Below are 263,632 nucleotides of genomic sequence, written 5' to 3' on the forward strand. Positions count from 1 at the left end.
CTGGGCTGGGTGTCAGGGCAGATAGGCCTCCCTGGGCAACGGCACATGAGAGAAGGTGGAATTCTTCTCTGAGGAGCAGGTGGAGCTTCGGGTGTTGGGAAAGCATAGACAGTATTGTTCCAGGGCCAAGGACAGGTCCGGGTACTCCTGGTTGGAGGTCAAGGCCACAGTATGATCCTGGTCTTCTACCAGCAGCTTGAAGGTACCACATGCCAGCCACCCCTCATTATTGTGTATAACTCTGGTGCACTTATTGGCTTATCCATCAAATGACTCCTTCAGCAGCTTGAAAACCACCTCCACAGGCACTCCAGGATATGGGAGGCTTCCAGAGTGAAGATTTTGCACAGGATCACCCCAAAAGACCAGAAGTCACTCTGATGGATGTAAATCTGCTCAAACATGGCCTTAGACCCATCCACTTCACAGGCAGTCCACTGTTGGTTGTCTTTTTATAGTAACTGATGTGGTGATATCTCTGGCAAGGCTGAAGTCTGAGATCTTCATCATGTTGTCCTTTGTCACCAGCACTTCCCTGGTGGCCAGGTCTTGGTGTATGCACTTCTTGGAGGCAAGGTACTCCATGCTACCTGATAGGCACAGGATACCAGGTCCTTGGAGGAGAGTTGCTCTGCTGCATTGTGGCTGATATTGTAACAGTACTCCAGGTCAGGAGGCCTCTGGGCCTGCAGGTACTCCTGTATGTTGTCTTTAGAGGCATATTCCATGAGAGTGTACGAAGGACCGTCCTGTGTGCAGGACCCAGCAGGTTGATGGTGTCCTTGTGCTGTCCAATCATCTTCATCATCTCCATTTCTGAGATTAGGTTTGCCAGGTCTATCTTTGTTGCATCTGACTTCAACATCTTCACAGATACTTTAGTCAAATGGTTGGATTTATCTTTGTCCAGCCCAATGGCCTCCTCCAACACCACCTGCCCAAAGTAGGCCTTAGGGGTCTGCCTAAACTGCCTACAACCAGCCTGTCTCAAGGCAGTTATGAACTCTAGATTATCCTCAAAAACATTAAACCACAAGCTAAAAATTCTCTTCACTAGGTCTCTGTCGCAGGTCTAATTTTCTTATCTTTCATCATTTATCTTTTTCCTAATTCTTATTTTCAGTATAGTTTATTTTGCTTCCAGGTGTTTCCCCTGGTTTCTGTATGCTGTTTCATAAGGAAGAATTATCCTGTCATAAAATTATTTCTTGAGCATTCATTACATCTCTCAGTTAAAATGGGTTCTTTTATGGTATTGATTCATTTGAGTTTTCTCAAAATGGGAAGAATTTTCAAAATGGTGTTTTCCTCAAGGTTCAGAGTATGTCTTAGCCTCATCTTTACGCTTTTTGAAATTCACTTTTCAAATTCTTGTCCCTCTTTTTATCTTTTTAAAATAAAATGTTTTATTTTTACTATTTTTTTATTTGAGTATAGTTGATATTCAGTGTTACATTGGTTTCAGGTTTTCAATATCTCCATACATTATTCTATGATCACTACAAATATAGCCACCATCTGTCACCATATAACACTATTATAATATCATTGACTATATTCTCTACACTGTCCCATATCTCTTTTTAAAATCTCTGATTTTTATGTTTTCTGTTATTCCAATTTTCAACCATCATTTTACATGGTTACTTTAATAAAATATGCCTGATTACACACACTTTGCTGAAAACCATAGCATTTGATTTATAGTAGTCTTCTTCTTCTTCTTCTTTTTTTAATTAACATGTAATTTATTATTAGCCCCAGGGGTACAAGCCTGTGAATCGCCAGGTTTACACACTTCACAGCACTCACCACAGCACATACCCTCCCCAATGTTCATAACCCCACCACTCTCTCCCTACCCTCCCCCCCCCCCCCGGCAACTCTCAGTTTGTTTTGTGAGATTAAGAGTCTGTTATGGTTTGTCTCCCTCCCGATCCCATCTTGTTTCATTTACTCTTTTCCCGTCCCCCAAACCCCCACATTGCACCTCCATTTCCTCATATCAGGGAGATCATATGATAGTGTCTTTCTCTGGTTGACTTATTTTGCTAAGCATAATACCCTCTAGTTCCATCCATGTCATCGCAAATGGCAAGATTTAATTTCTTTTGATAGTAATAAGACAATAGTTAACAGAATGGTGTGCAGCTGCAGTCAATGAGCTTTTGTTGTCTGATATTGGTTTTCCTATGGAATATATCACTATGGGGTATGGTGTTGATTTTATTTTTATCTCTAACTGTGATATTTATTTATTTATTTATATTTATTTATTATTAGAGGAATTTTCGACCGACCTTTTTTGGTATTTCACATTGTCTATAGGACTGGCCCTAGAGAAATAATTTCAATTTCCTAAAAGGGATCAGACGGAGAGTCCAGTTTAATTATGTACTTCTTACAACTAAATATTCAGGAAGACTTTATTGTTGTTGTGTAGGGGATTTAGGGTTACTTGAGTGGTGTAAGTTTAGGCTCAAATGAGTCCTATATCAGATGGCTACTTCGTGGCCCGCAGGACAATCAATGGTTAATGAGTCTCAGGAGTGTGCACCTTCAGTCAGGACTCCAGATCTTAGGGGATGAAGATAAAATTAAAAGTTTAGAGAAATAGGGAGAGCCATATTATGGGCTTTTTATATACACGGAGGCAAAACATAACCCTCTTAAAGTATATGAAAGAATAATTGTAAAGTTTTTTGTGGGGGTTGTTGCTTTTTAATTAATTTTTTATTAACATAAAATGTATTATTTGTTTCAGGGCCACCAGTCTGTGATTCATCAGTCTTACAGAACACACAGCACTCACCATAGCACATACTCTCCCTAATGTCCATTACCCAGCCACCTCATCCCCCCCAACCCCTCCAGCAAACCTCAGTTTGTTTCCTAAGATTAAGAGTCTTTCATGTTTTCTCTCCTTCTCTGGTTTCATCTTGTTTCATTTTTTTCCTCTCTTCCCCTATGATCCTCTGCCTTGTTTCTTAAATTCTACATAGCAGTGAAATCATATGATAATTATCTTTCTCTGATTGACTTATTTCACTTAGTGTAATACCATCTAGTTCCATCCATGTCATTGCAAATAGTAAGATTTCAGGGGTTTTTTGAGGTGTTTGTTTTTTTGTTTGTTTTTGTTTGGTTCGGGTTTCGATGGCTGTAATGGGTAAGTTTTTTAAAGTTGGTTTATCAGTCAGGATTTTTCAGAGATGCAGTCTAGCAAATCCAACATCTGCCTGATGAGCTAGTAGGCTGCAAACCAGGAGAAATATTGCTGCTGTTACAGTCTAAAGGCAGTGTGCTGTATAACCAGAAAGGACTGATATTACAGATGAAATTGGAAAGCAGTCTGCTAGAGAATTTTCTCTTGCTCAAAGGAGGCTAGTCTCTTTGTTCTACTAAGACCTTCAACTGATTGGATGAGGCCCATGCACCTATATCAGAGAGGTCAATCTGCTTTACTCAAAGTCTACTAATTCGTTAACCCCATCCAAAAATGCCCTTACAGAAGCATCTAGAATAATGTTTGACCAAATATCTGGGCATTCTCTGGCCCAGCCAAGTTGACACATAAAATTAATAAGTACAGTTGTGAAATTGGTATTAAGGCCTGGGGCAAGAAGAGATTCATTAGTCAGGCTGGAATTTGAAAAAGGAGTTGAGGAGACCATATGTCTCTCAATTAAACTACCTGGGAACTATCAAGGACATAAAACTTGCACTAAATACCTTTATTAAGAGCCCAGCACTGTGTATTTTGAGAAGGGAAATTTGTACCTTGGGAAATGTCTGTAACTCTGAAGAGAATAAAGATCATCCTGGCAAGGCTTTGAATTGTGGTCTCAACATATGTAGATTTTTATTTATATTTTGGTGTATGTGAGACAAGAGATTCCAAAGTTCTTACCTGGAAGGGGACAGCTCTCAGCAATGATCCAAAAGTTTGTAAAGAATGTGCAGATGGGACCATTTGATGGCCAGAGGATCCAATCTAGTGTTAAGATGACTGCCTTAAATTTGATCAATTTGCATTGATCCCTGATGCATCTACTATCAGAGACCTCTTGGCTACAGGATGAAAGGCAGTAACATTGAATTGAGCTCAATGGTGGCAATGCTGTCCATAGAGTCTGTGTATTTCCATTTCTGCTCACTCAGTTTATTTAAAGGGATTCACTGGGTAGCCAAGTGATCTTGAGGAAGGGTGATCTCCTCTGCACTGTGGCATCTGGCAAAGAACTAAGGACAGGGAAGGCCACCCCTTTCTGTGGTGGAATATACCCAGGATGGCCTCCATCCTGTCTTTAGGACACTTGTATAGCCATGTTGAGCCTGGTATACTGTTTCTATGATCCAAGGCATAAATGGGCAGCTGAGTATGGATGGCCACAGGCTCAAGGTCTGTTAGAGCCCTTATTTCTAGGAAATCCCAGTATGTAGCCAGCAGTTTTCATCTTAATAGAGTTTATCCCAGGGCCAAGGGGACCATCCTTTTGCACCAGAGGATTTGGGGCAACTTATTATATGTGGTCCAGAGACCCCAGGGGCCATGAGAAAAGGAGTCAAACCTCTCCAATGAAGGAGTCTCCGAGGGCACTAATGGAAGTGCCGTTGATTTTAACTTGGACAGATTCTAGAATATTTGTTGGAGGAATCCCATTTAAAATAGGCTGATTTGTAAGTTGCAGCTTCAGTGAGATTAAAATGATAAATGAGGAATATCTTGCCACCAGAACTCAAAAGAGACTTATATATCTTTAATTACCCTTAATGAATGTGTCCAATGAGTATCCTTGGAGGACAGTCATCAACATAATGTCATATGGGTATTTGTGGAGAAAGGCAATATAGTTAAGATCCTGTCTGTAAAGATTATGGATTATGTGTGATAGTAAAGCTGTGAGGAACTCCATGGGCAGCCTGGAAAGAGTATATTGTATTGAGGCAAACTGCAGCTGAGAAGCTTTTGAAATTGGCACTGAGCAGAACATATTAGATAAATCTGTAATAGTGAAATATTTACCAAGTTGATTGGATGGAGTCAGCAACTTTAATAATACTGTGCACTAGGGATAAAACAATTACTGGATGAGACCACAAAATTAGGGTTGCAGTAATCAATCCCAAGTCACCCATGCTTTTTTTTTTTTAAGTTTAAAATCAGACAAAACTGAGCTGTTAAAGAATCAGTGGAGATAATCACTCCTTTATTAATTAGGTCTTTTATAATAGTTTCACTCTGTAAAGGCCCTGTTCTAACATACATTGGGCCATATTAACTGGAGGTCTATGGAGGTCTATTATCCTGTCAATTTGTAAATGCCAAAAACTTAATTTAATTTTAATTGACTCCTCATTGTGTTAGAGGATCTGTGTCCAATCTAGGATATTTTAGAGCAATAAGTACTATGATTATGGGCAATTTATTGGAAGGCTATAGTTAAAATAAGGCATACTTATTTTTCTCTATTTTCTTCGAAAAGTCACTAACTTTTCTTAGAAAAGTCACTAACTATAAAATAGACTATAGGGGGTACAATGTTTATACTTAGTGGGACCCCAGGTATCACTATAATTTGAGCCCAAGCGTTGATTAAGATCATGAAGCTTTGTCAGTTGCTGCATTTTAAGCAGATGTTAAAGTTAATTTAGAACCTATATTGTTGAGGGACAAAAGCCAATCAGCACCCTTTTTGATTTTTGTTATATGAATTCTTTTAGGAAATTTTCCACTTACAGTAGAGTCAAATTGAATTTATACACTTTATTTATTTTTTATTTTCCACCCTGCATATTTATTTGTCTTAGTCTTGAGCTGCCAGAATCCACAATTTCTAGTTTCTGTCTCTGGCTAATAATACTATGTGTGTACCTTCTAAGTGGTTACAGCAAAAGCAGGGGAAAGGGAGGAGCCCCCTATTAGGTGGCACTTTCTCCTTCCAAGCCATCCAAGCCATCCAAATACACCTCCCAAAGATTAAGGCTTGTACTTAGAGAGCTATATAACAGCCTCTTCTTGGGATAGTACAGTTAGCTCTTGGTTTGAAGTACCAATTCTTTTTCATTGTCTTTTTGGTAAACTCTTTAAAAATGACCTATATATCTAGGCAGGTAAAATTTTTAGTTTTTGTTTTAGTCTCCTATCTGTCTCAAACTATTTGACCTTTGAGTATTTACCAAAGGACTTAGTGGTCCCAAATGGTCCCATCTGTAGGCCGTGGCCTCCCTCTCCTTGATGTCTCAATTGACCTCTGAGGTGTCCACATCCACTTCCATGAGAACAGTGGCCTTATCAGTACTTTGAGGATCCAGGTTTTGAGCATAAGGCCCTTGGTGTGCTGGTGAGCAGCAGTATTCAGAAAGGCCCATGGGTGTTGCCCAGAGTTTTACACTCCTGAAACAATGTCATGACTTCCTCAGGGGTCTTGGGCTAAGAATAGTGTCCCCCAAATTTTCTCTTTTCATTAAGTTTTGTGCTACTAGTTTCCATCCATATGGCCTTCCTACCTTTCTGAGTTAGGCAGTTAGACAAACAATACCATAACAATCATTTCCTTTATCACAAGACCTGTGGGTGCCATGGTCACTAAGATACCCTCACAATGACCCTATGAATGGCTTGAGAGAGAGAAGTCTCCTACTGTAGTGTAGAGTAGGCCAAATAAAATTACTCTGTAATAGGATATAATGACTTCATTGGCCCTACCACTTGCTGACCAGTAGGCTACTCAGACCCATCCCCTTGCCACTTGGATGGGATCATACCTCACTTCCTTCAGAGGAAACTTTTAACAGTCAGAAGTAACCAATTAATTTGAGTTGCCCCCAGGTGCTCTGCCCTGGACACTTGACTCAGAGAGGACATAAGGGAGGACTGTTCACAAATTTCACAGTTTGTGGAGTAGATTCACAGCAACATCTGGTAGAGGCAACAAAAAGCAGCTATGGCCCACAGCACCAACATGCCAGCCAGTGGCATGCCTGTGCAAGTAGCCATTACTGTCTGGAAGAAGCTGTAAGTCAGAAAAATCTAGTGAAATGTCATTTGGTCTGGAGCCAAATCATCTGGCTTTGCTGGTTCAATTGTTTTGGCCTTATCAGGTTTTTATTATTATTATTATCATTATTACTACTACTACTATTATTATTTAGGTGTGGTAAGGCCAGGAGACAACTGCCTCTGAATAGATAATTCAAAGTTCTCAAGAGGAGTACACATCATGTGGGGACAAGAAGGTGGCACTGGGGGACAAAGAATGACCAAACGTGAGGTCAAGGGGCAGAGAGTGAAGAGGAACCTGTACACCAAAGATTTCATGATTTCCTTGGGAATGATGGATTAGGCAGGGTAACCAGGGTTAGGATTGGCTAGTTTGAATCACTTCAGCAAGCTCAGGAGCACAGGGGCTTCCTCCCGGTCATTTGGTATCTAGCCCTGGGGTGATTAGGACAGATATATAGCAACACATAGTGTGATAGCCTGATAAAGAAAGTGGTTGGGTGTGGATTTAATTAGCTACTCAAAAAAGGGAATTGACTAGCCTCTAGCCAGAGCCTCAAAACTGAGTCAAGATAGCATTTTAACAACTATATTAAAAGAATCCACCGGTCTTATAATTTGTTCTAATATTTGCTCAGTAATGGGGTAAATAGTGTCTTCCCCCAAATTCATGTCCACCTGCAACCTCAGTGTATGATCCTTTTTTTTTAAGAGTTTATTTATTTATTTATTTGAGAGAGTGACAGTGAGAGAGAGCACGAGAGGGGAGAAGATCAGAGGGAGAAACAGATTCCTTGCTGAGCAGGGAGCCTGATGCAGGACTCGATTCTGGGACTCTGGGATCATGACTTGAGCCAAAGGCAGTCGCTTTAACCAACTGAGCCACCCAGACACCCTCAGTGTATGATCTTATTTGTAAATAGGATCTTTGAAGATGCAATTAAGTTAAGATGATGTCATACTAAATTAGAATAGGCCCATATTCAAACACTGTTGCCTAAGGCCCATATCTGATCGTCTTTATAGGAAGAGAAGAGGACACATGGAAGAAGGCCATATGAAGATGGGAGGCAGAAATTGAACAATGCATCTACAACGTAAGGAATGCCAAGGATTTCCAGGAGCCACCAGAAGCTAGGAGGAAGCAAAGGATTTTTTCCCAGAGACTTCAGAGGATGTATGGCTCTAGCAACAGCTTGATTTTAGACTTCTGGCCTCAGAACTTAGAAGCAATGAGCTTAGATATTTAGCTGAAGGGATTTCTAAGTAAAGTGTTGTAGGCACTGATTATCCTTGATGCTTACAGTAAAAAGCAAAAGGAAGAAGTAAATTAAGAAAAGGGCAATTAAGCAAAAGGAGCCAGCTCTTGATGATTGGGGTGGTTCTCAAGTTATCCAGATTACAAAGGATTCAAATATTAAGAAATTCACTGTTGGGAAGTGTGCTCTGAAAAAAGGGGCCAAGGGTGTGGCTGGACAATCTTTCACTAAAGAGGTTGGTCCCAACTCATGGATCCAACTGGCCATCCCAGCAGAAACAAGAATGGATATGGGGTTATTCAGGATAGATCAATAGAAGATGCTCTTGTCTGAGAACTGAAACCCCACGACTGCACAGAAGGTTGACAAGGTTACTGAGAATGTTATACCAGGAAAACTATTGGCAACCTGAACTCCAAGGAACAGAGATAGAAGAAAATGAAGGGAGGCTGTGGGACTTCCAAAACCCTGCAAATAGGACATGGGCTGATAGAGATTCTCAACTATAGACATGTTTTACCCTCCAACTTTTAAGTTTTTATTGAAAGGTAGACACGATGAGTACCTGGGTGGCTCAGTTGGTTAAGCATTTGCCTTTGGCTCAGGTCATGATCCTAGGAAACCATCTGCCTTTGACTCAGGTCATGATTCCAGGGTCCTGGGATTGAGCCCTGTATCAGGCTCCCTGCTCAGTGGGAAGACTGCTTCTCCATCTCCCTCTGTTGCTCCCCCTGCTTATGCTTGCTCTCTCCCTTTTTTGTTGAATAAAATCTTAAAAAAAAAAAAAAGGTAGACATGATGTATCAGGTAAAAGGAACTAAGCTATGCAGGGTTTTAGTGTGAGATTTTATATTTATCCTCCTAAGAATCACTCTCTGTTTATTGTCTGCTATGGCTATAGGTATCAAAGACTAAAATTTCCTCCAGTTTTCTTATTTGTCTTCTCTGCTGTGTTTGGGTTTCCCATCAGATTTCTTACATAGATTCTGAGCCCTGCAGTTCTTTCAGTTGTTTTATATATTATATATATCGTAACAAGAACCTTACGGATGTGGTGATAATATTTGGGAGCAGGGGAAGTACTGTATAATCCTATAGCCTTTTACTGAACTTCTGCCCTGAGGCTATAATCTTCAAAAGCTCTTCCCTGCTTTTTTTCTCCCTTTATGTGACACAGGAAGGTAGAGAGGGCTGGGTATTTCTCTTCCCTCAGGTTGGGTGGGGTCTAGTAAAATAGTTTCTCTGAGAATAAGCCTTTGTTAAGGAGAAATGGGTGCTCTGGCATATTTCAAAGTGGTACTTTTCCCTCCTCTTGCCAGAAGCAAAGGAGATTGTTCTCCAGTCTTGACCCTAAGAACCTAGTAGGGTTCCTCTGGAGGTAGAACCCACAAAAATGTGAGGGTTGTCAATACAAAATGAATACAACTTTTAGACACTCTAAAAGAAAAAGTTTTATTCCATCCCAGGTTAGGACACCTGTCTGGGAAAAACACTCTTCACAGGAAATAACAGGTCAAAGATTTTTTTTTTACATCTTGTAAAAGGTCAAAAGATTACAGATTAACATATAGGCAGGAATCACAAGTTTTCATGTTAAGAAATGCAAGAAGTAGGAGTATTCATTGACACCTCAAGGATAAGATGGTTTTCCTTTATGGCTTGGTAGGCCATTAATCAGGCTTTTGGTTTAGAAAAAAAGTTTATACAGTCATGCTAACTTAGACATCTAAAATGGCTTCCCCTTGAGAAAAATTAAACAAAGATGTTACTGCAGATAGAAATCTTCTCTTCTTTTGCCTTTAACCAATGTCATACTCAAGGGCTTTATTCTTTCACAAAATCTGTATATGCTCTGGTTGGAGTCTCATTTCCTTAGTTTATAAATGAGAATGTCCCAGTCCTCTGGTGAATCTGCCTATTTCTCTCTGTCCTAGGTGAGGAGTCAAGAGCAGAGGTGAGGTTGTGATGACCATGGTGCAGCTCAGGTAGAAAACCTTTTGACTTTCCCATCTCTGAAGAATTACTTCCAGTTTTCCTGAAGGCTCTGACTCAGGCTGATGGCCATTGGATCCATGCCTAGATCCCAAATGGAGTTGGAAACTGTTCTAACTGCCAAAAGCTTTGGTGTTTTTTGTTTTTTGTTTTTCAGTTTTTATTTGAGGAAAACTGGCGTTTCTCTGACTGGCTATTTCTAATCTGTTTGTAAGGTGTGAGTTGAGTCTGAACCTGCCCAGGGAGTGTTATGGGCTCCATGTTGACAGTGACTTCCCCACATCGAAAAACTTGAAAATTATATCAATAATTGTCTACATCAGAGCCAAGTTATATTTGCTTTATTCCAAACCATGAAGAACTAAAAGTGCATTATACAAAACGTTTATACTGTTCTCGTATATCACCTATTTTGGGTTCATGTGACTAAATCAGTACTTTCTAGAAAATGGTTCTGTTAAAACTGCTATGGTAATCAATTGATGTCTCTTAGTTATTTTTGTCTGAATTAAGCCATCATGGTATCAACTACCATGATTCTTTTTCTGCAAAAGAACAATAAATATTAAACATGTCAAAATAAAAGAAAATAAGCTTCCCTTATATATCAGGCCTTTAGAGAGTTTTTTCTCTCATCAGGATCAATTAGCCTTTAAGTTTTCTTAACAGTTACTGGCTCCAGCAGCAGCTTCTGAGCCTGGTATAATATGATTCTCTGTATTCATTCTTCTCCCCAATTTTCAAGGCAGCAATTTGCCCCACGACTTCAATTTTCTTTTTTTTTTAAATTTTTAATTTTTAATTTTTTATAAACATATAATATATTTTTATCCCCAGGGGTACAGGTCTGTGAATCCCCAGGTTTACACACTTCACAGCACTCACCAAAGCACATACCCTCCCCAATGTCCATAACCCCACCCCCCTTCTCCCAACCCTCCTTTCCCCAGCAACCCTCGGTTTGTTTTGTGAGATTAAGAGTCACTTATCGTTTGTCTATGACTTCAATTTTCTGATGGACCTAAGAAGAGTTGTTAAATTTTAGACAGTTTTCTTGTGAGAACTAGTGATGACTTCCCAGCTCCACTGTATCCTATTTTAACCTATTTTAAATTAATCCCCCCCACCCAAAATCCCCCCCACTCACTCAAATGTATGAGTGAGTAAATAAGTGTAGAGGTCCACTTCTGAAGGCAGGACCTCAGCCCTGCCCATAACCTCCCTTGGTTGAGTAAGTGAACCAGACCAGAGGAAGGGGGTGGGAAACTGACAAAGGCACTTAGTGACTCATGTGTGTACGTTTGGCTCTCCTTTTGACTGGAAGTGTGCAAGTTTTGGGGGGAGAGAGAGTCTTTAAAAAATTTAAGTAATTTCCATAACGGGTAGAAGGCAAACCGGTTTGCTTAAGAACCCTAACCACTGGACTAGAAGGCAAACAAAGCAGCCGCAAGACCAGAGAAAATTAAATTGCTGGAGACTTCTTCCAACTGGCCCTCTCCTGTCCATTCAGGCACTTCATCCTATGCCCCTCCAGAGACTGCTCCGCTTGTTGCAGCCCAGCCTCTGGACTGGCTCTGGAGCAAAAGTTGCAAGTGTCTTGACTCCACTCATTTCTTCCTTCCTCCCGGAGGGTTCCACTACCCAGAGGTGTGTGGAAAGACTAGGCAGTGGTCGCCCTCCATGAAGATTAACAATAAATTGTTAATATATAAATACATAAATATATATAAATATAATGGTATATAAATATAATGGTTTGTTTTTGCACCATTATATAAATATATACTCAATATATAAATATATAAATATAATGGTATTTGCACCTATAATGTATATGGTATCTTATATAGTTAATAAATTACCCATAGAAAAAATAGTTAATGATGTGGTGACAATTAACACTTCGTTCAAAACACAGAATGATAGGTCCCAGAGCTCCCCGGGCCCCCAATTTCTCAGGCTTAAATGGAAAGAAACGCCCAATGTGACCTAGGAGGAAAATACAAAATTCTGGCCGCCACAAAACTAAACCAATTACCTTCCCATACCGGGAGTCGAACCCGGGCCGCCTGGGTGAAAACCAGGAATCCTTACCGCTAGACCATATGGGAAACACCGGCAAGAATTTTCTCCTTTCTGTAGACATCACTTACTTCAGCCTGCCGTCTGCCTCCCCATTTAAGTTTCATACCCGCCGGGCTCGCCCTGCCTCCAGAAATTCTGACTGCGGCTGCGCGAGTCCCGGCTTAAAGGATCCCCTTCCCTCAAACTGGCACCGGCTACATCCGGGCCTCTCGAGGGGGCGGGAACTCCTATTCCCGGAAATCTCCCAAAGGTCTAGAGCCTGCCGGGACAGACTGCCAATCCTGGTGGTTTTCTGTCTGTATTGCTGTGGGCGCTGGGCACGCGGACATACCCAAAGCCCAACTTCAAACTGTAAAATGAAGGCTATTGCTTGACCTTTGACATCAACTGACATCTAAAACAAAGGACCCCATTCGGGACGGAATTCCACGTGAATATCTTTTATGTGAAAAACAAATATGTATATATATATTTTTAATTTTTATTTATCTACTTGACAGAGATCACAACTAGGCAGAGAGAGAGGAAGGGAAGCATGCTTCCCGCTGAGCAGAGAGCCGGATGCGGAGCTAAAACCTGGGACTCTGGGATCATGACCTGAGCTGAAGGGAGAGGCTTTAACTCACTGAGCCACCCACGTGCCCCTATATTGTGTTTTTAACTTTTGCTTCAAAATCTCACTGGTTGACACTTTGTAGCGGGATTTTGTTCTGAAATTCAACCTATGTGAGAAGGGATGTACTTTTTTTCTCTAGTTTACTTTTGAGGTTTTCCATTAGGCTTTTCACTGACAACTCAACCTCAATATGGCAAAAACAAAACAAAAAAAAAACAATTCCTTCCCCCCCACCCCATCCAACCACAGGTATGACCTATTGCCATTAAAGTATATGTTAAAGAACAGTGTGGTACCTGTATATTAACTGACAGTAAAATCAATGAAACAATGGAAGCTCCAAAATACGGTATGGGTATACATTGGGATTATGTAAAAGAAAAAAAAAGGGGGGGAGCATCTAAACTCAGTGGTTCCACATACAGTAATGTAGACCTATGGTAGAAAAAAACAAGCTGGATGTAGGATTCACCCCATACCTCAACTGAAACCACAGAAGTTCTTTAGGAAAATACTGGAGAATTCTTTTATCATATCATTTACAACCCCAAATCGAGAAATGATAAAACAGCTGACTGATAAAGTCAACTTTTTCACAAGTAGGCAGAGAGAGAGGAGGAAGCAGGCTCCCGGCAGAGCAGAGAGCCCAATGCGGGGCTCCATCCGGAGACACTGGGATCATGACCTGAGCCGAAGGCAGAGGCTTTAACCCACTGAGCCAGCAAGGTGCCCCTGATAAAGTCAACTCTTAAATCAATTAAGAAAACTAAGTAAAAGAAAATACAAGAGCTGGGTGATGGTTACTATAGCTTTCACCTTATTCATTAAGCTATTCAATATTTTGTGCAGGTTAACGCATTTTATTTTAAAATGAAGTTTAAAAAAAAAACATAAGCAAAGTTACAAGAGAAATTGGGAAAAATATTTACATTTCATATTATGAACAAAGGATTAATTTTCCCCAAGCAAACTTTTAAAAAAACAACCCAGTAGGATAATGAAGCAAAGACACAGATCCCATCACAGGAAATACATTTGGCCCTTCAAAAATTAAAAGTAGCATGGTCTCGCTCCTATAAAGATAAATGAAGAGTTCCTTGAGTTCCCTTGAAAATCTAAGTCAGATCTTTTAGACTTTCTGGCTTAAAACCTGCCGAGGACTACCTACCTACTTAGGCGTTCACCTTTTTTATTGACATGGAATCATACTGTCTTAAATTGTTAGCCATGTTTGTCTTTTTTTCCTACACCAAAATCAGTTTTCAGAATCTAGTGCAACTGAAGAACCTATTTGTTGTCCTTCCCTGCCACTAACTGTGCAGTATTTTATCCTGTAAAGAAACCACAGCTGATATATCCATGAGGCTCTTCAAACTTTCACACCTAACAAAGCTAGAAACATGCAAACCAGAGAAATTTTAAGGAACAGGGATTAGTTGGGGTGGGAATAGGGACAGGGGCAATCTGTGAAGGAAGAAGGCCTGAGATAAGGTAGCCACACCAAAGAACAGCTGTGCTCACTGTCCAGCCTCTGGTCACAAGTCAGGCAGACTGAGGCTCCAGCTGCTTGAGTTTTTCCTGGAGGCCCCCGAGTTGGCTTCGACCCCAGTCAATGCGGATCTGAAGGCTGGCCATGTCTGCAGCCAGCTGCAGGCCTAGAGGAAGAGACAAGATTGTCACCATGGTATCCGCTGTGTGATATGACTCAGGGGCCTCTGAACATCCCCAGGGACTGGAAAGGCTCCAGAATTTTCTAGCTTCCACACTATTTCTAAAACATTCCCAGAAGAGCCTTGCACTGGCTGCTTCAGAATCTCACTAGACCCACACCCTCACCTCCTTCACATCTTTACTAAAATGTCACCTCTTCAACAGATTTCCTTTACTCCTTTACATTACCCTGTGACTAAAAATTCACAGATCATAACACTGTTGCATGCCCTCATTTCCTTCCTTCTTTCCTTCATTATAATAGTCCTTCACTATTCTTGCCCTCTGTTTACCCTGCCCCCAAAAGTGTTCCACATTCTGGATTCACATCTAGGTGGCTTTTGCCTGATGCTTCTGCTTAACAGTCTTCTGGGCCCTCCATGCCCAGGCCACTCGTCAGTCCAGTCTTCAGCCTACCTGCCTGAGAGCAGAGCTGGCCACACATCTGCTCAGTTCCCTCCAGGAAGCACTTTCTCCTCTTGGTTTCTGGGATCTCTCACCCTCTGGCTATTGTTCCTGCCTCACTGCTACTTCTCAGTCTCTTCGAAAGTGGTTTCTCTCCTTCCTCTTCCCACCTTTCTGTCCACACTCTGAGGCCCTCTGCTGATCTCAGCTTAAATGCTGTGTCTGTGTCAGCCCCCTGTGTCTATGCAGGGGGCTCCCAAATCTCTTTCCAGCCCAGGTCTCTTCCAAACTCAGATGCATGTGCCCAGACACCTGAGAAGAGTCTCCACCACACAGTAGTAGGAACACACTCTCACTCAACTCTTGACTTACCCTTGGCTGCAGCTCTCCTGCACCAGGTGAGAACACCCAGGTGTTCCTGCTGGAATCTGTGGGTTCATCCTTCATTCCTCTCCTTCCCTTACTCTCAAATTGATCTGTCAGTAAATCTCGTGGCTTCTACTCTCAAAACATGAAGATTCCTGTCACTTGTACTTTCCTTCACTGCTTCCACCTACATCTCAATCCTGGCTGCTCCCCAACATGTGCTTCCTCCCTCTGCTCTTGTCTGTTCCCACCCAGCACCCAGAGTCTTCCTATCACTCTGTGGATCCAACTCTGCCTCACTCTCGTCAGAGCCACCCGTGACTCCCAAAGTCCTCATCAGGGCCTATACCTCAAATAACCTGGGCCCAGTCCCCTCTGACCTCAGTTCCTGGTACTCCCTGCTTCATAAACTCCACTCTAACCCATTTGGCCTCCTCTCTGCCAACCTAAACATGATTTCACCTCAAAGCTTTTGCCCTGGCTGGCCCCTCTGCCTATAGCACAGATCAACTACAAAGTTCTTTCCATCTTTTCAGAGAGGACTTTTCAGATCACCCTTCATAAAATAGCTACCCTCACCCACTCCTGCCCCACTCCATCCACCATACCCTATCTTATTTTTCCATAACAATTCTCACTACCCCGTATTATATATAGGGCCTACTTATTTATTTGCATGTTTTCACTCTCCCCTCAATGGAATATACATTCCATGAGGGGTATTTATATCTTTTGTTTCCTGCTGTATCTCCAGCCCCTAACATGAGCCTGGAACACTGCCAACAGCCAGTAAATCCTTTTTTGAAAAAACAGCATGTGTGCAACAAAAGCCTCCTATGGAAAAAGCCCTGGAAAACCCTTTGCAGATTAACCCCAGCCAGGCATGGCATTACTACTACTTCTTCCTATAGATAGAGGGTCTACTCACCTTCCCGGAAGCTGGCTTGGGCATGACGTAGACTGTGCGGAACCAGGATTCCAAACCAGTTCAGAGGGTCCCGGGGGGCTGGGGATGACTCTGGCTCTGGGGTTCTGGAGAGACCCTTGCGCCTGCGTAAAGCTGGAGAAAGACAGACTGGAGGTTGGGGGTCTCATTACCTGTCCTTTTTCTTCTCTGTGACAATGTTGAACTTGATCTAAGCTCATAATCCTGACAAACATTGAAGGCTGTAAAATCCCTCCAACCATTTATGTTCCAGAAAACATACCACAAAGAACAACCTTTCTGTTTGTGATTCAGATGAGATGCCCTGACCACTCTCTCATGATTCTCATAAGATCAGCAAATGGCCCCCTTGTTTACCTGTGACAGATCCACACACTGAGTTTTCCCATTTTGTCTGAACATGCTGAAAGGCCCGACAGACCCTCCTACTCCCCGTTTGTCTCATAAATGACTGAGATTAGAAGTTCGTCCCTCTGAAACCAGTTAGACATATAAACATTTTTTGTTCAACTGACTGAAACTTCCCCCAATTGCAAAACTATTCCAACCGTAAAGGACTTCAACTATAACTTATCTATTTCTCCCTGTAGAAGTCTAAAGCAAAAACAAACAAAACAAACCAGCCTGCTGAGACACTGTAATCCTCTGATCTGGGCCACTCTCCATCGCAACACCCTTAATAAAATAATCTCTTCAATTATCCTGTACATTTTGTTTTTGACATCGGGAGGGATCCGTGACGCGAAGAAAGGGGAACTCACCTGCCTCACAGGGCCCCACTTCTTCTGGAGTCTGGGCGCTGGCTCTCACCACCCAGACCTTCTGGAGTCCGTCCTGGGCCTCGCTGAAGAACGAGAAGGCAGGATCGACATTTGGAGGCCCCAGCCTGGACCCTGTCCGCCCACCCGTTCCAACATACACGCCTCCTCACCTGGTGTAGACGCAGACCTGAGGCTCCATGCGGGAGGCATATTGCAGAGGACCTACAGACTTGGCACCCATGGCATAGCGAGCTTTGGAGAGTGAGAACCAACCCTGGGATAAGAGGAGAGCGGTTAAACTCAGTTTACCTCCGCATGCCCGCCCATCCCTCCCTCCGCAAGATTCCACATCCCACCTCCTCCACCCGGGCGTTCAGTGCTGCCCTCTTCGCCTCCAGTTCTTCCAGGTCCCGGAGCAGCTGCAGAAGGAGCGAGTCCATCTGCGCGCGTAAGCCAGGCGCAGCCATGGGCCCACGGTACTGAGGTCTGGAACCAGACTCCTCACAGGTTGCCCAATCGTCGCTCACCATGGCCGGCATGACAACCAATAGGCTCACCTTCCACGGGCGTTCCCAGCCGTGGGCCGAGTTGCCCAGCCTTTCTAAAGGCAAACGCTTAGAGCCGCGCTGCAGTATTGACTAGCTGGGTTTTCCGAGGCGTGTGAGCCTCCGAAACAGTCGGCTAGAGCTGTGGGTGGTTCCGAGTCGCTTTGGGAAGAGGCCGTATTTTACACTTGATCTTAGTCAAAAGGCCGAGAAGCGATAAGAGGCCGCTTTTTAACAGTAGGGTGAGAGCTGTGGTGTTGGAAGAGGCAAAGCTGTATGGCGGCTATTTTAAAGGGAGAAGAGGCTTTAATTCCAGCAGCCGGTAGGCGAGCCTCCAGTCAGCCGCTGTGCTGCTTTTACAGTTGCTGGATCATTTTGAACCGCCAATTATGATTACTCTAGCGGTTTATCATCTTAAAATTGGGCATCCTGCGCAGTGGTAAGTAATGAAGCCACGCACTAACATCTTTAGTAAGGGCGAGCCTTACCAACGTGACAACGTCTCGACGCCCGCCTATTGGTGTTCCAGTAAGCTTGCGTGTCCAGATTGACCAATCGTCTTGCAACTCCTAACCCTCCGCCATCTTAACATTTGGCACTTCCCACAGTACTAGAGCGCAACAAAGCCTCTAGCGACCTTCTTGATTGAGGGCAGAATTGTTGGTGACGTTGTGACGCTGCGCCCGGCGTTCTCCTAGACCCACGTGGAATCCGTGCTCAGAATGGTAAGAGTGGAGTTTGAGCTCCTGTTTTTTATAGTGGGGGCTCGCGCAGGGCTGAGGATGATTTATGGGCTTGGGGCTGGTGGGGCTGGTGGCCCCCCGACCCGGCTGTGCGTGGCGAGGAGGCTGAGCTAACCCGCTTTTTCCGTAGCTGCGTCGTGAGGCCCGTCTTCGCCGGGAGTACCTGTACCGCAAGGCCCGAGAGGAGTCGCAGCGAGCTGCCCAGGACCGGAAGGAGAAGGTTCGGCGCGCCCTGGAAGGTAGGCACGTCTCCGCCCCGCCTCGGGGATGGGGAGTGCTCTAAACCTGTCGTTATAGAGACCATTGGTTTGCATTTAAAATCCAACGGAATAAAAGACCAAATGGTATAAAACGCGTTTAATTAGCATCTCTTAGTATTTGTATGGCTGAGCATCCTTTCAAGTATTTACTGGCCGTTTTCCTTGGCTTTTGGGTTTTTAAATTCTTTCCGTGATGCTATAAATTTCATATCTTGTCATATATCCTGCAGTATCCAGATTTCCAGTTTGCCTATTAATTTTGTTTACAGTGTGCTTAGTTCTTTCCAAATTTTAAATTTTTACATTGTCCTCCCGCGCCTACCCCCGTTGTTTTTCGTTTTGCTACCTTCAGTTCAAGATGACAAGAGTATCTTTTAGTTGTTACTATGATTACGTTGCATTTAAAAAGTGATAAACCGTAGAGAATTTATTTTTATTCGAGTTGTGAATTGGGATCTAACTTTGCAGTATTTTCTCCGCTTTTTGTTTGTCATAGGAATGAAGAGTGTTAACTTGTTTGAATGAAAATGTTATATTTATCCCTGTTTTCTTGGTTCTTGTGTAAATAGAACTTTCCTGTCTGGATGGTACATCAGCTTACTATCTATGATTATTATATTTTTAAGATTTTATTTATTTATTTGAGAGGGAGAGAATGAGGGAGAGCATGAGAGAAGAGAGGTCTGGGGGAGAAGCAGACCCCCTGCTGAGCCGGGAGCCCAGTGTGAGTCTTGATGTGGATCTCAATTCCGGTCGCAATCTGGGAACTCTAGGATCATGACCTGAGCCAAAGGCAGTCGCTTAACCAACTGAGCCGCCCAGGCCCCCTCTCTGATTATTTTAAATTCACTTTGATTTTCTGTGTTTTAGACATATAAAGTGCATGAGTCTATATGTTTACATTAAACGTTATGTTAAATATCTGTGATCTGTCTGCCCACATTAGAAATAAAAAATGCTCAATATATAGAAATTCAGGAATATTTTCCCCCAATTCAGATAGCCACAATACAGGATACTTTTTAAAAATAAGCCATTTCCTTACTCTTCTTTGTGCTTATGTCATACTTGTTTGTATCCTTAAATCACATGGGTTGATTTTTAGTTTTAAACGTAGTTACTAGGTTGTATGTATTCTTCCCCAGCTTTATGTTTTGTAAGATCTATTGAGTGTAGTGGGGGCTCCCATTTCCCTGTGCTTGGTGTTGACCTTATTTTTTTAGTCTGGCGCAGTTAGGAACAGCATTGCTGCTATGAACCTTCTCTTCCAGGTGCAAGAATTTCTCCAGGGCATATTGGAAAGACATGCTGGTTCCAAGGGCATGTTCATATTGAGCTCTGTACTCCAAAGTGGGCATGCCCACAGCCCAGCCCTTTTTTTTTTTTTTTAAACCAAGTCTAGCTTTAGTTCACAGAGGAAATCTGACCCAAAGCATAAAGTTTAGCACTTTCGTTGTCAGAGGGTTTCAGGGTTTTCAGGGTTTCTGGGCCACATTCATATAGAAAGAACACTCTGTATTTGTTCTTTTAAAAATCGGTGTTAATTTTTTTCTAAGTACAAAAACAATATATACTTGCAACTAAATATTTTAGAAAGCCATCAAACCATAAAACTAGAAGCCATAGAAAATGAAATCTCCTGTAACCATTGTTAACAGCTTGGCATGTAGACAAAAATAGTTTTGTCTCTCTTCCCCCTGCCAAAGAAGTCATGTACACATTTCTGCACAGAAAGGAGTGAAAGGGGTACTTTTTAATCAAGTCTGTACAGTTTTTGTAAGCCACAGTGTTGTATAAACTGAGGGCCCCATGCATGGGTCTTACTCAGCTACTCTGTGTTCCCCCTGCAGAGAACCGCCTGATTCCCACCGAATTACGCAGGGAGGCTCTGACCTTACAGGGTTCCTTGGAGTTTGATGACGCCGGTGGTGAAGGTAAACTTTCCTGACACTGGGCCAGCTTCTTCCTCTTCACTTGAGCCTGCTGGTTTCCTTGTCATTCCGCGGACAGCTTGAAGAAAGGCTGTGTAGCCCCTCTTTGCGAAACTTTCTCCCAGATGCCCTCCTGACTGTGCACAGATGGCACTTTAGGAGAGCTCTTTCTTAGTGCTCCCAATTTCGTTTATTTAGCACATAAGGGTTATCCCACTTACTCTGTTTTGTCTGTTAATTATCCCCCTTATCAGAATATGAACTCTTGCTGAGGCAAATCCATTTTGTTTACTGCCATGTCTCCAGCTCCCAGCACTTCATTAACACCTAAACAGACATTATGAATTTTTTTTATGAGGAAAAGGAGTCTGTTACCTTTGGCCTTAACAGAATCTGGGTTTGTACTTGGTAGTCATTAACCCCATGTGATAAATGTAGTTAAAATGAAGTAAAATCAAATTTGAACATTTAGTTCCACAGTCATAGTTGTTTTTATAACCAGTGTGGCTGGAGGGCTACCCTCCTGCTCAGTGCAGGTGTGGAACATCTTATTTTCATCATCAAAAGTGTTGTCAGACAGTGCTGCTCTAGACAGATTGAGCTACCCTCAAGTTAGCATTTTATTTCCCAAGACAGTCACATTCCCCTCATGCTGTGACCAGGTGTGACCAACCATGTGGATGATGAATATCGATGGGCAGGGGTTGAAGATCCTAAGGTCATGATCACTACCTCCCGAGACCCCAGTTCCCGCCTCAAGATGTTTGCAAAGGTACCAGTAGTGGGAAGCGAATGGGAGGTCCTAAAGCACTAGTGGCCCTAGTCCTAATTGAAATGCGTTCACATACAAGGAGCTGAAGTTGGTGTTCCCAGGTGCTCAACGCATGAACCGTGGCCGGCATGAGGTAGGGGCACTGGTGCGAGCCTGCAAAGCCAATGGTGTCACTGACCTGCTGGTTGTCCACGAGCATCGAGGCACACCTGGTGAGACTATGGTGGGAACAGGGTGTCTGCTGGGGTGGTTGTCTGAGAGCAGATAAGGTTTCTGACAGCCCGCCTGGCCCCACCAGTGGGGCTCATTGTCAGCCACCTGCCCTTCGGCCCCACTGCTTACTTCACACTGTGCAATGTGGTCATGCGCCATGACATTCCTGACCTGGGCACCGTGTCTGAAGCCAAGCCTCACCTCATCATGCATGGCTTCTCCTCCCGACTAGGCAAGCGGGTGAGTCTGAGTCCATGGGGTGAGGGCTGGGGGCAGGGGGTTTCAGGCTGGGCATTTGCCACTTGCCTTCCCTCTGACCCAGGTCTCTGACATACTCCGTTACCTGTTCCCCGTGCCCAAGGATGACAGCCACCGTGTCATCACCTTCGCAAACAAAGATGACTATATCTCCTTCCGGTAGGTCCATGGGCTGGCCTCAGAATGGCATCCTGACCTTTGTGTTCCACTGCTGTTTGTTATTGGCTCACATCTGCTCACTGTCTTCTCTCACCCCTACCTTATCTCCCCTTGCCTCCAGGCACCACGTATATAGGAAGACCAACCACCGCAGTGTGGAACTGACAGAGGTTGGACCTCGCTTTGAACTGAAGTGTGAGTTTGGGGCTTAATTCCACTTCTTATGGTGGTGGTGTGCTGGCGGTGTAGGTGACAATGTACCCATCTACACCTCCCAGTGTACATGATCCGCCTGGGCACGCTGGAACACGAGGCCACAGCAGATGTGGAGTGGCGCTGGCACCCATACACCAACACCGCACGCAAGAAGGTCTTTCTGAGTGCTGAGTGAACCCACTTGCTGGTCAGGACGTGGACCTGGACCCAGGACTTGGGGAGGGGTCAGAATAAAGTCTGTGTGCCACACCACCCCATTTGCTTCTGTGTGGTCAGGACAAACCCACCGTTGGGCTGCATGTGAGGGACAGTTTCTACTGGGTCTTCTTACTTGGGGAGCTGACAGCTCAAGGACATTCTCAGGTCTGCTCTTGACGTTGTATCTAGGACAAGGCAGGCTCAACCTGCTGGCTTGCTCCTTAACCATAGGAAAGATTTGGGAGATTTGGTGGTGGTGTCACTTGGGAGTCAGAGGTCCTGTGAGAGCCCATCTCAGACTGGGACTGATGTGTACTTAAGGACCCTGGTTTTACACAGAACACATGTCAGGAGCCTACAGCATGCCCCCAAGTTGATGTGGAGGGGAGTATGACATTAAGAAAGAAAGCCATCATACCACTTGGGGCAGGTCTGTAAGAAAACAAGTCAGGCAGGGGGATGGAGAATGGGGGAGACCTCTGCAGATGCCCCTAGAGCTACAGGATGGCATGAAGCAGCAGGGATCACCTGGATGATCCATGCAAAGACCCTGAGGTGGACGTACTCATAAGCGTTCCAGGAGCAACAGTGGCCTAGTGAGAGGAGTCTTGAGGGAGAACAGGCAATAGGTTTCATGGGATGTCTGTGACTTCTAGCCCCACTCATGTAAATCCAGGACCTTCCAGAACCCCTCTCGCCTTGCCATAACCTCAGCTCACAAATGAAGGATATGCCACTAAAATTTTCATGCAAGTTACAGAAATTCCAAAATACATACAAAGTAGAAGTAGTATGATGTTTTTATTAGTTTTCTGGACTACCAAAACTGCCATCGACTGGGTGTCTTAAAATAGCAGAATTATTCTCTCATAATTCCAGAGGCCAGAAATCAGGTCACTCCCAACCCCTCCTCCATTATTTGCCTCTTCCAGCTTCTGGTAGCAATTGACAATCCTTAGTGTTCTTTGGCATGTAGTTGCATTGTGGTTTCAGTCTTTGTCTTCACATGGTCTTCCTCTACTGTCAAGTTTCCGCTGTGTGTCTGATAAGGACACTTGTCATTAGATTTATAGCACATCAGAAAATCAAGGATGCGGGGGCACCTGGGTGGCTCAATGGGTTAAAGCTTCTGCCTTCGGCTCAGGTCATGATCTCAGGATCCTGGGATCAAGCCCCGCATCAGGCTTTCTGCTGAGCAGGGAGCCTGCTTCCTCCTCTCTCTCTCTCTGCCTGCCTCTCTGCCTACTTGTGATCTCTGTCTTTATTTAAAAATAAAATCTTTAAAAAAGAAAATCAAGGATGACCTCTTCATTTAAAGATTCTGAACTTAATCACGTCTACAAAGACTTTTTTTCCCCCAAATAAGATCATGGGTTCCAGGAATTAAGCTGTGGACATACCTTTTGGAGCCACCATTCATCCAACTACATGTCCTCATTTCTCACCTTCAGGAGCTGTGGGCCTCCTGCCCTTCCTGTTTACTGTATGCCCCTGTACCTCTTGCAGACATCGTAGGCATGAGGCTGATGCTCCTCTGCTAACTCTGAACATCCTCCTAGGTAAGCGCCATGAGGCCTGGGGCTGCATTCACTGTTTCACCAAGCCTAGAGCAGGCCCTTAGTCACTGGCATTTTATTTTTTTAACAGCACAGAAGTCTCAGCAGGCCTTTGAGCTAGGGGCCAGCTCTTAGGGATAGGTGGAAAATAAGAGGCAAACTATTTATTATTCACTTTATTGTGGCTTCCACTGCTAAAGAGGCCTTTGAGAAGCCAGCACACTTGGGCTCACCAGTAGTGGAGGGATTTATGAAAGACAATTGGGTCCACGTTTTGCTCATCAGCTGTGTTTAGCCACTGGATGTGAGTGATATCTACTGTCAAGTGATACTGGGGGAAACGACCCTTCACACTGTGCTGGTGGAAGAACCAGTGGGTAAAGGCTTTTCAGATGGCAGTCTGGTAAGCATTTGAAAGTTCTACTTCTTGAGTCACTGGTGATGCTGCAGACAGCTTAGGGTATTTGAGCAGGGGAGTTTGGAAAGTGAGCCAATAAAATAACAGTAATTAAAACAAGAAATAGTAAGTTGTGGGAAATGTCCACTGTAGTGCCTTGTGTATTGCACAGATAATATCCTGAGGATTCACAGGGAGCCTTGGATTTGAGGCATGGTATAGGGCATAAAGGGATATTTATGCATCTTTTATTTGACTTTTTAAGGAAGAAATCAGTTCTTACATGGTTTTGAAATGTGAAGGACAAAGGAGAAGACAAGTCAGCGTGGGCTTTGGTGCTTACCATTTGAGTATCTCCTCTGGCCAGAGAACAGTGGCCCAGAGAGAGTAGAGGGCCTTTGTGACCAGGTTTTCCTTTGTCATGTCTGCAACTGATTTTCATGTTCTAGTATTCTTCTCAATATTCAGAAATATTAATGTGGGGAATCTAAGTTAAGGGCATGAGGGCACAGATTGCCCTGTTTTTGCAACTTTTATATAAATATGACATTTCAAAATAAAAATTATGGGACACCTGGGTGGCTCAGTGGGTTAAGCAACTGCCTTCCGCTCAGGTCATGATCCTGGAGTCCCTGGATGGAGTTCCACATCAGCCTTCCCTGCTTAGCAGGGATCTGCTTCTCACTCTGACCTCTCGCTTCTCATGAGCTCACTCTCTATCAATCTCCCTCTCAAATAAGTAAATAAATAAATCTTTAAAAATCTAAAAACTTAGAACATTTTCTAAAGGAATGTTGGAGTTCCTTTAGAAAGTGTTCTAAGTTTTTAGACATAGTGAAGTATTTAGGGGTGGAATATCAGCCTGATACTTGCTTGAAAATGCTTCAGTAGGGAGAAAAAGCTGAAGCAAAATACTAATTGTCACATTTAGATGATGCAGAGAGTTTGTTACAATATTCTTTCTACATTGATGTATGTTTTAAGTTTTTCACAGAGGATTAAAAGGAAAATAATTACAAAAGTGTATTGTTGTTTAAGCATTTTTCATATTTTTAAGTTAAAAATCTCAGTAAAAAGGTTGAGGTGTGAAAATAAAAGGGGGCCTCCTTTACAATAAAGTTGGAAAGCCAGCAGGGAGCTATCTCATGCCCTACCACTCCTTAAACTCCTTAATTGCAGACCCAAACAGAAGAGAAACCTTGTAAGTCCCTGCTGTGGGTTAGCTGTTTGGTATTCCAGCAGAAGAAAGGTTTTCTACTTCTCTGGCAACAGCCCAGTCAATGAGAGACAGTTACAACTCAGCCAATGAAAAGCAACTATCCCTTGAACTCCCAGTTTACTCTAATGGACTTTTTGTTTATAACAGCCCTCCCAGCTTCTCACTTTCCTCCATAAAAGAGCATTCCTCTCTTTTGTTCTCTGTACTTGGCTATGGTTTTGCCTTACCATGCATGTCTTGGACTGTAGTTCTCTACTACTCCCAAATAAACATATTTGTTGCTGGTAAACCAACTGCTGGTTTTATTTTTAAAGTTAATAAGGAGAGACAGGCCAACCATTAGTGGTGGTGAAAGCCATTGAGAGTTAGGGCCAAGGGGTGGTGGTATGTTTTCATGTGCAGAAAAGAAGTGAAAAGCCAAGCACAATATGAGGTACATTTTGGCATTGTTCCACCAAACTGGCTGCAGTGAACATCTTGCCCACTATCCCTTATTCTTTCCTAGTGTAGACTCCTAGAAGGGGAATTTCTGATCCAAGGAGATGTGCAAGTCTAAGCCATTTGGTATTTACTACCAGAAATTTTATAGCAGGAGACCACTTTTACCAAATTGGCAAAGATGGAGAAGGTTCAGTATGGTTCATTAAGGTGTGGGGAGTTGAGTTTTGTTTAACAGATGTAAAACTTTGTGGGGAGATTTTATAATTTCTACTTTGATCCAGTAGTCAGAACTAAGGATGTGCCCAGCCTGTACACCAGGTACACAGTGCTCACATGCAAAGATCTATACCATTGTTTGTAGCAGCAAAAGCAGGGAAACAGCCTCAATGTCCATCATAGCACTGAAGTTACATAAATTAGGGTGCATCCACAGAGTGGTGCACTGCAGCCACTGAGCACCTCAAGATAAAGTGTTGAATAAAAAGCATCATGACATCCCATGGGGGATATGCTACCAGTGTGCAGAAAGAAGGGGAAGGGCCTTGTGCTGACATATGAACTGCATTATCTCTAGGAGGATAAACATTGAGCTGGTGCCTTGCTAGAGAGAACGGTGCACTAGAGATCCAGGGAGGAGGGAGAATTTAGTGCTACTGTGGGTAGACATTTCATTTACTTATTGGCCATTTTTATGAGCTCTTTTCTGGGTTCTCTGCCCAGTTTTCTTTGGAGTGCAGGGAATGTACTTTGATTTTGTCTGATTGGCTTCAAGAGTTTGAAGATGTAAGTACTTCTCCAATACCGGTAACTTTTTTAAATTACAAAAGTAACACACCCTCATGTTTAAAAAAAAAAAACAAAACAGAAATGCACAGTGAAAAAGTAGCCACCTTCCTCCTTCCTGTGCCCCCAACAATCCCACCCTACTCTCCAGAAGCTATGGACTGTTGACTTAAAAAAATATATGACCAGATGTTTTCTCTTCATGGTATTTTTTTTAACCCAAAAATGATGCTGTATACACCATTCTGAAACTTCCTGCCTTTCCCTTTAATGATCTCTTTCAGCTACCTCTAGGTTATCAAGGGTATCCAGTATGAGTGACTCCACTTCCTATTTAATGGCTGCATATTCTAGTTGTTTTCTGTTTTTACTACCAGAAACCTTGCTTCAAGAACATCATTGAACATACCTCTGTGTACACTTAAAAGAGTATATCTGATGAGTGGAATTTTGTCTTAAAAATGATCATAGAAAAAAAATGATCATAGATGGGGCACCTGGGCGGCTCAGTTGGTTTAAGCATCTGCCTTCAGCTCAGGTTATGATCCCAGGGGGCCTGGAATCAAGCCCTGCAGTGGGCTTCCTGCTCAACAGGGAGTCTGCTTCTCCCTCTCCCTCTGTCCCCACTTGTGCTCTCTCTCTCACTCTTTGTCTCAAATAAATAAAATCTTAAAATGATCATAGATACTGCTGAATATTGTCCTCCAAGAGGCTCTGCTGGCCACTGTCAATAGATCTGAGTACCTGTTTCTGTGTCCTTGTTAACACTGGGTACAATCAGACTTCATCTGGCCAAGCTCTAGGTGCAAAATGGTGTTCCCCAGCTGATTTTGTATTTCTTTAATTATGATGGAGGTTGTGCATCTTTTTAAATACTATTGGCCATTTGTATTTATGTGGTTCTCTGACCTGTTTGCTCTCTTCTATAGAAATGATTGTTCACCTCTATCCTGATTGATTTAAATATTTTAATTGTGCAAAATTTCCAACATACAAGAGCAGAAAGGACCCTACAGTGAGTCCATGAGCCTACCTCAATGTTGACCATCTGGTTTCCTTCGTAGCCCCACCTACTCCATATATCCACTCACTTGTTTATTTTGAAGTAAATCCTTGACCTCATTTCATCCATTAATATTTCTGTATATATCTCCAAAAGATAAGGACTCAACAAGAATAACAATACCATTGTCATGTCTAAAGAACCAATTATTCCAAATATATATTTTATAGATTGTATAATCCAAACATTATTTCAAATATCCAGTTAATTTTGAGTTTTCCCTGATTAGTGTGTTAGTTTGAACTAGGATCCAAATGAGGTCCTTTCATTGCAAATGATTGAAAAGTAACTTGTCACTCTTTTTAAATAGCTTTATTGAGATACAATTAACATATCACACAGTTCACCCTATACCTTAAGTAAGGTATACAATTAAAAAATATATATACAATTAAACTTTTTTATCATTTTCACAGGATTGCACAACCATCACTACAATCTAATTTTAGAATATCTTTGTACCTCCTAAAAAGAACTCCATACCCATTAGCTGTCACTCACCATTCTCCGCCAACCATCCCTCTACCCTCAGGCCCTTGCAACCACTAATCTACTCTTGTTCCATAGACTTGGCTATTCTGGACATTTCATACAAATGGAATCATACAATATGTGGTGTTTTTTGACTGCCTTTTACTTAGTGCATTTTCAAAGTTTATCCCTGTTGTAGCATGCATTATACTTCATTTCTTTTTACTGGTGAGTAATAGTCCATTGTATAGATATACCATTATACCATATTTTATTTATTTATCACTTTATGAAACTTGGGTTGTTTCTACTTTGGGGCTAATATGAATAATGCTGCAGTATTTGTGAACATCCTAAGTCTCTTTTAACCTGTAGGATTCTTTTTTTTTTTTTTTCTCTTTGTAATTTATTCAATTAGGAAACTGGTTTATTTGTCTTATAGAGTTTCCACAGTCTGGATGTCTCTGATCTTGTCCCTGTCGTGTCACTTAACATTTTTCTGTGCCCTTCTGTTTCCTCTGAATTAACATTTAGATCTAAAGGCTCAATCTGGTACAGGTTTGAATTTTGATGGTGGGAATACTTGGTGGGTAGAGTGTTGTGTTCGTAAAAGAACAGGAGAATGATAATGTGTGGGTGTCTTTTTTTGTGATGGTAGCAGACATTAGTATCATTGTTTAGCTCTATTAATTCAATAAGGGTTTGGAAGCTGGTGCCTATTTTTAAGAAATTAATAGGGTTTTTTTGCATTGTAGTTTCAAATTCATTTCTGCTGTTATATAGGAAAATGATTTCTATATTTATATGTGTGATGTGTGTGTGTGTGTCTATTATATTTCAACTGGATACCTTATTAAATTTTCTTTTAACCCTTTATGGTCTTTCATAAGATTTTCTAACTTTCCAGCTGATTATGCCATGTGCCAGTTACACAGTGTTTTAGACAGACCCCTGCCTTTCTTTCTCCTTGCCATAGTGCATTGGCTAGGACTTGAGAACACTGAGCAGCAGCAGCATGAGATGCCCCCTGCCCTTGCTGTTGGTCTCATTACAGAAATCCTTCCAGAGATATTCATACTTACCCAGACATAGATGTGCACTTAAATTCTCTCTGGTTTTATAATTGAGTGGCAGATGCCAATGGGGAAGATCTGTACCTCTCTTTGGTTGTGATGCCAGGGGCTCTGCATTCAGCACCCATAGAAGAGCCCTTAGCTATGCAGGACTTCAGCCAGACTAAGCTTAAAAGAACATGGCTAGTTGGTCTTTTCCAAATAAGGTGCCACACACACACAGAGGTGTGTGTGGGCTGGGCCAAAGTTGGGTATGAAAGCTGCAAGCCAAGGATGCATGGCCACCAGACCAGAGGCCCCAGGATGCCACTAGCATCACTGTCAGAGTTTGTTTGCCTAGAGTTTACAGCAGTCGAAGCTATTGGCACAGAGAGCCCAGGACTGAGTTCATTTACTCCAAAGGCATGGACTAGCATCTTGGGCTCACTCTAGGTGATGAAGATACCCAGGCTCTGCCCTGGAAGAAGTGGGGCTGGTTGATAGGAACATTTTAAGGATATCATTTTTTAAAGATGAGGAAGAGGGCTTTTCTTCTCCCTCTGTGGAGCAGAACAACAGGGCAGTTCCCAGGGGTAAAAACCAGCCTCCACAAAGAGGTCATGTGGGTTGGCAATGGGACTGAGAAGCAGTAAGTAGGGTGGCTTTCTCCTTGCGCTGTGTTCCCCCAGCTCTAAGCTGCCTGCCTTTTTTCGCCCCCAGAAGGGGACCAGGAGGGATCCTCAATTCAGAACACTGAAATCCAGAAGCCCTGAGGAGAGTTAGAGGAGACTAACAAAAGCCCACCCAAAGGTAGTTAGCTGTAGTCACTGGTGGGCACAAGCTGCCCCTATTGGAGACAGTGTCATTTTTCGTTTGCTAAGCACCACACTTGTGGATGGACCAACAGGTCAGCCCATCAAGCCTGCAGGTTCTTAACAGGAGCAATGGGAGAATTTTTTTCCAATATCTTCTGTGCTTTTTTGGTCTATCAAAAAAAAAAGAAGCCAGAGAAGAGCTGTACAGTATTACTATCAATAGCCTCAAAGTATCTCCCAGCAAACTCCCAGGGTTAAAGTGGTATCTTTGTTTCTCCATTATAAACAATTTTTTTCTTTTGCAACATCGGTTCAGCCTGGGTTCCTTACAGCGTTAAGAAAACTTACCCAAGCACCTTCCAGCACCCAGTTCATTTGGCTCTGTTGAGTGAGCACTCCGAGCAGGCAAATAGGCAGATGGGCATGTGGCATGTGGGCACTGAGTTACTTAGTATCTCCAAGGACAGTGCCCACTGCTCCCACTTCATGGGATTGCTACCAATGGGTGAACAAAAGGGCGCCTACCAGAGGCAAATTCCATTGTAAGAACATAGCATGCAATTCTCTGGGAAAAGGGAGAGGTGGGACAGGCCAGGCTCCTGGAGGAACTCCCATGGGTCTTCCCATCCCCCACACCCAGCCTGAGCTGAGGAGATTGCAAGCCAGGAGCATTTGGATATCCAGAGAGACCTAGAGGGATAATCAGTGGAGCAGGCAAATTAAACAATGAGAGGCAGGCATGGAGTTAGGGTGACAATACAACCCAAAATACAGCCAATCCAGCTGAAAGCATGACAGGTGGGCCACAGCCTCAGTCATTCTATTCATAAGCCAAAAGATTTTGAACCACATAGAAAGATCCCCAAACAGGCAGACACACACACCCCTGGCTAGACAGACTTCTGGATGGACCAAATCCCAGGGAGACAGACAGACTCCAGAGAAACAGACAGCTAGACAGATGGACAGATTCTTGAACAAAGATAGGAATATGCCTAGCCAGACATCCAGAAAGACCTGTGGTCAGACACATGGACACCCCCTGGTGCCAGCCAATTAGAAAGTGATCCCAGCCAACCAAAAGACAAAATCCTTCAAGGACAGAGAGACCCCCCCGCCCATAGATAGATACCCCAACTAAGAGATACCCCACCTACTCAATCAATAGATAGATACCCCAACTAAGAGATACCCCACCTACCCAGCCAGAACTCAGCTTGATTACCTCCTGCCAGTAAGAAGACCCCAGCCTATGAGAAAGCCAGTTTCTCAGCAAGGTAAATGTTACCCCAAAAAGTCAGGTAGACAGATAGATACATCCCCCCACTGGACAAACTAATCACTAATTAGTGATTAATTAATCGCTGATTAGTCACTAATCAGAAGATCCCCAGCTTCTGGGTCAGCCCTCCTGCCTCCCAGTCATCACCATAGATGACATTGATGGCCCAATGACCCTTCAGTGTTGCATTTGCTCCCCTAAACCACCAGTTTCCAGTAACCTTTGACCTCCAGTGACATCCACTAACATCAGGGTCCACAAAGACCTTTCATGATCCCACAGTGACTCTTCCTCCTATGCTCTGGTATCCCCTACTCCCTAATGACTGCCATTAATATCCATGAGTACTCAGAGACTAAAGAGTGTCCACGACTCCTGCACTGAACATCCATATCTTCTTAAAGTTACCTGATACTTCTGTATCCCAACTCCCTGAGTCTCAAAAAACCCATGGCCAGTCACAAAAGTTCAGTTCATTGACATACACTATAGTGCACTGAGTAGGAGCCCTCAATGACCTTCCTTCTTTTGATCCCTCAATTACTTAAACTACCACTCCAAATCCCAATAGCCCTTCAGCCATTTTCCCTGTCACTGACCCCCAGTGACTGCCATTAACATCTGATGACAGTTGCCCATGAACATCCAAAGACCTCTCTCACTGACCTCCAATGAATTCACTATAAACGTCCATTCAGTGATCATTTTTTACCATCTTTGAACTCTTAGAGATGAAACTAATAAACAGAGTCCACAGTGACCCCGCCTATAAATTAAACATCCCCACTGATCATCCACTTTGACTTCTGTCACTTAAACCTCGGTCAGCAAACCACACAGCCTCAGGCCACACACACACACACACACAAAATTTTTGTGACACATGAAAATTACGTGAAATTAAAATTTCAGTGTCCACAAATAGTTTTATTGGAATATAGCACCACTCATTTCTTTACACGTGGCCTATGGCTATTTTCACACTGTCATGGTGGAGCTGAGTAGCTGGTACAGACACTGGAAACAGCAAGGCCAAAAAACCAAAGCCTTTTGAAAAAAAAAAAAAGTTTGCCCATCCCTAACTCAACATTCTAATAATCCGTAATTAATTAAATCCACAACCTGAACCAATGACCTTGTTGACCCTTCATCATACACATCACCCCATTGGTTAACCTTTGACACCTCAACGACCTCAAACTGGACTCCACAGACACCCCTTCTGGTGACACCCCCTGAAATTCCTTCCATGACCCCTGGAGCCCTGCTGGGTGAGGGGTGGGCTGACCCATCTACACAGCCAGGAGCCCTAGGCTCCTCTAGGTTTTCTCCAGCCTCCCCGTGGTAACCTCGGGAACTGGATCACTATGTTGTCCTCTGGCCTTTTCCTGCCCATTTTCTGAAGGTGAGAGTGTGCAGACAGCAAAAAAGAGAAGTTTTTTGAAAGCCTTTTGACGGCCTCAATTCTGTTTCCCTGCAGGTTTATGTGGGTTGAGATTTTTAAATTCAGAAAGGATCCTGGTGCCCCCAGTTCCTCCTAGTCCGCCCCAAAAAGAGGAACCTCAGGAAACAGAGACACAGAAACATCCACTTCCCTGCGGTCTTTCTCACAGCGGGGGTGCCCGGGTGTCATTCCCCCCCCACACACACACACATACCGCCCCGCTGCAACCTCGACAACCTCCCGTGACCTCGCTCCGGCCCCGCCGCCGTAGCGCACAGTGAAGGATGCCCCCAACCCAGGGTCCTTGAGGGAGGAGTTGCACCTCCATCTCGGCCACCATCAGAGCCCAGTCTCTCTCTCAGGGAGACGACCTGGGAGGCCAGGCGAGAATGCAAGGGCATCTACCCAACGCGGGCCCTTGGATGAAAGTTGGCCCCGGGCGCGGGTTCCGGGACCAATCAGGAGACAACGTCCAGGGGATTCTGCGGACTCAGTCAACGTGCCCGAGGCCCAAAAAAAGGGAAGCACCAGCTCTGGACTCCTCAGACCCAGAGGAAGAGGACCTAAGTCTCCGGCTGCTGCCTGGTCAGCGAGCCTGTGGGCGGTACCGGGACGAGCTCCGAATGTTATTGGCCGAGGGGCGAAACCTGCCGCCTGCTGCGCGCTTCCATTGGGTCGCAAGATCGGAGACGGGGCCTCCACAGGCCGCCTCCGCCTCCAGTTTTCTCGCTACTAGCTACTCGCGCGGAGCGCCCTGCTTAAGTGGAGCTCGTCAGGCCACCACGTCATGAACCGCAACTTGGACGCTGTGCAGAGCTTCTTGGAGCAGTTGGAGGCGCGAGGCGGCCGGTAGAGGGCGGTACTGGCCGGCGAGTTCAGCGTGAGTGGGCGAGAATGGACGACCAAACCGCGCGCTCTGACTCATGATCCCGGACTGTCCGGATACCTGTACTGTGCGCCCTGCCGCGCTTTGCCCTCCGTCCCTTTTTCCCAGCGTCCAAGAGTGTCTCCTCGCCTCTAGGTCTATTTTTCTCTTCCCAGCACCTCTCTGTCGCTCTCTTCCCTGTCCCCATCCTCTGCTCACAGAGCCCCAGAGGGCGAAGTCCACGGCCGGGTTGGGCGTGCCGCCCACGCGCCCTCGGGTCCCTGTTCCCTCTCATCCAGCTCCCAGAACGGTCCCACTGCTGGGTGGAGCTGGAGAAGCCGGCTCCCCAAGGGAAGGCAGGCGCACACTTGCACTGGACACCGGTCAGCCCTGGCCTCTGTGATCATGTGGAAGAAAGGGCCAGGAGAAGAGGACCCAAGAAGCCCTACTGCGGGTGGGGAAAAGAGGGGATGGTGGTGTGGATGCCGGACTCTAATAGGAGCTGTGACCTAGGGTACTTTACCTGGGTCCTCTGGGTAAAACGCTACGGTTAATGACTGAACGGGCATGAGGAACAAGTGTGCGTTAAAAAGCGCCTTAGCAGATCTTGAGCGCTCACTTTGTAGGTCCCTTTGTAACTAGTTATAAAGATTCTAAACATTACAGTGCCGTAATACAAGCCATGTGTAAGGAATGCTAATGCAACATCGTAGGCATTGGTAGGTGTTATTTATTATAGTCTGATTTTGAATAGCTGATGATGGTAATACACTTCACGAATTATAATAATCTAACAGTAACAAAGTATCAGTGATATTTTGTTACACAAGTAATATTATACATTATAATTTATATACATTTTATAGTGTCATATATATCATACTTCATGTTTGTTATATTAAATACATATTACATTACAATTATTGTTTATAATACAATGTAACACAGATTGTGTTTGGGTGGTAGATGCAACCCTCACTGTTCTACTTCCTGGTTGGGACTTTCCGCAAGTCACTCAACCATGTCGTGCCTCAGCTTTCTAACCTACACGATGGGAACATCACAATGGAGACCTTGTAGTGATTCAATGTCGTTAGCACAGAGCGTGGCACAGAGAAGGTGCTCTGAGTTGCCATTAGTACTGTCTCACTACAATTACCCACCCAGGCACCATGTTATGTAAGAGTCTGCATTCACCTCTCACAAACCATGTGAGAGGCACGCACTTGCGCACTTGCGCACTCCCTACAAGTGCCTCTGTGCCCCAGAACTCTGACTTGGCTCCTATCTTCTCTCTTTCTTTTCCCAGGGTTGGCTAATGGTGCCTTCCACCAGGACATCCAGGCCAACTCAGCCGCATGGAAGACCATCCCTGTGTATTCCACTGAGGCTGGCCATCTGCCAGGGAACATGAGGAAGAATCACTGCAAAGATGTGCTGCCGTGGAAGTTGGGGGCTTCCTGAGGGAGTCGGTGGTGCTCTACACACATCTCCACCCCATGGCAGTCCAATCCACCCCACTATGCTCCCAGTGTACTCCCTCTCAGATCCTTGCAAGTGGCTGCATTTCTCCTGAGCAGCTCCCAATTGCACCCAGGTGGGATCCCTGCTGGGTGTGCAGGAACCCTGCTGGCTTTCATCCAGGAGTCTGTCAGGGCCAAAGCACTTTTCTCACCTCTCCCTCTGGCAGATGATCAGACACGAGTGACCCTCTCCCTGCTCTAGGAGGAGGGACATTGCGACTACATCCACGGCAACTTCATCCAGGTCAGGCTGGGAGTCAGGGAAGGAGCGGACACGGGGTGACAGCAAGATCCCAGTGGTGAATTTAGCCTTTACCAGGGCACAGACGGAAGCCAGGCCTACAACGCCACACAAGGACCCTTGCCTCACACCTTGTTAGACTTCTGGCACCTGGTCTGGGAGTTTGGGGTCAAGGTCAGCCTTAGGGGAGAGTGAGGAGGAACTAACATTCTGAGTCCTCCCTTGGCCGTGTTTCTCCAGTTACCTAACCCAAATCACTCCCCTCTCCCCCTACCCTTCTTGTCTAGGTAATCCTGATGGCATGTCCAGAAATGGAGAATGGGCTGGTAGGTGTCCTCAGCCCTCTAGAATACATTTCTTTGTGCAGGAAGGAGGCAGGAGAAATCTTGCTAGCACCTCCCTAATCCCAGGTCCAAAAGGCCCAATTCTTGGAGTGACTCCACTATTGCTCTCTTCAATTTTTTGTTGATCTTTCCCTTTTATTCATGGTGTTCATCCCTGCAGTGTTCACAACCCGTTTACTGTTGGTCTTCCCAACCCAAGTCCACACCATAGACCATAAGGCTTATACTGATCTGTCCCTGGTACAACTCTGATCTCTGTTTTTTTAAAGTGTCTTGTAGGTGGCATATTGTAAGGACTTACTTTTTTATTTGGTCTGACAATCTCTGCCTTTAATTGGAGTATTTAGTTGTTAACATAATTATAAATAACGTTGGGTCTAAATCTACCATCCTTTTGTTTTCTATTTGTTCCATCTGTTCTTTGTCCCTTTATTCTTCTCTGTCTTTTTTCCGATTGAGAATTTTTTATTTTTTATTTATTTATTTGAGAGAGAGAAAGAGAGAATGAGCACTAGTCAGGAAGAGAGGGAGAAAAAGATTCCCCACTGAGCTGGGGCCTGACGCGGGTCTCAATCCCAGGACCCCAAGACTATGACCTGAGCCAAAGGCAGTCGCTTAACTGACTGAGCCACCCAGGTGCCACTAGATTGAGAATTTTTATAAATCCATTTCAGAGTCATTATATACTTATTAGTTATACCACTGTGTATTATGTGCATAGTGTGGCTTTAGAGTTTACCAGTTATATCTTTAACTTATCACAGTATACACTCAAATAATATTATACCATTTCATTTGAAACATAAGAACTTTATACTAGCAAATTTATTTCAAATTTCCCATTCCCTGCTTTATGTTACTGTTGCCATAGGTTTTAATTCTAAATATGAAATATACTCCACAATGCACTATTATTTTTACTTTAGATTGTCTTTTTCTTATTTTTTTAATTTTTTATTTTAATTCCAGTATAGTTCACATACAGTGTCATATTAGTTTAAGTGTATAATATAGTAATTCAGCAATTCTAAATATTACTCCATGACCATCATGATAAGTGTGCTTTTTTTTTTCATTTTATTTCTATTCAGTGTTCCAGCATTCATTGTTTATGCACCACATCCAGTACTCCCTGTAATACGTGCCCTCCATAATACCCACCATGAGGCTCACCCAACCCCCAAGCCCCCTTCCCTCTAAAAGCCTCATTTTGTTTCTCAGTCCACAGTCCCTCATGGTTTGTCTCCACCTCAACTCATTTCTCTGCTCCATCTCCCAGTGTCCTCCATGTTATTCCTTATGCACCACAAGTAAGTGAAACCATATGATAATTGACTCTCTATGCTTGACTTATTTCACTCAGCATAATCTCTTCCAGTCCTGTCCATGTTGATATAAAAATTGGGTATTCATCCTTTCTGATGGAGGCATAATACTCCATTTTATATATGGACCATATCTTCTTTATCCATTGAAGGGTATCTTGGTTCTTCCCACAGTTTGGTGACTATAGCCATTGCTGCTATGAACATTGGGGTACAGATGGCCCTTCTTTTCACTACATCTGTATCTTTGGGGTAAATACCCAGTAGTGCAATTGCAGGGTCTTGGGAAGCTCTATTTTTAATTTCTTAAGGAATCTCTACATTGTTCTCCAAAGTGGTTGCACCAACTTGCATTTCCACCAACAGTGTAAGAGGGTTCCCCTTTCTCCACATCTTCTCCAACACACATTGTTTACTGTCTTGTTAATTTTGGCCATTCTAACTGGTGTAAGTTGATATCTCAATGTAGTTTTGATTTGAATCTCCCTGATGGCTAATGATGATGAATATTTTTTCATATGTCTCTTAGCCATTTGTATGTCTTCATTGGAGAAGTGTCTATTCATGTCTTTTGCCCATTTGTTGACATGATTATCTGCTTTGTGTGTGTTGAGTTTGAGGAGTTCTTTATAGATCTTGGATATCAGCCCTTTGTCTGTAGTGTCCTTTGCGAATATCTTCTCCCATTCCGTGGGTTGCCTCTTTGTTTTGTTGATGGTTTCCATTGCTGTTCAGAAGCTTATCCTGATGAAGTCCCAAAAGTTCATTTTTACTTTTGTTTCCTTTGTTTTTGGAGACATATCTTGAAAGAAGTTGCTGTGGCCTATGTCAAAGAGATTACTGCTTATGTTCTCTTCTGGGATTTTGATAGATTCCTGCCTCATATTGAGGTCTTTTATCCATTTTGAGTTTATCTTTGTGTATGGTGTAAGAGAATGGTCGACTTTCATTCTTCTATATGTAGTTGTCCAATTTTCCCAGCACCATTTATTAAAGAGACTGTCTTTTTTCCACTGTACAATTTTTCCTCCTTTGTCAAATATTATTTGACCATAGAGTTGCGGGTCTATATCTGGGCTCTCTACTCTGCTCCACTGGTCTATGTATCTGTTTTTGTGCCAGTACTATGCTGTCTTGGTGATCACAGCTTTGTAGTAAAGCTTGAAATCAGGCAACATGATACCCCCAGTTTTGTTTTTCTTTTTCAACATTTCCTTAGCAATGCGGGGTCCCTTCTGGTTCCATACAAATTTTATGATTGTTTGTTCCAGCTCTTTGAAAAATGCTGGTGGAATTTTGATTGGGATGGCATCAAAAGTACAGATTGTTCTAGGTAGTATAGACATTTTAACAATGTTTATTCTTCCAATCCATGAGCATGGAATGGTTTTCCATGTTTTTGTGTCTTCTTCAGTTTCTTTCATAAGTGTTCTGTAGTTCCTCTAGTGCAGATCCTTTGCCTTTTTAGAATAAGTGTACTCTTAATCGCCTTCACCTATTTCACCCATTTCCCACCCCTACCTTCCCTCTGGTAACCACCTGTTTATTCTCTATAGTTAAGTCTGTTTTTTGGTTTCTCTCTTTTTTTCCCCTCATTTATTTGTTTTGTTTCTTAAGTTCCACATATGAGTGGAATCATATAGTATTTGTCTTTCCCCAACTGATTCTTTTCACTTAGTATTATACCCTCTAGATCCACCCATATTGTTGCAAATGGCAAAATTTCATTGTATATTCCGTGTGTGTGTGTGTATATATATATATATATATATATATATCACATCTTCTTTATCCATTCATCTATTGATGGACACGTGCTTCTTCCATAATTTGGTTATTGTAAATAATGCAGCAATGAACACAGGGGTGCATATATCCTTTTTTTAAAAGATTTTATTTATTTATTTGACAGACAGAGATCACAAGTAGGCAGAGAGACAGGCAGAGGTTGGGGGGGGGGGAAGCAGGCCCCCTGCTGAGCAGAGAGCCCAATGCGGGGCTTGATCCCAGGACCCTGGGATTATGACCTGAGCTGAACACAGAGGCTTTAACCCACTGAGCCACCCAGGTGCCCCACATATATCCTTTTGAATTAGTGTTTGAGTATTCTTTGGATAAATACCAAGTAGTGCAATTACTGGATCATAAGGTAGTTCCATTTTTATTTTTTGAGGAAACACCATACTGTTTTCCAGAGTGGCTATACCAGTTTACATTATCAACAGTGCACAGTGGTTCTTTTATCTCCACATCCTTGCCAACACTTGATGTTTCTTAAATTTTTATTTTAGCGATTCTGATAGGTGTGAGGTGATATCTCATTGTGTTTTGATTTGCATTTCCCTGATGATGAGTGATGTTGAGTGAGCATCCTTTCATATATCTGTTGGCCATTTGGATATCTTCTTTGGAGAAATGTCTGCTCATGTCTTTTGGACAAAAGACATTTTGGACAAAATAATTGGATTATTTCCTATTTGGCTGTTGAGTTGAATCAGTTTTTTATATATTTTGTATACTAACCCTTTATCAGATATGTCATTTGCAAACATCTTCTCCCATTCAATAGGTCATTTTTTTTTAGTTTTATTGTTTGTTTCCTTTGTATGCAAAAGCTTTTTATTTTGCCACAGCCATCAGATAAGAAAAGGAAATACCATCCAGTGGTATTTATTTTGCCACAGCACTCAGATAAAAAAAGGAAATACTATCCAAATTGATAAGCAAGAAGTAAAACTTTAACTTTTTGTGGATGGCATGATACTATATATAGAAAACCCTAAAGACTATACCAAAAAATTACTAAAGCCAATAAATGGAGTAAGGTCACAGTACACAAAATCAGTGTACAGAAATCTGTTGCATTTCTATACACTAATAATGAACCAGCAGAAAGAGAAATTAAGAAAACAATCCAATTTACAATTGTACCAAAAATAGTAAAATACCTAGAAATAAACTTAACTAAGGAAGTGAAAAACCTATACACTGAAAACTATAAAACACTGATGAAAAAAATTGAAGATGACACAAATAAATTAAAATATACTCCATGCTCATGGATTGGAAGAAGAAATATTGTTAAAAATGTCCATTCTATCCAAAGCAATCTATAGATTTAATGCAATCCCTATCAAAATAGCAACAGCACTTTTCACAGAACTAGAACAATCCTGAAATTTGGATGGAACCAGAAAAGACCCCTAAGAGCGAAAGCAATCTTGAAAAAGAAATATAAAGTTGGAGATATCACAATTCCAGATTTTAAGTTATACTACAAAACTGTAGTAATCAAAATAGTATGATACTGGCACAAAAATAGACATGTAGATTAATGGAATAGGATAGAAAGCCCGGAAATAAACCCATGATTATATGGTCAATTAATCTATTAATCTTCAGCAAAAGAGGCAAAAATATGACATGGAAAAAAGAACCTCTTCAATAAATAGTGCTGGGAAAAGTGGATATCTACGTGCAAAAAGTGAGAGAGAGAGAGAGAAAGAAAGGAAACTGGACCACTTTCTTACACCACACACAAAAATAAATTCATAATGGATTAAAGACCTAAATGTGAGACCCAATAATAAAAATCCTAGAAGAGAGTATAGGCAGTAATTTGTCTTGCATTGTTCATAGCAGTATGCTTCTCAGTATGTCTCCCGAGGCAAAGGAAACAAAAGCAAAAATAAACTATAAAATAAACTATTGGGACTAAACAGCTTTATCAAGATGCAATTTAGGGGCACCTGGTGGCTCAGTGGGTTAAGCCTCTGCCTTCAGCTCGGGTCCTGATCTCAGGGTCCTGGAATCAAGCCCCGCATGGGGCTCTCTGCTCAATGGGGAGCCTGCTTCCCCAATGCCTCTCTGCCTGCCTCTCTGCCTTCTTGTGATCTCTCTCTGTCAAATAAATAAACACAATCTTTAAGAAAAGTGTAATTTATCCATTTAAAGTGTGCAATTCAGTTGTTTTTAGTATATTTCTGAGTTATGTAACCATCGCTGCAATAAATTTTAGAACATTTTCATTATTCCACAAAGAATACTGTATCCAGTGGCAGTCACTCCCCATTTCTTCAAATAGAGTAACCCCTACTCTATTATTGGTCTCTATAGGTTTGACCACTCTGGACTTTTCATGTAAACTGAATCATGTGATATGTTGTCTTTGTGACTGGGTCCTTTCACTGAGCATATTTTTAAAATTTCATGCATATTACAGTATATGTCAGTACTTGACTCCTTTTTATTGTTTAACAGTATTCCATTGAAAGGATCTACTGCATTTTATTTATTCATTTATCAGTTTATAGAAGGTGAGTTACTTCCATTTTTTGGTTATTATGAATAATGCTGCTTTTGAATAATAATGCTTATGAAAATGCAAGTTTTTGCATAGAAGCATGTTTTCAGTTCTCTCAGGTACATACCTGGAAGTGGAATTGGTACATCATATGATAACTCCACTCTTAATATTTTGAGGAACTGTCAAACTGTTTTCCACAGTTACATCATTTTACCTTCCAATCAGCAATGTATGAGGATTTGAACTCACATTCTTCCCATTACTTGTCTTTTTCTTTAATGCTTATTATTATTATTATTATTTTAGCACTTATTTGTCTGTCTTTTCCCCATTGAATGGTCTTGTTATCCTTGTTGAAAGTCAATTGACTATAAATGTAAGGGTTTATTTCTGGGCTCTCAACTTTATTCCATTGATTGGTAGGTCTATCTTTGTACCAGTACTATACACTTTTTATTATTGTAACTTTATAGTAAGTTTTGATATCAAGAAAAATAAAGATGTACCTTCTCTGTCTCAGATGATCCCACCTAACTTCAGCATCTTCAACGTGGTCCTGGAGATGAGAAAGCAGCGGCCTGCAGCTGTGCAGACAGAGGTGAGAGCCTTAGTCTCCATCCAAGAATATATCCCTCCTCCTCTTGTCTTCCATTTTTGATGATTTCTCTTCCCTACCAGGAGCAATACAGATCCTATACCACACGGTGGCTCAGATGTTCTTCTCAGCAGTCCAAAACATCAGCCCTCTTTGCCAGAATTTCAAGGAGGTACCAAGGCCCCCTTCCTACTTTCTTTGTATCTACCATCAAAGCCTCGGACGGAGACCAGGACCCAGAGAAGAAGTATTTGGCCACCATGGACTCCTTCTGGGAGCAGGGACTGACTATGATATCCACCTTTGTCCTCCTTGCTACCTTATCAGACTGTTCTTCTTAAGCTTACCCCTCTACCCCAAGAGTCCATGGTCACTTCCATGGACTTCCCAAACAGGGGTCTGGCCAGTTTCCTCCAAATCTCATACTCTTCCCCTCCTGTCTTTCCCCAGAATTGTGCCCCAGTCTACGATGAGGCCCTCTCCTTCCAGACTTCCCAGATGCTTCCCACCACATGGCGCCCACCTGGCCAGGTCCTCAGGTACCCAGCTCCATCTCTTCATTCTTCCCTTTCCAATTTCTCATGCTCAGAGGCTAACTCTTTCCTTGTTCTTGAAACACCAGCCCTTCCTTGCTGTTCAGTTTATCAAATATTCACTGGCTCTTTCTTTGAACTGAGTCCAGGAACCTGCCCCAAGATGACACTGGACCCAGGGATCCCACTGCCTCTGCCTCTAAGGTTAGCCCCTATGTTAGCCCTTTCTTTGCTTCCCAAGTCATTAATTTAGCAAATATTTCTTGATGCCACCCACTTGTCAGGCCTCATGTCAGGTGCTGGGGACAGTCAACCTTCCCTTGCAGCAAAATTTACCCCATCGTCCTCAAAACTAGCTCTCCATTTTGAGGCTATCCCTCCCTCCCACCTTTAGATGCCACTTCCTCATTCTTTTATTCAGAAGTGTACACAGAAATGACCACCCCTTACCTAGCACCAATACCCTGCCCATTTTCCTGCCAGGCTGTTCCCTTCCCTTCACTCACCTAACTTGCCAGGCGCTCGAGAGACAGAACCGAACTCCCCTCATCCAGAGACCCCATCCTCTCTCCTCTGAGACCTGCCCACCTGCTCTCTTCGACCTGACCTGCTAGCGCCTTGGGTGGGAAGGAAGCCCGCGGTTTGCAAGCTAGGCGCACTCCCCACCCCCTCCCTCTGCTCAGTCATTTCACTTCCTCCCCCGCCTTCCCCACTCGCAGAAGCCTCTCCGTGCCTGGGCCCCCGGCCCTCATCATGGCCGACACGTATGCGGTGGTGCAGAAGCGCGGGGCGCCGGCGGGCACCGTGGCCGGGGCGCGGGGGCGCGGCGCAGAGGAGGGGCCGCTCTACAGCCAGGTGACGCCGCGCGCCCGGCTGCTGCAAGCGCAGGCGGTGAACGCGCGTGGGGTGCTGCCCAGCGGCGGTGAGTCCCGAGCGGGCAGGGGCGCGAGGCGGAGGACCGGCACCCTCCTGCGCCTTCTCCAGACCCAGTCTTGCTGGGGTCGGGAAGGCCCTGGCGGCCTCGAGACCCCCGCCCCTGAGTCCTGCCTGATCTGGGCCTAAGCTGACGTGTATGCTTTCCCGGTGGCCACGCTTCTGGGACTATTTCCCAACTCCCGTCGCGGCCGGAAGTGTGCCAGGCCTAGTCTTGGGCTGAAGCCTGGGTCCGTTTCTCTGGCGACGCTAGCTACTCCAGGGGGACGCGTCGGTTTCCGCTATGCCCCCTCTGGCTGCCCTCACCGCCCTGGCCCTGTCTGCCAGCTCAGGCTCCGGGAGCATGGAGGATGCAGTTCTGCCCCGAGTGGGTTCCGGAGCTCCGTGGGCTGCCTGAGTCAATCTTTGGGGGTGGTTTTCTGCCCGCAGTTCCTGCTGATCAAAGCCCTGCTGGGCCTGACGCCTATGAGGACGTGGTGGATGGAGCTCAGAGTGGTGGGCTAGGTAAGTCAAAGCCTGGGTTTCTAGGCATCCGCAGCTTCGAATCCCAGGATTTGGGGGTTTAGGGATGGTGGCATGGGGCTCACACTCTCCGAGTCCTGTGGATGTGGCTGCAGTAAACCACCAGGGCCTGGAGGCTTGAGGATGACCTTCCACACATCTCCGTGCCTCAGCTTCTCCACGAAACCCATGGTGCCCTTCTTCCAGGCTTCAACCTACGCATTGGAAGGCCTAAGGGGCCCCGGGACCCCCCTGCTGAGTGGACCCGTGTGTGAGTGCTGGACCTTGCCTGCCTGTTGCCCCACGTGGGCACCTGGACTGCTGACGGCCATTCTTTGCTATGTGAAGTGTTGGGAATGGGAAAGCTGGTCCTGGATCAAAATAAAAGTTTCTCAGGGTGGAAATGTAGGGGGTTTGCCCCGTGATTATAGTATTCAAGATTCGAGGCTGGGGGAGGTAGTTGGGAGATAATGGCTGGTGAGATTGCAGTGAACAGATTCAAACATAAACATCAGGAATGGGCCCAACCCCAGGGGACTAGGTAGGTTCTTCCAGGTGTGAAGAAGAGGATGGACAGGTGGGTTTCTGGAGACTGCCCCATCACCATAATGGACTAGTTCATCTCAATATCTGATCCTTCCTCACTCAGACACCCAGCTGGACACAGAAATGGGTGGGACCTGGAAAACACTGATAGACACTCCCCCACCCCCCAACCACCATTCAGACAGATCCAAGCCAGATATAACAATCCAGCAGACTGATTTCAAACACGTAAAAAGATCCCCACATGGGTACACAGACAGATGAACCCCCAAACAGGACAAGTAGATAGCCATACACCTAGACTGACCTTTAGAGGGACAGTCCACAGCTGGATGGATGGACTGCCAGCCAGAGAGATAAATCAACTAACAGCCTGACAGACCACCTCTAGCAAGAGAAACCATCAAAAAGACCCATCCTAGTTAGACAGCCAGCCAGACACAGGCCAGATGGACCCCTAAGTTGACAGATTCCCAGACAGACATAAACAAATCCCCAGCTGAACAGACAGTACATTCTCTCAGCTAGACAGACCCACCCCCAAGTGGGCGGGCAGACTGACCTAGTCAAACTTCTAACTAGCCAGATGGACTCCAAGCCAGACAGAAAGAACCTTGATGATACAGACAGCCTCCCAACAAGGCAGATAGGTAAACTTCTAGACAGGTGAATAGTTCCCACCAACTCACCAACTCTAAAGACCTACATTTTAGCAGACAAATTGATGCACCACCTGCTGAGAAGACTGCAGGGTGGATCCCCAGGCAGTCAACAAGCCAGGTAAGGAGACAAACCCTCAGGTAGATAAGCATCCTAAGCCAGACAGACCACCCACCATCCAGAACATTTATCAACTTGGCATGCCTTACAAATCAGGAGATCCTTCAAATAGGCTAGATCCCTGCTCACCAGATGGACCTCAATCTCTCAGGGCCTCATTGGAATATGAACCCCTATTCAGACACATGACAGATGACCCCAGCCAGACAGTGAGGCACTATGCTCAGAGATAAATGAACCCCAAACCAACTGGCCAACTAGACACCAAGCTGGACAGACAGAACCCAAACCCGATGAACAGCTGGACCCCCATCTGGAGAGATGAATGGACCCCTGAGAAGTCAGACCCTATTTAGAAAGATCCCCAACCAGATAGACCAGAGTCAGACAGGAAGACCCCCAACCAGACTAACTCTGAGCTGTTCACATAGACTGGCCAGGCAAACCCCCAGTCCTTGAGCTGACAGCAGATGCACACAGATTGCTAATTTGGCAGAAGATCTTCAGCTGGTAAGACAGACATCTAGCCTCACAGTTGGACGGACCCTAGACCAACAGATCAGTCTGTAGCCAGATGGGCTGATGAATCTCCCAAGTAGATAGCTGGAAAAGTGAACTCCAGACAGACTGAATGCCAGCTTGGTAAGACTCTCAGAAAGACCTCTGGCTAGACAGATACGCAGACCCCAGCCAGAAGGACCACAGCTAGACAGATCCCCTACTAGACAGGTAGACACTCCATGAGCCAAACAGATCTTCAGTTAGACAGACAGAAAAATGGGCCACCCAGCCAGAAAACAAACCATCCTCCATCAAGATGGATCTTCAAACAAGACAACCCCAAGTGGACAGTAAGACAAGAGTAATTTTATACTTGATGCTCCAAAACCCTGATCCTGCTCTATGAGCCTCTCTCCTAATGTAATCTCCTGACAGTATCTAGTTCATTCAGGTGGATTCCCTTCCATCCCTCCCTAACACAAAGCTGTCCTGTGTATGTGATGAACATGGACCACTGACTGAGACCAGCAAGGCCCGCATGCCTCATACAGTTACTGTGAAAATTCAGTGAAAGAGAGAATATAAAGGTTTAGTTGAGGAGCTTATGCATGATAAATGTTAGACCATAATCAGGTCTTTGCTCCTTATTCAATATAGGTTCTGAGACAAGTCATTTGCCCTTTGTCAGTGAAAGGAAGGTGGAACTTGCCTTCCTTGACCACAATAGTGCTTGCTGGCGTTGGACTTAGTCAAGTGTTGTAAGGTTTCTGCACAAGAGTCAGTTCAACCAGCCGAAACCTGGAATTTCAGAGAAACTTAGGGATTCTTTAGCTTAATGGAGAACAGGAAGCCAGTATTACCTGGCATCCAAACTCTTTGACAAAAGGTAGAGCTGACCTCAGTGTAAAGAGACACGAAGGAGGACCCAAGGCTGCTAGTAACAGAGGAGAGTTGAGGTTTCATTTAGAGTATAAAATTATCTCATAGCCAGAAATATTAAGTTCATTTGGCTCCAGAGACCAGAAAGGGAAAAGCAGTAGTATCTTTGAGGAGAGGTGGCCTATGGCAGAAGGAAGAAGCATATCTCCTTCCTCAGGGGAAGAAACTAATGTCAATTAGAGCATTGGTCTCTGGGGTCTGTCCTTAAGCCAGCACCCACTCAGCCCAATTTCCTACCAGAAGCCATAACTGTGAAGTACAGTAGGCCCATTTAGGTAAGATTTTTTAATAATTAGGTCTGAGGCTGAACTGTTTGCAATTCTTAGGTGCCCATTCCAGACTGAAGAGTTGCTCTGCTGCAAGTGAGAAGAACAGCGCCCTTGTGACTATCTAGCAACACAGAAAAACCTGTAGACTTGGCTTGCAAGGTAGAGCATTAAGGAGAATGCTGGGCTGGGCTCTTGACACATTTTATCTCATTTAATATGTAAAGCAATATTTGTAAGTTAAGTATTGCTACTGAGCCCACTTTGTAGATGCAAAGAAGACTCGGAGAAGATAGTTGTTAGAGATTCACACCCAGATTTAGGTCTCAGTGTTTAGTGTTACAGAAATATATGACTCTGAGCAAAAGAAGCCCTAAATCATTAAATGAATGTAAATAACTAGCACTGACTAGGTCCTTGGTGTAAACATGGACTGAATCATTAATTTTCAGAGCAGCCCATACACAGAGGTAAGTTTGTTATCCCCACCTTACAGAAGCCAGGAATAACTGCAGTGAACACAGCATCATTTAATATTTCTTTAAAGAATCATAGTGGTTAATAGCTGGGACTCAGTCACTTACTAGTGGTTGGATCTTGAGCAAGTTTTCAGTGTCTCTCTGGTTCAGTTAGTTTCCTAGTCTATAAATAGAGGACAATAGAGTTACTTTTATCAAAGGGCCACCACATGAATGATTGATTGTTCAGAGCAAGAGTGAATCTGGATTCTTATAACACACATAGAAAAGATGTCATTTTTTCAGGGATTATTTCCAGAATAAAACAATTTACATAGTTCTAGTCTTGGTTAACAGTTACATTTTAAATCAGTGGGCAGAAAAATGTTCTCTTCAATGTATGGTATTGAGATAATTAAGTAGTCATTTAGGAAAGAAAAAAGTTCCATACGTCATACCCTACAGAAGGACAAATCCTGAATGTATTAGAGATTTAGATATAAAATAATAAACTATAGAAGCATTAGAAGAAATTATGGGAAATTTTCTATATATTCTTAGACTGCACCAGTGCTTGCTTAATATGGAAAGACAGCAGAAGCTCAGAAGAAAATAAAATTTATTACATAAGAATATTTCAACCTCACAAAAATCACCAAAGCACAGTCAGAAAATTCATGACAAACTTGAAAAAATTTACAACTGAGATCAAACAAAAGGCTAGTTTTCTGAAATATAAAAAGCTCTTAAGAATAAAGGCCAAAAACTAAAAAATGTGCAGCAAAGATGCCCTACCTTAGGTGTAATAAAAACCATGAAAATCAGAATTTTATACTGAGATAGCCGATTTTACTTATGTTAGCAAAGATCAAAAAGTTTAGTAACACGGTGTGTCATCTAAGATATAAGGAAACAGTCTCGTATAGAGCCAGTGGGTGTTAAAATGCATACAATCTCCATGGAAAGCACTTTAACAACATCTATTTAAAAATGCATATACTCTTTGAGGCAGAAGTTTCATTTGTAGGCATTTATCTTCTGGGGATACTCACAGAACTCTAAAATGACTGTTACACTGAATTAATCACTATAATACTGTCTGTAGCAGCAGAAGACTGGAAATAAATGTTCACAGTGGGGTCCTGGTTAAACAAATGGTAAGATGGTATACTATGCAGTGTAAAAAAGGGAAGTGAAACCACATCTGTGCACTGGTGTGAACAAATTTCCAAATAACATTGTCAAATTAAAAAAAAGATATGTTATAAAATATGTTATAAGATATGTTCATATGTTTTATATGAACATATATAAATATGTTTTTCCTTATATACACATAAAGAGTCTTGAAAAAAGCACAAGAAATTTGACAAAGAACTGAACATCTGGGGGCCCTATCCTGCAGCCCCATGCGCTTTGCTCCAGCCATCCTGCCTTCTGTTCACCTCCTCAAACCTTCCATGCTCAGGCATTTGTGTTGGTTGTCCTGTCTCCCCAGAGCCTCAAGTGACCATCTCTGACTATTGTGCACACTGAGGTCCCTGCCAGTACTGCTGGGGTGCCCTGAGGTTCCACATCCAGTACTGTCCTACCACATAAAAAGATACCAGGACTTTTACCCACAAAGAGTAGCTAGTGTTCATTAGGCTTCTTATGTGGTAGGTACTATTCAAAGTATATTAACTATATAAATTCATTTAATATTCCCAAAGAGATTAAGTAGTATTTTTATCCCTATTTCATAGATATGAAAAACTTAGGTAGAGACGTTGAGCAATCCAAGGTTGCCCAGTTAGAAAATAGCAGAGATATATTTCAAGCCTAGGCATTCTGGTTCCCCACCCCACACCCAAAAAAAGTGTAGTCATGCCTAAAAGCCTAAAGTTGAACTTTCTCCATGCTGACCTTCTGAGTAAATAGGTCAATGTCCCCATGAGAACATGGGATCAGAAGTTCTACAGCTACCAGGAAATATTTCAAATTTGCGGTCATGTGTACAGTGGATGCTTTAAATCAACAAAAGAAATATCGACAGTGTGATACTGTGATTTGTAATAAATTCACATTTTGGCCTTCATCTACTTGTTCCTAGCTTCCAGCTCCTAAAATCTTTGGAATTTCCTAAGCGATGAGAGCATCCTTTGTAATCATATCAGGCCTTTTATCCTCTATCCCAGAAATTGTTTCAGAGCCATAAGGGTAAAATGGGTGTAATATTATTCATAATAAGGCCCTTTTTACCATGCTTGATTTTATGTTAATGAAGTGACAGCCCCACCTGTGACCTGCAGTGAGGGGGTGGTATGTGGAGATTAAATTCAATCACCATTGGTGAATGATTTAATCAACCATGATCCATAAAAGTCCCTGACTACCAGTTTGGACAGCTTCTAGGTTGTGAACCGGCATGCATCCACATTCTGGGAGGGTGACACCCCCTAAACTGTGTTTAGGACTATTCCTGACCTCACTCTATGTATATCTTCCTTTGGCTTTTCAATCATATACTTTCATATTCTTTGTAATAAATCAATCAATAATCTCTAGCAGGACCAGCTGATCAAGTTGTTATTCCTGAGTTTTAGAAAATTAATCAGACTGAAGGAGGTGATTGTGGGAACTTCCAATTTGTAGCCAGTCAGTAGCACAGATAACAACCTGGACTTGCAATTGGCATCTAAAGTGGGGTCAGTCTGTCTCCAGAGAGACATCATAATTGAGCTGAATTTGTGGAACACTCAGTGTTCACTGAGAATTGAAGAATTGCTTGGTGGTGTTGGAAAAAAAAAAAAAAAACACCAGAAATAATTACTTTGAATATTTTGGTGGGCCCATTTCTCACTTTGGGTTTCTTCTAGAGGGTGTGGGAATCTCAATGATCAGAACATCCCAGCTTAGAGAAGACTCAGCCATATTTCTGTTTTCCCGAAATATGACCAATGTGTGTAAGAGAAGGTAAACCAACATGGGGGATATATTGGGGAAACCTGTATAGTGTCCATGGTACAGAGGGAGGAGGGGAGACAAAAGACAAGGAAACACTTTTTCTCAGCTGGTGTGAAAAGTACAATAAACCGTGCAGGGAAGCGTGGGTGGGTGGGTCTCAGTCCAGTAAGAAGTGAGGTAGGAGAACAATGGGTCAGGAAGGGCCTCCTAGAGGAAATGACACCTGGTTGAGCTGTATTTACTGAGTTCAGTTATTCATGGACTAAATTAACTATTAGTGAAAGTTAACTTTATGTATGCTTCTGGTCAGGTCATTGCTAGGGAACCACAGAGACCCCATAACATGTGAATTGGTGCTCTCCTATGTTGCAGTGGGAACATATATTGGGGTAGCTGTTTTGAAGAATTATTTGGCAACATCTACCTTTTAAGGAACCAGTGCACTAGGAATCTACCCTCTGGATATATTTTCAAATTTCACTTTAAAAAATGGTTGGCTAATTGAACACAATAATTAAAAAATGTTTTATGTTGACTATATGTTGAAATTAAAATATTTGGCATAAATAAAATGCTTAAGTAAAATATAACAATTTAATGTATTAATGTACTTAATATATTGTATTTAATTAAAAAATTGATCTTCTCTGGAGCTGGGGAGTAGTCTGAGAATGAAGTGCTGTCACCTTCTGAGACAGTGCTGTCTAATTGTTAAATGCCGCTGAACAAAACACTGCCCCAGAAGAATAATGAAAAGGCAGATGTGTTCTGTGCAATTTGGTGTCATACTGGGGAGAATTAAATGTGTACACTTAATTAACCATCTCTCCATGCCCTCCTTTTCCTCTCATATTTCAGAGAAGGTAAAATATAACTTCTGTGACTGTGCCCATGTTAGTGGGCAAAGTTGTTAATATGAAAGGGCACCAAGTAGACTGGCAAGAAGGACAAGAAAAGGAGCATTTGAAACATGGTTATATTCTGTCATTTGTTTACACTATCTGCTTTTCCATTCAGAAGCTGTGAGGCTGTTTCCTGGGACACATGACTTCCCAAAAAATGTGCCCACTCTACATGTAGCATCCCCAGGGCTGACATTTGGAAAACAAGGGAGTCTCATGTGTTCCTCCCTGAATCTGCGATATGTATTTGGCAGCTTTCTCACCGAAGCAGAGCAGAGCCCACTCTATGTTTGCAATATAGAAATGCAGCCTGTGGTGCTCAGTGAGCAGTGACAGAGAACCCTGGGTGAGAAAAGTAAGCCTCTGACTACTATTTGTTCAGAGGCCTTTGTTCATTTGTTTGTGTGTTTTACAAATGTGGTCTTAATCACATAAGCACACTCATTCCATCAAATCAATGTGCCTTACATACTCACCAACATATTAGCCACAGAATAAAATACTTAAGTCTCTAAGTGACTCTGATTTTCCTGCTTCTCAGATGGTTTGATGGTTGGTGGGGACCTGACCAAGAGCATTTTGAGTTGAGGGGGATTTTGACTGAACTAATATAATCAGACTTCCTGAAATTTAGAATTAACACCATGTGCTCAGCTCTCATTAACATCTGTCTTCCCACACAAGATTAATGTTGTCTTTCTTGTCCTGGGAAGACAAGTTAAATGTCTAGAGAATTTCATGTCTGAAAAGTGCTTAATTTGAGGGCCCATTACAAAGAAATTTAGATTCCCTAGGACTAAGTGTCCTAGGGAATAATGAATAATGAATACATTTCTAGAGTGGCTTTACTGTTTGTTAGGAGAAAATATGCTTCACAGCCATTCCTTACAGGATTTTTTGTTTGTTTGTTTGTTTTGTTTTGTTTTTAAAGATTTTATTTATTTATTTGACAGACAGAGATCACAAGCAGATAGAGGGGCAGGCAGAGAGAGAGGAGGAAGCAGGCTCCCTGCTGAGCAGAGACCCGGATGTGGGACTCGATCCCAGGCCCCTGAGATCATGACCTGAGCCGAAGGCAGAGGCTTAATCCTCTGAGCCACCCAGGCACCCTCCTTACAGGTTTTTGGCTCCTTTCCTCCCATGTTCACACACACACACAAACACACACCTTTTCCCAACATCAACTATTTCAGCATTTTCCCAAATCCTAAGTTTTTTGACACTTTCAGATTTTCAGTCAATGATGTTCCCTGAGTTAAGTCCTCCTGCCCCCCTCAAGGGGGTGGGCTGTGAGGAAACTGGTTTTTTCAGGCATTTGTTCTCTGGAGGTTTTTATGTTTGTTCACTTTTTTTTTCTTTCTCGCCTTGACCGCTTTTGATGGTTTTTGTAAGTTTAGAGGAAAGCAAACTGCACCCTGACCTCCCTCTCAGAGAGAAGCCTCAGTTTGCTCTTCTGTGGGTGTTGCAGAGCCCATATAAATTCCCCCTTGGCCACTGGCAGAGCAGGTTCCGAGTCGTGGTCCCTGGGGACGCAAGATCTTCTGCTTGTACCCAAAACCATGGCAGCGGTGACTGTCTGGGCAGCTCCAGACTCCAGAGAGGTTCCAAGCAGCGATCACACACTGAGACTTTCCTGCTGGCCCCCGCTGGGAATGCCTGGTCTTTCTGGGTCTAAGAGTGCCTGGCTTGCGTGCACCTCCCTCAGGGGAGGCTGTGAGTCATGCACACATCTCAGGCTCTGAGAGTGGGATGCAGGTCCGAAAGCACCAGGCTGGGCCTTCATGCACCTCTCTCAGGGGAGAGTTTGGGGCACGTGTTTCAGACTCTGAAACAATGGCGGGGGTCTAAGAGCCCAGGCTGGGCCTTTGCACACCTCTCTCAGGGGAGGGGGAGGGGCGCACGTGTCTCAGGCTCTGTAGCAGGGCTTGGCATTCTGCCATCTGGCGTGGCTCCCAGGCCCTCACAGGAGCCAGACCCCACACAATCTCAGGTGTGCTGGCAGCTCAGGGACCAAGACCCAGTTTCTCCGCCGCACTCTCTCTGGCTCAGCTCCAGGGGAGGCTGTCCTGGGTCCCGGGACTTAAGCCCCTGTCTCTAGCTGCCCTGATTCCCAAATTGCCCCCCCCCAACGATCCTTTGCTCTTTTGGAGTGCTTTCAACCAGTCTCCAAGTTAATGCTGGTCCCCAGATGCAGGGCACTCTCGTATTAGGGGTATTGCTTTCCAATCAGTCGCCTCTGGTGGCTCCCTCCCCCTTTTGTTTATTTTCTGTTATCAGTCAGATGTTCCCACTCCGCTTTACCTGCCCACTGGCGTCTTCTGCCCCTGTAGAGATCCAGACGTGTATAAATCTGATCTCAGGCTGATTTCATGGGTGACCAGAGTTCTTTGGTAGGTAATCAGCTCACTTTAGGGTACAGGTTGAAAAGGCACCTCTTCCTACTTCCCCGCCATCTTGTCTTCCCGACACTTTCAGTTTTTCAGAGAGACCCACATTAAGCAACTGAGTTCTGTATAAGGGACAGAGAAAAAAAATCACGGCCTGTTAGAACTAGAAAGCACCATATTTTTGGAAGAGAGAAAAGGGTAAGAAGGAGGCAGATAGAGGTGACATATAGGAGCCAGGCATATGTGGATGTGAATGAGGATGAAGGCAACAATGAGAAATGAAGATGCAAATGTAGACGTGTGAAAAAGATGGATGGAAAAATATGTATGACTTGCTCAGGACTGATCACCTGTTGGCAACAGGTTAAAAAGTTGAGTCCCTGACAGCTGACACTATACGAACAGAATGTATTCATTGTAGAGTATCTTTGTTCCTCGGTGCCACAAAAGTAGGAGGCATTGTAAAGTGGATCTAGGACTTCAGCAGGACTGGCTGAAAAATTATGTCTTATTCATACTCTGCAATTCCTGTGAGTTTTGAGGATGACTAGGAAAATACTCCCAGACTGTGAGAAGAAGGTAAGTCCACATTTTATGTGGCCTCTTACCAAAACCCCAGTCCGCCCGCACCTGGGTTCTAGCTGAGGAAACAAAACTGCGGCAAGGATGTTTTAAGTGTTAGAGTCACCAGCCTTATTTCTCATTCCAGAGGATATGCTCTGGTTTAAGGGACAGAATTTGCTTCAATGCCTTTGGCTATCCTAGGCCTCATTCCCATATTCACACGCACAGGGACGATGCTTCAAATGCATGAAAGGAAGAGTAAGAGGCACCAGAGGATGGTGAATGGTGGTGAGAGACTGTCCGCCCCTTGAAACTGCAAGAGTGGAGCACTGTGCTCAGCTCCTGCCCACAGTCTAGTCTCTGGTCTTTAAGATAGGGTTGTTGACATTAAAAGACATAAGGTATCAAGCACTAGGCACACTTCAGGAGTAAGATGCTCTAGTGTCCCAGGAAGGTGTGGGAGGAGGGAGACACTGAGCAGGGACACTGGAGAGGGAGACCACACTTCAGCCCACTCCCACTGACCCCACTGGACAGATTGTAGCTGGGGCACTAGCCTGCCATCTGTATGGTCAGATCAGATTAACTTGGGTGGCCCAGTCAGGAGTTATTTGAATACCTAGACTTTAAAAACCAGCTGTGAAACTCCAGTGCTTACATGTCTAGGTCCTCTCAGAAATAAGCATGCAAAAACATAAAATACTCATTGTAGATGATGCATGGATACAGGCCCAGGGTTGTGCTACCTGAGTCACCCCGAGCCACTTGTCCCTGGAGAACCCAGCAAAACATACCTAGACTCTTGACTCAGGGAAATTGAAATAAGTTTTGTTGTCTAAGCTTTTAAGTTTGGGGATAACTTTTTTACAGAGTAGATATGAAATACAAAATGTGTTACCTGAAATGACATGCCTACTTAGAACCCCACAAAGTGGATAATCTGAGAGCTCACCCAGGGGGCTTGGTCTTTCTCCCACTAAAGTCTGGGTAGCTCTCCTCTAAGACACTCCTGACCTGGCTCCAGCTCCAGGTTCAGCCAGGTCCCTTTCAAGGCTGCATTAAGTGTTTTGGGGCCAGTAAGTTCCTGAGGTATCACTAAGGTCTCTTCTCACTGGAAAAATCTGCTCCCACTGGCATTAAAGAAAGTGTGCTTATAAAGTACACAGGCCATCTTGGTAATTATTGACTTATGAGTTTATTGTCATTATTTGGTTTTCAGAAGCCTCATCAATTTTTAGTATCTGGGAGAGAGATCTGGTTTCTGTATCTGGGAAGCTGGTAGTAACCTTGTGAAGCCTGGTCCAGTGGCTTAAGCAAGCTCTCTCTACAGCAGGGTATGCCATCTTCCTTTTACATGACTGTGAGTCACAGAAAAAATATGGGCCAGGAGTGGGTTCCTCCCCTAGTGAGTCAGTACTTAAGAAGTATTTACTAAATGAATAAATAATTTCTTTTTACATCATTGATACACTATATATATTTATGTACTTGCAGTTTTATGCCTTGCATTTCTTTTCAACATTATCTTTGAAGTATCCTGAAGCCACTGAAGTCTTTATAGACATCACTATGAGGGCAGCAGCATCATGCTCCATCCGATGGTGGCCACTCATGGCTGAGCACCACCATCCTTGTCTGCACTTCCCTTTGCTCCTCATGGCTCATGCATATATTTGCTTTATAGAACTTTTTTTTACCATCCCTGTGCTGGAGTATTTTCTCTATTAATAATAATGCTGAGATGTATATATATACATATATATATGTATGTATATATATAATATACATATACATATACATATGATTGAGCCCTTAAAGTACTCCTTAAGTTAAAAGGCAGCAATAAAAACAGCAGCCAGGACATGCAGTAGCTGGCTGGAATCACAGCTAGGCCCTTCTGTCCTCCTGTGGAACAGTAGCGATGTCACAAAACATAACTTTCAGGCAAGGCTACTTTGGGACCATGACTGAGAGGACAAGAATAAGTCCCCTCCAAGTTCGTGACTAGGCGCAGACCAAACACACATGTTGTTCAGGTTACCAAGACCAAACACATTCCTGTGCTGGCTACTCTGAGTAACCTCTGGGTCTTTTCCAGTTACAGCTTTAGCTTTAATTCTTTCCTCCTGCCTTCTGGATAAAGATGTCAGATCACAATGCCCCCAATTCTTGACAGCATCTAGAGCAAAGCCTTAGACCCTTCCTCCAACATAAGTCATTCAATGGACGTCCTAAACCTATCTTGAGTTCTTTCTAATGCTCTCTTACTGAGAGAAATAAATTTGTTTACCTACAGATATGTTCTTATGGTCTCTGGAGGAACATGACTTAGAAGACTACATGTTGTACAAAACTGCTTTCCCAAAAGGTTGTACCAATTTGCATTTCCACCAGCATTTCAAGCTGCTTTGTCTTCCCCCTAGAATTGGTGAGAACAAATGAAATGAAATGATGTGTTGCAGACCAAGAAAGGTCTTTCTCCCTCTGGATAGTTATTGCTCCACAATAGAGAACACTTTCTGAGGATTTTGCTCGTGGAGGAGGTCAGCCCTAACTACCAAGAATGGGATTAAAATGAGGTGGTGAATTTCACATCCCAGACACCAACACTTCAAATTCATTCATTCATTCTACAAATACTGAGGTGCCTTGGGGATGGATCAGAGAATAATAAAACGAAGTCTCTGCTCTTTTTTTTTTTTTAAGAATCTATTTATTTACTTGACAGACAGAGATCACAAGTAGGCAGAGAGGCAGGCAGAGAGAGAGAGGAGGAAACAGGCTCCCTGCTGAGCAGAGAGCCCCATGTGGGAATCAATCCCAGGACCCTGAGATCATGACCTGAATCAAAGGCAGAGGCTTAACCCACTGAGCCACCCAGGTGCCACCATCTCTGCTCTTTTTAACTGAGTTTTCATTTCAGTAAGAGGAGATAGATAATAATAAATCAAAAATACACCTAAAGAGTGTCAACATATTATTTGGTGTGATTAAGTTCTATGAAGAAAAATCAAGATGAGAAGGAGGAAGGCTCCTGGAATGAGCAGACAGAATATGCAGACAAAGTGCTTTCTCTGCCAGTGACTTGTGATGTGTTACCCTCAGGGGGAAGCCATGTGAAATCAGTGGTTGGTATGGGCAGATGGGAGGCAAGATTCTTAAAGGATAACCTCTAAATTCCTACTATAATTTTTTTTGTAAGCTTAAAAAATAGTACATAACCAAGTTTAAAATTAAACTTGACAAACTGATTATATTCATCTAAGAGAGGAAATGTACAATAATAGCTAAAAAGAATTTGAAGAATTTTGAAAACTATAGTTATTAAAATGGCAGAGATAGATGAAACAATGGACAAAAACCTTAGATCCAGAAAAAGCCCAAGTGTAGCCGGGAATATGGTAAATGTTTAAGGAGATGTCTTAATGGATGGAAGAAAAAGGAACAAAGAACTACTTATAGAACTTATTACAAATTCATAAAAAGTAATTTAGGAGCTCTCTTTTCCACCACTAACAAATATAAATTTCACAGGAATAAAAAACTGAACATTTAAAAACTATAAAAGTATCTTAGAAAATACCGAGGAATATGATATACCCATGGGATAGAAAATGCCTATCTTTATATCTGTTTTATGACTATATTTGTAAGTTATGCATGTGACCAAATGAAACAAATGAAAAAGAATAGATGATTTTTTTAAAAGGTTAAAAAAATATGCAAACTGAAATTGGCTTACAATTCTAACTCTCCAATAAATTGGGAAAAATTAATCTCAAATCGGGCCCCTTGATTAATTCTCAGGAGTTTTCAAGAGTATTTGCCTTAAAAGGGGTCCCACTCATTGCTCATTTTGGGGATTACTATGCATACTACAGATAGTACAGGAACCCCAGAGAGAAGAACTGACTGGCAGCGTGGATTGTTCCTTTACCAACCTGTTTGTTGTTACTACAAACGTACCAGCTCAACGATAGACTGGATCATGGAGAAATTAATTCGTGCTTCATTTTGTGAAAATTCATTCCACACACATCCAGATTTAAAAACCACCATTCAGCAAGGGATGCCTTTTTTTTTTTTTCACCACACTCTCCAATAATGTTTTCAGTTGCATCTCTAAGTGCCAGAGAGTGTTGGTTAGGCTGATCAATTGCAAAGAAGAGAAATGGACTGCAGTTCTTACAGGCCCTGATGCTCATGCTGAGAGGCAAACGGAGATCCTTCTTGATGGCTGCACAGCCTGACTTCCTGACAACCTTGGGCACTGACCATGACCTTTCAGATACAGCCACAAATCCCAGAGGTCCCATCATTTTGACACACTTCAAAAATAGACACCTTGTCATTCCTCTTTTCTGTTTCTCCTGTTTCTTTGTTTTCTGTTCTTCCTTCTTGTATTGAACACAAAATTCCCTGAAAAGTAATTAACTTGGTCCAGCTGGTCGCAATCCTAGATGGTATGCTCAGATTTGTCAGAGTTTCAAAGCAGACTGAAAGTATTCCACTTCTAGAGCTTTGCCTGTCCAATACAGTAGCCATTAACTACGTGTGGCTATTCAAATTTGTTTATTAAAGTAGGTAAAATTAAAAATCCAGTTCTTTGTTTGCACTAGCCACATTTCAAGTGCTCAGTAAGCACTCAATAAGCATCCACTTTTCTGGCAGCCTGTGAAACACAGATCCAGTGCTGCTGGCTGGCCAGTGCTGCTCTGGAGGTCATGGGGGTAGCAGTGGGTCTCAGGGTGCAAGGCAAGCAATGTGTGCAGCCAACCTTTGTGGATTTACATCTCATCTCTACACAAAGTGAGGAGAGCTATGTGGCTAGTGTGCAGGTCAAGTTGGGTTTGTCACATAAGTCCTGTTTTCATGTAGCAAAGAGAAAAGGGTGGAGGAGCTCTGGATCCAGCAATGGCCTGCATTCTTCTGAGTTCACCCACTGCACCCTTGGGCACATTTGTAATTTTTGTGCTTCAATTTTTGTCATGCATAACTGATAAGATTTTTTATTTCCCACCCAACTCCGAGCACAGCATTGTGAAGCCAAGTGACTTATTCACTGAAAGCAGCAAAATTATAATTTTCTGACCTAAACCAACATTTTGAACTCTAGAGAACTCACTGGGAGAAAAAGAACATGTTCACTGGCAAGTTTTGATAAGTAAGAAAATACTGTGTCCCCTTCATCAATAATTTTCTGAGTGACTCCTTTCTTTTTTTAAAGATTTTATTTATTTATTTGACAGAGATTACAAGTAGGCAGAGAGGCAGGCAGAGAGAGTGATGAGGGAAGTAGGCTCTCCGCTGAGATCATGACCTGAGCTGAAGGCAGAGGCTTAACCCACTGAGCCATCCAGGTGCTCCTGATCTTTATACTTTTATTTTTTATTTCTATTTCTTATTTATTTTTTTTTCAATTTATTTATTTTCAGAAAAACAGTATTCATTATTTTTTCACCACACCCAGTGCTCCATGCAATCCGTGCCCTCTATAATACCCACCACCTGGTACCCCAATCTCCCAACCCCCGCCACTTCAAACCCCTCAGATTGTTTTTCAGAGTCCATAGTCTCTCATGGTTCACCTCCCTTCCAATTTCCCCCAACTCCCTTCTCCTCTCTAACTCCCCATGTCCTCCGTGCTATTTGTTATGCTCCACAAATAGGTGAAACCATATGATAATTGACTCTCTTTGCTTGACTTATTTCACTCAGCATAATCTCTTCCAGTCCCTTCCATGTTGCTACAAAAGTTGGGTATTCATCTTGTCTGATGGAGGCATAATACTCCATAGTATATATGGACCACTTCTTCCTTATCCATTCGTCCGTTGAAGGGCATCTTGGTTCTTTCCACAGTTTGGCGACCGTGGCCATTGCTGCTATAAACATTGGGGTACAAATGACCCTTCTTTTCACGACATCTGTATCTTTGGGGTAAATACCCAGGATTGCAATGGCAGGGTCATAAGGAAGTTCTATTTTTCATTTCTTGAGGAATCTCCACACTGTTCTCCAAAAAGGCTGCACCAACCTGCATTCCCACCAACAGTGGAAGAGGGTTCCCCTTTCTCCACATCCCCTCCAACACATGTTGTTTCCTGTCGTGTTAATTTTGGCCATTCCAACTGGTGTAAGGTGATGTCTCAATGTGGTTTTAATTTTAATCTCCCTGATGGCTAGTGATGATGAACATTTTTTCATGTGTCTGATAGCCATTTGTATGTCTTCATTGGAGAAGTCTCTGTTCATATCTTCTACCCATTTTTTTATATGATTGCCTGTTTTGTGTGTGTTGAGTTTGAGAAGTTCATTATAGAACCTGGATATCAACCTTTTGTCTGTACTGGCATTTGCAAATATCTTCTCCCATTCCGTGGGTTGCCTCTTTGTTTTCTTGACTGTTTCCTTTGCTGTGCAGAAGCTTTTAATTTTGATGAAGTCCCAAAAGTTTATTTTCGCTTTTGTTTCCTTTGCCTTTAGAGACATATCTTGAAAGAAGTTGCTGTGGCTGATATCGAAGAGATTACTGCCTATGATCTCCTCTAGGAGTCTGATAGATTCCTGTCTCACGTTGAGGTCTTTTATCCATTTTGAGTTTATCTTTGTGTACGGTGTAAGAGAATGGTCGAGTTTCATTCTTCTACATATAGAGCCCAGTTTTCCAAGCACCATTTATTGAAGAGACTTTTTTCCACTGTATATCTTTTCCTGTTTTGTCAAAGATTATTTGACCATACAGTTGAGGGTCATATATGGGTTCTCTACTCAGTTCCACTGGTCTATGTATCTGTTTTTATGCCAGTACTATGCTGTCTTGGTGATCACAGCTTTGTAGTAAAGCTTGAAGTCAGGTAACGTGATGCCCCCCGTTTTATTTTTGTTTTTCAACATTTCCTTAGTGATTCAGGGTCTCTTCTAATTTCATACAAATTTTAGGATTATTTGCTCCAGCTCTTTGAAGAATACCGGTGGAATTTTGATCGGAATGGCATTAAAAGTATAGATTGCTCTAGGCAGTACAGACATTTTAACAATGTTTATTCTTCCGATATAAGAGCATGGAATGGTCTTCCATCTTTTTGTGTCTTCTTCAATTTCTTTCATGAGTGTTCTGTAGTTCCTCGAGTACAGATCCTTTACCTCTTTTGTTAGGTTTATTCCCAGGTATCTTATGGTTCTTGGTGCTACAGTAAATCGAATAAATTCTCTAATTTCCCTTTCTGTATTTTCATTATTAGTGTATTAAAAAAGCCACTGATTTCTGTACATTGACTTTGTATCCTGCCACGTTGCTGAATTGTTGTATGAGTTATAGTAGTTTGGGGGTGGAGTCTTTTGGTTTTTCCATATAAAGAATCATGTCATCTGCAAAGAGAGAGAGTTTGACTTCTTCATTGCCAATTTGGATACCTTTTATTTCTCTTTGTTGTATGATTGCTGTCGCTAGGACTCCTAATACTATGTTGAACAAGAGTGGTAAGAGTGGGCATCCTTGTCTTGTTCCTGATCTCAACGGGAAGGCTGCAAGCTTTTTCCCATTGAGGATGATATTTGCTGTGGGCCTTTTATAGATAGATTTGATGAAGTTCAGGTATGTTCCCTCTATCCCTATACTTTGAAGCATTTTAATCAGGAATGGATGCTATATTTTGTCAAATGCTTTTTCTGCATCGATTGAGAGGACCATGTGGTTCCTCTCTCTTCTCTTATTAATTTGTTCTATCACATTGATTGGTTTGTGAATGTTGAACCATCCTTGTAGCCCAGGGATGAATCCCACCTGGTCATTATTTTGATAATGTGCTGTTGGATCCTGTTTGCTAGGATCTTGTTGAGAATTTTAGCATCTATATTCATCAGTGATATTGGTCTGAAATTCTCCTTTTTGGTAGGATCTTTGCCTGGTTTGGGAATCCGGGTAATGCTGGCTTCATAGAAAGCATCTGGAAGTTTTCCTTATGCTTCAGTGTTTTGAAACAGCTTCAGGAGAATAGGTCTTATTTCTTCTTTGAAAGTTTTGTAGAATTCCCCAGGGAATCCACCATGTCCTGGGCTCTTGTATTTTGGGAAGTTTTTGATCACTGCTTCAATCTCGTTACTAGATATTGGTCCATTCAGGTTGTCGATTTCTTCCTGGTTCAATTTTGGGAGTTTATAGTTTTCCAGGAATGCATCCATTTCATCTAGGTTGCTTAGCTTATTGGCATATAACTATTGATAATATCTTCTGATGATTGTTTCTAATTCCTTGGTGTTTACTGTGATCTCTCCCTTTTCATTCATAATTTCATGAATTTGAGATTTCTCTCTTTTCTTTTGGATTAGTGTGGCCAATGGTTTATCAGTCTTATTGATTCTTTCAACAACCAGCTTCTAGTTTCATTGATACGTTCTACTGTATCTCCGGTTTCTACCTTATCAATCTCAGCTCTAATCTTGATTATTTCCCTTCTTACGTGTGGAGTTGGTTTGATTTGTTGTTGATTCTCCAGTTCTTTAAGGTGTAGAGACAGCTGGTGTATTCTGGATTTTTCAATTTTTTTGAGGAAGGCTTGGATGACTATGTATTTCCCCCTTAGGACCGCCTTTGCTGTATCCCATAGGTTTTGGACCGAAGTGTCTTCATTCTCATTGGTTTCCATGAATTGTTTCAGTTCTTCTTTGATCTCCTGGTGGATCCAAGCATTCTTAAGCAAGGTGGCCTTTAGCTTCCAGGTGTTTGAGTTTCTTTGGAACTTTTCCTTGTGATTGAGCTCCTTGTGATTTCCTTGTGATTGATTCCAAGCATTGGAATCTGAGAATGTGCAGGGAATTATCTCAGTCTTTTGGTATCGGTTGAGTCCTGATTTGTGACCCAGTATGTGGTCTATTCTGGAGAAGGTTCCATTTGCACTTGAGAAGAATGAGTATTCTGTTGTTTTAGGGTGGAATGTTCTGTATATATCTATGGGGTCCATCTGGTCCAATGTGTCATTCAATGCTCTTGTTTCTTTATTGATTTTGTGCTTCGATGATCTGTCTATTTCTGAGAGAGGCATGTTAAGATCTCCAATGATTAGTGTATTCATATCAATATGACTCTTTATCTTGATTAACAGTTTTCTTATGTAATTGGCTGCTCCCATATTGGGGGCATAGATATTTACAATTGTTAGATCATCTTGGTGGATAGTCCCTTTAAGAATGATGTAGTGTCCTTCTGGATCTCTGACTACAGTCTTTAGTTTAAAATCTAATTTGTCTGATAGGAGAATCGCTACCGTGGCCTTCTTTTGAGGCCCATTGGCATGAAAGATGCTTCTCCTTCCCTTCACTTTCTGTCTGGGTGTATCTTTAGGTTCAAAATGGGTCCTTTTTAGACAACATATGGATGGGTCCTGTCGTTTTATCCAATCTGCAACCCTGTGCCGTTTTATGGGCGCATTTAGGCCATTCACATTGAGGGTGATTATTGATAGATACATTTTTATTGACATTGTGTTACCTTTGAAGTCTTTCTGTAGATTGTCTCTATATTTCTATTCAATGCTATTGTTGGGCTTTTTCCTCTTTTATAGAACCCCCCTTAATATTTCCTGCAGTGTCGGCTTGGTGCTTGCATAGTCTTTTAAGACTTGCCGGTCTTGGAAACTCTTTATCTCTCCATCCATTTTGAATGTCAGTCTTGCTGGATAAAGTATTCTTGGCTGCATGTTCTTCTCATTCATTGCCCTGAATATATCTTGCCAGCCCTTTCTGGCTTGCCAGGTCTCTGTGGACAGGTCTGATGTTATTCTGATGGGATTTCCTCTGTACATAAGGGTCTTCTTTGTCCTAGTTGCTTTCAAGAGGTTCTGCCTACAATTATAATTCTTCATTCTTACTATTAGGTGTCTCGAGGACTTTCAGAATATGTAATCTTTCGGCCTCTAGTACATGAACGCTGGTTCCATTCACAAAAACGGAAAATTTTCATGAAGGACTTGTTCCACTATATCTTCTAGACTTCTTTCTTTCTCCTCCCCTTCAGGGATTCCAATAATTCTGACGTTGGAACGCTTCATGGCATTATTTATTTCCCTGATTCTGTTTTCGTGGCTTCTAAGCTGTTTGTTCCAGGCTTCCCCCTGATCCTTTCTCTCTATCTCTTTGTCCTCCAGATCACTAATTCTATCTTCTGCCTCAGTTACTCTAGCTTTGAGAGAATTTAGATTAGATTGGAACTCATTGAGAGCATTGTGAAGCTCATCCTTGGTAGCTTTCAGCTCTTCCCTAATATTGAAACATGACCTCTGGTCATTTTCATTTCGGCCCTAATCAATTCCGTTTGATCACCCATGGCTTTCTCCAACCTAGCTATTGCTTGGATAATTGTTAGCCTGAATTCTCTTTCCGACATATTGTCTATGTTGATAGCCATTAGCTCTGTTGCAGAAGCTCTGTATTTTTCTTCTGTTGGGCATTCCTCCTCCTAGTCATTTTGGTGAGAGATGGCTGAACGGGTGTAGCTGTATGTATCGACTGTGATGCCATTAAGGTGCACCCTGGTACGCTTCTGAGCAATCAGGGTTCCCCACCCAAATGAGAGGAAAAAGAAAAGGAAAATAAAATAGAGAGAGGGAGAGAGACAGGAACGAAAGGTGAGATAAAAGAGAAGGTACAGCTCAAATAGGCCCCAAGGTATGATTTATGAAGTATACAAACAGACACAGACTAACAAAAAGACTGATAAAAGTATATGACAAGAGAAAAAAATATATATATATATTTGCATATACATTCAAATAAAGGAAGAACCTCGTCAAAAAGAACCCTGAGTGTAAGATTTATATATATCAGGACAAACACAAAAACACAGAAATACTGGTGGAAGAAAAATATGGGAGAGTGGTTGTAAATTCTCAGTGTGGGTGAGGAAGGTTGTTTTTATTCTTCCTGGATGTATCTTGATATCTTTGTTAAAGGACTCAACTTTCCTAAGATAAAGGAGGATTAGGAATTGGTTTACCTATAGGGGTGGCATTGATTGGGGAAAGGGGATTACCTTGAATTTTAACTTTATATGAATATTAGAAAATAAAAATTAAAAAATGGAATAAACTAGACTAAACTAAACTAAAATTTTAAAAAAATTAAAAAAAATAGAAATTCAAAAGGAAAACACAGGTGTACGTATCAAAAAGTTCAGGTTAGAAGGTTATTATGGAATTTGATGTACTGGACATCTCACTGTTATGGTAAATAGGTTAAAAAATTATCTATTTAATAATAAAAAATTATCTATATTTTTAAAAAAGAGCCAGAATAGTGGGATCGAATTAATAATAAAAATTTTCCTATGGAGTAGCGATTGTTGTTCTCTTGTCATCTTTTTTTTTTCCCCCTTTCCCTTTTGGTTTTCTGGGGGAGGGGCCTGCCACGTGGGTTTTCAGTCCCTGAATTTCTCTCAGCTAAGTCCTCCTGCCCCCCTCAAGGGGGTGGGCTCTGAGGAAACTGGTTTTTTCAGTCTTTTGTTCTCTCGAGGTTTTTATATTTGTTCACTTTTGTTTTTCTCTCTCACCTTGACCGCTTTTGATGGTTTTTGTAGGTTTAGAGGAAAGCAAACTGCACCCTGACCTCCCTCTCAGACAGAAGCCTCAGTCTGCTTGCAGAGCCCAAATAAATCCCCCCTTGGCCACTGGCAGAGCAGGTTTCCAGTCACGGTCCCTGGGGACTCAGGATTTTTTGCTTGTACCCAAAACCACAGCAGTGGCAGCTTTCTGGGCAGCTCCAGACCGCCAGAGAAGTTCCAAGCAGCGATCGCACACTAAGATTTTCCCGCTGGCCCGGGCTTGGAGTGCCTGCTCTTTCAGGGTCCGAGAGCACCGGGCTGGCGTTTGTGTGCACCTCTCTCAGGGGAGCGCGAGGGGCACGACTTGGACTCTGATGGCACAGCAGGGCACTTGCGTGGGGACTGCAAAAAGGCTGTGCTTCTGTTGGCTGGCGAGGCTCCCAGCCCCTCATGGGAGCAGGGCACCACACACTCTCAGGCGCGCTGGTGGTTCAGGGACCAAGACCTGGTTTCTCTGCCACATTCTCTCTGGCTCTGCACCAGGGGTGGCTGTCCTGGGTCTGGGAACTTAAGCCCCTGACCCTAAAGCCCCGATTCCCACAATTTCTCCCCGGTGATCCTTTGCTCTTTTTGAGTGCTTTCTACCAGACTCCCAAGTTAATGCTGGTCCCCAGACGCAGGGTGCTCTCATATTGGGATATTACTTTCCAATGGGTCGCCTCTGGTGGCTCCTCCCCCTTTGTTTATCTTCCCATATCAGTCCGACTTTCCCACTCTGCTTTACCTGCCCACTGGTGTCTTCTGCTCTAGTAGAGATCTAGACGTGTATAATTCTGATCTCAGGCTGATTTCGTGGGTGATCGGAGTTCTTTGGAAGGTAATCAGCTCACTTTAGGGTACAGTGAAAGAGCGCCTCCTCCTACTTCCCCGCCATCTTGTCTCCCCCCCAAAATCCATGGAGATTTTTTTTATTAAATTTATAACATTTTAGTTATCACTGAGGGTGAGCATTTATCATATGCTTATGGCCAAGTGTATTTTTCTCTGATATAACATTCATATCCTTTCTCATTTTTCCACTGGGTTTTTCATCTGAAAAAGTTCTTTGTATATTAAGGAAAAAGGCAACCATTATTTTTTATGGGCTAAAAGGCCTCAAGCTTAGTGGCTGTGCACAGTTTAGAAGTGATAAAAGTTTATATGCTTTGACCCATTTATCCCACTTATATGAGTTTATTCTCCCCAAATAACTAAAAGTTCACTAGAAGACAAGAGCTATGTACCCAATGGTGTCCATTTTTTAAAAAATGGAATGGAAACAACAAATCCTTAAAAATTAAAATGATATGCAACATGGAAAATGCTTCTGATATAATATACTGAATGAAGTAAGGCAATTGCAAACTATCCACATAACAACAACCCTGGAAAAATATACATGCAAATGACCTCATGCAAATAGCTTCTCCCTGGTAAGAGATAATTGCAAGATGACTCTTCTAATGATAAACGTTAAACAAATCAGGAGATAAAGTGTAGAGAGCTAGAGAGGAGTAGAAGGAGCTGCACCTGTTCATTGTATGTTGTCTGTTGTACTGGCCTGTGCAAATGCTGCAAAGGACTTCCCTCCACCCAGCCCCACTTCCCAGCATCAGTCACTGGTGTACAACTTCCTGATATTTGTCATGGCTAGCTATTTTTTATTCTGTTTTTCTGTTGACTTTAATCATTCTTGTTACTTGGTTGCATCTGTTTTTTAAAGATTTGTTCATTTATTTTAGAGAAAGAGAGAGAGAATGGGGTGGGGAGTGGACAAAGTGAGAGGGAAAGAGTGAATCTCTTTTTTTTTTTTTTAAGATTTTATTTATTTATTTGGCAGAGAGAGATCACAAGTAGGCAGAGAGGCAGGCAGAGAGAGAGAGAGGAGGAAGCAGGCTGCCTGCTGAGCAGAGAGCCCGATGCGGGACTCAATCTCAGAACCCTGAGATCATGACCTGAGCCGAAGGCAGCAGCTTAACCCACTGAGCCACCCAGGCGCCCAAGAGTGAATCTCAAGCAGACTCCATGCTCAGCACAGAGCCCCACACAGGGCTCAATCCCACTACCCTGACATGATGAACTGAGCAAAAATCAAATCAGCCACTTAACCAACTGAGTCACACATGCACTCCTTACTTGGTTGCATCTTAAATAATAGTAATATTTTGCTAGTTACATTTTCATCATGTTAAAATTAATATAAAACTATTAAAATTAAAAAAACTTTTCATTAGTGTCTCTACAGACACTCAAGTCATCACCCTCAGAAACAGAGATACCATAGTATGGAATACAAGTGACTAAAAGAATCAGATCTTTGCTTGAAACATTTATTCTTTTTAATAAACTAAGTTTAGATAGAACTTCCAGGACACAGCCTTTTTATGGCTTTGCCTCTTATCCCTGAGCTAAGTCATCAAGACTGCCAATGGCTAGGAGCTGTGCTGATCAGGTGCTGGTCCTCGAGCTCCCACAGGGTTCACAGAAATATTCTTATAAATTCTAAAGAATTAACAGCCTGGATCAAAAGAGCAGCCCTGAGATAACTTAGCAAATTGTGTAAATGCCAAGTGACAATCATAAAATCCAAGCTTGGTTGCAGCTGCCCCAGAATACAAAGCACCTTTGCTTTATACCTAAGAAAAATTAAGAAATAATTACTGGAGGAGTTTAGATGGCAGATGGCAGAGGAGTAGAGGACCATAAGTTTGTTTGGTCCCTGGAACCCAGTTAGGTAGTTATCAGATCATTCTGAATGCCTGAGCAATCAATTGGAGTTCTGAGAAAATAAATGCAATTCCACAAGGAGAAAAGTGACCACTTTTTGGAAGGTAGGAGGTGCAGAGACTTGAATCTGGGGTGATATATCTGAAGCTATAGCACAGGAGAATGAGCTTGCTTAAGAAGGCTACTGCAGGGGCGCCTGGGTGGCTCAGTGGGTTAAAGCCTCTGCCTTCAGCTCAGGTCATGATTCCAGGGTCCCGGGATCAAGCCCCGCATTGGGCTTTCTGCTTGGCTGGGAGTCTGCTTCCCTTCCTCTCTCTCCACCTCTCTGCCTACTTGTGATCTCTGTCAAATAAATAAATAAAATCTTTAAAAAAAAAAAAAAGAAGACTACTGAGAAGTATTATAGGCAGTGGAGCACAAAAATCAGGACTTTTAGAATCCTCCTACAGTGGGGTATATCCCTGGCTTAAAGGTGTGCAGGTGGCAAAGTGGGGTGGGATCCCAGGAATGACAGAATCCCCAGGGTTACAAGAAGAATGGATGGTGTCTGAGTAGGACAGAATTATTAGGCATGGGTGAAACATGGAAGAGAGCTGAGAACAGTAAGTCTAGGTGCAACTTACTGTTGTATGTTGCCATAAACTGTGAAGGCTGCTCCATTGTGTGACTGCTTTCCTGGGAGGGGTCCAGCAAAAGCAGAAGCCTAGGAGACCACCATCCCTCCCCTGGGAGGAACAGCAGGGGTCTGTGCCTCAGGAATGTGTAAAATCTAGAGTTTTGAAACTCAGCTCTGGGCCTAAAATAAATACACTCAGTCACAGGCCAGGTAAATGCAGAGTTCTGGGACCCAGGAGACAACAGTGACTGACTGCTTTTCTATTAGGGTTCCCTGAAGAGCAGGGCAAACTCAAGTTCCGCTCAGGAGAGCAGAGGGCCACCATATAGATCCTACCCATGAGGACTGAAAGCCTTCAGGGAGCAAAACAGCGCCACTTAGTGGAATCAGGAGCTACTGACACTGAGCCCTGCCTTTGCCAAAGGGAGGCATCTTTGCAAAAGAACAAGTACACCTGAGAATCAGGGACCCCTCTCCCAGGAGACTAATCCAAACAACTGGTTACCATCAAGTTTACTGATCACAGAGGACGGCAGAGATCAACTACTGGAGAAAACAGTATATAGCACTCACTGTCCTTTTATTCTTTAGTCTTTCAGTATTATTTCTTCCAATTATTTTCTTATTTTCTCAATTTTTTAAAATTCTTTTCAATTTTTATTTATAAGTATGCACATTATATATATTTATTTTTGCTTTCTTTCATTGTGCGTGTGTAAATATAAGTTACATATATATGTTATATATAATATATATCATATATATGTTTTCATTTCTTTCTGATTGTGGGATCTGGTTTCTTTTAACAAGTAGACCAAAATACACCAAGGATCTAGTATTTTTTGTTTTCTTGTTGATTTTGTTTTGTTTTATTTTGTTTTACTTGTTTGTTTATTTTTGTCTTTTTTTAGCTCTTTTTTATAATTTTTTTTAATAAACATATATTTTTATCCCCAGGGGTACAGGTCTGTGAATCACCAGGTTTACACATTTCACAGCACTCACCAAAGCACATACCCTCCCCAATGTCCATAATCCCACCCCCTTCTCCCAAACCCCCTCCCCCCAGCAACCCTCAGTTTGTTTTGTGAGATTAAGAGTCACTTATGGTTTGTCTCCCTCCCAATCCCATCTTGTTTCATTTATTCTTCTTGTACCCACTTAAGCTCCCATGTTGCATCACCACTTCCTCATATCAGGGAGACCATATGATAGTTGTCTTTCTCTGCTTGACTTATTTCGCTAAGCATGATACGGTCTAGTTCCATCCATGTTGTCGCAAATGGCAAGATTTCATTTCTTTTGATGGCTGCATAGTATTCCATTGTGTATATATACCACATCTTCTGGATCCATTCATCTGTTGATGGACATCTAGGTTCTTTCCATAGTTTGGCTATTGTGGACATTGCTGCTATAAACATTCGGGTGCACGTGCCCCTTTGGATCACTACATTTGTAGCTTTAGGGTAAATACCCAATAGTACAATTGCTGGGTCATAGGGCAGTTCTATTTTCAACATTTTGAGAAACCTCCATGCTGTTTTCCAGAGTGGCTGCACCAGCTTGCATTCCCACCAACAGTGTAGGAGGGTTCCTCTTTCTCCACATCCTCGCCAGCATCTGTCATTTCCTGACTTGTTGATTTTAGCCATTCTGACTGGTGTGAGGTGATATCTCATTGTGGTTTTGATTTGTATTTCCCTGATGCCGAGTGATATGGAGCACTTTTTCATGTGTCTGTTGGCCATCTGGATGTCTTCTTTGCAGAAATGTCTGTTCATGTCCTCTGCCTATTTCTTGATTGGATTATTTGTTCTTTGGGTGTTGAGTTTGCTAAGTTCTTTATAGATTCTGGACACTAGTCCTTTATCTGATATGTCATTTGCAAATATCTTCTCCCAGTCTGTCAGTTGTCTTTTGATTTTGTTAACTGTTTCCTTTGATGTGCAAAAGCTTTTGATCTTGATGAAATCCCAATAGTTCATTTTTGCCCTTGCTTCCCTTGCCTTTGGCGTTGTTCCTAGGATGTTGCTGTGGCTGAGGTCGAAGAGGTTGCTGCCTGTGTTCTCCTCAAGGATTTTGATGGATTCTTTTTGCACACTGAGGTCCTTCATCCATTTTGAGTCTATTTTTGTGCGTGGTGTAAGGAAATGGTCCAATTTCATTTTTCTGCATGTGGCTGTCCAGTTTTCCCAGCACCATTTATTGAAGAGGTTGTCTTTTTAACATTGGACATTCTTTCCTGCTTTGTCGAAGATTAGTTGACTGTAGAGTTGAGGGTCTATTTCTGGGCTCTCTATTCTGTTCCATTGATCTATGTGTCTGTTTTTGTGCCAGTACCATGCTGTCTTGATGATGACAGCTTTGTAATAGAGCTTGAAGTCCGGAATTGTGATGCCACCAACGTTGGCTTTCTTTTTCAATATCCCTTTGGCTATTCGAGGTCTTTGCTGGTTCCATATAAATTTTAGAATTATTTGTTCCATTTCTTTGAAAAAGATGGATGGTACTTTGATAGGAATTGCATTAAATGTGTAGATTGCTTTAGGTAGCATAGACATTTTCACAATATTTGTTCTTCCAATCCAGGAGCATGGAACATTTTTCCATTTCTTTGTGTCTTCCTCAATTTCTTTCATGAGTACCTTATAGTTTTCTATAGATTCTGTGCCTCTTTGGTTAGGTTTATTCCTAGGTATCTTATGGTTTTGGGTGCAATTGTAAATGGGATTGACTCCTTAATTTCTCTTTCTTCTGTCTTGCTGTTGGTGTAGAGAAATGCAACTGATTTCTGTGCATTGATTTTATATCCTGACACTTTGCTGAATTCCTGTACAAGTTCTATCAGTTTTGGAGTGGAGTCTTTTGGGTTTCCCACATATAGTATCATATCATCTGCGAAGAGTGATAATTTGACTTCTTCTTTGCCGACTTGGATGCCTTTAATTTCCTTTTGTTGTCTGATTGCTGAGGCTAGGACCCCTAGTACTATGTTAAAAAGCAGTGGTGATAATGGACATCCCTGCCGTGTTTCTGACCTTAGCGGAAAAGCTTTCAGTTTTTCTCCATTGAGAATGATATTTGCGGTGGGTTTTTCATAGATGGTTTTGATGATATTGAGGTATGTGCCCTCTATCCCTACAGTTTGAAGAGTTTTGATCAGGAAGGGATGCTGTACTTTGTCAAATGCTTTTTCAGCATCTATTGAGAGTATCATATGGTTCTTGTTCTTTCTTTTATTGACGTGTTGTATCACATTGACTGATTTGCGGATGTTGAACCAACCTTGCAGCCCTGGAAAAAATCCCACTTGGTCGTGGTGAATAATCTTTTTAATGTACTGTTGAATCCTATTGGCTAGTATTTTGTTGAGTATTTTCGTATCTGTATTCATCAAGGATATTGGTCTATAGCTCTCTTTTTTGGTGGGATCCTTGTCTGGTTTGGGGATCAAGGTGATGCTGGCCTCATAAAATGAGTTTGGAAGTTTTCCTTCCATTTCTATTTTTTGGAACAGTTTCAGGAGAATAGGAATTAGTTCTTCTTTAAATGTTTGGTAGAGGGCGCCTGGGTGGCTCAGTGGGCTAAAGCCTCTGCCCTCGGCTCAGGTCATGGTCCCAGGATCCTGGGATCGAGTCCCACGTCGGGCTCCGTGCTCAGCAGGGAGCCTGCTTCCTCCTCCTCCTCTCTCTCTCTCTCTCTGCGTGCCTCTCTGCCTACTTGTGATCTCTGTCAAATAAATAAATGAAAAAAAAAATGTTTGGTAGAATTCCCCCGGGAAGCCGTCTGGCCCTGGGCTTTTGTTTGTTTGGAGATTTTTAATGACTGTTTCAATCTCCTTACTGGTTATGGGTCTGTTCAGGCTTTCTATTTCTTCCTGGTTCAGTTGTGGTAGTTTATATGTTTCTAGGAATGCATCCATTTCTTCCAGATTGTCAAATTTATTGGCGTAGAGTTGCTAATAGTATGTTCTTATAATAGTTGGTATTTCTTTGGTGTTGGTTGTGATCTCTCCTCTTTCATTCATGATTTTATTTATTTGGGTCCTTTCTCTTTTCTTTTTGATAAGTCGGGCCAGGGGTTTATCAATTTTATTAATTCTTTCAAAGAACCAGCTCCTAGTTTCGTTGATTTGTTGTATTGGTTTTTTTTTGGTTTCTATTTCATTGATTTCTGCTCTGATCTTTATGATTTCTCTTCTCCTGCTGGGCTTAGGGTTTCTTTCTTGTTCTTTCTCCAGCTCTTTTAGGTGTAGGGTTAGGTTGTGTACCTGAGACCTTTCTTGTTTCTTGAGAAAGGCTTGTACCGCTATGTATTTTCCTCTCAGGACTGCCTTTGTTGTGTCCCACAGATTTTGAACCGTTGTATTTTCATTATCATTTGTTTCCATGATTTTTTTTCAATTCTTCTTTAATTTCCTGGTTGACCCATTCATTGTTTAGAAGGATGCTGTTTAGTCTCCATGTATTTGGGTTCTTTCCAAACTTCCTTTTGTGGTTGAGTTCTAGCTTTAGAGCATTGTGGTCTGAAAATATGCAGGGAATGATCCCAATCTTTTGATACCAGTTGAGTCCTGATTTAGGACCGATGATGTGATCTATTCTGGACAATGTTCCATGTGCACTAGAGAAGAATGTGTATTCTGTTGCTTTGGGATGAAATGTTCTGAATATATCTGTGATGTCCATCTGGTCCAGTGTGTCGTTTAAGGCCTTTATTTCCTTGCTGATCTTTTGCTTGGATGATCTGTCCATTTCAGTGAGGGGAGTGTTAAAGTCCCCTACTATTATTGTATTATTGTTGATGTGTTTCTTGGATTTTGTTATTAATTGGTTTATATAGTTGGCTGCTCCCACATTGGGGGCATAGATATTTAAAATTGTTAAATCTTCTTGTTGGACAGACCCTTTGAGTCTGATATAGTGTCCTTCCTCATCTCTTAGTATAGTCTTTGGCTTAAAATCTAATTGATCTGATATAAGGATTGCCACTCCTGCTTTCTTCTGATGTCCATTAGCATGGTAAATTCTTTTCCACCCACTCACTTTAAATCTGGAGGTGTCTTCGGGCTTAAAATGAGTTTCTTGGAGGGAACATATAGATGGGTTTTGGTTTTTTATCCATTCTGATACCCTGTGTCTTTTGACAGGGGCATTTAGCCCATTAACATTCAGGGTAACCATTGAGAGATATGAATTTAGGGCCATTGTATTGCCTGTAAGGTGACTGTTACTGTATATGGTCTCTGTTCCTTTCTGATCTACCACTTGAAGGCAAGGCTCTCTCTTTGCTTAGAGGACCCCTCTCAATATTTCCTGTAGAGCTAGTTTGGTGTTTGCAAATTCTTTCAGTTTTTGTTTGTCCTGGAAGCTTTTAATCTCTCCTTCTATTTTCAATGATAGCCTAGCTCTATATAGTATTCTTGGCTGCATGTTTTTCTCGTTTAGTGCTCTGAAAATATCATGCCAGCTCTTTCTGGCCTGCCAGGTCTCTGTGGATAAGTCAGCTGCCAATCTAATATTTTTACCATTGTATGTTACAGACCTCTTTTCCCGGGCTGCTTTCAGGATTTTCTCTTTGTCGGTGAGACTTGTAAATTTTACTATTAGGTGACGGGGTGTGGGCCTATTCTTATTGATTTTGAGGGGCGTTCTCTGAACCTCCTGAATTTTGATGCTCGTTCCCTTTGCCATATTGGGGAAATTCTCCCCAATAATTCTCTCCAGTATACCTTCTGCTCCCCTCTCTCTTTCTTCTTCTTCTGGAATCCCAATTATTCTAATGTTGTTTCGTCTTATGGTGTCACTTATCTCTCGAATTCTCCCCTCGTGGTCCAGTAGCTGTTTGTCCCTCTTTTGCTCAGCTTCTTTATTCTCTGTCATTTGGTCTTCTATATCACTAATTCTTTCTTATGCCTCATTTATCCTAGCAGTGAGAGCCTCCATTTTTGATTGCACCTCACTAATAGCTTTTTTTTAATTTCAACTTGGTTAGATTTTAGTTCTTTTATTTCTCCAGAAAGGGCTTTTATATCTCTCGAGAGGGTTTCTCTAATATCTTCCATGCCTTTTTCGAGCCCAGCTAGAACCTTGAGAATTGTCATTCTGAACTCTAGATCTGACATATTACCAATGTCTGTATTGATTAGGTCCCTAGCCTTCGGTACTGCTTCTTGTTCTTTTTTTTTTTGTGTTGAATTTTTCCGTCTTGTCATTTTGTCCAGATAAGAGTATATGAAGGAGCAAGGAAAATACTAAAAGGGTGGCAACAAACCCAGGAAAATATGCTTTAACCAAATTAGAAGAGATCCCAAATCGTGAGGGGGGAGAAAGGGGATAAAAATAGGTTCAAAAAGGAAGAAAGAAAAAAAAAAGAAAAAAGAAAAAAGAATTAAAAAAAGAAAACAAATAAGAAAAATATAAAAAATAAAAAATATATATATTAGATAAACTAGTTAAAAAACGTTAAAAAAGAAAAAGGTAAATGTTAAAAAAAAATTTAACCAGAAGGCGAGAAAAAAAACAAAAAATGAAAAAGAAAAAAATTAAATTAACTGCAAGACTAAAAAAAATCACAGGGAGAAAGCCATGAGTTCCGTGCTTTGCTTTCTCCTCCTCTGGAATTCTGCTGCTCTCCTTGGTATTGAAACCGCACTCCTTGGTAGGTGAACTTGGTCTCGGCTGGATTTCTTGTTGATCTTCTGGGGGAGGGGCCTGGTGTAGTGATTCTCAAGTGTCTTTGCCCCAGGCGGAATTGCACCGCCCTTATCAGGGGCAGGGCTGAGTAATCCACTCGGGTTTGCTTTCAGGAGCTTTTGTTCCCTGAGCGCTTTCCGTAGAGTTCTGGAGGACAGGGAATACAAATGGCGGCCTCCTGGTCTCCGGCCCAGAGGAGCCGAGAGCCCAGGGCCCCACTCCTCAGTGCGCCCTCAGAGAACAGCGCCCAGTTACTCCCGTCTGCCTGACCTCCGGCCGCGCTCCGAGCTCACCGAGCCTGCGACTGGTTCAAGGTAACACCGAGCTGTGAGCTTACTGTCGGCTCTGTCTCTGCAGCCGGCTTTCCCGTTCCAATACCCGCAAGCTCTGCGACACTCAGACACCCCCGATCCTTCTGTGACCCTGCGGGACCTGAGGCCACGCTGACCCCGTGTGGGCTTCGCCCCGGTTTAGCCTCTGGAGCGATGTCCCTCAGCGGAACAGACTTTTAAAAGTCCTGATTTTGTGCGCCGTTGCTCCGCCGCTTGCCGGGAGCAGGCCCCTCCCCCCGGGATCTATCTTCCCGTCGCTTTGGATTCACTTCTCCGCCGGTCCTACCTTTCTGAAAGTCGTTGTTTTTCTGTTTCCATTATTGCTGTTCTTCTTCTCTTCGATCTGCCGATGGATTTTCAGGTGTTTGCAATCTTTAGATAAGCTATCTAGCTGATCTCCGGCTAGCTGAAGTAGTCTCAGCCTGCTACTTCTCCGCCATCTTGACTCCTCCCCCAGCCTGGAGGTTTTGATGGGAAAGCTGATTGGGTTTTCTTGTTCTCTTGGAGCCTTGCTTTTTGGTGAGCTACCCCCAACCCCCCCCCCCACATACACATGCATGCCCCCCAGGTGTTCACACCTTGGCGGATGTGACTTGGCTTCCTTTTGCACTACGCTGACTTTTAAGCGGCAATCCTTCTCTTTAATAAAAGAAGAATACACAAGTTCCCAGGATTTTTTCACGAAGTAGAAGAAAATGGATGCACTGAGGTTCCTTTGGGAAAAGTAAACTTGGCACAGTACAGCAGACAGGGCCACACTGATCACCCAGGCAGAGATTGGGCCTTCTGGGGGGTCCTGTAACCTTCTTCTTCACATAGGATGACTTTTAGAGAACATTCCTGAAGAAGACTGGGATTGGGGCTTCTACCTGAGAACTAGGGCAGGTATGGGTACAACAGATCCAAAGGTAGCCCCAGACCAGATAGTTCATTTAAGATGAATGTGGGTTTGTGATTAAGGGCAGTAGAAAGAACCTCAGCTCAAGATCAGGTCATCAGCTTTCTTCTATGCCTGCATCTCACTGAGTGAACTTGGGCCCATTTTCTCATTTCTCTGTGCCCTTGTCCTCCAGAAAATGAGGAAGTTGAACCAGATTAGTAGTTCTTAAACTGAGCTCTTTGTGCTCTTCAGTTTGTACAGGGAGCCTCAGGGGCTGCCTATGGGGCAAGCTGGAGATAAAAAGGCCCCAGGATCCCCATCACCACCACTTAGTCAACCAGAGCTGCTCCACTCTGATCCACTTTGTTTGCTGAGCATCTGTCTAAGATTGAAAAATAAACTTCTGTAGTTAACAGAGATGCTGAGTGGGGGCACCTCTCACTCCTTCACCCTTCTTATGGACTTATAAAGTACCCACCACATGTCAGGGACTGTGCTGGGCACTGGGACCACAGAGGAGGAGACCAAACAAGTCCCTGCTCTTATAGCCTTAGAGTCCACTGAAGAGAGACCAACAATCTGTGAACAACAAAATAAGATAAATACCAATGGTACTAAGTGCAAGTCAGAGAATTAAAACAGGGCAGTATGAGGGGCTCTGGAGTGGCTCAGTTGTTAAGATCCTACTCTTGATTTCAGTTCAGATCATGATCTCAGGGTCATAAGATTAAGCCCCACATCAGGCTTCATGCTGAGCATGAGATTATCTCTTGAGATTATCTCTCTCCCTCTTCCTCTGTCCCTCCCACTCATGCTCTAAATAAATAAATACTTAAAATCTTAAAAAAGAAAAAAGGACAAGAGAGTGATCAGATAGACAGGGAGGAGGTAACATTTAGGCAGAAATCTGAAATGGTCCTTAAGTATGTGAAGTAAAGGAAGATGGCCTTATAACTGGGCACAGGGATAAGGGAGAGCCATACAACAGAGGTGGGAGAGGTGTCTAAGATATGGAGGGCTCTGAGTCCCTCTAAAATCTCATGGCTTTTACAATTATCAATTATAGTCAACCTCATACCCACCAACATCACTGACTTCATAACACTTTAGACCTGAGAAGCATCCTCCAAGAGCAAAACCCCACCACCCAGCCACTGGTGTCCCAGCCCCTTGGAGAGGCCAGTTCTGGGTAAATAAAGGGTCATTATCATCCATGTCAAGATGGTCCCCTGGGGCCATGGAAACCACAAAATTTACCTGTGAAGAGGTCTGAGTTGGCATGGGCTTTGGCCCACACAGACCAGCTTCTGTCACCCAGTGGACCACCTCAAGCAAGTCACTGTTCCCACCACACACATAAAGATTCCATCTCTCTCAGAGCTCCTGAGAAAAGTAAATGAAATCTGGCCCATGTTAGGGCCATAGAGCACTAACTGGTTTATGTTGATTATGTTTAGAATTGCTACCTGTGGGCTAATCTCATATCCTTTAAGCTAAGTCCTAAGGACATGAGCCAGGATTTTCCCTCCTCTGCCCTTTGTATGCTACCAGAAAAACTGTGAGTGTTCAATAAATGATCAGCAAATTAAAACATGAATTAAGAATAATGCTGAGCATGTGTGTGCAGGCATTGCTCTGAGGATGCCTGAAATTCCTTTAGCTCTCCCACAATCTCAGGTGGTATGTACTCCTGCCACCTCAGTTTTAAAGATGAGAGACAGAAAAAGACTAAGTTATTTGTAGGTTTCCAAGAAGGGTACCAGAGCCTGACAGACTGGCTCTTCTCAGCTGTCATCTGGAAGGACAGGAGAGCTGAACAAAGAACACATCCTGTCTGTCTTCCTCTGATGCTCTCAGAGAGGCCACATTTCCCAGGGGACTGTGGTGGGGGATGTACTGGGTCTGGTCCAAGGCATCTGCAGAGGGCCAGGTTACAGCAATGTAGGTCACATGCTCCAGCCTGGACAGGCCAAGGATCCAGCACATTCTCTGGCCCCAGGCTTTCCCTGTCACTGCTCCAGCATGCTGCACCCTGGGCTCTGGATGGCCCTGGCCCCTCTGCTAGGCACCCTCAGTGCAGGTGAGTCAATAGCAAGATCGGTGAAATAATGCCCATGACATCTGGACTCATGCTATGTGTTGGGACCTGGGCTCCTACCTATATTCTCTGTTAGACCTCTTGTCAACTCTGTATATATACGACTAACACTAACTTTTTGGATGAGGATACTGGGGTTCAGGGAGAGTAAACCACTTGGCCAAGGGCACACTGTAGGTAAGTGTCAGGCCCAAGTATGAACCCAGCCCATGGCCTTCATCATCGCTGGGTCAGTGTCTTAAAGGAAGGGTGGAAGGCATACACCACTGGCCTTCCTTCTCTGGGTTTCTCCAGCCTACACTCATGTGTGTGTGTGTGTGCATGTGTGTGTGTATCCCCTCCCTCAATCTCCATGCTTTCAATCTCTCCCTTACCCAAGTAAGGTTGCCTTCTACACACAGCCTTTCCCTCCCTAGGTTCTCAGGGATCACCCCTCTCTGGTCCCCTCATCCTATTCTGTCCCTTCTCTTGAACCCTGGAATTACATGCAGCCTGAGTAGTTTTATAAACTTGGTATTAATTTTTCCTTGTGAGATGTCTGCCTCTCTGGCCTCATGTGAAGCAAAGTACTTGTAGTTGGCAATATATATGCAATATATATATACATATTATATAATCTTATAACATATACAAATATATATAGATATTTAATATATAAATCATATATCAAATATATATGTCATATATATTAAATGTATACATAATATTTTCATTTATTGTTCACAATTCTCTGAGGTAGGTTTCATGTCTCAGTATAACATGATAAAATCGAGGTGGACAGAAGTTGCTAACAAGTAGTGGGTGGAAGAGCTGGGGTCAGAGCCAGGTCTGTCTGTCCCCAAAGCCTGTGGCTTCCCTTCAAGAATGTGGAGCTTCCTAAGGTTTCCCACAAGAATTTGCTGAACAATCCTGAGGCAAAGCTCAGGCAGCTCTTCCTTGCTCTTCAGGGCAGCAGTTTTCAGGTGTGGGGTGTGGCCATAAGAGCACAAAGAAGGTCCACACATCAGGGCTCATGAACTGAAAGGGAGGTCCAGACAGGAGCCTTGTCATATCATCCCCTGACTCATGCCACTCGTTCCACTAAGACCTCAGGGTGGCTCTGGCCAGTCATGTAACCTGAGTTCCCATCTTTCCACATGTAAAATGAGAGGTTGACCAGATGAAATGTCAGCTCTATTATTCTATGATGCTGGTTGCAGGGCACACAAGCACCTGAAATTCTAGAAGGTGAGGGTAACAACAAAGCCATGAGTCTTCCTCACAGTGTCAGGTTTCTGGGGCCTTAGTTGGGAGGCTCTACGCCAATCTGTGGTCCAGTTACATCTGTGCTTTCCTCTTCCCATGTCTTAGGCTGGCCGTTTCTAAAAGAACGATCATCCTCAGCACCAGTCATTGTGCCCCATGTCCTCAGTGAAGACCCATTTTTTATGACAGTTTATCAATTATTGCAGGCTTTTGCTGAAGTAACATCATCACAGCAGAAGGTCCAGAGCAGAGGGGTTCTCTAGAGACAAAAAGGGAGCAGTTTCCTCACACTAAGCCTGCTGCTCCTCTCCTTCGCTCTTCACAGGGGCAGCTGCCCTCTGTCTCCATGGTGGGGTCCAGTGGCACCTCTTGTGCCTCATCGCCTGCCTGCCAGGCCAGCACTCCATGGCTGGGAGCTGCCTGCAGTGTCCCAAGGGCTTTCAGTAAGGAGTAGACAACTTTGTGCCCTAGGAAAAGATGAGGGAAAGGGCAGGAAGGGCAATGCAACAGGGCAAAGGGTTCGGGGAGGTGGGGGCTTCCTGCTCTCTGGAAGAAAGGGGTCTTGTACAGGTCTTTTCCATGGTGGCCCTGGGTGTGATGAGCTCCCGGGGCATTAGCCCAGGAGCCTGGGTGGTTGACCCCCCAGAGCCTGCCCAGGACACTATCCCTGGACTTTTGACCTCAATCTCAGCCCAACTGAAGTGTGGATGCCAGATCTGGGCTCTAGATAGTCAATGCTTCTCACCTGTCCTGTGACCTGGCAAGTCCTCGCCTGGGAATTAGAGCTGGCCATCACATCATATGCTCTTCCCATTCTCACTATTATCAGCTCCTCCTTAACTCAGATGGTAACATACCTGAATGGATCTGGATCCCAGGCCTGCATGGCCTCTCCTCAGTTACTCAGTTTCCTTTGACTTTTGCAGCTGCCTCAGTGGCATGACAACTCAGTAGCCATGCCCCACTGGAATCTGGGTTGCACCCCCAGGAGTCAAGGAAGCAAGGACTGCCAGGTGATCCTGGGGAAAGAGCATCCCCTTTTTAACGGTTTCTGCAGGAGGGGCCATAGCAGTTATCAAGAAGTTCCCAGAAGAAGTTAAATTTCTCAGGGTCTGGAGCAAGTATGCAAAAAGTAAACTGGTGATGCTCCCCATGGGGAAGCAACCAACACTCCCTGCTGACTTCTTTTTTTAATTATTTTTAAATTTTTTTTAATTTTTTTAAAAGATTTTATTTATTTATTTGGCAGAGAGATCACAAGTAGGCAGAGAGGCAGGCAGAGAGAGAGAGGAGGAAGCAGGCTCCCTGCCGAGCAGAGAGCCCGATGCAGGACCCTGGGATCATGACCTGAGCCGAAGGCAGCGGCTTAACCCACTGAGCCACCCAGGCACCCTTTTTTTTTTTTATTAAAGATTTTTATTTATTCAATTGACAGACAGAGATCACAAGTAGGCAGGCAGAGTGGGGGGGGGAGCAGGCTCCCTGCTGAGCAGAGAGCCCAATGCGGAGCTCAATCCCAGGACCCTGGGATCATGACCTGAGCTGAAGGCAGAGGCTTTAACGCACTGAGCCACCCAGGTGCCCCTCCCTGCTGACTTCTGACCCAGTGCCTGGAAACTTGACCAACCAGTTCAATGCAAAAACAAGGAGAACCTACCCTTTCTGTGGAGATCAAATGAGGTGATATCTGTGAAATGTGGGGAGATTCAGAGTTACTATTCCCATGTGATATGCAGTTAAGATAGAAACTATGGTGCTGTGGTGCAAATGCCCACAGCCCCCACCTCATGACCCAGTCATTCACTTAGTAGGTGTCACCAGGCACCTACCGTGTGCAGCACTGAGTAGAGGATAAGGAACAGGTGGACCTCTGTCCCCTCAGAGCTTGCCATTCTTCAGAGCTGTGCCCCAGCAACAGCTACAGCTCAATGTTAGTGCTGGAGCTGCATCCACCAAATGTCAGACAAGAAGTGGGTGAAAATCTCCCCCTTAACCATGAAGCTCTATGGATCACAAGAATTAATTCCACCTCCCCATGACAAATGGAGGCAGTGTTGGTGGTGATTTTCCTCACAGAGGAATTTGGAGGGGAAGAAAGGTGAGGAGATCTGCAAAGACACTTGGCAAAGTAGGCACCTGAGCCAAGATTCCCAATTCTCAGCAGCCTCCAGGTAGAGATGTTAGGAAGGACCTATCTTCCCTCTCACCTTGTGTTTCCCTGTTGTCTCTCAGTGTTACCTGTTCAGGCAGGAGGAAAGAAGTATGCAGAGTGTTAAGGCACATAAGCATCAGAAGATGATTCAAGTACCAGCTCTCTTCCTTGTAAGTCTTCCCTGTATGATCTCTTCCTTCCTTATCTTGGCAAAGTTTTACAGTTCTTAATGTACAGGAGCTGCACATTTGTTAAACTTACTCCAAGTGATTCATGTTTTTGGATGCTATTATAAATGAAACTGTATTCTTTATTTCTATTTCCAAGTTGTTTTTTTTACTTTGCTTTTTATCATTTTTTTAAATTTTTTTTATTTTTAATTTAAATTTTACTTTGTTAATGTACAGTACATTATTTGTTTCTGCAGTCAAATTGAATGATTCATCACTTACATACAACACCCAGTGTTCATCACAAGCACCCTCTTTAATACCCATCACCCATCTAGCCCATCCCCCACCCCCTCTTTCCATCAACTTTCAGTTTGTTCTCTATCATTGAGTCACTTATGGCTTGTTTACCTCTCCCCCCCCCCCATTTCTCACATATGAGTGAGATGGCATTTGTCCTTCTCTGACTGACTCATTTCACTTAGCTACATCCATGTCATTGCAAATGGCAAGATTTCAAGTAATATTCGTGTGTGTGTGTGTGTGTGTGTGTACATATATATACATACCACATCTTCTTTATCCATTCATCAGTCAATGGATATCTGGGCTCTCTCCATAGTTTGGCTATTGTTGATAATGCTGCTATAAACATCAAGGTTCATGGACCCATTGAATCTGCATTTTTGTATCCTTTGGCTAAATACATAGTACTAGAATTGCTGGGTCATAAAGGTAGTTCTATTTTTAACTTTTTGAGGAAACTCCATACTGTTTTCCAGAGTGCCTGCACCAGTTTGCATTCCCATCAACAGTGCAAGAGGGTTCTCCTTTCTCCATATCCTCACCAACACCTGTTGTTTCCAGAGTTGTTAATTTTAGCCATTCTGACCGGTGTGAGGTAGTATCTCATCATAGTGAAATACACATAACAAAACTTAACATATTAACCATTTTAAGTATACAACTCAGTGGTATTAAATACATTCATAATGTTGTCCATCTATCACCATCATCCATCTGCCAGCTCTTTTCATTTTGTAAAACTGAAGCTCTATTCTCATAAAACAATAATCTTTATTCTCCTGTACCCCTAGCCCTTGGCAACCACCATTCTACTTTCTGCCTCTATGATTTTAATTATTGTAAGTATCAGGTAAGTAGAATCATACACTATTTGGGTATTTTTGTGACTGGTTTATTTCACTTAACATAATATTCTCAAAGTTCATCCATGGTATACCATATGTCACAATCTCCTTCTTTTTAAAGGCCGTATAATATTTTATTGTGCATATAAACCACATTTTGACTTTTCATTCATCTGTTGATGAACATTTGAGTTGCTGCCACATTTTATCTACTGTGAATAATGCTATGAACATGAGTATACCAATACATCTTTGACCCTGACTTTTTATACTGACTTTGCATCCCTCAATCTTACCTGCTTCATTTATTTGTGAGAGTAACTTTTGTGTTACTATATTTTGTGTGTAGATTTCATAGTATTTTCTTTTTATGCAATATGTCATCTGTGAAAAAAGACTTTTTAACTTCTATTTTTTCAGTCCATGTGCCTTTTTATTACTTTTTCTTGCCTTGTTAGGCTGTCTATGGATTCTAGTGCTAGCTTTCAATAGAATTGGACATCCTTGCTTTATTTAATTTTATTTTTTTAAAGATTTTATTTATTTATTTGTCAGAGAGAGTGAGCACAGGCAGACAGAGTGGCAGGCAGAGGCAGAGGGAGAAGCAGGCTCACCAGTGAGCAAGGAGCCCAATGTGGGACTCGATCCCAGGACGCTGGGATCATGACCCGAGCCGGAGGCAGCTGCTTAACCAACTGAGCCACCCAGGTGGACATCCTTGCTTTATTTTAGATCTTAAGGGAAGTTTTCAGACTTTTACCGTTACATATGATATTAGCTCTATTTTTTTCTCTAATTTTTTTATAAATGCTTTTATTTGGGTTGAGGAAATTCTCTTCTATTTCTAGCTTGCTGAGAGTTGTTATCATAGATGGGTATATAATTTTCTCCTTTTTCTGCATTGAGGTGAGCATATTGTTTTCTTCTTTGTTCTGATAAAATGATAAGTAGCACTGTTTTTTGTATGTTAAACCAATCTTGCATTCTTTTTCTTTAATTTTTTATTTTTTATAAACATATATTTTTATCCCCAGGGGTACAGGTCTGTGAATCACCAGGTTTACACACTTCACAGCACTCACCAAAGCACATACCCTCCCCAATGTCCATAATCCCACCCCCTTCTCCCAAACCCCCTCCCCCCAGCAACCCTCAGTTTGTTTTGTGAAATGCAAAAATACTCAACAAAATACTAGCCAATAGGATTCAACAGTACATTAAAAGGATTATTCACCACGACCAAGTGGGATTTATTCCAGGGCTGCAAGGTTGGTTCAACATCTTCAAATCAGTCAATGTGATACAACACATCAATAAAAGAAAGAACAAGAACCATATGATACTCTCAATAGATGCTGAAAAAGCATTTGACAAAGTACAGCATCCCTTCCTGATCAAAACTCTTCAAACTGTAGGGATAGAGGGCACATACCTCAATATCATCAAAACCATCTATGAAAAACCCACCGCAAATATCATTCTCAATGGAGAAAAACTGAAAGCTTTTCCACTAAGGTCAGGAACATGGCATGGATGTCCATTATCACCACTGCTATTCAACATAGTACTAGAGGTCCTAGCCTCAGCAATCAGACAACAAAAGGAAATTAAAGGCATCCAAATCGGCAAAGAAGAAGTCAAATTATCACTCTTCGCAGATGATATGATACTATATGTGGAAAACCCAAAAGCCCCCACTCCAAAACTGATAGAACTTATACAGGAATTCAGTAAAGTGTCAGGATATAAAATCAATGCACAGAAATCAGTTGCATTTCTCTACACCAACAGCAAGACAGAAGAAAGAGAAATTAAGGAGTCAATCCCATTTACAATTGCACCCAAAACCATAAGATACCTAGGAATAAACCTAACCAAAGAGGCACAGAATCTATACTCAGAAAACTATAAGGTACTCATGAAAGAAATTGAGGAAGACACAAAGAAATGGAAAAATGTTCCATGCTCCTGGATTGGAAGAACAAATATTGTGAAAATGTCTATGCTACCTAAAACAATCTACACATTTAATGCAATTCCTATCAAAGTACCATCCATCTTTTTCAAAGAAATGGAACAAATAATTCTAAAATTTATATGGAACCAGAAAAGACCTCAAATAGCCAAAGGGATATTGAAAAAGAAAGCCAACGTTGGTGGCATCACAATTCCGGACTTCAAGCTCTATTACAAAGCTGTCATCATTAAGACAGCATGGTACTGGCACAAAAACAGACACATAGATCAATGGAACAGAATAGAGAGCCCAGAAATAGACCCTCAACTCTACAGTCAACTAATCTTCGCCAAAGCAGGAAAGAATGTCCAATGTTAAAAAGACAGCCTCTTCAATAAATGGTGCTGGGAAAATTGGACAGCCACATGCAGAAAAATGAAATTGGACCATTTCCTTACACCACACACAAAAATAGACCCAATCTTGCATTCTTGTGATAAACTCCACGTGGTTGTGATATTTTATCCTTTCTACATATCATTGAATTTGATTTGCTAGTATTTTTGTAACAATTTTTACATCTATGTTCATGAAAGATATTAGTCTATAGTTTTCTGATTTTTTCATCTGTTTTTTAAAATTTATTTATTTATTTATTTATTTATTTTTAATAAACATATAATGTATTTTTATCCCCATGGGTACAGGTCTGTGGATCGCCAGGTTTACACATTTCACAGCACTCATAATAGCACATAACCTCCCCAATGTCCATATCCCCACCACCCTCTCCTGGCCCCCCTCCCCCCAGCAACCCTCAGTTTGTTTTTTGAGACTGAGTCTTTTATGGTTTATCTCCCTCTCAATCCCATCTTCTTTCATTTTTTCTTTTCCTACTCCCCAACCCCCCCACATTGCATCTCCACTTCCTCATATCAGGGAGATCATATGATAGTTGTCTTTCTCTGACTGATTTATTTCGCTAAGCATAATACCCTCTAGTTCCATCCACGTCGTCGCGAATGGCAAGATTTCATTTCTTTTGATGGCTGCATAGTATTCTATTGTGTATATATACCACCTCTTCTTTATCCATTCATCTGTTGATGGACATCTAGGTTCTTTCCATAGTTTGGCTATTGTGGACATTGCTGCTATAAACATTCGGGTGCACCTGCCCCTTCAGAGCATCACGTTTGTATCTTTAGGATATATACCCAGTAGTGCAATCACTGGGTCATAGGGTAGCTCTATTTTCAGTTTTTTTAGGAACCTCCACACTGTTTTCCAGAGTGGCTGCACCAGCTTGCATTCGCACCAACAGTGTAGGAGGGTTCCCCTCTCTCCACATCCTTGCCAGCATCTGTCATTTCTTGACTTGTTAATTCTAGCCATTCTGATGGGTGTGAGGTGGTCTCTCATTGTGGTTTTGATTTGTACTTCTCTGATACCGAGTGATGTGGAGCATTTTTTCATGTGTCTGTTAGCCATCTGGATGTCTTCTTTGCAGAAATGTCTGTTCATGTCCTCTGCCCCTTTCTTGATTGGATTATTCATTTTTTAGGTGTTGAGTTTGCTAAGCTCTTTATAGATTTTGGATACTAGCCCTTTATCTGATATGGTCATTTGCAAATATCTTCTCCCATTCTGTCAGATGTCTTTTGGTTTTGTTAATTGTTTCCTTTGCTGTGCAAAAGCTTTTGATCTTGATGAAATCCCAATAGTTCATTTTTGCCCTTGCTTCTGTTGTCTTTGACAATGTTCCTAGGAAGAAGTTGCTGTGGTTGATGTCAAAGAGGTTGCTGCCTGTGTTCTCCTCAAGGATTTTGATGGATTCCTTTCTCAAATTGAGGTCCTTTATCCATTTTGAGTCTATTTTCATGTGTGGTGTAAGAAAATGGTCCAATTTCATTTTTCTGCATGTGGCTGTCCAATTTTCCCAGCACCATTTATTGAAGAGGCTGTCTTTTTTTCCATTGGACATTCTTTCCTGCTTTGTCGAAGATTAGTTGACCATAGAGTTGAGGGTCTATTTCTGGGCTCTCTATTCTGTTCCATTGATCTATGTGTCTGTTTTTGTGCCAGTACCATGCTGTCTTGATGATGACAGCTTTGTAATAGAGCTTGAAGTCCGGAATTGTGATGCCACCAACTTTGGCTTTCTTTTTCAATATCCCTTTGGCTATTTGAGGTCTTTTCTGGCTCCATATAAATTTTAGGATGGTTTTGTCTATTTCTTTGAAAATAATGGATGGGATTTTGATAGGGATTGCATTAAATGTGTAGATTGCTTTAGGTAGCATAGACATTTTCACAATATTTGTTCTTCCAATCCAGGAGCATGGAACATTTTTCCATTTCTTTGTATCTTCCTCAATTTCTTTCATGAGTACTTTATAGTTTTCTGAGTATAGATTCTGTGCCTCTTTGGTTAGGTTTATTCCTAGGTATCTTATGGTTTTGGGTGCAATTGTAAATGGGACTGACTCCTTAATTTCTCTTTCTTCTGTCTTGTTGTTGGTGAGGAGAAATGCAACTGATTTCTGTGCATTGACTTTATATCCTGACACTTTGCTGAATTCCTGTACAAGTTCTATCAGTTTTGGAGTGGAGGCTTTTGGGTTTTCCACATATAGTATCATATCATCTGCAAAGAGTGATAGTTTGATTTCTTCTTTGCCGATTTGGATGCCTTTAATTTCCTTTTGTTGTCTGATTGCTGAGGCTAGGACTTCTAGTACTATGTTGAATAGCAGTGGTGATAATGGACATCCATGCCGTGTTCCTGACCTTAGTGGAAAAGCTTTCAGTTTTTCTCCATTGAGAATGATATTTGCAGTGGGTTTTTCATAGATGGCTTTGATAATATTGAGGTATGTGCCCTCTATCCCTACATTTTGAAGAGTTTTAATCAGGAAGGGACGCTGCACTTTGTCAAATGATTTTTCAGCATCTATTGAGAGTATCATATGGTTCTTATTCTTTCTTTTATTAATGTATTGTATCACATTGATTGATTTGAAGATGTTGAATCAACCTTGAAGCCCTGGAATAAATCCCTCTTGGTCGTGGTGAATAATCCTTTTAATGTACTGTTGGATCCTATTGGCCAGTATTTTGGTGTTCATCAAGGATATTGGTCTGTAGTTCTCTTTTTTGATGGGATCCTTGTCTGGTTTTGGGATCAAGGTGATGCTGGCCTCATAAAATGAGTCTGGCAGTTTTCTTTCCATTTCTATTTTTTGGAACAGTTTCAGGAAAATAGGAATTAATTCTTCTTTAAGTGTTTGGTAGAATTCCCCTGGGAAGCTGTCTGGCCCTGGACTTTTGTTTGTTTGGAGATTTTTGATGACTGTTTCAATCTCCTTACTGGTTACGGGTCTGTTCGGGTTTTCTATTTCCTCCTGGTTCAGTTGTGGTAGTTTATATGTTTCTAGAAATGTATCCATTTCTTCCAGATTGTCAAATTTGTTGGCATAGAGTTGCTCATAGTATGTTCTTATAATTGTTTTATTTCTTTGGTGTTGGTTGTAATCTCTCCTCTTTCGTTCATGATTTTATTTATTTGGGTCCTTTCTTTTTTCTTTTTGATAAGTCTGGCCAGGGGTTTGTCAATCTTATTAATTCTTTCAAAGAACCAGCTCCTAGTTTCATTGATTTGTTCTATTGTTTAATTTCTATTTCATTGATCTCTGCTCTGATCTTTATAATTTCTTTTCTCCTGCTGGGTTTAGGGTTTTTCTTGTTCTTTCTCCAGCTCCTTTAGGTGTAGGGTTAGGTTGTGTATTTGAGACCTTTCTTGTTTCTTGAGAAAGGCTTGTACCGCTATATATTTTCCTCTTAGGACTGCCTTTGTTGTGTCCCACAGAATTGGAACCATTGTGTTTTCATTATCATTTGTTTCCATGAATTTTTCCAATTCTTATTTAATTTCCTGGTTGACCCATTCATTTTTTAGAAGGATGCTGTTTAGTCTCCATGTATTTGGGTTCTTTCCAAATTTCCTCTTGTGGTTGAGTTCTAGCTTCAGAGCATTGTGGTCTGAAAATATGCAGGGAATGATCCCAATTTTTTGATACCGGTTGAGACCTGATTTATGACCAGGATGTGATCTATTCTGAACAATGTTCCATGTGCACTAGAGAAAAATGTATATTCTGTTGCTTTGGGATGGAATGTTCTGAATATAACTTTGATGTCCATCTGGTCCAGTGTGTCATTTAAGGCCTTTATTTCCTTGTTGATCTTTTGCTTAGATGATCTGTGAGGGGAGTATTAAAGTCCCCTACTATTATTGTATTCTTTTATTATTGTCTATGTATTTATTTGATTTTGTTATTAATTGGTTTATATAGTTGGCTGCTCTCATGTTATGGGCATAGATATTTGAAATTGTTAGGTCTTCTTGTTGGACAGACCCTTTGAGTATGATATAGTGTCCTTCCTCATCTCTTAGTATAGTCTTTGGCTTAAAATCTAATTTATCTGATATAAGGATTGTCACCCCAGCTTTCTTCTGATGTCCATTAGCATGGTACATTGTTTTCCACCCCCTCACTTTAAATCTAGAGGAGTCTTCAGGTCTAAAATGAGTTTCTTGTAGGCAGCATATCGATGGGTTTTGTTTTTTTATCCATTCTGATACTCTGTGTCTTTTGATTGGGGCATTTAGCCCATTAACATTCAGGGTAACCATTGAGAGATATGAATTTAGTGCTATTGTATTGCTTGTAAGGTGACTGTTACTGTATATTGTCTCTGTTTCTTTCTTATCTACTACTTTTAGGGTCTCTCTTTGCTTAGAGGACCCCTTTCAATATTTCCTATAGAGCTGGTTTGGTGTTTGCAAATTCTTTCAGTTTTTGTTTGTCCTGGAAGCTTTTAATATCTCCTTCTATTTTCAATGATAGCCTAGTTGGATATAGTATTCTTGGCTGCATGTTTTTCTCATTTAGTGCTCTGAATATATCATGCCAGTTCTTTCTGGCCTGCCAGGCCTCTGTGGATAGGTCTGCTGCCAATCTAATTTTTTTACCCTTATATGTTACAGACTTCTTTTCCTGGGCTGCTTTCAGGATTTTCTCTTTGTCACTAAGACTTGTAAATTTTACTACCAAGTGACGAGGAGTCAACCTATTTTTATTGATTTTGAGGAGTGTTCTTACCATCTCCTGGATTTTGATGTTTGTTTCCCTTTGCCATATTAGGGAAATTCTCTATAATAATTCTCTCCAATATACCTTCTGCTCCTTTCTTCTTCTTCTGGAATCCCAATTATTCTAATGTTGTGTCGTCTTATGGTGTAACTTATCTCTCGATTTCTCTCCTCGTGGTCCAGTATTTGTTGGTCTCTCTTTTGCTCAGCCTCTTTATTCTCTGTCACTTGGTCTTCTATGTCACTAATTCTTTCTTCTGCCTCATTTATCAGAGGAGTAAGAGCTTCCATTTTTTATTGTACCTCATTAATAGCTTTTTAAATTTCAACTTGGTTAGATTTTAGTTCTTTTATTTCTCCAGAAAGGGCTTTTATCTCTCCGGAGAGGGTTTCTTTTATATCTTCTCTGACTTTTTCCAGCCCAGCTAGAACCTTGCGAATTGTCATTCTAAACTCTAGATCTGACATATTACCAATGTCTGTATTGATTAGGTCCCTGGCCTTTGGTACTGCCTTTTTTTTTTTTTTTTTTTTTTGTGGTGAGTTTTTCCACCTTGTCATTTTGTCCAGATAAGATTTGCTTTCTCCTCCTCTGGAATGTGCTGTTTTCCTTGGTGAGTGAAGTTGGTCTTGGCTGGGTTTCTTGTTGATCTTCTGGGGGAGGGGCCTGTTGTAGTGATTCTCAAGTGTCTTGACCCAGGCAGAATTGCACCGCCCTTACCAGGGGCCAGGCTGCTTAATCCACTCAGGTTTGCTTTGGGAGCTTTTGTTCCCTGAGTGCTTTCTCTAGAGTTCCGGAGGATGGGAATGAAGATGGCAGCCTCCCAATCTCCTGCCTGGAGGAGCTGAGAGCTCAGGGTCCCACTCCTCAGTGCACCCTCAGAGAAAAGCGCCAACCGCCCCCATCTACCTGGCCTCTGGTCATGCTTGGAGCAAAGCGCTCAATCCCTCGCACTTGGAGAAAAGCACCCGGTTTCTTCCGTCTCCGTGGCCTCCAGTTGCAGTCCAAGCTCACCCAGCCTGCGACCAGTTCAAGGTAACACTGAGCTGAGAGCTCACTCCTGGGCTTTGTCGCTGTAGCTGGCTTCCCCGCTCTAATACCTGTGTGCTCTGTGACACTCAGACATCCCTGGCCCTTCTGTGACCCCACGGGACCTGGGGTTATGCTGACCCCACGTGGGCTCCCCCCGGTTTAGCCTCTGGAGCGATGTCCCTCCATGGAGCAGACTTTTAAAAGTCCTGATTTTGTGCTCTGTTGCTCTGTGGCTTGCTGGGAGCCCCCCCCCAAGGTCTATCTTCCGTCACTTTGGATTCACTTCTCCTTGTGTCCTACCTTTAAGAAAGTGATCTATTTTCTGTTTCTAGAGTTGTTGCTCTTCTTCTCTTCAATTTCCTGTTGGATTTGTAGGTGTTTGCAATGGTTAGATAAACTATCTAGCTGATCTCCTGCTACCTGATGTAGTCTCAGCCTGCTACTTCTCTGCCATCTTGACTCCTCCCCTTTTATCTGGTTTTGATATCAAAGTAATACTGGTCCCACAAAATTAATTAGAAAGTAGTCCCATGCCTCAATTTTATGAAAGACTTTATGTAGATTTGGTGTGAGTTATTTCATAAGAGTTATACAGAAGCCAGTAAAGCCTAGAGTTTTCTTGGTGGGAAGTCTTTAATTACAAATTCAAAAATTTAATAAATTTAAGGCTATTCAGAATTTTTGTTTCTTCTTGTGACGATTTGGTAATTTAAGTCTTCCAAGGAATTTATCTGTTTAAGTTGAAAAACTTATTGTCATAAAGTTTCTCTTACTATTCTTTTGGCATATCATCTGTGGTGATTCTCTTTCATTCCTGATATCAGTACTTTGTGTTCTTTCTTTTTTTCTGGATTGGTCTAGTTAGAGCTTTATCAATTTTATTTACCTTTCCAAATAACTAGCTTTTGTTTTTATTGATTTTCTTTATTTTTATATTTCACTGATTACTGCTATTACCATATCCTTCCTTTTACTTGCTTCCTAAGATGAAAACAGGTCATTGATTTTACACCTTTCTTGTTTTGTAATATAAGCATTTAGTATATAGGCATTCAAAACTAAAAATCTAAATCTATGCATTGCTTTAGCTATAGCTCACAAATTTTATGATGTGGGGTTTTTATTACCATTAAAGTTAAAAAGTTTTCTAATTCCCTTCTGATATTTTTTCAATAGTGGATTATTTAGAAGTGTGCTGTTTAATTTCCAAATATTTGGGACTTTTTAGATGTCTTACTGATTTCTATTTTAACTCCATTGTGGTCAAAAAATATGTTTTCTAATATTTCAACCTTTTGAAAGCTATTGGAACTTTTTATAGTCATTTGTGTGACTCTGCAACATTTATTTAAATTTTCCTTAAATCTCTATTTCCTGATTTCTAAAATGGAGTTGATAATAATAATTATGACTAAATATACCTACTAGGTAAAGTCATATGTAAAAAGTTCAAATGGTACCTGCTATAGTCAGGGCCAAATTGTTACTCACATGAAAGCTGGGAACTCTGTGACTAAAAGAGTGGATAATAGGCCATTAGGTGCCTCATCTCAGAGACAAGAGCTCTCTCGGCATGCTCTGCTGCTCATTGGTAAGGAACCTTCTCTGGCTAGGCAGCTTCTGAGTGTTCCATAAGCCCCATTACTGCCCATAGTCTTATAAGTCGGAGCAGGAAAGACAGAGAGAAACAGGCTGGGAAGGAGCCTGGGTAGAGCCATACTTCATTCCGGAACACATAAATGTCAGGTGGAAAGAGATAGAGAGGTCCTCTTGCCCAGCTACCCACCCTCCCCACTGCTGTGAATCCTGCAATCCTTCCGTCTTATGGAAAGGACTCTCGGGTTTGAAGTAAGTACTCTCTCAAGAGAGGATGCTCAGGGAATCCTATCCCATGCAGGTGTGCACAGATGATGCCATCACTGTGCAAAGATGGTTTGAAGTGACAGAAAACACGAGAGATATAGGGGCCCTGAATAAAAGAACGTAATGTGAAATAAGGGAAATCAGAGAATGCCAAGGTCCTAACAACCAGGCCTCCTCAGGGTGGGGTCGCCAGAACAGAGGAAACCAGGAGTTGACTCCAAGGTTCCCTCTACTCCCATAAGCAGCATGCACAAGACCACAAGACATGTGGGGTTCTGAGGACCAGGAAAGGAGCATATTAAAGCATTCATCATTTTTATATTTTTGTTAATTTTAAGACTATGTAAAAATTGTTTTTTTCAGCAGTAAAGAGTTCCTTCCTTAATTTTGTTTGAGTGGAAAATGAAGTCTGCATTGCCAGAATACTGGCCAAAGGGCAGCAGTGGAAGAGGAATGGAGGGAGAACCCCCACACCAGAAGGCAGTGGGGGAGCAGAGCTGACACTATGGTTGATGACATCTGCATGAGCAGGAGTGGCTTGTCTCCATCCCTTCTCTTCTGCAAGGATATTGTCCCCACCTCAAAGTCACCCATCCTCTCCCATCCACGATCTTTGATTTATATTGTGGGACAGAATCAGAGCTGTGGGGAAGCCCACAGTATGCACAGGAGACTTAAGCAACAGAGCTCCTCCCAGGGAGCAGAGATGGCTTTGCCCTTTAGCCTTAATCTCCTCTGAGCTTCTCTGAGCTGACCCAGGTGGCTTGGGTCACATAGTGTGAGGTCACAGTGCAAACTCACATTTGTCTCATTACTCTGTACCACCCCAAAATGCCCTGGAGTCTACATGGATCCATGCTAGACAGGTTTTGAGCAGTGAAACACCCTGGGGAAGTACTTGGCAGGACTAGAGGCAGTCAAGAACCTTGGTGAAGTGTCTGACTGCCTTGGAAGGGGACCAAAGGTTGCACTGCAGTGACAAGAAGGCTAACAGGGTGACAGTGGGAAGAGGATCAAGGCCAACATGGAGGTCCCACCAGCCCGCTACACAGCCATGTTCTGCCTCACGCACTCTTCTGAAGCACCTACACATGCTGGCCACCAGCCAATGCCCAGGCCCCTGGAGCTCACTGTTAGGAGAGAGACAGACACAGGAACCCTCTAAACTGTAATGTGGAGAGTGCTGAATCAAAGGGCTGTTGAAACTCAGAGAGAAGCACCACTGGCAGTCTGCTTGGCAATGGGTCTGGGAGCCTTATTGGAGGCGTAGACATAGGGGTCAGGCCCAGAAGGAGAAGAGGTTCAGTCAGTCAGTCAAGGAGAGCAGGGAGAAACCTTTAAGCAAAGGAAGCAGCTTTTTAGAAAAGCATAGAGCAGAGAGTTTACTGATCTGATCTTCTCCCTGGCAATGATGCTACCCCAGGGCTGTGACTGCAGCACCCCCCAGAGGCCTGCCCTCTTTCGGCTTGCTCTACCCCTGAGGCTTCCCCTTACAGGCCACATCTGCCAAGATGGTACTGTAGCCATTCCATGCCCAGCTGGGAGCTTCAAACGCAAGAAGGAGACATCCCACTCCAACACCAGCTTCTCCTCAGAAGGTCAGTTCTGAATTCTGTCTGCTACTTGCTCAATGGAAAGAGTGATTTGCTGACTTTGCTAATTAGGTGCTCATCCAAAGGCTAAAAGACACTGACCTCATGATGCATATTACAGCTAATAGCATGTCCAGGCCCTGATGGGGGTGAACATCAGGAAAGCCACACTCAGAGGCCCCATTAGGCCCTCAGGTTTGGGTGTCTGTGCTTAGCTGGGAAAACCAGGACCTGTGCAGGAAGTTCAAAGGCAGCCCACATTGTTCAACATAAAGTGTAAAGGACCTGCGGCTCATAATCCTCTCTGAGCTTCAGAGGTCAACTAAGTGGCTTGGGTCACACAGCATGAGGTCCCAAACTCACATTTGTCTCATTACTCTGTACCACCCCAAAACGCCCTGAAGTCCACACGTATGGATGTTGTACAAGTTTTAGAAGCAAGAGAAAGAAAAAAAAAAAAAAAGAAGCAAGAGAAAGAAACACCAGGGACAAACTCCTCACTGCCTCCATTTTGCCCAGTTCTGAGGCTGTTAACCAGAGACAGGACTGAGTCCCTGGTAAACGGTTTGAGGAAACAGATTTCTGTGACAGAGTCTCTCAGCTACTTTTCTGTGATGCTCTTTTTTTTTTTTTTCTCTTTTTCTTTTTTTGTCTTTTTTTTTTAATTTCTTTTCAGCGTAACAGTATTCATTGTTGTTGCACCACACCCCGTGCTCCATGCAATACATTCCCTCCTTAATATCAACCACCTGGCTCTCCCAACCTCCCACTCCCCGCCCCTTCAAAACCCTCAGGTTGTTTTTCAAAGTCCCTAGTCTCTCATGATTCACGTGATGTTCTGAAGCTACCAACTCCCTGGGCCATTCCTCAGAGCCATATAGAAAGCATGATTCCCCACTCAATGTTGATGCTCCCTCTGCAGGCCAGGCCAAGGCCAGCACCCATTGGAGGCCAGCATCTGGAGGACAGGGCCAAGCTGGGCACTCAGGGGAGACAGCTGGGTAGGAAGGACCCATTTCCTCCACAAGTCCCAGGAGATGGAGAGCAAGGGGCAAAAGTGTCAGCCGCACCATCCATGGTCAGACACTAACTCCCCTACCAGGAGCCTAAGTTCCTACTTGAGGGCAGAGTATGGGCAGCAGTCATCCCATGCTGGGACAGAGCCACAGACATGGCAGGGAACACATGGCAGCCTCCGAGAATAATCAATGTAGGTCTGATGTGAATCAGAGCAGCCTGAAACTTTCATTCCTCCCAGGGGTGTTGAAACTGTGATGCTATGACGTTGAAAGAAGGACCCACTGAGAACTGCCATGTGCCCAGTGCTGTGCAGGGCTCTGTCACATTGTACACTGCTGTCACAGAAAGCTTGGGAAGCTATGTGCTTGTGGTTCCAGTCTGTAGAAAGGAAGATGGGAGATAGAGAAATGGGGAGGCTCCCTATCGCAGCTGTCCATGGGCTGTGCCACTGAGGCAGTGGGAGCTCCCTGGAACCAGCAGCACTGAGAGCAAGGCCACTAGTTCTGCAGGGAAAGAAAAGGAGCCCCCACTCAGCACCTCGGTAAATGGGGATGACAGCCCTGCTTCCTGCACTCCCAGGCCCATGGGATGATCAGGTCCACAAGGTCCTGGCAAGTATTCACTGCTTTTCTTTTGAAGCCAGCAGCCCAGTCCTTCAGAGAGAACTAGAGTGACAAGGGCTGTTCTGTCCCCAGTTCTCAGCCAGTGTCTGCAGTGCCCAGCAGGATACTTCTGTCCTACCGGAGCCACCCACCCCATCCCGTGCCAGCCAGGCACATTTAGCCCGAATCCAGGCCAGGATGAAGCCACAGACTGCATTCCATGCCCAGCAGGCAGGGCTTGTACCCAGGCTGGACTGACTCAGCCAGATGCGACCTGCACACCAGGGTAAGGATCTATGACTCCTATGACTTCTCAATGATAGAGTTGACTGTGTTGGGGCTCAGGGTGCTACCACCATTCAAGAGTCAGATCCTCAGGTGCAGGTGAGGCTTCGGCAAACATCCATCCCCCTAAGTGCTCTGGAAGGGCCCCTGCCTCCAAATCAGGGCTCGGTGTCACATCAGCCTAGGGCTCCTGGACACTCCCCAGGAGTACTGGGGCCTGAGCATGAGCAAGAAGCAGCTAGGTGATTCCTGCCTTTGCATGGGAAGAAAGGAGCACGGGGAGATTACTGTGCCAAAGTCAAAGGCCAGCAGGCACACATTTGATTGTCCAGGCTATTGGGCTCTGTCCAGTGGGTATTTCCTGGTTGTCATAGGTATGTGTGCCCTGTGGGCTCCTTGAGCCCCCATGCTCCCACCCACGCCTGCCCACCTGGGACATTCAGCAGCCGCAACAACCTCTCTGACCTGTTACAGTGTGAGATCTGCCCTTCAGGACTAGCTTGTCCAAGGGGTGAGTGAAAATGGGGAAAGGCAACCCTCCTACCTGTTGGACCCTGCCTTTGGGTGAAAAACCATCTCCGCTCCGAGGCAGGAAGGCCAGGAAAATAGACCCTGACTCACAGCCACTTGTTTGCCCACAAAGATCATGGTTCACCTTACCTTAGGGATGGGACTACAAAGATCATTCTCAGTTCCCACTCTGTTGCTTCAAGTAGCTTCTGGGCCCCTGCTGACCTAGATGCCCTTTTCCCCAGTGCTCGGGCCTAGCCCACACCCCTGCCACCTGCCAGGGGAGGCAGCTGGGGGGGGCTGCTGTTCCTCCAGGTCTAGTTCAGGATTGTGTTTACAGGAACTGGGAGTCCATACTGGCCCCCCATCCCCTGCCCAGTTGGCCATTATTGTCCTCTGGGCACCAAAGAGCCGACCCAGTTCCAGTGTCCCCCAGGCACCTGGAGTAGCCAGACCGGACTGACAGCTGTTGAGGAGTGTGCGCCCTGTCCCCGGGGCTGGTTCTGTAGCGGTGGTGCCCAGCTGCCCTCAGGGACATGCAAAGCTGGGCATTACTGCCCGCAAGGTGAGTGGGGCCTGGGTCTTCCCTGGCAAGGGCACAGGTTAGTCCCAGGAAAGGCATGGGCCAGTCCAAGGTCAGATTTCAGGAGAACCTTCCTGAGAGGAGGACCAGGACTAGTGAGCTGCTGAGCATCCTGACTGTGGATTCACAGTGTGTCTCAGCCCAGACAAGTCTGATCATGGGTGAGTGGTATCCCCTGCTCCCTGCCCCTTCCCTCATGGCCTCTATTGGAGAACTATCTGCAGGGAGTAGGGTGAGAAGCTTCAGTGCCTTGGTAATGCAGCTCTGACCTCCCTCTTTCCTTCTGATACCCCTTTCCTTCTCTCTAAAACAGGTACAATGTGGGGCACTCAGTTCCCTTGCCCAGCAGGCACCTACAGCTCTCAAGCAGGCAATGGCCAGGTGGAAGACTGTCTCCTCTGTCCCCCAGGGGCCTTCTGCCCCAGTGGTGCCCCCAAGCCCATGCTCTGCCCACGGTAAGGAAGGCTCAGGGGTATGGCTGCTCTTGAAGTTCCCACATGTTTATTAAGTACAGGCTGGAGCCCAGTGCTGTCCCAGGCACCCAGGGGTTTATAAAGAGACATGATGGCCCAGCCTGCCTCAGGACCTGGCAGCTTTATTGGGACAGGGCATAGGATCAGCACTGGCAAGGGCCAGGGCTCAGGGATGCAGCATGGAGAGTTGGAATGGGACCCACTCCCACTCCCCAGGGCCCTAGATACTGAAAGACAGACAACTGATTTGGATGGAGTCCGTGAGGAAGTGCCCACACCCCAGTGGAGAAGCTGCTTCATAACAGCGCACCTCAAGAGCAAAACATTCTGGAATTTAGTCCCAGCTGAAGTCTGAGTAGGTATCATTTGGCCCAGGCTCTGGGGTCTTCTGTTGATTTGACTGCTTTATGAAGATATGCCCTTAATTACTCTGGTCAAAAAGTAAAACTTAAAAGTACTTTTCTTATTTAAAAAAAGTAATATACATTCTTTTTGAAAAAAGTGAAACAGCACTAATCAAAATAAGTAGATTTCAGGTCAAATACAGATTTCAATGTAAAAAAATTATAAAATTAAGTAACAAAATATAAATGGGCATTTATAAAATCTGAGAGAATGGAAAATCTAAGCATGACATGAAAGGCTTAACTAATTGAGGAAAAGACCACAGTATATGAAGGCAGTTATTTCAAGCTTCTGTTCTTCATCAGCATCATGGACAAAGTTAAAAGATAAAAAATAAAGCAGGGAGATATTTTCGATATGAATTTCAGGCCCAACATCCATCTACTTACTACCTTATTATATAAGGGCCATTATAAATCAGTTCAAATAAGACAGAGAAAGAGAGAGAGAGAGATCAAGAGACACACAGACCACACCAGCAGAAAAACATAAGCGAAGTAGAGGAACAGAAAACTTTTTGTTTGTGTTTAAGTTTTGAATTAAAACCAATTAGTTAACATATTGTGTAATATTAGTTTCAGGTGTACAATATAGTGGTTCAACACTTCCTTACAACACCCTGTGCTCATCACAAGTGCCGTCCTTAATCCCCATCACCCATTTAATCCATCCCCTCTCCCATCTCCCCTCTGGTACCCATCATTGTCTTCTCTTACAGTTAAGAGTATCTTTCTTGGTTTGCATCTCTGTCTTCTTTTTTCTCCTCTGCTCATGTGTTTTGTTTTTTAAATTCCACATATGGGTGAGATCATATGGTATTTGTTTTTCTCTGACTGATTTATTTTGCTTAACATAGTACTCTCTAGCTCTATTCATGTCATTGCAAATGGCAAGATTCAATTTTTTTATGGCCAAATAATACTAATATTCCATCATATATATAGATATATATGGGATATACAGATATAGATATAGATATGTAAATAAATATATCACATCTTCTTTATCAATCAATGAACACTTGTACTGTTCCTTCAATTTGGCTATTACAGATAATGTTCATAACATTGGGGTGCATGTATATCTTTGAATCGTTATGTTTTTCTCCTTTGGACAAATACCTAGTAGTACAATTGCTGGGTCATTGGGCAGTTTTATTTTTAACTTTTGGAAGAACCTCCATGCTATGCCTCCTATACCAATTTGCATTCCTGCCAACAGGCAAGAGTGTTCCTTTTTCTCCACATCCTCACCAGCACCTATTGTTTCTTGTGTTGATTTTAGCCATTCTGACAGGTGTGAGGTGGTATCTCATTGTGATTTTTGATTTGTGTGTCCCTGGTGATCAGTGATGTTGAGCATCTTTTCATGTGTCTGTTGGCATCTCTATGTCTTCTTCAGAAAAATATCTATTCGTGTCTTCTGCCAATTTTTAATTGAATTATTTGGGTTTCCATGTGTTGAGTTTTATAAGTTCTTTATAGATTTTGGATACTAGCCCTTTACCAGATATGTAATTTGCAAACTTGTAATAGAAGCACAGTTAGCCCATAAGCCTGGTTTTACAATATCTCTCAATGCACTGCCCCATTTAGGCCACATTTAGGGCCACACCAACCACATCTTTGTCATGATCCAGGGGCTTACAGCCAGGCTGGGTCTTGGCCCTTAAATCCTGAGGGTAAGCCTGGGGGCAGAAGAGGTCTCCTGCCTTCCACCAATGATGACCCCAGGAAGGTTGTGGGCACCCACACTCCTCACTTTCTGCTTCTCCTCCAGGGGAACCTCGCGCCAGAGTCCAGGTGCAAGGCTGGCTGTGGCCTGTGTCCTATGCCCTATAGGTCACCACTGCCCTGAACCAGGCACTGCCACTCCACTGCCGTGTAGTGCTGGCAGCTTCTCTGTAAGTGTTCCCAGGACAGACTCCATCCCTTAGAGGGCCCAGAAGTGGGAGGATCCTAAGGTCAGGGAGGTGGGAAGATGGCTGGGGAAAATGGCCAGTACAGCCTCCATCTCTGGCTCCCTTCCTCCAGGCATCGATGACCTGGAGACTGAGGCAGATGCTCAGAGAGCACCTCCATTTTACTGGCATCTTCCTGGCTCTGAACCCTTCCCATGCCCTGACCTCCTCAGGAAGAGAGGCACACACAGAGCCTGAAGTCCCAGGCAGCAGCTGTCCCAATTCAATTCTACATGTATTCTGAGTGCCTGCTATACTGCCAGGCCTAGCCCAAGGGTTAGAGAGGTGGAAAGAAACCAACCTTATTGCCTATTGCCAATCCCCCTTGCAGGGTCCAGGCCACCTCTGGTGCCAGGAGTGTCCAGAAGGAAAGCTCTGCAACCAGACAAAGCTGGCTAGTCCCACAGCATGTCCACCTGGGCACTATTGCCCAGCTGGGGGCCTGCTGTCCATCCCCTGTCCCATGGTGAGAAGCTCCCCTCAGCCCTCCTGGCATCTTTCACTTTTGTCCGCAAGGCTCTGGAACCATCAACCCTGTACCCCAGCCCTGCCTGGTTGGGATGGAGGATGCTCCTTTACTGTGGCATGGCCATATGTCAGCCCTCTGCCTCCTGCCCCACGCAGATGAGGAGCACTGGACTACCCCCTTTCTTGAGGCTGGTTTCTGATAGTGGTGCTAGACCAGAGGTCACACGGGACAAAGCAACCCAGGCTTGTTTGGGGGGTGGGGTACAACACAGGAAGAAGCAGGGAGGAGCTCCAGAGCTAGGAAACTGAGGCTCAGGTGGAGCTCCCAGCAGGGGTGGGGGCTGAGGGTACAATCTTGTTTCTCCAGCCTCCATCTTCCAATTACCCCATTCCCTACTCTAGCCATGGCTTCCTCTCCCCAAGATACACACACCTCTTCAAAGGACCTGGTGTCCTCTATTTTCTCTTTCTGCCTGCTATCAAAATTTGCTGGGAATTTCCAACATTCTTCCCTGGGTGGATGTCTTGCCATCAAACACTTTTGGCCTATCAAAAGCTAAATTCCACTCATTCTTAGGAGTCTCTCAGAGGCTTGGGTTCTTTAAGTAGGCCATCTCCTCCCCACAAGCCCTGTCTGTCCAGGGTGAGGGTAGAGGCACCCTGCTCTGCTCCCTTCCTGGCCAGAGCAGCCAGCCTGGCCAGCCTTGGAACTCCACTCTGGCCTTCAGGCTCTTGACCTCAGTAGCATCCTTCTCTCTGCCCAGGGCACTTTCCGAGAGGCCCCAGGGGCGGCCCGTGTGGAAGACTGCCAGCTGTGCCACCCTGGGACCTTCTGCGGTCGAACAGGCCTGGCCAAGCCCCAGGGGCTGTGCAGTCCTGGGCATCACTGTGGGCCTGGTTCCAACACCTCCTCTCCGGTGAGTGCAGACCCTCGTAGCCCTCACAGAGGCAAGACTGGTCTAAGCTCAGAGGCCTGGGCCAGGGTTGGGGGACACCAGCATCTTCCTTTAGGGCCCACTGCCTAGTTGGGTGACAGAGTACCCCCAGGAAGATGGGATGAAACCACTGCAGAAACAAAGTTGGAAGTGCCACAAGCATTAAATACAGCCTATAAAAATGAGAAAGGGCAAAGTTATCTAATGTCAGTTTCCAGCTTCCACCTCAAAAGGCACCAAATACAAATAAGTCATGAGCTAGGGAAAGGCACAGCAGGGCTGATAATTAAAACAAATGAAGCAAAGCCATTTCTGTACAATATGTATCTATTAGTCATCAAAAGTCAACACACCTGCCCTAAGAAGATACTGCTAAGGGATAGAGTCCACTTCTATGGGCCACACCTGGGGCCAGGCTGCTGGGCAACTATTGCAAGGCATGTAACAAGGGTCTCAAGGCAGTTCATGACCTTTGATCCTATAGCTTCCACGTGGGAAAGAACATGAAAGGAAAAAAAGTCATGTATTTAAAGATGTTAGAGATGTGTAAAACACCACACATTTTAATAGCAAAAACAAAACACAAAGGAAATACCTAGGCACAGACATGGCATAGCAGCCCCATGGGATACTAGGTAACCACTAACAATGACAAGTAGGTATACTGTTGACACACAGATGACTGAGAGATGATAGAGCGAGAAGTCAAGTTGTGTAGCAGAACTTTCACCGCAAATAAGCAGAGAAGTAGGATTATTGAGGCTATTTAACATTAAAATCTATTTCATTTTTCTAAAAGCACTTCCTGGAGGGAGGTGTAAGTGCAGGTTGCTATGAGTAACTGAGCTGGAGAGGCTGGCTGAGCGAGGCAGTCTTCCTCAGAGAGGGGTTCAGAAGGACTTGGAGGGAGCCCAGTGGAGAGGACCCCCTTGTTCTCAACTTTAAAGCTACAACAGGACCCTCTTTCTCCAGGAGGGCCTCCCGTTTGGTGATCTCTGCCCTGCTGGCCATTTCTGCCCCCCTGGCACCAAGGATGCCAGGCAGAGACCCTGCCCAATTGGCACTTGGAATGTAGAGAGAGGGGCACAGGACCTGAGCTGGTGTCTTCCCTGCCCACCTGGACTCTTCTGTGCTGCAGCAGGCCAGGCTGCCCCCACGGGCCCATGTGCACCAGGTGAGGGTGCCCACCTCTCCCTCAATGGTCTGGCAGGAGGAGAACCAAGCAGAGGGTAGTCAGGCCCGCTACCTGGGCTCTGGCCCTAGGGCCCTTGGCTCCTGAGGCAGAGACATGTTAGAGAGAACCTAGGGGAAGTGTGTCCAGGTCATTGAGGCTGGCTTGGCCAAAATAGGAGGGAGGCAGGCTGGAAGCTACTGAGTGGGGCTTCCAAATGTGGTGGGAATGCGCAAGACTTTTAGATTTTCCCAGCCCCTGAGGCCTAGATGAGGCGGAAGGAGAAAGAGAAGAAGGGTCATGTCTGAGGGAGGTCAGTAATATTCCAGCGGCTAAGGAAGAGACTCCTGTCTGATTAGCCAAGAAAAGCCCAGAGATAGTCATGAAGAAGGCCTATTGCCTCGTCTGTGATATGACTTCCCCCCAAGGGCCTCCAGGTTGTGGGGCTCCATGTACAACAGAATATCCATAGGCTCACTGGGGAGTAAAGTTTAGGCCCAGACAGATGAGAGGTAGGCACTCTGCTCTGCTATCCTGCCACCTACCTCAGATGTTCATTCAAAGAGACCTAAATTAATAGCTTATCAGGGACATCCACAGTGCCTGATCCCTTCAAAGCCGTTGTTAGTAGGGCAAGACCCTCATGGATGCGAAGGCAAAAAGCTGGGTTCCAGCACCGTAAAACAGAGCAGACTGCGTGCGTGCTTTCTCTGCTTCCAGGATATTACTGCCCAGGAGGGGCATGGATGCCGAGACCTATCAGTGGCCCATGGGGAGACCTTGGTCCTGTGGGCCACATCTGCCCTGAAGGCTCGCTGGAGGCTTCACGTCAGCCAGATGGGCAGCACAACAATAGATCAGGTATTTGCCTGGCTTGGGAACCATCTATGACATAGTCAGGCAGGGCCACAAGATGACACAATGGCTTTACTTTCCAGGCCAAGAGAGCCACCAGGAGAGGACCTGTTCCCCTGGTCCTTACTGCCCCCAGGGCATTGGCCACTTCCCCTTGCCCTGCCCCCACCTCATGCCCAGTCCATGGCAGGGCAGGCCATGTTTTGCAGGTGAGGAGACAGAAGAGGGCAGTTGGGATGTCTCCTGGGGAGACAGGTAAAAGCTGTGTTTGGGGGCCTGAGGAGCAACAGATCACTGGAAACCTCTCCCTGCTGGTCTGCAATACAGGAGGCCCTGTGAATAGTAGTCAAGGACAGGGACTTTGGGCTGTGCAGAAGCCCAGTGCACCACTCCTTGCTGTGGGTGGGAAATCACTTAACTCATGTTCTTAATGTGCCTGATAGGAATACAGAGTATAGAAATTTGTAAGACTGAGGTAAAAATTAAATAAGACAGAGCATAGGAAGGACAGTAAATTAATGTTTACCTTGACTGAGGCTAAGAAGTGACCAGAACACAGGAGAACAGATTCTATGAAGGAGGGTAACTGAGGACATACACTCGGTAACACTCGTGTCTTTGGCACAGAAGTGACAGGATGGGACTGGGCATCCTGCAGGGCAGGCAGAGTAGGGACTCCATTTGACATCCCTCTTCAGAGGGTGGGAGTATTGCAGTGTCTGTGGTGCACAGTCTGTGGCTGTACTCATGTCCCTGGGGCAGCATCAGGAGACCCTCTGGGCAGGGTAAGTTAAGTGTGGAGCTAAATAAGGACAACAGTAAGTCACGAGTCATGGAACCTCCAGGCTGGCGGAGCCTTAGGGAACAGGACTCCCTCCATGTCTTTCTTCCAATGATGAGGTTGGGCCTGGCTGGTGGAGTGACCCATCCAAGGCCTGCTGCTGTCTGGTGTCTCCCAAGGCTCTGTCATCATGACAGTGGCATCACCCGTGAGGGTGCTCCAGACCATGGTAGCACTCTAGCACTGCGCTGTGGGACAAGCACCAGCGCAGCACCTCTACTGCACCTGTGGATCCAGGGGTGACTCAGGGATGAGATCATGGGGTCCAGAGGCTGACAGAAACATTCCCCAGCACGCCTTTGTCCCAAAAAAGCCCATCAAAGTACACTGTTCATCCTCCCCTTGTTACATCAGTATCCTTAGGGTTGTGGAGACAACTCTCATGCAAGCTATAAGAACACAGATGTTTAAAACTGTTACTCTGCCTTTTTCCCCACTGGAGGCTACCTGTTTCGGAAGTATGACATGAAGCTGTGCAGCGCTCCATGTTTCCTGTGCTCACACCCATGTACACAGGTGCACACACACACATTTCCATAGGCAAATCCACCAGTTTACAGGCAGTTACAAAAATGAGATCACACACTATAATTTCTTTTCTCTTCTCCTACCTGTACAAGAGCCCTCTTCTTCTTAGAGTTTATCTTCAGCATTTTATGTTCTCTGTGAGCTAACCTTAAGGGGATATAATGGTACAAATAGAAGTGACAAACTTGGCCAAGCTGGAAACAGGTTCCCAAAACAGATGTCACAGAGATCTGTATTCAATGACCTAGGCTCTCCTTCTCAAGCTAGATATGAAGCCCCCAGTTTTCTCATTCTGTCCTGTGCCCACCTTTTTCCAGGATAGACAAATGCTGGCACCCCTGTACTTTCTCCCCAACTTTGGGTCTGCCTAGAGAACTTCCGATTAATTTGGAAAGGGTCACATCTCAGGACCCCAGCCCCACACCTGAGACCCCACCCACTACCCCAGCAGGGAGCCAGGACTGGACAGAACCCTGGACTTGAGCTGCCCGGGCAGTCAAGGGTGATGGCACTCTAGCTTTTAATCTCTACTGCTTTATTTCAGGAACTTCTCTCCTCAGAGGGTGGACAATGTGGGGACTGCTGAGTGAGTGGCTTTGGGCTTGGGAGGAGCTGCTTTGTGATCTCACCCACTTCTGACTTTGGGCAGGAGATGAAGTCACCCACCAGGAGAGATGCATCCATGCCATGGCAGGGGGGCCCTGTCCTCCAGGCCACTTCTGTCCACTGGGCACAGGGGTGCCCCTGCCCTGTCCTGTGGGTACCTTCTCAGATCGGTGAGTGCCACTGTCTCCATGCCCATGGGGTGAGCCCAGAGCTGTCTTCCTCCTGGTCTTCCTTCTACACTGACCATCTCACTAGCAGCATCTCTCCACCACAGAGGAGCAAAAGGCCTCACAGAGCAGGACTCCCACCTGGCCTGTGACCAGCAGAGGAAGGACAGAGAGGTTGCTGGCCAGAATGAGGGCAGGTAACATGGGCTGCTGGGAGCTTGAGAACATTCATGCCTAAGAAAGCAAAGCCATTAAGAATCCTGTGCACATGCCTGAGTCTCAATTGAGAGTAGAGCCCCACCTCCCCACCTTTAGGAACCTCCCAGCCCCCAAGAGAAGGTACCCAGAGCAGGGGGACAGCTGTGGAGCCAGAGGCTGAAGGGCTGTTGGATGTTCTGCCTATTGCTGCCAGACCAAAATTCTGTGGCCCAGGACAGCCTGAGTTTGAATTGGGATTAAGATGGGAAAGGATGGGGCACTTGGGTGGCTCAGCTCATTAAGCATCTGACTTCGGCTCAGGTAATGATCCCAGAATTCCGAGATCGGGGCCCTTGGGCTCCCTTTTCAGCAAGGAGTCTCCTTCTCTCTCTCCCTCTGCCCCTCCCCGCCGCTTTCTATCTCACTTCTCTCTCTCTCTCTCTCTCTCTCTCTCTCTCAAAAATCAAAGCTTTTTTTTTTTTTTTTTTTAAAAAGATGGAAAAGGACAACTATACCCAGGTTCCTATGTTGGAGAGTGGCAGGGGAAGAAAAAGAGAGACCTGTCACACTCTCCTTTAGGCATCTGTCAGACTGTGCCATGGATGCAGGAAGAATCCCAGGGAACCTGAAGAAGGAGATGCAAAGCAGCTCCAGAAATGCACGTCCCTTGCCAGGATGCTCCTCCTGGTCCCACTGATGCCCAGGTTTCTCTCTGTCTTCCCAGGATGCTTCTCTCCATGGCGTCAGAGTGCCTGTCCTGCCCCCCTGGCCATTTCTGTGGTGCATCTGGACTCACTGCTCCCTCTGGACCCTGTTCCCCTGGCTACTTCTGTCTGGAAAGAGCCTCCTCCCCAATCCCAGCAGGTACGGAGTCTCTCAGGATGGGCATGGGCCCTGCACTGGCCCAATGCTAGAGGTAGATGGGCACTCTGATTATGAGAAGTGACTGGTTGTGGGACAGTTTAAGGGCAGAGGGGGAGGGTGTGAGCAAGCAGGGCCTGGAAACGATCCTCCGCCAGAGTGTTTCAAGGTCTGACCACTATTCCTGGACATGCTGGCTTCCTGTCCTTGTGCCCACAGTGGCATTTCCCACAGTTAACTCACTGCCTCTGAACTGTGGTCATTGGGCTTTTGTCACATCTGTGTTTCCAAGCCCACCTCAGCCCCACCCCACCTCTTCAGTCAGAACCCCACTGACCCAAAGACAGAAACGTCATAGATTTTCAGGGATGTGAGCAGGGAAACCTGGGGGCTTCTGGAGACCAGCCAGCAGGTTCCAGAATGGTAGCCTGTGGGGCACCAAGAGGTGAGCTGAGTGTGGTCCTCAGCTCTCATGAGGGCTAGAGACAACATCTTGTGGGGAGGTGGAGTGCAGGATGAGCTCCCAGGGAAGACTCTCTCTACCCATGTTCTCAGAGGATGCTCTCTATTCCCTGGGGACATCTGAAGGGGGAGGGAGGGCAGTATGCACACCACACTGAGCTGCAGCTTTGGTGAGGGCCATTGCAACAGAGCCAGGGCCCTTAAACTCCCTCTTCTCAAGAACTTCATCTGAGGCAAAAATCCAGCTCCCAGATTGAGGGTTAGGTTCAGGGGAGTTGGATGGGCAGTAAGAGAGCAGGGACTTTGTGGGGATTATAGGAGGCATAGGGGCTGCTAGGCCAGGATAATTCACTAAAAAGAGAACCAGCCATCCTGGTTTATTACAACTACACATGAAATCAATGATTTCTAAATCCATTTTATTGGCAAATAAACAATCACATTGTGTATCCTCAAAAGAAAAAAAAATAAAAAGATTTTTGTCCAAAAATGGACAAAGCACAGAGAGATGTTGGCCACACACAGCAATCACCATGCCAGGACACCATCCTCAGTAAAGCTGGATCATTAGTCCTGCCCACCTATGAAAGAGGGATTTTCGAGGCTCCAGTAATATAACATATGTATTAACCGCATGCTGTTCAATCTGGAAGATGCTGTACAAGTGTTATTTATCAACGTTCTTTCTTTCTAAAACCTGGAACCCCTGCCCCAAGCCCAAATCCACGTTTGGTCCTAGTAGCACTGCCCAAGTTGCCCCCGGCTCCAGTCTGCTCAGTAGCGACCAGGCCTGCATTCCTCACTCAGCTTCCTTCCTTTTCTCAGGTCATTCACATCAGGGAGGGCCCTGTCCCCGAGGCCACTTCTGCCCCAGTGGAACCAGCCACCCTCAGCCTTGTCCTCCTGGCTCCTATAGCAACCTAACCGGCCAAGCCTCCTGCTTCCCCTGCCCTGCCGGCTACTACTGCCCTGAGAACATCACCACCTACAGCGGGCACCCCTGCCCCGCCGGCTTCTACTGCCCCAGAGGTGAGTGCCTGGGCCACAGCTCGAAGAGGCAAGGCCAGTAGCAGGGGGCTGGTACAGGTGCCCAGGGATGAGATGGGGCTTGGGACTTGCTGCTTGGGAAACAACAGCAACTAAGGATCATGCAGATGTAATCACTCTGTTTCTGAGACATTCTCACGACCTCTCCCAAAGGCCCAGGGAAGGAGTGGATCCTTCATGCTGGCTGAGACCAAAGCAGCTGGTCTTGAACTGCAAATTTCATGTCTTTAGCTTTACCTTTAAAATTATGAGATTTTTACTTTCTGTTCCATAACATAATCTGTTGGCTAAAAAATAGAGGTTTAAAATTACTAATCCTACAAATTTTGGGCCACGTGCTTTTCAATAGAGTTGACCATCAAGAAGAAGAGTCCTGCATAGTCTATGGCTTTGTGGACCCTGGGCCTGGGAACACACAGCCTGGGAAGCCCAATATAAGCAGCTGGTGAGGGAGGAGCTCCTGTGACTCGGGCCAGAAGTTTGCCACAACAGGCCCTGCCAAGTTGCTCCAGGAGCAGCAAGCAGCAGGGCCTCCCTCCCCAGCCTTGGGCCACCTGGACTCCCTCCTCTGAACTTTGCTTTTTAGGCACCAAATACGCCACACAGTACCCCTGCCCTCGGGGCTACTACAACCCAGACCCACTGACCCAGAGCCTGGACAGCTGCCTGCCTTGTCCCCCAGGCCACTACTGTGGGCAAGAGAATCTGACCCAGGCCTCTGGGCCCTGTGATGCAGGTGCGTTTCCCAAAACTCCCTAAGAAGCTCCCACCTACCCCAGTGCTTCCTACTTCTGAACCTGGACCTGGGGTGACCCGGACTATCTCCTGGAACAGCTACTGGGAGGGGTAGGCCTGCAGTCTGGGTGGCTCAGCCTTTGATACCCACCCCTACCCCGGCAGCCTGGTCACTACCAACCCTCCTGCCCCACTGCCTACCTTTCTGTGTTTGTCTCCACCCCAGGCTGGTTCTGCGTGTCAGCAGCCTGGACCTCCCGCCCCTTCGACTTAGACAACTACACCAGCACCAATTGCCTGTGCCCAGCCACGGCTACAGGGGGGAAGTGCCCATCTGGATCCTTCTGCCCCGAGGGTACCCCAGAACCCATACCCTGCCTACCGGGCTCTTTCTGCGCCACCTCTGGTAAGAATCCAGGAGACCTCTCTGGCCACTGCACTGTGTCCCAGGCTTAGAGATGGTGAGAGAACTGGTGGGAACCCCAACCTTCTCCCCAGCCTTGTGAGTGCATACATGAACCCCTCTTTCCCTCTGTAAACGAGAACTGATGCCTGCACCTGCCTAATGGGATGGTGGGCTTGGCATGCTCACAGGCCAGTCTGTGCTGACATAAACTTGCTGCTGTCATGGTTGAGGGAGCACAGGTGGGTCATTGCAGAATAGCATGGGAAGGGCAGGTCTCTCTTCAGAAGGAGGGGCTCGGTAGCCCCTCGCTCATGCCCTTTCACTGGTCTCCATGTCTAAGTGATTTCCTGAGCACCTACTGTGACTCAGTGCTATTGGTCACTGGGGACCCAGATGTGAACCAGACACTTCCCGCCCCAGCTTTCAACAACCCTCAGATGGTAGAACACAGTGAGCCTATGCACAGGTCTCAGCTCTGCTACTAATGGTAATGCCTCGGGCCCTCTGTGGAATGAGAGTGGCACCTGTACCATGAGGCTGGGTAGGGAAGAGAAGGAGATGGAGCACTCCACATCGGCTCAGCAACTGCTGTGACTCTCAATCCTCTGGGGCCTGACACTGCACGAGGACCCTCATCTGTCTGCATAACGAGTCTACTCAGCCCGAGCCCGGCACCCCCTCTCACCTCCAGGATTGTCCACTCCCAGTGGGCCCTGTCAGGCTGGCTACTTCTGTGCTGAAGGAGCAGTGTCCCCAGCTCCAGAGGACGGGCTGACAGGGGCCCCCTGCCCCCCAGGAACCTTCTGCCGTGAGTGTCTCCAGGGGCCCCACTCTCAGCCCGATGTGCCCTCCCGCCCAGAGGTCTGCTAAGAGATCACAATGACCACATTCCTCAGTTTTCAACTGGACCCTGGGGTACCTGGGAAGAGGCCAGAGGGAAAAGGTGTGCCATGCATGGTCCAGCCAACAGCCAAGGGGTATTGCAGAGGGGCATGGTTAACATACACTTGGGGTGTTCTCTGTGGTTCGAATTGTTTGGTATGAACAGAAGTCAGTGGCCGTGTCACACCAGGATTCTCAGTGGTATGAGTCCTGATGAGGTAATTCCAGCTACAAGTGAAGGGCTGGGGTCCCTGTGTGTCATCGAGGGGCAAGGGAGCCGGGCTTCAGGGATGTTGGCAGAGGCACATCTTATAGTCAACACCATGGTAGGCCCTGCCTTGAGATCCTACTGTGGCGTCCCCTTAGCCAGACCATGCTGCCTCCCTGTGTCCTCAGCCGCAGCATCACATAGGCCAACACCATGTCCTGTGGGCACCTTCTCCAGCCTTCCAGAGCAGACCATGCCCTCTGCGTGCCAGGTCTGCCCACGAAGTTTCTACTGCAAGGAGGCTGGTCTCCAGGCCCCCAGCGGGCAGTGCCCAGCAGGTGAGAGGCAGTAAAGATCTTCAGGTGACAGCAAAGGGGACAAGGCCATGAGGGAGAGCTCCACAAGGGCAGTTGTCTGGATCCTGAGCTCCACGGCATGGTCCTTGAGGCAAGAGACCTGCTATGACCAACTGCCTTCATGGAGGGGATAGTTCTCCTGAGTATCCCTCACTCCTGGCCAGGTTATTACTGCGACTCGAGTGCTGGGCCCATCCAAGACTTCCACCTATATCCTTGTCCTCAAGGCTATTTCTGTCCACTGGGCACAGCCGTGGCCACACTCCACAGGTGCCCAGTGGGTACTTATGGATCTCGGAGGGGACTAAGGAGCATCACTGAATGCCAGCTGTGTCCTGCTGGGAAATTCTGTGCACTGGCAGGGCTCATGGCACCAACAGGTATGTCCTGGAGGGCAGAAAAAGAATCAGGCGGTGGGTGGACCTGACTGGCGGGTCCCAGAGCAAGCTGAGGAGGAGATGCACTGGGGAGAAACTACATGGACCTGGATCACTGGTAAAAATGGAGGCAGAGAAGCAGAATTTGTTGGACAAAGAATCCCCTACCTTCCCAAGACTCCTTCCATCAGGAACACTGTGTTCCCCCAACCCACCCTAGAAAGTCAGGAAATGTGAGATGGGGCCTCGGTGTCTAGTTTTAAAGAGCTTTCCAGGTGATCTTATATCACCACGAATTGGGAGTCCCTTCATCAAGGTATGCATGTCTCAAAGTAGAACCATACCCCAGCTACCCATGTCAGCACTAAGTCCCCACCAACACCGTGGGCAGGGGCCCTTGTACAGGGTCTTTAGCATCTCTGCCCCCAACCCCCCACCCCCTGTTAGCTGATTTGGGTAGGGGAAAAAAGGAGGGTGTCACTTTCTTGGGTGTTGGGCGGCTTCCCTGTGAAATGGCTGGAAATGTTTTGATCCATAAGGAAAATCTGGGCCTGGCAGTTGGCAGTCTCTGAGGAGGGCAAATCTTGGACTTGCCCAGACCTCACAGTCTCTTTGACCTGGAAACTTGGTACTGACTAAACCTGGAGGAGATTCAGGATCCTGCTTGTCCCAGGGTCTGGGCTGCTCAGGCTGGTTTGGGGTCAGGAATTCCTGTAGTCTGTGGCCATAGTGGAGCAGGATGTGGGGACAGCATGAACAGCCCTGTGCCTTGTGCTATGTTCTTCAGCAAGGGGTGCAGTGGGCAGGGCTGACAAGGTGTCCTTTCTTCTAGGAGACTGTGCTGCAGGACACTGGTGTAAGGGAGGAGCCACCAGCAAGGACCCCACTGATGGGACACAAGGCCTCCTCTGCCCTGCTGGGCACTACTGCCTAGAGGGTACTTCACTGCCTCTGGGGCTACTCCAACCATGACAGGGCAGAAGATCAAGTCCCTTCCAGCTCTCTACTGTTGAAGGCTGGTCTCTATGGGTTTTAAGCCATTCTCTCTGCACACAAGCCATAGACCTAAATGGAGGACAGTGTTAAGCTGTTCAGGGCCAAGCACAGGACCCTTCTCCCCACATGCCCTCCCCACTCTGTTCAACAGTCCCTTCCCCTCCCAAGAACCCTCCCCCAACCTGGAACTCAGGAAGCCTCACTTGAACTATTGACCTTCCTCCTTTGCCCTGAGGATGCTTTCAGGGCCTTGTTATTCCTCCTCCACTTGGGTACTCCCTTGCAGAATGGCAAGTGTCTTCCTTTCATTCAGTGAATTTGATTCCAGGACTCCAAGCTGAATTGTCCCTGTCCTCTGGATGCTGAGAGGGGGAAGCATTTCCACACTGGTCTGCCCAGAGGGAAAAATCCAAGGGGTGGTAGCCTAATTCAGTTCAATGTCTCCCCCTGGGGCCTCTTTCCTCTGTTGCTTTGACTTTTGCAGGAGCTCCTGTCCCCACCCAATGCCCACCTGGTACCTGGTCTGAGGAAGGGAACAGAACCCCAGAAGGATGTCAAGATTGCTCTGGAGGGAGACTCTGCTCTGGCGGCCACCTGCCAATCTGGCTGGCACCCTGCTACCCAGGGTGGGCAAACACAGCCACATGGAGTTGAGGGAACAGTGTCTACAGAGTGAGGATTTGGTTCCATTCCAGGATCCAGACCCATCCAGAGAACAAGGGGAAGAAATACCAAAAGTCAGGAAGGGGCGACCCCCCCACTGACCTGCAGGGCCTGTGGGCCACTTGCAGACTTGTGGAGGTTAAGTCATGCCAGGATTCAGGAAGGAGCGGGCTCGGAAGTGTCCAAGGACTATGCTTAAGGACCATTTACTGCCTGTGGCTGTGTGTCCCTGGGCGACTCCCCTTGACTGAGGCCCCCTTTTGTTTGGCCCCCATTCTTCCAGCATGTCCTGCACTAGCGGAACTGTCACTACCACCCCCGTGGAGGGGCTCTCTAGGAGATCCTGTCCCTCTGGGCACTTTTGTCCTCTGGAAATGGCTGACCCCTCTCTGTGTCCTCCTGGCTCCTATGCCTCTGGCACCCACACAGCAAAATGTTACATCTGTCCCAGCGGCCACTACTGTGTTCCGGGGTTGAGCCCACAGCTGTGTCCGAGAGGTTAGTTTCCTGCCAAGAGCCTGGCTCACTAAGCAAAGGGTCCAAAGCAAAAGGGAGGAGTGGGCAGAGCAGTTAACATGACTGTTATCTTCAGGCCTGATCTAGCTATTCTGATAATAAGGCAGTAACTTCTGGATTTTCAGAGCATTTCTACTTCCTGGGCAGGAGCCCCATAGCAGAGATGCCAGGCCTCCATGCTGGACTCTAAGCCAGTGCCCAAAGCCTGCCCTCTGCCACCTTCCTCCCCACCCCCGATTCCTCAGGCTCTAATCTCTGCCCTGATCCCTGCACAGGTTTCTACTGCCCTGAAGGGACAGGGCTTAACTGGCAGCCCTGCCCCCCAGGCACCTATGGCCCCGTGCTGGGACTTAGTAGCCTGCCAGGATGTCAAGCCTGTGACGGAGGTAGGTTCTGCCCCAGCGCCAATGCTACAGAAGCCGGCGGACAGTGCTGGGAAGGTTTCTTCTGCTCCAGAGGGTCCACCCGGCCCAATCCAGAGGCCGGCACTGAAGGTACCAGGCCCTCCCTGCTGGACACTTATCCCCTGTTTCCTTTCCTAAGCCCACCAACCAGGAGGTAGGAGACAGATTCAGAGCCCTCCATCCACTCTGTCAACCAGAGAGACCAATGAGTCTATTCTGTCCAAGAGAATTGGGGTACCCAACCTGGGCCACCTGTGTTCCTGAGCTCTCATTCATGGGAGAGCAGGACACTGGTCCCCAGCATGCATAGCACTTCGGCATTTGTTTCCACTACCTACTATCCCTCCTCAGCAGGACACCCCAAGAACTCCTGTGTCCCACACAGGCCAGACTGAGGACTGACACCAAAGCAGACCTGAGAAACCTCACATTAGGGGTCACTGAAAAGTCCTCTTCAGCTGAGCCATGCTTTTGAGTCACCTGGCACGTACTGACTGATATGGGGTTGGTGGGAGGGCCAGGCCATCAGATCAGAGTGTTGAGGGTGAGGCTCAGCCCAGGTATGGTCAATTTGTTAGCCCTCCCAAGTGGTTCTCACTGTATAGCTGAGGGATCATTCCAGTGGTTTTATCTTCTGGGGCTCAAGTTGTTTTTGGAATCCAGGGACTACAGGGCATGATCTAGTACAATGCTTGTTTCTGGCAAAAGGGAAACTGAGGCTCAGGAAGAGAGTGTGCTTTGCCTAAAGACACACAGTCAGTAACCAATTTGAGTGCCCAGGCCCACTGGCCCAGGCCCAGTTCAGCTCTCTGCCACTCTGCAGCTGCCCTCGGGCCCTGAGAGTTGTACCGTCCTCAGGGAGGCCCGGACACTGGTGAGGTCACTGTCTAATGCACAGCTCATCCCTCCAGCTCTTGACCTGCCAGCTACAATAGCCTCCTCTGCAATAGCCCAGATCTGGCTGGTTCCCATCTTCAGTCACCAAGCAGCCCTGGTGGCAGGCCTCTTGGAACAGGTCCCGTGTAGGTGGAGGGAGAGGAAGAAGACATAGCTAGGCATCTCCAGAAACTAGAAAAAATGTTAAAATACTGGGGCGCCTGGTTGGCTCAGTGGGTTAAAGCCTCTGCCTTCAGCTTGGGTCATGATCTCAGGGTCCTGGGATCGAGCCCCTCATCAGGCTCTCCGCTTGGTGGGGAGCCTGCTTCCTCTCTACCTCTCTGCCTGCCTCTCTGCCTACTTGTGATCCCTGTCTGTCAAATAAATAAATAAAATCTTTAAAATAAAATAAAATGCCAACCAGCATGGGAAGATCTACAAAGGCTTCTACATAAAGAGCTGGGATGGTGACAGAAACCTTGCCTCAGTCTCAAACGCTGTCTGCCTATCCCCTAGACCTTGACACTTGAGACTTCTAGAGAGGCCCTGCCTCCCTCAGGTGCCCTGCCTCCCTTCCAGATGCCACCACCCCATGTCAGGAACAGCTTCCCCAATCTCTTCCCTTCTGTAACAGCAATACAGGGCTCTGCTGGAATAGCCAGGTGCAGAGGGTACGACCTGCAGAATAGACTTGCAACCCAATTCCAGGGCCCAGAGACTGTACCAGTGATGCGGAGGGAGTTCTTCAGAATACCTTCTACTCACCATACATTTCTTGGTTCCAGAGGAGGCTGGCCCATGTCCTCAAGGACACTACTGTCCCAGGGGTTCAGCCGTGCCCCAGCCCTGTCCACCTGGCACCTTCAGCATACACACCAAGCTCAGCTCAGAGGTAGGGAGACCCCAGCCCAGGAGGAGGCTGGGTATGGGCCCTGTCTGGATCTAGCCAAGCCATACTGCCCTTGAGGTCAAACGGGGATTGGAGAACAGAGCCACCTGGCTAGCTTCTCCTTCCTGGGGGACTATAGTCACTTTCCCAGGGAGATCTTCCTTAGCCCTCCTTAGCACATACCATAGTCTACCATAGCATGTTTTTACTGGCCTTATTTATTTTCTGTATTCCCCACTAAAATATAAGAACCACCAAGCTAGGGAGTTTTGTCTTTTGTTCCCTACTCTGTGTCAGAATAGTGCCTAGCACATAGCCACATCCAGCACCTGCCTGTGGGCTATGCGTATGACTGTACACGCTGACTTTGGAAACAAAGGGAACAGCAACCGCCTCCCCAACCCCGTGTGGTCGGTGCATGTTAGGGGTTGCCAGGAGCACAAGGAGAGTACTCAGGGAGGGTGGGCTGGAGGAAGGTTGGAGAGGGAGGGAGGAGCCAGCCATGTAGCACCCTGGGCTCCCCTTGAGGACCTGAGTAAGATAGAGGCCAAAGCAAGGTTTGAGCAAAGGAGTGACCTGAGACATTACTTTATAATACATATTAATATATAATTCATATATATATTCATAATATATTATACACATTAATATATAATAAAGGGCCACCAGAGGATGCACAAAATTCTATTTAAATTGCCAGATTCCAAAAGCAACTTTAATATCTGGTTCTATTCACAAGCACCTCCAAATCACAGTTTGTAGTTCACTATTCAGAGGGCCTCCTATTGTGAAAGGAATATTCCTGACTTGTCATAAGCCCCAAAATCCCCCACACTTGAATGAGCAGAAAGGGCTTCCCTGGAGGTAGATCGAAGGATAGGCTTCCCCTAGTGTGACTGGTCAAACTATGAAAGGACACGGAGGTAGAGAGGAAAAAAAGAAAGCAGGCAGAACAAGCTGCTGATGGAGTAGTTTGGAGCATTAAGCCTTTGTGGCCACCACCCCCCCCCCCCGGGCCACCCCGGGAGAATGTGCAAGGAGAGGGAAACGAGTGGCCATCAGGGGTGCTGTGGATGGAGGAAGGTGAACCAGGACAAGCTGTTCTGGGACCTGAGGCCCCTTTCAGGTCTCCTGATGCAGTCACTGCTTCCCTGCCCCAGATAGAGCTGGGGGTTGGCATCTTAACGGGGGCATCTCCTGCAGGCTGCCTGCTCCCCGTGCCCTCCTGGCCACTACTGCGGCTCAGCGGGTCTCACCAGCCCTTCTGGGCCCTGCAGCACAGGCTTCTTCTGCCGCCATGGGGCCCTCGTGCCCAACGGCTCCCTAGGAGAAGAGACCAGTGGCCCTTGCCCTGCAGGTACCTCTGGGGGCTGGTCTGAGGAGGAGCCTGGGAAGGTGGGAAGGGAGCGAGCCCCAAGGCCACCACTCAGACCGGACTCCAGGGTCCCCTGGTCCTAAAGGAACTGGGTTTAGGCTGGGAGCACTCTGAGAGCCAGGAAGTGGTGTTTCCTGTGGACCTGACCTATTGGACCTGCTTCCCTTTCAGGGCACTTTTGTCCCCCAGGCACTGTTACCCCCAGGCCCTGCCCAGCCGGTACCTACAACAGGCTGGCCGCCCAGGGCCACTGTGAGTCTTGTCCTGAGGGGTGAGTGCTGAGAGGCCATCCTGGGGGTTCACGGGTCCAGCCGTGCAGGGTGTGCTTTCCTGCTATAGGACGTGCCTGGACCAGATGCTTGTGAAGACCCCTTTCAACCTGATTTTGCTGTGACTTTTAAAAAAAGTTCTCTGTAGAACTGCACCATCTTCTAGCCACACTTCTTGATCTCTTTATTGGGTATCATTCCTAATTTCAAACATGAGGCTCTTTTGCTCAAATTCAAGCCATTTAAGTACCCCATCCCCCCACCTCCACCCACCCTGGGGCCTTGAGCTGTAGCAGAGCTATGTCCCCAGCAGATTTCCTGAGGCCTACAATAAAAGGTGAACCTGGGCAGCCATCTCTGCCCTGCTCCATGCTGGTGGGGCCACCGAGCCCTGTGAACTGCCCCTCCCCACTTGTCTTTTCTGTAGTTTCTTCTGCCCGTCAAACACCTCCTCTGTGGTGGGGAATGAGTGTCCTGCAGGCCATTACTGCCCAGCCTCCACGTCCTTTGCTTCTCAGTTCCCCTGCCCCCGAGGCACCTACAGGCCACAGAGAGGGGGTGTCCAGCAGTCAGACTGCACTCTCTGTGATCCAGGTAAGGGGATAGGGACATACCTCCACCCCAGCCATACTAGGCCCCATCCTCCCTGACCATGGAGGGCAGGTGACCACAGACAGCAATGTACATCTGCTGGCTGGGGTGGGAAGTGCCCCAATCTCTCCCCTCCCCATGATTGGGGATCCTGTCTTTCCCTCTCTCCTATAGGCTCCTACTGCCTCCTGCCTGGGCTGGTGGCCATATCTGGGCCTTGCAGGGCAGGGTTCCACTGCATTCAAGCAGCAGCTGTCCCCAACCCCACTGATGGAATCACAGGAGACCTCTGTCCTCCAGGCCACTTTTGTCCCAAAGGCAGCCCCAGACCCACTCCATGCCCTCCAGGTAAGTTACCGATGTGGGGTGGGGGGTACCAGAAGGGCAAGGGTGTGCCCTGGGCCCTTGAGAAGAGAAAGGTGTAGAGGTCCAGCCTTGGGAAGATATCTTAGGAAGGGCAGAGAAGAAACCCCCAAACTGTACTTAAAGAGCAATGTCCATCCTGCATCCACATCACTTGGGGCTTAGGGGTAGAATGATGAATGAGGTGACATAGAGCTTGGGCCCAGGCTCTTGGGGAGAGGGGGTACTTGAACATGGAGGGGGTGTATGGCAGAGGCACCTCAAGAAATGAGTGAGGCCTTGCAGCAAAGATATGGGGATGAGATGCACTTCAGCTTGTCAGGTCCCAGACCACATGTGGTGAGGCAGCCTAGGAGGTTAAGCAGGCAGAGCAGGGCCACAGCTTTTCAGTCTGAGAGGCACCACCTTGGGTTTCCATCTGGGAGAGGGGCCCCCTGACGGTAGCTATGGAGTGTGTATCTGCAGGCTCTCTCCTGCCCATCCCTGGGGCCACATCTCAGGAGGACTGCCAGCCATGCCCAGGTGGCTGGTTCTGCTCCAGGGCTGGCCTGAGCTTCCCAGAGGCCCCATGTGAAGGAGGCTGGTTCTGCCCCAGGGCCTCTGTCTCTGGGCACAGTCCAGGTAAGAGCGGACCTCCTCGACATTTGGGTAGGGGTAGGGTACTATGGGAGTCCCAGTGGGCCAGCCTGGAAAGAAGACATGCTTGTGGGCTCTCCCTCTGTATTCAGGCTCCTGAGGCCCAACTGCAGTGTGACGGGCCCTCTTGACCTGGAACCTGCCGTGGAAGGGACTGAAAACACCAAGTGTTAGCAAAGCTCCTCATGAGCCCAAAGCACAGAAAGGGAGATGGGCGATGCATGGGATGAGTGGTGAGAAAAGGAAGAAACAAGAAGCATTTTTAAAAAATCAGTCAAAATGGAGAATCCCATGCTTGGGGGGAAAGCTGTGTAAGAAACTATAATAAGGGGACAGGAAGGGTCTTCCCCCTCATGTGCTACCCGGGGTCCAGCAGAGAATGGGTAGAAGCTCGGACTCCAAAGACAAGAGTGCATTAGAAATCCATTTGGGAGAGGGGACACACTTCTGTCTTCTGGGGCCTCTGTTCTCAGCTGAGAACCAAGAACAGGTTGGTTTTGAGATGTATGTAATTTACTAGAGTTTTTAATTATACATCAGTTTTGAGATGCATGTAATTATACTAAAAGTTTAAAGCAGATTCCCTTTTTTTTTTTTTATCAGAATGTATTGAAAGTTGGCTCTATCACTACATTACTCAGTTGCATTCTGACATTCTTTCCTGCAATAAAGAAAAGCACAGTTAAGTCACCCCTGGTTCCTAGGAATCATGCCCGGCCCTGAGAACCTTTAACAAGTGTGCTGTGCAAGGGAAGGTCAGCCACTGAATAGAAAAAAAGGAACTGGCCAGGACACAATCTTTGCAGATCCACACAAATTGTCACCAGAATACCAGTCAGAGAGATTTGGAAGGACATGAAAGAACCCCTCCTAGCAGTAGGGATCACACCTGCAGGGTCCAGGCCAGCTATGAATGCAAATGTATGAAGAGACCACAGTGCACATCAGGGCTCAAAGAAAGCTGCAAATCCAGGCAACTAAGTTTAAAAGATTATATTTCTGTGCAAGCCAAGAGAAGCTCCACTGTAGGCAGATCCAGCCTGCAGACCACTCGGCCTATGATCTCCATTCTAAGGCAGTCTTCCAACCAGCAGTCACTGACCGGTATGTCAGGCACTGTCTGTAGAGAGCCAAGAGATTCCAGTGCTCTGCTCTCACCAAGCTTACAACCTGATAGCACTTAAATGGGAAGGGGCTTCTCACCAAACAGGGAGGCTCCCTCTCATATTGCAGCTCTTAGGAGGGATACCCCTACACTGTCCTCCCTGGGAGATCTGGTCTTAGCATGGACAAAGCCCCAACCCAGAGTACAACCTATTTAGGACCACATCTCCAAAAAAATGCATCAACTATCCCCAGAAGTTTAAAAAGTCCATACATAAAAGAAAAAAAGAGTTTCAACTCTTCATCCTGAAGAGTACAGGTTTCTGATCCTGTTCCATCTCTTCCTGTGGTCTCTCTTCTAAACTAGCTCCCTGGTAACCCGCATCTCATGCCTTCATTAATCCAAGGCCAGTGGAAAACTGAGATCATGAACATGGACAGGTTTCCTAATGCTTATTAGTGCTATGTATGATGAAGAGCACAGGTTGTCTCCAGGGGACTTGGTTGACATAGCATTTCCCAAACTTACATCCCAAAGAGTATGATTTGAAGAATATTTCATAGGACTAGGACCCCTGGTAACACTGTTGGTGAGAGATGTTCTGAACTGGAAGCCTGGGGCTGCCTCAGGTAACTTGTGAGGTTCCCAGTTTCAAAACCCAATTTGTGGAGAGCACTGTCCCTCACCCCACTCAGCCCTGTCACTACAGATCTTGCTTCTTCCCACAAGAGGCCGCCAGGAGGTTCCCATGTGGACCTTCCACACAGAGCTGGATTTCAGCTGGAGTGTCCCTCGAGGTATCGGTGGGGCTGAAGTATAAGGGACCCGACCCAATAGAGTCACACATCAGAAACACCATGAATCACATACCCCATCCCCTCAACCACATTCACCTAGAGGGAGTAAGAATTGTTGTGGGCTCTGGCTGGAAGGAGATGGGGGATCTCCCAAGAGGAAATCATTATCTCCGGTGGCTTTTCTAGGGACTCTCTGCCCTGTTGGGCACTCGTGCCCCCCAGGAAGTCTGGAACCCCAGCTCTGCCCCCCAGGGCAGTATCAGGATGAACCTGGACAGAGCCTCTGCAAGATATGCCCGGCTGGAAAGTGAGGAGATGTTGCTGGGTCTGGGGTTCCTTCTTTATCTGGGTGACACCTGACCTGTCCTGCCCTCTCTGAAGCTAGAGGGACTCAGCCATGTTGCAGGGACCAGTGACCACAGGCCTTCCAGGAACCCTTGCCCTTCAGAGCCCAATGTAATTAAAACCCTAATGCCAATGCAGGGGCCTTGAAGAGCTGTAGGTTTCAAGTACAAGACCCATGAGGAAAGAGGCTATTGTCCATCTTGATGTCCATTTCCTCTGACCTCAGATGGTCTAGGGGGTGGTTCGCTTCTGCCCAAATCCCTCTGTGCTCTGGGAGCTTCCTTCCCCTAGAAGACCCTCACTGTCTAGAGAACCTAGGGATACAGAAGGCCCTGGCTGTCATTGCTGACCACCTACTGGCTGTTTCCACAGGTTCTGTTCCTTCAGGATCCAGAGACCAGGTGCCAGGCCTACTTGGCCAGTGAACTGTCCTCCTGGCTACTACTGCCCTTTGGGTACCTGGAGTCCCACCCAGCACCCATGTCCCAGGGGCACCTTCCGAGAATGGCCTGGCGCACGCAGTGCTGAGGATTGTAGGCCTTGTCCTGCAGGACAGTTCTGCTCAGATTCAGGTGACACTAGCCATTTCTCTGGGACTTTGCAGGGTCCTTAACTGATCCGTTTATCCCAGAGGCATTCAGCCTGCATGCGGGTAACATCATAGTTTCCCTCCCATCACATATGACCTGAAGCTCTATATAGGAGACATTGCCTGAGGCCTGAACACGGGGATGGATAGAGAAGGCAAAGATGACCTGACACTGACCCCTGAGAATTGACAGCGGGGAAGGGGATAGAAAAAGACAACCAAGAACATGAATATCCCAGCACAAGCACACTGATTTCTGGAAGACAAGACACTCCAGTTGTCTTGGAGTTGGGGGGACATTGATCCCACAGGGGTTGAGGCTTCATGAAGCTCTTGCAGGCTTTGAAGTTGATGGCCTTGTTTAGGAAACAGGGGCTTCTGTCCAGAATGGCAGGGGACAGGACTTCAGGGAGACCCTGCCAGAGTTGAGCCTAAGAATGAGAGGCAGTACCACAGTGGAAAGAGAAGGAGGACAAAGTACGGTGTGTCTTTGTCCATTGTAGCTGTCTACCACATTCATGTATAGATCACCTAGAACCAGATATGGTAGAGCAGTAAACAGTGCTGGGAAGCAGAAGAAGGGAGGTATGAATTCCCACAAATGGTCCCCCAGGAACCCCCTAGGAGCATTATTCTGTGTCACACCATAAAAAGGCTGAGGATGTGAGGCTTTGGTCCATCACCTGCAGCCAAGGCAGGAGAACCCTGCACACCTCCAACAACCACAACAGAGCCTCTACTTCTAGGTTCCTAAGTCAGTACTCTCTCACTTTGGCTCTACATGAGCCCATGGGATATGACCAGACAGGCCTTTTAACTCACTTATCCTCAGAATAAGGCTGTTTTGTTGCAGATGAAAAACCTAAGTTGAGAAAGGCCTCCTGCACAGCTGCACAGGGAGAGAGCTCTGAGCATGAGGGGACATGGGGTCTGGCTACAAAGCCTAACTCTTTGAGCCTCAGGGCACACTGCACTTCCAAGCTTAGGCACAGATCCAGACATACTTCCAGGTCCCTTTTCTCCTTTTCCATCTCATTGGCAGCCAGGCCCACCATCGTGGACTCAGCATGCCTCCACCCCTTCTCCACAGGGTCCGGAAAACCCTTCCCAGATGGGCTATGCTCGCCAGGTTATTATTGTCCTCCTGGCCAGACTTCAGCCACCCCTACATCATTCCGGTGCCCCCGTGGCTTCTACTGTCCAGAGGGATCTCCACAGCCAAGGGCCTGCGAGAACGGAACATTCCAGCCCCAGGAGGCCAAGGGCTCTTGTGAGCCATGCCCTGCAGGATTCTACTGTGAAGCCTCAGGCACAGGTAGGCTCACTGGGGCTGAACACAGGGCCCCCATGTTGTTCTGGGTCCCAGGGTAAGGTGCTGGTAGTTCGAGCCCCTGCAGAAGTGATGCCTACTTGACAAGGAAGAGATCACCTCCCTTCTAAAAGGCAGGGGGCAAGGGGGCGGGGCAGGGACTAACAGTGAATTGGCTCAGTGCAAAAGGAGACCCCTGGTATCTCCCTTATGTCCTCCTTTAGATTTGGCTTTAGAAGGTACCTTAGGAATTCTTATGTCAGAAGTTTGGTTGTCATAGTATTACGATCTACATGCACCCCTTGACAACTGACAGTAGAGTGGAGGGAAGGGGACACCAAAACCAGCCAGGTACAAGGAAAGGACATGTTAGGAAGAGGCATTGCATGACGACTCATACCCTGGCATACCCTGTGCCAAGCTCAGGACAATAGGCACCAGATGCAGGACAGGACAGTCTGAGGTCTAGGACCCGAGGATCTAGGTGGCTGTGGCCTGACTCAGTTTTCTCAAGGTACATTCTGCACACTTGAGGTCATGACAGGGCCTTGGTCGTGTTTAGAGATACATGGGTGGCTACTGGCCTGGCAGAGAAGCCATAGCAAGGCAGTGGTGTCTGCAGACCAGCATGTCCAGCAGGGACGAGTGCCACCTTCTGGAGAAAGGGAGCTTTACGCTCAACAGATAGCCTCAAGGCTGGAGATCTCTGGAGCCCACAGAGGTCTCCTGGGTAGCCATTGAGGGTCTCCCTCCAAGCCAACATGCCCAGAAATTGGACAAAGAATAAAGAACATTGACTGAAGACCTGGGCCAGGTCAGCTTCAGAGCCTGGGGTTCCCGTCTCTGACCAGGATGCTCAGAAGGTAGTGATCCCACTGCAAGCTCAGGCTAACCCTGCCATTGCCCTCTAGGTCCCACGGCTGGTGGACCCAACCTGTGCCTCCAGGGCTACTTCTGTCCCCCCGGCTCCCATTCAGCCATGGCCAACCCATGCCCTCGGGGGACATTTGGGCCCAGGCAAGGGGCCAGTGCAGAGCTGGACTGTGAGTTGTGCCCAGCAGGTTGGTGGACTCTGGCTCACGGGACCTTGGGAAGCCTCGACTAAAGGGCTGAGAAGAAAATGAAGAGAAGTTGAAGAAGGGCAATCAACCGAGTCCATGAGGGAATGTGCCTTGGTCCCCTGGACCTGTACTGTCATGGCAGCCCCTCTCAAGTCTAACAGCTAGGGCAAGGAAAACAAAGTCATGTTCAAATATGGGCCAGGGCCCCACTGACCTACAGGCCCACAGCTCCCACCATCTTTTGGATTCTCCAGTCCTCCTCATACCCTGTGGCCCAGCCCACCCCACATGTAGCTCCAGGGCTCGGGCAAGACCAGCCCCATGTTTTCTTCAGAGACCAGGGGTTGCTGGAGAGAAATTGCTGCCTGGTCAGGGCAGATCCATGTCTCTCTAGCTCATTCTGCCCCGCACTCCCTGTATTCTGCCTGGCCATCCTGCCAACACCTTGTGCTACTCTGAAAGCTGAGGAAGGGAGGAACAGGTCAGGCACAGCCCAAGAGAGACTGGGCTGGTGCCAGAGCCAGTGGGTCTGCTTCTTCTAGGGATGTTCTGCTCATCAGAAGGGCTGTCCCAGCCATCAGGGCTCTGCCACGCGGCCTACTACTGCACAGGAGGAGCAGTGTCACCCACACCCCTCAGACACAAGGTATGTAACGCTGGGCATGGCCCTCCAGACGTGTATCTGAGCCCACCTGCAACACCCCCGGGGTACTGGACCACAGAGCTGGCCAGTGTCTCCTACTAGGCTGAGGGTCGAGTGCCCTGAGGGCAGGACCATTCTCACCTCTGTGTCACCAGGGCCTAGTGTGGGACCCACCCTGTGATAGTTTATCAGTGATTCTAAGATGTGCATCTTTTTCACATTTAACATCTCTAAAATCAGCAGTGTCTTCTAATCCATGGCATCTGTAAGCCAAGGTGGCAGTGACCTTTTTTTTTAATTAAATTTATTTATTTTCAGCATAACAGTATTCATTATTTTTGCACCACACCCAGTGCTCCATGCAATCCGTGCCCTCTCTAATACCCACCACCTGGTACCCCAACCTCCCACCACCCCGCCACTTCAAACCCCTTAGATTGTTTTTCAGAGTCCATAGTCTCTCATGGTTCACCTTTTTCTTTTAAGTCATTCGCCTTCCAGTGTGTGACTCCTGGGGGTTGATGACATGTAACGATAAGAGCGGTAACATAAACAGAGGCTTTATTCGGTGCTGGCCAACATCCTGTTCTGTGTGCATAGTGATCCGGCAGTCCTCAGTGGGAAGTCCCATGGTCATCCTACTTTAGGCATGCAGCTACAGGTAGTATGTGGGGTTCTCAAAGCCAAGTGGTGAGAAAGAAATGGTCAATATGTAGGATCATTGTACTGTAGAACAGGGTAGTGGAGAGTCAGTTGGGTAGATGGACATCCAGACCCATATTGCACAAACAGATGGCGTGATATTGGTGTGATAGTTGACTCTGATTCTCGTTTTGTTACTGACTTGCTATGTGACCTTGAACATACCTTCCCTTTGCCCTCTCTGGACCCCAACTTCTCTTTTAGAAACTGCCCCTTCTGGAAGCCCCCAGTTCCACGCTGACACTACAGAGAAAATAGGCCCGGGGATGAAGAGTAGAGGGGAGGGAAGCCACTAAGTCAACAGTATGATTTAGGAAGTAAGAGACTCCTTCCGGACCTCCTCACTCCTCCTCCTTAGTCTCTGGCTGCCACAGGCAGAAGCATGTAGTAATGGGACGATTTTTCATGTAACGTTCCTATTTGCACCCTCCAGGGGCCAGCAGGTTTAGGCAGCGGTGTGTGCAACCTGAGACTGCAGCTCTGATGGAACAGCCTTTCTTCCTTCTTTCTGACTACACAGGTGGAGGCCCCAGGATTCTCTGGGAATGACATCTGCCCACCTGGCTTCTTCTGTCCCAGAGGAACAGGCTTCCCAGTGCCATGCCTGCCTGGGTTTTACTCCTCTGCTCCAGGCCTGGCCAGTGAGGACCAGTGCCTGCCGTGTCCCCCAGGGCACTACTGCAGCCATCCTGGGCTGTCCCATGCCATGGAAGCAGAGCTCTGCGATGCAGGGTAGGGTACCCTGACCCTGCAAAGAGGGAGTATCCCTAAGTCAGGTCTGACATGACCCCCAAGTCACAGATTAATCCTAGATCCTATGGTCACTCCTCAGCCCCTGTGAGGATCCTGGGCTAGGGTGATTGTGCCTCAGGATAGGAGCCTCTGATGTGTCATCCCTTAGATACAAGGCTGAACTAATCACAGCTTCTAGGGCCCTCCTAGTACTGACTTTCCAATATCTTAGAGTGCTGGGTTGCTGGGCCATCCCCGTGTCCCACTCAGCCCCAGGACAGCCTCCACGCCCTCTGTCACCCCTGCCAGGCCCTAGTCTTTACCCCCTTCGCCAACAGCCTCTGCGGACAGATGTCTGAGATTCCTAGCAGGTGCATTTTCCCCTTATTGTTGAAAGGGGTAGAGACTGGCCACAGCCACCAGTAAGCTCCGTTTGGGTCCTATGTGAAGGAAGGCCTGCCCCATCTGTTCAGGGCCCTGAGGACAGAGAAATTCTAGAGAAGAGAGCCATGCTTGTTCTAGGAAATGTCTAACCCTTCCCAGTACCCTTCCTGAGCCCCTACTGCATAGTTTCTTGTCACGGGGCATAGACATTTTAGAGTTGAGGACCAGAGGACCTCCTTCCATCTGAGGGATGGCCCTTGACTGTGGCCACTCTGGCTTTATCCTCAGCACAACTCTGATGACCTAAGGCTCCAAAGGCCACCCCTTTCTCCCACCTTCTACCTGTCCAGGACCCCATGGTCATACTATAGGAGGTTTAGCCACGGTTCTCCATTTCCTCAGGTACATCTGCCTGGGAGGCAGTGCTGTGCCCTCACCTTCTGATGGAACCCATGGCTACAGATGTCCCCCTGGTTTTCACTGTCCCCCAGGGGCTCACAGCGAGCAGCCCTGTGAGCCTGGCACCTTCAGCCCATTGCCTGGAGCTGACACCTGCCTGCCCTGTCCAGGGGGCACCTACTGCCAAAAGGCTGCTACTGTGAAGCCCACAACCTGCCCCAAAGGTAATGAATGCCCTCGGGCCAGTCTCTGCCCTCACTCTCAAGGGTAGAGGGATACTGGACATGACTGCAATGGACAGTGCACCTCAGGACTCAGTGCAGCTGGGACCTCTGGCCCCCAAAGCTCAGCCCTCTCTCAGAACTCAACGCTTGATAGCAAAACCTCAGCCTTCTCTGGTAGCCAGTGACCCACCTATAAAATGGGGCTAATCATACTGCAGAGGGAGGGCACAAGGTGAAGGTTGTTGTGGGAGGCTCACCTGCCTGGGGACGCTGCCACTACCTTCCTTTACATGGTCTGTGACCAGCCTCATATCTCGTTACTCTAGGTTCCCAGTAGGTGCCCAGGAGGTGAGTGTGCATATGTCACAGAGGGAGGAACACAGGTCTGAGAGGCAGGACATTCTGGTCAGTCCCACTCTGATCCTAAGGTGCCACTGTCCTTCAACAGCCACAGTGTGTCTCTAAAGCACAACCAGAGGACCCATGAGAACCCCACCCCAGGGAAGCTGCCTCCCTCAGTAAACACCCCACAGAGAAGACTACAGCACATCTTGTGTGAGACTCTTCAGCAAGTTGTTGGCCAAGGCCACCCTAACAGGTGGTCTTATGGCAGCTATTCCTTGAGGTGGCTACTGGGGGCTTGTGTAAAGTGCACATGACCCCACTTTCTCCATGACAAGAAACTCTCCCTCCTGACCTATGGAGCCAGGCCGCTCCTGTTACTTACTCTCACTAAGTAATGACCCCAGAAACCTCCATGCTGATGTGATGTGACATCACACAGGGGCAGACATACCACAGGGGCAGGTATACACACATGCACACAGGCACACCTTGGCTGTCTGCACACACACACACACACCCTAAAGTTCCCACCCCATACGCCTGGATTCTAATCCTCCCCACCTTCTCCCACCACTGGGGCCAGAATCCTCTTCCACATCCTTTCACTGTGCTCTCCACATCCCCTCAAGTCTGCCCTCACTTCTTTGCTGTGAACGGTAGGAGACTGTAGGGCCCAGGGAGCCACTGTGGGGTTGGGATGCATGGTGCTCAGGGACACTGGCCTTCCCCACAGGTCACTATTGCCCAGGAGGGACATCCTCCGCTCTTCCCTGCCCTGAGGGAACCCTGAACCCACGGGAAGGTTCTCTCTCCCCTAGGGCCTGCCATCCCTGTCCTGCAGGGAGGTATTGCCCTGGGGAGGGCAACGGGCAGACTGAGGGTGAGTACCAGCGACAGTGGAGCTAGGTCCTGGCTCCACTGTGTGGCTTCCCCTAGCGTTCTCCTTGGCTGGGCCACAGCATGGGTCTGGGTCTGACAGCCTGCCTCAGTGTGGGCCCCTGCTACTTCCTCCCTTGAACCCTGCTCCTCCCTCCTTCCCCTAAAAGTCCTCAGGCTTGTGGCCAAGAATAGGTTCTCATTTTAGCTCTGAACTTAGTGCAGGTGTGACCTCGGACAGGTCACTTCATCTCTCAGACCTCAGTCTCCTCCCCTGTAAAGTGGGGATGATCACAGTACACACCTCCCACAGTTGCTGTGGAGAGTGTGGTCATTACAAACAGGAGCTTAGAACAGTGCCTGGTGTACAACAAGTGCCCACACCTGTTACCTCCTAGAGCTACCCCTCCCCCTGGATTCCGTGTGGAAGCCACCAGCTAAGGGTCAAGGACTCCCTTCTTCATGCTTTAATTTCCCTTATACTTTGGGGTTAGGTACAGCAGACAGAGACTAGGGAGGAGGCAAGATATAGCATAGGCAGCTGGTAAGGTTTCCTTTGCTGCTCTAAAATTCTAGTCTTTCTATATCCAAGGACCCTGCTCAGCTGGTTACTACTGTGAGGGGGGAGCTGCCAGCCCCACTCCCCAGAGAAAATCTGCCTTTCCCCTCAATGGACCTTGCCCACAAGGCCACTACTGCCCCCAGGGGACTCTGTACCCTGTGCCCTGCCCCATGGGGACAACAAGGAGTAGCCCAGGTGAGCATCTGCCCTGTGTTTCCCATCCCCTCCCAGCTATGGGCCCCTCCTCCTTCAAACTCCCAACTTTAACACCCTAGACACAAACTGCACAATGGGAACATCTGTTTGTCAGGGTCTTTGGGGTTCCCACTGGGGTGGACTTGAGTCTGGGGGAAGGCCTGTGCCTGAGGGTTGGTGTTAGGGCTTCTTGTCCCTGGGACACGGCCCACTCCTCCACCCCTTAACCTGTGCCCAAAGCTGGGCTTTGCCCATGAAACACCAGGCTGCGCCACTGACCAACCCGAAGAAGAGATGCCCTAAGGGAGGCTCTGGCCAGTGGTTGCTTCATTCAACACATATTGTGCCAGGCTCCATTCTAGCAAGCAGGAAACGATCTCATCCTCAGGGGTTGATATTCCCGGTTGGGGACATACAGAGTCCATGAACCATGACCTCCCTATCCAAGGTGGCACCTCTGAAGAAAGCTGTGGACCGTGCCCAGCTGGATCCTTCTGCCCTGGCCTGGGCCTAAGCTCTCCTATCAGTGCCTGTGTGGCTGGCTCCAAATGCTCCTGGGACCTCAGGACCTCCAGCCCCATGGCTTTCCTCTGCCCTCAGGTACCTCCCCAGGAGCTACAGGAGGGAACCTGGTCTCCTAGGCTTGGGGAAGCCAGGGAACCCCACCCAGGATTCAAGCTGGAGCCCTTCAACTGGGGACCTCAGGCAATTTTCTGGTACCTCCTATGAGGCACCTCAACACTCCCATCTCCAGACCCCAGTTCTTTCTCCAGTGCCCCCACCCAGCCTCTGGTCTCCTGTACGCCAGTCACCATGGCCTGTACCAGCTGGAAGGAAGGACAATGCACTGACGTGCCTGAGCACACAACCATACCCAGCCTGGCTCTCAGAGGGACCACTTTGTGTCCAATGCACAGGGTCACTTCTGCCAACCAGGGTCTGCTTGGCCTGCCCCCTGCCATCAAGGGGAGTACCAGCCCTCCCTAGGCTCAGACACCTGCCTCTCGTGTCCACCTGGCTTTCACTGTCCTCATCCCGGCACCAAAATGCCCAGGCTTTGCCCAGCTCATGCCTACTGCCCAACCGGTAAGCTCTCAAGTCTCCATGCATCCCAGGCCCTCATCTTTCTCCCCAACATCCTCACCTATCTTCCTTGCTTCTTTCTTTCTTTCTTTCCTCATTTAAACTCCATGGAGAGCCTACCTCATGCCAGGCACTGTATTTGCACTAATGGTGAAGACCATCTGCATAGATTTCATCCTCCCCTCATCTCTGCCCCAAGCCCATTCCATCTGCTCTGTTCCCTTTCTTTTCTTCAGCTGTTGACTCACCCATGCACAACGTCCTGTCCCTTACTTACACTCAGTCTGGGGGTCCAGGGTGAGCACCTGGACCAGGATTATGGCAAACAGATGTCATCACCTATGCTGGTCTGGGTCAACCGTCTGGGAGCAGCTTCCTGAACAACACATAGAGAAGGGCTCCTCAGTGGTGTTGGGCCCCTGGAAGTGGAACTCAAAGTTCCACTTTGGTGCCCCAGTGATCACAAGTATGCTTTCCTCAAGTCTGAGTCAAGTCATCCTGAGCACACTGTGCATGAGCCCACCCTCACACAATACACACATCCTCACATCATACACACACCCTCACAGAACACATACACATATGCACAAGTGTACTTACAGTGCAGAGACACACAAACTCACACGTGTGCACACACAGTGTATACAGGCACACACACATGCATACACACATATCTATGCTGTCCCCAGGCAGCCTGGCAAACAAATAGGTATCCACAAAAGTTCAGTCTCTTCCATGTCTTACATTAATTTAGGCAAATCTTTCTGCCAATTTTAGGAGTTGTAACTACTTACACTTTGCAAGTGTTAGATTCACAGGTGATGCATACATTTGTTTTCCCTGTGACTAAGGTGTGAAAGGTTTATATGCCACTTTAAAATTAGTGACCTCTTAGCCCAGAATATTTACATTTCAAGTCCAAAGAACTTGGCCTGTTGTCCCCATGACTACTCATTATATTAGTCACATACACACACACACACACACACACACACACACACACACACGGAGGACAGCTGGTCTCTGGGGAAACACTGTTCTGCCTTCCTGTCCCCACCACCCAGACCCTAAACCCACTCTTGCTGAAGTTGCTGATTCTTACTTTAACCTCCCCTAACTAAAGTCACACCTTTCAGTTTCTTACCCACCCTCCTGGTCAGAAATTTTTTTTTTTTTTCAGCAGATGCAGCTGCTCCCTTCAACTTTTTTCCCTGTTGGAGGGACTTCTCTTATTTCCCATTCCAGATGTGTATACTGGGGTGTCCCTGGCACAAACAGCACAGGTCACAAGAAAATGTTGAGGTCAGCAAAGCCAGAGGAAGGCCCCCAGGACAAGGGCCACTGATGCAAGGGGGTTGTGGGGCAACCCGTGTTGGAGAGGAGGGAACCATACAGGCACATCCCACCCAGCCAGGCCGGGCAACAGGGCACTGTGGAAGGATTGGCTGGGAGAAGGCAATCTCCAAGAGAGATGTGCTTAGTATGGATGGACTGGTTCCAGCTCAGTCCCAGAGAACCCAGTGTCTGGCACCAAGAAGGCAGCCAGCTGAGCCTATTGGCTAGATTAAAGCCTCTCGCCCCTAAATAGCTTCACTGCTACCTAGAAGTCCTTCCCTAGGGAGTTACCCTTCTGTAAGGGGACAATAATCCTAGGGAGAGAGACTAAAGTCATGGCCATTTCAGCTCTTCAAAAGCTCTGAGAAAGCAGGAAGGAAAAGCTCAGCACCATGGGGGCAGCAAAAGGCTGATGGGTGGGGGGCCGGGTCACTAATTGATCCAGGCATGGAGCAGGTGGGTCCACAGGGATCAATGTGACCTGAGCCCTTAGCTGCCCGTCTTCACTGCCTAACCCCCCTCTCCAGGAACATGGTCCCCTCCTCCGTGTCCTCCAGGGACCTTCACATCCCATGATGCGTCAGGCCTCCGGGAAGAGGGTGACTGCTCCATCTGTCACCCTGGTAGCTACTGCAGGTCAGTAATAGCCCAGAGCCCCACACTGACATCGAAGTGTGCCCTCCAGGCAAAGAGGCCCAACAGGCCCTGGGCCTGCCCTGAGCTCGCCCCCTCTGTTAGTGGGACAGCAAAGGTGCGAGGGGCCAGGGCCCACTACAGGATGGCAGCCCTACCTGGCCACACAGGCCTGAACAGGGAAGGAAACCTGACAATTAGGTGAAGAGAGCTAGGACAATGGGGGCAGACCCAGGACTTGGTTTTAAATAATAATAAATGCATTCAAACTGAGGAAGGGTCAATATAAAATAAAAACAGCTCAGCTTAGTCCCTGCCTAAAAACATGGGAAATTTCCTTAGAGGCAAAATTCTTTGTGCCTCCAGTTAATACCAGAGTTCTGCACATACACCCGGGGAAAAAGAGGAACAATCTTTCCTTCTAGCTCCTCTTCTGAATCTTCTACAATGTGAATAGCTTTTGTAATTATTGGAGCTGGAAGGACTATGAATGTTACCTATAAACAGAATAATCAGAGAGCAGGGCTCAGGATGGCCAAATTCTACCTGAAATGTCTTACACCTACTTGGTATGGTGAAGACATGTATTTATACAATGGGCTCATTCTCACGGTAGCAGTAGAAGCCACTGGAAGAACGCTGTGCTTGGGATTCAGAGACTCAGGCTCTAGGGCTGCATGGGATAGGGGTTCCCCAGGCTCTCATAAGACCTTGGGGAGAAGCCCAGCCCTCAAATTAGCCCTTGCCCCAACTCCCCCAGAGTAACCAGACAAAAAGCATATTGGGGTTCTCTGGTCCAGAGAAAGCTCCCAACATTTGCTGAAAACACATACCTCCAATTTCCTGGGACTAGGAAGGGGGATCCTCAAAAGAAGAGTTGCTCTATTTCATGCAGAGGCAAACTTACTTCAAAGCAGATGATTTTCTACTTAAAAAGAGATCATGGAGGTTTCCTCAGATGCCCTTTCTGGAGGATTGTCTCCCTGTACTCAGGAAGTTCTTCCTGAGGTCTAGCCTGCTTTCTGCTGCAGAGTGGGAGATAAGACTAGTGGCCAGACTAGTCTTCTAGAGAGCCCAGGCCCAGGGATCTGGCAGGCCGCCAGCACGCCCAGGGTTAATGCAGAGAATGGGTAGACTAGCTGCCAGTTCCCTTCCTCCTCACCTCACAGTGACTGCCGCAGGACTACCAAGTTCCTCCAGGAGAGGCTCGTCCTGCTACTGGCAGTCCTGAGTCCTGCCCTTTATCCGCTGAGCTCCACAGTCAGTGGAGTAGACATCCAGGAATCTGTCTTTTCCGGAAGGATGCGCAAGGGTGGAGCTCCCAGTGCTGTACTGGGCCCAGCACCCCTGGGTCCGAGCCTCATGCCCCGTTTTATTGCTGGGTCTTGTTTCTATCTTATACATGGATAGATCCATGTGTTCTCCTGGGAGAGAGGTCAAAAGCATTTCACACTGTGGGTCACAATAAAACTATCTGAAACAAGGGCCTGGATCCCCTCTGGTGCTGAGGCACTGGGCGCAGATCAGTCCCTGCAACCTGATCTCACTCTTCTCCCCTCTCTGTGCTGTTAGAGGTGGACGGGTGTGGGGGAAATGCCCTGCTGGTTATTTCTGTCCTGCTGGGACCTCCGAACTGACGACACAAGGTCCCATGGAGTCTCAGCCCTTGTGCCCCCAGGGACAGCTGTGCGCCAAGCAGTGCCCACCAGGTAATGACCCCTGTTTCTTCCCCTTAGAGTGTGAAAGAGGCAGAGAACAAGGCTGCTTGGCTGCCACCACAGCACTCACCTGGGCAAAGGATTTCTTGTTTGGGTCAAAAACAGACCCTGAAAATAGCTAACTCCCATACCTGACTGACTAAGTAGAACCCGTGACTCTTGTCAAATCAGTAACGTTCTGAATTTCATTAGGTTTGATCGCCATGTAGGTCATAGAATTTCCTTAAAGAAATCATCAAAAATAGTTGAGCCCCAGTGTTGTGCAACTAACATGTATCTGCATGTGCATGTGTATGTAATTACATACATCAAACGTATGCGATATGAATAGACACCTAGAGCAATTCAGAAGGTTACTAATTTTACAAACATAAAAGCAAGTGAAGCCAGGACTGGCATCCAGACCACTCAACTCCTGGGCCAACAGAACCCCCGGGCCACCCCTGGATTCATGCTGTTCCTGCTCTGCCACAGCTGAGCAATCTACCTACCTTCCACAAGACCCAGTGTGACCCCTTATGCTTCAGGCTTTTACTGCCCAGAGGGCAGTGGAGAACCCACCTTATGCCCACCTCATACTGTGGCGGCTGCCCCTGGAGCCAAGCAGCAAGACGATTGTGGGCCTTGCCCTGCTGGGCGCTGGTGCAAAGCCGGTAAGTCAACAGCACTGCAGCCAGAAGGGCGCTGGACCCGAGAAGGGCTGAGGGAGGCCCTCTGGGCAGGAGGAGAGGATGGAAAGTGAGCACAACCTTTGCTCTCCAGGAGACCCAACCACTCACCCCTGCCCTGCTGGCCACTACTGCCCTGGAGGGAATAAGACCAGTCCAGGAACCCCCCAGGCCTGCCCTGAACACACCTATCTGGCTGCAGAAGGAGGCCAGAGTCTGGCAGAGTGCCTCCCTTGCCCTCCCGGGTACCACTGCCTGTCCCCAGGTGAGAGGTTGATCCTAAGCTGGATGCTGAGAGCTTTTATGGAGGAGAGTAAGAGGTTTTCAGAGGTCGCATGGCCATGCCTGATGTTTTTCCTTCCAGGTCTCTCTTCCTTCAAAAGCCAGCCATGTCCTCCAGGCTACTGGTGTCCAGGTGATCAGGGTGCCTTTCTCTGTCCACCTGGCACCTTTCGAACAAAGCCAGGGGCATCATCCCAAGAAGACTGTGAGCTCTGTCCCCCTGGCCACTACTGCCCCCAGGCTGAGCTTCAAGATCATGCAAATATGTTTGTGATCCCCTGCAGAGCTGGAGCTGAGTGCCCTGCAGGTGAGACTGCCTTGCCTATCTGTCCCTCCCCAGCCCATGACCCTAACCCTGTGCCCGCACCCCTGAGGCTTAAGCCAGGTGCTCAGGCAGGTCTCACCAGCACAGGACACATCATGCAGGCATGGTATGGCCACCTGCTTGCCCTAGCAAGCCATATACCCAGTCCCCCAGGGTCCACTCAGTCTTGGTTGGATCTTCACCACATTGAGTCCCCCTAAGACCCAGGTGCCTTGGTCTGTTCTGTCTCTTTCAGGTTCTGTGGCTGAGGTCACATGCAGGGCTGGCTCCTACTGCGGGCCCCAGACAGGGGTCCCCCCACTTTGCCCTGGGGGCTATGCCTGCCCTGCTGGCTCTTCCACCTACACTGGCCCAGGGCAGCTGTGAGTACCTCCCCTGTCTGCGTAACTGGGGCTCCCCCTGTGTCTCAGCCTCTGGGCTCTCCAGAGAGGAGTCAACCCCCCTAAGCCCCAAAGAATGCAGGCCAAAATAGCAGGGCCCAGAGGCAAGTACTGTGTAACCTATTGCTTGGGCTTCCCAGCTAGGGTGTTCTGGTGCCTCAGTCCTGCCTCTGTCCCTAAGAAGGATGGGTGAGGAAACAAATCCCACTGAGATGCCCTTCTTAGTTTCCAAGGTCATTCCCTGTGAGGTGGCCAGATTTAGCAAATAAAAATACAAGAAAACCCAGTTAATAAAAAAAAGAAAGGAAGAAAGAAAGAAAACCCAGTTAAGTATGAATTTCGGGTAAACGATAAATAATTTTTTAGTGTAAGTATGGCCTATGTAATATGCAGTAGTACTTATTGTTTATTCATTGTTAATTGCTCGTTGCTTATCTGAAATTCAAATATGACTGGATGCAGTGTATTTCACCTGGCAACCTCAATCTTGTGTCCAGGACCGACATTCCCAGCACTCCCAACTGTGTCCCCCAACCCGGAGATGATCAGATGTGGTCTACATACTCTGTTGCCCAGGGTGAAGTGGGTAGGGAACACAGGCTTGGACACTGTCCAGTGGCCTGGCCACCTATATGAGGCTCAGCCTCCTCCAGGAAGACACCTTGACCTACTTAGGCCTCATCAGACAGTAGACCACCTCAGTAGACCACCTCAGGCTCCTTATCTGGGACAAATTCAGGGCCACCCCTCCCCCAGCCAGCTTAAGGCCCAAGTGTGGAGAATGTGGAGGTGGGTGGGGGACCCAGCTAGTGTGCTGAGAGCAATAGCACACACAGACCCTCTCAACATGAAACTAGAGTCTGGGGGGTCTGTGTTTCTGTGCAGCTGTGTGTTTCCCTTTTACTGCCCCGTGGGCAGTGCCCATCCACGTGCATGCCCTGGGGGCTCTGAGGCCCTGAATGGAACTGGCCTTAGGGTCTCCAAGGAGACTTGCTGCCGCCTCTGTGAAGCAGGCACCTACCGCAGCCAGGCCCTGGATTCCCAAACCTGTCAGCCCTGTCCCCCTGGATTCACCTGCCACCAGGGTGAGTTTGGGAAGCCTGGGTGTGAGCAGAAGAGGGGGCCTGGGGCCTTGGAATTGGACAGAGCCCAGCGAGGAGGATGGGGGTGGCAAGTGGGGAGGACCCATAGAGCCGCTAGGAGCATGCAGGGGAACAGGCCTGTAGTTTCTCTCAGCTAGGCCAGCCACCTGATTGGGAAAACCCCAGCATTTTGGTGGGGGTGGGGGGTGGGGAGGGAGGAAACACAGGTGAAAGGAGAGTCAGAGAAATTAGATGCCACACCTGTCTTGATGTTAGGTTTAAAAGACCTAAATATTATTGACTGTGCATCATATCATACAGTGAGCATGTTGGAGCCTGTCCTGGGAAACAGGACAAACTACAGCCTGGTGTATGAGCAATGCTGGATATGCAGCTCTGTGTCTACTGAGAAAGATGGAAGTGTGTTGTGTAGTGTGCCCAAAAGACCAAGGGTATTGTTGCTTGGGGGGTGGGAGGGTAAGTACAAGAAAGCACAGAGACTCTACTAACTCACAATCTAGATTCCTCCCTGATCAGTATTTGCTTTGCTATCTCCCCTCCCACTCCCTTCCCCACTTGAATCCTACCAGCAAGTCATTCTTCCCTCAGACTCTGCCATTTCTCAGTCTGCACCTCAGCTAGAGTCCATGGCTCAGAATTTCCCCTTCTATATCCCTCCAGGAACAGAGAGTTACCACAGCCACCCCTGCCCAGTGGGGCACTACTGTCCTGCTGGGACTCACAGCCCCAGGCCCTGTCCATTGGGAACGTTTAGAAACAGCAGCCAGGCAGGAGCAGCTGGAGAGTGCTTGCCATGCCCTGCAGGCACCTTCAGTGCCCAACCTGGCCAGGCTGGCTGCCTCCCCTGTGGGAGCTCTGCTTTCTCTCCACCCGGTGAGTCTCCGTTTATGCTCTCCCCGACAAACTGGTTAATCACCCTTGTCTCCAGATATGGCCTCCAAATACACCATTTCTCCTGTCCTCTGAAGTTTTGAGGATCAAGAGTGTAAGGTTTCAGAAAACCTCACTGCCACCAGATTTAATTGTTTTATGAAAGCTGCAGTATGTGAGAGAATGGGTGACCCCATGACTCCCACAGCACAGGCATAGTGTATATGCGTGGATAAAATGAGTTTGTGCCTTGACTTCAACAAGCCAATGAGTGAATGTGAGGAAACAAGCTCAGAGATGTCCAGCAGCTTGCCCCAGATGACTCGACTAATGGAGGAGCCAGAACCTTGCACTGAGGCAGCGGGAGAGGTTCTGATGCTGCAATAAGCTCTTAAAGGTGGCAGTAGCCACACCCAGTTCCCTCACATCCACCCCTGGCTCAGAACCTGTGCAGCAGGATCAGGCACGGAGACATAAACCCAGGACTCAGCTGTGGTCACTGGTTCCTTGTTGATCCCCTTCACCTCGCTTCATTTCAGAGGTGGTCTCCTCCTGGTTTTTGCTGTGCGAACCACTTGTGCGTGGTCCACAGAGCAAGCAGGAAAATAACCAGCAGCAGGCGATTTAAGTTGTTCAAATCATAGGTATGTAGCCTCAATGGGGGCTCCCTCCAGTCCTGCTCCCTGATGAGGGCTGACCCCAGATCTCCAATGATATGAGCACCCACTGTGTATGCCCTCTACTGTTGCAAGTGCCGCCTAATATCCATCCTAGTGATCCACCAACTCTCTGAAATAGTCACAGTTACTATCATCCTTGCTTTATAAACACACCAACTAAAGTGCAGAGAGTTTAAATAACTTGTCCATGGTCAGAGAATTAGTGGCAGAACCAGGATTTGAACCCAGTCTAGCTGACTTCAACATTCCTGCTCTTAACCACCATGCCATGCCACCTTCAAATGGTGTGACTTGAGGTTTCCAGGGATTCTATCATCATTTCTTGTCTCTGCTTAAGGCCTTCTATCTCTTAGGTGACCAAGCTCTGAATCCAGTGACCAACCCTCACCCCAGAACTTGGAGGTCGAGAGCTGAATGAAGCAGGTCCCAGTGGTTGTGTTATCTAAATTGCGTTCCACTGGCTTGTACATAACAACCTAGTACAGCCAGTTGCTTTAGTTATTGAGAAATACATTTTAAACTGGTTTTTTTAATGATTTTATTTATTTACTTGGCAGACAGAGATCACAAGTAGGCAGAGAGGCAGGCAGAAAGATAGAGGAGGAAGCAGGCTCTCTGCAGAGCAGAGAGCCCGATGCAGGGCTCAATCCCAGGACATTGGGATCATGACCTGAGCCTTCGGCTCAGAGGCTTTAACCCACTGATCTACCCAGGTGCCCCCATTTTTAACTGTTTTATCTTGGAATGATCATGAGAGAATTAAAGCTATACCTTCTATGAGTATGTGATAATTTTTGTGGTGAGATGACCCTTAGGTCACACTAATTAAATTTTTTTCAGGCTGAAATTATTGCAAGCATTCTCTGTCACATAGAAACTTGGGGATATATTAGTCTTCTTGGGCTGCATGACAAAAATACACAGACTTGATGGATTAAACAATAAAATTCTATTTTCTCTTAGTTTTGGAGACTAGAAGTCCAACATTAAGGAGTTGGCGGATTTGGCTTCTTTTGAGATCACTCTCCTTTGCTTTCAGATGACTGCCCTCTTTCTGTCCTTGTAAGGGCTTTCCTCAGTGTGCAGGCATCCCTGGTATCTCTCTCATGTGTCCAAATTTCCTCTTACTAATACACCAGTCAGACTGGATTGGGGCCAGCCTAATGGCCTCATTTTAATTTAATCACATTTTTAAAGGCCTCATCCCCAAATACAGTTGCATTCTGAGGTAGTGGGAGTTCAGACTTCAACATAAGAATTTGGGGGAATAAATATGAATCCATAACATAGGCCTTGATCACCTCTAGGTCAAATTTTGAAATAAGTCAACATTTTCTTCAGGCTTATGTTCGGATTAGCCTTCTCAACTTCTACAAGAAGTCTCACTCCAGTTAATATAGTCTCCCATTTTATTTTCTAAAAGTTTTGCTGATTTATTGCATAAGGTATGAGTTAAGGGTCAAAATTCATTTTTCCCAAACAGATATCCAGTCAGCATGGCATATTTATTGAAAGATCACTCATGTTTGCCATTAATCAAACATCTCATTGAATCTCTATGTTTATGAATCTCTATTCCGTCCATTAAATCTTTTTCCTATCCTTGTAGTAATCATTGTCCTCATCACCATAGTTTTTTTTTTTTTTAATATTTTATTTATTTGCCAGAGAGAGTACACACAAGCAGGCAGAGAGGCAGGCAGAGGCAGCGAGAGAAGCAGGCTCCCTGCCGAGAAAGGAGCCTGATGCAGAACTCGATTCCAGGACCCCGGGATCATAAGCTGAGCCGAAGGCAGCGGCTTAACCAACTGAGCCACCTAGGCGTCCCCTAATCACCGTAATTTTATAATAACCTTAATATCAATAGTCTATGTCTTCCAACTTTGTTCTTTTTAAGATTGTGTTAGCTCTTGTGGTCCTTGATTTCTATACAATCAGATAATATCCACAAAGATACTTGCTGGAATTTTTTTGGATTACTTAGAAACAACAAACCCTTTTGGAGAGAAATGGCATCTTTATTATATCGAGTCTTCTAGTCCTTAAACACGGCTTAACTTTCCTTTTATTTACGTCATCTTTACTCTTTCAAGATTTTTGTCTTATTTTTATTTCTGGGTAGAGCCCTTATATACATCTTGTTAGCTTTATTACTAGGTACAGGCATACCTTATTTTATTGTGTTTCTCTTTACTGAGTTTCATGGATACCACATTTTTTACAAATTGAAGGTTGTAGCAACCCTGCATAGAGAAAGATGAATGATGCCATATTTCCAACAGCATTTGCTTGCTTCATGTCTCTGGATCAAGTTTTGGTAATTCTCTCAATATTTCATACTTCTTCTTTAACACTGTATTTGTCATGATCTGTGATCAGTGATTATAACCTGCTGAAAGCTCGGATTTGATTAGCATCTTTTAGCAATGAAGTATTTTTAATTAAGGCTTATATGTTGTTTTTTTGGACATAATGCTATTAACACTTAACAGACTACAGTATAGTACAAACATAAATGTTATATGTGCTGGGAAACCAAAAAATCCATTTGAATTGCTGTATTTATGTTTTTACATTGTTTTATTGCAATCTTTGATTTACTGCAGTGGTCTAGAATCGAACCCACAAAATCTCTAAGATACCCTCAAGTTTTAATATTTTTTGAAGTTATTGCAAATTCTGTTAGGTTTTTAAAATTTCATCTTCCAAAGTTTTGTTTTTCTAAAATTTCCTTTTTCAGCTTATCCTTGAAACATATTTTAGCAAAGCAGAGAATCTAGCTTGATAGTTGTTTACTTTTAGAATTTCAAAGATATACTTCCATGGCCTCTGCCTTTTGTTATTTTTGTTGAGAAGTGTTACATAAGTCTTATATTTGCTCTTAGGAGTTAAATATCATTTTCCCCTGGTACTTTTAAGATTTCCTCATTGTCTTCAGTTTTGAGGAATATAACTGTAGTTCTCTTCCTATAGTTTTCCTTTTTTTTTTAAATCTTCTTTGAGTTTCTTTAGCATTTCATCAAGTCTGTGAAATTATCAGCCATTATGTTTTTAAAATTTTTTCTGCTCTACACCCTTCTTTCCTCTTGACTCTTCAATTACATGTTATCTCTTTTTTACCATACACATGTCTCTTGCATTATTTTCTGCATTTTTCATTTTTTATTTTCTCTTTCTGAGATTCAATCTGGATAGCTTTTTCAGGCCTATTTTCTTCAGCTCCATACAATCTGCAATTAAACACATCTATCAATATTTGATGTTTTGCTATTGAATGCTTCGGACCTGGAATTTATATTAGTCTTTTATAATTCCCTGTTGAAATTTTCCTCTGATCTTGTCCTTTGATTTATCAAACATACTAATCGCACTTTAAAGTACATGGCATGGCTTAAAACTCCAATATTTGGATCTCATATGAGCCCATAACTAGTGTCTGGGGTTTTGGATGTTGCTGTTTTCTTTCTCCTTCGATTTCTTAAAAATTCTTGCTTTTTTTGCATGTCTGGTTTTTTGTTTTATTTTTTTGTTTGTTTTGTTTTGTTTTGTTTTCATTTATTTATTTTCAGCATAACAGTATCATTATTTTTTTCACCACACCCAGTGCTCCATGCAATCTGTGCCCTCTATAATACCCACCACCTGGTACCCCAACCTCCCACCCCCCTACCACTTCAAACGCCTCAGATTATTTTTCAGAGTCCATAGTCTCTCATGATTCACGTCCCCTTCCAATTTACCCCAACCCCATTCTCTCTAACTCCCCATGTCCTCCATGCTTTTTGTTATGCTCCACAAATAAGTGAAACCATATGATAATTGACTCTCTCTGCTTGACTTATTTCATTCAGCATAATCTCTTCCAGTCCCGTCCATGTTGCTACAAAAGTTGGGTATTCGTCCTTTCTGATGGAGGCATAATACTCCATAGTGTATATGGACCACATCTTCCTTATCCATTCATCCATTGAAGGGCATCTTGGTTCTTTCCACAGTTTGGCAACCGTGGCCATTGCTGCTATAAACATTGGGGTACAGATGGCCCTTCTTTTCATGATCTGGATCTTTGGGCTAAATACCCAGGAGTGCAATGGCAGGGTCATAGGGAAGTTCTGTTTTTAATTTCTTGAGGAATCTCCACACTGTTCTCCAAAGAGGCTGTACCAACTTGCATTCCCAACAACAGTGGAAGAGGGTTCCCCTTTCTCCACATCCTCTCCAACACATTGTTTTGCTATTGAATGCAATAGCAAACTGGTCTAAGGTGATATCTCAATGTGGTTTTAATTTTAATCTCCCTGATGGCTAGTGATGATGAATATTTTTTCATGTGTCTGATAGCCATTTGTATGTCTTCATTGGAGAAGGGTCTGTCCATATCTTCTGCCCATTTTTTGATATGATTGTCTGTTTTGTGTGTGTTGAGTTTGAGGAGTTCATTATAGATCCTGGATATCAACCTTTTGTCTGTACTGGCATTTGCAAATATCTTCTCCCATTCCGTGGGTTGCCTCTTTGTTTTCTTGACTGTTTCCTTTGCTGTGCAGAAGCTTTTGATTTTGATGAAGTCCCAAAAGTTCATCTTCGATTTTGTTTCCTTTGCCTTTGGAGACATATCTTGAAAGAAGTTGCTGTGGCTGATATCGAAGAGATTACTGCTTATGTTCTCCTCTAGGATTCTGATGGATTCCTGTCTCACATTGAGGACTTTTATCCATTTTGAGTTTATCTTTGTGTACGGTGTAAGAGAATGGTCGAGTTTCATTCTTCTACATATAGTTGCCCAGTTTTCCCAGCACCATTTATTGAAGAGACTGTCTTTTTTCCACTGTATATTTTTTCCTGTTTTGTTGAAGATTATTTGCCCATAGAGTTGAGGGTACATATCTGGGCTCTCTACTCTGTTCCACTGGTCTATGTGTCTGTTTTTATGCCAGTACCATGCTGTCTTGGTGATCACAGCTTTGTAGTAAAGCTTGAAATCAGGTAACGTGATGCCCCCAGTTTTATTTTTGTTTTTCAACATTTCCTTAGCGATTCGGGGTCTCTTCTGATTCCATACAAATTTTTGGATTATTTGCTCCAGCTCTTTGAAGAATACCAGTGGAATTTTTATCGGAATAGCATTAAAAGTATAGATTTCTCTAGGAAGTATAGACATTTTAACAATGTTTATTCTTCCGATCCAAGAGCATGGAATGGTCTTCCATCTTTTTGTGTCTTCTTCAATTTCTTTCATGAGTGTTCTGTAGTTCCTTGAGTACAGATCCTTTACCTCTTTGGTTAGGTTTATTCCCAGGTCTTATGGTTCTTGGTGCTATAGTCAATGGAATCAATTCTCTAATTTCCCTTTCTGTATTTTCATTGTTAGTGTATAAGAAAGCCACTGATTTCTGTACATTGACTTTGTATCCTGCCACTTTGCTGAATTGCTGTATGAATTCTAGTAGTTGGGGGTGGAGTCTTTTGGGTTTTCTATATAAAGAATCATGCCATCTGTGAATAGAGAGAGTTTTACTTCTTCATTGCCAATTTGGATACCTTTTATTTCCCTTTGTTGACTGATTGCTGTTGCTAGGACTTCTAATACTATGTTGAAAAAGAGTGGTGAAAATGGGCATCCTTGTCGTGTTCCTGATCTCAATGGGAAGGCTGCAAGCTTTTTCCCATTGAGGATGATATTTGCTGTGGGTCTTTCATAGATAGATTTGATGAAGTTCAGGAATGTTCCCTCTATCCCTATACTTTGAAGTGTTTTCATCAGGAACGGACACTGGATTTTGTCAAATGCTTTTTCTGCATCAATTGAGAGGACCATGTGGTTCTTCTCTCTTCTCTTATTAATTTGTTCTATCACATTGATTGATTTGCGAATGTTGAACCATTCTTGTAGCCCAGGGATGAATCCCACCTGGTCATGGTGGATAATCTTTTTAATGTGCTGTTGGATCCTGTTGGCTAGGATCTTGTTGAGAATCTTAACATCCATACTCATCAGTAATATTGTCTGAAATTCTCCATTTTGGTAGGGTCTTTGCCTGGTTTGGGGATCAGGGTAATGCTGGCTTCATAGAAAGAGTCAGGAAGTTTTCCTTCTGCTTCAATTTTTTGACCAAGCTTCAAAAGAAGAGGTGTTATTTCTTCTTTGAAAGTTTGGTAGAATTCTACGGGGAATACATCAGGTCTTGGGCTCTTGTTTTTTGGGAGGTTTTTGATCACTGCTTCTATCTCGTTACTAGATATTGGTCCATTCAGGTTGTCAATTTCTTCCTGATTCAATTTTGGGAGTTTATAGTTTTCCAGGAATGCATCCATTTCATCTAGGTTGCTTAGCTTATTGGCATATAACTGTTGATAATAACTTCTGATGATTGTTTCTACTTCCTTGGTGTTCGTTGTGATCTCTCCCTTTTCATTCATAATTTTATGTATTTGAGCTTTCTCTCTTTTCTTTTGGATTAGTGTGGCCAATGGTTTATCGATCTTATTGATTCTTTCAAAAAACCAGCTTCTAGTTTCATTGATACGTTCTACTGTATCTCTGGTTTCTACCTTATCAATCTCAGCTCTAATCTTGATTATTTCCCTTCTTATGTGTGGAGTTGGTTTGATTGGTTGTTGATTCTCCAGTTCTTTAAGGTATAGAGACAGCTGCTGTGTTCTGGATTTTTCAATTTTTTTGAGGGAGGCTTGGATGACTATGTATTTCCCCCTTAGGACCGCCTTTGCTGTATCCCATAGGTTTTGGATCTAAGTGTCTTCATTCTCATTGGTTTCCATGAATTGTTTCAGTTCTTCCTTGATCTCCTGGTGGATCCAAGCATTCTTAAGCAAGGTGGTCTTTAGTTTCCAGGTGTTTGAGTTCCTTTGGAACTTTTCCTTGTGATTGAGCTCCAGTTTCAAAGCATTGTGATCTGAGAATGTGCAGGAGGAAATAATCTTTTGATATCGGTTGAGTCCTGATTTGTGACCCAGTATGTGGTCTATTCTGGAGAAAGTTCCATGTGCACTTGAGAAGAATGAGTATTCTGTTGTTTTAGGGTGGAATGTTCTGTATATATCTATGAGGTCCATCTGGTCCAATGTGTCATTCAATGCTCTTGTTTCGTTATTGATTTTCTGCTTCGATGATCTGTCTATTTCTGAGACAGGCATGTTAAGATCTCCAATGATTAGTGTATCCATATCAATATAACTCTTTATCTTGATTAACAGTTTTCTTATGTAATTGGCTGCTCCCATATTGGGGGCATAGATATTTACAATTGTTAGATCATCTTGGTGGATAGTCCCTTTAAGAATGATATAGTGTCCTTCTGGATCTCTGACTACAGTCTTTAGTTTAAAATCTAATTTGTCTGATAGGAGAATTGCTACCCCAGCCTTTTTTTGAGGCCCATTGACATGAAAGATGCTTCTCCATCCCTTCACTTTCAGTCTGGGTGTATCTTTAGGTTCAAAATGGGTCTCTTGTAGACAACATATGGATGGATCCTCTCATTTTATCTAGTCTGCAACCCTGTGCCCTTTTATGGGCACATTTAGGCCATTCACATTGAGGGTGATTATTGATAGATATGTTTTTATTGACATCATGTTACCTTTGAAGTCTTTCTTTCTGTAGATTGTCTCTATATTTCTGTTCAATGCTATTCTTGGGCTTTTTCCTCCTTTAAAGAAGCCCCCTTAATATTTCCTGCAGTATCGGCTTGGTGGTGGCATAGTCTTTTAAGCCTTGCCGGTCTTGGAAACTCTTTATCTCTCTATCCATTTTGAATGTCAGTCTTGCTGGATAAAGTATTCTTGGCTGCATGTTCTTCTCATTCATTGCCCTGAATATATCTTGCCAGCCCTTTCTGGCTTTCCAGGTCTCTGTGGACAGGTCTGATGTTATTCTGATGGGCTTTCCTCTCTACGTAAGGATCTTCTTTGTCCTAGCTGCTTTCAAGAGGTTCTGGCTACAATTATAATTCTTCATTCTTACTATTAGGTGTCTCGAGGACTTTCGAGAATCTGTAATCTTGGGGGGAAACCTTCGGCCTCTAGTACATAAACACTGGTTCCATTCACGAGATTTGGAAAATTTTCATGAAGAACTTGTTCCACTATATCTTCTAGACTTCTTTCTTTCTCCTCCCCTTCAGAGATTCCAATAATTCTGACATTGGAATGTTTTATGGCATCATTTATTTCCCTGATTCTGTTTTCGTGGCTTCTAAGCTGTTTGTTCCAGGCTTCCTCCTGATCCTTTCTCTCTATCTCTTTGTCCTCCAGATCACTAATTCTATCTTCTGCCTCAGTTACTCTAGCTTTGAGAGAATTTAGATTAGATTGGAACTCATTGAGAGCATTGTGAAGCTCATCCCTGGTAGCTTTCAGCTCTTCCCTAATATTGAAAACATGATCTCTGGTCGTTTTCAGTTTGGCCCTAATCAATTCCGTTCGGTCACCCATGGCTTTCTCCAACCTAGCTATTGCTTGGATAATTGTTAGCCTGAATTCTCTTTCCAACATATTGTCTATGTTGATAGCCATTAGCTCTGTTGCAGAGCCATCCTCTGTATTTTTCTTCTGTTGGGCATTCCTCCTCCTAGTCATTTTGGTGAGAGATGGCTGAACAGGTGTAGCTGGGTGTATCAACTGTGGTGCAGTCAAGGTGCACCCTGAAATGCTTCTGAGCAATCAGGGCTTCCCACCCAAATGATAGGAAAAAGAAAAGGAGAAGAAAAAAAGAGAGAGGGAAAGAGACAGGAAAGAAAGGTGAGTTAAAAGAGAAGGTTTAGCCCAAATGGGCCCCAAGTTAAGATTTATGAAGTATACAAACAGACACAGATAAACAAAAAGACTGATAATAGTATATGACAAGAGAAAAGAAATAATATATATATTTGCATATATATATATGCAAATAAAGGAAGAACCTCGTCAAAAAGAACCCTGAGTGTAAGATTTATATACTATCAAGACAAACACAAAAACACAGAAATCCTGGTGGAAGAAAAGGATGGGAGAGTGGTTGTAAATTCTCAGTGTGGGTGAGGAAGGTTGTTTTTATTCTTCCTGGATGTATCTTGATATCTTTGTTAAAGGACTCAACTTTCCTAAGATAAGGGGGGATTAGGAATTAGTTTACCTATAGGGGTGGTATTGATTGGGGAAAGGGGATTACCTTGAAGCTTAACTCTATATTAATATTAGAAAATAAAAAATTTAAAAAGGAATAAACTAAGCAAAACTAAAATTAAAAAAAAGAAATTTAAAAAATAGAAATGCAAAAGGAAAATACAGGTATATGTATCAAAAAGTTCAGGTTAGAAGGTTATTATGGAATTTGATGTACTGGACATCTCACTGTGACAGTAAATAGGTTAAAAAAATTATCTATATAATAATAAAAAATTAACTATATTTAAAAAATGAGCCAGAATAGTGGGACCGAATTAATAATAAAAACTGTCCTATGAAGTAGTGGTGGTTGTTCTCTTGTAGTCTTTTTTTTTTTTTCCTTTCCCAGTTGGTTTTCTGGGGGAGGGGCCTGTCATGTGGGTTTTCAGTCCCTGAAGTTCTCTCAGCTAAGTCCTCCTGCCCCCCTCAAGGGGGTGGGCTCTGAGGAAACTGGTTTTCTCAGGCTTTTGTTCTCTAGAGGTTTTTATATTTGTTCACTTTTGTTTTTCTCTCGTGCCTTGACCGCTTTTGATGGTTTTTGTAGGTTTAGAGGAAAGCAAACCACCCTGACCTCCCTCTCAGAGAGAAGCCTCAGTCAGGCTGCAGAGCCCAAATAAATCCCCCCTTGGCCGCTGGCAGAGCAGGTTCCCAGTCGCGGTCCCTGGGGACTCAGGATTTTTTGCTTGTACCCAAAACCATGGCAGAGGCAGCTGTCTGGGCAGCTCCAGACTGCAGGATTGCACACTGAGATTTTCCCGCTGGCCCGGGCTGGGAGTGCCTGGTCTTTCAGGTCCGAGAGGACCCAGCTGGCATTTGTGTGCACATCTCTCAGGGGAGGGCACAGGCAAGACTGGGACTCTGATGGCACAGCAGGGCACTTGCGTGGGGACTGCAAAAAGGCTGTGCTTCTGTTGGCTGGCCAGGCTCCCAGCCCCTAATGGGAGATGGGTGCCAGGCACTCTCAGGCGCGCTGGTGGTTCAGGGACTGAGACCTGGTTTCTCTGCTGCACTTTCTCTGGCTCTGCGCCAGGGGTAGCTGTCCTGGGTCTGGGGACTTAAGCCCCTGACCCTAACACCCCATTCCTGCTCCCCCCCCCCCCGCGGTGATCCTTTGCTCTTTTTGAGAGCTCCCTGAAGGACCCCAGGTCAGAACTATAGAATAGCCTATAAGTTTTAACATTCTTTTTATAACCAGCTTATGCTAACTAAGAAACTGTGGCCAGCTGACCATAGATAAGGGAGTCAGCAAGCAGCATAACAGGATAACGAATAGCAAAAATCTATGTTTAACCCAGCTGTTTCTGGCTTCTGTATAATAATGCTTCTAATGCTTTGCTAAGAAATGAAAAATTGCTTAAACCCTCGTTCGCTGTGTAATCAAATAAAGTTATACCCTTCCCCTGTTAAGAATTTCCCCTACTACTAAGTAAAATTGATAAGGGTTGCCTCCCGTACCAAGGCCGGAGACGCAACCCGTACCAAGGCCGGAGACGTATGGTTCAGCACGTACGCTAGCTGGAGACGTGCGGTTCAGCACGTATACAGATAAAGGTTAGAAACGTGCAATTCAACACGTACCCTCTACTGTACACTACCTGAACGGTGACTGGCCAGAATGTATGGTTGGTTTTAAAGGATTGGCTACCTATGTGTAGGCCTTACTGTAATTCTTTGAAATTACTGGCTAGAAAAGTGAGGGCTCTGATGTAATGGACTGTAAAATTCTATATTAAGGGACTCCCGAAACAGATCGGGGCTCTCAGGCACTGACCCATCCCTCACGGATTTTCATGGTCAAGTGTCCCTGGGAGTCCGAGCATGCCCGAATAAAATCCTCTTGCTTATTGCATCCAGTGGTCTGTGAGTGCGTCCTTGGGTGCGGGTCCTCTAGGGTCTTTCACTCCCCAGGCGCAGGGCACTCTCATATTGGGATATTACTTTCCAATGGGTCACCTCTGGGGGCTCCCTCCCCCTTTTGTTTATCTTCCGATATCAGTCTGACTTTCCCACTCCACTTTACCTGACCACTGGCGTCTTCTGCTCCAGTAGAGATCCAGACATGTATAATTCTGATCTCAGGCTGATTCCGTGGGTGATTGGAGATCTTTGGAAGGTAATCAGCTCACTTTAGGGAGCAGGTTGAACGGGCGCCTCCTACTTCCCTGCCATCTTTTCTCCCGTTTTGTTTTGTTTTGTTTTTATTGAACACTACACATTGTGAGTGAAAATTATGGAGAAATTCTGGATGTTGTTTTCTTCCTCCACAAAAGAATTACTTTCTTTCTGTAGTAGGAATAAATCACCTCAGTTCACCAGGCATTCAGAAAATTAGTGCTAGGCTCCAGGTTTTGAGAAATGTAGTTTCCTTACAGCCAATCCATACTAGGTTGCAGCCCTTCAGTTGTCCAACCTAAAAGCTTGTGATGTTTACCAGAGACACTTATTCTTGGTGTGCCCAATTTTTGTCCTCTTACCCTTATAAGACATCCTGAAGCTATGCTTCAGCCTCCCAATGGCACTTTTGAAGAGGTAAATGCCTTTCAGGAAAATGTGGTGCCAAATGTGGGGCTCACCCCTCTTAATTTCCATTGTCTCCAAGATTTTTTTCACCATAAGTTTTCAGTTAAGTTCTTCATGCCTTCAAATAGATGTTTTTTTATATTTTCCTGGTCTTTCTAGTTATGTCATAGGAAGATCGACCTAAAGTAAGGTATTCTGCTATTGCCAAAGGTAGAAAAACTTATGCACACTTTTATAAACTGCCTCTTTCCTTTTTGGGATGAAATGGGGAGGTTTTTAGTTCATTTATTTTAGAGGTTAGTTCACAAACACTAAACCTCCAACTATTGTTGTTAGTGCGACAAAGACACTATGAAAGATATGAAGACAAGTGCAATAGGAAGAAAGAAAAGAATACATAACAAATTGGCAAAGCATCAAGTGCCACAAGAAAAAAAAAAAAAAAAAACAAAGAAGTCTGGATGGTTCAGTACAGGAAGAAATTGAAGGATCAGGGAGACTTATGGGAAGGTTGTAATTTTTTTTAAGATTTTATTTATTTATTTGACAGACAGAGATTACAAGTAGGCAGAGAAGCAGGCAGAGAGAGAGGAGGAAGCAGACTCCCCGCTGAGCAGAAAGCCGGATATGGGGCTCGATCCCAGGCCCTCAGATCATGACCTGAGCTGAAGGCAGAGGCTTTCACCCACTGAGCCACCCAGGCGCCCCATAATTTTTTTTTTTTGAGGCTTGACGCATGTTTATTTAAAACAAACAATGGGGGGGGGAGCCTGGGTGGCTTAGTGGGTGAAAGCCTCTGCCTTGCAGAGGACCCTGATCCCAGGGTCCTGGGATCAAGCCCCGCATCAGGGTCTCTGCTCCACGGAGAGCCTGTTTCCTCCTTTCTCTCTCTGTCTGCCTCTCTGCCTACTTGTGATCTCTCTCTGTCAAATAAATAAATAAAATCTTTAAATAAATAAATAAAACAATGGAAAGTTTATCATGCCATTTGCAGCAACCCAAGCAATATTTTCTAGCCATTACAAAACATATTAAAACAAAATTTCTAGATTGCCTTTGACTTTTATGCCTCTTTCTGAAAAGTTAATTTCACGAATATGCTTGGTTTCTCTAATACAATAGGGGCAACTCACATCAGAAAACAGAAACAGTAAACTGTGAACTGAGTTGAGGGGAAGTTCCTGAGGTTGAAAGAGCAGATGTGCATAAATGTAGAACTGAAAATCATTGTCAGGAAAGACATCTATTTTGTCAATTTTGGAAAAGTAAAGTGAGGAAAGGAACTAATACCTTCTATTGCCCTCAGGTACTTCCAGTGGTACTCTATATGCTTGAAATAGATGATTCCATCTTATCCAGAGTCTCAAAAAAAAAAGCCCTCTGAAGTAGATACATCATATACATTTTTGTTTGTTTGCTTCAAGTTTTTATTAAATTCTACTTAGTTAACATATGGTATAATATTGGTTTCAGGAGTAGAATTTAGTGATTCCTCACTGACATACAACAAGTGCCCTTCTTAGTACCCATGACCCATCTAGGAATCTACCCACCTCCCCTCTATCAACCCTCAGTTTGCTCTCTATAGTGAAGAGTCTCTTACAGTTTGCCTCTCTTTCTTTTCTTTTCTTCCTTCCCTTGTGTTCATCTGTTTCCTTTCTTAAATTCCTCATATGAGTGAAATCATATGGTATTTATATTTCTCTGACTTATTTTGCTTAGCATAATATACTCTAGCTCCATACACATCATTGCAAATGGCAAGATTTCATTCTTTTTGATGTCTGAGTAATATTCCTTGGAAAGTTTTTATTTATTTTATTTTTTATAATTTTATACACATTTTATTTTATTTATTATGTTCTGTTAGCTGTTATATAAAAAGGTTGTATTTAAACAGGAACTTGAAGGTAAGTAAAACTTTGTTGGGTTGAGATGTTTGGGGGAAGTTATTAAACAATGATTCCTTTAATATAGATCTGTGATTATTTCTACAGTCATGTATGCCAGACCAAGAGTTCAGACCTTTGTTCAAAGTATTCTTTAGCAACATAATACTTTTTCAGAATATTTCACATTTAGAAAATTAATATGAAAAATGTAAAAGCAGAGTGATACAGATCGAAAAAAGATTGAGTTCTAAAATCCCCAAGGCTCCCCTGTGTAACCACAGGCTTACACAGTGCTTTGGACAATGAGATATGGAAGACTCCCAGGGTCTCAGCAGAGACCTGGTCTAGATAAGCCAAAAAATTTATTGGAGTTCACGATATTAGAGAGGGCTTCACCATCTAGAACCTGACTCATGAAAGTTCTGTGTGTCATTTCATTATTGAGTAATTACCTTTCTTCTCCATAGTAGAAATAATTATTCTTCTTGTTAATGGTCCCTAAATTCATTTGGGGAAAGAATATGACCATATTAGCAAAAGTTGTCAACTCTCAATCCATTCAACAAGCTCTGCTGAGTTCTTTTGGTTACTATGTACCATACATGTAAGTGATTATCTGCAGGAGCAGATAAGGGCTAAACTTTAAATGACTCTTTTATTCTCCCTGAGCAGATGACAGTTCCAACAGGGGCGAACAAACTGGAATTGCAGTGAATCCTAGACAACTACAACGTCCCAATCTCTACCTCTCCCCCAGCTGGCTCTCCTAGAAGAACAATCACCTAGACTCTGTTAGTCTCCCAAATAAAATCTGAACCTTCCCCACTCATCACCTTCTTCTCTGCTGGGAATCCCTGTTCTCTTGGCTCTGCCATCCAGTCCAGACCATCCTTCAAGCTCCTTGAGAGGCCTTTAATCTCTGTAGCTCTCTCTATTTTCTAGAGATGGAGGTCTGTGCCAGTCCTTCAGAAATGGTCCCCCATGGCTTTGTGGGATGGAGAATAGGAACAACACTTTCCATTCCATAATGTGTCAAGTGCTTTCAACTACATCCATAATTCTCGGCCACAGCTACACATTAAATCCCTCAAGACACTTAAAAAGTAGGTGTTCTGGCTTCACCTCAGAGGTTTATATATAATTTACCTAGAGAGTACTTGAACATCAACATTTTTTAAAAGCTTCTCAGATGAATCTAATGCAAAGTCAGGGTTGAGAATCATTGACTCAAAAGATCTCATTCAGTCCCCACAAAGACTTCTAAGGTCAGTACTTTGGTAAATGTGAGTATCTGGTCTCCCCATCTAGATCACAAACTCCCTTTGGACAGGGACAGAGAGTTTACCCATGTCTCTGGCTCACTCTTAGCTGTGTGTGATGGGCTATGGGACTCCTCTATCCCCAGGTGCCTCCAGCTGCATGTGTCGGGGCCTGAACAGGGTCTTCCAGAAGTCAGATGGTTTCTGCATCTGCCAGGCAGGACATGAGTCCTATAGCAGAAGGGGCCTGGAAAGTGAGGAGAGCAACGGTGATGAAGATTGTCAGCCCCAGGTAATACCTTGGCCTCAAGAAAGGAAGGCTTGAAGACTGAGGAGAGATAGCATGCCAGCCACTTTTTATTGGCTGTCTGGTTAATGTTCAGTCCATTGTGCTGGGTGGATTACCTCCTAAACAAATGAGAAGACCTCAGAAGGATCGTATGGTAAGACACATTTCTCCCTACCAGAGACCAACAGATCTTCAGCGCTCAATATAAAGGATCAAGTATCCCCAAAACTAAACCTCCCAAACATCTCCCTCAGTCAGCAAACTTGTTTTCTATTACTTATGTGGGTCCCCTCTATCCTCAAGCCTAATCCCAGTCAGGAACTGACTAAGTGACCTCGCAGAGGAGACTGTTTCTCCAGAGGCCCCACTGTGTCTCTGAAATTTTCTTTGATGCAGAGAGTGCCCCAATCCTTGACCTGCAGGGGGTACCAGAGCCAGGACTCTTCTCTTACACCTCCCACAGGTGGCAGAGCGATGCTGGGCTGGAGAAGTTCGCCTGGCTGCCACCCGCAAGTGTGTGACCCCACAACTGCATGACTGCTCCTCCTTCTGTCACCCAGTGGGTGGAGAGCTCAGTGCTGAACTGGGCATGTGAGTAATGAAAAGCTGCTGAAAACAAAATGAATCCACCATCACCTGAAAGGTTCTGACTGTCCCCAGAGAACCCATCTGGAAAAGTTGGGCAGGACCCAGCCCTGATGGGAGACTGAGCCAAATACAAGATCCTTCCAGAAGCTTCCCTGTTAGCATTTCCCAAGATGAAAAGTTAGGCCAACAACAGTCAGGTCAAGCAGCCCAGAGCTGAGGAGGTCCTGGCAGCAAAGCAGAGTGAGCTCAACACCCCAGGTCCCTGAGCCAACTGCTAGGAGTGCCCCTGACTAGATACCAAGCCAAGAAGGATTCCAATTTTATCTGACATTCCAGCCTTCCACCTGACTTGTGGACCAGAGTTCCCCAGCATGCAGAGCTGGGGAGCCACTGTGCTGGGAGGCCCACCAAATAGAGTATTCCGGGCTAAACAGCATTCTCTGGCTTCACTCTCGCCTCAGCAGGGAACCCAAAACAAAAATTCTAAGCCTGTAAACTAAGATTTGTCCCAGACATTGATCCCATTTTGGGAGATGCCTAGGCTGGTACAGAAGCAGCGACTAGGAGAGTGCATTTTAAGGAGTCATCATGGACCTCCATTCAAATTATAGTCACTGCTTAGGAAGCATACACACCTCATATCCTTCTGAAGGGGCCTCTACTAGCATAAAGGTATCAGGGGTGTGCAGCTCCTCCATATCCATCAGAGCAGACCTACCATCTTCTTCTCTCCCACAGCTGCCAGTGCCAGGAGTATGTCTCAGCTGAAGAGCTCTGTGATGCCCAGTGTCTGGCCAGGGCCCCCCAGCTTACCCTGGCCTGGGGTTCCAGCAGACAGCTGATCCTCAGTGTGAAGAGCGAGACAGGAGACAGTGACCAGAGTGTAAGTCCAGCTCAGAGAAGGGCTGGGATGGAAGGGCAGCCTCTACCTGCTAAGGACCCAGGCATCCTGGCTGCAGAAACCAGGCAGCAGAAGGGAAAGTCCATTTGCTAACCAATCTTTCCTACTCTGTTGCTATCTGTATGAATTTCCATTCTGTAGGCTGGAGGGAAAGGCAGAAAGGAAGTGTATTTGTTGGTACAATAATGTCAACCATCTGCTTTGAATGCCAGAAGAGAGCTGAGAAAGCATCAGCTTGGCTTTACATAAGTGTGAAATGAGGCCCAGGGACATGAAAGCATTCACCATGGTCACAAAAATGGTGTGAGCCCTGCTGGAACCGAGCCTGGGCCTCTCTTCCCAGCCTAGACCTCTGGTCAGAGAGCAGAGCCTTCTCTTGGCCACCATCATGTTGGCTATGACTGTCTTCAGGGCCTCAATGTTTCATCAGGTTTGGAGGGGCAGAGGATCAGGGCCCAGACACAGTGCAGATCTGGCTCACCCTGGATATTTGCCTACCACAAGGTTCTAGGTGGCTGTGTGTGTCTGCCATTGAAAGAAGAAGGATCACTGCTGTGGCACTGGAGAACGGATTTGGGGTGATAGGAAAATAAATGTTCTGAAGAAGTTGTTCTGTTAGTAGGAATTTGGAAGTAGAGAGAAAAGGAGAAAACAATGACCTGGTACAAGGATCAGAGATGAGTCAGGGGTGTTTTCTGGAGATAAGGAGAAGCCCAGGGCATAGGAGGCCACCCGAGCAAGTTTCACTGAGGAAGGAGACATGTCCTAATGTAGGCTGATAGTGGGCATCCTTGAACTCAGCATCACCAGGGGCTCTGCTAAAGGGCTCAGTCTGGGTTTCTGGTCATCCATCATTGCAAGCCTCTCTGCACCTCCTGTCCTCTCCAAGTGTATAATGCTGTGTTGCATGTTCTCAGGAAATAGTGAGCACTCTGGGTCCAGACCAGTTCTTCCAAGGGAACGCCAGGGTCCATCTGATCCAATGTGGCCCCCATGGCATCTTTGGCTTTGTCATCTCCAGAGTGGACATGCTTGGCTCCTTCCTCCTTGGTAAGTGGAGGAGGGTACCAAGCCCAGGCTTTCTCAGAGAGTGGGAGGAGTGAGGGGCACGGCTGCATTCTTCCACTAATAAATGGGAAGCTGGGCCCCCCACCTAAGGCCCCTGAGAAGCTTTTCAGCCCTGTGTTGGTGTTCAGGAGGTGAGAGTCTGGCAGGGACCACAGAAGACCTTGTCCTTGGGGAGGTGAGGGTCCCAGAAGGGCTGAAACTCCTAAAAGGGAATCGAGACAGGATAGGGTCAATAGGTGAGTATGTGTACATCCCCAGACAAGCCCAGGTCCCACAGCGTTCCTTCTCCAAACTCTCCCAGGACCACCTGTATCCCAGCCCTGGCTGCAAAGGCATCATCGGACTACAGGACCGGAACACTCTGTCCCTCATGACCCCCACATCCATCCCCATATTCCAAATCCAGTGGTCTGCCTGGCAGAGGGGGATGTGATTCTTTTCCAGCTTCATATTCTTCCCCACAGTAAGTTTCCTACTTCAGTACATTGGACCCTTCCTCGGGCCTGACTCTCTCATCCCTCCCCTGCCTGGCTGTCCTGTGACTTCACATACTGACCACACCTTTGAAGTGGCAAGTCACAGGCCTGTGTTGTACCCCTGTTCTCAACCTGATTGGACACTTCACTGTGGGCCTCCATGCACTTTCTCAGAGCAGATGTTCCAGTCCAACATTGTGCAGCTCCTCCCTGCAGCCCATGAGGGTCAGACTTCTGTGCCTTGGGTGGAGGCAGGGACTCACTTAGGGGAACTCTTGTTTGAGCCAGTCCTCCTGCATGTCCACTCTGTACCACATGGTCATCCATCCAGGGCCTGAAGCCCCCCAGAGGCAGACTCCTCAACCCCTCCTGGCAGCCCCCTACATCTTCAGATACCTTGGTTTATAAGGATTGTCTTCCTTGCAATGAGCAGAAGCCTGTCTCCTGTGACTCAAATCCCTGGGAACCTCAGAACAAGACAGAGTTTTCCTCCATGAGACAGCCTTTACTGATAGAAAAGGGTCTCATCCCCTTTGGGTTCAGTGCCACCTGCCATGCATTAAGCACAGTTTGAGCCCTTGGTAGACCTTAATTTCCTCCATTTCCCCTGCCAGGTACTTCCCCAGGGTGCTGCTGTGGAGTGGATGGGCAGTCCCCACACACCCAGCCCACCTACTCACACACAGATGACAGATGTACAGTGCTGTCCCACTGAGATGCCCCAGGACACTAAATGGCTGGGCTGAGACAGGGATAGTTCCGCAGCTCTAAAGACATGAGAGAGACAAGAGAGAAGCCAGCCCAGGGCTGGCTTCTTTTTATCTTCTCCAACAGATTTCTTTTTTAAAGAAATGGATTTTGAGGAGAAAAAAACAAGGGCAGAGAGGTATGGAATAGAAAATAAAGGCAAATATAAACTGTTCTGCTAATTGTTTTATAACCACAACAAATTAGTACAGATAATGCTGTGTACAAACAACACAATAAAGGTTCAAAGATTAAGGTGCTCCCTCAGGCAATGCTGAAAATAGTCATCTCTGGTATTTGGAATTTATGCTTCACTGGGTATGAGGCACAGCCATGCTTTTAACCTGATTTAAACAGAAGAATGGCCCCTTGGCCCAGGTAGAAATAGTTGAAGAGTTTGGTTTCATGGGTCAGTAACTACTGAAGTTCCTCCCCACATAGCAGTGCTAAGGCGATGAGCATCCACAGGGGAAATAAATCCTGGAAATGAACTCTAAACATTTTTGCCCTGGTTTCCAGGCCAGGTCTCCTGGAAACCCACTGGGACCTGAGAAACCTCCATTCCCTCTAAGCCTTGGTATTTACATGTGTGGAGTGAACCCAGTTGCATTCCCCCTTCTCCACACAGCGGGGAGGTAAGATCAGAGCCCCATCTTTTGGGAAGAATGGGAGTGCTCAGAAGAACTGACACCTATGCATGGGAAAGACCTCCTGTGCTGAAGGAATGGCCTGTCTGGGCCTGTCTGTATTTCTGCCAGAATCCCCATCCACCACCTTAGCTGCTCCTCTTAGTCATCCCACACAGCATGTATCGAGTGCCTGTTGCATGCACACTGCCTGTCAGGAGTACAGAATTGAATGGGTCTCACCTCTGAGAGTGCCAGGGCTGCCAGCTGTGCTCTTGCACAAAGGGCATGGGGGCATGGGGGCCCCTGTTCACTGTGTTTCAACAATGTGCTGGTGTGCACATTTCTCAGGCCAGGGGAAGAAATGGTCTTTCCCTGACACTAAGATTTTTTTTTTTAAGATTTTATTTATTTATTTGACAGACAGAGATCACAAGTAGGCAGAGAGGCAGGCAGAAAGGGGGGGGCGGTGGAGGAAGCAGGATCCCCACTGAGCAGAAAGCCTGATATGGGGCTCCATCCCAGGACCCTCAGATCATGACCTGAGCTGAAGGCAGAGGCTTTAACCAACTGAGCCACCCAGGTGCCCTGACACCAAGATTATTAAATGATTATTATTATAGACATGAAAGAATGAAACATGCCATTTCATGAAAACATGTCTTCTCAGTTTGCTCACTCTCCCACGGACAGACGCTGAGCTGTCAGGATGTGAGCTGCCCAGGCCTGGACTGAGGAGGCCCCTGGAACCCAGCCCCACCCTGCTCTTTCTCCAGATCGCTCAGCCAGCCACTATCCTGTGTACCAGGTGCAGCATCTGTTTAACAGCAACCCCCACTGGGACTTTGGGGCCTTCAGGAGACTCAGGCACTTGATACAAGAAACTCACCTCAACTTCTCAAGGTAATCTCAGCTAAGCTGTCTGGGAACTTGGAGGGGCCACGGTTCCTCATGTGTAAGACAGAGCTGGGGAGGCACTACAAGGACCAGAGGAGGATGGGAAGCCACCAACTGTGTGGGAGGTAAGACCAGAAGAGACCAATGGCAGGTGAGTCCTCCTGAGTACATGGAGTGGAAGGGTTTGGGAGTCATGGACAGCTTCCTTGGGCCACATTATTCCTGTGCGTGGGAAGGGGTCCTGCCACAGGTTAAGGTCACTCACATTTAGCCTGATATGAACAACCCAGAAAAGCTGACTATCCCCATATGCTGACCTTTCATCCCCCAGGTTTGCCCACCAGTTCTTAGATCCAGGTACATATGTGTTTCGAGACAATGGGCTGCCTGAAAGCTTCATGGTGGTGTTGGTGAAGAAGAAAGGAGTGGCCTGCAGTCCCAGTCTATCCCCTGTACAGCCCTCCTCCCCATATCAGCTTACCAGGCACGGGGTCCTCAGGCGGAGGCTGCCAAACCTGGGCCCAGACTGGGCAGTGATCACAGGTACTGACCTTGGACCAGAGTAGCCAAGACCCAGAGGGGGCATGGGAGAAGCCTTTCACATCAGGACCCCGAAGTGTATGTCCAGTCCTGTCCCTTTGGGCATAGCCCCAAAGACTTCAGATGGGCACAGGGACAAACTTGTCCCTGAACTAGGGCTTCATTTGCCAGGTAAAGTAAATTGAATTTCCTTCTTGGGGCCCCCTTTTCTCCCTGCCTCCCAAGCCGCTCAGTTTTGGGACCTGTCCTTATGAACAGGGAGGATGTCATGGTAAACGAGGCCACTGAGTAGAGTCATAAGCTCACAGAGACTCCTATTCTAACCTCCTCTGTGGGTTTTCCATCCATCTTCTTTCCTGCTTCTTTTTAAGCAATCTCACTGAGCTTTCCAGGCTGAGCCTCAGACAGTGGTTCTGTCATCGCCCCCTGCCCAAGAGGGCAGAGAGGGGCAGCCCAGCAGTGCCTGAGGCATAAAGCCTGCAGATGCTCTGAGTGGTCATCACATGGCCCCTGCCCCTCTCCCCTGCCCTTACAGGAGTGCTGCTAGCTATTGGCTTAGCAACCATGCTGCTGACAGGCCTTAGCCTCATACTGAGACCGCCGCTAGCCCAGGCCTGCCCTATGAGGACTTGGAGGCCCCAGTGGAGGGGACTTGGAGGGCCTCATGTGCCCACTGAGTATGTGCCCCTCAGGGACAGGTAAGTCCCCTTCTACCCCTCACTCCATTCCCAGCCTAGGGACCATGGCTGGTCTGGCCACTCCCCACCCTGGCCCTGCCCACACTCATGACCCCAGGGCTGACCCTGGAGACTCGGGAAAGAATGCCTTCCCAAGCTGACCTGTGATGTTCATAGCTGGCACTCCTGGTCCACGTGAGCCCTGTGCCACCTGCGTGTAGGTGCTTTTTTCCAGCTTTCTATCCTATGAAGATCTTAGTCCTTGGGACTCTGAGGAAGAAGCGGATTCCAAGAAGACAGCCATTACCTGGGGCACAGGTACCACACTTGTGTGGAACAACTCTTCTTCTCTCTTCCTGCCTTCTACCCCAAACTGCGCCCCAGATACACACTCTGGATAACATCTTACATTTCTATAGCACTGATGATTTATAAGACACTTCATGCTGTCCATCTGATCATCACAATGGTAGCTAGAAGTATGTGTTTTCAGGTGTTTCCCATCTCCATTTTATAGACAAAGAGACTGAGGCTCAAGGAAATGTGAGTGGCTTCCCTCAGATCCCCAAGTGGCAATTTTTAGATAGTAGGTGATGTGGGACTTGAAGCGAGAGTTCTCTACTCCTTACTGTGCTGCTCAGGAGTTCTTAAGAAACTAAGGGCAATTCTCCAGCTCATGGCTAACTTGCTGTAGCTCACTGCAGGGGCAGAAATGAAGCCCTGCTACGGAAGCCCTTTACAGGATCACTCACCTGCCTCTGTAAGCTTCTCTTCTCACCTGGAGAATTGGACATTGCCTACATTTTCAGGAAGACATAGAGGGACCACATGTTCCTCCTCATCCCACTGGGCCCCGCTGTGAGGAGGAAGTGTATACAAAAGTGCATGAAGAAGCAGCTCTGCCAAGAGCTTTCCTCTGCTTGGGAATAACAACTGGATTACCTCACTTCGGACATCAGACAAAGAGACAGAGGGGGGCGCCTGGGTGGCTCAGTGGTTTGGGCTGCTGCCTTCGGCTCGGGTCATGATCTCAGGGTCCTGGGATCGAGCCCCGCATCGGGCTCTCTGCTCCGCAGGAAGCCTGCTTCCCTCTTTCTCTCTCTCTCTCTCTCTCTCTCTGCCTGCCTCTCTGCCTGCTTGTGATCTCTGTCTGTCAAATAAATAAATAAATAAAATCTTAAAAAAAAAAAGAGAGAGAGAGACAGAGGAAGGGCCCTATAAGCTCTCACTGATGTGGGTTCACAAAGCTTCAAGTTTGCCTCCATTTTGTCCTTAAGTGCCATGTTGCAGAAACCACAGGAAGCAAGTTGAGTGCCAGGGACCTGGAGGAAGCAATGAAGTGAGTAGTACAAGGCACAGCCATGGGACCAAACCAGCACTAGAGGCTTGCTAGTTGTGTGAACTTGAACACAGGCCTCCTCATACCATCCACACATCCACACAGACAAACACATATATCCACATGCATCCACACACATACACATTGCATATACACCCACACACAGACACACACACACACCATCCAAGGCAGGCCTGCCTCTGTGCTATCACTGACTATGACTTTGCATGGGCATCAGAGGCTGTTCATCTCTTTCCTGGTGATAGCTCTGGATAGTGAAGACAGCAGGCATAGAGAACTGACTGAGTCCAGGACAAATCTATCCCTCCCAACCTAGGTCACCCCTTGGGGGATGAGCAGCAAACCCAGCTGTGCAGAACATGTACAGTATGGACACCAGGAAGGGTACACAGAATCAGGGGTAAATGCCAGCACTTTAATCTTCAAAGGAAGCCTCCATTCAGGGTCAGGGCTGGGGGTTGGGAGCTCATTGCAGGGATCTCCCACAGGGGGAGATGCTGGCACAGGGCTTTTTTGGTTAAAGGACTGACCGTGTAGGGGAGGGTGAAATGCCCCTATACAATGGGGCACGTGACAGGGCACATAGAGAGAAGATCTTGATGGTGAAGGGGGTCTGAAAAGCTGCTTTCCCCCCCTTCCCACCTGAACAGCTGGTAGCTCAGGGAACAGACCCCACCTGGGCTACAGAGGAAGGAAAGGAAGGCAAAGCTGGCTGTGCAGAGGTCTGGCCCATGTTTGTTACCCAAAATAAGATCTCCTGCAACACTGTGCCAGCATGAATGGGACTACCCTTCTCCCCTCTTGCACCCATCAGGTCTGGGAAAGAGTAGTGTAGGATTGGCAGTGGACACACACTCAGCTTCATATTCACACTCCTGCAGGCCATTCTCTGAACAAGGCCTAGGCCGACATGAGCCTTCACACCACCTTCTTTCTTTCTTCTTTCTTCCTTTGAGAATCAGCTGCACCAGGAAAGGCAGTTGGAAGGGGAGCCCCTTCACTCACATGTGTCCTAACAGAGTAGAATGGGTTTGAGGGAGAAGAAGGTCAAGGGGTTTAAGACCCTCAACCAAGGGACATTCCTGCAGGGAGTGACAGAACCCCACCAGGGTCCAGCAGCCTAGTGGAGTTGCTTGATTTACTCCCTTGGGGTCTGTCTGGGTCACACTCCAGCCTGAAGCCTAGAGGAGACACCTCAGCCAGACAAGTACTTAGTGAGCCTCTACTGTCTGCCAGGTGCTGTGGGAAACCCGAGGCTGAGCAGGAGTCCACAGAGCAGTGGGGACAGGTGGGGCAAGAGCTGTTGAAGGGGAGCATAGAGTGGTTATAGGGACATGAGGACAGTGAGATGAACTCAGGCAGAGGGAAGGGGCAGCCAGTTGTGGCCTGCAGAACCCTGCAAACAGCCTCCTCAGGGGGCTGCCATCTTCTCCAGCCCAGGGAGACCCACCCTCAGCAAAGCAGGAAGGCAGTGCCCACTACCCAACTCTTATGTGTCACCAGGCACAATGGACAGAGGCTGTAAGGATCCCTGTTGGTCACACCCCCACAGAAGAGATTCTCTCCACAGCCACTGCTACCTGTCTCTAGGAAGGCTTCCCACCTCCTCCAGCTCCCATCAAACCTAGCCCCTGTCTTTCCTGCCAGTACTAACCCTCTGCCTACACATGCTTCTTCTGCTCTCCTCTTTCCTGCATACCTGCCTGCAAAAACCCCAGAGGGAAGGAGAGAAGCTGCAGAGTCAGCACCCTCGGGCCCAGATTCTGCTTCCAGCTCCTGCTCCATCCCATAGTCTCACTCCATGCCTTTCTCCTGCAGGAGAGCCACTCCCTGTGAAGACCCTAGAGGACTTCAGCATCCGTACTCTCTACGACAAGCTTGAGGACCAGAGCCTGCATGTGGCGGCCCAACTGAACAAGCACCGGAGCGATGCCCTGGCTTTCTACAGAGGCGCCAGCCAGCAGCTCCAGGGCCTCAAGGTCAAGTGCAATTCCCAGACAACCAAGCCACTGACACCCCCACCATCCCAGGGAGCAGGGGCCCCCCTCACCCACTTCTGGAAATTGCCTGAATCAAGAACACTCGTAACTGAGAGAGTGACACAGCCATGGTTTTTCCAGGACATTCTGCAGCACTTCAGCGCAACTGAGCAGCATGTTCTGGGGAGGGGCGGAAACCTAGAAATGGAGGTCACAGCTGCTACCAGGACAGCCACTGGGCTGAGCAAGGAATCTTGGGGCCGCCACACTGCAGCTTCACTCAGGGAGCCCTGGCAGCATCCTCTAGGTGAGAAACAGGTGCCCAGGGGTGGGATTATGATGTCATAATATTAACTCTAACTTTGTATAGCACCTAACTTTGTATATCTTATATTTATCATCTCACTTGGTGCTCAGAACCCCCATGTCATAACTGGAAAGCATCAACCCTGATGACAGAGAATGGTCCTGGACCTGGAGAGGAACGTGATTTGCCAGAAGGGGAGGGAGACTCGGATAAAACATAGCAGAGCGATGTTTGCCCCTATTCTCCTGCTGGCCACATCCATCATTGTGCTTTAAGAGCTGTCTTTATGTAGGAAATCAGGGTGACAAGGGCCTTAAGGCCCTTGAGAGTCTCATTAGCTTATACTTTTAGCTTTGTTTTCTAAAGGGCAAAAGCAATACATGCTCCTTAGAAAAGTTTCATCAATACAAAAGAGTAAATAATGGAAAGCTAAAGTCCACTTGACCCCAAATCCCAGCAACCCCATAGGTCTGTAGATGAATATTTATTGGCTCTTTTTTGGACCCTGTGGAAACTTCTTCCACAACAGCCTATACTCTGAAATACTCCTGCCATCTGGTAGAGTCCAGATAACGCCTTCCAGGTTATAAAGGCGGCTTCTTTTACAACCTGGGTGTTGCGGTTCACTGTAAAGAAGCATGTGGTAGACAAGGCTTATGATGGAATAGGGAATAGGGTTAGGGTGTGGAGGGACATCCCTGGGTCTTCCTGCATGGTCTGACTTACAGTCACACTCAGATATTAGAGCCCAAAACTGAGCATCATCCTGGTTGGGTCTGACAGATGACAGCTCTGGGTGTGCAGTCTCCAAGCTACCCCTGAATGGCCCCAACATCCCTGTGTTTAGGCCACTGGATAAAGCACAGCTCTAGCTGCCATGGTAGAGAAACCCGCCTCCATGTTGTAAGTGGTAAGGGTTGTCATCCCCTTTGCTCCTGGCCCCTCTCCCTCCCTGTGAGTGTCCAGTGGACACCAGTTTGGGGTGAGAAGGGGGCCACCAAGCTGTTCTTTGCAAAACTGTGTCCCCCAGGAGGCAAACTAACCCAGCAATTCATCCAACAGGCTTACCCACAGATCTCACTGGCCTAGCTGCATGCTTCTAGAGAGTATGCAAGCCTTCTCCTCCACTCTAGAGACAGCCTGGGTGTTCACTCCCATGCCAGGAGCATGGACACTGGAGGAGGCTGTGTGCTTCCTGGAACAAACACTCCTGGGCTCAGCAAAGACTTCCCAGCCCCAAAGCATGTTCTGTGGTGGCCCAACTTCAAGGCAGGAAAACCTAAGCTTGTTGCTTAAGTCATCCGTGTCTGAATCCAGACCTCGGCATAAAATCAGCTGATTTTTTTTCTTTTATTTAAATTTTTTTAGTTAACATACAGTGCCATATTGGTTTCTGGAGTAGAATTCAGTGATTCCTCACTTACATACAGTAAGTGCTCATCACAAGTGCCCTCTTTAAAACCCATCCCACTACTAACCCTTTCCCTGCTCTCCTCCCCCCATCAACCTTCTGTTTTCTAGCACTAAGGGTCACTTATGGCTTGTTTCCCTCTCTTCTTTTTTTTTTTTTCTTTTCCTCCTTTCCATATGTTCATTTGCTTTCTTTCTTAAATTCTACAAATGAATGACATATATGGTATTTGCCTTTCTCTGACTGACTTACTTCACTTAGCATAATACACTCTCCATCCACATCATTGTAAATGGCAAGATTCCATTCTTTTTGATGGCTGAATAATATTCCTGTGTGTGTGTGTGTGTGTGTGTGTGTGTGTGTATATACCACATCTTCTCTATTCATTCATCATTGGGCTCTCTCCATAATTTGGCTATTGTTGATAAAGCTACTATAAATGTCAGGGTCCATGTAACCTTTTGAATCTGTATTTTTGTATCCTTTAGCTAAATACCTAGTAGTGCAATTGCCAGATTCATTTTTAACTTTTTGAGGAACCTCCAAACTGTTCTCCAGAGTGACTGCAACAGTTCGTATTCCCACCAACAGTACAAGAGAGTTCCCCTTTCTTTGCATTCCTACCAACCCCTATTGTTTTTTGGGTATTTAATTTTAGCCATCCTGACAGGCGTAAGTTGGTATCTCATTGAAAATCAGCTGACTTTCCGTCTCTTGAAGCAGTTTACCAAACTGCAGATTGTAGCTTTCTATAAATCAGTTTAATAAATTGCAATAAGCATTAAAAAAAAAAAACCTAGAAAGGAATAAAATCAAAACTACCAGAAGCCACACATTTATAAAAAGTGATATGGCTTCATACAACTCTCCTTGTAGTATTATACATACATATATGGAGAAGCATGCAAACAATGAATTTCTTAGTGTGCACTGTGATTCTTAAGTATAGAAGCCACTGTCTACAAGGAATCTAGTAATGGGATTTGCCCCCAGAAGATCCCCTTAAGTCAGAATCCCACAGGCCTCAGTCCCACCTGGTCAGCAAGAGCCTTGGGGGAGAAGTTCAGAGAATTTGTGTTTGCCTCATCACAAGGGAAGAAATCTCAGATCCAAGAAAGAAGGGTCTCCAGTTCTGGCCTAACATAACCATTTTTAAGAGAAACCTGCAGAATTTACATTATATCCCTCAGGACAACATCAAGTCATAGTAATGAGAATAAACTTGATGGATTACTTGTTTATTCCCACAAGTTCTGAGGGGCACATCCCTTGTTCTTCATCCCCAGGGTGTGTTGTAAGGAAGGTAGGGAGAAGACAGCCACTTTAAAGGGGAAACACATGATTCCTCAATCTGGTAGACAATTTCTGCCTGACTTAATGTTTCCTTAAATTATTCATGTTAAAGGACTTATTTAGAGGAAGAAAACTTTTTTTAGTCTCTAATTTGGGAAGGAAAAAGAATTAAAATAGCCCATAATATGGCAGCATCCCACCAGATGGCTATCTATTCTGTCTATTCAGTCCAATCAGAAAATAAGCCCTTCCCTTAACTCAGCATTTAGAACACTTGATGGAAGCTCCTTACAGGATGGCCCCCAGAGGCCTGTCTCAGCTATTGGACATCAGGCCAGGATGCTGTCTCGTCAGCATCAAGAGGGGACCAAGGAGCATCCCCAGGAAAATATCTGGACACATGGGTCATCTGACCAAGGAAGGGAGAATGCCCCACTCCTCCTGTGCACAGCTGCCTAGGACTCTGGGGGCTACCACCCACCTTTGCACAGCTGTCTGGGGCTCTTGCAGCTCTGGGATCTCAGCTTCTCCAAGCGCTCTCCTCCACAGTCCTGAGGGCTGTTGTAAACACTAAGCAAGCACTGTCTCAATTAACCCATTCAGTTCTCACAGGAAATCTATGAGTGACATTACCATAATTTTATAGATGAAGGAACAGTGTCTTAAAGAGGCTAAAAAGTCAATTCCACCAAAGTTACATGGAGAGTGACAGAGCAGGGCTAGCCAGAAGCCCAGTCTCCACCATGCAGCCCTTAAACATCTCTGCCACCTCTGGCTGGAAAGGGCATGGAAGAATGTACCTCACTCGAACCCAAGGGCCCACCACTCAGCCACCAGGCTCCAGTTCCAAGAGCCCAGACACAGTCCTTTCCACTGAGCTTCCTGGCCCAGTTGGGGACACAGGCTGGCCAGGCTGGTCTAGGGTCTCACCTCTTGTTCCTCAGTATAGATCACTCTATGGAAAGGAGTGGGTGACTGGAAGAATGTTTTTGAGGCTGAGATCCAAGCACTTATTTTTTCCATGATGATGGCCATGTGTCCTCGAAAGCCCTTGCAGAAAGGGGAAGTAGGTCAAACAGATGCCAGAAGCCTTGCCTGGCACATGTGTATACGTGTATGTATTTGTGTTCATGTGTGGTCTGTGAAACCACAGAGATGGAGCAATGTTGTTAAAAGCTTTCCTTGACCTCTCAATACAATTTCCTCTTCTTAAACTTATCCATACATATCTGGGCTGGAACACCTGGCCAAGTGATCATGAGAAGAAGGACATAAAAGGCTACCTTCCTCTGAAATTGGTCTGGGACTAAGCTGTAAAAACTTCATGTCCTAAAAATCCTCTCCATGGGCACTGACAGGAGCTGAATGAAGAAGACTAAATGAAGCCTACTCCTTGCCTAGCTAACTGAAGATAGAGGCTTCCATTATTTCTTTTTGTTTTTAATTCATTTTTTATTTTCAGCATAACAGTATTCATTATTTTTTTGCACCACACCCAGTGCTCCATGCAATCCGTGCCTTCTATTATACCCACCACCTGGTATCTCGACCTCCCACCCCCCGCCCCTTCAAAATCCTCAGATTGTTTTTCAGAGTCCATAGTCTCTCATGGTTCACCTCCCTTCCAATTTCCCCCAACTCCCTTCTCCTCTCTAACTCCCCATGTCCTCCGTGCTTTTTGTTATGCTCCACAAATAAGTGAAACCATATGATAATTGACTCTCTCTGCTTGACTTATTTCACTCAGCATAATCTCTTCCAATCCCCTCCATGTTGCCACAAAAGTTGGGTATTCGTCCTTTCTGATGGAGGCACAATACTCCATAGTGTATATGGACCACATCTTCCTTATCCATTCGTCCGTTGAAGGGCATCTTGGTTCTTTCCACAGTTTGGCGACCGTGGCCATTGCTGCTATAAACATTGGGGTACAGATGGCCCTTCTTTTCACGACATCTGTATCTTTGGGTTAAATACCCAGGAGTGCAATGGCAGGGTCATAGGGAAGTTCTATTTTTAATTTCTTGAGGAATCTCCACACTGTTCTCCAAAGAGGCTGCACCAACTTGCATTCCCACCAACAGTGGAAAAGGGTTCCCCTTTCTCCACATCCTCTCTAACACATATTGTTTCCTGTCTTGCTAATTTTGGCCATTCTAACTGGTGTAAGGTGATATCTTAATGTAGTTTTAATTTGAATCTCCCTGATGGCTAGTGATGATGAACATTTTTTCATGTGTCTAATAGACATTTGTATGTATATATTGGAGAAGTGTCTGTCCATATCTTCTGCCCATTTTTTGATATGATTGTCTGTTTTATGTGTGTTGAGTTTGAGGAGTTCTTTATAGATCCTGGATATCAACATTTTGTCTGTACTGGCATTTGCAAATATCTTCTCCCATTCCGTGGGTTGCCTCTTTGTTTTCTTGACTGTTTCCTTTGCTGTGCAGAAGCTTTTGATTTTGATGAAGTCCCAAAAGTTCATCTTCGCTTTTGTTTCCTTTGCCTTTGGAGACATATCTTGAAAGAAGTTGCTGTGGCTGATATCGAAGAGATTACGGTCTATGTTCTCCTTTAGGATTCTGATGGATTCCTGTCTCACGTTGAGGTCTTTTATCCATTTTGAGTTTATCTTTGTGTATGGTGTAAGAGAATGGTCGAGTTTCATTCTTCTACATATAGCTGCCCAGTTTTCCCAGCACCATTTATTGAAGAGACTGTCTTTTTTCCAAAAAATTATGTAATGAAGGTTATAAAATTAAAAAGAAGAAAGCAATTAAATAATATTTTGGCAAAATTACCCTGCAGCTTATCAGGTTCCCTCTGAGTAGGTATTTCAGCAAGTCACAGTGCAATTCTTGGAGACTGCTGGGTGTGAATCCCAGCACAGCCTTGGTCTTGGCAGCAGGTATCCTAAGTTGGCCTGGCAGCTGGGGGGAGTAGAGGGGAGGGCACAAAAGCCAAATGCAGTACTCAAAAATGCTCAAGCAGTCAGAAGTAATAGATTATGTATAGAGATAAAAGATCTTTAAACATTTCTGAGTTAAAAAAAAAAAGAAGAAGAAGAAGAAGAAGAAACAGAAGGAGTTGTATAAGAAGGGAAGAGATTATGTATAAAAATTTTATTCACACATAAAAAACCATGATGTAGTCGTCAAGGTTCAATCCACATATATTTAGCACATTGGAAAGACTGCCTGAAGGAAGGAGAGAGACAGAAGTGGGTTCAGAGATGGAGGTAGAAATGGAATAAAAAGGCAAAAGTCTCACAACAAAGCTTCAAAAATGGGAAAAAGTCAAGTAAATGTAAGGTGGGTCATCTGTGGTCAGATGAGATGACTGTGTCTGAGGCTGGTCTTTGTGTCCTCCTTCCCCAGGCTGCACCACCAGTGTCTCACCCCTGGGCTTGCAGCCAGAGCTTGACAGAGTGATCGTGGCCCTGGCATCAGCACTTTCTCATGCATGTGGGCAACCAACTGGGGCCAGCAGAAAGGTGAAAACCCCCCAGAGTGATAAAGTGTTCTTGTGTTTCCAGACATCTTCACTATCACCCCAACCTTGTGGAGACTCATTTGGTGTACACTCAGGCACACATTCATGCACACTTTCATGCATGTACACACCACACACAACCACACACATGTGCACATTCAAACACCAAACTCATGCATACATACATATCTGCACACACCACACACACACACACACACACACACACACACGGACCTGACACTCTTCTGGTGGCCCTGAGCTCTATTCAGAAATCTAGGGTGCACTGCCCATGCTCATAGGTTAACCCCTGTTTTTAGCTCTTTATCTTCTCTAAGATGTGTGTCAGAGACAATCTCCCCAGTCCCCTTGATAATCTGGCCTCTTACACAGAGCTCAGAAGGGAAGCACAATTCATGGATCCTACCCTGAGAACAGCATATCAAAGGGAAAAAAGACTCAGAGGGCCTCTGTTCAGGAGTCCCTGCCTGATACATCCCCAGTGCAACTGGGCAGAATCCATCACAGTCACATTTGTTCCCAAAGTGCCTGTAGGGGCAAGAAAAGGAAGACCATAACACATATCATGGCTACTGACCAGGCACTTGGGGCCCCCGGGAGAACTAGGCAGTCAGTGGTCTGGCCACACCAAGACACGAAATTCCAAGCTCAAATCAGTGCAGGTGCCCGTGGTGGTTCAGCAATGATGCCCCTATCCATCACAGTTCTTTTCTGGGCCCAAAACTGAAGGAAAGTTGCAAAACTGTCTGTTCTTCCAAGGCCTCTCGTCAAGTTGGTGAACAGACTCTCCCTACTTATCAACAAGACTCTCACCTGGCAAGTAACATGACCCTGAAGCCACAGCCTCTGCCCTTGGATGAAGAGCACCAAAGTACAAGGTGGGGACAGGTATCAGCATCAGGCCTTGCACACAGCTGCTATATTCTTTTGTTGTGATCCTTAGTAAAGATGACATAGGAAAGAACTTTAGGGTTCAAAACCTGTGGCCAAGAAAAAATTCTTGAGATATCTTTGGTACAAAAGGTGATTTTATTAAAGCACAGGGACAGGTCCCGTGAGCAGAAAGAGCTGCTGCAACAGGGTTGTGAAGGGTGGCTAATTATATACTTGGGAATTGGGAGAGATAAAGAAAAAGGGAGGTTTTTAAAGAACTTTCTTATGCTAAGGAAGACCTACAAGATAATGGCCCTCTGATACTGCATTAACATTAAGTTACTTGGGAGATTCTGGAAAAATATCACATATGTTTCCTCCAGGAGTAGAAGGTGGTAGGGAGGTTGTAGAGTGTGAGCTTATCCAGTCTTCAGGCAGTCTTTTGTTCCATCATCACTGAGAATTGTATTTTTCATAACCAGAACCGGATTTAAATCCTTAACCCACTCATATCTAGCTGAAGGCTCTGAGATGCTCTTCCCATAGTAATTCACCCATTGTCCTGGCTACCTTGGTTTACCAAGGGATTCGCTGGTTTGAGTAACTCATCAGAACTCATGTCATTTACTGGGTTTATTCCCACCCATGGGAACAAGGCCACATTCGCTCTGGCTGACTCTGGACTTCACCAGACCTATCTCCTTCCAACTTTCCTTCCTCTGACACACAGTCTCCTCCACAACGTAGCCTCATGGTTGACTTGTTCTTTCTCCAAGTCAACCCAGAGGCTGAGATGGATCTGTTAACTTGATTTCTCTCCATGCATTTAGATGCATGGTCTATTCCTCCATTCATCCCTCTTTAATAACAATAAGTGGTAATGGTCATAGTAACTGTTTGTATGTACTGGACCTGAGGAAAACTCTTTTTTTTTTTTTTTAAAGATTTTTTATTTATTTATTTGACAGACAGAGATCACAAGTAGGCAGGGAGGCAGGCAGAGAGAGAGGAAGGAAAGCAGGCTCCCTGCTGAGCAGAGAGCCCAATGCGGGCCTCCATCCCAGGACCCTGAGATCATGACCTGAGCTGAAGGCAGAGGCTTTAACCCACTGAGCCACCCAGGTGCCCCTGAGGCAAACTCTTATCTGCTCTCTAAGTTAATCCTCACAATAACCTATAAAGTAGACACTTTATAGGCACATACACATGAAAGAGCTCAGTGAAATGTAAAGGAAGGGTCCTTAGAACTGGGGCTTACACAGCATCTTAACAGAACAGTAAATTTTAAGAGAGGTGAAAAAACAAAAGAAAAAGAAAAAGAAAAGGTCTTTGAGTTTCTAGGGCATCAATCTGTGAGAAGGTAAATATGTGGGAGAACTAGTGGAGAAAAAGGGCCAGTTTTAGCAAGATTTTTTGTGTAAATTCCTCTGGTGCCATCTCTAGGCTGATAAGCATCTAGAGTTATCTCAATGATTAACTCCTGTCCTTCCTAGAGAGTGTTGCACGGCACCTTTAAAATGTATGTCCTGCTTTCAGGTAAATAGGGTGAGAGCAGAGCACTTGTCTTATATCTGTTTCTTCTCAATTGCCTTCAGCTGAAAATAATCAGCATGCCAAGCTGGCATATTTGGCATATTTCTGGATGGCATATTCTGCACCCATTACTGAGAAGTCATTCACCTGCTGAGACAAGAATAGTTTTGTGGGTGCAGTTTCAGGGAATCTATGTGTGTCTGTCAGTTTCTCTGTCATGTTAATAATCTCATCCTTCTCTAATCCCAGACATCTCAGGGAGGAGTTAAAAGTGGCCACTATGTTCTTTTTCTGGTTGGGGAGATGTACTACTGGGTAGCAAAGGCCTAAAGTATATCTCTCATTCCCTTTTCCTAGATTCCAGCAGGACTTGGGACCTGGACAGCTCCCTCAGTCTGCCACCGAAGGAGGAGATAAAATGAGCCCAAGTTCTATGTTGTGGATCCTCACAGCTGGACACAGGCACAGAGCATTTCCTGAGCTGCAGGTAGGAATCTGACTCTGTGACCAATGTCCTCTTCACCTCAGGGAGTGCTATGGGTCTCTGCCTCCTCCAAGGATTCTGAGCTGTTTGGTTGTCCCATCTTTCAGCCCTCCTTGTTACCTAAACACTGTATGTGACTCTGGGGCTCAGAAATCAAACACAGAGGTGGAGAAAACATGACTGGGAGGGATATTTTGTGGGAAAAGAAATTAGGATAAAATTAGGATTGGAGAATATTGTTCAATACAATCCAATTAGGATTAGAGAATATAGGTAAAAAAAAAAATCCCTCATTAAGTGTTCACTGATTGTCTATATAGGGGAGGAAATCATTTTTTCTATGTCCTTCAAGGTTCTTCTAGCTAGACTAAGAATTAAGTTGACATGAGACAGATTAACAGGAGAAAATCAAATTTAATTTCATACATATGGAGAATCCATACAGACATGAGATCCTAAAATCAGACAAAAGAAGGTATATCCTGAACTAAAGTTGGGAATAGGGAATTCAAAGGAATAAATGCAATTCACAGGAAGATGAAAAAGAGAAAATGTTTGGTCAACAAATGCTTGCTGGATCATCCATAAACAATCGGACATAGAAAGGACTTTGATGCAACAGGCCTTGATCCATTCCTCCCTATCCACCACACCTAGTTCACATTACAGTGTAGTTTTCGATGGTGACCACTCTCTCCCTCTACCTAAATTATGTTTAAGTCTTTTTGGCCTTGATTGTTTTAAACTTGGCATGATCTTTATGCCAAGTTGGCTGGTCTTGGTGGGTGACAGCCCCTGGCCCCTACATCTATAACATTCATAAGGGCAAGAGGTGGGAGCCTGTGAAGGTTTAAAAGAATCCCAAAGGAAGGCAACAATAGGTATGATCATATAATAATATAAAAAAGGATTCTCTAGGTCAAAATTTGCCATCAACAGATACTTTTGTTCTGTGAGAAAAAAATATGTAAATAGCCCTAAGAGAAAGGAAATACCAACAGATAAATTTATATGAAAAATATTCAAAGAATCAGAGAAATCTTAATTAAATGTTAGTTAAACTAGATGCCCTTTTATATCTACATAAATTCTTTTTATTGTTTGTGAGGATGACAGAGATAGATGTACCACATCCGGCTAATTGAGGATAAAAAGTTAAAACCTTGCTGGAAAGCAATCTGGCACTTTGTGTCAAAAGCCTCTAAAATATTCAGTCCACTCAGTATCTCTAATCCTAAGAATCTGTCTAAGAGGAAAAAAATTTAAATACAGACAAATATGAAGAAACAAGGACATTGAAATTTATTATGTTATAAAAATAAATGGAGATGATCTAAATTTCTGATAATATAAGGGTTTACCTAAATTACGGTAGAGCTCTACTATGAGATATTAATGCCGTTATGAAAAACAAGGTTATAGAGAATTTTCAATGTTATTAAGGTAAAAGATGAAGATAGAGAATTGCACATGTGGAATGATTTCACATGTGGGTGTATATATTCTTAAAAAGACACATGGGAAAAACAGAAAGAGAGGGCCATAAAAACAGTAGTGAGAGTAGTTTGAGGGAAGAGAGAGAGAGAAAAACTGAAGTGAGAAGACCCAAAAATTTAAGAATGATTACTGAGTATCAGTTAGCTTTTGCTGCAGGACTAACAACACAAATTCTCAGCAGCAAAGAACAATCAGGATTTATTGCTCCTATGTCTGGGGGTTCACCTAATTTGGTCTGGGCCTGCCCCACAGTTCCAGATCTCACAGGGTATCTGCATTTCACCTGGGCCCCAGATCCAGGCTGGGCTTGCCTGAGACACTGTTTTGGGGCAACGGTGCTTCAGGGGTCTCTCCTCCTCCTCCCAGGGCCAGCAGGCTAGCCTGGACATGTCCTTCTTACAGTATTTATTGGCAGAATAACAAAAGACCTCTTCAGGCCTGGGCTCAAAACTGGCACCAGGTGACTTCTGCCTATATTAATCCCAAAGGAAGTCAGATGGTGGAGTTCAGCTTCAAGCTATCAGAAAAAAGCTCACACACAGTGGGAGAGCACCACAGAAGAACGTGGTGAAGGCCATAAGTCTAGAGAGGGCAAAGAAGTGGGACCCTCCATGAAGACTTCCTCAGTAGGTTATCATGATATTAATGTACTCATTTATACATTTAAATGTTATATTTACTAATATTCTGCACTGAGCCAGGGTTACCTTTTATGATAAGAAAAATGTAAGTTGGGAGATTCTTTTGTTCTGTTTTTCATTTCTTTTTAATCAAAAGATACTTGAGCAGATCTGATAGTAAAAGGAATGGAAATTGGAAAGAAGCCTATGAAACATAATGTTGTATCCATAAGGCATCCTCAGAGATTACAGTTTCTGCTCATTAACTTAAAACAAGTGCCACCCCTATAAGGTACAGCAATACCTACAGATGTCACTGACACTATTCCTTCACACAACCCAGGATGGTCACAGATTGGGAAATTCTTTCTATGGAAAGAACATTTTCCCCCTTTCCTTCTTTATGAAAGTAAAATAGCAGATGCTGTGACAGTCCATGACATGATGGAGTTAACATGACATGGAAGGTTATTGGTACCCAAAATGGATGGTAATGATTTTAACTATCATCCCCACACACTAAGCCATGATTAATTTTCTCTCTGCCAAAACCACAGGGAGTCACATTAGTGTCCAAAAAGGGCAGAAAGAAAAGGTGTTATTTGTTGAGAGCCTCCTATGAGCCAGGACTGTGCTGATTGCTTCCACAGAGAACACCCATGTGAACCTCACAAAAACCCTCTGAGACAGACCCACTGACTTCAGCTGTGGAAGCTGAACGTCAGAGAGGGAGGTAAACTTGCCCAAGAGAGTTTTAAGTCCAGTTCTATCAGAAACTTCTGCTTTTTCTTCTGTATCATGCTGCCTGATCTCATTCAGAAACACAAATAAGGAAGGCGACAGAGATCTTACCCTGATCCCCATCTTTTACAATCAGCTTTTACAGAAGAAGGGCTGAGTGTGAGGGAGCTATGTCTAAAAATAGGTCTAAAGATAGGTCAAATCCATTTCCTTTGCTCAAAGAACTGACAGGTGAGGAAGGCATCTTGGTGTCCAATGAGATGGCAAAGTGAACACACAATACGGACATGTATAAAATTGCGTATGCAAAAAACTTCATCTATTAATGAATACTGCTAGACAACATTTAAAATTTCTACCTCTGTATTTCTTCACTTCTCCATTATGCTTCCTATCTATTTGCCTCAGGGTTCCATATTCCAGGTGATTTCCTCATAAGTTTCTACAAACCCACTACAGTTGGTTCCATATGTAAGCCATTGTTTTTCTCTTCATGTGTTTTCATTTCTAGATTTATTTTCTCCATAATGTTCCTGTGCTTGCCTTATGAATTCTATTCCTTCTTTTTGTCTTCCTTCACACATTTTTTAAAAAGATTTATTTATTTGTTTTAGAAAGAGTATGTATACATGTTGGGGAAGGGGGAGAAATAAAGGAGAAAGAGAATCTCAAGTAGACTCTCTGCTGAGCAAGAAGCTCTATGTGGGGCTCAATCGCATGACCATGAGATCATGAGCTTGAGCTGAAATCCATATGCAGATGCTTAACTGACTGAGCCACCCAGGCACCCCCTTCCTTCACATTTTAAACATACTTTTATGATAGCCATGCTCAGATTTTACTGTTATCTCTAGTTTCTTGAGGGTATTTTCATCAAATCTGCTCACTTTTATGCCATTGGGTTTCCTTCCGTATTTTGTGTTTTCATCCACAAGTCATCTTCAGGGGGATTATCCTCTGTACATGCCTCCCTGTGGGGCAACTATCATTGTCTCCACTTGCACACTATGAGGTTTGTTGCTTCCAGTTCTCTTGGGAGGTTAGTTTCCACATCCTTCATCTCTCTCTTTCATCTGGCCTCTTACAGTGTGCTCAACTTCATGGTTCCAATTTCTCACATCAAATCTGTTCCAGCCTCAGCCCTGAGCAACAAGCTTGCTCAGCAATGGGCCATGCGCTCAGGCCAGGAGTTTTTAATTCAACTTCATAGAAGTTATTGAGTCCAGACTTTACTCAGGCAGCCACATGCCAGTTCCCACCACAAATAGCCTCAATATGGCAGTTAACACCTCAGCCTTTAAGAAAAAATACCTCCATGCCATGTGCCTTCAGCTTTGTCCTACCACTGACTTGTCTCTGCATCTCTGGCGTCAAGAGAGTTTTCATTGAAACATGGTTCTGCATTTGTATTTATATTTTATCTGGCACTTCATGTGTGGAGCAAGAGGTGAACTATCCATGACAGCCAAGTTGGCCAGACAATTGGATGTTGTATTAACTGAGGGAATGCCACAAATAGCTTAAATGTAACATGTTCAAAAGCGAACCCATCAGCACCTATGATCTACAAAATTTAGGATCGTTCTTTCTGCTCCATAACCCTTAGCACACGACTTTCATCTTCATGGTCCTTGTGGTCACAAGATGGCTGCTGGAAAGGTAGGAAGGTAAAAGGGCACAGACTGACTGAGTCAGCTCTCTTTTTAATGGGGTTTTCTAAAATCCATCCATTCAACAATTTTCTTTTATATCTCATTGTCCAAGACTTATGGAAATCTCAATCTAGAAGAAAGTCTGAAATAAGCAGTTTTTTAGCTGAGCACACTACACTCCCCACAAATTGAATTCTATTAATTAGAAATTCTCTGCCATAGTAGCTGAGACTAATGCACAGGACCCTTTGTGACCTACTGTCTCTAGCCCCTCATCACCTCCATTTCTCCAGTATCATCTCCTTCTACTTTTACAAACAAATTCTTTGCTACCACCAAACTGAAGCTGGACTACTTCCTATAGCAACCTTCCCACAGCAATCCACAGGTAGCATTAGTCACTCATAATTCCTTATTTTAGGTCTGCCATTCTTGATAGACTGTAAACCCCATGGAAGTTCACAAATGGAATTTCAGAACTAATCACTGGCTTGACAAATACTGGGTGCTCAATAAATCTTTCTTTACTTATGAGTGGATGGACAGATGGATGGAGTGATAGATGGATGAGTGTTCTCTTTCTCTCTCATATCTCTATGTTTTCATATATGCTGTTCCCTTTGCCTAGCATGCCCTTCTTCCATTGTCCACCCAGCTAATTCCTGTTTATCATGAAAATTCAACTGAGATGTGCCCCATACAAGAAAGTTCTCCCTGGTCACACCTACCTGGATTTGGTGTCCTGCTATTTGCTCTTGTGGTCCCTGTGCATCCCTCCACAGCAGCCTTTACCATGTGTCCCTTGTTTTTAGAGAAAGATTTGGCAGGTGGAAGATACTTTGGATGAGATGAACAAAGAGTTCTTCTGGCTCACTGCTCAAGCCCTGGAGCTCCAGAAGGAAAAAGACAAACCAGCACAACTGCTCCCCAGTGAAGGCAATACATTTGTGGTAAGCCCAACAGACCACTGCCTCAGCTCCTGAGGTGCCCACAGATAGCTAGGTCTCACAGTCTGCCATAGAAGGGATTGAGACCAGAACAACCAGTTCTGATCAGAAATCCCACCAGCCATAGTTTGGTTTTGCCTGTTTGTTTTGGCAAGTACTTCTAGAGACAGGGAAGCCCACTCAATCAGCTTGGATTTGCAGCTGGGGTCTCTAAGTAAACTTATGGCCTGGAAAGATTGAGGAAGAACATGAAAAGGGAACAATAAAAATAGCAGTTCAGATGCAGCCTAACCAGTAGCACATGGTTCTGGAACAGTGACTTTTTCACAAGATGCATCGGTCATCTAGATTGCTCCTCCATCCTAACTTGGGTCTTTGGAGGTATCAATACAGGGAAGGTTGGAGTGGGCAAGACAAGAGACAGAAGGGATGATTTAGTTGTCCCTGCACTGAGCTCAATAAAACTCTATCCACTAAAGCAGGCAGCCAGCTTGTGGGCCTTAGTTTTCCATTTGGAAATTTTTAATACTCCTTTAAAATACCATTTTTCTTGACCTGAGTTTTTTTGCATACTCTTAATTTCTGCACCCAAGCCCATTCCTCCATCATCTCACCCTACTCCCTGCCTTACTAAGTGACTAAACACAGGCAATGCTCTGAGTGGTGGAGGACACCTCCTCTCACCAGGCATCCAAGAATGGGCATCTCTGTCACCAAGGAATCCCTTCTTCAGCTAAGAAGGGCCCTGGGAGTGAGGACCCAGGAGGAACAGCATTGGGGCACTGCAGTATTCCATAAATACAGAGAGTTCCATGAGAACGTTGTATATGCCTGGGCCTTAATGTTGGGAGATTTGGAAAATCTGTTCTTGGTCAAGCTGACCTCCTTCTTCAGACAAAAACAATGAGAAAGGTCACCTGTGCTCCCAAATGAATAAAGGAAAATTTATCTTGTGTACAAACAAAGGCACAGCGGGGGCTGTGTAACAGCCATGAAATGCACAGATGCCCTTCCCAGCAGGGCTGAAGGAACAGTCTCCTGAGGCCCAAAAGTTTCCCTGAACCCCCAAGGTGGGTCTTCCTTATGAAACCCAAATGCAGATGCCAACTTCCCCTTGTATTCTTTCCTCAGTGTGTTTATTGTTCCTTCCCTGAGCTTCATCTAGACTTTTCCCAAAAAGGTCACACTAAGCTGTGGGGTCTCTAGACAGCCACTCTCCAGTCAGATAGGCAGCTATGATGTCAGTTCCACTGCAGAGGGATCTAGCACAAGGATCTATCATTGACTGCATTGAGGGGCTCAGATGATTTGGTGAGGATAAAATAACAGGGATACTTCAAGATTAAAGAGACATTATATAAATATCTCTAGTATTAAGGAAGAAAAAAAAACAGGATGAGCTGAGGGGCTATAAAATGCAGCAAGATTTAATTATTCAATAATTATTCCAGATTATTAACCATGATAATTATGTAATGATATAATTAGTTGTTGTGCATTACTGTAGCAACATAAACTTAGGGAACACTATGTCTTTATTAGTTAATTGTGAGGTCATTGCCTGGAGGTAACGTGTTGGCATCTGCCCAAGTATTTGGAAGGGTGGTAATGCCTAGAGGTTGTTAGAGTGACAAGCATCTTGCCAATGTTACATGGTAGATTCAGGAAAGAGTGAGTTTATAATTCACAGGGGCCACATCTCCTTTTTCTATTTGTGTCCTTTTCAGGAGGTTCCCAGCATCTTCCCTTGTGAGTGGCAAGAAGAAAGACCCTACCCAGTGGAGGCAAGTGGCCCAGAAGGAGACAATCTGGGGACCTGGGCCCTGAAGAGTGAGCAGACCCTGATGCTGGGAGTTAGAAGAGCCCACCTGGCTCAGAGGATTGAAGACCTGGAGTGGGAGCTGTCCCTGCTCCTCCAGGTGACAGATGGCAGTGTGTGTGTCGGAGGGAGCTGGCCTAGCCTGGGGAGACACTGAGTCACACAGGATATTGCGGTGGCCATCTGTAGGAGTGCCTTTTCCACAGAGAACATTACCTGGTTAATCAGCTCATTCCTGATAGGAAGGAGTGGGTGTCTAAGGGGCCACAAGCCTAAAGCATGTTCTCAGTTTTATGACATGCTTCTTTTGGGTAATACCCAAATTTCTTTCAGAGCCTAAACCTTGGCTTGTGCAGATTTCTGTCTGCCATCTTTGGGGTAAGGGAAAATAAAGTTATACAGGTTGAGAAAATTGACATGTATTCCCATCACTGAGTCTATTCCCCATTCTCTCTTCAGGGTGCTGGTCATTGGGTGCTCTAGTCCAGACCAAATGCCCTCAACAGCTTTACTGGGGAGCCTGGTTTCAGGATTGAGAAGTGTTTGGGATGGGAACCATAAGGACTTAGGTACAGCCATAGCAAAGAGCTTCCACACCCATCTTCCAGTCCTCAGGGGAACCCGTAAGCCACATTCCTTGCTTGGTTTCAGTGATCTGCTGGAGCACAGAAAGGCTGGCCATGCCAAGCTGGAAAGCCCCAGCCTCCTGTGCCATACTGAAGGCCTCAGCCCCAGAGGGGACTCTGCTTCCCCAGGACAGCCTGAACTTTCTGCCTTCTGTGCCTTTGCACAAGCAGCTCTCTTCCCAGAAGGTCTCTCCTCTCTCTGTCCGCTTATGTCAGCTAAAGCTCTTTGTACCCTCCACGACCTAGCCCAGAGGTGCCAGGCTCCCTGCAGCAATTCTCAACTTCTTTGCAATCTTTCTCTCCTTTGAGTCCTCATGTTGCTTTGTCTCTACTATTCATCATATTCCCACGTTAGCCATTTGTGCCATGGTTTATTCTTTCTTCTAGACTTTAAGTTCCTTAAAAGCAGAGTGTGTCTCACACACACACACACACACACACACACACACACACACCACATCCCACAGCACACTCCTTTACACGTACAGGGTACCATACTTCATGAGTGTAACTGACTGTACAGACAAAGCCACTAACCCTGATGTCACATAGTCATGCTGGAATGACCAACACATGGGAAACTGAACACCACTAAGAAAGAGAGAGGCATTCAGAGGCAAAGAAGCAGAGCTCCACAGTTGGAGCCCTGGGACAAGTTCAAGGAGGGGTCAGGATCTGAACCAAGCCTTCAAGGGTATGAAACATGGATTGTGGATAAGGGGCCCAGAAAAGGGAGAGTACTTCTGGCTGGTTAGGTAGCTGGTAAAAGAGAGACATGAAAGAGAAGAGGATGCAAGGTTTTAACCAAAAGGAATCAGGACAGAATCCATTTAGGAAGAGGATACCACAAGAAGAAATAGGGATGGAAAGAGTGTCCTAAGTCCCAGAAATCTCTGGCTCCTGGGGCTCCCCTTCCCATTCTCAGCTAGTGCTCTTTGGCCCATAGCCATGCTGTGACTGAGGCTGCCAGGCTAGGTCATGCCACAGAACTGTGTCCAGCCATTTCTGATAACCAGTGTCGGGTTGTGGACCTAGGTCCTCATAGCAGCTAGGTGGAGGCATACGTGGACTCTGATAGCTTGTCAATTTAATCATACATGTCTGCACATGTATGTGTCTGTCTCACCATGGACCTGAACCTGGTAGTCTCAAGCAGATATTCACCTGGAGGGGCAGACCTCCCCTTGCTATTCATTGGGTCTGTCATGGTGGCCACCCACAGTTGTGCCTCAAACACTTCAGGAGGAGCTTTCTCACATGACTCTCCCCACAGCCAGGAGCTATCACTACCATAGGGAGTGTAGGTCTCCAAGTCTCCTCTGCCTGTGAGATCCTATAATTTAGAGCTCCAGGCCACTAAAGAAAAACAAGCTGTTACAGGGGCCAAAGTCCCCCATCAAGTCCTCACTAGGGTATGGGATGAGAAGATGCTCTGCTGACTGTCAGCTGATTTTTACTTCTCTGGCTGGTCTGAAATGTTCATCATCATTCTCTACAGAGATGAATGAATGCTGTCTCTTTTAGTAGCAGCAAGTCTCTAGGCTAGGACACAAGAAAGGTCACTCTCCATTTAGGCTAAAAAGGGAAAAGCACCAATGATGCTGTATTTCTACTGCTCCCTGGGCCTCCAGGCAACTCTCCATATAATCAAACTGCTTCCTAATGTGGTCTCTAGGATTGACACTGCTAACCCTGAGAGACCTAAAAATCCTATTTCTGCCACCATCAAACACTACAATACAACCCAAAGGTGTGTCTGTCTGACAATATTCATTGACAGATACATGGTTCAGAGTGGACCAAGGCCCAGAACTGAGATGTGAGCAAGAGGCCTGGGGGATTTCACTAGACATGTGTCTATGGGACGGTTCATGCCTGTGGGTCTGGAGATCAGCCAGGAAGGAGTCCAGGCTGACCCTGGGGCGATCTGACCCCATGGCCACCTCTCATGAATCCTAAATCAACCATTAGAACAGCCAGACATTCAGCAAACTCAGAAACTACCTTCATTCACAGAAGGGGATCCAAAAGGATGAGAGGCTGGTCCAGGCTTTCATGGTGCTGGGCTCAGTGCATCTCAAACTGCACATGCAGGAAAATTGCCAGGGGTCTTAAAAAGGGTTAAAAAACAGCTTCCTATTCTAGAGGTCCAGAGTGTCTGTGTTTCTAACAAGCTCCAAGAGAGACACCTGGGCTGCTGGTCTGTGGGCCTCACTTTGAGTCCAAGTTCACAGGCCCTTGGTGAGGAAAGTCAATAGTATTTTAGCCAGGAGAATAATATGATCTGGGGGTACACAGCATTGGGAGGTCAGTGGGTTCTAAATTCTGCTTGTTCCTGAATTTGAAATGCTACTAAACACCCAAATCTGCTACAAGCTATACATGTGATCCTGAAGCTCGGTGACATGGGAACTGGATACAGGAGAGCCTTCAAAGTGATGAGGGAGCAGGAGGCTGGCTGAGGACAAAGCAAGAGCTGGCGCCTTGCTCCCCCCCCCCTTCCATCCGCTCCCCTCCATAGGTGTAGCATTCCTCAGGCACCCCTGACTGCCATAAAATGATAAATAGTTAACTTGCTAAGATCACAATCCTACAAGACAGGAGTCTCCCTTGGTTTGCAAATGTCCTTGAGATTTACAAACAAAGAAGTTACCTTATCAATAGCCCAAATTCCAAAGACACAGAACTCAGTATATAACCAACCACCCCTCACAACCCGGGGCAGCCGCAGCTCTTCCTGCCCACGGGTCCTGTCCCCGTGCTTTAATAAACCACCATTTTGCACCAATGACGTCTTAAGAATTCTTTCTTTAGTCGTCGGCTCCGAACCTCCTCACCCCACCGAACCTGACTTAGGTTCTGGGACTTCATCAAAAGGACACTGACATCCTAAAGACCACACAACCCTCAGCAACCTGCATAGCACTCAGCCCTTGGCAGCCCTGCCCAAAGTAGCTGCTCCCACTCCCCCCTGGACAGTACTTTCTAAATGCCAAAGCCTAGTCTAAGAGCTTTAAATACATAATCTCATTTCATTTTCACAGGAATCATATTGCTTAGGTGGCATCATTTTCAGCCCACAGATGAGGAAATGGAGGACAAAGAAACAGTGATCTTAGAAACTGCATGGGAGGTTTCATTTTCAGACCTTGCTCTATCTAACAAAACCCATGTTCTAACCATCATGTTACAGTGCTGACTACCCGATGAACATTCTGAAATCTACAGGTAGTTAGAAATGAACAGCCCAGCACATATTCACAGAGTCTCAAATGAAGGCCATCTTTGACTTGCCTGGACCAGTGGCATCTAATGCAAGCTACTCTGAGTCCTACGAGTCTTCCAGTATCATAGAGTTCTACAAGGATTTACTTCAGTTTTTTTAAGTCTAATTTAACTATTCTAAAACTAAAATATATTCAAAGATATAATGGCCAACACACAAATCACTGGAAAACACCCAAGTCTCAACTGCCAGGTTAGTGTGTTTTAACATGGACTCCAAAACTTAATCTCCTATATTAATTTTAAAATATCCTAAAATTGCAAAGCAAGATGTTTTTAAACTTTCAGAATTTAAATAGTTGATCTGTATGAATCCAGATTTTTCTCAATAATGCATTACAAAATAACATAAGTAAGTGAGATGTTGGCTTGCATATATGTCAGCCAAAGCCATCCATGCCTCCCATTAAATGTTTGTATTTTTCAGAAGAGCCTCATTGCTTTTGTTGACCAGTTTACAATAATTTGTTCAATCTGAATTTATAGAACAACTTATACTATTAGAAGGTGGTCGCTCTTTTTTTTTTCCCAACTTTGTTTACTGCCTAAACAAAATCTCATAAGATTTTGTTGGCAGTAAGATTCCTTTACTTAAAGAGAGCTCCTGCCTGCCTGCAGGTCCCATCTGAGCCTTGAGGCTCTGGGGCTAGGTTCTGGCAGAATGACCTGCCCTGCCCCTCAGGGGAATGCCCTGGGCGTTGGCAATCTTTGTTTAAAAGCTTTGTCTTTTCCCTGGTGGGGCAGCATCTCTGGGGAAAATACTGCAGCATTTCCGTGTTTGATGGTGCTACCAGCCCTGGCCTGGCCCTACCACAGAAAAGGGACTGCCCCCAGAACTCTGTAGGCCTGCCCCATCCCGCCCTGCGTTCCTTCTTTCTGATGTTGTTGACAATGATAATGCTTGGCACTAACCCACCAAGGACAATCCAGCCTCCCAGCTTGTTCCCACTTTCCCAAGCACTGCCAGGGCATCAGGAAGGTCAGAGAACAAACACAACAACTTGCTCTCCACCACCTTCTTAATCACTGCAAACCACTCTCTGCTCAAGAAGAAGGGGTGGCTCACCCTTGCAGCTCCTGCATTTGGCTTTACCCTCAGGGAGATGATCTGCTAGAGTAGAGAAGCTTGAAGGGCCTGTGCTGCACAAGACAATGATACTCCAACATGGACAATGCTGAGAGAAGTATCAACATTCACACACAGGTGGAGCTGGAAGCAAATGAAAACTCCCTGCCACCTGAGAACTGTAGATTCCTCCTCCGCAGGAAAGAGCTGCAGTCTGAGACAGAGCCTGGCTTATGGCCAGCTCTGACACCTCCTGGTAAAGCAACAGTGAGCAAGCTCCTTAAACTCTGTGCTTCAGGTTTCCTGTCAGTAAAACAAAGGTGATCAGCACTTGCTTGGCAGGGTGGCTGCTGGAATTAGAAATACTATGCATTAAGTTTTTGATGAGGGACTGGCATTCTATAAATGGCAAGCTGGTTTGTCTATTTTTTCACTCTGAAAAGGTTGGGAGATCGTGCTGTAAGGGCCAAGGGTGAGTTGCCCCCAAAATGTGCCACTTTGAATGCAGGTTATTTCAAGCTGAGAACAATCAAGTCTTGAAAGATTCAGGAAGAAACTTTGATATTCCTCCCTAAATTCCCGAGAGAATTTAGGAAAATTTTTCCTCGCCAACTGTAGAAAGTGAGGGATCTTTTCCCCTGATGTGAAAGTTGGGGCCACACAGCCAGGGAGAGAGATAGGAGGAACTTGGGTGTAGGTGACAAGTTCTCCCAGGGTTTGCATAGAGGCTTCTGAGTGTCCACCACCCATTCATGTTGATGTCTCTGGGGTCTGGAAAATCCTCAGCAAGACACTGGCCTTGCCTCAAAGGCCCAGCTCCACACACATGAACTGTTCAACTTTGATGTTGTCAAGGAGGAAGAATTCCCTCTGCCTCCAAATGTTTTTCTAGCTAGCCTAAAAACCAGATGACATGAGACAGATTAACTGGGGGAAATTAAATTTCATTTCATGTATACAGGAAATCCTCAAAGACATGGAAATTCCAAAGACAATCAGACAAAATGAGGTGTATGTGTCATTCTGAACTAAAGAGAAGGTGATAGGGAATTCAAAGGAAGAAATGCAATTCACTGGAAGATGAAAAAGAGTAAATGTTTGACCAATAAATTTTTTTGAACCATCTAGAAAAAATAGGACACAAAGAGACTTTGTTCAAACAGGCCTTGTTCCATTTCTCCCTGCCCACCATATCTCATTCACATTACGTTTCCATGGTGACAGCTCTCTTCCTAGAGCAGGTCCTCTATCTAAATTCTTTTAAGCATTTATCCATTTCTCCCGGATTGTCTAATTTGTTGGCATATGATTGCTTATAATACTCTCTTATAATTGTATTTCTGTGGTGTTGGTTGTGATCCCTCCTCTTTCATTCATGATTTTATTTATTTGGGTCCTTTTGCTTCTCTTTTTGATAAGACTAGCCAGGGATTTATGAATTCTTTTAATTCTTTAAAAGAACTAGTTCCTAGTTTTGTTACTGTTGTTTTTTGTTTTTGTTTGTTTGTTTGTTTGTTTGTTTTAATTTCCAGATCATTGATTTCTCTTCTAATCTTAATTATTTCCCTTCTCCTGTTGGATTTAGGTTTTATTTGTTGTTCTTTTTCCAGATCCTCTAGATGTAAGGTTAGGTTTTGTATTTGAGACTTTTCTTGCTTCTTTAGGAAGTCCTGTATTGCTCTACAATTCTTCCCTCTTAGGACCACCTTTGTTACATGCCAAAGGTTTGGACTATTGTGTTTCATTTTCATTTGCTTCCATGTATTTTTTTTTTTAATTCTTATTTAATTTTCTGGTGAACCCATTCATTCTTTAGTAGCATGTTCTTTAGCCTCCATGTATTTGTGTCTTTCCAAGTTTTTTCTTGTGTTTGACTTCCAAGTTTCATAGCATTATGGTCTGGAAATACACATGGTATTATTTCAGTCTTTTCTTGGCAATTGAGACCTGATTTGTGACTCCTTATGTGACCTGTTCTGGGGAATGTTCCATGTGCACTTGAAAAGAATGTGTATTCTGCTGCTTTAGGATGAAATGCTCTGACTATATCTGTTAAGTCCATTTGAGACATTCTCTTTTTAATCTTTATTTGATTTTTCTAATTTTACTTATGTGAAGAGTGCTATGATGAATGTCTTTAAAATAAATAGATTTTTTTCTTTTCAATTATTTTATTATTGTGTTTTTCTAAGGTGGTGTTAATAGGTCAAAGGGTTTGAGTGGCTTTTTGGCTTTGGTTATATTGTCAGGCTGCTTTTCAATTCAATTCAAATTCAATTGTGCCTAATTATATCTGACCCTTGAACCTACATTGGGTTCCCCCACCGAGGCAGAATACAGCCAAGATGATGCTCCAAAGAGACCATGGTATGTAAATAATCCCTGCCAGCTGGGCCCTCTTTTCTGTGAACTACCTCTGCACCAGTCATCAGGCACTCAATGTGAGCTTGGTTTATTCTGTTTTTAGGCGTGTGTCTTCTCAACCTAGTTCTTTGGTGAAAAGCAGATAATAAAATTGATTAAATGTCTATAATGTGAAAAACCCTGTTTCATTTTTACAAAAAAGGAGGTCATTCTCATCCCCATATCTGAAGATGAAAACATTGAAGATCATGGATATTTCATAACTTGCCACAGGCCCCAGAAACAACAAAGGACTGGTTGGAAATCAGTTAGTCAAGCTAATCTGAATCCATTTCAACTGTCAATTGTTCTACAAAGGTCTGAAAAGAATAATGCTCGTGCTGAAGGTAGTGACAAGGGAAGGAGAAGCAGTGGTGTTGGTGGTGTTGGACATCCTTAGAGGTTGGGAGAGTGAGATGTGTCTCTCAGTTAGGAATCACTAGCTTTAGCACTGATTTCCATACTCCTCATCTTTTGCCTTGATGTTTACTTCATCTCATGGGCCATGATAAACAGGGAAAATGTATGAAAGATGGGACATTCTGAACTGCCCTTTGGAACATCTCTAGAGGCAAGGATTTGCTAAAGTTGCTTATGGACTTCAAAAACCTATTTATTTTTATTTTTTTCAAACCAGTTAAAAGCATCAGTAGATCAGTTTCCTATAAAAGACTGTAAAACTTGACTCTTCTAGTTCTACATGAATAAGTTTTAAGACTGGAGTTGCAGTAATTGATTTAAGACACAAAGGCCATTAATAAAGTGTAAACAACTCATGTCAAAGAAAATTAGACATTGTATTCTCTCCCAACACCAACCCTGCCCTCCTACTCTTTATCAAAAGCCATGGATTTCCCTGCTTTAGTTGTTATTCAAGTTATTCTGTTATTGTTATTATTATTCAAAGCTATTCTTGAAAAGCTTAGTGTGTACAGAGAATCTGTGGAAGAAACAAAGAAATGAAGAAGTTACAGAAAAACAAGCAGCTTGGGGGAGTTGCCAAGAGATAAAAATTCCCAGGCAGACAGTGGGGCATTAACACAAAAATAGACACATAGATCAATGAAACAGAATTGTGAGTCCAGAAATAAACCCACAACTAAATGGTTAGTTAATCTATGACAAAGAAGGCAAGAGTATCCAATGGGAAAATGACAGTCTCTTCAACAAATGGTGTTGGGAAAACTGAACAGGCACATGTCAAAGAATGAAAACGGACCACTTTCTTATACCATATACAAAAATAAACTCAAAATGGATTAAGAACCTAAATGTGAGATCTGAAACCATAAAATCCTAGAAGAGACCACAGACAGTAATTTTTCCAACATCAGCCATAGCAACACTATTCAAGATCTGTCTCTTGAGGCAAAGGAAACAAAAGCAAAAAGAAATTATTGGAGTGACATCAAAATAGAAAGCTTCTGTGCAGTGAAAGAAACAGCGAAACACAAAAGACAAACACTGAATGGGAGGAATGTACCAAATGACATAGCCAATAAGGGATTAATATTCAAAATATGTAAAGAATTTATGCAACTCAACACCCAAAAACCAAATAATCCAATTTAAAAATTGACAGAAGATGTGAACAGACATTTCTCCAAAGAAAAGATGCAGGTGAGGTGATCAACAGACCCATGAAAAGATGCTCAACATCACTAATCATCAAAGAAATGCAAATCAAAACCACAATAAGATGTGGCTAAATCAGAATGGCTAAAATCAAAAACACAAGAAACAACAAGTGTTGGAGAGGATGTAGAGAAAAAGGAACCCTCTTACACTGTTGGTGGGAATGCAAACTGGTGCCGCTGTTGTGGAAAACAGTATGGAGATTCCTTAAAAAATTATAGAATTACCATATGATACAGTTATTCCACTAACAGGTGTTTACCCAAAGAACCCAAAACACTAATTCAAAAATATATATACACCCCTATGTTTACTGCAACATTATTTACAATAGCCAGAAATGGTCGTGACCCAAATATCCCTCAATAGATGAATAGATAAGGATACGCACACACACACACACACACACACACACACAGAAATATTACTCAACCATAAAAAAGAATGAAATCTTGCCATTTGCAATAATATGAATGAGTCTAAAAGATATAATGCTAAGTGAAGTCAGTCAGTCAGAAAAAGATAAATACAATATGATTTCATTCTTATGTGGAATTTAAGAAACAAAACAAAACAAAGAAAAAACAAGACAGACAAACGAAACAAAACAAACAAACAAACAAAATAACAGATTCAAATACAGAGAACAAACTTGTGGTTACCAGATGAGAGGTGGGTGAGGGGATGGGTGAAATAAGTAAAGGGGATTAAGAGTATACTTATCATGATGAGCACTGAGTAATGTATAGAATTGTTGGATCACAATATTGTACACCTGAAAATAACATACTGTATGTTAAGTGTGCTGGAATTTTAAAATGAAATTTAAAAAAAGAAAAATCCCAGTCAGCAGTGGCCTGCCTTCAGAGACAGAGATAAAAAATTCTCAATAGATTTCTTATTTTTAATATCCAAACTCTTTTAGAACACAGAGATATGGGCTCTGTTGAGGTTAAGACCTTAAAGAGAGGAGTGAAGACAGAGGTCTGGCCCAAATGTGCCAGGCTTTCTGGCTGTAGGATAGATATGTTTGATCATCTCCGACGCAAAGCAGGCCATGCTGAAGCAGCTCAGAGAATAGGACCTGCAGTCCTGGAAACAGAGACTACCCCACCCAGCAGCATTCCAATCACAGACTGCAAACACCAGTGTTTGAACTTAAAAGCGTCTTCTTTTGTGTTCAGAGGAACATTCACCAGGAGAAAATTTTCATCACCCTGGAGGTACCCAGGAAGGTAAATAAGTGAAGGGATTAAGTATAACCTATCCAGGGCCACACAAGGGCAGCACTGCCCCAACATGCAATTGGCTCTTGGGCTTTGTGCTTCTCCTGTTCTGGTCCTTTAAAAGATGAAGGCAAGGAAGGGAACCCCTTGGTGTCATCAAAGGCAAGAAGATGTGTGTGACAGCAACAAAAGAAAGCAGGAACTTTCTCTTCCCTTTCTTTCATACTGATAGCTCAAGAGAGATCAGCCTTCATTTTCAGGCTTGTTCTGGGCCAAGGACCAGAATGAGTACCAGCCTTCAACAGGGTTTCTACCCTTCCCTGCCCAAAGTAAGACCAGAAAAGTCAGAAGTTGTCTTTGCCCTAGTTCAGCATCCTTCAGGAGTGGAGGTTTCTTTCTTGTAGAAGGAAATAAACATACAACTCTTAGAACTCAGGGACTTGTCCCTGCCTTCCACGGAAAGTAGTTCAAAACAAGTTCTACCCCTTACAGCTGGGTAACCCTGGACAAGTTTCTTATCCTCCTCAACTTTAGCTTTCTCATCTCCTAGATGTGGACAGTGACAAGACCCACCTCAAAGGTTGGTGGTGGGGCTGGGTAGATGAACAAAGTTTTCAGAACAGCACTTGGCACATGGAAAGTGTTAACAAATGTTAACTATTACTATTTTATTTGGTCCGTAATAAGAATTCAATTAGATAAGCATTTTTACTATGATAAATAAGAAACCTGACATTTATTGAGAATCTGATGTATCTAAGACATTTTTCTAGATATATTGGGCTTGCCCTCCATACACCATGAGGCTAACACTTGTGTAGTAAGTAGAACACTCAGCAGATTGTGGTGAATGCTCCTTTTTTAAGTACAGGAAAGGGCTGTGGAAACACAAGGGAAGGAGAGTCTAGGAGAGATTTGGAGAACCTTTGACACTTAAGCTGGGCCTCAAAGTTGGGATTCTATAGTTATAAATGGTGGAATTTTCCAGGCAGAGACAGCCTACAGGGCCTGGAGGCTGGAGAGGGAGTATATTCAGGGAATCATGCTCCGGTGAGGGATGCAAACCCTGAGCAGATTCAGTGGGACATACGGAAGTATAATGAACAAAGCAGGACCTTCTTCCAAGGAAGTTGATTGGGGAATGGGTTTTACTTCTTACTGGGGCCTTAGGTGAATTATTTAATATCTGATCTTCTGACTATTCAGATGTAAAATGGGTGATACAATACCCTCACCTCACCAGGTGATTGCAAAGACCAAATGCTTAGCTGTGTTTAAGAAGTGGTATGTAAACTGTAAAGCATTATGCAAACACTGGTAATCTCTCTGTTGTGGGCCCTTCTAGGAGTCTGAGCAAGGCAAGGGCCAGGTGGCCTTCTGGGAATCCATTGTAACACTGGGGAGAGGAGAGAAACCAGCTAGGCAGACTCAAGCTGTGAGCGTTTCCAGCTTCTGTGGGATACGTCTATTCACTGCCATTACCCCAAACTCTGGTGCTGGTCCATGAGACAAAGCTCTGATAAGCCTATTTTTGTAATCTGAATTTCCATGCTGGCTTAGAGTCCTCAGTATCAGTACATACATATAGAAGACAGCGAAACCCTGGAAAAAACTCAGGTCAAGCACTTTGTACTCAAATGGATTTTAAGTTTGTTTTCTCCTCGTCCTTAGAATATATTTACTTTTTTTTAAATAAAAGCTTCTAACAAAGGATATTACTTTAGAAGAATAAAAGTCTTTTTTTTTTTTTTAACATCTCTTCTGCATATTTGATTTGATTTGCACAGGTTGGGGGGCTGGGACAGAGGAAGACTGATACTCTAGAAGTTTGTGGCTTCAATAAAGTCAATCACAGATTTAGAATTGAAACCTAGCTCTATTATATATTTTCCTTCCTGATCCCTTAGCCCGTACTTGCAAGGGTTCCAGTATTGAAATATCAATGATCTTTATAGAAAATCTACTTTATAGAAGAGTAGAATAATAGAAAAAAAGCATAGGATTTGAAGTCAGAAGACTTGAATTCAGCACCCTGGTTCTCCAGGGAATTCCCTAGTCTGCAATTTTGCTCCTCATTGCTAAGAAGCCCTATTTTTCTTCTAAAAATGAGGATGGGAATACCCAAGACACTGAGTTGTTGAAACTTTAATAAAATAAATACATGAATGCAAAATAGATAAAACGCTTGGCCAACAATGGATACTAAATAAATTTTGACAACAGTGGGTTTTCATTTTAAATAAATAACCAGCATGTCTGTATCCATTGCTAAACACTCAGGGAACACAAAGGAGAAATAACAGTCCCCTTCTCTGACTGAAATGGATTCTTGACATTCCTTCAGAAAAGTCATCAACAAGGGGAAGAATTAGCCATCATTAGCCCCAGTTCAGTCGGGAAACATCTGCTCTAAATCTGCAATTACTGCTCTCTACAGTCAGATGGCATTCACTCCTGATAAACAAAGAGGCAACCCATGGAATGGGAGAAGATATTTGCAAATGACAGTACAGACAAAAGGTTGATATCCAGGATCTATAAAGAACTCCTCAAACTCAACACACACAAAACAGGCAATCGTATCAAAAAATGGGTAGAAGATATGAACAGACACTTCTCCAATGAAGACATACAAATGGCTATCAGACACATGAAAAAATGTTTGTCATCACTAGCCATCAGGGGGATTCAAATTAAAACCACATTGAGATACCACCTTACACCAGTTAGAGTGGCCAAAATTAGCAAGACAGGAAACAACATGTGTTGGAAGGGATGTGGAGAAAGGGGAACCCTCTTACACTGTTGGTGGGAATGCAAGTTGGTGCAGCCTCTTTGGAGAACAGTGTGGAGATTCCTCAAGAAATTAAAAATAAAACTTCCCTATGACCCTGCAATTGCACTACGGGGTATTTACCCCAAAGATACAGATGTAGTGAAAAGAAGGGTCATCTGTACCCCAATGTTTATAGCAGCAATGGCTACGGTTGCCAAACTGTGGAAAGAACCAAGATGCCCTTCAAAGGATGAATGGATAAGGAAGATGTGGTCCATATACACTATGGAGTATTATGCCTCCATCAGAAAGGATGAATACCCAACTTTTGTGGCAACATGGACGGGACTGGAAGAGATTATGCTGAGTGAAATAAGTGAAGCAGAGAGAGTCAAGTATCATATGGTTTCACTTATCTGTGGAGCATAACAAATAACGTGGAGGACATGGGGGTCTGAAGAGGAGAAGGGAGTTGAGGGAAATTGGAAGGGGAGGTGAACCATGAGACACGATGGACTCTGAAAAACAACCCGAGGGTTTTGAAGGGATAGGGGGTGGGAGGTTGGGGGACCAGGTGATGGGTATTAGAGAGGGCACGGATTGCATGGAGCACTGGGTGTGGTGCAAAAATAATGAATACTGTTATACTGAAAATAAATAAAAAGTAAATAAATAAAAAAAAATAAAATAAAATGCAAAGTTGTAAGGTACAACAGCAGAACACTAAGCAGTGAGAAGCAGGAGCTGTCTGTATCAGCCTTGTTCTTTCTGCTTCAGGAACATATAACCTAACAAAGGACACAGAAACAGCCATAAGATAGTGAGAGGGAAATGTGTTACACTGCAAGATTACCACTAACCAAATAGGAGTATAAATTGTGTAAGTATCTACCTATTGGAAGATTTCATACTGTGGGTGGAGCTTTGATGGGCCTTCAAGAACATTGAGTAAAGAGTCATGGCAAGATAATGAATAAACACCTCACAGTGGGCAGGATTTATTCCCTGTTGAGGAACAAAGGAACATGTGAGATAAGCTTGGACAAGGGAGTAGGGGCCATATTATAATGAGTCTAAGGCAAAAGGCAAGGAGTGTATCGTTGGGGCAGCAACAGGAAGTCCTCTCAAGCTCTTGGCAAGTTAATGACTGCTGAAAACTACATTTTGGGAAAATAGCATGAGGCCTGAGTCAATACCCTTTAGGAAACCCCTTTAGGTTTCCAGCCTAGTTTGGAGAGGGTAGTGCATATTGGTTGATTTCCTTTCAGCCTGTACTTTCAGACTAACTTCTATATGTAAGGTCCCTGTAGAGCAGATTTTCCATGTAAGAGCAGAAGAAAAGCAACAGGGATGTGTGTGTGTATGGATGTGTTGGAGGTAAGAAAGGATGGAAGAGAATGGTGCGAAGAGGGAAAAGGTACAGAGGGGATGGTGAAGGGCACAGGAAGGAAGGGAAGGGAACATCCTCACCACCTACACTGTCAGCCCTTTGAGAGCACAATGCCATGCACACAGTAGAGAGGTGACAGAGATAGCTGGAGACAGCCACCTTGCTCCCCTTCAGAATGAAGAGCTGTTGGCCAACCAGGTATCTCATTTCCCAAGCCTCTTGTAGCTAGGTGGAAACATGGAAGTGAGTCTGGGCCACCGAGAGTGGGCTGACATGAGTAGTCCATGGCACCTTCCTAAGAAATCTTCCTTCTCTCTCTTCCTCCTTCCCCCAGTTGGTTGTTGACACACAGGGCAGGGCCATGCCGCAGAGGCTCCCTCACCCAGGTTCCAAAACTACTGTAGGGAAATCCCCTCCCTTCCATCCTAACTCTTGCCTCCCACCCTGAATTTCATATGATAAATCAACTTCAGTCATGCTAAACCATGGAAGTTTGGGGATTTATCTTGGGGATTTAGATAAATCTTCTGAACTGATATGAATTTAACCAAATTCTTTGTGCCTATAGGGTTTTATATGTATTTTTTATATGTATGTTTATATAGCTGTCCTTCTAGCTAGGTGTAATTAGAAGGAGGATTAAAGCATCAACCTTCCTGAGAGCTCAGCCTGCATATTAAAATAAAATGTGAACTTGGAGGGCTTCAGATTCTCAATCACCACCATGGAGATTGCCTAAGGTAGCCGGATTTGATGTCCTTATATAATTTCTGAACATTTTCTTAAAGTATGATCATTATCTCTAAGACTTTTTACAAGATGGCAAGTCAGAGAAATTATGTGGCATAAGAGTTTGAATTGCCAAGCATACTTTAAAGCACTTACAGGCCAAAGGTGGTCTCCATGGATACCTCTCTGTCTGGCATTATTCTAGAGAGAACAAGTCATCTAGGAATTTGAACTTTAAATTAAGCATTAAAGGGGATTATTGAGCAAGATACTTCCACACAGCAAAAAGTTTTCTGGGAAGTCATATAAAGAAACAGAAAAGATCATTTTTACCCCTTTTCACACAAAGAATCAAGGGTTCATGGCCTTGAGTTCCCCCAAATGGTTGAAACTAATGAGAAGTCAGAAATCCATCCTTGCCCTTTATAGAGAAAATCATTCAAGCTCATTCTTTTCAATCCAAACTACCTGCCCAGCCTTTCTCTCTCCAGCTCTTTATCAAAAATCAACATAGTGAGGCATTTAAGTGGGGTCCCATCTAAAGCAAATTATTCTTACTTGAGTTCTCTGGCACAGAAGGCACAGGAAGAAAACATTCTAGATATAAGGAGTAGAAAGACAAATCATAGAAATGATCATGTGTTTAAAAATACCAGAAATTAAAGGATATTAGTATCAGGACTAATAAATATCAGGAATTTTGGTTAGCACCCAGCACAACCCTGGTTCAAAATCAGCACTTAATGAGTATTAGTACTCTGCGTGATTTCATGAGACTTTCACATGATGGTTTGTGAGGTAAAGGGACACTGGAGATGGTCCACCAGAAATCTCCTAGAAATTGAGTCAGAAGAAACCTAGAAGCTGGAGATGGAAGATACCCTAAAGTGACTTCCCCGAGCTCACATACTTTATTAGAGGAGGTAGAGAGCCTGGACCATTGGTCTCTTGACTGGGCTTTGCTGGATGACAAGGAATCAAGAGAAAATGGACAAGGACATCTTTGGAACCATGTACTCCTACATGCTGTGTCTCCTCCTTGGGCACATCCCTTAGTTTCTCTGACCCTCAGCTTCCCATCTATGAAAATGGTATGCTAATACATATGGTGCAGAGACACTGGGAAGATGGGTGGGAACACAGAGCACCTGGCACACTTTGGTAGAGGGTGGCTGTTACCAGGAAGAGGAGGAAAACATTGAGGAGATGGTAGACAGATGCAAATATTGCACAGCTGGGGAATCTGAGCAACTGACTGATGTTCCAATCAATCAGTTTTTATTTTTAGAGCTCTATTTTTACAGCTCCAAAACAATGTCCAAATGAGTTTCCATGTAAAAGTTTCCACCTACTGTTCAAATGAAACTCTAGAACAACTTGAGAAGGAAGAATTGCTTTATCCTTCCTGAGTCTCCCTTATTTCCCCCTCCTATTGAAATGAAAATGTCAGGCTCAAGATTCTTATGCAAAGTAAGAAGAGAATCAAGTCAGGTTCCACACCCTTCGCAAGCTTCTCTGGCAAAAACAGAGTCCAGGCCTTCCCCATTACCAGCCCAAAGTGACTCAAACTTCCTCAGGGCCTCTCCACCCACTGCTTGGCGGGCCTCGAGTGAGGGCTTCCACACAGCTGCAGACGTCACCCTGTGCAGGACCTATTCTGGTCACCATGGAAAGATAGAAAAGATGGAGACAATGTCCCCATTCTCAGGTACACAAACACAGCAAAACTATTACTGCTAAAACAGAAACTCAGGCCCCGACTTCCTGTGGCCACATAGAGAGTCACTTCCTGCAGGTTGTGCATACCGTTTCCTACCCTGCTATATCGGTGCCTCATTTCTCCTTCCTGGTTTCATTCATTCAGTTCAGTTCAGCCTTCCCTGAATGGCGCTACAGGTGAGTCCCAGAATGTAGGAAGGAATGCATGGGGCCTGCCTACAGAAGGCTCAAAGTCCCTATAGAAACCCCCATGTACCATTCTGTGTGGGCATTTCCACATTTGTCCTACACAATCATGACATAAGTTGTTCATACCCGCATTTTTTAAAAAGATTTATTTATTTATTTTCAGAGAGAGAGTGCGCATAGAGGTTAGGGGCAGAGGGAGAGGGAGAGTCCTAAGCAGACTCCCTGCTGAGCATGGAGCCCAACTTGGGTCTTGATCCCACAACCATGAGATTATAATCTGAGCTGAAATCAAGAGTTGTACACTTACCTGACTGAGCCACACAGACAACCCCATTCATATCCCCATTTTACAGCAAAGGAAAATGAGTGTTGGAGAAGTTGTCACACATACCCATAACCAACAAGCAGCAAAGCCAGATTTAGACCTAAGGCTCTTAACCTGAAGCCTGTGGCCTCCTCATTCTCCAACACTTACTCACCTTGGATGACTCAGATGACAAATAAAAAGGGGGAGAGCCAGAAAATTGGATTCTAAAACTAAGGTGTTAGTGCGCTAAGAAATGGTTTTACCACAGGTGTCAGTCTCAAAGGTGATAAAGGAGTAATAGCAAGAATACTTAGCATTTGTTGATTTCAGTTATGATGTGCCAGGCACTCTATCTTTTCTAAGTGCTCTGTATGTGGCATCTCATTTAATCTTTGCTATGATCAGGTATGGCAGGTACTATTGTCCCAATTTTATTTCTGGGAAAACTGAAGTTCAGAAAACAATCAGCCTATTATCTTTATGACCTCACAGAAAGATTAGTGACAGTTGGAACTGAAACCCAGATATAGAGAATGCCAAAGGTAATGCTCTGAACTATTATAGTGTACTGCTCTTCTGTGGACAGTGAAGAAACTGAGGGGAGGGCATCACACTTCCAGAAAGTTTGCTTATGCATTGGCACCTACATCTGACTAAACTGATATAGAGAATCAGCATGTATAGGACAGGATGTGCAAAACATATTTTAAAACACCAGCAGCTGGGCCTTCCAGCCCTGTCACTGAATGTATGAAAGAATCATACATCCTGACAGTTAATCTGAGGTGATTGGTGATGTTTCCTAATTCTGATAATATGGCTGATATAATTTGTCTAAAATCCTTAAGATTACGGAAACAGGGGTGCCTGGGTGGCTCGGTGGGTTAGGCCGCTGCCTTCGGCTCGGGTCATGATCTCAGGGTCCTGGGATCGAGTCCCGCATTGGGCTCTCTGCTCAGCGGGGAGCCTGCTTCCCTCTCTCTCTCTCTCTCTGCCTGCCTCTCCGTCTACTTGTGATTTCTCTCTGTCAAATAAATAAATAAAATCCTTAAAAAAAAAAAAAGATTAAGGAAACAGAACAACTTTATTTTTAAGAAAATTTTTCAAGGTTTTATTTATTCATTTAACAAAAAAGGAGATTTCAAAGCAGGGAGAGCAGCAGGCAGAGTGGGAGGGAGGGAGAAGCAAGCTCTCTGCTGAGCCAGGAGCCAGATGTGGGACTCGATCCAGGACCCTAGGATCACAACCTGAGCCGAAAGCAGCTGCTTAACAAACTGAGCCACCCAGGTGTCCCCAGAACAACTTTTTAATGCAAGGCTGATCTTTAAACAGAAGGAAGTGTGGAGCAGGGTGGGGAAAGGTAATTTCCAAGTGCCATAAACTAAGAGGGAATGAAAAGTGGAGTGGTGAGTGCCTCAGCTGATGCTGTGGCTGCCCTCAGAGAAGGGTGTTCCCAGGCCCCTGGGAGCTTGAACAGAAGGCGTGACTGAATCCTCACAAGGAGATGGGTCATGGGACTGTGAACACAGTCTAAACACAATCCTTAGTTCGCATGAGGGGTGGGTTAAGAGAAACTTACCCACAGGCGCAGGCTGTTGAAAGGAAGCTTATCTGCTACAGGCACTGGATGAAAAGAAAAGTTTCTGAGAATTTAGAACTCCAGGCTTTCTCTTCAAGTAGAGATGGAGTTTGGCTACTTATATTACCACAGTAACCCCAAGCCACAATATTATAATAAATTGGCTGCAAAACTGGGTCTAGAAGGACTTTTACAAAGAAGCCAGAGGAGATTCTCACGGAGGAAACAAGGCCCACTAACCACAAACTCATAAGCTAAACTGACAAAACACGCAAGGAAACAGCCAACAGTGAAGGAAAGTCAGCGAACAGAAAAAGAGCAAAATCAGAGCTGTAAGTACTTGAGATAATAGAATGGCAATGTGAAAGAGTATGTAAAAAGTATATTCACTTCTTCCCATTCAGTTTTCCCTCCCTTACCCTATGATCTTCTGCACTGTTCCTTATATTCCGCATATGAGTGAAACCATATGAGAGGGAGACAATCTATGAGAGACTCTTAACTGTAGGAAACAAACTGAGCATTGCTGGAGGGGAGATAAGTGGGAGGATGGGATAACTGGGTGCCGGGCATTAAGGAGGGCAGTCGATGTAATGAGCACTAGCTATTACATGCAACTGGTGAACCACTGAACTCTACCTCTGACACTAATGATGTACTCTGTGTTGGCTAATTGAATTTCAATTAAAAAACAGTATGTTGAACTACTTAAAATTTTAAAAGAATGAGTCAAATTTCTTTAAAAAAAAAATCTTATTTGAAAATCAGTGTGGGGGATGGAGGAGAAAATTATGAAGAAATACCAGGTAGAACTTTCAGAAATGAAAAATATAAAGTATTTAATTAAAAATTCAATGAACAGGTTAAATAACAGAACATAAACAACTAGAGATTTACTAGAACTGAAAAGCACATCTGAGGAAACTACTCTGAATGCTGCAGAGAGAAATAGAAAGATCAAAACTGTGCCTGTAGTGTTACATGGAGACTAGAATGAAAGAGTCCATCACACTAACAAGCATTGCAGAAGAAGGATATAGGCAAGGGGGCATATCCAAAGAGATACGGACAAAGAATGTAAATTCAAAGAAATTCAAAAAGTTTAAGTCTCAAACAGTATAAATCATTATAAACACACACATAGACACACACATATACACATACACACGGAATATTACATGACAACACGGATAGACCTATAGGGTATCCTGCTAAGGAAAATAAGTCAGACTGAGAAAGATAAATACCATATGATCTCACTCATATGTGGAATCTTAAAAAACAAACAAAAAAAAAGTGAATAAACAGGAAGAATCAGACCTATAAATACAGAGAACAGACTGATGCTTGCCGGCAGGGAGGGGCCAGGGGCATGGACAAAATGGGTGAAGGGGAGTAGGAGTTACAGGCTTCCAATTCTGGAATAAAATAAGCTACTGGGATGAAAGGTGCACCACAGGGAATACCATTAGTGATATTGTAATAGTGTTGTCTGGTGACAGATGGGACCTACACTTGCGATGAGCATAGCATAATGTACAGAATTCGTGAATCACTGTGTAGTACACCTGAAACTAATGTAACATCATGTGTCACTCTTACTAAAATTAAAAACAAAACAAACAAAAAAACAAAAAGTTTTAAAACAGTATAAATTGAAATGCAAAGGTTTTAATGGACTGGGATACATGGGTGGCTTAGTCAGTAAGCCTCTGCCTTCCGCTCAGGTCATGATCCCAGGGTCTTGGGATTGAGTCCTGCATTGGGCTCCCTGCTCAGCAGAGAGCCTGCTTCTCCAACTGCATGCTCTGCCTGCCCCTTCCCCTGCTTGTGCTCTCTTCTCTGGCAAAAAAGTAAACAAAATCTTTAAGATATATATATATATATATATATATATATATATATATATATATATTTTTTTTTTTTTTAATGGACTAAAAAGTGAAAAAGAGGAAGCACTTTTTTTTTTTAATTTTATGCATTTATTTCAGAAAGAGAGTGCGTGGAGGGGAGGGACAGAGGGAGAAGAGAATCCTAAGCAGACTCCCCACTGAGTGCAGAGCCAAATGCAGGCTCCATATGGGGCTCTATCCCAGGACCCTGAGATCATGACCTGAGATGAAACCAAGAGTGGGTCACTCAACCGACTGCACCATCCAGACACCCCAGAGGAAGCACATTTTAACTAAAACAGGCACACTTCAAAACTACAATCAGTTGCTTTATTGACCAGATATATTTCTGTTACCATACACTAAAGATAAATTTCCTTTTTTGTCATCAGCAGGACATACTTTAAGTGTAGGAGAACTGGCAAGGAGTACGAAATTTGAGTAGAGGGAAGCTCTGTGAAAGCAGAGCAGGATGGCAGGAGGAAGGTAGAAAAGGAAAAGTGGGGATGGTGAGGCCTTGGAGGGGAGGGGGAAGTATTAGAAGAAGAGAGCCTGAGGCATTTCTGAGCAGAAGGAGGGGCTTTCTCTGAAGGTGCTGCTGAGACTGGGTATTAGGAAAGAAGAAAGCAATGGGCAGGGGAGGATAGGTGAGGGAACAGGAGCATAGTTTAATAAAAATAAATCACACATTTTCATTGGTATTTTCCAAATATTATTACTGGGAAAGAGGCTTTCCTCTTTGCCATACATACTGTGTTTCCATTATGATTATTTCCATTATGAATATTAACATAATAGAAATCAAAATTTATGATTATTAACACATGTCCATAGGGAAAGTACGGGTGATATTGCAGCTGACAAGTTTTAATACAACTTGACTCCCCCTCAGCTTGCACCCCTGTTTCACACTGGAGAAAGTGTAGCTGTTTTCACTCAAGCCTTGTTATCAACAAAATGAACCAGGGCAGTTTCCCACAAAAAAGGCCTGTAGGCACAACTATTTGTCATCATAATGTCATTTTTCCTGTTCAGGCCATGAACAGACAATTGTGATTAGTACTCACATTCAAAACTATCCACAAATTCTTTCCCCCCAAGTTCTTCCCAGTTCCCCCCACCAAAAAAGTTTTCTGATTTTAGAATAACTATTTGGTTAAGAAGTGGTTTGCACTGGAAATTAATACAGAGTAATATTTTTGGAATAAAATATTTAAAAGTTATACTCAAATTTCCCCTCTTTATTCTCTCATAGGAGCATAAGCATAGATGTAACTGTCCCTCAGAACAATGTATTACTTAAAATATAACTTAAAAGAAATTGTACTAGCCATCAAGCATGCCTAGATATAGCCTTAAGAAAAACATAGCCATAAGAAAAACAACAGGCTTCTAGGGGAGAGGACGATATAGGTCCTTGAAGCTGAGCAGCTGGGGATGCCCGGCTGGCTCAGGGCAGAATGCCACCTGTTTCATCGAAGTTGAGCAGTGGGGAACACTGCCTCTTCTTTTTTCTGTTATCTCCCCTACTCCAGAGACCCCCATGGCTAATTAGATGATCCCTTTGAATGTGCTTGCTCAACTGTAAATTTTATACTGCTTGGCCAGGCATATCCTGCTTTTCTTCTTGCTTATCTATAAGACTCATAATTAATGTATAACTCCTATTCCTTCTTGTTTATCAACAAGGCATAGGATTAATGTATAGCCTTCTTCAACTCCTTTGTTGATTACTAATACCTAATAAATACAGGACTGAGGAGCTGTTCAGGGAGACAGTCTTTTCTACTGTCATCCCCTGCTCCCTTTCTCTTGCAGCTGACTTGTTTGTGCCTCATTCTTCTCCCGTGGGCCAGGTGGTCATCAGGAAGTGGCAAGTAGGGCTGGAACAGGGATCTGAAACGGAACAGGATAAGAAGCCCCAAAGTGTTTGCCTGCAAGGCCGTGCCTTTTTCTCCAGCTGGTGAGTTGTGGTACTTATCGCAGGGTATGGGTAATATAAAGAAGCACCAACAAATATTGCCCTTAAGTATGTTTATTGAGATGGCTCCTAAAGGCTGGAGGAGCAAAATTCAGTGAGGGCCAACTTTTGGAGCTTTTAAAAGTTATTAAAGAACATTGCTCCTGGTTGCCTACATTAGGGACTTCAGATTTACAGACATGGGAAAAAGTAGGTCATAAGTTAAAACTTTTACATGCTAAAGAAAAACCAATTCTGATTACTATGTGGTCCACTTGGACCCTTAGTCACTCCGTTTTGGAGCCTTTACAAACCTCTGACTCAGATAGCGATAATGAATGTTCAGGAGAAACTAAAAAAGAGGGACCTAAACATGCCATCCTGGAGGGGAAAAAAGTTACTAAAATCATCATAAAGAAATATATAAAGAAGGAGTCTTCTCCCCCCACCCCAATAACAAAACAGAAAGGGAGAACAATTGCTACTATGCCGTGGCACCATCGCCATCAGCTCCACCATCCTATCAGAAGGCACCATTTAGCATAAAGTCCATGCTATCAGCTATTCAAAAGGGCCTCTTTGAAGCAAAGTGAGCAAGAGACCCAGATGCCTTACATTTTAATTTCCCAATTACTATTAGAGAACATGTCACTCCAGGACATGATCTTAACAACCCTAATGGTATTTATGAGGCCATATGTGAGCCATTTCCCTTCAATTTATTGAAGGAATTAAAACAAACAGTACAAAATGATAGAGTTAATTCTCCATTTACAATGGGAACCATTCAAGGCATTGCAGAAGGCAATCGACTTATTCCAATTGATTGGTCACTATTACCAAAAACAGTTCTATCTTCACATGAGTTTTTGCAATTTAAAACATGGTAGCAATATCATGCAGATATAGCAGCTGCTCATAACAGAGCTAATAATGTTCCTATTTCCAGGGAGCAGCTCATGGGCATTGGGCCATGGGCCTGTGTGCAAGATCAGGTACAAATGAATGATCAAGCTATTGGGTAGCTCCGGCATTGTTGTCTGAGAGCCTGGGAGAGAACAGAATCCCAAGGAGAGAATTGCTCTTCTTTTCAAAAAGTGGTACAGGGTCCAAAAGAACCCAATACTGACTTTACTGCAAGATTATAAGAAGCTGTTAAAAGATAAATAATCTCGAGGCTGCTGATACTATTCTTCAGCAGTTGGCTTATGAAAATGCCAATGCTGACTGTAAGAAACTGATTACACCCTTTAAAGGCAAGGGAACATTGACAGATTATATTAAGCTATACCAAGGAGTAGAAAGAGAAACCTGTAAAGCGGATTTGTTAGCTCAAGCAGCAGCTGCTCTGACCACAGGAAAATTAAAATGACAATGTTTCAGCTGTGGGCAGACAGCTTTTGTAGGCAAAAAGGAAAATTCCCTCCATGAAATGCAAGAAGAAATAAGTCACCAGGTCTTTGTCCTGAGTGTAAAAAGGAAAACATTGGGCAAATCAATGTCGTTCTAACTTTCACAAGGATGGATCCCCCCTTCAGGGAAACTTATTTGGGGGCAAGCCCTCAGCCCTGAAAAAACAAGGGGACCAATTCTCCCTTAATACCCAGCTTTCAGACAATTGTACCATTTTAAATTTATTACATGCTATGCCTGGTAGTGCTGGACTAGATATCCCCCTTCCCAAAAATCATCTCTTAATGCCTGCCAAGTTTCCCACTAAAATCCCAATTAATATTTTTGGCCCTTTACTGAAGGGAACCACTGGGCTACTTTAGGGGAGATCCAGCCTTACTTCAAAGGGAATACTAGCTCACACCAGCATTATTGATTCAGACTATACTAGTGAAATTTCAGTGATGATAACTACTGTGGCTCCAAACCATTTTCAAAAAAGAGATTCCATTGCCTGGTTGCTACTTTTACCCTATCTTCAGTGTCAATTTAAAAACAAACAAAGAATTGCACTTGTGCTGTTTTTGTTTAGTTTGTGAACCAAGACTTAGACAAAGTACAAAAAATAAATCCTCTTTTGCAACCTAGAACTCATGGCTCAGTATAAGTTTTGATGCAGATAAGAAGGAATAAGAAGGGTGCCTGGATGGCTCAGTGGGTTAAGCCTCTGCCTTCAGCTCAGGTCATGATCTCAGGGTTCTGGGATTGAGCCCCACATAGGGCTCTCTGCTCATCAGGGAGCCTGCTTTCCCCTCTGCCTGCCTTTCTGCCTACCTGTTATCTATCTGTCAAATAAATAAAATAAAATAAAACAAACAAAGAAACTAATGGGTTTGGAAGCACTGGAAAAACTGGGGTGTATTTGACTGAGAAAATTTATCAGGATAAACTGATTTATCATGTTAAAATACAAGGAAAGGAATTTTCAGGTCTAATTGATACTGGAGCTGATGTCTCTATCATAAGTTCATTACATTGGCCTAAAAAATGGCCATATAATTCATCTTCTGTTACTATTACGGGATTAGGACAGGCTAGCAATATGCATCAGAGCTTCAATATTCTTTTCTGTGAAGAACGCGAGGGTCAAAAAGACTATATGCAGCCATATATTGTAGTCTTGCCCATTAAACTTTGGGAACGAGGTTTACTAAATCAATGGGGAGCCTCTCTGGTTATACCTTTCCCTAAGGAGGATTCCCAAATTTTTCACTGAGCGACACTGCTCCTGAACCCATTAAGTTAAATTGGAAGAGTGACAAACCTATTTGGGTGGAGCAGTGGCCCTTAACACAAAAGAAACCACTTACTTTACAAGCCCTAGTTGAGGAACAGATAAGAAAAGGGCATATTGAAGAATCTCACAGTCTTTGGAATTTGCCCGTCTTTGCTATTAGGAAAAAATCAGGAAAGTGTAGACTTTTAACAGACCTGCTTATGGTTAATTCTGTTAATCCAACCCATGGGGTCTCTCCAACCAGGATTGCCTTTGCCTAATCTAGTTCCATGAGAATGACCAGTAATTATCATAGATTTACAAGGTTGCTTTTATACTATACCACTTGCCAAGGAAGACTGTCCCGTTTTGCTTTCACAATTCCCAGTGTAAATTTAAAAGAACCAGCCAAACGATATCAATGGAGAGTTTTACCACAGGGAATGTTAAATAGCCCCACTATCTGTCAGGAATATGTGGCAAAAGTTACACAGCCAGTCAGAGATCAATTTCCACAAATTTATCTTATCTATTATATAGATGATATATTATGTGCAGCCTCTGATATAGTACAATTGCAGGACACATTTAAAATATTTCTATTACAATTTGAAAAATACAACTAATTGTAGCTCCAGAAAAAATACAAACCATGACATCTTCCTCATATTTGGGATTCATTAATGACAGGACCTCAATTAAACCATGGAAAGTTCAAATCTGTAGAGACAAAATTATGACTTGAATGATTTGCAAAGATTATTGGGAGACATTATTTGGATAAGACCTAAAAATTAGAATTCCCACTTATGCTTTGCAGCATCTATTTGCCTCTTTAAAGGGAGAAGGGAGATCCTAATTTAAATAGCCCTAGGACCCTATCAAAAGAGGCCTTAAAAGAATTACAATTTGTTGAAAACCAGATTCAATCAATCCAAATGGATAGAGTCCTGCCTGATATACCATTAGACCTTCTTATTTTTCATATCCCACATACATCCATGAGATTAATTACACAGGAAGAACTAATCATAAAATGGATTTTTCTTCCAAATAATATTGTTAATACTCACTACCTATATAGACCATATTGGCAGCATTATTCAATTACAAAGAAAAAGAACTTGCCAAATATAGGGATATGATCCGAAGGTTATTGTTCTGCCTTTAAGTAAGACGCAAATTGAGACAGCATTCCAAAATAATTTAAATTGGCAAATTGCCCTTAGTGGCTTCACTGGAAACACTTCTCATTATCCCTCTTTACCTGTTGTTTCCTTCTTAAAAAGTACTGCTTTTGTCCTTCCTAAAATTACTTCTAAAAATCCAATAACAGATGCCCCTACTTAACTTTTCTGATGGCTCTGTCAAAGGCAAAGCCTGTTATTATGGTCCTACATCAAATATGATATCTATTACTGGTCTCTCAGCACAGAAATCAGAATTAATGGCTGTTATTACATTGTTTCAAGATGTTTTTCCTGCATTTAATCTGTTATCTGATTCTTTATATACAGTTTATGTTTTATAGCATATCGAAACTGCTGCTATTTCTACATCTAATGTCTCCCTCCACTCATTTTCATCATTTACAATCCCTCGTTCACCAACATTTTGCCCCTTTCTATGCTACACACATCTGAAGTCACACGGCCTTCCTGGGCCATTAACCAAAGGTAATGAAATAGGTGACTCTCTTGTTTTCTCAGCTTTTCAGGAAGCATCCGATTTTCACTCTCTTACACATGTAAACCAAAAAGGACTTCAACACAAATTTCCTATTACTAATGAACAAGCAAATTCCATTGTCCATTCCTGCCCTTTTTCTGCTGCCATCAGTCTGCCTACACAGCCAGCGGGCATCAATCCACAAGGCATAAAAGCCAATGAAATATGGCAGATGGATGTTACTCACATCCCTTCATTTGGGAAAAAAACCTTTTGTTCATGTCATTATAGATACACCTTCTCACTTTATATGTGCTTATTAGACATCTCCACTCTGCCTTTGCAATCATAGAAATTCCCAAAGCTGTGAAAACTGATAATGCACCCGCTTATGTTTCCAATAAGCTACAATCCTTCTTTAATTTGTGAAACATTAAACATTCCACTGGCACCCCATATAATCCTCAAGGACAAAAAATTATAGAGCAGGCTAATCAAATATTAAAATTACAACTTCATAAACATAAAGGGAAAATACAAGGTCCTCCTCAAGAAATATTAACAGAACTTATATTTACTCTTAATTTTTTGGAATCATAATGATAAAAACACTGCAGCAGTAGAAAGACATTTTAGTAAACAAAAATAAGACAACGTATATCTTCCGATCTGGTGGGAAAATATTACTTCTAATCAATGGCTCCCTGGTTACTTAGTTATCTGGGGAAAAGGATATGCGTGTGTATTACCCAAGGAGGCCATCAAGCCCATATGGGTGCCCTCTCATTTCATAAAGTTTGTGATGCACAAGAGGAAAATATTCAGATTTGAACCAGTCCCACCAATCATCAGCTTCTAGGGTCTCACACTGAAAAGTGCCAAATCACTATGTCTGGGACAGACTGAGCAAAGATTCCAACATGGTGTCAGATAAAGAAGCTGACCAAGAAAGCAGAAGTTCTGGAGAATTAGCAGCGTTCTTTCACCCCTAACAATGTGGTGATAACTATGATGGCCCTCATCACGGTAGCTGTAAGTTTTCCTGGATGTTATATACAAATAGATAACTTCACTTATTGGTCTTATATACCCAATCTTCCCCTGCTCTGTCCAGTAGAGTGGGGGAAAAGATATAATACCAATTTATTTAAATGACTTAAAATGGGCACCTAAAGTTTTGGATCCTAAGTTGCCACTATTGCCCCAAGAGGAGGGCACAAGCATTCATCTTAACTTGGGATATCAAAATTGACCAATACATATAAACAGTGATTCCAGTTGCCTTATCCCTGATGATCAAAGATAGTTGGTGGCCTCTCCTACTAATAATAATCTGACTAAAGTTCAGTTACATTTACTCTCCACTAAAGGATTCTTAGCCAATAAATATTGGGGTGCTAGCTATAGCACAGCAACACCCCCTATTCCCAAATGCAAACTGACACAGATGTGATCTGATGAGGGAATCTGCCCTTTATGAGAGGATTGTCGAGCTTCTTACCCCAGTGTCATTATTAATGATTCCTACGGAATTGTATGGCAATTGTGTAGATGGCAGTCACCAACTACACTGGGAGACCCTGCTCTTCTCATCAAAATTTATAATGGCAAGCTTTTAATCACCTCATCTTACCACAAACCTTAACTTGGGGAGCTGTGCCTCTGGTCTGGCATGGATGAGGACTTTCAGCACCATCCCCTTTGGTTAATTTTCATAAAAGACAAAAGAATTTATGGAAAGTCACCACTGCTTTAAATCACCTTATAATTTGGAATGGCTCTTATATTTATCAGTCTGATAACTATGCATTCTCCATTTCCCTAATGAGAGAAGAATAGGTAAGAGTGTGTGTTAGAGATCCCTATGTTTTTGTTATTGGAAAAATGATTTTTGATCATAAAAAAAGAGAAATATACTATCTCAAATGTTAAATGTTTACCTGCATGACTGAGAATGTTTACACACACAATTCCATCATTCTCATAGCTAGAAGAATAGGAACCTGGTTACCAGTGAAACATCACCGTGTTTGGGAAAGTTCTCCAGATATGCATGTACTTTTAACAGTTTTGAAAGACTGAGTCTGTAGATCAAAAAGATTTCTTGGGCTGCTTATAGCAGCCATTTTAGGAATTATAGCCATTACTGCTATGGCTACACTGCAGGAATAATTTTATATCAGACTGTACAAACCACACAATTTGTACAAAAGTGGCACAAAAATGCTAGCAAAGCTTGGAATCAACAAACAATCATAGATCAAAATTAGATAAAAGAATCTCTGATTTAGAATCAGCCATAATATATATAGGAGGTGGTCTTCAAAATACAAAACTTAGGCTCCACCTTTTATGTGACTGAAATTTTTCTTCCTTCTGTGTTACTCCCCATGCCTATAATGAGTCAAAAATATTGTGGAGCAAGATTTGCTATCATATTACCAATCATTATGGCAATAATTTAACTTTAGATATTAAATAGCTTCAAAATGCTATTCAAGACATCACTCACTCATCATTACAATCAGTTCCAGGAATGAGTTTTGCGCAAAGGATTAATAATATTCTGTCTGATCTAAACCCTTTTACTTGGATCAAACAAACTGGTCTTGGCATTATAGGTGGAATGATTATTCCTTTTATTGCTACCATCTTTTTATGCTTAGTCCTCAGATGCACACAAAAATTCTTCTAGTGACTAAAGGATTGAGAGTTTGCAAAATCAACTTTCCTACTTCTGCACAAACAAAAAAAGGGAAATGTAACTGTCCTTCAGAACAATGTATTACTTAAAATATAACTTATAAGAAATTGTACTAGCCATCAGGCATGTTTAGATACAGCCTTAAACAAACAAACAAACAAACAAAGAAACAAAAAATTCTTGTACTGGCAATAAGCCTCTGGGGGAGAGGATGATATACATCCTTGAACCTGAGCAGCTGGGAACATCCCATCACTCAGGACAGAATGCCACCTGCTTCTTTTTTCTGTTATCTCCCCTACTCCAGAGACCACCTGTGGCTAATTAGATGATCCCTTTGAATGTGCTTGCTCAACTATAAATTTTATACTGGTTGACCAAGCATATCTTGCTTTTCTTCTTGCTTATCTGCAAGACTTATAATCAATGTATAACCACTATTCCTTCTTGTTTACCTACAAGGCATATGATTAGTGTATAGCCTTCTTCAACTCCTTTGTTGATTACTGTCTAATATCTAATAAATACAGGACTGAGGGGTTGTTCAGGGTGACAGTCTTCTACTGTCAACCCCTACTCCCTTATTCTTGAAGCTGACTTGTTTGTGCCTCATTCTTATCATGTGCACCATCAGGAAATGGCACATAGACAAATTTTAGAGCTGTTATACAATCACCCAACAAGTACAGAGATCCTGGTTTTATCCTCTTTAAAATTCCCTAGGACAGATCATCTATAAGAATGACTTTAATAACCCTTTTGATATTTTCAAATATCAAATATGCCCCCATTTTATGACAGTGGAAATACTGTATTTTAAAATCAAGAGTTCAATAAAATGAATCAAAGAAATGTTCTCATTACTCAGGCTTTGGTTTTATAAATTCTGTTCCAGTATTGACTTTTGTTCATTTAACAAAAATAATAATCATATATTTCAAAGTATATCTAGCTTTTGTCCTATCATAAAAAAGCAAGCCTTGTCCCCCAAAATGGCCTCTATAGGGTTCTTTAATCATGTTTAAATGACTGCATATAAATGTATTTCCATTTATATCACAAGGATTTAAAGAGAAAGCATTTCTTTCTGATATCAATTCACAAGTTGACCTGATCACTTTCATATGTAAAGTCACTGCTGCCATTTTGAAACACAGATTTTTCTAAGATGTATGTAATACCAATCATGACTCTTTTGCATCCCATATTAAGGGACATTTAGGTTTCTATTCTACAAAAGACTCAATAATAGCTACATTGACAAGTGCTTACTACCTCCCAAATCCTGTGCAGATGCATTCCTAGGAAGTGAGTATGTTGGCCCCATTCTACAGATGAGGAAATAAAGGTTGCAAAAGGGTTCCTGTGCAGGCGGCTCTGAGCCTCCACTGAATACTGCCTCTTCATAAAGTATGACAAACACAGTTCCAATTTCTGTATATTTCTGTATCTCAACCTTTGAGGGCTAGAAAGAAATTATGTACAGCAAAATACAAAGAATCCAGAGAAGTACTTGAGGCTCTTTCCCATCACAATTGCAGACTGTTGAATGGAGATGAGTATCATATGCATAAGATATCTTACTGTTTCTATGTAATAACCAAAGTCCCAATACACAATCCAGTGACTCTTGGCCATTTCCCTTGTACACCTGAGTTCTGTATTAGTCTAGAGGATTGAACCATTAGAGATGATGTGAAGCCTGGCAGAACTGTCTGCTGCAGAGCCTGCAGGAAGAATACGCTAAAAAAGGAGATCGCTATTACTTAAGTTAAGCCTAAGACAAGTGAGCCAGGAAGTGCTGTAGCCCCTATGGGGAAAACCCACTGGTTCTCTAAGTTCCCTCAACAAAGGATCATTACACAGCTATTAAACTGTCTTAAACTGCAGCCCAGGACGGTATTTCTACACAATATCCTCCCCTGTAGGAAGCATTGCATAGCAATCTAGGTCCACTCAGATACCAGGATAGTCTGAACCATAAATTAGCTTTCTATTCCCTGGACATTCCTTGGGTTTGAAAGTTTTTTTTTTTTTTAAAGTTGAGCATAGTGCAACTGACAAAAGAATATTTTCTACTGCAGATTTAATGGGCTAAGAAATGGAGAGGAAAAACCACTGTTGGTAAATAATCATTCTTAAAAACTATGCAAATGTTTCACTTGTGAACCCTTAAGTGGGGTGGAACAGGGAAGCAATGTGTGAATGTCATCTAGAGGTGAGGTGCTGAAAGAAGCCTGACAGTGGGAAGAGGGAGGAGGGACACCTGATAAATGCTTCTGTGGTTTATGCTTATGTGTGCACCTGGGGGTGGCTGCAGGCGTGCCCAACAGTAGGTTCCGGGAGGCATTTCTCTGTGGGTTGTTTGTTGATGCAGACTCTCCCTATGCTAACCTAGAGAGTTCTTAACTCTTAGGGTCACCACTTAATAGTTTGGAACTAAATAGATAAAGCATGCTACAGTCAGCCTCTTTGCAACACATGCCTTGGCTACCTAAAGGCTAGGGATGGGTGAGTAGAAGGCTGAATCCCCCAGGGCTGTTACCAGGTGGCACTACTGCTGGCCTGGTGCACTGGTCCCAGCCATGGAGTTGGTTGGCACCCCTTCTGCAATGCTACATGTTTTTAATATTAACCCTGACCCCATTGTCCTCAGAGGGGCAATGGGTGGGTCCACACTAGCATCATTCCCAACTGATATCAAGGCTCATCATTGCCTCTGATATTCAGGGAGCACCCTTCCCTGCCCGTGAGGCTTTCTTTCTGACTCTTCACAGAGTATCCCCACCTTCTTGTGCTCTTGCTCAATTCTTCTGTTCTCACCCTCCTTCATCTTATTCCTGAGAACCTTCTGCCTACACCAGATTGACAATTATCATTTCTTCCAGGATATCCATCCTGCCTTTGACAGCAAGTCCCAGACTCTTCCTCAGCTTGGCTTGCTGCACTCATGTCCTTTGCACTTCAGGTGGACAAACAGAGCAGCCTTCTTTCAACATACTCATGACAGCCACAAATGATAATAACAGTTTCAAATCCACTGAGGCTACCATTATAACATTTTGCCATTTCTTCCTACTAATGTATAATAGTACACTATGTCCAGGTATGTTCCAGGTCCTCAAACTCAATCACCGAAACTGAAGTCTTATTCTGATTTAACTTTACACCAGTCTTTGCTCTTTTTCTTACTAACCTTGTTTCTATTTCCTCAAAACACAATTTAAAGACAGCTCTTTAATAATGTATTCTAGACTTCTACAGGGAATGACCATCTCCCAGAATCTAGCCTTTCTTCCCTTTTGAATTTGGCCATTTGCTCTTCTTTGCTCCGTCCTATGGAGTCTCCTTCCCACACAAAAGCCCCACTGCTCTCCTGCCTCTCTAAGGCGGCAGTTGGCTCCCAGACTCAAAGGAGACTCTCCATGCCTTCCCTGTCTTGGGAAGTTAGTCCCTCTGACTGACCCTGCCTCAAACTATCCACCACCAAAACAGTACCACGCCTATCTATTCAGGAAAAACTGCATTGAATAAAAGGGTTTTCAGATGCTCTCCTAAGAACTGAGGAGGATACAAAAAATTCCGTCCCTCAAATAACTAACAGACTAGTTTCTCAGGCCTTAAAGGTGACAGGTTAATATTTCTGACAAACTCACACTCAAAACTAAGGACTGAATGTGTTACCCTCCCAGAGACATTTGCTTTTTAAAAGACTTAGTTTGACATACTTGACAAATGGCTTTAAAAGTTTCTAGTGTGACTCCTGAATTGTAATGCTAGTAATGTGAACAGAAGCTAACAGAAAGAAAATGAACAAGCTGACAATTCTACTTCGAGTGCAACCTTTCTATAAAGTTGCACTATGAAGTAAAAACAATGAGTTTGAACCCCACATTGGGTGTGTTCACTTAAAAAGAAAGAAAAAGAAAGAAAGAAAGAAAGAAAAAAAGAAAAAAAACAAGGAATGCCTACCTGGGTCAGTTGGTAGAGCATGCAGCTCTTAATCTCAGCGTCATGAATTTAAGTCCCACATAGAGCTTACTTAAGAAAAATAATAATAATTTAAAAACAAATAAAAAGAATCTTGAAGAAAAAAAACACACAATGATAATTCTATACTTGATCTTAGCCTGAAGGCCAAGAACCAATCAGCACAATGTTAATTCTAATGAGGTTAGCCAAGAAATTACATGCAAAATATGTGAATCATCTAAGAAAACCATTTCAAATCTGGCTTTATATAGACTATCCTTAATAATGAATTGCACGCTATGTGTCGCCTTGATTTATTAACAAATAAATACATGATGATATCATTACTAATATCATTTAAAATGCAAAGTTACTTTATCTTTAATTTATTTAATTTAACTTATGTATTTATAACATATCTCATGTATTAGCACTATATGTATCTATATAGTATCTATACACCATAGTTAATTAATATACATACGTTGTGGTCCGTTGCAAAAACTTTTTACTGGTAACTGTGTGAGATCACAGGACATTAGGAGAACACGGGTTTGGACTATGGGGGGTCTATTTAATTCATAAATTCTTGAAGATGGAAATTATCACTTTCCCTGACATAGACCTGTACTTATGCTTTGGGCCTTCAAAATTTGTACCAGAATGCTTCTGTCAGCATCAAAATAATTAAAAAGAGCTTCTGAAGGAAGCTTCTGAAGGTTCAAAGTCCAGTTCTAAACACCAGAAAACAAAACTGTGTGCTCACCTCTCCTCTTCTTGACTTACATTTAAATAACCTGCTAAGCCTACCGGGTGAGTTACCTGCATGCCTGTTTGGCTTCCTTTTCTGTTCAAACCAGGAACAAACTAAACTGGATCTGTTGGCCTGTCCCTGAGAAGAGCACGATAGCCGGTGAACTAAAACACAAGTCCATGATGTTCACTTTCACAGCACATTATTGGAACAATATGGAGAAGACTGGCATGGCCCCAGCACAAGCATGACACAAAATTTCATGAAGCATTCCATGTTAAAAAAAAAAAAAAAAATAGAAGTCCATGTATTGAGCAAAGTTTCTCCAAGTTTAACAGATACAGCTAAATAATTCCACTTAACAGTCTAAACAACTTGGGGTTAAACAATTATATTGTTTACAGCTGCAGTATAAGACACTAAATAAAATCACATCTACCTCAAGGGCCAGGTTTTGATGTAATAATGGTTAAGGGTAAATTGGTCACATTTGCTCTGATATTTGCAGACTAACATGGATTCTTTCATGTTAACAGTACAGAACATTAGAATCGGGGTCAAATATTTAATGAAGAGCTTCAACAGATTGGAAAGCTTTATTGAAAAAAACCTGACCCTCTCCATTGGCATTCTGATAATGGGCTTCTGTTTTGGCTAAAAGATAACTTTGGTTCTTGAATTTATAAAACAGAATGTTTATTCCAATGTGTACAATTTAGAATCTAACACATGTGAACATTAACAACTGATGATAATGGTATTTCAAAGACTTAGCTTATCAGAAGTTTAAGAGAAGTTAAGAAACTATTTTGCTTTTGCACCCAACCTTAGTAGCCGGGGAACGTTCCCTTGCATCAGTCCATAATTTTTCCTAATATTACATACTGAGCAATAATATAAACAGCACTAGAACATGGAACACACTCAAATTCTCCTGACAAAACTGCTCACTGCTTTTACCTGAACTGTGTAACCTGATTGTTTCCTTTTGTTTTGATTTCCAGATCCTTAATGCTATTTCTTTTGAACTCTCAATAAGTCATTTATTTGAGGTGTCCTGTACATAGGTCTCTTTATTCTTGCTGATATCTTAGATATTTTTTTCTGTTTGCAAAACTAATGTATGTTTATTGTAGAAAAGTTGGCTTAAAAGAATATAAAGAAGAAAATATAAATCTTCCACAACTTTAGCAAGGACAATCACTATTAAAATATTGTTATATTTATTTCCAATCTTTTTTTTTAAAGATTTTATTTACTTATTTGACACACAGAGAGAGAGCACAAGCAAGGGGAATAGCAGGCAGAGGGAATGGGAGAAGCAGGCTCCCCACTGAGCAAGGAGCCCAGTGTGGGGCTCAATCTCAGGACTCTGGAATTATGACCTGAGCTGAAGGCAGATGCTCAACTGACTGAGCCAACCAAGCACACCACCAACCTTCTTTTTATATTTTTTTTGTTTAAAATGTTAGAAATAAATTTTATATAAACTTATAGATTGCTTTTTCCCCTGACCATCAATATTGACTATTTCCCTCATGACAACTATTTATATCTTCAAAACATGATGTTTTTTGAGCAAAGGAAGAGAAAGGAGGTCCATAATATGAATATATCTTCACTGATTTGTTAAATATTGTCTATAATATGAATGTATAAGTCTATAATATGAATATATCTTCATATGCATAAGTCTATAATATGAATATATCTTCACTGATTTGTTAGACACTGAATTTTTTCACTTTTAACTGTTATAAATTTTAATATAATAAGAATAATTTTTGAGAGAGAGATAGAGAGACAGAGTGTGTGTACATGACCAGGTGGTGAGGGGGTAGGTGGCAAAGAGAAAGGGAGAGAGAATCTTAAACAGACTCCATGCCCAGTGACCTTGAGCTCATGACTTTGAGCTCAGGAGCTGAGCAGAAATCAAGAATTGGATGTTTAACCAACTGAGTCAGCCAGGTGCCACTAGGTATAAATTTTTTTAGTCATTACCAAATTGGTTTCCAGAAATTTTTGCCAATCTATACTTCTACCATCAATGGGTGAGAATACCTATTTCCTCAAACCCTCACCAGTATTGAATAATACAGGTTTTTGTTTTATTTTAACTTCACCAATTTAGTATGTAAAAAAATAACATCTCAAAAAAATAGCATCTCATTTTACTTTGCATACATTAGCTAGTTAAATAATATGTTTCTCTGTTTGTTGCTATCCAATTTGAATTTCTTCTCTATTCATTGTCTTTCTCCTATATGAATCATTTCACTGATTTAAAAGAGTTATTTAGATAATAATTTTAATACTTTCTCTTTCAATATTGTACATATATTTTCATTTGTTTGATGTTAGAAATTTGTAAATTTTTATAGGCAAATCTCTTGATGTTCCCTTTTGTGTTTTCTTCCATTGCTTAGACCATCCTTCCCTACCCCAAGATTAGCTATATTTCCTGCGTTTTTCTTTCTTTTGTTTGTATACGGTATGAAAAAGTAATTTCTTACACTCAATAGTTTAAGTCCTTTTTCTTCATTTCTTTTTTCAGAAATATTTTAGCTATTCTTGGATCATTTACTCATTCATATGAATTTTAAGAACAGTTTGTGACAAGAGGGGCTCCAAGATGGCAGAGTAGGAGAACTAAATTTCATCTGGTCCCAGGAATTCAGCTAGATCACTATCAAGTCATTCTGAACACCTACAAACTCAACAGGTCATTGAAGAAAAGAACAGCAGCAACTCTATAACAGAAAAACTACCACTTTCTGGAAAGTAAGACATATGGAGAAGTGAAACTGAAGTGAGATACAGGAAAATAGACTGTGGGGGGAGGGAGCTTCCTGGCAAGTGATAGAGCACAAAATCAGAACTTTTGGGGGTTTGCGCCAGTGAGGGATATTGCTTTGGTGACTAAGCAGGGGGTAGAACCCTCACTGGAATGGTGTGGTCTCAGGACCTTCAGAGTCACAGAAAGACCAGGGTGCCTGAGTGTGGTTGAGCTCCCAGGTTTTGAAGCAGGGAAGCCAGCTGCAAAGACTGAGCCAAGGAGTGGGCTTTCAGCTCAGGGTTGCCATAAACCATGATCTGTGGCACAGTTGGGCCACTATTCTTAGCAGGGGCCCAACAAGTGGCAGATCCAGGGAGACTCCTCTTCCTCACCTGGGAGAAGCACAGGAGCATACCACAGGAATCTGCTGTGTTTGGAGATGACAGATGGGGTCATGTGCCAGAGGAAAAAACTCTCAGTCACAGGCCGAGTGAGCACGGAGTGTGGGAAGAGACAGGGACACAGGAGTGATTGACTGTTCTTCCCTAAGGGCACAGCAAGGAATGGATCCCTGAGGCTTCTCTCCTCAGCTCCTCCAGGGACCAGAGAGTGAGAGGCTGCCATTTTCATTCCTGTAGAAGGCCTTTCCGAAAAAAAAGCTACAGAGAGAAAACCCAGCATTTACTTAGCCTGGCCCCTGGGAAAGGCAGTGCAATTCTGTTTAGGCAAAGACATTTGAGAAACACTGCAATAGGCCCCTCCCAGCCAAGGCCAAGTTTACCAATCAATGAGATCAGCAAAGCTCCAGCACTAGAATACAGCACATAGAATTCATGGCTTTTTCCCTGTGATTCCTTAGTCTTTCAAAATTAATTTTTAAATTTTTCTTTTTTTTCTTTTTCTATTTTTTTTAATTTTTTCTTTCCTTCTTCAACCAACTTCTTATCAATTCCTTTTTTAAAATATTTTTATATTCATTATTTACAGTCATATTCTATCCCTTCATTGTATTTAACCTTGAGGTTTTTGAAGATTCTTCTAACAGACCAAAATATACCTTAAACCTATGTATGACTTTGTTCTATTCACCTGCTTGATCATAGTCTATCCTTTTTTTAAAATTTTTCTTCATTTTTTTCAACCAACTTATCTTATCAAATCCTTTTTTAAAATCTTTTTTAATTTTCATTTCTGCACTCATATTCCATCCCTTCATTGTATTCACTCTTATTTCTGTATACATATAAGTTTTTCTTGTTTAAAATTTTGGGAAGCAGTTTCTTCCAAAAGACCAAAATACACCCAAAATCTAGTATGTGACTGTGTTCTATTCACCAGCCTGATCATAGACTTCTTTTTTTTTTCTTTCTTTCTTCCTTCCCTCCATTCTCTCCCCTCCCCCCAGTTTTAGGTCTCTTCTGATTTGTTTAGTGTATATTTTTGTGGGGTCATTGTTACCCTTGTAGCATTTTGTTCTCTTATTCAACTATTCTTCTCTGGACAAAATGACAAAATGGAAAAATGCACCTCAAAAAATAAAAGAACAAGAGGCAATACCAACTGCCAAGGAGCCAATCAACATGGACATTAGTAAGATGTCAGAACTAGATTTCAGAATGACAACTAAAAGATACTAGCTGGGCTTGAAAAAAAAAAGCATAGGCAATACTAGAGAATTCCTTTCTGGAGAAATAAAATCTAACCAAGTCAAAATCAAAAAGGCTATTAATGAGGTGCAATAAAAAGATGGAGTCTCTAACTGCTAGGATAAATGAGACAGAAAAGAGAACTGGTGATACAGAAATGAAATGATGGAGAATATAGAAGCTGAGAAAAAGAGAGATAAATAATTATTGGATCATTAGGAGAGAATTTGAAAGATAAGTGATACCAGCAAGAAAAACCATATTAGAATAATTGAGATCCGAGCAAAAGAAGAAAGAGAGGAGGGCAGAAGGTATTTTGGAGCAAATTACAGTAGAGAACTTCCCTAATTTGTGGAAGGAAATAGTTATCAAAATCCAGGAAGCAGAGAGAATCCACCTCAAAACCAATTAAAAAAATAGGTTAACACCAGGACATCTATTAGTAAAACTTGCCAATCTCAGAGACAAAGAGAAAATCCTGAAAGCAGCTCAAGACAAGAGGTCTGTAACCTACAATGGTAGAAACATTAGATTGGGAGCAGACCTATTCACAGACACCTGGCAGGTCAGAAAGGATGGAAATGATATATTCAGGGTACTGAATAAGAAAAATATGCAGCCAAGAATGCTATATCCAGCTAAGCTGTCATTGAAAACAGAAGGAGAGATAAAAAGCTTCCAGGACAAACAAACTAAAAGAATCTGAAGTCACTAAACCAGCCCTATAAGAAATATTAAAAGGGGTCTTATAAGCCAAGAGAGAGTCTAAAAGTAACATAGTCCAGGAAGGAACACATGGTACACATAACAGTCACCTTACAGGCAATACAATGGTTCTAAATTCACCTCTTTCAATAGTTGCCCTGAATGTCAATAGGCTAAATGAACCAATCAAAAGACATAGAATATCAGATTGGATTAAAAAAAAAAAGACTTATTGAAAAGACCTATTTTAGACCCAAAGAAAAGTCGTTATTTAAAGTGAGGTGGTAAAAACAGTTTACCATGCCAATGGACATCAGAAGAAAGCTGATATAGCAATCCTTATATCAGACAAATTGGATTTTAAACTAAAGACTATAATAAGAGATGAAAAAGAACACTATATTATATTTAAAGGGTCTATCCCATGAGAAGAACTAATATTTGTAAATGATTATGCCCCTAACAAGGGAGCAGCCAATTATATAAGCCAATTAATAATAAAAATCAAAGAACAAATTGACAATAATAAAATAATAGTAGGGGACTTTAACACACCCCTCACTGAAATGGACATATTATCTAAGCAAAAGATCAGCAAGGAAATAAAGGCCTTAAATGACACTCTGGACCAGATGAACTTCACAGATATATTCAGAACATTCCATCCCAGAACAATAGAATACACATTCTTCTCTGATGTACATGGAACATTGTCCAGAATAGATCACACAGTGGGTCACAAATCAGGTCTCAACTGGTACAAAAGATTGGAAACATTTTCTACATATTTTTGGAACACAGTGCTTTGGAACTCGAACTCATTCACAAGAGGAAAGTTGGAAAGAACTCAAATACATGGAGGCTAAAGAGTGTCCTACTAAAGAATGAATGGGTCAACTAGGAAATTAAAGAAGAATTTAAAAATTCCTGGAAACAGGACACCTGGGTGGCTCAGTGGGTTAAGCCACTGCCTTCGGCTCAGATCATGATCTCAGAGTCATGGGATTGAGTCCTGCATCGGGCTCTCTGCTCAGCAGGGAGCCTGCTTCCTCCTCCCTCTTTCTCTGCCTGCCTCTCTGCCTACTTGTAATCTCTCTCTGTCAAATAAATAACTAAAAATCTTAAAATTCCTGGAAACAAATGAAAACCAACTGTTCAAAATATTTGGGATGTAGCAAGGCAGTACAAAAGTATATAGCAATACAAACCTTTCTCAAGAAACAAGAAAGACCTCAAATATACAACCTAACCTTACACCTAAAGGAGCTGGAGAAAGAATAGCCAAGAAAGCCTAACTAGCAAGAGAAGAGATATAATAAAGGTCAGAGCAGAAATCAATGAAATGGAAACCAAAAGAACAGTAGAACACATCAATAAAACTAGGAGCTGATTCTTTGAAAGAATTAATAAGATTGATAAACCCCTGGCCAGACTTACCAAAAAGAAAAAGAAAGGACCCAAATTAATAAAATCATGAATGAAAAAGGAGAGATCAAAACCAAGACCAAGGAAATACAATTGTAAGAACATGTTTTGAGCAATTACATGCCAACCAATTAGACAATCTGGAAGCAATGGATGCATTCCTAGAAACATATAAACTACCAAAGCTGAACCAGGAAGAAATAGAAAACCTGAACAGACCCATAACCAGCAAGGACACTGAAGCAGTAATCAAAAATCTCCCAAGAGCCCAGGGCCAGATGGCTTTCCAGGGGAATTCTACCAAACATTTAAAGAAGAATTAATACCTATTCTTCTGAAACTGTTCCAAAAAAATAGAAATGAAAGAAAAACTTCTAAACTCATTTTCTGAGGCCAGCATTCTTTGATCCCAATACCAAACAACGACCCCACCAAAAGGGAGAATTACAGACCAATAGCCCTGATGAACATGGATGCAAAAATTCTCACCAAAATACTAGCTAATAGGATCCAACGGCACATTAAAAGGGTTATCCACCACAACCAAATGGGATTTATTCCTGGGCTGCAAGGGTAGTTCAACATCTGCAAATCAATCAACATCATACACTACATTAATAAAAGAAAAGACAAGTACAATATGATCCTGTGAATAGATGCAGGAAAAGCATTTGACAAAATACACCATCCCTTCTTGATGAAAACTCTCCATAGTGTAAGGATAGAGGGAACAGACCTCAAAATCATAAAAGCCATGTACAAAAAGCCCACAGCGAATATCATTCTCAATGGGGAAAAACTGAGAGCTTTTCCCCTAAGGTCAGGAACCTGCCAGAGATGTTCACTCCCACCACTACTGTTCAACATAGCAGTAAAATTCCTAGCCTCAGCAATCAGACAACAAAAAGAAATAAAAGCATCCAAATAGGCAAAGAAGAAGTCAAACTCTCACTCTTTGCAGATGACAAGACACTGTAAATGGAAAACCCAGAAGACTCACCCCAAAATTGCTAGCTCTTATACAGAAATTCAGCAAAGTGGCAGGACATAAAATCAATGCACAGCAATCGGTTGCATTTCTACACACCAACAAGATAGAAGAAAGAGAAATTAAGGAGTTGATCCTATTTACAATTGCACCCAAAACCATAAGATACCTAGGAACAAATCTAACCAAAGAGATGAAGAATCTGCACTCGGGAAACTAGAGAATACTCATGAAAGAAATTGAGACACAAAGAAATGGAAAAAGGTTTCATGCTCATGGATTGGAAGAACAAATGTCTATGCTACCTAGAGCTATCTACACATTTAATGAAAATACCATCAACTTTTTTTTTCAAAGAAATGGAACAGATAATTCTAAAATTTGTATGGAATCAGAAAAGACCCCAAATAGTCAATGGAATGCTGAAAGAGGAAACTAAAGTTGTAGGCATCACAATTCTGAACTTTAAGCTGTATTACAAAGCTTTAATCATCAAGACAATATGGTACTGGCACAAAAACAGACACGTAAATCAATGGAACAGAATAGAGAACCCAGAAATGGGCCCTCAAGTCTATCGTCAACTAATCTTCGACAAAGCAGGAAAGAATGTCAAACGGAAAAAAGACAGTCTTCAACAAATGGTGTTGAGGGAAAATTGGACAGCCACATGCAGAAGAATGAAACTGGACCATTTCCTTATACCTCACAAAAAATAGACTCAAAATGGATGAAAGACCTGAATGTGAGACAGGGATCCATCAAAATCCTTGAGGAGAACACAGGCAGCAAGCTCTTCGACCTCTGCCACAGCAACTTCTTCCTAAAAACACCACCAAAGGCAAGGAAAGCAAGGACAAAAATGAACTACTGGGCCTTCATCAAGATCAAAAGCTTTTGCACAATAAGTGAAACAATCAACAAAACCAAAAGACAACTGACAGAATGGAAGAGATAACTGTAGCCATCTTATCAGATAAAGCGTTAGTATCCAAAATCTATGAAAAACTTATCAGACTCAATGCCCAAAACACAAATAATCCAGTCAAGAAATGAGCAGAAGACATAAACAGACATTTCTCAAATGAAGACATACAAATGGCCATCAGACACAGGAAAAAATGCTCCCCATCACTCAGCATCAGAGAAATACAAATCAAAACCTCAGTGAGATACCACCTCATGCCATTCAGAACGGCTAAAATTAACAAGTCAGGAAATGACAGGTGTTGGCAAGGATGCAGAGAAAGGGAAACCCTCCTACACTGTTGGTGGGAATGGAAGCTGGTGCAGCCATTCTGGAAGCAGTATGAAGGTTCCTCAAAAAGTTCAAAACAGAGCTACCCTACTTCCCAACAATTGCACTACTGGCTATTTACCCCAAAGATACAAATGTAGTGATCCAAAGGGGCATGTGCATCTTAATGTTTACAACAGCAATGTCCACAATAGCCAAACTATGGAAGGAGCCTAGATGTCCATCAGCATATGAATGGGTAAAGAAGATGTGGTATATACATATATAATGGAATATTATACAGCCAACAAAAAAGAAAACCTTGATTTACAATGACGCGGATGGAACTAGAGGTATTACACTAAGTGAAATAAGTCAATCAGAGAAAGACAATTATCATATTATCTCACTGATATGTGAAACCAAGCACAGGATCATGGGGAAGAGAGGAAAAATGAAATGGGACCAAATCATAGAGGGAGACAAATCATAAAAGAATCTTAATCTCAGGAAACAAACTGAAGGTTGCTGGAGGGGAGGGGGTAAGGGATGGGGTGGCTGGGTGATGGATCTTGGGGAGGGTATGTGCTATGGTGAGTGTTGTGAATTGTGTAAGACTGATGAATCATTAAAAAAAATAGTTTGTGACATCCCACCAAAGATTTTTTGGGAATTTTTATTCAAATTGCATTGGCTCTAGATATCAGTTTATGTGGAATTTGCATCTCTTTAGTATTGATCTCTACATTCATGAAGCTTGGTCTATTTCTCTCTTTCTTTTTTTTCTTTTTTTAATTTTTGGATCTTCCATGTCTTTCAACATTTTTTTTTCTTTAGAGAGGGAGAGAGATGGGGGAAGGAACAGAGAAAGAGAAAGGGAATCTCTTTTTTTTTTTAACGTTTTTATTCATTTATTTGACACAGAGAGAGGGCATAAGCAGGGGGAGTGACAAGCAGAGGGAGAGGGAGAAGCAGACTCTTTGCTGAGCAAGAAGCCTGATGCAGGGCTTAATCCCAGGACTCAGGGACCATGACCTGAGCTAAAGGCAGGTATTTAGTTGACTAGCCACCCAGACACCCATGAGGGAACATGAGAATCTTAAGCAGGCTCCATGCCCAATTTGTAGCCTGACTCAGGGTTCGATCTCACAACCCCAAGATCATGACCTGATCTAAAATCAAGAGTCTGACACCCAACTGACTGAGCTACCCAGGTGCCCCCCATGTCTTTAATTATTTATAATTGATTCTAAAAATTTCTTGCACATTTTTCTTCATTTTAATTTGAAGTATCCTGTTGTTTGTTTCTATCATCTTTTTACTACATTTTCTAATTGGTTATTGCATTATAATGTTACTAATTTTTTAAAACCAATTTTATTAAAGTGTAACTTACATAAAATAAAATGCACACACTTTAAGTGTACAGTTAGATGAATTTTGAGAAACCCATACCGTCAGTAACCAACACCTCAGTCATGATACAGAATGCTTCCATTACCCAATATAGTTCCCATTTTCTACCCCCAAACCCAAGCACCATGAACTCACTGATGAGCTTTGTAGCACTATAGATCAGAATTATGTTTCCTAAAATTTTATACAAATGGAATAATAACAGCATGTATTCTTTTGTATCTGGCTTCCTTTTCTCAGCATCATGTTTTTAAAAACCATCCAGATTGTGTGTATCAGTAATTAATTTCTTTACATTGCTTACACTGTATAGATGTACCATAGATTTTATATTCATTCACTTCCCAGACATTTGGTTTGTTTTCATTTGGGGTTATTTTAGATAAAACTGCCATGAACATTCAAGTACAAGTCTTTTGTGAACATTCATTTTCATTTCTCTTGACTAAATAATGCCAACCTGTTTTCCAAAACAGTAGTGCTATTTTTATAACTCCATCTGTAATGCATTCAGTTGCCCCACATTTCTGCTAACAGTTGATGTTCTGAATCTTTAGTAATTTAGTAATCTGAATCTTTCAGCAAACTCATCTATTGCATTTAAGTTTTTAAAATTATTGAATTTTAATATCTATTATTCTTTAATGTCTCTAGGATCATACAGATATTCTCTTTTATTTTTCTTTCTTAGTGAGTCTAGCTAGATTTATTCACTTTTTTTTTAAAGTTTTATGTTGTAATTTTTGTAGTGCTTAACTGTTTTGTAGCTCATTGATTTCTATTCCTGTCTTATTGCATACCTACTTTGTGTTTAACTTATTCTTCTAGTACCTTAAGTTGGCAGCTTTGTTGATTTTAGACCTTTTCTTCTTATGTAAGCATTAAAAGCTACAGTGCTACTTTCATGTTGCATCTCACAAATGATACGTTGTATTTGTAGTTTCATTTTTATTGAGTTCAAAATATTTTCCAATTTCCTAATGTGGCTTCTTTTACCCATGGGTTATTTAAAAATATTCTTGCTAGGGGTGCCTAATTGGTTCAGTCAGTAGAGTATCTGACTCTTGATCCCAGGGTTGTAAGTTCAAGCCTCAAAGTGGGGATGGAGCCTATGAAAGAAAGAAAGAAAGAAAGAAAGAAGAAATATTTTTGCTTAACTTCAAAATATTTGAGAATTTTCCAAATACCTTTCTGTTAGTGAATTTATAAATGATTTATCCAATAAGTTGTGTTCACTTATCAGTATTTTATAGCTCATAACCAGATTTTCTTGGCTTTTCCCTATCGGCAATTATTTCTATAACAGTACAAATTTTACACTGGCTAAAACATCCAGTGTAATATTAAATTGTGAGGTGATAACAGGGATATTGCTTGTCTCATTTTAATGAAACTCTCTTAGCATTTCACCTTTCAATATGATATTTGCTATGGATTTTGAGGCAATACACTTTAACAAATTAAAGAGTATTTATATGAGCAAAAATCAGACACTTGAGTGCATTTTCTACATGATTTTTTTCTCTTTTAATTTTGTCAAAGTGATGAATTACATTGAAGTTTTTCTAACGTTGCATCATCTTTGCAATCCTGGGATAAAACTTATTATTTTTTTAATACAATTTTGGGGGTGCATGGGTGGTTCAGTGGGTTAATGCTTTGCCTTCAGGTTGGGTCACAATCTCAGGGTCCTGGGCTCCAGCCCCACTCAGCAGGGAGCTGCTCAGCAGGGAGACTGCATCCCCCTCTCTCTGCCTGCCTCTCTGCCTACTTGTGGTCTCTCTCTGTCAAATAAGTAAATAAAACCTTTAAAATAATTTAAAAAATAAAAATACAATACAATATAATTTTGGGTTCGTTTTTGCCTGCTTTGTTGTATTTTGACAGTGATTTTAATATATCTGAAATTTGTTTGGCAATATAATGTGAGGTGAGAACCAAAATATAGTTTATTCTATAGGTAAATTTTCCTCTATCATTTGTTGAATAATATGTGTATTTCCTATTGGTGAGTAAGCTAAATAATTTTTGGTCTTTCTTTTTGAATATTTTAATTGTTCTGTGGTTTTAATTAATGTATTTTAATGTTATTGGCCATTTCAGATTTTTCTTGAAAGTAACCAGGGTATAAAATTGTTTTGCTTTGTTTTACTCCAGTAAAGGATGTCTCATTCAAGAAAATGTAAAAATATCACTCTCAAAAGGTGTCTCTGTCTTGGCCAGAAATACTTTTACTAAGTGGAAAATAATTTTAGATAAAAGGGACCCCTGCTTATCTCTACAAGAGGATTATACTACCCTCTATTACCATGAATGCAGTTCAATTGATGGAAAAGCAAGCAAGTCCACTTGGATGATAACCAAGGTGTTTGAGCTGGGCCTGGGGAAAGAAGTGGCTTGGGTGACAGAAATAATCTGGTTAGACTTCATTCTCTTCAAAAACTCTCCAAGGACAGGCCTTGGACAGCAGGGAGGATTGTGGCCAGTCCCAAGCCCTTTGCCTAGAGGTAGCCACTGTTACCAGATTCAGATACATCTGTGTGTGTTTATGTATATGTGCATTCAGGAATTTGGAGTTTACAGATATGGATGTGTGCTGCTTTATACAATTGGTATTACATATCCTTGATGTTTTTACTCAACGGTGCCTTGAATTTCCCTGATAAATAATGATGGTGAACATTTTTTCATATGACTGTTAGCCATTTGTATGTTTTCTATGGAGAAGTGTCTGTTCATGTCTTCTGTCCATTTTTTGATGTGATTATCTGGTTTCTGGGTGTTGAGTTTGAGGAGTTCTCTATAAATCTTAGATATCAGCCCTTTGTTTGTAGTGTCATTTGCAAATATCTTCTCCCATTCTGTGGGTGGCCTCTTTGTTTTGTTGACTGTTCCATTGCTGTGCAGAAGCTTTTGATCTTGATGAAGTCCCAAAAATTCATTTTTGCTTTTGTTTCCTTTGCCTTTGGAGACATATCTTGAAAGAAGTTACGGTGGCTGATATCGAAGAGGTTACAGCTATGTTATCCTCTAGGCTTCTGATGGATTCCTGCCTCACATTGAGGTCTTTATCCATTTTGAGTTTATCTTTGTGTATGGTGTAAGAGAATGGTCGAGTTTCATTCTTCTACATATAGCTGTCCAATTTTCCCAGCACCATTTATTGAAGAGACTGCCTTTTTTCTACTGTATATTTTCTCCTGCTTTGTTAAAGATTATTTGCCCATAGAGTTGAGGGTCCATATCTGGGCTCTCTACTCTGTTCCACTATATGTCTGTTTTTGTGCCAGTACCATGCTGTCTTGGTGATCACAGCTTTGTAATAAAGCTTGAAGTCAGGCAACGCGATGCCCCCAGCTTTGTTTTTCTTTTTCAACATTTTGTTAGCAATTTGGGGTCTTTTCTGGTTCCATACAAATTTTAGAATTGTTTGTTCCAGCACTTTGAAAAACACCAGTGGAATTTTGATCAATATGGCATTGAAAGTGTAGACTTCTCTGGGCAATAAAGACATTTTAACAATGTTTATTCTTCCAATTCATGAGCATGGAATACTTTTACATCATCATTAACCATCAGGGAAATTTAAATAAAAACCACATTGAGATACCACCTTATACCAGTTAGAATGGCAAAAATTAACAGCATAGTAAACAACAAGTGTTGGAGAGGATATGGAGAAAGGGGAACCCTCCTTCACTGTTGGTGGGAATGCAAGTTGGTGAAGCCGCTTGGGAAAACAGTGTGAAGATTCCTTAATAAATTAAAAATAGAGCTACCCTATGACCCTGCAATTGCACTACTGGCTATTTATGCCAATGATACAGATGCAGTGAAAAGAAGGGCCATATGTACCCCAGTGTTCATAGCAGCAATGGCTAGAATTGCCAAACTGTGGAAAGACGAATGGGTAAAGAAGATATGGTTCATATATACAATGAAATATTATGCCTCCATCAGAAAGGATGAATACCCAACTTTTGATCAACATGGATGGGTCTGGAGGAGATTACGCTGAGTGAAATAAGTCAAGCAGAGAAAGCCCATTATCATAAGGTTTCACTTACTTGTGGAGCATAAGGAATAATATGGAAGATATTAGGAGAAGGAAAGGGAAGTTGAATTGGGGGAAACTGGAGGGGGAGTTGAGCCATGAGAGATTGTGGACTCTGAGAAACAAACTGAAGGTTTTGGAAGGGAGGGTGGTGGGGTGATGGGTGAGCCTGGTGGTGGGTATTAAGGAGGGCACGTAATGTATGGAGCATAAGGTGTGGTGCATGTGGTGCATAAACATTGAATCTTGGAACACTGAAAAAATAAATAGAATTAAAAAAAAAAATAAGGGAAAAAAAAGCAGTGCCTTGGAGATCTTTCCATGTGAGGAATTGCAAAATGGTATGCCATAGATTGGTGGCCTCATAACTTACTTATCTATTCTCTCATTGGTCAGCATCAAGATGGTTGGCAATTTTTCACCATTACATTGTAACACTCTTTCAAGATAAAATTTAAAGACATTCAATGGCATTTGAGGTTCTCTACAATGTGTCCTCCATCTACCTCTGAAGTCCCACCTCTGACTTATGTACCCTCCCCAAATAGTACACTCTAGTCAAACTAGACTAACAGTCACAAAGATACAGATGTAGTGAAAAGAAGGGCCATCTGTACCCCAATGTTTATGGCAGCAATGGCCACGGTTGCCAAACTGTGGAAAGAACCAAGATGCCCTTCAACGGATGAATGGATAAGGAAGATGTGGTCCATATACACTATGGAGTATTATGCCTCCATCAGAAAGGACAAATACTCAACTTTTGTAGCAACATGGACGGGACTGGAAGAGATTATGCTGAGTGAAATAAGTCAAGCAGAGAGAGTCAATTATCATATGGTTTCACTTATTTGTGGAGCATAACAAAAAGCATGGAGGACATGGGGAGTTAGAGAGAAGGGGGTTGGGGTAAATTAGAAGGGGAGGTGAATCATGGGAGACTATGGACTCTGAAAAACAATCTGAGGGGTTTGAATTGGCGGGGGGGTAGGTCGGGGTACCAGGTGGTGGGTATTATAGAGGGCACGGATTGCATGGAGCACTGGGTGTGGTGAAAAAATAATGATACTGTTATGCTGAAAATAAATAAATGAAAAAAAAGAATAAAGAAAAAAAAGGAAATGCAAAAAAAAAAAAACTAGACTAACAGGATTTTCTGGCCTTTTTTTTTTTTTAAGATTTATTTATTTATTTGAGAGGTGGGTGCAGGGTGGGGGAACAGGAGCAGAGGGAGAGAGAGAAACTCAAGTAGACACCACACTGGGCACAAAGCCCAATTTGGGGCTCAATCTCATGACCCACGAGATCACGACCTGAAGCAAAACCAGGTCAGATTGCCTGCCCAGCTGTGCCACCTAGGTGGCCCAAGATTTTATGACCTTAAAATCTTTGAGCACACCTATCCTTCCACCCAGAAGGCCCTCTCCTCCCATCTTTTTAAATTTGACCTATGCTAGAAGGCCATCTCATATGCCCATTCTTCTGTGACGACTTTACTCTTCCCTGGTCTTTCAGCCTATCATAATCTCTCTTTTTCCAAATATTTATTTTATTCTGTACTACATTCAATATTTGTATATTCTTTGGAATTATATTTCATGAGACTAATAATCCTGATGTTTCTAGCCAGAAGCTAAGTACTTAAAGTCAGAGAAATGCTCTTGCCCTTTAACTGAACTTTGTGGCTCTGTTTTCTTTCCTTTCCAGAAATTCTTCCCTCTAAATCTGAACATAGTTGCCCATGTTATTCCTCTTTTCACAAATGGGTGGTGGTGATGACATCATCCTTAACAGCTCCCTCATGATTGGCATCACCAGTTTCCTCATTAAGTAGTCAGAACAAGGAGTGTCTTATGAGGTGATTCCTGACTGAGGCCTACAAACTCCTCCCTTTTCCATTTCTCCACTCCCAATAACTATTGCCTGTGAGCCTGTATTAGTCAGGACAAGCTAGGGAATAAGTAAATCCCCAAATCTTAGTCGTGTAATACAACAGAGGATTTTCTCATCACATAACACTTGGCCATGGGTCAGAGTGGTCTCCTTCACTCCTACTTTAGCACTTCTGCCATCCTGCTGTCCTCACCTCACCACTGAGGTGAAAGAGTGTGTGCAGAAGACAACTAGCCTAGCCAGAAGTGACCTACAACTCCTTCACTCATAGCCCAACAGGGCCCAACACAACTGGAAGACTAGGCAGTGTAGGGGCCCACAAAGAATATTTGAAGAGTCTCTGTTGTAATAAACTTAGGACTTTAAGAAATGGACGCAGCAAGTCACCATAAAACGCAAAAACAGAAACCTGAAAAACTCTTCAGAGGAAAGGATTCCACATAAGCCTGGATGGAGTCTCTGACTAAAAATATCCACCAAAAATATCTGAAAATCTTGACTAGGTTCCTCTGCATAAAATTCTATCAACAATAGAGGCATTTGACTAAACAAATTTTCTTTGTGAAAACTGCAGGTACTCAGAAATCTAAGTGATCGTACTCTCTCTCTTTCTTTCTCTATCTGAATTAATTCAAATAAGAGTTTCCTCACAATCCATAGTGAGGTCACTGAGAGAAAAGGCACTTTGTTGGGGGAATATAAGGAGATGATTTTGGAGCAGGGATTACTTCAGAAAGTGGGCATGCCTGGGGAAGATGCCAGCTACCATGAAGAGCTTAAGGTAATGGGAGAGAAGAAGAACAGCAAAATGGAAGGATAGAGGAAGGCCCTATTTCCACATTTTTACTTTATTCACCTCTGGATAAGGAGCAGATACTCTTCCTATTTCTCTTTCTTATCACTTCTTCAGTCCTACCCTACCCTCCTTTTCCTAGAGTGCAGATTTCCGGCTGTTTTCATAGTGAGATGTAATCCCTTTGAGAAGCATAGCAGAGTTCATAATTAAGTAGATTGGCCTTATATTTTCAACTACTTTGTGGGCTATATAGGATTTTATCATCTCACCTGGGGATCAAAACAGCCATTTTAACCATTTGTATAGAAAAAAAAATTATAATATTCTAAGTTCCAAACACCTGGATTACATCTTTTTAAATAAATGTACTATTTTCTTGTGATTATAAAAATAATAAATGTAATAATAGACTTTGAAAAATATAAAGAAGATAATCTAAATAATCCATAGTTTCATATTAGAAACACAACCTTTCCTTTCCAGGTGGCTGGAATGAAAATGGTCTCCAAGGCAACCTTGGAAGCCATGCATTCAAGATAGAAGTATCCCTATCAGCCTGTGTCCTGCAACAGTTTTACAGAGGAGCGACCTATGGCAATCTGTACATCTACCCAGTAATGCTAAGGAAAAAAAAATGCAATTTTCTCTTGTATTAGTCTTCATACTTTTCGGTCTACCCCTTCCTACATTTAACCTGTCCTATTAATAAAGCTAAGGATTGCCTAGATTTCCCCAGTAGTCTGTAAACTATCTACCATGGGCCTCTCATAAAGCATAGGCCCTCAACAATATTTCTTGTTTGATTATAGATCAATCAGTTGACAGAACATATACATTTTGAATGAAATGATTCTTACAGAATCCCTTCCTTTCTACAGCTGCAAAATTTTCACTACTGGAGTTGAGGACTTGCTATCCAAGAGCCCCATGGCCAGCCTCACTGGGATACTTTTGGTGGGCCATTGAATTTCGCATTTTCTCATTTCCTCCACTGGGATACAAGACCATAAATATCTCAAACCACAGTGAGGTCTAACAAAGAAAGAGTTTAATATCGATTTTACAAGTCCAGAGTGTCCAGAGGAATGTCCTATCAAATATCTAAATTCTAACTAGTGGTGTGCCTGGATGGCTTAGTGGGTTAAAGCCTCTGTCTTTGGCTCAGGTCATGATCCTGGGGTCCTGAGATCGAGCTCCGCATCAGGCTCTCTGCTCAGCAGGGAGCCTACTTCCCTCTCTCTCTCTGTCTACTTGTGATTTCTGTCTGTCAAATAAATAAATAAAATCTTAATAAAATAAAATAAAATAAATTCTAACTAGTATCTTTTGGCAGAAGTTTCAGCACAATAAGCATGCATTAATAAATCAATCTAAATACAATTCTCCATGCCTAAAGTACATGTTGGTTCCAAGCATGTAGACAGATGACTTTTAGAACATCCACAATAAGCAAATGTCCCCCCAAGTAAAGAAAAAGAATAAGGGGAAAGTGAAATTAGATGACTGAAAATTATAAAATTAGAGCAAGAAAATAAAAGAAAAAAATGCTTAAACTGAAAAGATTTAGAAACAGACAAATGTATATTAAAGAAAAATGAAAAGATGAGACAAAAAGGTGAAAAGAAACCTGGGAATCTGGGTAAGAGTCCTGAGATTTTTCAGCTTCTCTGTTGCCACTGGCTTGGTGACCTGGATGGAGTCTGATTCAGATTAGCAGGGAGTGACCTTCCCACAGTTGCTAGATTTAATGGGTGTCCCAAGACCTTCCATCCACTTTCCCCTTAATAAACATATCTCAGTGTGGAATTATGCTAATTACTCTGGAATTGCCTCTTCAAACCAGTTTAACAAGTTGCTTGTGCCAGAGTGATGTAGTGTTGAGATTAATGGAAACCAGAAATGGTGCCAGATTATCACTCCTGTATGTTACACCTCTGTCACTGAACAGACATAAAGGGCATCTTCCAAGGGGATTTGTTGCCCAAAACCCACCCTTCTTCCCTGCAAGTCAGACCCTGACAAAGGCCACTGCTGGTCAAGGTGGGACATTAATGACTATGTCAATGAAAACTGCTTGGCTGATGGTATCGAGCTGGTCTTAGCAGTCACCATCAAACACCATCTTCTTGAAACACTAGAAGGACATATATCAGTATCTAAGTAAAGAGATAGCAATCTTGAGAAAGAAGACCAAATTTGAAAGTATCATAATCCCAGATTTCAAGATATACTACAAAGCTATAGTAAACAAAACAGTATGGTACTGAGGTAAAAATAGACACATATACCAATAGAACATGACAGAGAGCTCAGAAATAAACCCACAATTATATTGTCAATTAACCTATGACAAAGGAGGAAAGATTATACAATAGCAAAAAGACAGTCTTTTCAATAAATGGTGCTGGGAAACCTTGACAGCACAAGCAAAAGAATAAAACTAGACTACTTTCTTACACCAACACAAAAATAAACTCAAAATGAATTAAAGAACTAAATGTGAAACCTAAAACCATAAAATGCCCTAGAAGAAAACATAGGCAGTGATTTCTTGGATGTTGTCCTTAGCAACATATTTATAAGCATGTCTATTCAGGCAATGGAAACAACACAAAAATAAACTATTGGGACTACATCAAAATTAAAAGCTTTTGCACAGCAAAGAAAATCACTAGCAAAACCAAAATGCAACCTACTGAATGATGAAAGGTATTTGCAAACAGCATATCCAATAAGGGGTTAAGTCTCCAAAATAAATAAAGAACATGCACAACTCAACACCAAAAACACAAACAATCCAAGTAAAAAATGGGCATAGGGTCTTAATAGATATTTTTCCAAAGAAGATATATAGATGACCAACAGACACATGAAAATATGCTCAATATTCCTCATTATCAGGGAAATGCAAATCAAAACTACAGTGAGATATGACCTCACACCAGTCAGAGTGGCTAGTATCAAAAAGATAACAAGACAAGATAACAGGTGTTGGGGAGGATGTAGAAAAGACAACCCTCGTGCTCTATTGGTGAGAATATAAATTTGTACATTGATAGAAATGCAAATTGGTATGGAGATTCCTCAAAAAATTAAAAATATGACTCAGTAATTCCATAAGATATGATCCAAATCCATAAGATATGATCCAAAAATTCCACTATTGGGTGTTTACCCAAAGAAAATAGAAACACTAGATTTAGGGGTACCTGGGTGGCTCAGTCAGTTAATTGTCTACCTTTGGCTCTGGTGTGATCCCAGAGTTGTGGAATCAAGCATGGGACTCCCTGCTCAGCAGAAAGTCTGCTTGTCCCCCTGCCTCTTTCTGTGCCTCCAGCTCATGTTCAATCTCTCTGTCTCAAACAAATAAAGAAAATCTTTTTTAAAAAACCCACTAGAGGGCGCCTGGGTGGCTCAGTGGGTTAAGCCGCTGCCTTCGGCTCAGGTCATGATCTCAGGGTCCTGGGATCGAGTCCCGCATCGGGCTCTCTGCTCAGCAGGGAGCCTGCTTCCCCCTCTCTCTCTCTGCCTGCCTCTCCATCTACTTGTGATTTCTCTCTGTCAAATAAATAAATAAAATCTTTAAAAAAAAAAAAAAAAAAAAACCCACTAGATTTATATTAAAAAATACATTCACCATTTTGCTTATTGCAGCCTTATTTACAATAGTAAAGATATGGAAGAAACTATATATATATATATATATGGTATGGTATGGAATATTAGTCATTATACCATATGATTGCACTTATATGTGAAACCTAAAAAAACAAAACAAATAACAAACAAAAAACCAAACAGACTCTTAAATACAGAGAACAGACTCATGATTGCCAGATGGAAGGTGGGTGGGTAGATGAGTGAAACAGATAAAGGGTAAGATTAAGATTATAAACTTCCAGTTATAAAATAAATAATTCACTGAAATGAAAAGAGTAGCATAGGGAATATAATAACAATACTGTGGTAATGTTGCATGTGACAGTGACTACACTTATCATGGTGAGCATTGAGTAATATATAGTATGTATTACTGAATCAATATGTTGTATACCTAAAACTAATATAACATTATATGTTAATTATACTTCAGTATTTTATTTTTTTTTTAAGATTTATTTATTTATTTATTTGACAGAGAGAAATCACAAGTAGACAGAGAGGCAGCCAGAGAGAGAGAGAGAAGCAGGCTCCCTGCTGAGCAGAGAGCCCGATGCGGGACTCGATCCCAGGACCCTGAGATCATGACCTGAGCCGAAGGCAGTGGCTTAATCCACTGAGCCACCCAGGCGCCCCATATACTTCAGTATTTTAAAAAGGCAAAAAAAACCCTGATATTCACAAACCAGGATATCTAATCACAATTTCTTAAAATTAGAAATCAATAATAAATATAGTTTTAAAAAAACACATATATCTAGAAATATAAAAGTATACTTTAATTATCATTTGCCCAACAGAAAAGTATCATGAAAGTTTTGAAATATTTCTAACTTAACAGAAAAACTGAATTTTAAAAACTTGTGGAAAACCCTTAATGCAGGATGTAAAGGGAACTTGCACCTTATACGCATTTAGGTAAAAACATGAAAGATTTAAAAATAAGCACAATAAACTATGAAAGGACAAGAGAACAAAGGCAAAGGAAGTAGTAGGAAGAAAGTAATATAGTAAGGGTAAAAAGTAATGAAATAAATAATTTAAAAACCATAGACAATCAACCCAAGAAAAGGTGGTTCTTCATGAGGACTAAAAAGAGATAAACTCCTTGTGAGCTTGATAAGAAGAAAAACAAGTTACAAATAAGCAACTTTAGAATGAAAAGTATGACATACCTACATATTCAGTAAAGTTTTTAAAGTCATAGGAGAATACTACAAATTTTATATCAATAAATCTGGAAACCTCAGTGAAATACAATAATTCTTAGTCAGGTATAACTCACCAAAATTGACCAATGAATGAATAGAAAGAATGGGAAAAAATAGAAAGAAATTAACTCAGTAGTTAAAAATTTTCTACCTAATAATGATATCAAGGAATAAATGAATAAATGAGGAAAATAGATAAATCTCCCATACAGACGCCTTTCAAATAATTTATGTAGCTACTCCATGCTCAGGAAAATGAAGCATAACTCCTCACTCCTTAAGTGCAGACTGCATGTAGTAATTTTCTTTCAAATAGTACAAAATTCAAATAGTACAAAATAGTATAGATTGCTGGGGGTGTGAGTGGGGAGAGTAGCCTTATCTAATAAGCACTACCTAAGCCAGGTGATAAAGGTCAATATCATCAGTGAAAAATCATACTGAATGTATGTACCTTTGGGTTGATATGATGAGAACAACAATTCATGTTTATGGTCATCTTCCCCAAAATCCATAACCCCAATATAATAATAGGAAAAACATCAAAGGAAACCCTTATGCGCTGTTGGTGGATATGCAAACTGGTGCAACCTCTGTGGAAAACAGTATGGAGGGTTCTCAAAAAATTAAAAATAGAACTACCCTATGATCCAGCAAATCCTCTTCTGGGTATTTATCAAAACATATGAAAACACTAATTCAAAAAGGTATCACAGCTCCATATTCATAGCAGCATTATTTACAATAGTCAAGAAATGGAAACAGCCTAAATGTCCATTGATGGATGAATGAATAAAGAAAATGTGGTACACATACAATGGAAATTATTTGAAATTTTTTGACCATAAAAAAGAATAAAATCCTGCCATTTATGACAACATGGATGGACCTTGAGGTCATTATCCTAAGTGAAATAAGTCAGAGTAAGACAAATACCATATGACCTTCACTTATGTGTAGAATCAAAAAACAAAAACAAAAACAAAACAAAAAAAACCCCAAACTCATAGATACAAAGAACAGATTGGTAGTTGCCAGAGGCAGGTGTTGGGAGGTGAGTAAAATGAATGAAAGAGGCCAAAATGTATACAATTCCAATTAAAAAATAAGTCCTGAGGATATACTGTACAGCATGGTGACTGTGGTTATTAAGACTGTATTATATATTTAAAAATTGCTGAGAGAGTAGTTCTTAAAAGTGTGCATCATAAGAAAAATTTTTTTTAGCTATGAGTAGTGATGAATGTTAACTACTCATTATGGTGATCATTTCAAAATATATGCATATAAAAACCACTATGTTGGGATGCCTGGGTGGCTCAGTTGGTTAAGCAGCTGCCTTCGGCTCAGGTCATGATACCGGCGTCCTGGGATCGAGTCCCGCATCGGGCTCCTTGCTCCACAGGGAGCCTGCTTCTCCCTCTGACTCTGCCTTCCACTCTGTCTGCCTGTGCTCGCTCTCACTCTCTCTCTCTTACAAATAAATAAATAAAATCTTTAAAAAAAAAAAACCACTATGTTGTACACCAGAAACTAATATAATGCTATATACCAATTATATCTCAATTTTTTAAATAAATAAATCAGTAAATATTTTTTAAAAGGAAAAAAAAAATCAGATGAATTCCAACTGAGGGAAATTCTACAAAATACCTAACCAAAAGTGCCTCTAAACTGCCAAGGTCATTAAAAACAAGAATATTCTGAGAAAGTGTCACAGCCAAGAGGAGTCGAAAGAGACTGGGTAGTTTAGTGTAATGTGGTTTCCCGGGAAGGAACCCTGAAATGGTGAAAAGTAAGAAAATTCAAATATAGTATGGACTTTAGTGAACTATAATGTATCAATATTGGTTCATTAATTCTAGTAAACATACCACACTAAAGTAGATATTAATAATAGATCAAAATGAATGTCGGTGGGGAAGTTGGGGGAAGAGGTAGAGGGAGAAAAATCCTCAAGCGGACTCCCTACTGAGCAGGGATCCCCGCATGGGGCTCAATCTCCAGATCCCCAAGATCATGACCTGATCCAAAACCAAGCCAGTCCTTAACCCACTGAGCCATCCAGGCATCTCTTACCTGCACATTTTTTCCTTAAGCCTAAAGCTTCTAAAAAAAATTGTCTACTAACAAAAAAGCAGAAAAATAATTAAAATTCAACAATTGTTCATTATTTGTTAACTTCTGCTTACAGATATATTATTAAATAAATAAATAATTTTTAAAAAGTTCTTGGCAAATGTGGAATGAACAATAATTTCGTTAATCTGATAAAGGACATCTACTAAAAACATCAAACTTTACTGTACAACATTAGAAGTAGTCCATTTAAAGTCAGAGGCGAGACAAAGGTACCTACTCTCATCAATCTTTTCAACATTACTCTGGAGGCTAACTCAGTGCAGTAAGAAAAGAAGCAAAAGATGTTAGAATTGGAAGTAAGTGAGAGGAAAAATCATTATTTGCAAATGATAAATTTTATCAAATATATGGAATCCACAGAGCAGCTCTTAGAGCCCCCACTCTGTAACCTGCCTCTGAATAAGGAGAGAGTCTGGGAAGTGGCCTCAAAGGAAATGGAGGCTGTTGGTCAGGTTCTTCTCTCCCGTTTATACATTTCTCAAACCATTTCCCTCTACTGTTCCCAACAGGATCCTCTGTGCAGTTGTCGACTGTGAGACAAGAGGAGAATTTAACAGATTTGTTCCACAGCTCCCCTGAAGCTAGCTTAGCCAAGCTGGAGGCAAGTCAAATTTCACAGTGTATAGCACCAAGTAAGCCTTGTACTCCCCAGATACTTCCCCACCAAGCCCCTAATGCATAACATTTCATAGTTAGGGCTTCCTGTCTCCCACATCAAACCAATAGCAGTTTTATCCCTCTGGGAGATAGAACACTCCAGGGACAGAGGGTCTCTCCCCAAACACCTTGAACTATGTAAGTCCTCCGTACCACACAGACCCAATACTCAGGGCAGCTGGGGTGACCTCCATTACTACCAATGCTAACTTTATACCACCTTACAAATGGATTTTGAAATAGAAATTAAACTTAGTTATAGAAAAACAAAGTTTTATTTCTCATACTCTCAAATTTGTGAACTGAATCTCAATCCCTCTACATGAACATTATAGAAGCTCAAAAATTTTTAGGGGTCATGACTCAGTTTAAAGCACATGTGCTGCAGCTTGGGTGATCTTGATAAATGACAGAAACTATCTTCCCCAGCAAGCTGTTAAGGTAATGATTCCTGAGAACAAAGATGGAGGGAAGGCAGCATGGAGCCTTTCATGTTTACATTATATAGTGCTACATTATTTTTATAACTAAAAAAGAAATTCTAATCAATTATATCTCAATTTTAAGAAAAGAAAAAATGAAATGTGTTTATACTATACCTAGTACATAGTAAGCACTCAATAAATGATAGCTACCAGTAAGAAGATCAATGTAAAACAATTCTTGGAAGCCCACTGTCTACAATCCATGAAATTATGTTCTTTCCCATGAGGATTTGTCCTTATTACTGTTGTTTATTCTGCCCAATTGTTATCTATTTTTTAAAGACTTTTATTTATTTATTTGAGAGAGAGAGTGAACACAAGCAGGTACAGGGTCAGAGGGAAAGGGAGAAACAGACTCGCTGCTGAGCAGGGAGGCCAATGAGAGGCTTGATTCCAGGACCCTGGAATCATAACCTGAGCCAAAGGCAGATGCTTAACCAACTGAACAACCCAGGAGTCCCACTGCTCAATCTTTAAATAGAATATTTTGACTCACTGATCAAGCATTTAACCAAATGAATTAGAAACAATAAACTCATAAGGAAACTACATAAGGAAACTACAAAGTTTATTCCAAGTAAATATATTTGGGGAGTGTTCTCTCTCTACTTAAGCACAGAGATTTTTCTAGTTTGGGAGGAGCTATCCTCTGCCCTCAAGGATGAATTTTGTACCTCATTACATACAAACTCATTTTTCCTGGAAAGAATTTTTTAAGACTTCCTTGTGTATCTCCCTGTCTCTTGAGTAAATGAAATTTTTCAGGCTTTCAAGAAAAAAATGCTACATATTGTCCATGAGAAAGTATTCTACACTCCTCCCTCCCCTTGTCCTTGGGTCTGCTGGCTGCCATCTTCAATCCAGTGAAGTACTTAAACTCTGGGTACCAAAATTCCTGTGTGCCCATGAGATGGGAAAGGAGTTCACTCAGCTCTAATGGTTGGGTCACCTTAGAAGCCCTTTTTGCCACCTCTTCTCGAAATGCTGCCTGTCAAGTCCCCAAGATCCCTCAGGGAGACTACTTGTGTCTGCCTTCAGCACTTTGAAAGTGAGCAGCTGAAAAATGGATCCATATGCTGGGAAGTTCTAGAAAAGCCTGTGCTATTCTTAGAGTGTGAAGAAGGGAGAGGGCTAGCCAGATAGTTTCTCACATTTCAAAGAAAGTTTTCCTGCTTCTATCAATTCTCATAAACTTTACAGAGAACATTCAATAAATTCTCCCTTCCCTTTTGCCCAGAGTCAAAAAAATGAAGAGGCTACATAGCAGAAGTAACTCCAGGTTGCAATCCTAGATCTGGTCCTTGTGTTGTCACTCAGTTGACTGTGATATTAGGAAAGCCACTTACCCCAAGGAAAACTGTCAATGGACATTCATCTGTCAATGGACATCTGGTTCTTTTCATAGCTTGGCTATTGTGGACAATGTTGCTAATAAACATCTGAAGAGATGCAGGTGCCCCTTCAGATTGCTACCTTTGTATCTTTTGGGTAAATACCTGGTACTGCGATTGCTGGGTCATAGGGTAGTTCTGTTTTCAACTTTTTGAGGAACCTCCATACTGCTTCCAGAATGGCTGCACCAGCTTCCATTCCCACCAACAGTGTAGGAGGGTTTCCCTTTCTCTGCATCCTTGCCAACACCTGGCATTTCCTGACTTGTTAATTTTAGCCGTTCTGAATGGCATGAGGTGGTATCTCACTGAGGTTTTGATTTGTATTTCTCTGATGCTGAGTGATGGGGAGCATTTTTTCCTGTGTCTGATGGCCATTTGTATGTCTTCATTTGAGAAATGTCTGTTTATGTCTTCTGCTCATTTCTTGACTGGATTATTTGTGTTTTGGGCATTGAGTCTGATAAGTTTTTCATAGATTTTTGGATACTAACGCTTTATCTGATAAGATGGCTACAGTTATCTCTTCCATTCTGTCAGTTGTCTTTTGGTTTTGTTGATTGTTTCACTTATTGTGCAAAAGCTTTTGATCTTGATGAAGGCCCAGTAGTTCATTTTTGTCCTTGCTTTCCTTGCCTTTGGTGGTGTTTTTAGGAAGAAGTTGCTGTGGCAGAGGTCGAAGAGCTTGCTGCCTGTGTTCTCCTCAAGGATTTTGATGGATCCCTGTCTCACATTCAGGTCTTTCATCCATTTTGAGTCTATTTTTTGTGAGGTATAAGGAAATGGTCCAGTTTCATTCTTCTGCATGTGGCTGTCCAATTTTCCCTCAACACCATTTGTTGAAGACTGTCTTTTTTCCGTTTGACATTCTTTCCTGCTTTGTCGAAGATTAGTTGACGATAGACTTGAGGGCCCATTTCTGGGTTCTCTATTCTGTTCCATTGATTTACGTGTCTGTTTTTGTGCCAGTACCATATTGTCTTGATGATTAAAGCTTTGTAATACAGCTTAAAGTTCAGAATTGTGATGCCTACAACTTTAGTTTCCTCTTTCAGCATTCCATTGACTATTTGGGGTCTTTTCTGGTTCCATACAAATTTTAGAATTATCTGTTCCATTTCTTTGAAAAAAAAGTTGATGGTATTTTCATTAAATGTGTAGATAGCTCTAGGTAGCATAGACATTTGTTCTTCCAATCCATGAGCATGAAACCTTTTTCCATTTCTTTGTGTCTCTCTCAATTTCTTTCATGAGTATTCTCTAGTTTCCCGAGTGCAGATTCTTCATCTCTTTGGTTAGATTTGTTCCTAGGTATCTTATGGTTTTGGGTGCAATTGTAAATAGGATCAACTCCTTAATTTCTCTTTCTTCTATCTTGTTGGTGTGTAGAAATGCAACCGATTGCTGTGCATTGATTTTATGTCCTGCCACTTTGCTGAATTTCTGTATAAGAGCTAGCAATTTTGGGGTGAGTCTTCTGGGTTTTCCATTTACAGTGTCTTGTCATCTGCAAAGAGTGAGAGTTTGACTTCTTCTTTGCCTATTTGGATGCTTTTATTTCTTTTTGTTGTCTGATTGCTGAGGCTAGGAATTTTACTGCTATGTTGAACAGTAGTGGTGGGAGTGAACATCTCTGGCAGGTTCCTGACCTTAGGGGAAAAGCTCTCAGTTTTTCCCCATTGAGAATGATATTCGCTGTGGGCTTTTTGTACATGGCTTTTATGATTTTGAGGTCTGTTCCCTCTATCCTTACACTATGGAGAGTTTTCATCAAGAAGGGATGGTGTATTTTGTCAAATGCTTTTCCTGCATCTATTCACAGGATCATATTGTACTTGTCTTTTCTTTTATTAATGTAGTGTATGATGTTGATTGATTTGCAGATGTTGAACTACCCTTGCAGCCCAGGAATAAATCCCATTTGGTTGTGGTGGATAACCCTTTTAATGTGCCGTTGGATCCTATTAGCTAGTATTTTGGTGAGAATTTTTGCATCCATGTTCATCAGGGTTATTGGTCTGTAATTCTCCCTTTTGGTGGGGTCGTTGTTTGGTATTGGGATCAAAGAATGCTGGCCTCAGAAAATGAGTTTAGAAGTTTTTCTTTCATTTCTATTTTTTTGGAACAGTTTCAGAAGAATAGGTATTAATTCTTCTTTAAATGTTTGGTAGAATTCCCCTGGAAAGCCATCTGGCCCTGGGCTCTTGGGAGATTTTTGATTACTGCTTCAGTGTCCTTGCTGGTTATGGGTCTGTTCAGGTTTTCTATTTCTTCCTGGTTCAGCTTTGGTAGTTTATATGTTTCTAGGAATGCATCCATTGCTTCCAGATTGTCTAATTGGTTGGCATGTAATTGCTCAAAACATGTTCTTACAATTGTATTTCCTTGGTCTTGGTTTTGATCTCTCCTTTTTCATTCATGATTTTATTAATTTGGGTCCTTTCTTTTTTCTTTTTGGTAAGTCTGGCCAGGGGTTTATCAATCTTATTAATTCTTTCAAAGAATCAGCTCCTAGTTTTATTGATGTGTTCTACTGTTCTTTTGGTTTCCATTTCATTGATTTCTGCTCTGATCTTTATTATTTCTCTTCTCCTGCTAGGTCTGGGCTTTATTTTCTCTATTTCTTTCTCCAGGTTGTGTATTTGAGACTTTTCTTATTTCTTGAGGATAGCTGTATTGCTACATACTTCTCTCTTCGGACCACCTTTGCTGCATCCCAAAGGTTTGAACAGCTGTGTTTCATTTTCAATTATTTCCATATTTTTTTTAATTCTTCTTTAATTTTCTTATTAACCCATTCATTGTTTAGCAGGATGTTCCTTACCGTCCATATGTTTTTGTTCCCTCCAAATTTTGTATTGTGATTTAGTTCAACTTTTAAAGCTTTGTTGTCTCAGAATATGCAGGGAATAATCCCAATCTTTTTTTCAGTTGAGACCTGATTTGCAATGCAGTATGTGATCTATTCTGGACAATGTTCCATGTACATTAGAGAAGAATGTGTATTCTGTTGCTTTAGGATGAAATGCTCTGAATATACCTGTGACATCCATCAGGTCCAGTGTGTCATTCAAAACCCTTGTTTCCTTTTTGATCTTCTGCCTAGATGATCTGTCCATTGCAGTGCGTGCAATATTAAAGTCCCCTACTATCATTGTATTACTGTCCTTTTTTTTTTAGTTTTATTATTAATTGGCTTATATAATTGGCTGCTCCCAAGTTAGGAGTGTAAATATTTGCAATTGTTAGTTTTTCTCATGGGATAGACCCTTTAAATATGATATAGTGTCCTTTTTCATCTCATTACAGTCTTTAGTTTAAAATCCAATTCATCTAATATAAGGATTGCTATACCAGCTTTCCTTTGATGTTCATTAGTGTGATAAATGATTCTCTCCCACCTCACTTTAAATTTGTGTCTAAAACGAGTCTCAGGGAGCCTGGGTGGGTCAATGGGTTAAGCCTCTGCCTTCGGCTCAGGTCATGATCTCATGGCCCTTCATGGAGCCCTGCATCAGACTCTGCTCAGCAGGGAGCCTGCTTCTCCCTCTCTCTCTGCCTGCCTATCTGCTTACTTGTGATCTCTCTCTCTGTCAAATAAATAAAAGAAATCTTTTTTAAAAAATAAAATGAAGTTAGGGGCACCTGGGTGGCTCAGCGGGTTAAAGCCTCTGCTTTCAGCTCAGGTCATGATTTCAGGGTCCTGGGATTGAGCCCCACATTGGACTCTCTGCTCTTCAGGGGGCCTGCTTCACCCCCCACCCTGCCCCCGTCTCTCTGCCTACATGTGATCTCTGTCTGTCAAATAAATAAAATCTTTAAAAATAAATAAATAAAATGAAGTGAGACTCTTGTAGAAAATATATCAATGGGTATTGTTTGTTATCTAATCTGATACATATGTCTTTTGATTAGAGCATTTACATTCAGAATAATTATTGAAAGAAATAAATTTAGTACCATTGTATTACCTGTAAAGTCAGTGTTTCTGTATATTGACTCTGTTCCCTTCTGATCTATGTTACTTTTGGGCTCTCTCTTTGCTTAAAGGATCCCCTTTAAATTTTTTTGCAGATCTCGTTTAGTGATCACAGATTCTTTCAGTATCTGTTTCTCCTGAAAACTCTTTATCACACCTATTTTTTTTAAGTTTTATTTATTTGACAGAGAGAGAGAGAAATCAGAAGTAGATGGAGAGACAGGCAAATAGAGAGAGGAGGAGGCAGGCTCCCCACAGAGCTGAGAGCCTGATGCGGGGCTCGATCCCAGGATCCCGAGATCATGACCTGAGCCAAAGGCAGAGGCTTTAACCCACTGAGCCACCCAGGCACCCCTATTGCACCTATTCTGAATGACAGCTTACTGGATAAAGTATTCTGGGCTGCATATTTTTCTCATTTAGCATCCTGAATATATCATACCTGTCCTTTCTGGTCTGCCATGTCTTTGTGCATAGAGCTGCTGCCAGTCTTGTTTCTACTCTTGTAGGGTAAGGACCATTTGTCCCAAGCTGCTTTCAGGATGTTTTCTTTGTTTCTGAAATTTGCAAATTTCATTATTCTATGTTAAGGTGTTGACCTATTTTTATATTTTTTAAGGGGGTTTGTCTGTGCGTCCTGGACTTGAAAGCCTGTTTCTTCCCCAGATTAGGCAAGTTCTCAGCTATAATTTGCTCAAATAAACCTTCCCCCCTTCTCTCTTTCCTTTTCCTCCTGGACCCCAATTATTCTGACATTGTTTTGCATTATGGTATCACTGATTTCTCAAATCCTCCCCCTCCTAGTCCAGTAGTTGTTTATCTCTCTTTTTCTCAGTTTCTTTAATTTCCATCATTTTGTCTTCTATATCACTGCCTCTCACTTCTGTCTTGTTTATCTTAGCAGTTAGAGCCTCCATTTTTTATTCATCTCAGTAATAATCTTTTTGATACTCACCTGATTAGATTTTAGTTCTTTCATTTATCTAGTAAGGGATTCTCTAATGTCTTCTGTGCCTTTTTCAAACCTAGCTAGTATGTTTATTTCACCTTGCATAACACCTTCTAGATTTATCCATGTTGTCACAAATGCCAAGATCTCATCCTTTTTTTATGCCACATAATATCCCGGTGTGTGTGTGTGTGTGTGTGTAATCTTATCCATTCACCAGTCAATGGACATTTGGGTTGCTTCCATATCTTGGCTTTTGTAAATAATGCTGCAATAAACATAGGGATGCCAATATCTTTTTAAATTAGTGTTGTCATTTTCTTAGAGCAAATATTCAGCAGTGGAATTATTGGATCTTAAGGTAGTTTTAATTTTTTTAGTAACCTCCACACTGTTTCCATAGGACCAGCGCCAGTTTGCATTCCCATCAACAATCCACAAAGTTTCCTTTTTCTCCACATCCTAGGCAGCACTTGTTATTTCTTGACTTTTTTATTTTAGCCATTGTGACAAGTGTGAGGTGATATCTCATTCTGGTTTTGATTTACATTTCCTTTGAGTGATGTTGAGCATCTTTTCATGTGCTGTTGGCCATCTATATGTCCTCTTTGGAAAAACATCTATTCAGTTTCTCTGTTCATTTTTAAAGTAAACTTGCTTTTTTAGAAATGTGAGCAGTTGTATGAAAAAGTTGTATGAAAAAAGCAGTTGTATGAAAAATATTAATGAATATTAAATTGTAAACTACTAACCTCATTCAAATTCTCTCATATTTTCTAATGTATACACATTTAATTCCACTTGGTTGTAACCAGCATATATGTAACTTTTTCTGGTATTTTCACCTAACTTTATTTCATTTAGGCATGTCCTGGTATTGACATTTTCTACATATTCATCATGTTTTCCAATTAATTTATAGCATTCATTCATGTTAAGAAGCTATAGTTTTAAGTCATAACCCTCCCCCTTTTTTAGGAGGGAGGAAACTACTATCAATTTCACTTAACATCTATTTACATAAACTGTAATACCTATGCATTCTTTTTTTTTTTTTCATTTTATTTTATTTCTTTTCAGTGTTCCAGAATTCATTGTTTATGCACCACACCCAGTGCTCCACACAATATGTGCCCTGCATAATACCCACCATCAGGCTTACCCAACCCCCCACCCCCCTCCCCTCCAAAACCCTCAGTTTGTTTCTCAGCATCCACAGTCTCTCATGGTTTGTCTCCCCCTCCAATTTCCCCCAACTCACTCCTCCTCTCCATCTTCCAATGTCCTCCATGTTATTTCTTATGCTCCATAAGTAAGTGAAACCATATGATACTTGACTTTCTCTGCTTGACTTATTTCACTCAGCATAATCTCTTCCAGTCCCGTCCACGTTGATACAAAAGTTGGGTATTCATACTTTCTGATGGAGGCATAATACTCCATTGTATATATGGACCATATCTTCTTTATCCATTTGTCTGTTGAAGGGCATCTAGGTTCTTTCCACAGTTTGGTGACTGTGGCCATTGCTGTAAGTCATAGCCCCATTTTAGCCATTTGCAAAATTCCAAGTGTTTGCCATTTGAAAAGCACTACTTGAACACATTTATGCAAATAATTTTTAAATGTTTGAATAAAAAGATTCCTACTATTTCTTTTGTGGATGCTGCAATTACACACTTCCTGCTCATCACCTGGCACAGGTGAAAGAGTATCACCTCTACTTCTATGTATGTATGTAGTACTAAGTCTCCCAAAGAACTCCTCTGTCAAGCTGGATCTAAGAAGGGATTTGCAGGCTTGGAAGTTGGAAGAAAGGAAGCATTTTACATTATGAGAATTTAGATTCTGCATATGGTAATGGTGTATTTACTACTGTTAGCTGTACTTGTACTAATAATCATTACCTTGTGACTTAGCTTGGATTTATAAAATCAATGATCTTCCAGAGCAAGTTTTCTGTCCCAGCAAATGCCTCTCTGTTGGTTCACCACCCTCTCAGGGGTTTTCCAGGTATAATCTGAAATAAGACACTTATATATGGAGGGCAGAGAGAGACCCAAGAAAGAGGAGGCCATTCCAGGTTAGTAGTTGGTAGTTTGAACAAACAAAGGGAACTTCCATATGAGGCTTTGTCTTGGGTGGCAGCAAGATGAGTAGATCCCCACCTTTGTCTGCCAAATCTTAGAAAGCTAATAAAGAGTCCCTAACTAGGTTTAGTCATGTATACCATGCAGATGTTCTCAATATCACACCACAATCTCAAGACTAGGTCCTTGGAGTGGCCTCTAGGAGTGGGAGAGGAAAGTGAAACCCATATTCCAAGGAGAGGGTTGGTGAGGAGCCTCTGAATGTCCAGGTCAATCTCACAGGTCAACTAGCAGTTATGTCTTTTTGATTACTTTCCCCATAATTCCACTCCTCATGACTGACTATAATTTCATACACATCCCTCCTTCCACAGCAGGCCCTGAGCAATTAGCAAGGGGTTTCATTAGCATGGAAGTGGCCCCTTTGGTGGCTATCTGGCAGTACTGGAGGCAAATGCTGCACCAACACAGGCACATGTAAGAAAAATCACAGATTAAGATAATAATTCCAAAATCACTAATAACTTTCTGTAAGAGTCCATCAAATCACTGATTCATCTAGTCCCCTAAGCTAGGAGTCAAATCACTCAGGGAGTTTACTATGTCTTCATGAAATTTAATAAACACGATACATTAGTATACTCATCAAAGTATGAACACAAAACATTCTGTTTGGATAATGACATAGGTGCCTCCTTATAAGGCAGTAATAAGGTCTAAAGCCATCCTATTTTGGATGTTTCTGATGTTTCTCATCAGAAACATTTCAGTGTTCAGTAAAAACAGGCTTTGTTGGCTATCATTTAAATCTTGCTGGGTGAATTTTGTAAGGATTTCTTTTTGTGCTGTAACATCCTCCAGGCCAATGAAGGGAACAAAGATAGTGGCCAAATGATCAAACCAGTGGAAACAGAATGCCCCTACCTGGCCTTGAGGAGAGGGAGGTTGGGAGGTTTAGAAATTTAACCTGGTGGTATATACTATGCATGTTGGCAAGAGGAGGCAGCATTGTTAGGCATGAGGAGATAGACTAGGAGAGGGATGTGCTAGACCAAGACCTCCATCCTCTTCCCTTTTGATGGTGTATGTTACATTCCAGGTATAGTGCCTTTTAATGAGTCCAGCTTGGATAATAGGATCCTGGTGGATCCTGGTGGAAATTGAGTAGCTCTCCCTCACCAAGGAATACAAAGTAACTATCCCAGCAGGAGGTCCCACTGCAGTTTCTGGTAGATAATTCCTTTCTCAGGCGTGATAGGGCTTGGTGTTCTCAACAGGATAGCGTTTATCCACAATGAGAGTTGGGACAATGGCTGGTTCCCACAACTTCTTCATGGTACTGGGTGTTTCATCAGGGGTCCCCAACCTAGCACATGGAGCAATAGGCCCTACTGGATGGTCATTCAAAATTATTAAAACCTGGGACAATACTTTAGTCCATCAGCCAAGGTGGTTTTACTTGTTAACAATTTAATTTGCTGTTCTGATATTCTATTTCTTCTTTCTACCAACCCTGCTGCTTATAGGTTATAGGGAAGATGGAACCTCTATTCAGTGTTATGTTCCTTTTCCCACCCTTGCATGTCATGACTTTTGAACTGTAACCCCTAATGACCATCTAGTCAAGAAGGATATCTATATGTGGTACTTAGCTTCTCTAATCTTCAATGATGGCAGCCTGGTTTGCATAGCAACAGTGGAAAGTTTGGGGTTAAGCCAGACGTAGTGTCCACACAAACCAAGGCATATTTAGGACCTCGCTCAGAGGGAAGGAACCAACATAATCAATTTGCCAATTCTTCATTGGTTGGGAACTTCAGTGAATGGCCTCAGATTCCTTTGACATCTTCTTTGACATTGTTTAAAATATAGGACATGCTGTTATAAGTAGAATTTAAGAAACAAAACAGATGAACATAGGGGAAGGGAAGGAAAAATAAGAAAAAACAGAGAGGAAGGCAACCCATAAGAGACTCTAAGAAACAAACTGAGGGTTGCTAGAGGTTGGTGGGTGGAAAAATGGGGTAACTTGGTAATGGACATTAAGGAGGGCACTTGATGTAATGAGCACTGGGTGTTATATGCAACTGATGAATCTACCCCTGAAACTAATAGTACAGTATACTTTTAACTAAATTGAATTTAAAATTTTTTAAGAGGCCTAACTGGTTTCAGTCGTGTATAGTGCAGGTACTCTCAGCACTACATTCCATCTCAATGTTCTATCCTTGGAACAGCTTCTGGGATCAGGAAAGGCAAATGAACCCACAGTCCAAAGATAGGGGAGGGGATGAGGAGTCTCTGAGTGCCCAGGTTCATCTCATAGGTAAACCAGCAGCCACTTCTTTTGAATGACCTTCCCTACCATCCTCTGAGGGAGGTTATTGGGGTCTTACTACCTTTTGAATGCTAATAGCATTGCAACTCTCCAAGGATGAGAAGATCTTATTATAAAACATTTTTTAATGTATTTGTCCTTATGACCATGTTGCAGAACTAAGACACCATGGCACACATTTGGGGAACTACAAAGAAGAAAAATAGAATCCTTAAGAAATCACTTTCCTGTGTTTCTCTTTCTCATACATTAATAATCATAACTGGACAATCTGATTCTCTGTGGCTAAGAGAAAAGAAGCCAAGAAAACAAGAGTATTTAGGCAACTATTTGGATTTTCCAGTTCCCAGACCTCTAGGTGATCCTGTGAGCTGCAGGCCTGATGTCTAAAGCTGTTCAAATCCACCAGAAAGTTGCTATGTGCCTTATTTCCTTTTATTTTGTAGAAATAGTTTACATGCTGCATTTTTTTAAATGCTGCATTTTAAAACAGACCTTATAACCACCATGAGATTTAGCAGAAATAGCTTTATTACTCTGAATTCCTCAGAAAACTAAGAATTCAAATCACTTCATCACAGCCTCTCAAATATTTCACAACCAAAGCCTCTACTCCATGATTCTTTTACCTGAAGGTGATTGTTCATTGTCTGCCTCCCCACAGCTACCCAGATAACCAAGGTTAGCAAAATGGCCTTGGAACAAATCACCTTACAACTCTGGTTGTAATAGTACTTATGAAAATGAAGCAGTTGATGGAAATATCCAATCATGAGAACATCATAGATTTTTTTATACACACCCCCAACCTAAAAGGTGGTTGATCATACAAGTTTCCTTTAGGTTGTAGACAAATGACAGAAAACTGCCTTTGAGGGGTGCCTGGGTGGCTCAGTGGGTTAAAGCCTCTGCCTTCAACTCAAGTCATGGTCTCAGGGTACTGGGATCGAGCCCCGCATCGGGCTCTCTTCTTGGCAGGGAGCCTGCTTCCCCCCTCTCTCTCATGCCTGCCTCTTTGCCTACTTGTGATCTCTGTCTGTCAAATAAATAAAATCTTCTAAAAAAAAAAAGAAAAAAAGAAAAACTGGCTTTGGCATCTGATTTATTTTCTATGCTAGAAGTTGTCTGTGTGGTTTGCTGGGGTGTTAAGCTTAGAGCTTGCACTAGCTTGTATTAGCTCAGGATTCGCCAGAGATAAGAGAACCCATAGGATGTTTAAATATAGAGAGATTTAAAGAATTAGTTCACAAAGTTGTCAGGGTTGGCAAGTCCAAAATCTACAAAGCAGGCCAGCAGGCTGAAGACTTGATACTATAGCTTGAGTCCAAAGAGGTCTGGAGGCAGAATTCCCTTGTCCTTGGGAGCATCAGTCTGTTTGCTTTTAAGTCCCTCAACTGATTGGGTGAGGCTCATCTGCATTATGGAAGATAATCTGTTTTACTCAAAATCTATTGATTTAACTGTTAATCCCATCAAAGAAAATGCTTTCACAGCAACATCTAGACTGGCGTTTGACCAAAAACTGGCTAACATGGCCTATCCAAGTTGACACATAGAGTCAACCATCACAGACCTTTAGTCAGAATATTCTAAGAGCTGAAAGGTTGCATCAGAAGTAAGATGGAGTGATTGAACTGAGACCAGCTTTTTTTTTGCTTCCGTGTGGCATGTCTTTCATTGCTTGCTGAAGTGGAGCTGAGGAATGCCCTTGGCAGAAGGTCTGGTTCACAATCCATATCAGGCCCAGCTCCTTCAGAAAACAGAAGCTCCAGGACACAGCCCAGGATCTGACTACTCTAAACTCAACCCCAGATAGTCTTTCCTGGCCACATAGGGAGGGAAAGAAGTAGAAGAAAGGTGCCTCTAAGATGTCACCTAGGTGCTGATAAGCTTCCATAGGCATTCTGAGAAGAGGTAGTCGGTATTAGAGATTCAAAGAGCCTATAATCTCCTAGACTAGCAGGATTTCCAGTCACTTGCTCACCACAGAAGCAATGCTATTCTTACTGCAGATGAGCCTTCTCTTACACACTCTTGATGATGGCATCAAGACCGAGTAACTCCTCACAGAGGAGTGGAGAACAATTGACAAAGCCTAGCATTTGCTAAACTGAACTAGAAAAATTTCCTCAAGAGATCACAGGTACTTGGGTCCTAGACTGTGTCTCTTGAAGTTAGAAACTGGCATTATGATGTAAACTGTGTTCTGTCAGCCCTCATTCCTCTCTGCTAATTCAGAACCCTGGAACCTATAGGCTTGGAATACTGAGAGAAGTCAAGTCACCCTCCTCCCCTACCTCTGCTCTAGCCCTGTCACACTCCACTGCTAACTCCCCATCCACCAAGGCACCAAGGATCATCACCACTTCCTGCAAGTTCCTGCTGAACCTCAGTTTTTATGAAGCCTGGCCACTGTGAATACACAGAACTTACAGGTGTCAAACCCCAGAGTTTCAGAGGTGTGGGGAACAGACATCTCAGCTTTTGCTCTAGTCCTCTCTCCTCCTTTGGCCAGAGGTACATTCATGAGCTAGATCGTGAGACAAATTAGAATGACAAAACATTGTACTGTCCTACCAGTGACTAAGGTTTTTGTACTGGACCAACCTTTGCATACCTTGCTCTTTCTTCTGGGTAAGGAGATGCCTCCACCCAACCTCCTTCCTTTTGGCCTGCCCCACCAGTTAACCAGACATGCCCAGGCAGGTCCTACTGTTGGACACAATTTAGGCTCAATCTAAAAAGCCCTGTCACACTCCCAATGCGTTCATCAGTTACATTTAAAAATATAGAAATAATTAGAAATGTTGTTACCTTGAGGTCATTGCAATTCAATACATTGTTTGTAGAATGAGTCTACATCCCTGTTCCTGAAAAGCTCTACTTGGATGTCAATATTCATACACTACTGGAAGCTAGCACATGGCTGGGACACTCAACTTGCTGTTGGTGAATGTACACTTATAGTATAACTGGCCTGCGCTTACTCACCCACACTCCCACATCCCCTTCTTTCTGGAAACAAGAGTGACCCTTTGTTAAGGGGTAGCTATGAGACATTTGCCCTTTAGTCTACAGATCTGAGCCACAATAGCAAGCCACCCATTTTTTTTTTAATTTTTATTTATTTATCAGAGGGGGGGGGAGAGAGCGAGCACAGGCAGACAGAATGGCAGGCAGAGGCAGAGGAAGAAGCAGGCTCCCTGCTGAGCAAGGAGCCCGATGTGGGATTCGATCCCAGGATGCTGGGATCATGGCCTGAGCCGAAGGCAGCTGCTTAACCAACTGAGCCACCCAGGTGTCCCGCAAGCCACCCATTTTAATTAAATGCAATAAAACTGCCATGTAAGTACTTATAAAGGTAAGGTTCTTAGACCTTAAAGTGTTTGAGTCAGAATGGATCTTAATGAACATCTAATCCAGGGCCCTTGACCTTGATTGCATGGTAGATACGCCTGAGGACACAGCTCACACTAGACCACTGAAGTCACTCTCTGGAGGTCCAGGCATGGATATGTGCAGTAAGGCCAGTGATCTGGTCCAATAGTTCTCAAGCCCACTTGTTCATTAAGTCTTGAGAAATTGAACATGATGTTTCCAAATCCTATCCAGCCCTAGGAGTAGGGAAACATTCATCATTTGTTTTTTCTTATAATCCTTTTTCCTTTTTTTTTTTTTTTTTAATGTCAGGGTCGCGCCCCTAAGATGGCGCCGGCTATATAGCCCAAGCAGCACGGACAGCCTGAAAAACATCCGCCCTGGCCACACGTGACCTCGTGCTCATCACGTGATCACCTCTGTGATTGGCTGTTATGCCCTATATAAGGCAAGGGAACTTCCCCCGCAGAGAGAGGAGAAAGATCCACCAGGGAATAAATAAGAGTTTGTGCATCGACCTGTGTGTGTGTTGGTGTTGCGTCATCTCTGCAGGCAGGGAGAGCACGACATTTTAAGATTTTGTTTATTTATTAATTTGACAAAGAGAGCACAAGGGGCAGGGGAGCAGTAGGCAAAGGGAGAGGGAAAAGCAGTCTTCCCACCAAGCAGGGAGCCTGATGTGGGGTTCCATCCCAGGACCCTGGGATCATAACCTGAGCCAAAGGCAGACGTTTAACCAACTAAGCCACCCAGGCACCCCTGTTTTTTCATATAATCTTGTAGTTTGCTGTTTCTTTGCACTAGCTATCATTGGAGTTTTTTATTATTATTGTTACTTCTTTTCTTTTACTAGTAGTTTTTTTTCCTGGTTTGTTTGGGGTTTGTCTTTTACCCAAGTCGTCCTTTTATTAGTCAGAAATTTGGCACATGATTTCACTTATTTGTGGAGCATAACAAATATCATGGAGGACAAGGGGTGTTAGAGAGGAGAAGGGAGTTGGGGTAAATTGGAAGGGGAGGTGAATCATGAGAGACTATGGACTCTGAAAAACAATCTGAGGGGTTTGAAGTGGAGGGGGGTGTGGGAGGTTGGAGTACCAGGTGGTGGGTATTATAGAGGGCACAGATTGCATGGAGCACTGGGTGTGGTGAAAAAATAATGAATACTGTTTTTCTGAAAATAAATAAATTAAATGAAAGAGAGAAATAAATAAATAAATAAATAAATAAATAAATAAATAAATAAATAAATAAATTTGGCACACAGTTGCAAAGCCTGCGGGGATTCTAGAAATTCTTGGTGCCTGAGTGATGCCAGGTGGCCCTGAGAGTGATGATCTCACCCAGGTATCCTGAGCCCAGTGTGTCGGTTTGAAATGTGCTCCCCCTGCTGGTCACCTTTAAAAGTAAAAATTAGTTTTGAGATCGCATTGAATTCCTGTAGTGCTCTTCTCAGCAGCAAGAATGTATATTCATGGTGTGTAAAAAAGCATGATACATAACTACGATCTTTATTACATTAAAATGCTTACTTTTGTAGATACACACATGGGACCTAGAAGTCAAACTGTAAACTGCTTGTGATTATGGATGACTTTGTTCTTTGGTTCTTGTGTTTTTCAATTTCCTTTTATGCACATGTTAACTTTTAACTTTTTTAAAACCTAAAAAAAAAAAAAAAAAAAAGAATGTGACTTTTGCATCGTTGTAAGAATTTTCTGGCTGAAAAGATACCTGATTTTATTTTATTTTTTTTTAAAGATTTTATTTATTATTTATTTGACAGAGAGAGATCACAAGTAGGCAGAGAGGCAGGCAGAGAGAGAGAGGAGGAAGCAGGCTCCCCGCTGAGCAGAGAGCCCGATGCGGGACTCGATCCCAGGACCCTGAGATCATGACCTGAGCTGAAGGCAGTGGCTTAACCCACTGAGCCACCCAGGCGCCCTTTTTTTTTTTTTTTTAAATCTTTTTTTTTTTTTAAGATTTTATTTATTTATTTGACAGAGAGAAATCACAAGTAGATAGAGAGGCAGGCAGAGAGAGAGAGAGAGGGAAGCAGGCTCCCTGCTGAGAGCCCGATGCGGGACTCGATCCCAGGACTCTGAGATCATGACCTGAGCCGAAAGCAGCGGCCCAACCCACTGAGCCACCCAGGCGCCCGAAAAGATACCTGATTTTAAAAAGAAAAAAGAAACTTACTGCCACACTCATTGAAATTGCCTTAAAGCAAATCTGGTTCAGGTGGGCTCTTGGGAGGGACTGGCAAAAAGAGAAAATCTGAATCTGTTATTATCTTCATGTTTGCCCTCGTGATAAGATCAGTAGAGCCTAGGCCAATGTCCCAAAATGTGCCAGCTGACAAGCAATAAAGGACTGATCCCCAGTGCATCTATAAGGAATAGGATTGCCAGAGTTGTAAATAACAATAGCCAGTTAAATTTGCATTTCAGCTAAACGAAAGCAAGTATGTCCCATGCAATATTTAAGACATGCAGAAAATGATTCATTGCTTACCTGAAATGCAACTCTAATGGGAGCCCTGTGTTTTATCTGGCAACTCTAAGCAGGAGGGAAAAGTGAGATGAGGAGAAACATCAGTCCAGAGTCAAAGAACTCTCTTATATGGATACTGCCCAAATGTAGTAGTGGCTGAAGCTGGGGACAGTTGAAGCATTAGACCAGACCTACCAAGACCCCTTTTAAATAATTTTCTCTCCCTAGAGCTGGAGACAGTTAGGCCCTGCACTATTGCATCTGTCAATTAACTAAATGCAGTTTGTCCTGTTTTTCTGACTCTGCCTGTTTCTCAGCCTATCATCATGTTGGTCTCATGTTAATTAACACATATTGCATTTCAGCAGCAAGTAGATTTATTTCCTAAGTGGATACTTTGGCAGCCACAGTAAGATGGCCTATAAATGTACTAAGTATTTTCTCTTGCCTTTCTTGCTTCTGGTCTCCTCCAGTACCCAGATGTACTTTACAGAGCAGATCTGACCCTTTGTTGTCTCCCTTGAGTGATAGCAGACAAACTTCAGAACCTCCACTACCAACTCACCTCTTAGCAGAACTTCCCAGTAGAATTTGCAGGCAATCATCTGCCAGTTTTCTCCTAATTGTCCCTTGAAAGCAGTTTCTTATTCCTTTACTCACTTTATGTCCCATCATTTATGTGCAAGATACCTAAAGTCTCAAGCCCTGCTTTGGACTCTTCATTGGGTTGTGGCATGGTCCACTCCTATGCACCTTTCTGGGTCAGCAAGAGCTAAGTTGGCCTTGCTGTGAATGAGACCAGAGATTCAGGCTGTGTTTCCCAACCCCCCCTGCTTTGCTTCTTCAGTGAATTTTTGTTATTTTGATATGCTGATCCCAGAACAGATATGAGCATAGAGCCAGACATGCTGACTTAAGACATTGGGTTATCACAGAATTATATAAAGTACATCAGAGAGAAAGAGAGACAATCAAGTAAGAAAGTGATTTTTAGAGGACATGGACTCCACAAATAGTTTTATGTTCATTTTCATGTACCCCAACACCAAACCTGTCATCTCACAAGGGACATATCAGACCTGAAAGCTGGGTGAGAGGAACATAGCTGTGTTGACTTGCCTGAAAAAACGGTCACACTGTACTTTTTCTTTCTTCTTTTTTTTTTTCGTTTTCTGTTTTTTACAAACTTAGATCATCATAAAGAATGAAGCAGCTCATCATTATTACTAAATTGAAGCTGATCTTTGTGGATAAGACAGACTATGTCTCCTATGATGTTCTTTAATTCCATAGCTCCTCTTCCCCAGCTCTTAGAACAGCTCAGTTCATCCTGGAAACACAGGATAAATACAAATTTATTGGGGGATGAAGAGGGGAGAGTCCTATCAGCTTCCCTAATGTAGATTGTGTGATGACCATTTGCTCTCTCCCTGATTTCATTCCAAAGACTCTTGATAGAACAAATAAATTCTGCCTAAAATAACAGCTGTTTAGAGACTAGACATGTTTAGGGTGTCAGGGAGCTAAAGCACACTTGCCAAAAGCAGGAAGACACCTTGTTTAGAACCTGCTCACTGACAGGAACCTAGAATAAAGAGAAAAGGGTTCAAGACTCATGCTGGGACAGTTGCAAACCCAGGAACTTCAGAGTCAGAAGGGCTCCCAGTTTTTGCTCTAGAACTGCTCATCTTTCCGAAAATGTTGTTTCCATTAGATTGCTCTCATCCTCAAGGGCTCCCTAAGGCATATTGATGAAATCCAACCCCTACAGAGTCCATCTTTGACAGCTGGACCTTCTGCTACTCCCTGAAAGAACCTGTCTGCTCCAGCTAACAGGCTCCTTTCTCTCCCTGGAATGCTGCCATTTTCATTCCCATCCCTTTGGTCATTGCAGGAGCCATTGCCTTCCTCTTTCCTCCTCTCCTCTCCTCGTTCATTGCCCTACACCTCCCTAGTTGTCTCAGGTTACACAGCCTTCAAAATCCACTTATACTTGTCCCTCTTAAAGAATCACCCATCGCTCACTATCTAGAGCTCATGTCTTCCTTGGCTCCTCTGGAATTCCAGTGTTTGCCCACTGATTCAGTGCTGGACCAGGTATATTTTTTTGTTTTTTGCTTTTTGTTTTAAGATCTTATTTATTTATTTGTCAGGGAAAGAGAGGGCACAAGCGGGGGAGTGGCAGGGAGACTGAAAAGCAGGCTCCCCACTGAGCAGGGAGCCCGATGTGGGACTCGATCCCAGCACCCTGAGATTGTGACCTGAGCTGAAGGCAGACGCTTAACTGACTGAGCTACCCAGGTGTCCCCTCAGGTATAGCATTGGACATGTCTTTATATTAATTTTCTAATCCAGAGTGATATATCTTACCTCCTCAAGCAAATCGAAAGCTCTTTCAGGGGAGGGAACCTACTATGGCCCTACACATTTTTCACAGGCCTCCAGTAAATATTTCAGAATAAATAAATTTTGGAGTATCTGCTTTTGTCTCTCTAACTCTGAAGAATTTGGAAGCTGGTGACCAAGAGAGTATCACCTCACTCATGAGAAGAGGCAAATTTTTGCAAACTTAACTGAGCATATTTATATGAATAATATCTTTCATGTTATATGTGTTATATGTCATATATATTACACATATATATGGTATAACTTCCATGATAAAGGTGAAGATTATTCAAATGAGGAAAATCTGTTTCACCCTAAGATTCAAAAAACAAATTTAAGAACTTCAGAATGCAGTTAATTTTTTTTCAATCACTTATTAAAAGGAAAATAGTAATTTTTTGAGAAAGGATCTTAGTACCCAAAATAAGTCACAGAGAATAAGCATTGTAGTAACCTAACATTTTGGAGAGCTATATTCACAAGGGAAGAAAACATCCCTGTGGCATGGCCACACCTAAGCCCCATGCAGGCCTTTTATCTACTTCTGGAATCACCCCTATCCACTCTGGTCATGGTCTTTAACAGCTTCAGGCAGGACCATTATCATGGTATTGGTGCTTCTTTCTTTTCTTTTTTTTTTTTTTTAAGATTTTATTTATTTATTTGACAGAGAGAAATCACAAGTAGGCAGAGAGGCAGGCAGAGAGAGAGAGAGAGGAGGAAGCAGGCTCCCTGCTGAGCAGAGAGCCCGATGCGGGACTCGATCCCAGGACCCTGAGATCATGACCTGAGCCACCACTGAGCCACCCAGGCGCCCTGGTGCTTATTTCTGAAAGCAGGTTTCCCTTCTGCAGGTTGTTCATATGACCATCTCTGGGTTTCTTGTACATGAAAAAATGAGGAAACAGCTTAGCGATGTGCTTGGCTGAAGTTTTGTTTTGTTTTTGTTTTTGCATCTTGACTCCAATCCAGGCGCCCTTGTCAGTGGAGAAATGCAGCCTAGTCATAGCCTGGTATGATGAGGGAACACAGGTGTGTAGGGACTGCCTGTGTGCGTGGGACAGGAATCCAGGAGGAAGAAGACAGTGGGCAGCAGTAGCACCGGCTGATCCAGATGTAAGGCAGGAAGTGAACCTTCCTCTTCCCGTTAGCACCTGGATCCCCTTCTCTGGAGTACTAAATCTTCACGCTCACACTCTTGAGTCAGCTGGTGGATGTCCCTTTATCCAGGACTCTACAGCAGGAGGGGGCACTTCAGGGCAGCAAGTATGATCCATAACTCCACCACTCTTTCTATCTCTCTCCCTCATTTCACAGAAAGTAGAAAGGGATGGGGAAAATCTGAAAAATTAATTCTAAGAAATAAAACTCTTGCCATCTCCTGCATCTTTTCTTTAAACTTTCAAAACACTTAGAGCCTATACCATTTAGTGCTAAATTCTTTTCTCGCTTGGGTGATTTACTATTGTCTATTCATTAAATCTGCCTTTCCAACTCAAGTGTAGCTTTCTTGAGGGCAGAGAATGATACAATTTTAATACCATTTCCCCCCACCACCCTCTATGTCTAGTACAGTTTCACATACATTGTGTGCATTTAATTGATTAAAATGAGCTAGGAGTAGTTACATATATTATGACAACCTATCACAAATATATAATATTTACCAATGAGAACAGTCTTAGAAGAGATTCTTGGCATGGATAGGCTCTTTTTGAAAGAGAGGAAAACTCTGCTTTAAGCAGAAGCTGCTACTAGAGCATTTGGGCTGAGACAGTGTCCCAAGTCATACCCTGGTCTTTACAGCCAGTTCAAGAGAGTCATAGAACTGGAAGAAATTCAGGGTACATTGGCCAGAACAGGACAGGTGATAGTTTCTGGGGCCAAAAAGAGGTGAGTAAGTCTGTGTTTCCAAGCGGAAATTCAGTCCATGGTTCTACCATGTGAGGACTATTCCAGGTACCTGCCTCACAGATACCTAGAGGACATTCTCCTCAAGAAATATTGGGATGTCTGGACTCTCGGGCAAGATGACCAGCAATAGCAAAGCAGTAACTGGAGTTAGGGTGGGTGTATAGTGGTCCCCCGTTTGTCCTCTGTGGTAGAAATCACAGTCCAGGATACCTGATGGCATCAGAAGATGCCCACAGCAGTAGTGGCCAAAGCTGGCCCCTGGCAGGAATCAGGAACTCTGCAGGACCACAGAGGTGCTAGAGTATCTGATGGTGTCACTTTTGTCCAATTTGGTAGTAACTAACACTTTTCCAAACTTGACACCAACAAGAATAAACAGCAATCTTCTCTAGGAGGAGTTGTTAGGATCTACTGATTTTAAAATCTGCTGTCACCTCTCCATTAGCCCATTCCTCTCCCTACATCACTCTCTCCTATTCCCCTAATTAAGTGTGAATCTGAGTTTGCTTTTGAAGCTTGAACTCGACATGAGTTCTGGGGCATTTCTCTAAGCCATCCCGCTTCTCTATTCTCTCTCTCTGTCGTAAAAAGTTGAGCAGGAGCTGGAAGAGGGGAAGGTGAGCAAGCAGCCACTTGTACCTGCAAAATCCCTTCTCCTGGATTTCCAGCAAACAGTGGGAACATCAGTTGCATACAAATTTTCTTTCTCCTTAGTCCTGTCTTACAATTTTTCCTTTGAAGAGCATTCTCCAGGAGAGAAGAAAAGGGGGAGAACACAACACAGACTTAGCCAGGGGTCAGTTGTTGCTTGAGTTTGAACTAGAATTTAACTTGCCATCCAACTCCAAAGAACCTGTGATCTGTATCTGCAAAACAGATGTCACCCGGAATTTTCCTGTCCCTTATCATTTAATTAAGGAGTAACACATTGGTGTTGCCCAACCCCACTGTGTGTGTGTGTGTGTGGTGGGGGAGGTGGGGCGTGGGGTGGGGCGGGGTGGGAGGGTAGGATCGTCTAACTTCAAATTCTCTCATTTTGGAAAGAAAAGAAGAAAGGAAGGGTGAAAGAACGAAGGCAAGAAGAAAGAGGAAAAGGCGTTTATAGCCTTGGCAGGAGGAGATGTCCATCCCCTTTAGGGGATGAGCGGGTTTACCCGACCCCAGCCTATAGCTTCAGTTCTGCCCAGGAGGCAGCCTCATTTCCGAGTCCTCTGACTGCACAGTTTCTCCCATCTCTCCTCTCCACTCTCTCCCTCCACAGCTGTTTCAGAACTCCAATTTTCATCCAGATCCCGCAAGGTAGTTCAGCAACTCCTCAGAGCTCTCTCAGTAATTCCCAAATTCACTCTGACACCACACTGGCCTGTGGAAATTCATCCTCCTGTGGAAATCCACCTAATAAGGTGGCCTTTTATAGGCACGACACCTTAGAGAGCAGCTGCTGCTGGAAGCAGCAATTCTTCTGCTCTGCTTAAGTATTTTTAAGAATTCCTTTATTAGCAAGCAAATTTTAAAAGCAAAGCGGGTGAGGGGCGCCTGGGTGGCTCAGTGGGTTAAAGCCTGCCTTCGGCTCAGGTCGTGATCCCAGGTTCTCCATGGAGCCCCGCTTCAGGCTCTCTGCTCAGCGGGGAGCCTGCTTCCCCCACTCCCCCCCCCACCTCTTTCTGCCTGCCTCTCTGCCTACTTGTTGTGATCTCTGTCAAATAAATAAAATCAAGAAAGAAAGGAAGGAAGGAAGAAAAGAAAGAAAGAACGAGAAAGAAAGGAAAAGAAAGAAAGAAAGAAAGAAAGAAAGAAAGAAAGAAAGAAAGAAAGAAAGAAAGAAAAGCGGGTGAGGGTCCCACCAAAGCTGGGATGAGGGCGTGCGATCGT

The 263,632-nt window shown here is 43.5% G+C and overlaps 3 protein-coding genes and 3 non-coding genes across 11 annotated transcripts; 4 read left to right on the plus strand and 2 right to left on the minus strand.

Annotated features, from left to right (window-relative positions):
- Positions 1-12,293: 12,293 nt before the first annotated feature.
- Positions 12,294-12,365, minus strand: TRNAE-UUC. The gene has a single exon. It is a non-coding gene; the product is annotated as a tRNA-Glu (tRNA).
- Positions 12,366-13,794: 1,429 nt separating this feature from the next.
- CCDC115 (coiled-coil domain containing 115) lies at positions 13,795-17,679 on the minus strand. Its single transcript, XM_004778221.3, has 5 exons — positions 17,500-17,679; positions 17,314-17,417; positions 17,144-17,226; positions 16,365-16,496; positions 13,795-14,610 (listed from the first exon to the last, which is right to left on the minus strand). The coding sequence occupies exons 1-5, from the start codon at positions 17,671-17,673 to the stop codon at positions 14,498-14,500; spliced, it is 606 nt and encodes a 201-aa protein (XP_004778278.2). The 5' UTR covers positions 17,674-17,679; the 3' UTR covers positions 13,795-14,497.
- A 54-nt stretch (positions 17,680-17,733) lies between these two features.
- Positions 17,734-22,492, plus strand: IMP4 (IMP U3 small nucleolar ribonucleoprotein 4). 2 transcript variants are annotated; one of them, XM_004778220.3, is made up of 9 exons: positions 17,734-18,413; positions 18,562-18,670; positions 20,542-20,625; positions 21,285-21,394; positions 21,474-21,606; positions 21,693-21,847; positions 21,969-22,024; positions 22,146-22,219; positions 22,303-22,492. In XM_004778220.3, the coding sequence occupies exons 1-9, from the start codon at positions 18,411-18,413 to the stop codon at positions 22,413-22,415; spliced, it is 837 nt and encodes a 278-aa protein (XP_004778277.1). In that variant the 5' UTR covers positions 17,734-18,410; the 3' UTR covers positions 22,416-22,492. The 2 variants fall into 2 exon arrangements, with proteins under 2 accessions (XP_004778277.1, XP_012904286.1); XM_013048832.2 differs by having other exon boundaries at positions 17,736-18,413; positions 21,930-22,024.
- An 11,177-nt stretch (positions 22,493-33,669) lies between these two features.
- LOC101677584 (SCO-spondin) lies at positions 33,670-181,617 on the plus strand. 5 transcript variants are annotated; one of them, XM_045072408.1, is made up of 75 exons: positions 33,670-33,841; positions 35,136-35,764; positions 35,878-35,916; positions 42,086-42,163; positions 42,244-42,332; positions 42,611-42,699; positions 42,843-42,897; positions 43,413-43,615; positions 44,056-44,130; positions 95,565-95,666; positions 97,376-97,568; positions 97,942-98,078; positions 98,418-98,642; positions 98,974-99,115; positions 101,318-101,441; positions 101,830-101,964; positions 102,731-102,883; positions 103,874-104,075; positions 104,793-104,933; positions 106,946-107,072; positions 107,177-107,266; positions 107,992-108,131; positions 109,416-109,619; positions 110,224-110,373; positions 110,599-110,778; positions 111,470-111,586; positions 112,057-112,206; positions 112,389-112,604; positions 113,434-113,538; positions 114,082-114,223; positions 114,544-114,758; positions 115,052-115,270; positions 116,842-116,948; positions 118,149-118,302; positions 118,492-118,591; positions 119,017-119,183; positions 119,355-119,528; positions 120,009-120,164; positions 122,268-122,388; positions 122,799-122,998; positions 124,106-124,330; positions 125,236-125,385; positions 125,928-126,031; positions 127,251-127,462; positions 128,249-128,469; positions 129,548-129,694; positions 130,283-130,447; positions 130,896-131,047; positions 131,365-131,533; positions 133,393-133,501; positions 135,071-135,207; positions 135,744-135,869; positions 135,979-136,149; positions 136,249-136,473; positions 136,727-136,853; positions 137,757-137,956; positions 138,275-138,430; positions 138,635-138,847; positions 154,507-154,652; positions 155,113-155,240; positions 155,976-156,120; positions 157,056-157,188; positions 157,508-157,669; positions 159,832-159,863; positions 159,959-160,077; positions 160,284-160,495; positions 161,028-161,190; positions 161,405-161,487; positions 164,348-164,508; positions 164,650-164,815; positions 170,903-171,018; positions 171,795-171,913; positions 173,799-173,928; positions 179,248-179,385; positions 181,110-181,617. In XM_045072408.1, exons 3-75 carry the CDS (start codon positions 35,887-35,889, stop codon positions 181,356-181,358), a joined length of 10,818 nt encoding a protein of 3,605 aa, XP_044928343.1. In that variant the 5' UTR covers positions 33,670-33,841; positions 35,136-35,764; positions 35,878-35,886; the 3' UTR covers positions 181,359-181,617. The 5 variants fall into 5 exon arrangements, with proteins under 5 accessions (XP_044928343.1, XP_044928345.1, XP_044928344.1 ...); XM_045072409.1 differs by lacking the exons at positions 33,670-33,841; positions 35,136-35,764; positions 35,878-35,916; ... (1 more) ...; positions 42,244-42,332; positions 138,275-138,430 and having other exon boundaries at positions 42,361-42,897; XM_045072410.1 differs by lacking the exons at positions 33,670-33,841; positions 35,136-35,764; positions 35,878-35,916; ... (2 more) ...; positions 138,275-138,430; positions 138,635-138,847 and having other exon boundaries at positions 42,360-42,897.
- A 24,326-nt stretch (positions 181,618-205,943) lies between these two features.
- On the plus strand, positions 205,944-206,069 carry LOC123389817. Its single transcript, XR_006604467.1, has one exon. It is a non-coding gene; the product is annotated as a small nucleolar RNA SNORA40 (small nucleolar RNA).
- Positions 206,070-215,929: 9,860 nt separating this feature from the next.
- On the plus strand, positions 215,930-216,031 carry LOC123389815. Its single transcript, XR_006604465.1, has one exon. It is a non-coding gene; the product is annotated as a U6 spliceosomal RNA (small nuclear RNA).
- Positions 216,032-263,632: the final 47,601 nt, after the last annotated feature.

This window comes from Mustela putorius, unplaced genomic scaffold, assembly GCF_011764305.1.
Source record: "Mustela putorius furo isolate JIRA1106 unplaced genomic scaffold, ASM1176430v1.1 tig00004035_pilon_pilon_pilon, whole genome shotgun sequence".
NCBI lineage: Eukaryota > Metazoa > Chordata > Mammalia > Carnivora > Mustelidae > Mustela > Mustela putorius.

Excerpts from the sequence above, each read along its gene's own strand:
- CCDC115 (XM_004778221.3), bottom strand. The coding sequence starts at position 17,673 with ATGGTGAGCGACGATTGGGCAACCTGTGAGGAGTCTGGTTCCAGACCT. Across the intron at positions 17,418-17,499 it reads TGAACGCCCGGGTGGAGGAG|GGTTGGTTCTCACTCTCCAA; the intron begins GTGGGATGTGGA and ends CTCTTATCCCAG. Across the intron at positions 16,497-17,143 it reads AGTGGGGCCCTGTGAGGCAG|CTTTACGCAGGCGCAAGGGT; the intron begins GTGAGTTCCCCT and ends GTCTTTCTCCAG.
- IMP4 (XM_013048832.2), top strand. Across the intron at positions 21,395-21,473 it reads GCCTCAAGATGTTTGCAAAG|GAGCTGAAGTTGGTGTTCCC; the intron begins GTACCAGTAGTG and ends TTCACATACAAG. Across the intron at positions 22,025-22,145 it reads GATGACTATATCTCCTTCCG|GCACCACGTATATAGGAAGA; the intron begins GTAGGTCCATGG and ends CCTTGCCTCCAG.
- LOC101677584 (XM_045072408.1), top strand. The coding sequence starts at position 35,887 with ATGGCATGTCCAGAAATGGAGAATGGGCTG. Across the intron at positions 122,389-122,798 it reads AAGATATGCCCGGCTGGAAA|GTTCTGTTCCTTCAGGATCC; the intron begins GTGAGGAGATGT and ends CTGTTTCCACAG. Across the intron at positions 138,848-154,506 it reads CTCTGCTTTCTCTCCACCCG|GTGCCTCCAGCTGCATGTGT; the intron begins GTGAGTCTCCGT and ends CTCTATCCCCAG.